This window comes from Acipenser ruthenus, chromosome 5 (genome assembly GCF_902713425.1).
Source record: "Acipenser ruthenus chromosome 5, fAciRut3.2 maternal haplotype, whole genome shotgun sequence".
Taxonomy (NCBI): domain Eukaryota; kingdom Metazoa; phylum Chordata; class Actinopteri; order Acipenseriformes; family Acipenseridae; genus Acipenser; species Acipenser ruthenus.
In genome coordinates, this window is record NC_081193.1 from 86756177 (window position 1) to 87044534 (window position 288358).

General features: G+C 40.0%; 2 protein-coding genes and 1 pseudogene across 3 annotated transcripts; 2 read left to right on the plus strand and 1 right to left on the minus strand.

The window, feature by feature from the left end:
• Positions 1-14421: 14421 nt before the first annotated feature.
• LOC117403245 (protein kinase C epsilon type) lies at positions 14422-176064 on the minus strand. 2 transcript variants are annotated; one of them, XM_034921407.2, is made up of 16 exons: positions 174631-176064; positions 123044-123107; positions 117039-117074; positions 84068-84233; positions 82227-82261; positions 81736-81824; positions 79276-79405; positions 77410-77552; positions 74499-74595; positions 73426-73637; positions 71993-72166; positions 46293-46447; positions 30628-30766; positions 28535-28723; positions 23875-24021; positions 14422-19705 (listed from the first exon to the last, which is right to left on the minus strand). In XM_034921407.2, exons 1-16 carry the CDS (start codon positions 174976-174978, stop codon positions 19559-19561), a joined length of 2271 nt encoding a protein of 756 aa, XP_034777298.1. In that variant the 5' UTR covers positions 174979-176064; the 3' UTR covers positions 14422-19558. The 2 variants fall into 2 exon arrangements, with proteins under 2 accessions (XP_034777298.1, XP_033861139.1); XM_034005248.3 differs by lacking the exon at positions 117039-117074 and having other exon boundaries at positions 174631-176063.
• An 8983-nt stretch (positions 176065-185047) lies between these two features.
• LOC131696706 (S1 RNA-binding domain-containing protein 1-like) lies at positions 185048-200906 on the plus strand. Its single transcript, XM_059024796.1, has 6 exons — positions 185048-185317; positions 185945-186413; positions 186784-186950; positions 189575-189692; positions 198643-198741; positions 200802-200906. Exons 2-6 carry the CDS (start codon positions 186390-186392, stop codon positions 200904-200906), a joined length of 513 nt encoding a protein of 170 aa, XP_058880779.1. The 5' UTR covers positions 185048-185317; positions 185945-186389.
• Positions 200907-225506: 24600 nt separating this feature from the next.
• On the plus strand, positions 225507-277569 carry LOC117402854 (S1 RNA-binding domain-containing protein 1-like; annotated as a pseudogene).
• The last annotated feature ends 10789 nt before the right edge of the window (positions 277570-288358 follow it).

Sequence of the window (288358 nt, forward strand, 5' to 3'; positions counted from 1 at the left end):
GGGTTCATTGTTGCACCTTCTCATGCCTTTTCCCATCTAGAAGTGAATTGGAGAGTCTAGTTTAACCACTTCATGCACTTCAGCAAGTCTCAGGAAAGCAGGGGGTCAGTAAGTTTCCACACTGTCTCAGTGAGACCTGCTGTAGAAATAACTCTGCCCCAGACTGGTCATTTAATTGTCTAAACAGAATTCTGGGGTTGAGTTCTAATACAAGGCTAGAATGTTGACCTGGGTGGATATCGGAGATACATGAAGAAGGAGCCTCGATGGATATGGCCCAGTTCCCTTGCGTTCAGGTTTGTTCGTTACTCACCACCTCAACTATTTGCCAAGCAGCCAGACTCATTTTCCACAACTGGCCCTTTGTCATGCAGAGTTTGAGGAAAAGCTGTAGCATGTCTTTCCCCAGTGAACTTTAGTCGTTTTGTGTGTGTGTGTTTAGTTAATGGCAATGCTCTATATTTATCTCTTAGTCGTAACAAACCGTTAGATCATAGGATTTATTATATACATTGACTTGAGGGAACGTAATGGATTTATTTATGTAACGTAACCTACACAGTTGTGTCCATTGTTTAAAATACACTCAAGCAATGTTATTTGTTAAAGAAAGCACATTATAGTACACTGATCTGTGTGTTCCACGGCATGACAAATGTGGGAAAATGACCTTGAAAGGTCAAACTTAAAAAAGGAAAGAAAAAGCGCTTGATCATGATGAATTAAAGTGAGTATTGACATGTTGAGTAACCTTTGGCACCCCTAGTAAAAGTGCAGGTTGAGTAATGCGATCGAGAGTTTGAAGGATCTGGGTGGCGTTACATTGACTGTTGTGTTCTTTAAGATTAGGAAGTAACACTGTGTGAGGGATCATTCCCTTCATTGTGCTTCAGTGAACCCTACTGGTTAGGCAGGGGATAATTCCCCTCATTGTGCTACAGTGAACCCTACTGGTCAGGCAGGGGATAATTCCTGTCATTATATTACAGTGCACCCTACTGGTCAGGCTGGGGATAATTCTTGTCATTATATTACAGTGCACCCTACTGGCCAGGCTGGGGATAATTCCCCTCATTGTGCTACAGTGCACCCTACTGGTCAGGCAGGTGTCCGACAAGCCCTCTTAGATCAGTGGGGGGTTGCAGCAAGAATGATGGACAAACAGAAAAATGCAATGAAAGAATGTGTGCTTGATTGCTTGGGTCAATAATTGCTGCGTGTGCATATGGCAATGGTTATGTTTCTAGAGAGTACGCTTTGTATTATACAAGTCTGTCAGTTTTGGTTGTATTGCCCTGTAAATATCAGTATACTCTGCTGTCCAGACTGAAGTTTAATATCTTGTGTGCCGTTCTTTCTGTCTGTACAATCCAGGCTCAAGGTACCATTATGAGGGTTTGAATTTAGGGCTACAGGTTGGTATTTTGTTTCATTTTTGCAATGCGGAATATCATGTACCAGTACTCGCTTCTTCACCTACATATGTCCTTATATTTTCCTAGCCCTGCTTGTGTAACAGGGCAGAGGCTGGACGTGAACCGGTGTCTTAACCACAATGCAAAGAAGCCGGCTTGTCTGCATTGGTGGTTTTCGAGCTTTGAGCTCGTCTCGTCTCACCGATGGGGGACGTAACGACAGCGTATCATACAACACTCACAGGTGTTTCTTTAGAAGAATGTGACCTGTGAAAGCGGTACACAGTGTTTCCCTGGTTGTGTAATCAGTCTCTAATGAGTTGGAATAGGACACTGTCATTTCACTAGAGCACACTGATTAATGTTCACTTTGCTTCGGAAACAATTCGTTTTTCTAATAATAGACTAATTTGAGCAGTGACACAAAGACAACATTACCGGCTTTCAGAAGGGTCCATTAATTCTCTTGCTTGTGCTGCTTTCCTGCTTGCAGCTGACATTTACCGAGCCTGTTTGGACAGTGTGCTGCTCCGTTCTTGATGGAGCAGAAACATGTCATTAATGACAAGGGCTTATGTAACAGAGGCTGGGGCAAACCAGTGACCCCATGCACTGCAAGTGAACATCGTAACCACAGTGTAAAAGAGCCGGGCTCATCTGCATTCGTGGTTTGAGAGCTTTTAACCAACAGAAGACAGTACAGAATCCGTAATGACAGTGTATCACACAGCACTGCCCATTACACTTACAACATTATTTACAAAGTTAATGTATATTTTTAAACCACACTGAAATCTCCAAATCAGTGTGTTTTCAAAAAGGGTGCAAATTATTGAAATAAAAGCAACAGAATTTGCACATTTTGAAACTCAATTTGTCTGGGATCAGCTTAAAGGAAATTGAAGTCTGGTACAGGACTGGTTATACTGTACCTGTGTAATGGGCAGTGTCGTATGATCGTCTGCCTTTACGGATTCTAACCAGGAATGCAGACGAGCCCGGCTCTTTTGCATTGTAGTTTAGACTCTCACTTGCGGTGCGCAGGGTCGCCGGTTCACCTCTGTTCTGTTATACCTGTCTGTGACTTTCTTTAAATGGCTGTTAGACTTTGATGGTTACAATACAGACTTTGAAAATAAAATAATAACACTGTCTTATGCAGGAGGACATTTAGCTTCATACTCACTGAACAAGACAACGTAACACAACGATATGTATAGAGCAGCGGTGCGCTCCATAAGCAGTGTGCTCTTTCGTGGTGCACCGTAATATATTATAGCAGTTATTGAACAGTCTGTTAGGAGCGAGCAGTTTCACAATAGCAGGCAAGAAATCGCTGTGTATTAAAATTGTTGCTTTAAGCAAGTTTTGCAATTTTTGTATTTTTTTTTTTAATGTAATTACTACTACTGTATTTGAGGCGTGAGTCAGATTTGTCAAGTTATAAATAGTCCATGTTTCCTTTTTTAATACAATCGTCACTTAAAAAAAAAAAAATCATAATCATAATCAGTTTCAAAAAGCCAAAAATGACAAAAAACTCTGAGCTTTACTCGCTACAGTAAGGAAGCTCTCTCGGCATGCGCATCTTTCAATAGGAAAAACCACGTAACGCCCTGGGGCTCTGCTCACTGACACACTCCTGAGCTTGACTCGCTAGAGTAAGCAAGCGTGCACATCGTTCAATAGGAAAAGCCACGTAATGCTCTGGGTCTCTGCTCACTGAACGCACTCCAGGTGACAGCACTTAACCCTAAATATAAGATTCCGTTCTCTAGCGATGGAGGGTAACATTATTGTAACAAAACCAATGCAAATGCAAGTGTCCTGTAGGAAGCTTGATTCTTTCCCATCCACATCTACACAGCCACTTGATTTCAGGTCTTCTTGTTTATATAATTGCCCTGTTGTTTTTAAGGAATGTGGAGAATCTGAATAATGAACTGGGAAATGGAGTGTGTTAATCAGTTTGTGCCCACAGGCAAAGGGGCAGGCTGTGTTAACTGAGATCTGCAAGAGCCTATCTACACACAGTACAGTACACTGGAAATGAACTGTGCATCAATAAACACAGGCCTGTTCAGCTGAATGGCTCAGAGAACAGCTGTCCATAGCGCAGTCTACCCATGACTATGTGTAGCTTTCATACAGTGCATGAGCAAAGAGGAGACTGAATATCAGACCAGGGCTTTATCAATGCCATCGTTCATTTGTTTATTTAGTCAAATCATTACCTGAGACAAAAATAATCCCTCACCACTCATAGGGTTGTTTTTACCCCAAATCTCATGTCGAGCCCACCTCTATTGAAACCCCAGTTCAATAGTACGACTTTGAACAGTAATACTGCAATGATCAGTGCCGTCTATATAGCAACGCATGCATTGCATGCCCCAGAATTCACAATCAAATGTTTTACTCTACAACATTTTCAAGAATATCAAATATACATAGGCCTGCATGTAAGCAATCTGTTCCCATCAGAAGTCTTCTTGTTTTGCTGGTCAACGTATGCAATGCTCCAAATTGCATCAGGTTGCCTAGGCAACGTGATGCCGTGGGCCGCTGACCTCCTGACCAGCCGAGCATTGGAAAAAGTAGACAAGCCATGCACCTGTAGAACTGAATCGTCCTTGATGGAATGGCGAGTGCCGTGAAATCTTGCCGTCATGATCTGCACAGCCCAGTGCCGACATTTCGGGCCCGGGACAAGTTTTTAAGCCAGTATTCTGTACCTTTGAGCATGCTAATGTTAGTTGTACAGAAGGCCCAGTTTAGCTTCTGCGCCAGTGGCCAATTTGAAAAGCATAAGAACAGAATACTCCCATTTATCACTCCTATATTGATTCATTTGTTTTCTATTTTGTATAATTCATCTTTCTGTTGACAACACACTTCCACTGTTTAGACCTTTGTGCACTATATCCTACTTTATCGAATTTCAACTAAATATAAACTCCTAAAATAGAGAATGTTATGTATTTATAAAAAAGGACAATAGAATCAAATATTGTTTTGATAAATGTGACTGCGTGGACCACACAGTATGGTGGAAATAAAGACGCAACATAGTGCTGTATATGTATTTTGCCCTGTAGATCATGCATTGGCTCAACACCAGCTCTGTATTATCACTGTTTTGTGGAAGTACTGGCTTCAGGTCCAGTTAAAAGGAGTAATCAAACTGTAGTTATGATGTTTAATCAGCAGTCTTGATCTCAAGGGCAGTGTGGGCTTTCATGAATGCATTTCTCATGAGACAGTCCTGCACATTGGAGTACTTAGCGGTCAGCTATCACTGATCCATGGCAAAGCACTGGATTGCTTCTCATATTTAAGTTACAAACGTGAAGGAGTGTCTTTACAGTATCTGCTATAACAGATATGCAGAGTAGGTGTCACAGGCAGTGTTGTGTGATACACTGCCATTACGGATTCTGTCCGGTTAAACGCGCTATAACCATGAATGCAGACGAGCCCGGTCTTTTGCGTTGTGGTTAAGTATCTCTAGCAGGGTTGTCCATCTATTTGTTGATATAATGACAATATTTCTGATATGCTTTGTGAAAATTGTGTTCACATGACTTTTGAAATCAGAAAAGTTGCGGCATGCATCTTGATTCAAATATCATGGCATGAAAAAACACTAGACTCAGGGAAGTATTGAATTAAGTTGTAAAACTATACATGCAGTTAAACTCACTGAATACACACCAACAAAGACAGGAAAGCAGTATAATGTCCAGGTTTGTAATTACACAGCAATTGCATGTGTGGCACTTCGGTAATTACATTGCAAAAACACAGGCACATGTGTAAATAAAATATGAGGAGACTGCTATGCAAAGTGTAAGCTTTGTGTTTGTGTTTCTTACCTAAACAGAAAGCATGTAACCACAGATATCAGGGATGCATGGCCAGATTGTTATCTGCTGCAGGTTATTTTTTGCTGGAGGTGTACAGTATGCTCCAAATACTCAGACAGAAGGATTTACCAACAGATCAGTGCAAACTATAGCTCACGTTGAAATTGCTACGTCTCACTATTTCATGTTGATTTTAGGAACAGACTGTAATCTGATTGGAGAGATTCTGCCTCTTATTTTGATGCACAACCCATCGTGAAGAGACGTGTGCCGGGGGCCTGGCTAGCAACTCACATGCTGTAGGGGAGGAAACAGCGGCAGTGAGATAGAAGAGTTTGCCAATCGTGAGAGCCCGGGGCTAAATCCCAGCTCAGTAACTGGTATGACCCTAACCACTGGTTTACAGTGTGATCTTGGGGCAAGCAGTGCTTGAGCAGATAGTTGCCCTGTGCTGGAGGAATCCTCTGGGGAGCCCATACTTACCTTCATTATCTGAGAAAACTAGAAGAAGAATTTCAAAAACAAATGGACCAACAGTTCCACTGCTGTCATTAAGTTGGTAATGATTCTGAGCTGGGCCTACTTGTATAGTTTTATTAGCACTTGGAATGGAGTAGCAGGCTGTGGCCACTTTATAAGGATGGGCTGTCCCTGTTAAAGTGGCATCAATCACAGCACTTGGTGACAATCCATGCCGGTGCTCTGTTCTGGTTGATAAAGCTTGTAATAAACCTCTTTATTATAGACACCCTGAAATATGCATTCATCACATATAAAATGTTGTTTATATCATAAAAATAGAACATATAACACCTGTCCTTGCATCCTTGCACTGACTGACAGTTAGCTTTCAGATTAATTTCAAGATCTTGCTTCTCACCTACTTAGCTGTACTTGGCCTGGCCCCTGCATATCTAACAAGCTGATCACTAATCCAATCCCTCTCACTCCTGCTCTGGTTTTGTGGACGTTTTCAACTCACATTCTGTTGGCCCTCATTTTTAGCTCTTGTTTCTTATTGAATTGTCTCTCTCTCTTTTTCTTTTCAAGTTCAAGGCTGTTGTTGCTGCTGCTGTCCTGATGTAGTGCCCAGGTGGATGCGCAGGATACCACTTTTGTTTTCTCATCATGGCCTGGCACCCAGTTGAGTAAAGTCTTTAAATAGCCTTGGTTAGGGATAGAGTGCATGTCATTGTGCAGAAATGCCTCTGGGCAGAGAGAGGAAGCTCGCGGATATACCAGGTGGAAGTTTCAGCCTGTTTGGCTCTGGTGATGGGGTATGGAAAACACAAATAGATTTAGCAGGCAGGATGTGGAAGGGTGGTTTGAGAATGTTATGTTATTATCATAACCCTGGCTCCCTGAAAAACCATTACCATATGGGTATTTACCTCCTAAAGACCCCAAAACCTAAAAAAAAATCAAAGCTGCTCACAGAGCTTGTGACACAGTCATGGCCTGCCCCTGATGACATAAAAGTACTGCGCTCACAGACAGCGTCATTTCTCCTTCAAGCCTGCTGCAATCATGGACGCAGCGACTTTGAAGGTTAATGGTTACATTTCTATTTCAGGGAACCAGGGTTATGATAATAACCTAACATTCTCTTTCAAGTACGAAATGTAACCATTACCATATGAGTGAGTGTACCAAAGCCGTCGCAAGGGCAAGTTTGCAGAATGACTGGAATGCTACAAGGCTAAGCTGAGAGGCTGCCCTGTGTGTTACCATATGGAACCCCAATAACAAGTAGCTAGGGTGAAAAAACTGAGAGAGATACTCACCTCTATGCCTGTGTTGTAAGGGCCGACTGGGAAGTCTGCCTTAACAGTATTTCCAAAGCCAGGGTTGTGAGGATCCACAACATTCACTCTGTAGAACCTAGTAAAGGTATGGAGAGTAGCCCACTGCTATATTGCAAATGTCCTTGACAGATGCACCCTGGAATAACGTCATGAAGCTGCCATGCCCCTGGTGGAATGGACAGTGAGCTTTTCTGGAGGGGGCACGTTGGCTCGCTCATAGGCAGTCCTGACCATTTCTGCGATCCAATTGGACAACCGTTGCCGTTGACCATGGGATCTTAGCCCCATAGCACACAAATAATTGTTCGGACTGCCTACAACTTTTCGCCCTGTCGACAAAATACGCCAGGGCCCACACTGGACAGAGCGTATTGGAGCTGTTACTCCCTGTCAGACTGGAAAGGTGGATGGAAAGCCTCTAATTCCACAGACTGGTTGACATGAAATGCCGAGATCGCCTTCTGCAAAAAGGCAGGATTGGTACGGAGCATAACCTTTGTCCTGGCCTCTGTAAAAAATAATCAGGCTTTTGCAATTGAGAATGCCTGCATCACACTCATCCTCTTTGCAGAGGTGATAGCAAGCAAGAAAGCTGCTTTAAGCGATAAATATTTTAGCTCAGCTGAATGCAAGGACCACGTTTAAGCTCCAACGAGGAACAATGCCCTTCATAGGCGGCTGAAGCCACCGAGCCCCTTTCAAAAATTGCCCTGCCGGGAAGTGAGCTCCTGGGGAGACCGGGTCAATTTTGACATGGCAAGCTGAAATAGCTGCCAGATAGACCTTTAACGTGGAGAGGGATTTCCCCTCACCATGAAGGTCCTGCAAAACTTGCAGTATAACTGCCATGGGACAAGTAGTGAGGTCAAACCCACGAGCCAGGCACCATGTCTGAAAGACACCACACTTGTGTCAATGACCCTGTTGGAAATGCAGCTGTTCAGGGGCTAGACCCAGAGCTGCAGGCTTAATGGGTCGGGATGCCATAACGTCCCCCGTACTTGACTGAGTAGGTCGTGGCACTTGAGCAGTCTCCACGGCTGGTCGCTCAGGAGCTGCATCAGGGCTGACAACCAGTTTACTGGGCCAATAAGGGGCTTCTAGGAGCACCCGGCCCGGTCATGCCAGCGGAAGCAGGGCGAGCGGTGGGAAGGCATATAACCGTTACCTCGGCCACTGATGTGACAAGGCATCTACTGCGAGCGGGTCCCCACCTCCACTCTGAGGCACTGGGAACTCTCCTTGAGAGGAGGTCCGCCACACAGTTTGTCACCCCAGACAGATGTACTGCCCGCAGTGAGAGGTTCACGTGTGCCCTGAGCAAAAGCTTGCGAGCCACGTGATGGAGACTGAGGCCTCAGGCCTCCCTGGTGGTTGATGTAAGCCACCACCAAATTCTGCAAGGCCAGGTAAACTGCCTGCAGCTCCAAAACATTGATGTGGAGACCCTATCAAGGGGGGTTCCAAACACCTTGCACTCCCCTGCTATTCCACACAGCTCCCCAGCCCAGGCTGGACGTGTCCATGTTGACAACCTCCCTTCTGGTGACACTGCCCAGCACTACACCGAGGCGTAGATGGACAGGCTGTTTCCACCAAGAGAGTGCCTTTAAACAGTGACTAGACATGGGCTGAAAAACCCTGCTGTTGAACCAGGCCTGCAGAGGGTGCATATGCAGGAGATGGAAGGGTCTGGGAAGCTGCTGCCATCAAGCCCAAAAGTCTCTGGAATGTCACTACCATGAGCACTCTGTTGAGCTGAAATAGCTCTAAACAGACGGCTATTCTCTACACTCTGCCGTCCGACAAAGTGGACAGCATGGACCTAGAGTCCAAGCACACTCCTAGATAGGAGGCTGTCTGAAAAGCCGTGAGCTGGCTCTTCGCATGATTCACCGTAAGGCCCAATCGTTGAAGTTGGCCGGTGACAACTTACGTGTTAGCCCGTCGTCCAGATAGTTTAGTACTTGAGTCTCTTCGAGAAGGCACAGGGAAGCTAGGGAGAGGCCAAATGGCAAGACAGGGAACTCATACACGGTTCCCTAAAAGGCGAACCGCAGGTGCTTTCTGGGTGCTGGATTTATAGAGATGTGGAAATAGGCGTCTTTGAACTCCACCGTCTGGACTGATTGACAGCAACACCTGTTGCATCGTCAACATTTTGAACCTCCTTCGGCTCAGATACAGGTTGACCTGTCTGAGGTCGAGGAACGTCTGAGGTCACCATCTCGCTTGGGCACCAGGAAGTACCTGGAGTAGAACCCTTACTCCAACTGGAGGGGTACAGCTGCTACCTCCTGAGACACCACTTGGTCCGACGTGGAGATCATTTTCTACTTGAAATGGAACAGCTAGTTCATAAACAATGGACAGTACTGACCAACTAGTAGAAGACAAGATGCAAAACAGCACGTTCAATTGCTGTTGGGCTTGTATAGTATTGCCTTTATTATTCTATGTTAAAATACACTGTGAGCTATAGCTCTCCATTGTCTGCCAGTTCGGTTTGGTAGCTTATCATTAGGCATTGTTTGTTGTCATCAAGTCAGTACTAACCAATTCATTAAGGTTCTGCTTTGGTGACCATGGCAACCACAGTACAGATCCTGGGTACATAGTGTTCAGGGAGAGTTAAGATTATTTTAAGATTCAAGTGCTGAATCTTGACATCCATTTTAGGCCTTAAAAATCATAATGGGAACATGCATTTTTTAAATAGCTGTACAACAATACTGACTGATGCAGGGTGGTGATTGGAGGATATGTTTTTTGGTACATTTTACAATCATAAGAGAAGATTTTTCAAATTGTTTTAATATTTCTTAGGTGCTTATGAATTCTAGTTCTCTTCAGATTTGAAGGGAAATTCCTACCCTTTATCAAACAAAGTGGTATACAAACAACTCTTCTTTGTACATTAAACAACACAATAGTTTCACAGTAATATATAAGCTACCATCACAGGGACAGCAATGTGATCTACTGTATAAATTACTCAATCTTCTACAGTTCAGGTTCACTGTATACTGGACAACAGACAAGCCTCCAAATGGTGCCCTCATGAGTGAAAAAAAGGCAGGTATTGATTGCCTTTGATTTTTAATTGGAGCATAGCGACACCTGGTGTCTAACTCCACCATTAATGTTGCCAAAACTTTGAACTCCAAATTTTCTAATTAGAAATGAGGAGAGATCAACCAAGCGTGACGCCAGATCACTGAAAGATTTCTCTAAATCACTTTTGTATTAAATTTTATTTATAAACACCAAAAACTAGTGCTCTTAACAACAACAGTGTGGTCGCTCCTGTTCAACAGATTAGCCGTCCCACCACTGCTATTGTTCAAGCCTGAAGATTAAACACGGCTAGGCAAAGGTCGGTATACAGATACCAATACCAGCAATAAGGCATGGACTCCAGAGCCCCAAGCAATGGAGAACTTGAAGCATATATAGGAGCTGCTGTAAATCAAGGGCAGTTCATTAGGTCTTGAAAGAAAAATGCTCATCCTTATTATAAGACCCAGACTATATTTCTGTAGCTGAACATTTCATTGCTAATGTTGGTCATTGAAGCTCTCTTTACGGGCAACTAGAGAGAAATACTAAAAGAAACTGAATCAATTAAATTTGGACTAGAAGTCTTTCTCAATCTCTTTGAAACGTTTGTTATCGCATTCTTTTAGTATTTCTAAAGTTAGGACTATTGAGTGTTCAATAGTTGTGGACGGTGTTCTGGAAGTGTACATCACACGAGGATCAATGGAGGAGAGAGACTTGAATAGAACATTAAGGTAAAATGTATTAGAAATACAAGAGACCCTAAACAAAACCTAATCCACCTAAAGACAAGTTATCCTTTTATGTCCTAATATAATACAGTATTGTAATTATGAATTACACATTACACATATGGGCAGCAGTGTGGAGTAGTGGTTAGGGCTCTGGACTCTTGACCGGAGGGTTGTGGGTTCATTCCCCCGTGGGGGACACTGCTGTTGTACCCTTAAGCAAGGTACTTTACCTAGATTGCTCCAGTAAAAAAAAACCAACTGTATAAATGGGTAATTGTATGTAAAAATAATGTGATTACTGTATAATGTGAAATAATGTATAATGTGATATCTTGTAACAATTGTAAGTCGCCCTGGATAAGGGCGTCTGCTAAGAAATAAATAATAATAATAGTTGAGACCTGGGTATTTTTGACATCATAGTATTTAATAGGTTCCAAAACAAACAATACACATTCACATCCTTTTGAATACAGTACATTTGGCACACAGTAAAATGATTACAATGAAATAACACTATCGGATGGCAAGAAATCCCAAATACATCAATAAAAGGAAAACATACTTCTGTACAAATAAAGCATCGCAATACAGGAACTAAAAGTCAAATACCTTAAATATGTATATACATGTATCTATCTATCTCTCATATATATATATATATATATATATATATATATATATATATATATATATATATATATATATATATATATATATATATTCAGCTAGACATATATTTGCACTTAATTTAAAAAGAGGTAATTTTTCAGCCTGTTTCTTCTCAATAACGCCTCATGACCCAACAACAGAGAAAAATGTGTTTCCTATATATACAGTCAGCACTCGGATATCCATTACCCAGGTGCACGTCAGCCGTGTTTTACCACCCTTGAATAAAATCAATCCCCATTATATATATATATAAAACAAATTACAGACAGCACTCACATATCCGACCCTATAAAAAATTTTTTGAGGGTTAATTTTTAAACGAGTGTGATGCATATCTGATTATTTCATCTGATTTGACGTGTATGTGTTGGTGAGCACGTTGTAACCTACCCCCTACCACCCAAACAACCCCCTGCCCTGCACACACACACATTTAAGTACAGAAAGAAAAAATATGACTTGGGTTTGAGGAACTGTACAGGCAGACATGTATTGTAGCGCATATTTTTCTTTGGGACTGTACTTGTTTATCCGTCACAGCCCGTGTTTTTTTTTTTTGTTTTCTCGCATATCAAATCAGTCCGTCTTTATTGTGCAGTTCCTCCAATTTCACATGAGGATAATGCAGCAAAAACAAAGCGAACGAGACCAGCAACTGTAATGTAAAAGTTAATTGTTAAACAGTTTTAGATGCATTTTTTATTTAAAATCTATGATCTTTAGTTGCTTTTGTGAATTTTCATTTAAGTGAACTGTGACATTAGGGTCTTATCAAGCACTATATTCTACAATTTTGAATAATGACTTTGGATACTGTTTTAATTCTGGAAACTGGTGGTGTTTTTTTTAAATCTTTTTCTAAATTGCATTTCATTTTACGTTTTCCGCAGTTCTGTGCATGGGTAGCATTTTGATTTCATTTTGCTGTTCTTTCGTTAATGGGGAATTTTACATACTGCTACAATACGTACAGTATTTAAAAAGTACATACTGTATTACAGTCCACGTGTCCATAGTTGTCTTTTGGCAAGTGATATTTTCAGAATCATATTGTTCTGAATTAAAATACTCATTCTATTGAAAATATAGTACTGTACCAACAAAACCAACTACAGTACATCTGAATAGAAACCTACTTATTTTAAAACACAGTCCTTTCAGCTATGTATTTTTGACATTGTATCTTTTTTGTGTTCCCTGAAAAAATGGAAAAGAGTTGGAACGGGCCAAAATGAAATAATCAGATATGTGTCACACTCGTTTAACCATCACTGAAGTCAAGATTTTATAGGGTCGCATATGTGAGTGCTGACTGTGTTTGTGTGTGTATCTATCTATCTATCTATATCTATATATCTATATCTATATCTATATCTATATCTATATCTATATATATATATATATATATATATATATATATATATAGTAGGGGGAGGACAATACAAATTTAGTCCTGCAGATAAAGTAGGCTTCAGGACTACATCCCCCAGAATATCTTGGGGTTGAAATTAGAGCCTAATATAATGAGACACACCTGCCTGTGATTAAGCAGGCAGGTATTTAAACAGGGCTTCCAGGTCTCTCACACAGGGGCAGACAGACCCTTGTACCCTGTTTCAGTCCTGTTTAAATACCTGCCTGCTTTATCACAGGCAGATGCCTCTCATAATAGGATAGAATAGAATAGCAGTGTGGTCCAGTGATTAAAGTGCATGTCTTGTAACCAAAAGGTCACCGGTTCAAATCCCACCTCCGCCATTGACTGACTCAGTGTGTGACCCTGAGCAAGTCACTTAACCTCCTTGTGCTCCATGCTGTGGATGAGATGTTAAATCAATGTCCTATTGTAAATGACTCTGCACATAATGCACAGTTCACAGACTGCCTCTGTAAAGTGCTTTGTGATGGTGTCCACTTTGAAAGACGTGATATAAAGATATTATTATTATTATTATTATTATTATATTGGAGCCAGGTGATTCTGACTCTGGTTCTAATTCCAACCTTGGGGTATTCGGCAGGACGTAGTCCTGTATCTTACTTTATCGCCAGGACTACATTTTTATTATCCTCTCCCTACTCTATCACAATATATATATATATATATATATATATATATATATATATATATATATATATATATATATATATATATATATATATATATTACATACATATATATACATATTAGCACTGGGACGAACACAGGATTTTCATGTTCGGATATTTACTCATAATTTAAATATTAATTTGTTTTTCAAAAGGTAATAAAAGCCATTATATTGCTCGGAACGCAGGCAGAGACAGCATAGCAGCAGGGGGCGTGGCTCCTGTGTGTGTGCCTTTATTTTACAGCAAGACCTTACAATATGTAACACGTTAAAATAGAAAAATATCCCAGGAGTAAAGAATACGTTGTGTAGGACTTACTGTACATCAGTGAATTCACTACAAGACAAAGGATGCCAAATAGCAGTTCAAATTAAACGTTTTGTTTATTCCCAAAATAAATACTACATAAAGCTGACAGCGCATTTTTATTTATTTTTTTTCATTCCTTGCCATTGCCGTTTCTTCACAGTAAACAGTGGCCATCGACACGATTTCATAAAGTAATAACATGAGGTTTACTTGTGCCTTATTGTAGCTCAACAAGAAAATGAAAACTGAAATTTAACTAAATTAAACACTTCAAATAAAACAAACGTGGAAATGGTGTTGTAAAATGAAGGGGAAAAAACTCATTATTTTGGTTCTCATTTATTAAATTCCACAAAACACAAAGTCGCAACAATATATATATATATATATATATATATATATATATATATATATATATATATATATATATATAATATATACAGTCTATATAAAAATCACTACACAACATGTTCAGGAAGTTGGGCACTGTTTAAGCAAGGCATTTCAGAATGAGGTGCTTGACTTTTTTCTGTCCCATGAGATTCTGGCTCGCTCTAAAGCAGCACAACGCATTTTTGTCCCAGATGGCTTTCCATAGAGATCACTATGTGTGCGCGTACATAATCTGGATTGTTTACTTTTTGCTGTCTAAATCTTTTATATATATATTTTTATATATAATAATCTCACATATCACACTGAGCTCTTTTTCATTTGCCATTTTTTGAAACTGCTGCACAAATTCTGGTGAGACGGTAAATAAGTGCAAGGTATTTTTGTCATTTGTAGCGAATACGAACATCTGATTTTTGTATCCGAATACATGTCAAAAAATATTCGTTTGAATATTCAGATATTTATCCCAGCGCTAATACATATATATATATATATACATCCTTTCACAATTTTTTAAAATAAAACCAGAAGCTAAGAGACAACAGAGATACAATTTGGCATGATGCATTTATATCTCCTAAGGAGGACGGACATGTTATATTGGAAAAGGCTGGAGTGTAACAGTATGTTCATGTATTACAAAATACATTAAAAACCTAGTACAAAGAGAGACTGACAAACCCCAAGAACTGTAAACCAAAACAAACACAAACAGACACACAGGAAGGGTTGACACGTAAACTAAACTGGTAGTAAAGAACAAACTGACCTTCGCAAAACACCTCTCAGTTTTTATTGTATTAATAAGAACGCCTCGTACTGCATCTTGCCAAGCCTGTTCCAGTAGACTTGCTTTACCCTATAAGGGGTACATTCAATCATCAAATAATACAGCAGCAGTACATGTCCTTGTTTAATGACGCTATTCAAGCACACCTCCAAGAAAGCATAGGGCAAAAATGTGCGCTAACATTCTAAAAGCCTTTTAAATCAAACATTTTGTAAAGTTTGTCACCGTGGAACAGTGAAACAACGAAGGGATTGTGTTGTATGAAAGGCTTCTTTATTGGGATCTACTTGCCTTCGTCTAGACTATTCTACCAAAGCGTAACCTAGCTTAACTAACCATTGATGTCTCAAAAGGCCACTTAAATATCCGAGTCAAGGGCTGGTGATGCAGGAGACAGCCTGTTTGAAATTCATGCACAGCTAGAATACAATCAAGTGAAGTACAATCGAGATTTACATAGCACTATACAAGCTTTTAATTGAAACAATCGGGGAGGGTTTGTTAAAGACTGGTGTCTTGCTTAGTGCATTGCAGCTTCATACCTTTCCCATAGTGCTTCTGTGCAGCAGTCAATTCATATGAAAACAATAATCCAAGAATTACTCGCAATGACAACAGTTTCTGTGAATTGCCCTAGGATTCAAATGTAATTATGGTGCCACTATGCTTTTTGCTTTTTAAAAAGTAACAAGTAACAAAAAAACAACTGGGATAAAGATAGTTTTCAAGGGATTTTTCAAGCAGCGTTAGCATAAAATAATAGCAAGTTGCTACAATAGTTTTGTTGTTGTTGTGCTGTACTTTTTAAAAGCTGTTATAAGGATAGTGGTGCCAGAACCCTAACGTAATTGTAGGGATGGTTTCACTATAACACCAGAGTGGATGCAGACCTGCACTGAAGCAGTTTTGAGTGCGTGGGCACACAGCTTACAGAGGGAGGGAGAGAGAAAGGGCTGTAGGGTTACCTGCCTAGAGATTATGTCATCAAAGCATCACCTGTTTGCTATTCAGCTTCACTGACTGAGAAATGGATGGAAATCACAGTAGTTACACAATGCATTAAGATGTTGTCGGGTTTAGCCGAGTCTTGTCCTGGAATAAAAACATGCTGTTTCAGTGTTTCAGGGAGGGTTTTGACTGCTAACTGTGAGAGGCTCTGCAATGAAATGCCCTTGATAAGAAAGCTTGAACAGTTTCTTAACAGTGCTGAGCTCAGGGGGTGCGACTGCAGGTCGATCAAAAGATTGCAGGTTAACTGGGCTCGGTATCTGACACTGTTAACCGTGTGTGTCTGAAAAGAAAAACACTATTACAATTGAACAACAAAACATCCTGAAAATCAGGGAGCCCAATGGGTTTTGATGAGCATGTTGTTTTTTTTCTTCTCATGGTGCTGGGTAGATGCACAGTTTTCTCACATACCGGTACAATGCTTTTGTCACAAACTCATACGTGACTTCAGCATGACGTCACCATTAAAACCGTAAAATCTTCCCATTGCTCCGCACTCATCTGATAACTTTTTTTCATGCTGGAAAACCAGGTATATGGTAAACAAAATCCAGAACGGACTGGGAATTCTGGACGTGGTTAAAGAGTTTATTTTTCGATTTTTCTAACACTTTCAGTCTGAAATTATTTTTGTTGAGCTGAGCTACTTTATTTAGTATTCATGAGAACAGGATAAAAACGTTATTTTTTACATATATTTATATGCTACCTCAGACTGGGACCTAAGAGTCCAGTGAGGTTGATGCGTGACTTCTGTCGGCATGTGTTAACACACATTGCTTAGGTCCCGCTCAGGACTGAAAGGGTTTAAGTAAAAAAAAAAAAAAAAAAAAAAAAAAAAAGAGCAACTTGTATCCAATCATTATTGATTGCTTATATCGATATACTAACACTCTAGTGCTCATGGGATGGGAGATGGGTACTGAATAGTAATATCAAAATGAATAGAACACAATATGATAGGAGCAGCCCTTGTGCATCAGCTGTCCTAAACAGACTGGAAACAAGCAAACAAACAAACACACACACAGAGGCATACACGCACACACATACATACAAACACACAGACATACACACACACGCACACGCACACGCACACACATATACACATGCACACACACACAGACATACACATGCACACACACACACACACACACACACACATGCACACACAGACACACACACACACACACATAGACAGACACAAGAGGAATGGCATTGAAATCTAGTTGTGTTCAAGATGCTAAATGCACGTTTGTTTGCAGTTGCCACTAGTTCTTTAATCTCTTTATCAAAGCTATCATCACATCGTCACTACAGTCTGAAAAACTATATATATATATATACACACATACACACACACACACACACACACACACACAAGAGGTCCAGGAGAGGTTAATATATATATAGTATACAATGTTCATGACCCAACATATTCTGACATAAAATACAAATACAAAATACACATACATAGTATTGCACATGGACATAATATCTTTTTTTTTTCATAGATATATAATATACTATGCCTGAACATGCAGCGATTGATACCTTTATGTTCAAAGGAACTCCACAGGCCTTGCAGCAAACATTATATACAAAGTATCACCTGCAGAGAAGGCAAAAGGCTCCTTCTAGCTCTACGTTTGCCACTCAAACTTCTGGTTGTGCAGCAGGAAATCCATATTTAGGTTGGGTAAAACAGACTTCTGGAGCGCCACACTTAAGACAGTCCAGTAAAAAAAAAAAAAAAAAATCTAAACAAACGACGACATTACAAGACTTTGAGGAGCACTTGTACACATGCGCACGCACACACACACACACAAAATCACACAATATTTTGAAATAAACTACAATAACACTGTTAGCATATCTACAGTAGGTAACTATTGTGGACAGATGTAAAGTTACCCCAACCCACCAAACAAAGGGAAATATCTACACCGTCATAACTGTCAGTTCTGTAAAATTTGATCATCAATCCTCACATCTACTTTTTATGATAAGTCAGATTCTGATAGTCACATTTTCGTTGTTGTTGCTACACAGAGTTCCAATTTGTTTTTCTTTATTTGTACAATCAATTTGGTTAAGGTGGTGTATTCTGGACAGATGTTCTCATCCTGCTCCGTTAATGCAATACATCATGAAGGTCCGTCTTGACTGTATTATTCTTAATGCAAAAGTATCATGTAAAAAATCAATTGAAATTAAAAAGGCCAGTAGGACCAATCAAATGAGTTTACAGATGTGCCAGAGTAACACACCGCAAAGGAAAACACAATCAAAATAAAGGATTCAGTGCAATGCTGTACAACAAAATAATGTCCTGTTGTACAGTATTGTGTATTTCTGCTCTTAGTTGTTTTTGACCCATTAACACTGTACACTACAAAGGTACATTCGAATACTAGCAACTACCTGTTGCACGCTGCTCTGCAGGAGGGGTACTCCTAGATCACTGGAGAGAATAATAACGAATACTACTTTCTGTGGGCTTTAAGTCACCTTTGCCTCCAAACCTATTTCACCCAATTTTCAATTAAAATGCCTTACATACATTCACTTCCATTTATTTAAATGGAAGTCTACTAAGTAAGACATCTATTTCAAGGCAAAATAATTTCAAAGACTACAAGCTTTTTTAAAAAAAGCGTAATTGGAACTCAAGCAACAGTGCAAATACAAGGTTTTTGCTTAGCTTCAGAACCAACAGATGGTGGTACTGTCAGTCTCAGACTGTAGTTAAACTAGCCTGGACACAAACCTTCACTACAGAAGACTGGTCACTATATGTAAGATTCATGCATCACTAAGGAAAAAGAAATGACTGTTGGTGGTGCAACAGCTCCCAGCTAGAGAAGACCCAGACAGTGGCACTGCTACTGTATTGCAACCTCATTGTCAGAGTGACTCTGCTGTAACCGTGAGAACAGAAAACATGGGCAGCTACTGCATGCAGCTAACCAGACCGGCTCTGCCAAACAATACACGCTATTGGGTATACAGCTAACCAGACCAGCTCTGCCAAACAATACACGCTATTGGACTGCTTCTTCAGTCTCTTATTTCTCTATGGCAGTGTGTTACGTCTGCAAAACTTAGTTTGCAACAAAGAGCGAGAGAAAGAGAAAGAAAGAGAGACAAACAGAGAGATGGATAGTCCTTCAACCACTGTTGAAACACAGTAACAATGGAGTGCTTCACAAGCCTAAAAGTGGAACCCCTAATAACCCCATTGAGCTGGTGAGTGGAGTGTAGTTTCACGGTAGAAGCTTAATACTTGACTAGTTGATCGTTTCAGCTTGCTCTTGTTTTACTCTTCACTGCTGGACTCTCACAGGAGGAGCTGATGGCCCGCTGGCGATGGTTCTGTGTCTTAGGACATGGGCTCCTCCCCAAAGTACGAGAATCCTTTGAACTCGTCCTGGTTGATCTGCTTGATGATGGCATCCTCCACCAGCGTCAACACGGGCTCCTCGCGCGTGAAGTCCTGGTCGAAGTTGTTTACATCCCTTTTGGTTTTCTGAAGAAAAAAAAAAAGAAACATTGTGAGGGCGAGATTCGGGAATCTTTTTGTTTTTCCTAAATATATGTATTAGATATCCTGATGTCGTCTGAGCAGCAGATTTGCAAAAATAACAATTGTATAAGCACTTGTACCTAGAACTGCCAGTTGCGTATTATAATACATGTTTGTTTTTTTTTGTATAGCCTACAATATTATTATTTTATTTCAAGCCCCACCCCTAGCCCACACAGAAGTATCTATTTCAATGGAATGGGGGGGGGGGGGGGGGGTGGTCTGGCTGTAATTCAATGAAACTGCATCTGTGTTTTACATGACAGCACCTGGATGTAAACAAACCTGGGATTCATTTTTTTATATATAGACAATGTCACAGAATCGTTTTCACCAAATCTTGAGATGTTGTGTTTTGATTTGAGAGAAATGAGAAGCATTTGCTCTGGCAATGTGGGCAACAAGGATTTGCCCACAACAATGGAGGTGCTGCTGTTTCCCACAGAAGCACTATGCTGCAGAGTCATGCAATAGAAAAGGTAACATTGCTATTATTATTATTATTATTATTATTATTATGCCCCTCCAATGCGTTTATGCTGCCACCAGTCATCGCAATCAGTAAATATAGGCTTTTACTATAAATTATAGATCGGTTCATATGTTTGCTCGTTATTAGTCAACCCACCCAACTTCAGGATTGTGTTTTGGGTTTAAATTTCTTGACTTATACTTGAGCAAATATGGTACCGATCAAAACTAAAGTTCTGAAAAGCTTTACCATGCATGTTTCCACATAAAGGAAACCATGTGAATTAACTGCAGGGTAAGCTTCTGTGTAGGGTTCTCATTCATAATGTGGACCTTTATCTAATTGCACTGAATTTTCACCAATATTCTCAAAACTTTTATTATAGACTCTTATAGACCCTTCAGATTCCATTTGGGTACAAGTCACCAAACTGTTAATTTTGTAAAATATTGATGTGATTATAAGATTCCATTGTGGAGTTCGTACAGCCCTATAGTTGAAGTGCATGTTGAAAAGAAGATACAGCCCCTAGAATTCACCATGCAAGTGAACCGCATACCATAATGGTGTCCGAATATGTCATATAAGGACAGCAAAGTCCATTGCAGGACCACGGCTTGAGCCACAATCCCGCTCACTATCCTGTAAATATCCATGCCTGGTTTTCCATATGTCTAAGATCACAGGATGTGAGTTTGATCATTAAGTGCTTTAAAAGATTGTTAAAAAAAAATGATCAACAAAGCAAGACCAATAAAGTCGCCGTTCCCTATATTCTGTTGTAAAGTAAATATCCAGCCCCTGTGTATGTACAAAGAACGTCAGAAGCAGCAGGCACAAGCACGGAAATCTTTACATCAGGGATGTAGCTGGCTGAAGCAGTGCACACTACACAGCTCAGGAAAGTGTTAAAGGGCAGAGGGTAATTGTGGTTGACCACAGACCAGGGTTCTCCGGTTCACCTTTCTCCAGCTTTACAACCAACCGCAATTAGACAGAATTGTGACATTCTCACGCCTCGAAAAACTTGAAGGAAAAGCGCAGCCACTCCAGACAGTGACTGTGTTTCTGTTCGAATGAACAGAAGAGTTTATGCTTTCGTCTGGGAAAGTTTATTTTTAAAGCCCTGTTCAGAAGGTCCCTGATTAGGTTTAATCTGTAATTTGTATACTTTATAATGCAAAAAATACAATAACGACTTGTAATAAACAACACACTTTTAGATGGCATATTCACTTAGTTACTACTTCTGTTTTGAGCCAGTCATCCTGAAAGCAGAAATGACTAGAACATGTAAATGAAAATTACAGGTATTGGTAAAATGAAAGTTCAATGGAAGTTCAAACTTGACTACATTTCCAATCCACTTGCTGTATTAGGCTACTGTTTTTTTCACTATATGTTTTCAATGAAATAATAGAGGAATGGATTAGACCAAAAGTTTTCCAAGCTAATGATATATTGTGGAGACAGATCAGTAGCTGTCAGTGCCAGTGAGGGACAGTGATAATATTTACCCAACTACACTCTGTTCAAAATCCTTTTCACATGGTCTAATATATTGAATATAGTAAAGTTGAGTATGTAATTGCTGTAATAATAAAAATACTGTGTTTAAACAGACATGTGGGTGTTGCGTTACTCTTGTTTTGCCTGCAGTGGCCTTTCTTAAACACTGTAGGGCATGATATTCAGACAAAGACTTGATTCAATATTCACCGCGCCAAATGCTTTGTGTTTCAGTGTCTGAAACAGCAAGCATCTGGAACACTGTGATGTAATGGCAAAACAAAAACCATTGAGACAATACATATGTAGCTACTGTTATCTCCTGCACTGAATTGTCAGGAAAATCCTTCAGCAATCTCTATTCCTGGCACGTGATTGTGTTTTCCCTTCCATCGCTATGCTTACAATAAGCGGATAGCGTTGCTCCAAAACTAGATTTCTTTAAAAATGACATCTATTTTGGGCAAGCACCAATTGACCATAAAACGTAACACCTAAAACAGATTTGAAATGTCTCCGTCGCCCTCCCTAATTGCCCAGTTCAGTTGTGTAAATGGGAACCTGTCCCCAGTTGGTCCTACCTGTTAAGTAAAGAATCAGAACATCCTCATTCACAGCTGTCTATAAAGTATGAGCCATGAATTTGGGTGTTTTTATGCAATTTTAGTAATTCATTCACCCCATATTAACATCACCCATCGTAGAAAACCACAGAAGACACAGGTTTGTAAAAGAGCAGGTGTATGATATATTTTTAGAGCAGCTGTTTTAATATCTACATTAATACACTAGTTTTAATTCTGAAATGGATAAGAAACCACGTCAGACTTCTTACAAGCCCCTTAAAGAGAAATGTCTCAACTTGCTTATTTCAGGTTATCGGGTGTGTTTTTACTTCCAACAAAAAAATGAGCTGATGAAGACCTGGAGTAATCTACACCACTGCATGATCTTTCATTCCTATGAAACGAATGTAACCTTCCAGCACAAAGACCAACACCAACACCACACAGAAAGCAAATGAAAACTATCGTGGAGTCCAACTTTAAGTGGACAGTGTCCTTAAACTCAGTGTCTTCATAAAGGATCAGGGGTATGATAATCTTCAAGTATAATTGCTGCCACATGAAGAAAATCATCGCAAAAAATATTTCCTATTCAAAATGTGATATTTTTGTTTTGTTTTGTTTAGCCACCATTTTGCTTATTTAAATAATTCTGATTTAATCGTTTCTGTTTCATTTCCTTCATTAGCAGAAGGACCTCCTGCCAATAATTCCTTTGCCTTGCCTTCGCTGGCAGTTTACTCCAAAGGAGACTCTCAATAACTGCGTTTGTTCAGAAAACATTAACATGATTTCATTAATAAAAAGCTTGGCTTTTAATAATTCTGCAGTTTCTGCAGCATGCTGACCTCTGAACCTGTGCCAGTCACGGTTTGAGGTCTTTGTTGTCCTGCATCAACTCACCACAGTACAATTTGACATTTACATTTTCAAACACGTATTTAAGCACTGCTTTACATATTAATAATTCCAAATAACATGACCTTTTTGGATTAATGATTTGTATTACCTGTTTAAAGAAGAGGCCTATCTCAGAACCAACACTGGGCCCTATTCACAAAGCCTGAACACAGAATTATTTAACCCTTCTTTGCTGTTTGGTACACGTTTTTTCCTTTCAACAGGAATTAGACTGGAGTTAAAGCAATATACCAGAATGTATTTTAGGTGACATTTATATAATTGTACTTGCTACTTAATGACATGTGCAGTTACACTAGTGGCTGCTATTATATCATTTTGGAGGTTTTACATCGCTTTGTGTTAGAGGTAAATACTAAACATCTTCGAAGACTATTAACATTTAAAATGTATTGTTTTTATTTTACAGTAGTTTATAATATGTGACACATTGTACACCACTTTAATTGTACCATTGTATGTGAAAATGATTTTTAAATAAATATGTTGAATACAATATAAATACTACGCACAGTGCAGTACTGATATTTTAAGCCCATTGCTCAAACAGCAAACCCCCCCCTCCCCCCACCTTTAGTAAGCATTTATAAATGAATTGCCACCCTCCCATTGCAGGGCTGCTTTCAGGCTGCTGCAGTACTTACGATTCGAGGTTTGAAAGGAGGCTTGGTTTTCCTTTGTTCCAGCATGACCCAGTCGATTTCCTTGAAAAACGGATGCTGCTTGATGGATTCTTCCCCGCCCTGCGACACCACGCAGCCCAGGCGCTTATTGGGGCTCTTAGTCATGAACTGAAAAAGAGGGTACAAAAAAACAGAACCAGGGATGAGCTACTGTGTTACTAAAAAACACTGCAATTATCCTGGGCTTCTCGAGTATGTGCTAAAAGGGCTATTCCCTCAACCTGGACACCCAAACACAGCAGGAATCAATATAGTGGCACAGTTAGAAACAGGGTTAAAAGAGCCTGTGGGATGATTCTTCATTCAGTTTGCACCTGGGCAAAGCCTGGCCCTTCCACCCCTGGTCTTTGTTTCAACCCTGCTCTGAATAGTTTAATTGAACCAATTAACCCTCCATCCAGACCCTGAAGCAGTTAAGTATCTCACTCTACCTGTTAAACCAGCACAGTGTTGCCCTGAGGCACATCAGAGGGAGTATTTTACTCCAAACTGTAATCAGCACCATGTTTGCATAAAATGTCACACCTAGAAACACACACGTTAAGAATACAATACCTGGAAGCCCTTGAATTCAATTTCTAGGTTATTCATTTCATATTCAGAAAAAATGTGCCACCTTTATAGAAAGTAAAAAAAGAAAAACTTAGGCGCAGATGGGAGCAAAGCTATTTTTTGCTTGTTCCATAACGTGGAGTAAATAGAGGTTAAAAAAAGGTTTTCATTATGTTGTCTTGTACTGATCAAAAAAGATAATCATGATGCATATTTTTACCCCATTCCCCTATTGACGAGTTAGTACTTTGAACAATGACGGAAGCCAAGAAAGGTCAACAGGCACCATTACCCCACACAAACACTGCTGGGAGGCAGCAGACAACTTGAGGTCAAATAATCAGACGGCAGCTCGATGTCAAGAAGCACAATGAGAGGAAACCGAGAGATCCAGTCTGTAGTCCCCTGCTAATAGAGCAAAATGAATGGCCTGCTTCCACTGCCTTTCCTGTTCTCAAGACTGAGCTGTGCGCTGTGACACTCGGAGAAAAGGCACGACTAACCGCCCAAAACAGACTCACACTGCCATAACATGACTAACCGCCCAACACAGCCTCACACTGCCATGACATGACTAACCGCCCAACACAGCCTCACACTGCCATGACATGACTAACCGCCCAACACAGCATCACACTGCCAAGACATGACTAACCGCCCAACACAGCATCACACTGCCATGACATGACTAACCGCCCAACACAGCATCACACTGCCAAGACATGACTAACCGCCCAACACAGCATCACACTGCCAAGACATGACTAACCGCCCAACACAGCCTCACACTGCCATGACATGACTAACCACCCAACACAGCCTCACACTGCCAAGACATGACTAACCGCCCAACACAGCCTCACACTGCCATGACATGACTAACCACCCAACACAGCATCACACTGCCATGACATGACTAACCGCCCAACACAGCATCACACTGCCATGACATGACTAACCGCCCAACACAGCATCACACTGCCATGACATGACTAACCGCCCAACACAGCATCACACTGCCATGACATGACTAACCGCCCAACACAGCATCACACTGCCATGACATGACTAACCGCCCAACACAGCATCACACTGCCAAGACATGACTAACCGCCCAACACAGCATCACACTGCCATGACATGACTAACCGCCCAACACAGCATCACACTGCCATGACATGACTAACCGCCCAACACAGCCTCACACTGCCATGACATGACTAACCACCCAACACAGCATCACACTGCCAAGACATGACTAACCGCCCAACACAGCATCACACTGCCATGACATGACTAACCGCCCAACACAGCATCACACTGCCATGACATGACTAACCGCCCAACACAGCCTCACACTGCCATGACATGACTAACCGCCCAACACAGCCTCACACTGCCATGACATGACTAACCACCCAGCACAGCCTCACACTGCCAAGACATGACTAACCGCCCAACACAGCATCACACTGCCAAGACATGACTAACCGCCCAACACAGCCTCACACTGCCATGACATGACTAACCACCCAGCACAGCCTCACACTGCCAAGACATGACTAACCGCCCAACACAGCATCACACTGCCAAGACATGACTAACCACCCAGCACAGCGTCACACTGCCAAGACATGACTAACTGCTCAGCACACAGCCTCACACTGACATGACATGACTAACCAGCACACAGCCTCACACTGCTAAAGCAATGCTACCTGACTGAAAACTGACTGGCCTGCTCATTGTGCTACAGCGATGCCACTCTTGGTCAACAACTGGCTTAAAAAAACAACTCTAAATGCCGGGTATGAGCACTAATCTCATACCTAAGGTAACGTTAGGTAGTCCCAAGATCAGATCCGCCCGCGGCATGTGAAACCAGCTGGGAATGTTTATTCCATTTGATAGCTGACAATATGCCCTTTTATAGTAAATAAACATTCAATGCTTGTCTCCAGCTCTTTTCTAACAGACTTCAATACATAAACATCTATGTTATTCATGGAGGACAGAACCAATATTAACGCCAGGTATTCTAACCAAATGCCCGCCCCCCTTTGTCTACTAGCTCAGACTTGTGCTGTAGTGAATTGTTAAACATAAATATAAAATGTACAAAATAATAAACCATTACCTAACAACTGGGGATTAAACAATAGACCTACTTCACAGTTAGCAGTAAGCAGTACATAATACAAAAAGCAGCTGTTTGAATATGTGATTTTGTGTTGGGGTACAGAGCATCTGGAGAAAGCACAAAGACAATTTGCATACAACACACTTGTAAACTCAAACCAAGGGCTGCTTTTACTTCAATACACACAGCAGAATTATTCTGATCACCTGGTACAGGTAAACTTACACAAGCAAATTCACATCAGCAAACATGATTTCATCAATAAAACTCCTTTAGATTTGCAAAATGTATTATGCCATTGTATCATGGAGCTAGTCTAACTATCTATCTGTCTTTAAGACTGTGAACCAAAACTCGGAATACATTAAGGAAGACTTACAGCCTCATTTTTTGTCATTGAAGTTCATAAAGTTTATTTTAGTCTTTATATTTCTTTTACTTTATAGTTATGGGTGATATCATGTAATTAACACCTGCACACAGTGCCTGTTAGCGATGCATCAGGTTTCACCTGTGTCGCGACAAAAGACTTCCTGCAAATACATGATGAAATCACACTCTGCATGTCAACAAAAAAAATCCAAGTCAGAAAAAAGTGTAAAGAGCTAAGTTTTACACCTTAAATGAGAGAAGAAAAAAGCAAGTGCACTCCATCTATCAAAGAGAAAGCCCTTGGTTTTTCCACAAGACTTCATTATGGCAACACAGATGTTGTTTTATGAGGGCTCTCTGAATACACGGAGCCTGGAGATGCCCCAGAAATCAAGTACTGGAGCTCCATGATGTCCCAATGAACGGCACAGCATACAGCTGATGCAATCCTAACCGACAGGGAACACAAACAATTTGTTCTTTTCCCACAAGAAATGCATTTTATCCCAGGCCCCTCTCGATGTAACCAGTGGCACTCTGAACTCCTTCTGAACTCTCATAGGGGACTGCTCAGCTAATCACATATAATTTAATAAAAAAAAGAGAGGAAGGGAGAGAGAGAGAGGAGGTGGGTAAGGGAGAAGGAGAGGGAGTGAAAGGGGGAGTTAAAGAGGAAGCAAAGGAGAAAGAGAGACGGTAAGGGAAGGGAAAGACAAAAAGGTAAAAATGAGACCGGAAAGGAGAGATACAGAAAGAAAGAGGCTGGACGAAGGAAAGGTAGAGGGGTGAGGATGAGAGAGAGAGAGAGGAGAGAGAGAGAGAGAGAGATTAGGTGAATTTCTGAAGTGAAAAATGACCACCAAGGATGTACAACTGTAATATCTGTGCCCTTGGTAACAGTTACTTTGTATGGATATTTTCCATTCAAGGGGCTGAGAGGCAGCCGGGGGGAGGGTATGGATGGATACTGCGGAGAAGCAGCCGGGGGGGGGGGGGGGGGGGGGTATGGATGGATACTGCGGAGAAGCAGCCGGGGGGGAGTGTCTGGATGGATACTGCGGAGAGGCAGCCGGGGGGAGGGTATGGATGGATACTGTGGAGAGGCAGGCGGAGGGAGGGTATGGATGGATACTGCGGAGAAGCATCCGGGGGGGAGTGTCTGGATGGATACTGCGGAGAAGCAGCCGGGGGGAGTGTCTGGATGGATACTGCGGAGAGGCAGCCGGGGGGAGGGTATGGATGGATACTGTGGAGAGGCAGGCGGAGGGAGGGTATGGATGGATACTGTGGAGATGCAGCCGGGGGGGAGTGTCTGGATGGATACTGCGGAGAGGCAGCCGGGGGGAGGGTATGGATGGATACTGCAGAGAGGCAGCCGGGGGGAGTGCCTGGATGGATACTGCGGAGAGGCAGCCGGGGGGAGGGTATGGATGGATACTGCGGAGAGGCAGCCGGGGGGAGGGTATGGATGGATACTGTGGAGAGGCAGGCAGAATGAGGGTATGGATGGATACTGCAGAGAGGCAGCCAGGGGGAGGGTATGGAAGACAGACCCACCGCTTTGAGGATGCTCACAGCCTCCTTGCTCAGCCACACGGGGTAGAGCACGTCATCATGCAGGATGGACTCAAACAGGTCGTCCTCGTTGTCTGCCTCGAAGGGGGGCTGCCCCGCCATCATCTCGTACATCAGCACCCCCAGAGCCCACCAGTCCACCGAGGGGCCGTACTCCAGCTCCTGCAGGATCTAAGAGTGCAGGGACAGAGAGAGGGGGGCAGTCAATAAGGCAGCAGCGAATCACCCCTGAATGGCAAAAAACGTTGTTAAATTCTAAGTCAACTAAGTCAACCCCGGTCACTTTTTCAAACTAAGCACACAGGCCATGACCATTAAGTTGAATGGAGATATATTGGGGAAAGAGAATAGGAGTTATGAATTATTATTATTATTATTATTTGTTTATTTAGCAGACGCCTTTATCCAAGGGGACTTACAGAGGCTATGGTGTGTGAACTATGCATCAGCTGCAGTCACTTACAACAACATCTCACCCGAAAGACAAAGCACAAGGAGTAACTTGCTCAGGGTCACACAGTGAGTCAGTGAATGAGTCGGGATTTGAACCAGGGACCTCCTGGTTAAAGCCCTTTTCTTTAACCACTGGACCACATATCCTCCACACAGAATTCACACAGTGGAGGGTGTATGAAACGGATTGCCAAGTCATTCAATAAGATCCTTCAAAAGCCGTCACTGGGCTTTCTAACAGTGTGTGCGAATCTCTTAAGTGTATTTTTGTCTTTAATAGTAAGTAAAATTTCAGATTTGGTGCTGTTTTAATATTTAAATGATGGCAGTATTTGGATCCATGAAACGGAACAGACAGTGAGATGCTTTATTTCTTTACTGTCAGTAAGCCACTATGTCCTCAATTGAGGATGTTGAGGAGGGCTGTAGCTGGTCCATGCTAGCGATGCATGGGGACAGCACACCCTGCACTGTACCGTGAGCACAGCCTCCCCTCCCCGTCTGTAGCTAGTCCATGAAAGCGGTGCATGTGGACAGTACACGCTGCACTGTACAGTGAGCACAGCCTCCCCCTCCCCCCTCTGTAGCTGGTCCATGCTAGCGGTGCATGGGGACAGTACACGCTGCACTGTACAGTGAGCACAGCCTCCCCCTCCCCCCTCTGTAGCTGGTCAACGCTAGTGGTGCATGGGGACACCCTGTACTGTACAGTGAGCACAGCCTCCCCCTCCCCCCTCTGTAGCTGGTCCATGCTAGCGGTGCATGGGGACACCCTGTACTGTACAGTGAGCACAGCCTCCCCTTCCCCCCCTCTAATTAAAGTCCCAGTGTTTATCCTGAGCTGCTGCGTTTACACTGCTTGGCTCCAGCGACTCCCAGATGGATTCTCAGTGGCAGATAAATGCAGACCACGGGACACATCCCTCTGTAGAGCAGGGATGTGTTTATGTTATGGAATAAGAGGCTTTCGTAACAGAATCGGGTACATTTTAAAACTGCTGGACTATAATGAGCTAGAGAATAGGGCCCAGGGAGCTACAACGGCATGAAGTGTTTGGAAGAGATGGACTTTTGCACTGCGCTAGACTTTGCACCATCTTCATACTGCTCCCAATCAGTGTGTAGCTGATTGTGTTGTATGAATAATATAAATTCCCCCTGAGAAAAAAACACCAGCAGCATTAGCATAAAGTTGAAGAGCGTATTGAGATCTGGTGCAGTTTAGAGCAGTAAAAACTGCACACACATGGCACTATTCACAAAAACTGTAAGAGCTGTTTTAAAGTCTGGTTTGAAACATGCTCTTAGCTGTAAAAAAAAAAAAAGAATACATTTTAAACCCTCTTAATCTAAAACAGTTAAAAAAACTTGATTTTATTGGTTAACAGTCTTTAATAAAACATTCATTAAAACATAAAGGGCTACATTTCTAAAGCTCTTTGCTCCAACTTGTCATTAGCAACAAAAAGAAATTCAGAAAGGAGAACCACATCCAATAAAAAATTGCCAAACTAGAAATAAAAAATAAAAAACTACAGTACAGCAATATCCTCCACATCGGGAACTGCACTAAGCCAGCCTATACTTTGGTAAGAAAGTTGACAGGAAGGCTGTGAGGGTACCTCTGGGGCGATGTAGTCGGGTGTCCCGCAGAACGTCGTAGTCGTCACTCCATTCAGAATCCCCTCCTTGCACATGCCGAAGTCGGCCAGCTTGCAGTGTCCTTCAGCGTCCAGAAGAATGTTGTCCAGTTTTAAATCTCTGTAAAAAAATAAAAATAAACTGTAAAGCGAAATTTATTTTTAAAAACATTTTCCATCACTCCAGCTAAAATTCAACTAGAGAACGTTTCAAAGGTCTTCCTCAGTTTTATGTATGCACAAGCTGATGCTGACATGGCTTTCAGTGGCTTATTTGTGCTCACCATTCGCTTCTTTTTACAGAGATGAAAGTGAGGAAAAGTAAAAAAAAACAAGCTGAAAAGTGGTAGGAGTCTGGGATCCGCTGCCGTGTTAGATTTTTTGCTCAGGAACACAAACTGAATGAAGTTAAGATTCAGATTACACCTGAAATTAGAATGTATACCAAATAATAAGTTAACTTTAACTGCTGGCTTCACAAACCCAGAGACGCCAATACTTGAGAGTCAACAAAACAGCACCTGCCAAGCAAAATTAGGGAAAAGTTTTTTTTGTTTATTTGTTTTTTTGACAAGTCAGAATGGTAAAATAGGGTCTGTGAAACTTTATGCAGTATCCAGTCAAATAAAGTTGAGGTAAATATAAATTTAGGTTTCAAGTGAAATTATTTTTTCTTACCTGTGCACAATGGCTGAAATAAACGCTGTACAGCATGTCTTTTCTTTTAATGTTCTTGTTCCTTTGGATCTCAAATGCAACTTGTTTACATCAGAAAGTCACTCCCTTTTAATTGTTAAAGGTCAAAAAAGAACCACGTACACTTTCAATTGTTCTTGTTAATTCCTATTTTTGTGGCACCTTGCTTTCCCTCCTGTTTTTAGCTTTAATAATAGTTATTATTATTATTATTATTATTATTATTATTATTATTATTATTATTATTATTATTATTAATAATTATTATAAAGCTTAAACATTGAACCTACAAAAGAAGCCACACAAAATGCTTTCAGTGCACACACCGCAGAGCTCTTGAGCTTGAGCTAATCATCCACTCGTTTGGGCTTATTTGCAATACTAAGCATTTAATATTGTAAACGTTTATTTTAAGCACAAAGTCAACATTTTCTACTTCATTTTATGTTACCATGGAAACAAATGTAAGAAAATAAAGTGCTAATAAAAACAAACACAAATTTGTTATGCCATGTAAGTTTAATTTAAAAAAAAAAACGTTTAAACTTAAAAATGGTCTGTGTACAGCGTGATTGGCTGAACAAGATCACATGACTGTGCAGTAATAATTGTCTTACCGCACGGTTATGACATCACAGACCAACCTACTTACCGGATCTATTAATTACTACGCCTTAATAGTAACAATTATCTAAACAGTGTTTCTGTAGGTAAAAATGTCAACATACAATTGAAACAGCATTTAAATCACTCAACAATCTTTTAATTTTTTTTTTTTTCATCTCTGTCACTAAGAATTACAGAAAAATTGGCAAATATACTGTGGTATTTATTTCGTCAGAGAACAGGACAAAGAAAACTCAGAGGCAAGCAGTAGCAGTAACACTATTCAAAAGCCATCTGAGAAATCACCAAGCAAGCCTCACTCAGCATGTAATTATATATACAGACGTGCTCAAATTTGTTGGTACCCCTCCACAAAAAACGAAGAATGCACAATTTTCTCTGAAATAACTTGAAACTGACAAAAGTAATTGGCATCCACCATTGTTTATTCCATATTTAATAGAAACCAGACTTTGCTTTTGATTTTTTATTCAACATAATATTGTAAATAATAAAACAAATGAAAATGGCATGGACAAAAATGATGGGACCGCTAACCTAATATTTTTTTGTTGCACAACCTTTAGATGCAATCACTGCAATCAAACGTTTTCTGTAGCTCTCAATGAGACTTCTGCACCTGTTAACAGGTAGTTTGGCCCACTCATCCTGAGCAAACTGCTCCAGCTGTCTCAGGTTTGATGGGTGCCTTCTCCAGACTGCAAGTTTCAGCTCTTTCCATAGATGTTCGATAGGATTCAGATCAGGACTCATAGAAGGCCACTTCAGAATAGTCCAATGTTTTGTTCTTATCAATTCTTGGGTGCTTTTAGCTGTGTGTTTTGGGTCATTATCCTGTTGGAGGACCCATGACCTGCGACTGAGACAGAGCTTTCTGACACTGGGCAGTACGTTTCGCTCCAGAATGCCTTGATAGTCTTGAGATTTCATTGTGTCCTGCACAGATTCAAGGCACCCTGTGTCAGGCGCAGCAAAGCAGCCCCAAAACATAACCGAGCCTCCCCCATGTTTCACTGTAGGTATGGTGTTCTTTTCTTTGAAAGCTTCATTTTTTCATCTGTGAACATAGAGCTGATGTGACTTGCCAAAAAGCTCCAGTTTTGACTCATCTGTCCAAAGGACATTCTCCCAGAAGGATTGTGGCTTGTCAATATGCATTTTAGCAAATTCCAGTCTGGCTTTTTTATGTTTTTCTTGTCAAAAGTGGAGTCCTCCTTGAGCCCACTTTCGCTCAAAAAGCGACGGATGGTGCGATCAGAAACTGAGGTACCTTCACCTTGGAGTTCAGCTTGTATCTCTTTGGCCGTTATCCTTGGTTCTTTTTCTACCATTCGCACTCTCCTTCTGTTCAATCTGGGGTCGATTTTCCTCTTGCGGCCGCGCCCAGGGAGGTTGGCTACAGTTCCATGGACCTTAAACTTCTTAATAATATTTGCAACTGTTGTCACAGGAACATCAAGCTGCTTGGAGATGGTCTTGTAGCCTTTACCTTTACCATGCTTGTCTATTATTTTCTTTCTGATCTCCTCAGACAACTCTCTCCTTTGCTTTCTCTGGTCCATGTTCAGTGTGGTGCACACAATGATACCAAACAGCACAGTGACTACTTTTCTCCATTTAAATAGGCTGAATGACTGATTACAAGATTGGAGACATGTGTGATACTAATTAAAGAAAATAATTAGTTTGAAATATCACTATAATCCAATTATTTATTATCTTTTCTAAGGGGTACCAACAAATGTGTCCAGGCCATTTTAGAATATCTTTGTAGAATAAGCAATAATTCATCTCTTTTCACAGCTTCTTTGCTTTATTCTATGACATACCAAAGGCATGCAAGTATACATGATAAAATAGCTTTTAATTTCATCACTTTTCAGGAGGAATGAAGCATTATTTCAATGAGCTGTAAGGGTACCAACAAATTTGAGCACGTCTATATATATATATATATATATATATATATATATATATATATATATATATATATATATATATGCTGCAGCGGCATCTACTTATTAAACTAAATTTCACTTTATAAAACTGAATAGCGAGTATGCAATGTTTAAACTCGACACAACAGATATATCTCACCACTACCCTCAGATTTCAGAAACATATTTAAAACAAAATTGAAATCTCTCCTGCTCTCTGCTGACACAACTGTTGGGCTTTTAAACAAGGTTGGGTTTGGCATAGAATTCTATTGTGCTCGCCGCGGACGGGAAGGACTGTGCAAACTGACATGGAAGTCATGTAGTCCACATATCATCTAATGCTGGTTTACAATCTAGGGAAATTATGCAGGTTACCAGCCATCGTTGTGAAAATAGCCTCAGAAATTATTGGTCAGCTTCTCTTGAAGCCCGCAAAGCCTGAGTAGGATCATTTCCTACAAAAAAAAACAAAAAAACACTCGGAAGCCCCTCCCTCGAGTGCCAGTGCAGTGCGGTGTTTGGCTGTTACATGAATCCTCCCTCAGATGTGGGAAATCAGTCTGCTTTCAATTCTCAAATGCCATTTTACTATAAATGGCAATGTTCAATGTAATGTTTATGGCAAATAAAAAAAGTACAAAGTATATGTTACAAACAAATGGAATACAGTGGAAGGATAAATAATATATTTCTTATTTTTTTCCTTAAAAAAGGTAGTTTGTGTAATTATTTTCAAAAAAGAATGTAGCCATTTTATAAGTGAAATAGCCCACTCCAGTGTGCGGTAAGACAATTCTTACAGGACTTCCTGGGTGCTTGAAGGGACTCAGCCTGCGGCCTTGTGCCTCACAACGCACCCAGGACGTGCGGTATGAACCTGTTGTGGGTTATTTCTTACTTATAAAATGACCTCTTGATATGGCAACTTCTTGTTTTTCAAAAGATGCTTATTTAAACATGTGTATTTTATAATTCGCTGGATCACCATGTTTGTCTCCATGAACACCCAGTCACAAAGAAAATGCAGACGACAGGCTGTAGTTACCGCGACAAGTATTTATTATGTCTACATGTTTTATGCAGAGAATATGGCTTTCCAACACCTTGTACCCTCTTGATCCATAATCAGGGGTTCACATAACTGGTACACAGGTAAGCATGAGGACAAATAAAAAAAATGCAGACTTAGCTGTTGTATAAGACGCAAGCGTACCTTCAGTACATTTTTGTGCTCATGGTTTGAAGGTGGGCTATACATGCCTTATTTATGGATTATTCCAGAAGAGTGGGGTCTACAAGCTTATTTAATGTGTTTTCTTTTAACACAAGAGCTGCAAATCGGGGTTCATGCTTCTGCAGAACTGTAAACCGCCCTCCCTTTAGGCTTTGCATTATCAAGTGTTTGCAGAGGTATATTTTCTGCACAAAAGGTTAATTTGAAGTTTGTTTCTCATTAAAGCTGCTCCGTCCACTTTCATGAAAATGTTTGGGATATTTCTCTGCTAGCGGCTTAATTTTGCTGCTTTTGTATAGTTCTGTGTAAGTATTCACCTTTATTTGATGTTTGCTAATCGTTTTAACTTTGCACTGAAACCAACTCAAAATGGCAGTGAATACTTACGAAATAGAAAAGTAATCTATATACAAAATTAAGTTACATAAACGTCGGGAGAGGGGGTTGGGGAGCGAAAAATTTAGAATCAGGAGTTTTCCTTAAGTTAGGCATATATAGCTCACCTTTGAGCTGTGATATACTGATGGTACACATTTGCATCTTATACAATAATAGCATTTTTTTTATTGATCCGCATGCGTACCTGTGAACCCTTGTCTAAAAGGCTTTGTCTGACCTGCCTTGCACTTGCAGCATCTGCAACCTCCAACACTGGTGCTTCAATTTCAGCATCTGCTTCCCTCAAACCCTGTAATCTTTCCTCTGTAAGTTCAACATCCATTACGGAGAACTATGTGTAAAACACAACAAGCCAGGATGATATTGCTAACCTTCTGAGGAGTGTACTGTAGTGTTCCCCCAGAGACATCCAAACATCGGAATCACATTTTGAAGATTCCAAATTTGCGCTCAATTACAGTAGGAGTACATTTAAAGGTACGGTTATACCTCTGTTCGGCAGGGGTCGTGGGGTTGAGCAGCAGTGTCAGTAGCTACTGCTTCACTGGATACCCGTTGTCCCCTATCAACCAGCCTCTCAGACTGTCATACCACTGAAACGCAGCTGCCACCTGCGAATTAGCGAGGATAAACAAGTCCTGAGCAGATCAACGATAGTTTGCATACACATCTGTGATGTAGTTGTTTGCATCACAGATCACACACTACTTGCACGTTGACAGAATAGGTCCCCTTACGATTCACATAGAGGTGCCTATTCTGTGTTGGTGCGTGTACTTTAGTGCTAGAGGCAAACAGTGTGCTCTCCGCATTGTCTCCTTCCAGGTCAGCCTGAAGCAGTTGGCAGATGTCAGTGATTGTTTGTCTGTAGAGGCAAAATTACACTGTGTGTCAGACAAGCTCAGAAAAGACAGATGACTTAAATATTTAGGGACGTCTCCTCCTCCTCCACTCTTTGTCTGGCCACGTAGATTATTATTATTATTATTATTATTATTATTATTATTATTATTATTATTACCAGACTCCCTTATCCAGGATGACTTACAACCCATGTGGTCTGGCCGGGCACCTGCGGGCTTGCCTGTAAGCTGCCCAGAGCTGCATTGTCCTCCGACGCTGTAGCTCTGGGTGGCCCTGCAGTGTGTAAAGAAGCGGGCAGCTAACGGTACACGCTTCGGAGGACAGCATGTGTTCATCTTGGCCCCTCCCGAGTCAGTGCAGGGGTGGGCGAAGATAATAAAAAAGAAAATAATAAAAAAAAAAAAAGTATCACATTACAAAGTATCACACTAATCCAGTGCGCACTCCATATTTATTTTATTTCTCTTTTTTCTCTCTCTCTTTTCTTTACCTGCTTCCCTGGTAGTTTCACCGGTATTTATAGCCGACCATGTAATTTGCGCACAGTTTAGAGCTGGTTTTCACATGTCTACTGAAACGCAAACGCTAACACTCTTGATGGTTTTCTAAATCGCTACATTTGTATTTAAATGAGGACACTCCCCTAGTTCAGCCCATGTTAAGCGCTGAAGCTAACTTGCCGAGTGGACACAAAAATACGTGTTGCTAAATCACATAGGTGGGCAAAGTCTGTTTGCCCACACGTGCGCCTGATTCTGGTGCGCTGTCCGCAAAAGTGTTTTGCGATTGCCTTTGGGGTTTGAGAACATTGCTAAATAGGGCCCACATAATGAAATGGATGGGAAAGCACTGCACCTCGCAGTGGATCCCTACTCCAGCTGTAAGACTGGGTACAAACAAAGTATCATCCCATTCCTGTGTCCATTTGGTTTTACTGTACTACAGACCCCGTTGTTAAGATTTTAAATCAGCCTGATTAAGAAAGATCCTTGACAACACCCAACAATTTCCCAGGCTCATTTCCAGCCCTGGTCACTTTGACCTGTTTACTAGGAATTGCAAAGGGCAGCCAATATACACACACAGCAATGCGCTGACATTCACAGAGAACAAGCCCCTGTGGATCCAACATGTCTAACCTCTTACACAAGTTTACCAGAGTCCAATCAGAGCCACCTGCACAGTCTGACACTGTGTTGCTGGGCTTTTGATCAAATCTAGATATAAGAACATAAGAAAGTTTACAAACGAGAGGAGGCCATTCAGCCCATCTTGCTCGTTTGGTTGTTAGTAGCTTATTGATCTAGTAGATATCAATCCTTTAAGTACATTTAATTCTAAGAAACAGGGAAATTGTAAATCTGTATTTGTAAAATATATTGAGATTCACGTACTTATAAGTACTATGCATTCACGTACTCATTCTTTTCATGTGCTTATACATACTATGTGCTTTTCAAACAGGTGAAAAAAAGAAGAATAAATAACTACAGGTAAAATAAGAGTGGTTTTAATAGATTAGGTTCTTGCAAGCCGGAATACTAAGCGAGCGCACCTGGTTGACTGTCCTCCTAGTAATACCAACACCACTGATAATACCAACACCTTTTTCCATTATAGAGGACCATATGCAACAAATATACACTGAAATGAGGTTACCGGAAAATCAAGTTGATAAATCTTAAGAAGTCAGTATTAAGATCTGCCACTGCTGATCAAAAATCAATATATTGGTAAACATTAAGGCTTTTGCACTCTAATTACTTCGTATTGAGCTGTTTTACACAATAGCGACTACACGATTGTATTTGTCAGTTTTTATTTCCATTTATCCGCATGCTAAAGTGACTCATAAAAGGCAACCTTAAAATGATAAGAGCAAGGTGCTGACAGAAAAACAGTTCCAGAAACCAATTATCACACCAGTTATCACAATTAAAAGAAAATGTCAAGTCACAGATCAAACAAACAGAATATCTGGCAGTACTTTGAGAAAAGAAACCAGACACAGGGCTCAGTATTAAAAAAATATAACAGTGATAAATATTCCACAACCATGGACTGGGGCTGACACTTAGAAACCACAGCTGACTCACTGTCGTCAGCAGAATATCTTTCCAGTGTTTAGATAAGGATAATATTCAAACTGTAATTAGTCTGAGTATAAGTATAACACCCCCAATAATAGGGGTGTAACAACTAATTGTGTCTCGATGAATCATGATACTTTCCTTGCATGATATATTGTATTGTAAGAGAAGTATGTAAGTCTGTATTGGGATACAAGACCAAAAACACAACAGAGCTCCCTTTCATTCACCGAATGGTTCTTGAATGAAGAAGTGTGTTTTATCATTGGCATGAATACATATTCTCCCTATCCCATTGAATTGTTGTCTTTTGAACAATATGGTCCATCATTAAATGGCCATACATATGCACCACACAAGTAGCCCATCAGGACAATCCCATGTTTTGTGATACATGCTGTATTGCATTGAGATCTGCATATCACGATATGTACTGTACCAGGAGATTAGTGTATTGTTACACTCCTACCCACTATGCTCTTTTTAAAAGAGAGAGCCACCTTACTGCTCTGTAATAATACCTCTGAATGCACATACAGTACACCTCTTTTACTCAAACTGCCTCATATTACAGTGTCACAGTGTGGCCCCCATTTTATTTCTCTGCTGGCCATAACATTCCTTTATCTATTCATACACATTTCTTCTTTGATTTCTACAAAGCATTTTGGATCCACAAGGTTCTCCATTGTATAGCAGACTAATCTGGAGCATTTGGGATCGATTATACTGATGGTAATCTGTACCAGACTAAAAACGCCTTGCCTATGTTTTATGTTTTTGATTATATTTCACAGCATTATGATATTTTTTAGTTTATAAAGCTGTTATGGATTGGATTTTAGGCCAGGTTTTGCATTTACAAATATTATGTTTGACTTAAGTTTCACGCCAATAGGCCAACGTATGGCTGGTAGAATCAAAGGGGGATGCCAAAGGTTTCAACTTCCAGTTGAATTAATTTTGAAACTGTTTATCAAATAAACTGTTAATTCGAGAATGCACCACATTTGATTGTTACTGAGCTAGCTGAACAAATGAGGGATTAGCTATGAAGACCCTTACATTGAATCTGCTGATCTGACCACAACTGCTGGTGTACAGCATCAAGGTGTTCATTGTGTTTCTGCACTGCTTTGCACACCAGTCTCTAATCTGGGTCATTTTGGGTAACGATGAATCAAAGTATTAAACAGATTCTAGTTTTCTCAAATTATAATCCTGACATTCCAAACTGAGAACATTAAACACAAATATAGGCTTCCTGATCCTCACAAGCATTCAAACAAGCTCCAAGACTGCCTGCACTCCGAGCACTTAATCCTTCTATCAAATCCTTTAAAGAAGAAGAAGAAGATTTCGAGATAAGGCAGGCTTGATGAAAGGTTTCCGAAGGTGTATCATGAAACCATTCAGGTCAGGGTTTGATGGTTGAATGCTTAAAAAATGTCAACATCACCTTAAAAGATATCATTCATCCAAAGGTGTACTAAACTTGTTTGACCCCCGCCCCCTGCCGTTTGAGAGCGTGATGTAATTAGTACCCACCTCCACACTAGCACACAAGACTGAAGGTGCTATGAATGTGTGTGCCTGCTCTTACTTCACAGGGGGGTACAGTGCCTTTATCTGTCAGTGACATGTGTCAATTGTGCCATTTGTACAACCTCCAGTCCAACGCAGCAGCAGCAGAAAACACTGCACAAAACTGTTTTCTTTCACAGGTGAGACTTCAATTATATTCCTCCGCGTCATGTTTCTTTGGTGTGCGTACAGTCAGGTGTTTTGCTAAAATCAATAGAACGCTTGCCCTATTTCAGGGGTGTCTAAAGTCCAACCTGAAGTAGTTAATTAAATTGTTTTGCTACCCTAGATAAATTAATGAATCCTTCCCCTAACAGTCTTATCCTTGACACTGGCTCCTCTCACAGCTGCACTGGCTTCTTACATTTCTTTAAAAATAAAATACTAGACATCAGAAATGAGATTCCACAGACACCTTCTATTAAGGCTACCATGGGGGCTTTTTCTTTGATTACCTTGCAGGAACTGACAGAGCTAGTTCAACATATGAGAGCTACTACATGATCTCTTGATCTTATTCCTATAAAACTATTAAAAGATATTCTTGGTGTTATTAAAAACCCACATTTTAAAAGTTATAAATGGTTCGCTTTCCTCCGGTATAGATTTCAGCACTTAAGCTAGCTGTGGTAAAGCCTATGCTTAAGAAACACAATTTGGACCCCAAAGTCCTCAATGACTATAGGCCAATCTCCAACCTACTATTCTTAGATAAGGTTCTAGAGAGAGCTGTTGCAATTGAATTACAAAAATGTCTGACTCTTAATGGTATATTCGAGAAGTTTCAGTCTGGTTTTCGTGCTGCCCATAGCACCGAGATGGCCCTTGTCAGAGTTCTGAATGATCTGCTGATAAGCTCTGACTCGGGCTTTCCATCAGTTTTAATTCTTCTTGATCTAAGTGCTGGCTTTGATACTGTAGACCATTCCATCCTACTGAATCGTCTTGAAAGCACAGTAGGACTGTCTGGCCTCGTCCTATCCTGGTTCAAATCTTATGTTTCTGATAGGATTCAGTTCGTCTCTATTGGGAAGGTAAAATCGGCACTATCGGAAGTTGTCTGTGGTGTTCCACAGGGCTCCATTCTAGGTACCTTGCTGTTTTCATTACATATGCTACCGTCAGGGCCGACATAACCATATAGGCAGAACAGGCGGCCGCCTAGGGCGGCAAAAACGGTATGCTATACACATGTATTGTGATTTTATTATTTTTTTCTGCTATGTACTGTACAGTGCTTTGCGATACTTATTGTATAAAAAGCGCTAATTAATTAATTAATTCATTCATTAATTCATTAATATAATTCTACCTGTAAAACCTGGAGTGGAATGGCCCTTGCCCTATTGTGATGAAACTCAGGAATCTTCTGTTGCCCAATTTATTTATTGGTATATGGAGGTTCTCTGTATCATTTATGTCATTTTACACAGTGGTTTTCCATATATCTAGAGAATTCCTTGTCCCATTGCGATGACCTTCTTTGGCACAATTCAATGTATCATAATCTTGGAATATGTGTCAGTCTGCCTTTGTGTCACAAATCTATATTAACATGCATCTAGAGAAACGGCACTCACATAGGTAGAAGCAAAAGGTTTATCAGAGTTTAAAAGAGTAAATCATCCGTAACTTCAAAACACTAAATAAGAAACCAAGTAAAGTAGACAAACATACACTGATAAAGGCGTGTTTGATCACATGACTTCGTTTCTTATAGTTTTACAGAGGTTGATACTGTATACAGAAGAACCTGTGTTAAGCGGCTGGTGACTGTTAGGGCAAGACCACGACTGCATACGATTGGGACACAAGGCACAATAACCCAAACAGTGAATGCAGGTAATGTGCACCATCGACCAGGACAGAGCACAGGGATTCTCACCCAGTAACATGCCCTGTATAATCAATAAAGTCCTGTCAGTCCAATGTGTGCAAGCATACTTTAATATAGTGTGTGCCCCTCTGTCTAAACTAGAACTGCAGTCAAGACTGCCGCAAGGTTTTTGGCAGTGTTATAAAGCAGTGTGCTTTTAGGAAGAAAAAACAAAACAAAACAAAACAAAACAGTACACAGAAAGGAAAAGGCCACACTAATCAGGCATGATTGAAATCATTTCCTGAGCTTCATATCAAGCTGGAGTTATTTTTCCATTACGCACTGAGTGAACTCTGCTCCCGGCCTGCACATTTGAGAACAGAGCAAGCAAAGCGAGGGCCATCTTTTCTGTTTATTAGGCTCATTTCTGTTCTGTTGAATACAGTTGTGTGTTTATGTCTTGTGAAATGCAACGCACACCTCAATGATTTTTATTAGTTTTATAGAAAATAATGTTTGTCTAAACTACTACTGTATATCCAAGGAGAATCTGTACCCAACACAATATTCATTAATCACTATACATACTTCATGTTCTGTTTCAGGTGTGTCTGCTTGTGTACTCATCATGTTTCAAGTGCAGGTCTTTGTGTGGGCTTGTGAATCACTGGTGCCGAGATTCTCTAGATAAAACACTGTCTTGATAAACTGTTTCCATAGGAAGAGTCTATTCTGAGAGCAGCTTTGCTGGTGTGTGTGGGTTTGAGTTATTACATGTTCTTCAGGTGAGGCTGTGTATTCTCTGCCATGATGGAACTGGACTGGGAGAAACAGGAAGGACTGCATTGCCCTGCTTTCCCTCTTTCTGAGTTCTCCCCCACTCTGCAGCGGGTTGAGCCTAATTTGTTTATTGGCCAAAAAAGTTATTTTTAATTTATTTATTATTTATTTATTTAACCAGGAGATTTACCCATTGAGACCAAGGCCTCGTTAACAAGGGGTCCTGGAAAACAATAAGAGACCATTATAATGTATTAAAAGACAATTACAATGTACAAACAACACAATAAAAACACGTTGGGTTCAAATTTAACCAGCAGCACAGATATCAAAGAACAGAGTAAAAAAGACATGTATCTATTTGTTAATGTGGCCTGAAGCAGAAGCATTGACAGGTGGTTCTAAGCATTTCCCTAATATGATATTTTAAACCAGAGAAGAATAGATTATCAAATTCCATCTTTAGACTATGATGGAAATAGTTCCACGTTTATCAGAATTAAAAAAAAAACAAAAAAAAAGCAGATCTAGTAACTCTAGTAAAACACTTCACATACTAGTCAATGGCCCACATATTGCATTACAGGCAGCGGCCCCTTCAAGTGCTACTCATTTGGGAACTGTTGGTCTCAAATTTAAGCAGCCTAACTCATAACAGACATGAATACACAATGTGTTTTAATAGAGTGTTTAAAATCCCATTCTGCTGCTATGAGTCAATTACCTTCTAAACGCACCTTTAAACAGTTTGTCCTGGCACACTAATCTACGGGACAGCAGCAAGCTGAAACACGCTCCCAGAAGAGAATGTGATAGCTGGGTGAGTGCGAGGCGGCAGTCTGAACACACTGTATTAGAGCTTGTTGTTGAAGCTTTTATTTGTCTCCCCAGGAAAACTGACTGAAGGTCACCCTGGGACCAGCAGCAGTAAACATGCCAAGGTGTGGGCTCACGATCCACGCTCCTGTCTATGAAGCAACAAGCTGCCGTTTCTTGCCTCCAATGGCAGCCACGGTCTCAGTGGCGCTTGGCTGGAACAGTCAGCACATCATAGATGAGATGAACGCAGCAAGTTAAAGCCAACTTCTCTCTCGCACTCCCTCTCTCTTTATGCAGATATATAATATTTGTTAGCTGGGTGCCGCGGGGCTATATGAAGACAAAGCCAGGTACATACAAAATAGGCCCTTTACTGCAATGGCTTATAAACAGTTATAAACTATGCATCATTTGCTTGAATGCAGATTTGAATGGTGGACATATGGATGCTATATTTGAGAAAGCCAGTTTAGGACAGCTGACATTTATACTGCAGTACCAAGGACGTCAGCACCCCGGATGAGAGGAAAATTCGCTTCCAAGCAGCTTTTGAAACAATGCAGAAGCTAATTGACTTTGATCGGTACTCAATTGTAAAGGCGAAGAAAGGACAGCTTTTCTTGTTTTGAAATCAACACGTTAATCACTGGGTTTATTTAATACCTTCCGATAAATGCTTCTTAAAGGCAATTCCGAGTACGAGTATCAGCACACCTCTACTACATGGCTTGACAATTTTGAGTTTGAAAAAAAAAAAAAAAGTTTATTAAAGCTGGGTGAAAACAATAGACGAGGAAAACAATTACTTTAAGAATCGAACAATCGAACAAACACCGTTTGAAATGTTCATATTTGTTCCTGTAACAGAATTCGTACACGGCTGTTTCAAAAAGATAGCACGCAAAGGAAACAAATGCATCAGTGCCATCCGAAGTAAAGCACGCACATTCTACTGTGCAGCGGTGTCTCCCATGTTTGCAACTTTGCATTGTAATTTCTTTAGTGTTGAACTAGGCTCACTGATCTTGCATTGAATGTACTTGTTTATAAAATGTAATGCAGGAAAGCTTGATTTGTCCTGATTCTCAGTCTTGAGAGAACCCCTTTAGTCATGTTCGTCCCTTGGGTGTTAGCCTCTACTTCAAAGACTTGAATCATTGATTGTCCAAGTCTTGTGATTAACAACATCCGTACAGTTTCCATACACTCCCAGCCACCATTCTCGGTGGCATTCCTAGGGATTCCAGTATAGTAAATTGCTCAGCACATCCCCACGCCCGCTCCTTTGGGGCTGTGATAACTTGAGTAGACAGGACCCACTATATATTTGTATGACAATTCTCATAAAAAAGATTATAGTTACCGAAGCGATATCTACACACAGCCAGTGTAATAATTCCAAAGGTTACCAGATGATGCTGTTGAAACCAAATACATGAATGGCTCCCTGTGCTCAAATTAGCTGGAACATCCCTAAGCATTGTATAATACAGTAGGAATAGTTTCAGTATGGTATTAGTATAGTACTCTGTTGAGTTATGGGTTGGAATACTTCTTAAAGGCTATTAAGATACTCAGGTGAGTACAAATCTGCATTTCATTTTAATGATGAAGTGTTACGAATGTTATTACTTTTTTTTTTTTAAACAAATAAAATAAAATAAATGGGTCCGATTACATTATTGGGATGCTGGATATTTTATTGGATTTTGTATTGAAACATGAAGTGTGTACACTGTTAATGTCTGTGATTCAAAATCTTGTGAATAATGATTGAGGAAAATTGAAGAGAGTCACAATGTTTCTATAATGTTTCTAAAAACACAAATTCATAAAGGGGTAGGTTTTTATTAAACAAATTAACCAGTATGTTCCTTGGTTACTTTTTCTTTTCTTCTACAGTGAGCAAATCTTGAAACCCTTGTTTTAGTGTGTGTGTGCTGGGTGGGTTACAGTTTGAACGTTTTGCACACAAGCAGTAGCGTATTATTTAGATCCTAGAGATTCAACTGACAGCCTTTTCTAGACTAGACACTGGAAAGCCGTTCACAATGCATAATAATGACCTGGCTAGATGCGAGCCCTAAAGGAACGCACGCGCCCCTGCCTGCAGTAGAGCATCGTGGATAAAACCCCAATTAGAGGAGACTCTGCTGGCTGTTAATGATACTTGCTCTCATAGATTCAAACTGTCTCCTAATCCCTGTGAATCTCTGTTGCTGCTAATTGACTGGAGGAATAAAGCTTTGTTTTGATCTCTGGTTAGTCCAGACAATGGCAGAGTCTTAAATCCAGACTGCAATGAGCAAATGAGCTGCTTCCTGTTTGGTGACTGGAGAGTTGGACCCCTCGCGGCGCTCAGAAAACGAAGAGGGCAGACGAGAGCGGGATCAGTGGTGCTGTGATCCTATTGTGCAGCGCTGGGGAGACAAACTAATCTCCGGAAGTCGTGGGCACAGGATGGGGGGGGTGGGGGGGTGGTAGTGAAGGGATAGCATTGATCTGTTTATGCCAGGTTGAAGTTTGCCAAACATTTTGAAAAACAAAAAGCTTTATCCGCTCAATAATGTGAAGCTGGCACACACTCTTGGCTGCCTCCCTGGGGACCATTCATATGTAAACATAAATGACAAATGACCAAAAGAGAAAAGAAAAAAAAAAATAGAAGGAAAGTCCCATGTAAGCAAATTGACAAACAAGCAGCCTCCTAAACCCCAGTTGCTAAGAGATGGAGAGGCCCTAGGCCAGCACTGGGGAGCACCCCTATTTCATTTCTTCTTGAGCTAAACAAGTACCTGTAGATGACGCCATGTTGGTGGAGAAACATAAGCGCTGATGTGACCTCGGCTGCATAGAAGCGAGAGCGGGCTTCGTCGAACTTGCGTGAGCGCTGGATCTGAAACATGAGGTCTCCTCCGTTCACGTACTCCATGACGAAGAAAAGCCGGTCCTGCCATAGAAGAGACACAAAAGGAGACAAGCAGTCATTGAGGACGCCTCTCTTCTCCCTCTCTGGGGTCTGGAGTGGGCTGAAAAGCCATAGCATGGTTTAGCGAAGGGATCTGCGTCAAAGGGACGCCGTGGAAACTAATTAAAAGAAATAAGCCAACAAAATAAAGACAAGATACACAAAGAAACAAAGATTCAGGAAAGGGCTCAGAGTTTCTTACCACACTTCTATTTATTTATTCTTTCTTTTTAAATGTTGCTGATAGTCTTTTTCTTCTTATTTTTTTCAAATCTTTATTAAGGACTGTTTGCTACTGCGTCTTTGCTTTGCCACGTCTTTGAGAAGGAAGCGACAAAGGCAATGACGGGATACTGAACCATAATTCTAATTTATTGCTGCAGGATGTATACAATAAATTAGGGGTTCGCTTTGCCGATCAAAGAGTTCCATTGAAGTTTTTTTTTTTAAATCCCAGAACTGGTGTATTTAACTTCATATTGGTGTATTTAAATTCAAGGATACTGTGAAAGAATGGACTTTTCTACCTTTTCTTAGCACTCGTAATGTCATGACAAGTCATCCCCCCACCCCCTTTTTTATATTTCAATAAATATGTCAGCTCACACCAATAACCGGTCCTGGAATTTCATGGGCATTACAGCCTCTTTCAGGAAAACTGGAACAGCTCAAACCACAATAGAAGTATTTTTTGTTTGTTTTTTATGTGAAATGAAAACTGTACTTAAATTGCAAAATCTTTAAAAAAAAATACAAAAAAAAAGTATTGGGTAATCTTCACAAAATAAACCGTAATGGTTGTAATAGCACCAATAAAACTGCTTTGCAATATTCCCCAGTATGTTCATACACAGCTCCCCTGTATGTTCATACACAGCTCCCCTGTATGTTCATTCACAGCTCCCCTGTATGTTCATACACAGCTCCCCTGTATGTTCATTCACAGCTCCCCTGTATGTTCATACACAGCTCCCCTGTATGTTCATTCACAGCTCCCCTGTATGTTCAGTCACAGCTCTCCTGTATGTTCATACACAGCTCCCCTGTATGTTCATTCACAGCTCCCCAGTATGTTCATACACAGCTCCCCTGTATGTTCATACACAGCTCCCCTGTATGTTCATTCACAGCTCCCCTGTATGTTCATACACAGCTCCCCTGTATGTTCATTCACAGCTCCCCTGTATGTTCAGTCACAGCTCTCCTGTATGTTCATTCACAGCTCCCCAGTATGTTCATTGCTGCTATTAAGATCAACTGAAAAGACCCTACTGTCTGAAAGTGAGTGGCCTGTATTATTAATATAGCCAGAGGTTAAAACAATGTGACACTGGAACTGAAACGGTTAGTGTTCAGTGAACACCACTGTAACAGCTGAGAGAATCAGCCAGGTGCCAATTATACCAAATTATGCTCCTCAAGCTACCCTGATGTCAAATGTATAAAGTTAGGAATGAGTTACATAGAACTGGACAGGAAATGTTCCTTGTCCTAAATGGGACACAATATTAAACAGTTTATAAAGACGGTGTAACACAGGTTATATAAGTGTCCTACATGCAGGCTACAGTACACACAAACAAAACAAAACACTATAGAGAAGAAATGAAGGTGTAAAAACTGCAAAGGATGGAAATCTGAAATCTGAAGTGTAAAGAACCCCTTTTCTTTCGACATTGCTATAATGCAATCTGTTTTGGCAATCAATCTTTTTTCTAATTTCACTATTATACAAACGTCTAAGTACTGACAGACACATGCTTGGAACACCCTGCATTATAAAATACACAAGAAGTTTAAACCTGATGATATCAATCCGGCCCATTAGCGGGAGCATTTTTAGTTTTCTTTTGTTGGTTGTTGTTTTGTTTTTTTAATTCAAGTTTCCACCTCTTTTGTTAGGTACAACAACAACAAATTGATATGCTTACATTCAATATCAAAACCATAAAACTTCAAATAGCATGCTTACATTCAATATTAAAACCATAAAACTTCAAATAGCATGCTTACATTCAATATCAAAACCATAACATTTCAAATTGATATGGTTACATTCGATATCAAAACCATAAAACTTCAAATAGCATGCTTACATTCAATATCAAAACCATAACATTTCAAAGTTCTCTTTTTTTTTCTTGTCGATCTTTTTAAGATGAAATACAGAAATACAGACAACAGGCATCAGTCATCTAATGTAACTATATGTTCTTTCAGATTAATATCATACTTACTTCAAAATGACATATTGCTGTGGTCAGACACATTCATATTTAAATATTTTCCTTTTTAATTTGTACATTTTTTCAAATTTCTAACCTTGTATTTTATTGCATATTCAATGTAATCATTATATATAGTTTATACAATAAATAAATAATAATAATAATTTTAAAAAGCCATGATAACAAAAGCAGTTACCCTCAAACTATTTATGAAGCAGATTCTTATCACTTTCATCTTAAAAACCTGGGTTCATTTATTATTGTGCAAATGCTGCAGATTACATAAGTGTCCAACAATCCACCTCAACTTGTACAATTATAATGTACGAAATTGAATTTAAACAGGATGTTTAAATAGTTTGTTTAAAAGTGCCTAGAATTACAGGCAGTCCCACCCCAATCCAATGTTAATAAACATTTCCTGCTTCTAATTAGAATTGTACAGATATTCCCCTGCCTGGCTGGCTGCAAGACGTGGCTGTGGACTACGGGACTGGACTAGAACTGGGGGCATGCAGCTCAATCGCAGGGCATGGTCCTTCGGTACACAAACACAGCACAGCTGTGGCCAAACATTTTGCATCACCCTATAAAATTAACTCAAGTTGCTTCATAAAGTCCAATGAAAACTGCTGAGTAATGTTACGTTAACATATTGAATTATATTCCGCTCTGTAGAAAAACTGACAAAAATTAAAAATTGTGACATTTCGAAATCTAACATGAAATACTGTACTAGCATTATGGCTTCTAGAAGACGTTTATAGTTTCTTTGATTACATGATGTTAAATAAAAGATCTAAATTATGTTCCTATATTATCTCAATCTTAAAATTCTAGGTGATGCAAAACTTTTGGCCATAGCTGTAAAGGGACAGTTGAAACTTTTCTTTTACATAGGCTTGACAAAATAAATGTGGCCCATATTAGCAGCTTGTATAGAAGTTGCATTCAGTTTGGTTGATCTTGTTATAACTCTAACGTTCCTGTTTTTGTGCAGCAAAATAGGGCAATAATTTTCTTATTCCAGTATTAATAATAATAATAATAATAATAATAATAATAATAATAATAATAATAATATTATTATTATTATTATTATTATTATTATTATTATTATTATTATTATTACTATTACTATTAGAAAGTTACAAACAGGCACCATGGAAGTTTCCCCAGAACTTTCTATTGTCTGCACCCTGCTATGAAGTTGTTTTTCCTCCCTTGAATAAAGGCTGCCAGCTTTTTCTATTGATGAAAGGCCCTAAAATAAAATGTGTTGTATAATACAAACTATTGCAAATGTGAAAGACCTTTCATCATGCGTCAAATATATAACCTCTATACTGACTATCCTTCCTGCGTGTGACACTGGGGCAGGTGCTACTCTTCTTTACATGAACTTTAGTGGTACAGTACATATTGTTAGTGGTTTTTCTGTATAGCTGTATAGATTTTTCTTGTGGTTACTGACATTGCTTTCAGCTTCACCTATGTTACAGCATCAGCAGTGAGATTAGAACGTTCATCTGGCAGGATATGGTGGAAGTTTAAAAAAGAAACATTTGATTTGAAGCAGTAAATACATCAAAGTCCATATTTTTACACAAGTAAACAATTTGTCCTTTGAAATGATAAGCTACAGCACTAGAGACCTGAGAATGTGAGTCTCTCACACAATTAATGCCAATTTAAATATACAATGCTTTCCAGTTATTGGGACACTATGTCTATGAAAAAAAAAATAGTTCTCAGGAAGCAGAATAAATTATTAATTTATATGTTTTCTATATATTTTCACGTTTTCTATACTACTGGTTTTGAACACTCAGGAATGATTTGACAAGCTTTTTTTTATCAAACAATAAGAATACAATATATGCTTTACTGTATTCAGTTTAGGCAGATTGGACAAATCGATGAACAAACATTTTAATCATTTCAAACTACCTGGTAGCACTTCATATTTCAGAGGCATATGCAACACAGAATACCGTGGTTACTGCTCTTGCGTGGTAACTATTGTGTGGATTAGTATATAATTGCACAGATGTATCCTGTGCCATGCTGTTACATGGAATTACATGGTAAGAACGGGAATCATCTGTAATTACCAGTCATTACACTGTAATTACATGGCTATTCATGCCCTGGAATCTGAAGGGCTGCAAATGAATCTGTGCAATTAATTGATGCATTCCTGATCAATTAAAACCTCTTGTTTTAGTATATAGTGTGATAATAATAGATGTGGGTGAGACTAATGGCAATATAGGAAAAAAAGAAATTCTGTACACCATGCAGCTAACATAAGTAATTTAAAGCCATTCTAGTTCTTCTGTATGTGCCTGTGCTTGATAGCGTGGTTGTCAGCTGCCAGTCCTGGTCTCGTTTGAAGGCTTACTATGTGCTACACAGAGGGGTCAGCTAGTTGTTCTAGGTTAAAGATAAACATTCTTGAACGTGGTCCAGGCCCACACACACGATACATTCTGTATGTAAATTATACTGCTGTTATCAGCATCCCAAAGAAAGCTGCTTTCTTCAAGGTAAAGGGCAAAGTTTGATGTAGAAAAAAGAAGATAAGACATGATTGTAGCACTAGTGGTTATCAGCATGTGACAGTACAGTGGAGTTGGAACTGATTATTGTGAAAAAGGTGGCTGTAGCCTAATAGTTTTTTTTTTTTTGAGTTTATAAATATGATCAGTAATCCTTTCTTGAACAGATTTAATTCTAAATGTTGTTATTGTTGTTTATCGGTAGAAAGCTGATGATTTTTATATGCACACTGAAAAAAAACAAAAAAAAACAAAATAAAAACTTTTTAAAATATATAGATGATACTATTAACAGTATTATTACGCTTTATTTTCATTAATTATACATAAATTAGTTAATCAACATGATTTAAGTTAAACTAGCTTAAAGCACTTAGGGCCTTATTCATAAAAGTACTTGCCGACTGCTGTAATAAAACAAATTTTGTTTAAAACTAACGAAAGTCGTGCATATTGCTATTAATAAAATGATCAGAGAATACGGGCGACTGTCGCAAAGCACTTTATGAATGGGTATACAGTCGTTCAAGAACGAAAATCCGCCTCTTTCTGATGACATCATCAGCAATGTCATTATAGTAATAATAATAATAATAATAATCATTTTGAAAACTTTATATGTTAATCTTACAAATACTCAACTATTATTATTATTATTATTATTATTATTATTATTATTATTATTATTATTATTATTATTATTATTATTAATAATAAACCCTCCTTAATGCAGGGAATCAATCAGGGGTGAGTTTATGTTTATGAATCAGTGAAAGTTTCGCGGCGTATTGCACACTATACACAAAATTGATAGTTTTGTGGTGCGCAAAAAAAAATAATAAAAAAAGTGTTTTTTGCAATACCAAGCAAGCCCAAATTTCCCACGGACCACGTCAGCAGCACTGGTATACTGTATAGTGTAACGCTCCATGAAAATAAACAGGTTCACACAGGCAGTATTCGTCCAAACTGTTTATTGTGAACACAGGTAAAAGAAATAAAAAGAAAAGGACCGCTGTCAGCCGCGGATCACGGCAAAGAAATAATCATAAAATAACTCATCCAAATAATAAAATAACTAGTCTATTCTCAGTCTCTCATCACTTGGTCTCCGCTTCACAGCGCTGTTTCAAAATGATTATGCCAGAGAATATGTTCTTGTGTGAGTATATATTTATATTAAACATGTTCCTTCATATAAAGCTACAGATTTTCTTTTTTCAAAAGTAGGCAGTGTTAATCACGGGTATGTCAAACTGTATAACAGAACAAGTGTAGTAATAAAATATGTCTTTAAAAAAATAGTCTGCCAAGGCTATCGTTAGTTTAGACTGTAGAAAGTGTTCAATAACTCCCAGTTATCGACAGCATTTTTCAGTCGTTCATTCTTATGAATAGCAGGGTGACACTCAGGGCCGATGAAAACCGGTGACGCTCAGGACCGATGAAAACTTTATGCTAATGAGGTAATCGTTAAACTTTCTCTCAATTCGTTAAAAACATGCCTTCATAGACGAAAATCGTTGGGGCTTAACGACGCATCTGAATGATCTCTTATGAATAGCAACTGCCGTTAAATAGCTGTGGACGAAATCCGATCATGTATTCCTGTTTTCTCATTTCGAAAGACGTTAACCCTTTATGAATAGACCCCTTAGTCACGGAGAAAGAACATACATTAGAACACACAGCAAATACGTTTTATACATTATTATGAATACTGTACAGGAGTAAATGATGGGAAACTCTTCTCTTAACTAAGAAACTTTAAGGCATTTTCGCTGGCCTTTTTCACAAAGCTGTTGTTCAAAGCAGAGCCACACAGCTGTAAGAAACTCTACAGGGCTGCTTCACATCTCCAAACAGGTGACCTCTTATGACAGAAAACTGGTCTCGGCCCAATACATGCACCAACATATCCAATACATGTACCAACATATCCAATACATGCACCAACATATCCAATTGTATTAAAACTATTTCAATTCCGCAAACAAGTCTCTCATATTTCATTACGACAAACAATATCTTTCTGTGTTTTGAAATGTGTTTACACCAAGAGGTTTTCTATCGGTTCTGAATGTCTAGCCCTCATTACAGCCTGCTTTCCGGCTGTGTTAAATACTTTTGGTGAAGAGTTAAAGAGTGACGGATTGATAAAAATGAAGTGTCTGTTCTAACCTAAACACGTTGCTGCTTGGAAGACGATGATGTTTACAAGGAAAGACCAGTACAATACAATGTGGTATATGCATCACTGCTACCAGATGGCACACACACACACAGTGGCCAGAAATAGCTGTCCACAATCCATATGGTAAAACAATTAATGAATGCTTAAAGATCAACAAAAGGGGGGCTTCCAGGATGCTGGTATCTGGTGGATAAACTCAATAACCCACAAACATTTCATGTTTTAAAAATAAATTGTATTTGGTTGCTAAAATGAAGCAGCTATACTGTAGGTTACCTAAAGAAAATGTAAACGTGTGTTAAGGTTTTCCAGGACAGCCCTCAGTTACTAAACAGGGCTCTAAGCATTGAGCCTAAACCCCCTATTTCATTCATACCGTTCTCTGCAGTGGAAACTTAAAAATTGTCAAAAAACACGTCAATTGCAGTTTTTTTCCCTCCCATGTGCCATTTTCATCTTTTTGTTAGGAGAGGAGCAAAGCTTTCCGATCTCAGTGAGTAGTTCAGCTGTTGTGTAAGGCTCAGATTTACCCCAGCGGATTTGAAGCTGTTGTGTAAGGCTCAGATTTACCCCAGCGGATTTGAAGCTGTGGAGTAATGCTCAGATTTACCCCAGCGGATTTGAAGCTGTTGAGTAAGGCTCAGATTTACCCCAGCAGATTTGAAGCTGTTGTGTAAGGCTCAGATTTACCCCAGCGGATTTGAAGCTGTTATGTAAGGTTCAGATTTACCCCAGCGGATTTGAAGCTGTTGTGTAAGGCTCAGATTTACCCCAGCGGATTTGAAGCTGTTGTGTAAGTCTCAGATTTACCCCAGCGGATTTGAAGCTGTTGAGTAAGGCTCAGATTTACCCCAGCGGATTTGAAGCTGTTGTGTAAGGCTCAGATTTACCCCAGCGGATTTGAAGCTGTTATGTAAGGTTCAGATTTACCCCAGCGGATTTGAAGCTGTTGTGTAAGGCTCAGATTTACCCCAGCGGATTTGAAGCTGTTGTGTAAGGCTCAGATTTACCCCAGCGGATTTGAAGCTGTTGTGTAAGTCTCAGATTTACCCCAGTGGATCTGAAGCAGTTGTGTAAGGCTGAGATTTACCCCAACGGATTTGACCTGGGATCAATAAGCTACTAACAACCAAACGAGCAAGATGGGCTGAATGGCCTCCTCTCGTTTGTAAACTTTCTTATGTTCTTATGTTCTTATGCTTTGAAACCACATTTTCAACAGCCTGTGCTCTAATACCAGCTGCATCCTCTGAAGCAGAGTTCTCAGTAGGCTATTCCATGCATTTATAACTCTCTGTGCAAAAAAAACAGTTCAGTGTCTGAGCATGCTGACGGTGGTTGAACAGATGATTCAATAGAAGTGAGAAATTATTTACCAAGTAAGAAGAACAAATAAATACATACATGTCATTAACAGTGCTCCAAAATCTGCTGTAACGAGTCCCAGAATCTGGTGTACCTTTGCCTACTTATCAGCAGTATTAGAGACTGCCAGCTGGCAACCACACTGACGACTTTGCCAGGCTACGAATCAATGCATAATTGCAGCAACAGGCAGCCCTGCGAGTGCCAGAGCCCATTGTCAGGCAGGAAGGGATATTTCTGCACCTAATCTCAGGACAAACACAAACGCCTGAAACCTGCTGGGCTTTGAGGATGCTGCTCAGATACATGGAAGTCTGTTTAATCTATTTCAGGTTTCAAATCCCAGCAGCTGCTAGGCTCTGTCCCAGTTTTACTCTTCCACAGCTCCTGTAGTCTGATCGAGATTCTTCTCTGCCATCACATTGCTTTCTTCACATTATTTCTTTTTAAAAACATATTCCTACTTGTTTTCATGTCTTTACTCCCCAATACATTTCACTTCTCCTAGGCTTAGTTATCTGTAGCTTGCTGTACCGAAGCCCGCTGTGTTCTGAATATCAGCATATCAGCATACTTTGAGTTCATGTGCAAACCTGCTTTTATATATATATATATATATATATATATATATATATATATATATATATATATATATATATATATTTAGCTCAAAGAGCCAGCTGTACGCATTTGGTTTTTATCATCCATAAAGTCATATGACCACATTGTGCCTGAGGAATTTTGTTTACAGAGCAAATATGAAGTCTTATCTCAAATGTTTGCTGAAAAACAAATAATTTACAATTATAACGGGTTACAGTATGTTCTGTAGCACAAACCAGGGAAGTATGAGGGGGTGTGGGGTCCTTGTAACCCATTCAGAAGAGCCAAACCATTTTTGTGACATATTGATATCCGGTTTTACTTCAAAGACGATTCTGAACAATAGAAACAGACTGCATAAGGAAGTAACTACATTCATGTCTTTATTATGGAAAACGTGACGTATCGCTTGAGGATTGCAAAGGTCATTAATACCAGTGCCCGGAGGGATTCTGGATTATCATACCATTCCATAAAAAAAAAAAATAAAATAATAAAAAAAAAAAATATATATATATATATATATATACACACACAGTAGATATATATATATATATATATATATATATATATATATATATATATATATATATATATATATATATATATATATATATATATGAACATAATTTAGATCTTTTATTTAACATCATGTAATCAAAGAAACTACAAAATTATATCGCAAAAGTCTACCAGAAGCCATAATGGTAGTACAGTATTTCATGTTTGATTTCGAAATGTCACATTTTTCAATTTTTGTCAGTTTTTCATTAAGTATATGGAAAACTATAAAGCGGTGTGTAATTCAATATGTTAACATAACAATATTCAGCAGGGTTCATTCGACTTTCTGAAGCACAATTAGCTTATTCTATAGGGTGATGCAAACCTTTTGGCTGTAGCTGTGGATGACATAAAGAACCAGTTTTCTGTAGTGTTTCTAGGTGCCTTGTCAGACAGGCTGTCACAGAGCAGGGAGTGGTGAAGGGAACTAACCCATTTTGAAGGTGGTATTTTAATGGGGGAAGTACAGAAACAAAATCTGAACAGCAACATCTCAAGACATACTGTGCTTTTATTGTGGATGCATAATATTTTCCAAAATGGCTTGCATACAACTCACACAAATTGTCTGTTTGACTCTTGTATTCAGGGGGTTAATAAGACTATTGCTTTAATCTGAAAATGGAATTGATACTGGTTATTCATGGTTAGATGAAATGTACAGCCAGTGTCTTGTCCTGTGTTTCCTAAAGGAGACACGCTGAGAAATCGACTTGATTATCCTGGCTGATTAGAAAGCTTTTTATAGTAGTGTAAAAAACAAAAGTACTCAAGAGATGCGGTCCTGTATATTCACTTTATAAAGAAAAACCTAGCTTGTCTTGATTTTCTTACAGTTGCAGCAAAGAAGAGGAGGCTATAAAAGGCTTGTAATAGAAGAGCAGCATAGAAAGCTAATTGAACGGGATGCATTTCATGTAAGAGCAATATTTACACAAGAGCAATAAAACAACAAGTGACAGACTGTGTGTAGCAGATACAATCAAACCTTGATGCACTGGGAGACTAGCTGAATAAGGTGTGATGTGTTTTTTGCAACATGATGCATGCTTTGTGTAGTTAAGGGTATACAAATGAGAAGTAGTCCTATTTAATGACCAGTAGGGGGACTATATCAGCTGTCAAACAGCACCTGGTATTCCAGGTGCTCTCCCATCCAAGTACTAACCAAGTCCAACCTTGCTTAGCTTCTGAGATCAGACTAGATCAGGCTTACTCAAGGTGGTGTGACTGCTGTGACAGCTGATGAAACAAATTCACTTTAGCACCCCCTAAACAAAAGTGGGTGCTAACAAAGACTGGCCATTAACTAAATTTAAAGAAAAAAAAGGTAAAAAGTCTGTTAATTAAATGTTCAAATGTAATACTGAACCAAAAACAACCATGCAGAGCATGCCACTTAGAGCCCACTGGTCGACAAAGGCCGCCTTGTTGCCAGTGGACTCCGCGTGGGCGTGCTCTAAAGTAATCCTTGAACGGACAAAGGCCCTGAACATGGCTTCGCAGTCAAAAAGACCATGAGAAGTAGTTGTAGTGTTACTGTTACGGTTTTCTCCAATGCAATGCATTCAAATATATTTAAATGCTATGGATTTAGGGACATTCAGAACAAAAGTAATGTTCTTAAAGGTGCAGCCTTAAAGGATCCACTAGCTTTTATTTTACACTACGTCTGAAAAATGCTTAAGATGGCACTGAATGCCACTACTTACCACTCTACAGCCTGGTGCTGTAACCACTTTTTAAAAGTCTTTGCAAGATGATTATATTAATATGACTAAAGTAACATCTACATAAAAAGTGTTATTGTTTACCTTAAATTAAAAATGGATTCCCACTTAGCGCATAGCACCCCCTGGTATTAGAATACCAATGTATTTGAAATGTATTTGTTTACGACTGTAAGTCGCCCTGGATAAGGGTGTCTGCTAAGAAATAAATAATAATAATAATGTAATGACTTACGTTTTATAAATTAGCAATTCTCTTTAAAGCTAAGTACCCAGTATACTACAACTGTCAGGAAAATGAAATATCTACCCGCTTTCTAGCAATGAGAGAGAGAGCCAGAGAGAGAGAGGGATAAATCATTATATATTAATCTTTCTGCCAACAGAAGATCCTCAGCAGTGCTCTTTTGAAACATGTCAAGTGCTTTGTAAAAGATTCCCACGTTCTCAAGCGCTGGGGTCAGCCAGTGACAACAGCTCCCCTCTCCTGACTCCACAGCAAGCGCTGTACCCAGCACAGGGGTCCTCCGAGTGGGAAAGTCTGCAGGAGCTGTCCTCGCATCTGCCTGGAGAATCAGACTCTTGCTTTCTCTACTGAAATAATACTGCACACAGTCTGGAAACACATTGACAGACTCATTCACTGGTACTCTTCTAAAGTTAAATGTTTATCTAATCAGTGCCTGATCATGTGTCCAGGGGCCCTTCCTTTCTTTTTTTTAACATCTCAAGTTGGAAGTTGAATAACAAATACAAACAGGAAAGGGGAACCTTTAATGACTGCTACAGTTCAAGTTTAAAAAAGACTTCTGCATGAAACAACATTATTACACTGTACCCTATGCAGGGCAGAATCGAATTCAGGTAATCATTCTTAAAGTTAAACGTATCAGAGCTAGGAATGGTCTTAGAGTTCGAGACTTTGAATAACACTGTGAGCTGTTTGTTACTGTATTCAATCTGAGCTCTCCTGTTTGAAGATTCTGACTGTTTGTTACTGTATTCAATCTGAGCTCTCCTGTTTGAAGATTCTGACTGTTTGTTACTGTATTCAATCTGAGCTCTCCTGTTTGAAGATTCTGACTGTTTATTACTGTATTCAATCTGAGCTCTCCTGTTTGAAGATTCTGAGTGTTTATTACTGTATTCAATCTGAGCTCTCCTGTTTGAAGATTCTGACTGTTTGTTACTCATACTGTCAATCCCGGCGTAAATATTTATTATAATGAATAAATAAATATATGCATGTAATGACCAGGATAAGGGAAAGGTCTGGCATTCGTGACAAACCTCCCTGTCTATATACTTGTAAAGTAGGTGAGTTGAAAGGTCACGTTGTCACATGATTTGAATGGAATGAGGAAGACTGTTCAGTGCCTGGCACTCACAATAGGATTCTTCAGACAAGCTCAAAGCAAGTTCAAAACCCGGTAAAGGCAGTTCTAAGTAAAATGGTAATAACTCAATATTGGATCAACAGAACCCACAACCAACAAGAATGATGTCAAACACCATACAATAGTGAGGGAGATGGTACAATCTAAATGTCATCGAAGGCTTCTTACTCTTCAAGCACTGGCCATTCCCTGAGTCGGGCATTCCTGCTTAAGTGATTAGCCAGCTTCTAACCCCGAGACACACAGTGACTCACACAGCCCACGCGGTTCCCACAGTGCGGGGTCCAGCCTGGGTCTGATGGACCCTGCCACACATCGCTGCCAACAACAACAGTGCACCGCAGCCCGCTCCGGAGGTGAACTCAACAATGAGAGCATTTCTCAGCTGCTCAGTGTTCAGGAAGTGAAACAAAAACAGGTTTGAGTTGCGGGAAGAAGATGAAATGAAATCCTCCGAGTCTTTTGTTGTTGCTGTTGTTTTTTTAATCCGCCTCATTGCCCCGGTGTTAGTGAAAGGGCAAAGGGAGTGGCAGTTAAGCAACACTTCCCAATCATTCACTTACATGTCGCTGGGGCAAGGGCACCGTGGGGCTGCAGGCCCCAAAAGACTCTCAAGCTGGAGACACACAAACTGGCTTGGCATCCTTATTGAGCCCACTTTCATGCTGCTGGGTTATTTCAAGATGGGGGTGGACAAAGCTCTCCCACTGCAGGTCCACCGGCAATGAGCAGGCAGCTTTGCTTACTGGAATGGTACATGTATTCATACTAAAACAGGCCAGTGAGGGGCAATGCTCCCAGTGCTGCAGGCTGGAGGTCAGAGCTGGAGGCAACAAAGCTTCATTAGGGTGTTTCTAGCAGGTCTGCTTCCCTGGGGCATGGTGTGAGCCATAGCTATGGTTTAGATAGCTAGGTTGACCCTCCGGAGCTCTATGTAGTTAAACTCAGGTTCACTGTCTACAAAGCTGAGCTAAAGGTTCCATGTGGCCGATATTGCACCCGCCGACTCACTGCTATATATACAGCACATGAATACTGCCACAAACTAGATTTATAAAAAAAAATAAAAAGATGAATAAGTTAACACTTTACATTAAGTGTCTCTTATTACTGTGATACTTATAGCTGCCCTCTATTCCAGCATTACAAGGTGACACTACTGACCCAAAGAAAGAGGTGAAGAGACATTCACTGCACAAAGCCCGTTCAGATCAGAGCAGGGCACAGTTGCTTCGGTAACCTGGTAATACAGATGCAGCCTCTACACAGCAGTGTAAGGATAAGGAGTCAAACTGAATGCAAATTGAATGACAATGTATGTGAGTTGAATTCACTCCAGGGACATGATCAGGCATGTATTGGTGTCAGTACAGTACTATGAAGTAGCAATGCCAAAACAGAAGCTCAAGAAGATCAACTCAGAATCAGATGCAGGGTTATATTTTCATATAGAGTACGTCACAGCCATTAAATTACACCTGTTTTGTGAACAGAGAAAACAACCTGTTCCTTTTACACGCTCTCGTGCTGTTTGTTTTTCGTTTTTTTAACACAAACAAAAGGATATCTCTTCTTTCAAACCCATAGCAATACATTAATGAAAAGTACGCTTCATGCTGAGGCCTTCAATAGCTCAACCAATGAGATGCAACAAAGCATGAGTGGTTATGTCTTATATCAACAAATACCTATGGGAAGTTTCATTGGATTTGAGCAAGCTGATGACAGCAGGCTTGATAATGCTGACACAGGGGCCAGAGCGGCTGTAAAAGCAGGCTTCAAAGCGTGACACCCTCAATGACGAGCATACCACATTACCCTCCAATTCTTAAGGCATGTTGTAGGTAAAAATGCAGGTTCGACATAACCAAATATGTATTTGTGTATATATCCCTGGCCTAGTGTTAGAGCTGCGGACTGGGATCCAGGAGATGCTGGCTCGAATGCCAATCCCTGCACATGCTACTATCTGTAAACTGTGTAAGCACAGCATGCCATCACACTTAACCATAATTAGTGTAACTTTCTAAAGCATAACAACAAGATTAACTTTTGACCTCCCCATAACAAGCCTATTGTCTGTGTGCTTAAAGGTTTTGAATTCTGGGGGCTGTTTAACTGTAATCCTGCTTGCTGCTTGCAGCTGCAGTCTGTAGTAGTTCACTGAGGCCACGGTAACCACTGGTGTTCTATGCAATTGTTTGACATGTTTCAACAGGAATTTTGCCTCAAGTCACTCCACGGAGTCTGTATCTCATCGAGACACTGGAGACATCAGTACAACGGTATCTCATTTTATACAGGGGGAGAAATTAGGAGTTCTATATAGAATTATTTTTGTTTTACTTACTCAATGTGAAACGTGTTGCTGGTGCTGAGCTACAATTCTGTCAAGACGTGGAGGTATCTTCACCAAGCACACACGCATGTCATGGTCAATGTTCATCCTGGCTCGGTACTTTGTTTTCATGAATGTCATGGCTGAAAATCCGGTTTCGCATAAGTAGATTGTGCTGAATGGGACCAACACATTCAGTGCTGCAGAAGAAGCAGTGCTGTATTCATCAGAGCACTCACACCAAAATGTTTCCAGCAGCATTTCACTGAACTTGGTTCTGAGGGAGCTGTCTGATGAAATGTCAATGAGCTCTTCTAACTGCTTTAATGGGACAGAGGGTGGCAGTTTCGCATAAATATTCTCACTAATGGGATTTGTAGCCCACAGGTGTGTAGCAGCTTGTTCCATCGTGAGTTCAGGAAAGTATTACATTTGTTGAGTAGACCAGACAGATGCACTGCCATTCTTTCACGCTGGGCAATAAAATGAGTGCTTCTACCTTGCATAGTTTTATTCAGCTTATTCATTTCACTGAATATGTCTGCGAGGTAACCCAGTTTTGCCAGCCACATGTCACCTTTCAGCACTTTGGCACGTTCGAGTTTCTTATCAGCTAAGAAAGTACGTAACTCTTCCTTGAGATTAAACATACGGGTATATGCATGAGTAAGGAATGGTGCTCTGTGCCCACTTCCTCACAAAGTACAGCAAAACACCTGGAGTTGTTGCTCTGGATTTAATAAAATGAACGAGTGTTACCGCTGTGTTCAGAACACCGAAGACCTGGTTCAATATCTTTCGCAGCAAGCGCCTCTCGGTATGAAAAGAAATTTGCCAGAATGCTTTCCAGTCATTGCTGTGTCTCCATCAGTGCAGAATGCAGCCGATCAGTGAACTGGGAAACTATGTCTTCTGACATAAAAGTGATCCGTCATTTGACAGTGTCATTTGACATTGCTATTTTTGCCAGTTCCTTGGCCTTCTGCTCTCCAAACATTTATTTTACAATTTCAGTGTCACACGGCATTATCAACTCCTCAACAGTCTCATGCGATTCTTTTGCTTGAACAATTTTCTGTGCCACAATGTACAATGACTCTACAAGCTTTTTAATAGTTGTGGATTTCATTACTGCTTTAGTACCAAGCAGTTTCTTAGCCTTTCGCTCAAAAAATGAATGTTGCTTGTTTTTATACATTTCATGCTTGGTAATTACATGCCTATGCAATCTGGAGGGTATCAAACATTCATTGGACAGTACTTGTGCACAAATTACACACTGCGGTTGAGGTATATCTCCACTTCCAGTTCAAATAAAACCGGAATTCAACTAGCTGTCTTCGTATTTCCTTAATATTTCAGGGTTAATAACGGCTTTATGTTTTTTACTCACAAGACCACCTCCTCGCTTGAACTTGTTGAAGGAAGTTCTGTATCATCATTCTGTGGGTTTTATTGTTTTGATGCTGATGGTCGAATGAAAAATGTATCCACATCTGGTACTTATTGTGTGTGTTTCCAACGATTTTTCCTCTGTTTTGTAATCTGTCGCGCTCCCCCTGAAATAGCTCTATTACACCATACGTGACTCGAGAACGCATTACGTAACCTGAGAACGCGTTCATTTCTGCGCAAGCTTATGACATGCTGAAGCTAATCATAAGCATGCAGGTAAAATAACACATTCTCTGGTTTATTTTTGGAGGGCCCCTTGAAACCTCCACAAGGCCCCTATGGGTCCGCGAACCCTCGGTTGAGAACCTGTACTCTATATCACTCATATCAGAAGCTGACACGCTTCATGTGCACATTGGGGGTTGTTGTGGCAAGGTGAGGCAAACCAACCCAAGACTTTCCCTATAGGACGGGAGTGCAAAGGCCAATGCAGTGCTCCAGTATAACTGGGATTTGAACCCGTACGTTCCCAATTGCATGACCCACCTTGTAAAAAGCACTGCTGCGTGGCGTGCAAGGTGAGTCATTTAAATCATTAGATACTGTGTACAGTTTGACACAGCAAGTGTTGACAGTTCTAATGTTGAGCAACTCTTCTGTGAGGAAAAGCAGGTTCCATGTTTTCAGTGTCCAGTCTGCAGTTTTTGATTGGATGGGATATGCTACTCATTGGCTTAAGCTAATTATCCCACATGATGTTATGCAATTAATCTAAATTTTCTTGAGGGTAACTGAATCAGAATTAAGTGATCGTTAGCTAGATTATAGATTTATTAACTTTAATGACTGGTTTATAGATTTATTCTTTAATGACTGGTCTAATGGACTCGGTCTGTCTGTTGCGATCAAAAGCAACAAGAAATGGGAGTCTGTTTTGTGAACAAAAACATGGCATCCCTGGGGATTGATTTTCTCGTATGATAACGACGATCAAACATAACAAGAAAAAACAGAACTTGTAGACTGAAGTACACCATATTTTTAACCATTTAAAGTGTTGGGAATAACATTTAAATACCAGTCAGAATTTCATAAATATAGATTTAAAGTAAAGCATTCCTGGTTTTGCTATGAGTTTAATAAGACACAACTGAGCATGTTACCTATAGGCTGGGGCTAATCAAGCTCATAGTAAAACCTGGAATGGGTGAAACTGCTATTCAATAGCAGCCTTATTTCCATCCCTGAAAAATATCTGTTCTTAACACCAACAACAAAACACTGATTTAAAAAAACACTATTCACAGGAAAATCATGTTACTTAAAAGCTGGACTGCTTTAATTTCTCAAGCATGCCTTGTGTGTCTCCTAATCCCTCCCTCCTCCGCATCCTGAGATGTTTTCTGCTTTGCCACGGAAGCATGTCTATAAGAAGTCCAAACAAGTCCTGAAAGCATTGTGTAACATTATTTACATTTCTGAGCTGTAATTAGAGCGATAAGACTATGGCATTGCTCCTGAGACTGATTAAGAATAGAACATTGCGCTGAAACTCCGGGTCATTTGTAGTGCAGACCTTTTCTACCGCTCTACACCATTTAACGCCCATCACATCATTGTATACCAGCCTCTTTTGTCCTCAGGTTCACCTTAAACTTTTAAACTAATGCTCCCAAGTTAGGTGGGGCATGCAGATGTCATTTTAATGGCTGACAGCTCACCGGGTGCAGCACTGTTGGTAAAATAAGCAAGCTAGGTCACCAAATTGCTATCGAAATAGCTTGCTTTAAATTGGGCATACAGAGGACTGAAAATGGAGCAAGGGAACGGAGAGACTCAGGTTTTCTCCATGTGTACTTCCAGATGTTACTTTCCATTGACTGCATTTAGTGCTAAAAAGAATACGGATTCCCTGTTACATTCGGAATTAAATGCATGTAATAAATATAATGGAATTTATATATATATACCACACTTTATGAAAAAAAAAAAAAAACATTATTACATGTTTGAATTGAGCTCTGCCATTAGCCTGGCATAATGTCATTCTTTGATTCTGCAGAAACTACAAAATCTATAAGGACCATCAGAAGAACATGCACATTTATTATTTTTATTTTATTATTTTTAACCTGCAAAATAAGGTTCAAATGAAATCACACATACTGTATATAGCATACTAACAAAACTATACTATATATATTGCGCCACCAGGACAGAACATTGTTAGACAACTCGGCCTCAAAATAAGCACATGCCTCCAAATGGTTTGATTTGAATACACTGTAACCCCCATCACTTCATTTCGTATTTATCTCTTCGTACTCTAGATTATGAATGCCCCACTTTAATCAGGGTTTTCAAATGGATTTTTAATGGTTGGCAGACTGCAGGGTGCAGCGCTATTGGTAAAGTAAGTAATGCGATGAAATAACTAGTTTTAATTTGAGCAGAAGCAGGAATTGAACTGGAGCAAGCGAATGCATTAGAGCACTACAGGGTCAGGCTAGTGTTCTAGAACGCTGGATCTGAAGGGAAGGTTTATAAGTTAAAAAATATATATATATATATATATATATATATATATATATATATATATATATATATATATATATATATATATCAGCATGATCCCCATATTTTTTTACGAGGACCCCCAATAAAGTCAGTGTTTTAATGTGAGGTCCCTCAAAACTCCAGGCTTTTGTTTATTAACCTATTTACCTATTTATTCTCCAGGATAGGTGTTCACCTTGTTTTCAAAGAGTATCCCCAGGGATCTCAATCCATAGAAACAAGAAACACAAACAGCATATGGTACATACATTTAAAGCAGATACAATCAAGCACGTGATCACAGTGTGAGCAACAGCTATTGTCACATTCGCCTGTTTTTCACAAGTGACTGATTGTTGGCAGACAGGGACTTCAGAGTACAGCTTGTGCCTTGTGAGCAAAGCAAAGGTGAGAAAACAAAAAGAAAATGTCTACAAGATAACTGCAGCTCTAATAGGAGACACCGGAATGACATGCTTTATTTAGAATTCCAGAAAGCTTTTGACAAAGTCCCACATAAAAGATTAATTCTCAAACTGAACGCAGTAGAGATTCAAGGAAATGTATGCACATGGATTAGGGAGTGGTTAACATGTAGAAAACAGAAAGTACTGATTACAGGAGAAACCTCAAAATGGAGCGAGGTAACCAGTGGTGTACCACAGGGATCAGTATTAGGTCCTCTGCTATTCCTAATCTACATTAATGATTTAGATTCTGGTATAGTAAGCAAACTTGTTAAATTTGCAGATGACACAAAAGTAGGAGGAATGGCAAACACTGTTGCAGCAGCAAAGGTCATTCAAAATGATCTAGACAGCATTCAGAACTGGGCAGACACATGGCAAATTACACTTAATAGAGAAAAGTGTAAGGTACTGCAAACAGGCAATAAAAATGTGCATTATAAATATCACATGGGAGATACTGAAATTGAAGAAGGAATCTATGAAAAAGACTTAGGAGTTTATGTTGACTCAGAAATGTCTTCATCTAGACAATGTGGGGAAGCTATAAAAAAGGCCAACAAGATGCTCGGATATATTGTGAGAAGTGTTGAATTTAAATCAAGGGAAGTAATGTTAAAACTTTACAATGCATTAGTAAGACCTCACCTAGAATATTGTGTTCAGTTCTGGTCACCTCGTTACAAAAAGGATATTGCTGCTCTAGAAAGAGTGCAAAGAAGAGCAACCAGAATTATCCCGGGTTTAAAAGGCATGTCGTATGCAGACAGGCTAAAAGAATTGAATCTATTCAGTCTTGAACAAAGAAGACTATGCGGTGATCTGATTCAAACATTCAAAATCCTAAAAGGTATAGACAATGTCGACCCAGGGGACTTTTTTGACCTGAAAAAAGAAACAAAGACCAGGGGTGACAAATGGAGATTAGATAAAGGTGCATTCAGAACAGAAAATAGGAGGCACTTTTTTACACAGAGAATTGTGAGGGTCTGGAACCAACTCCCCAGTAATGTTGTTGAAGCTGACACCCTGGGATCCTTCAAGAAGCTGCTTGATGAGATTCTGGGATCAATAAGCTACAAACAACCAAACAAGCAAGATGGGCTGAATGGCCTCCTGTCGTTTGTAAACTTTCTTATGTTCGTCTTATGAATGTGTTCCCAGGGATGTCCTGTCCCATTTGCAGAGCGGAGGACTCTGAATTAGAAGAACCAGAACAGCTTTTGGAATAAAGCCAGACGACAACAGGGGTCAACAGCTCTGCCCTTCTGTGAACCTTATCTTTAGGTCTCTTCTTAACCTGATCACTGGCTAGCTAGATAAAACAGATAGGTGTGCTGTACCTCTACTGCTGCACCTGTGCATTCCGTTCAGTTCGGAAGATGCAGCTATTTCATATGGGACGTACACATTTTTAAACACTCAGATCGAAACAAAACAAATTTGGTATTTAATCTTCTTTGTTGCAACAAAAGCAGCAGAAACATATTGCGCTCTGTGAAAATATCTGCATTATCCAAATTAAATTATAAAATGCAAGCAGAAGAACCAAAAATATTCAACAGCCGAATAGGGGCATTGAAAATACTGATAGTGCTAATAGGAGTTCAGAAAAACCTAGTTAGCCATTCTTTTCATTTCTTCGATGTCCAATTACTGCGGGCGGATGTCCCCAATGCTACGCAGAGCCCCTGGATGAGTTCTTGTCCCGAGGGAGTACACAACAGGTCCTCTATTCATTCCTGTGCTGACCAGCCCCAATCTGGCTCAGCTGGGACAGCTAAAGGCAGGTTCACAGGTACTGTTGCTGCGACATCCAGCAAGCATCACGTTCGCCCCAGGGCGAATCTGGCTCAGCTGGGACAGCTAAAGGCAGGTTCACAGGTACTGTTGCTGCGACATCCAGCAAGTATCACGTTCGCCCCAGGGCAGTAGAGCCCCCACCGCCCCCCACACCCCCCGTAATCAATTCCCTTTTTTAGAAGTTTTTAGAAGCAGAACCTGAAACATGTTTAAATTTGAGTACCATATCCACTGGCAACTGAATTTAAATGAGGAGATTGGAACCTGACACCCCTGTTTACCTCACACATTTGGACAGTATTTCTGCTTTTCCCATGGTTATATATTACAAATTTCCCATAGTTACCATGGTATGCCATATTTTGCAATATGTTTTACCATAACTATCTGTGCTTTACAAAGCTTACCTATGCTTTACCATGCTTTCACTGTGCTGTATTACACTTTGCTGTGCTTTTACTACATAACCTTTTAAAAGTGTTTTTAATTTTTTATTTAACATGTACATGCTGAGGGCTCTCGACAAGACCATGTTGAAAACACAAGCTTCATGGGTAATTCATTATTTTAAAATGTTATCTGTAACAACTAAGACCAGCCAAGTTAACTGAGGAGGATGGCTGTGACAGAGTGGACATAAAAGCTTCAAGGAGTGAGAACTACCTGAGGTAATCTAGACAAACTGGTGAGCCAACAAAGTCCGCTCTCTGATGCACAGAAGACTGAACTATCCTGGGTAAATGTTGACAGCATTCTTTAACAGTTTGAATTGAACACAGGGTGTTGAGGTTTTCAAAGGCTTGGAGTGAAATCAGGCAAAATAGTTTTTAGTTCCTGCTAACAAGATTCTTCTAAGATCCAGTGACAATGTTTTTTTTGTTAGTGCAAAAACACAAAGTTTGCTAATATATAGATATTGAACTCTACCCTCCCAGTCGTCTAACCAGAGATTCTTGATGTTTTTTTTCAAAGTTCATCTCAAGGTTTCTACCACTGCTGTACTTTTAACCCCAGCCAGTATAACCTGTCAGGTTCATTAACAGTCAAACTCGTTATCAGGACGAGATTCTTTTTATCTCTACAGAAAACCCTTCTGTGTATGCAACGATAAAATCTTTTTTTTTTTTTTTCTTCTTCATAATTCAGATATCTTCACTGGAATTTCTCAAAAAAGCAATCACTCAAAGACCCGCCCTGTTAGCCAGTAGAGCACAGAATGTTCTCGACATTGTTTGGGAAAGAGCAAGGCATATAAAAAAAAAAAAAAAAACACACAAACAAAAAACAAATCATCATTGCCCTCCGCTTCGGAGAGGTTAGAATAAACACCGGCCTTGTCTGCGAGGAGCTCTCAGTCTCACCCATCTGTCCGATTGGACCCGGGTATTATTATTCTGCTCATGACCTTGAGGAAGGTGGGCATGTCTCCAGATGTTTTATTTGAACTATCTAAAGCCAACACTCTTGCTATATCTCATATACACCGACTCTACCTACAACAGCAGCACAGATAACCCCTGGAATCTGTTCTAATAATGCTTTACTGGAATACACTGCTGTTCCGTGTTAACAATCACCAAAACCAGTAACAAAACATTTTTAGATTTTTTTTTTGGTGTAAATATTTAGCTATTGAGTGCAGCAGAATCTATACCCAAGTCTGACATATTCAGTAGCTTGTAATAAAAATGTCCTTAGGTTCAAATTTGGAAGAAGGAAGGTGTACCTGATACCTAGTAGATTATCTAGTAGATTGTGTATCAACTGACTAGCAGTCATAATTATACTGAATAAACTAAATGAACCCCCTTATGTTTGTACCTATGTACAGTAGATGTGAATCACAAGTCTATGCTGCTGTAAATGACCCTCTACATTCTAAAATGACCCTATAAATTCTAAATGAATGCTAGGATTTTCATGTATTAGCTACACACAGTATTCCCTATAGTGCCTCCACTGCCCATTGTTTACCATGAGTCACAATAACATGGTGGTAGCGTAGACTCGGAGCAGTAGCTGATATACAGTCGCCCTCCATCCTCCATCAGACCTGTGTGCTGGTTGAGTGCTGCTGCCGACTGATCTCCATTGAAGAGAGCGCTTGCTGATGAATCTCCTGCATCGTGCCCCGAGCACATTTCTGCACTTCTTCACAGCATTATCAATGGCACCTCACTCAGCTCCCTGCTTTCCACTGACCTTTAAACATGTTAATTGATGCCGTACTGCCTTTGTTAAAGGCACCACAGGTGATCATACGGTATGATCTGAGAGACAGATCCCCTCACAGAACTGGCTTCTACTGCTCTTGGGTAAGCCACCACCACTGGTACAGTACAAACCCCTCGTCCTACCAGCTGCGAAAGACAGATCCCCTCATAGAACTGGCTTCTACTGTTCTTGGGTAAGCCACCACCACTGGTACAGTACAATCCCCTTGTCCTACCAGCTGCGAAAGACAGATCCCCTCACAGAACTGGCTTCTACTGCCCTTGGGTAGGGGGAAATAGAGGGAGACTATTGTCACTGTAGTGAAGAGATCCCATAGTCTCTAATAGTAGCTCATTCAAATATAGAGAATTGATGCGCTCCTACTGGTCGCTGGTCTTAGTTCATTCCAATATATACTGATAAATGCATCATTCGTTATATATTTATAAAAAAAAATCAATATATATTTGTAAGCATGAAATATATTGTGACATATATGGGACAAATACAGGTATATAATAAATTGTGTGTGGAGCTCCACTCATAATCATGAAATACACCCCTTATTTACAGTACATGGGAAATTGGGAAACCAGTTACTGTAGAAGCAGTTACTTGCAGGCTAGAAACAATGTAAGAAACAACCTCTTTTGAACTTGCTTGCACAATCCTGACGTTCCACTCTAATGCAAATTTCTTGGGTATTTTAATACACAACTGAGTGGCAAAGTATGTTCAGTTTCATTTTTTAGTATGATCATACTGTAAACACTCATTTCTTACGCTGTTTCTGACAGTCCAGTCCTCTTGCGTTTGATCGCCATCTACAGGTTCAGACTAAACTCTTTTTCTCCCCAATCTGGAATGTCCAATAATTTTTTCACCTCTCTGCACCAATTCCCCGCACAGCTCAGGAGAACTGAAGCTTCAGTGGGCGTCCTCCGATCCCAGGACCAAGCCAGCTTCCTCTTTACACCCAGGAACTCGAGACTGGAGCTCACTGGGTGCCTGGCCAGCAGGGTTCGCTGTTGCACAATGGGGAGGACAGTTCATGCTTTTCAACTCATATCGCAATGCATTCTGGTATGTTTTACTGTCTCTCAGAGCAGGACTACATTTACCAGAATGCATTGCAATGTGAGTTGAAAAGCCTGAACTGTCCCAAACTGTCCTAGTTTACACAGAGTCATATGGTAACACTATATAGAGTAGAAACGTCATGCAAGAAATGTCCACCAAGAACGTATGCATACAGAAAGTAAAGTAGGACATCATGATCCTGACTGAACCCCTCAAGGTGTTTAGATAAGAAATATCTACAACATGTCATCTCAATCAGATGTGTAGAAGTTAAAGCTAAAATCTTATACATGTTCAGGAGGCTCCCGAGTGCGCATCTGGTAAAGGCGCTCCACGTGGAGTGCAGGATGCGCCCTATAGCCTGGAGGTCGCCGGTTCGAGTCCAGGCTATTCCACTGCCGACTGTGGATGGGAGTTCCCAGGGGGCGGTGCACAATTGGCCGAGCGCCACCCAGGGGGAGGGAGGGTTAGGTCGGCCAGGGTGTCCTCAACTCACAGCGCATCAACCACCCATATAGTCTGGCCGGGCGCCTGCGGGCTTGCCTGTAAGCTGCCCAGAGCTGCACTGATCTCCAACACTGTAGCTCTGGGGTGGCTGCATGGTGAGCCTGCAGTGTGTAAAGATGCGGGCGACTAAAGGCACATGCTTCGGGGGACAGCGTGTGTTCGTCTTCGCCATCCCGAGTCAGCGCAGGGGTATGTAGCAGGGAGCTGAGCCTAAAAATAATTGGCTATTCCAAACTGGCGAGAAAATAATAAAAACAATTGGGGTGACTACTAAATTAAAAAAAAAAAGTTCTACATGGTCCTCTACTATATCCAGGGCTGGAAATAAGGCCCCTATTGCATAGCAGTTTCACCCATTCAAGGTTTTACTATCAGCTCAGGTGTGCTCTATTAAACCCATAGTTAAACCAGGAATTGATCAAACTGCTGTGCAATGGGAGTCTGATATCCATGCGTGATGCCTGCTGACGGAGAAGATGCATGCTAATCCTAAACCCCAGCACCCTACTCGAAGTGCTGCTGTACCTTGGTCTGGAAGCAGCAGAAGAGCTGGGTCAGGTAAGGGTGTCTCCGTGCGAGTGCCAGGATCCTCTTCTCCGTCATCGTGCAGTCCACATCATCGTCCTGAAGGATGACGTCTTTTTTAAGGACCTTCACGGCGTACACTTCGTCTGTTCCTTTCAACTCTGCCAGCATGACCTAGGAGCACCAAGGAGAGGCTCAGTTTGAGCAGGTGGGGAGAAACGGACACACAGAGCTGCACAGTTCATACAGTTTCATTTCAACCCTTTCGATATGCCATCATTTCATTGAGGTTTGCTCACTGTTTTGGGGAAATCAATGGAAGATTTTGATTTGCATTACAAAACTGCAAACTGAAGCTACAACTGCAAATTATGCAATGTATTCAAGTAATTTAATGTCATGTGTCAAGCAGTACTGTACAGTAAGTCTGTTAAAACATTTGGTTTTTATTCCAGAAATGTTGGCGTCTTGCTTTAGTGGTGTTTTCACCTTGTTTCATTATTTGCCCAGCATTGTGAGTACTGTACTTTAGTCTGGTGCAAAACAGTGTGATGTAACTGCGGGAGTCTAATGTCAGTCTAGGGCACTTTTCCCAGCCCCTTTGTCTCAGCACTGTCCTGAAGAGCCTGCACTGATACCGTGCAATTAATCTGCCTCTTTAATGAACGTCACCGTCAGGGAACGTGCATGTTTACAGTGTGCTGATTAGCATAATTACCGCTCACAGGTTTTGACTGTCTGGCGAGAGGAGCGCTTACAGTAGCTTACAGTAATTAGGTAGAAGCATGTGTTTTCCTTCTGCTTATATCTAACAATACCAATCATCTGTTAAGAAGAGTTCTACACCCTTATGGATGGCTTTCAGAATGTGGGCCAGGAGATACTTTTCATTTATTATTTTGTATTTGATTACTGAATGAATCCAGAGTTAGTTGTACTACTGATCGCTGGATGTCTTTAGTGAATTAACCGCTACTGTGTGCAATAGCTGAATAAATAAGGGGCTGATTGTTTTACTTTACTGTCACATTTATTTGCACTGATTACAAATAAATATGTGAAGACCTCACCCAACACAAATATTATTCACCACCGGGGTCAATTCCTCTATTCCAATCCCAATTCCATTTTCAATTCCTTTTAAAAATCAATTTCCACTCCTCATTCCAATTCCAATTCCTTTGACGGAATCAGATTTAGAATTGATATTTTAGACATAATATTGGTTGTGATTGTTCAGCTGCTTCCATTTGAAGCCAATTTAATTGACTAACAGTGACTTCAATTTAAGTAATTTGGTGCTCATTTTAACAGAATACTGCTCATTGCAGTTTTAATCAATGATGCGTTGGAATTAATAAAAAAAGGGAAATGGAATTGGTTTAAAAGGAAATTATTGGCAGCAGCCTGCAAGCCTGTGACCCGTCACGCACCTTTCCGAAGCTGCCTTTGCCTAACACTTTGATGAAGATGAAGTCCTCCAGGTTCATGCGCTTGGTCTGCAGGGTCCTGAGCTCCCCGTTCTCCCGGCTCTCCCCCCCCCTCCCCTGGCTGTCTGTTGACCCCGAGGCTGCTGTCTTGTTCTCTTCACCTCGGTTATCGAACGAAAGCGCTTTCCTAATGTTGTTTTCAAGTTCTTTAATTTCTAGGGTCAAAGAAAAGAAAGAAAATCCATTATTGTGGTATGTGAGACCCAAAATGCTAAGGACAAGTAAAGCGAGGTACACTGTTGTGACATGCAGCATGCTAGTCAACACTGTACAGTCAACAACAGTGATAATAAATGAAAGCTGTGTCTCCTTGTACAGCAGGCTGCAGCCCTGCATCATTAGCATTCATTTCCATGATTTCAGTGTGCCTGTGGGCTTCGTTATCAATTATAAGGGAGATCATTATACTTTTACATGGGGCATGTTTGACTGCATGGGCTCTGCTGATCTAAATAAACAATGTCAGATCTCCATACCACCACCATCATTACAGTATGTGTGATAGAATGTATTTTTATTATTTTTACAGGTAAGTTAACAGAAAGCATTGCCGTTAAGCAGGTTTAACTATTAGGGCATTAAGCAAAAGTTCTGCAGGTATACAAAACTCCTTTTAGCTTGACACGGTGAAGTACAGTATGAAGCAGTTTAGCTACTTCATGTTAGTGGAAATACAAGTATACAGGCAGTCCACTGAGAGCGGGAGATCAGTACGAGTTTAACAAACCCGACTGCATTCTGGTTAGCTGCGTCTACACAGGCTAATGAGGTGTATGTAAAGATAAATATGCTTTATGAATATAGGCTCGCTCTAATGTAATTACCACAATCTAATGTAACTTTCTGAATGAATACGTTTATTTTTAAGGTTGTCATCAAAATCCACTTTGCTACCTGTCAATTATTTTAAAATTCCCCTGTTAATTTCCTGTTTAAAAAAATCAATCAGCTGTCTGCTGCTGAAAGAACTCGCTCCCCCTGTCTGCTGATTTCATGAATGCAACCTCCTCCCTCACCCTGATCGCAGGGGGACACGGGGGCCGATTTGGAGCGGTCCTCCTCGGACTGGGAGGAGCCTGGGACAGCCTGCTGGGGGTCCACTGCGGGATTCAACTGCAAAGAGAGACCAGCAAACCAGCATTAGGACACAGACTTACAACCTGCATTCCTGGCACTGCTTAACAAATGAAAACATCACAGGTTAACATGGCGTGCAATACAAACTCTCAATTGCTTCTGTAGCTTCTGTAGTTCAGCAGTGTGCTCATGTATTAGAACACCTCATTGCTTCTGTAGTTCAGCAGTGTGCACATGTATTAGAACACCCCATTGCTTCTGTAGTTCAGCAGTGTGCTCATGTATTAGAACACCCCATTGCTTCTGTAGTTCAGCAGTGTGCTCATGTATTAGAACACCCCATTGCTTCTGTAGTTCAGCAGTGTGCTCATGTATTAGAACACCCCATTGCTTCTGTAGTTCAGCAGTGTGCTCATGTATTAGAACACCCCATTGCTTCTGTAGTTCAGCAGTGTGCTCATGTATTAGAACACCCCATTGCTTCTGTAGTTCAGCAGTGTGCTCATGTATTAGAACACCCCATTGCTTCTGTAGTTCAGCAGTGTGCTCATGTATTAGAACACCCCATTGCTTCTGTAGTTTTGATTTGTTGTGCAAATCAAACCACTGGAACTGAAAATCTGGGAAAATTGACAAACTAGGCAAACTAATTTAATTGATGACTTTAATAGGCCATACATGCCATTTATTTAAAGTAGTAAGAGAAAGGGAACACAGAGCCACACATGGTAAAATGCAGGAGATGTTCTAGAAGTTGTTTAAGATGCCTAACTTAAGCACAAAGTGGTCTAACATTTTCACACACAAGTGCCTATTGCTTCTAGATCACTGATTACGGATTGGAAATTGAAATTCAGAGGTTTTCATGCAGGTAGGTATGTAAAGGATACAGAAGTCAAATCTTGAGGTGTTCTCATACATTTTCACACTACTGTATATACACAGTGCTACCCCATTATAAAGCAACCCAGTATAGAAGCTCCCATTTCCCCCATAATGCAATTTGACTCACAAATGTTGGGTTTTATTGTTGTTTTACGTTACTGTATTTAAACCCATTTAAGTTGAAACTGGGACATACAGTACTTATAAAGCGCCTGCGCTTGCACTGTATTTTATTTCCTAAAAGTGAAAACAAACTGTCCGTTAATGTTACAAAACAAGTACGACACAATACAAGTGTGTATTAACATCCTTGGATTCTGTGTTATTTATTTACAGTTTACAACATTTATTATAAAAATTATACAATTTAAATAAGAGCGGTGTAAGCTTTAAACTGGAGGAATAGCAGTTTTTATTATACTGTATATATTGTAACGACCCAGGATTTACAATGTTACACGACTGCTCTACGGACCCTGTGTGTGTGTGTGTGTGTGTGTGTGTGCAAGCAGGGCAGCCAGGATTGATTGACGTCCGGGTAGGCGGGAACATGAAAGCCCACATCAGCGCAGACAGAGCTGACAGCTGAGTCAAGCAAGCTGCTGTGTGAATGTGCAAGACTGTTTGTTGTTTTTGGTATGGCCCAGGGAATAATCATCCCAATAAACTGTGGATTCAAGCGCCTGCAAATTGTGTGTGTGTCTCCTTCCTTCATTTTCCATGGTACGCTGCAAAATTAATTTGGCTATTGTAAATTATTTCGTTATAAGGTGAAATATAAATAACGCGATCTCCAATTATGGATCCCGACAACCACATTATTATTATTTATTTCTTAGCAGACGCCCTTATCCACGGCGACTTACAATTGTTAAAAGATATCACATTATTTTTACATACAATTACCCATTTATACAGTTGGGTTTTTACTGGAGAAGTCTAGGTAAAGTACCTTGCTCAAGAGTACAGCAGCAGTGTCCCCCACCTGTGAGTTAAACCAATGACCTTCCGGTCAAGAGTCCAGAGCCCTAACCACTACTCCACACTGCTGCCCACATCTTACTAACGGCATGCTGCCACAGCTGTCTCTCTGAGCAACCCCTTTCCATTCTCTCTGCCACTGCTAACACAGACACACACGCACGCACGCACGCACGCACACACACAGCTAGAGGGCTGAAGCACACACTCTGTGGCCCTCCAGCTCACGCTATCTCACGAGGGTGGCTGATGAAATGAGCCAGATGGCTACACATGTCTGAGCAACTAATCCACAACGTGAATCTGACCACGTTCCTGTTATCCAATTTGCTGACCACAAACGTGGCTTTTATTACAATATTTGCCCATATTTTAACAATACAATAATGCAATCTGGGTATTATATTTTTTCTATTCAATCCGTGTGCTTTGACTCCCATTAGATGCTTAACTGTAAAATTCAGCTATTAAACATTAACCTCTTTTCATTGCTTACCTATAAAATCCAGCTATTAGACGTTAACCTCTTTTCATTGCTTACCTGTAAAATCCAGCTATTAAACGTTAACCTCTTTTCATTGATTACCTGTAAAATTCTGCTACTAAACGTTAACCTATTTTCATTGCTTAACTGTAAAATCCTCCTATTAAACGTTAACCTCTTTTCATTGCTTAACTGTAAAATCCAGCTATTAAACATTAACCTCTTTTCATTGCTTAACTGTAACATCCTGCTATCATGTTCCAAACATGGGGTGGGGGTAGCCAAACGTGTTAAAGGGATACTGTTGTGCTGGTTTGTGGAAAAATAAAGGGCAGAGGGATAGAGTGAGACCTACAGCAAATGCTTGTTAGACCAAAGAGCATTATGGTCTTATGGTGAGCGGCTAACCTAAACCCCACATGTTAAAAAGGGCATGTCTGAGAACAGGCTCCTCTTCCCGGTTCATGTAATAAACGAGAGCGGGGTTCGAGGCTGGTTACCTTTTTCCTCCTCTGGCCGCTGTTGGTGATCTTATCGGGAGTGACTCCCAGGTCTGCTAACACTTTGGCGATTCCTCTCGCATCCACCCCGCAGTTGGGAGCCACGTTGGATTCGCAGCGTCTGTGTACATTCATCTTGCACACTGCCGGGAAGCACAATGACAAGCGTGTTAACACCAGGAGAGGCCATCATCTCGCTTGGGACTGCTGTTTAGAAACCATGGGGTTATGCAGCATGGAGCAGTGCCAATCTCTTACATACAAGCCCTTTAAAACTCTATTTCTGTAAAGGCCAACCACAAATCTTAAGAGGATTACACACACACACACACACACGCACATATATATATATATCTTAAAACGTTTTTCTTTGCTCCAGAAAGGCCCTGGAAATATGATTTTAAGATTTCAGTCTAAAATACTGACTCTCCAATTCTCGCACTTATAATTCTGTGGCAGGGCAGAAGCCCTCCTGGTGTAAGTAATGTGTGTGGGAATGTAAGGTTGGCAGAGATGGGGTTAAATCTGTCCCTGCCAACAATCACAGGTGTGGCCATTCCCCAGTAAGGTAACTGAGTGCTAACTGGGAGTGGCCACCTGTATAAAGGTGAGGGGAAATCCTTCCTTTGGGAGAAGGAGTTAGGTGACTGTATATACCAGGAGGAGGGGCAAACTTCCAGACCCTACGAGCCGCTTATCAACATGTTCATATGGGGTCGAGAGCCGCAAGACACACACTGTGAAACATGACATGTTTGTGAGCAAGACATTTTAAATACTAGCATTGTTTTTGAACATTATAACGGAATGTAGCCCTTACAGCAAAATACACAAGAACAAGAGAGAACATTGCTGAGCCTTACAGTCTCTGTGTCATTTTTTATTGTACAGTAGATCTACAGTGTATTAAACTTTAACACTATGGTGTTTTCCCATTACTTCTGTTTATACCGCATGTATTATGCACTTTAAATAAAATGTATTCAGTTATTATGAAGCAACATATGATAACTGCCCCGATTTCACCAAAAACACCACATAAAAACACACGTTTGTAAGGATTCTTTTTGACAAGCTCTTCCCTTGCAGCGAACACGCAGGCTCAAAGAAACAGGAGAGAGAAGGGGAGAGAAGAAAGAATAATAAACACGAATGAATACAGAGAACACAAATAATAAACTCATGTTTATTTGTACCATGTTAATTCGAGCTGCATTTCAATCGCCACCCAGCATTTCACCAGAGCCGCACCTGCACTGCCAGGGAGTCGCATGCAGCTTGTGAGCCATGGTTTGGGCCCGTCCTCTCTGGTATACACTGTGTTTTTGAGAATAGCCCAGCCTGTATTGTTTTTGTGTAAACATTTTGTTTTGGCCCTTGTGCCTTTTTGTTTGTTTTGTGTTGCATCCTTAGTGGTTTTGAACTAAAAGCCTGATTGCCATCTTGAGGCCAACAGATAAAATGACACCTTATACAACCATGCAATAAAGAACAGCTGCCTTACTGTGATGCTTTTTATACACAATCATGAGAAAATGTTATACAAGCATATCAGCAACACCTCTCTGACACAACAAGATCAGGACGATAAACAAGTAATTGACCATGACCTACATGCATTGTACGCACCTCTAAAAATATAAGTACAGTAAGCAATAATACTATCCCTCCTCAAGCTTGAATTAATCAAAAATACAGGTGGAAAGTCATTGAGGTTTGAGTTTTAAAATAAATATTCCAGGACGATGATCAATTTTGATCCTACAAATCTAACAAAATGTTAAAAAACACATGCAATACTACTACAATACTGGTGTTCAGTGGGAACCCGAAGTAATGTTCGGCTGCTGCTGTGAGGGTCCTTACCTTTACATTGCAAGCCTTGCCTCATCAGCCCCCACAGCAGGGAGCCGCAGTGGTCACAGAACGTGGGGACTTTGTAGTTGTGATTGCTGAACTTGTGAGGCATGTTAACACTGAACCGTTGAGAGCCCACCTGAAAAAGAGAAGGAGATTCAGCATCAGTGAGACCACCGCTCAGGGATCTTCTCCCTTTCAGAGCTGAGTGGGGCGGTCTGGGCGAGGTGTAGCCGGAGGGTTTCCACTGAGGCTAACTTATACCTCAGCTACACCTCAGACAGTACTGTTTCGTATCTCATAACCAACGGGGCTGTACGGAAGTACATCATCAAAAGGCGCGTGCTACGTTTGTTCAACTTTGTTCATCTTTGCTTGTTTGCATATATTCAAATCAATCCCACAATCCAACGTGACCTTTTACTGCCGCACTACTACTTCCTGGGGTATCAAGTGAGTTCTGGCTCACAGGTTAAGAGTGGCCCCATCAGAGCCGCCAACCTCCTTCCTCTGTGACCCCTGCTGTCCCCTGCAGCCCTACAGTGCATGCACATTCTCTCACAGAAATACCCTCCAGCCCTACAGTGCAAGCACATTCTCTCACAGAAACACCCTCCAGCCCTACAGTGCATGCACATTCTCTCACAGAAACACCCTCCAGCCCTACAGTGCATGCACATTCTCTCACAGAAACACCCTCCAGTCCTACAGTGCATGCACATTCTCTCACAGAAACACCCTCCAGCCCTACAGTGCATGCACATTCTCTCACAGAAACACCCTCCAGCCCTACAGTGCATGCACATTCTCTCACAGAAACACCCTCCAGCCCTACAGTGCATGCACATTCTCTCACAGAAACACCCTCCAGCCCTACAGTGCATGCACATTCTCTCACAGAAACACCCTCCAGCCCTACAGTGCAAGCACATTCTCTCACAGAAACACCCTCCAGCCCTACAGTGCATGCACATTCTCTCACAGAAACACCCTCCAGCCCTACAGTGCAAGCACATTCTCTCACAGAAACACCCTCCAGCCCTACAGTGCATGCACATTCTCTCACAGAAACACCCTCCAGCCCTACAGTGCATGCACATTCTCTCACAGAAACACCCTCCAGCCCTACAGTGCATGCACATTCTCTCACAGAAACACCCTCCAGCCCTACAGTGCATGCACATTCTCTCACAGAAACACCCTCCAGCCCTACAGTGCATGCACATTCTCTCACAGAAACACCCTCCAGCCCTACAGTGCAAGCACATTCTCTCACAGAAACACCCTCCAGCCCTACAGTGCATGCACATTCTCTCACAGAAACACCCTCCAGCCCTACAGTGCATGCACATTCTCTCACAGAAACACCCTCCAGCCCTACAGTGCATGCACATTCTCTCACAGAAACACCCTCCAGCCCTACAGTGCATGCACATTCTCTCACAGAAACACCCTCCAGCCCTACAGTGCATGCACATTCTCTCACAGAAACACCCTCCAGCCCTACAGTGCATGCACATTCTCTCACAGAAACACCCTCCAGCCCTACAGTGAATGCACATTCTCTCACAGAAACACCCTCCAGCCCTACAGTGCATGCACATTCTCTCACAGAAACACCCTCCAGCCCTACAGTGCAAGCACATTCTCTCACAGAAACACCCTCCAGCCCTACAGTGCATGCACATTCTCTCACAGAAACACCCTCCAGCCCTACAGTGCATGCACATTCTCTCACAGAAACACCCTCCAGCCCTACAGTGCATGCACATTCTCTCACAGAAACACCCTCCAGCCCTACAGTGCAAGCACATTCTCTCACAGAAACACCCTCCAGCCCTACAGTGCATGCACATTCTCTCACAGAAACACCCTCCAGCCCTACAGTGCAAGCACATTCTCTCACAGAAACACCCTCCAGCCCTACAGTGCAAGCACATTCTCTCACAGAAACACCCTCCAGCCCTACAGTGCATGCACATTCTCTCACAGAAACACCCTCCAGCCCTACAGTGCATGCACATTCTCTCACAGAAACACCCTCCAGCCCTACAGTGCATGCACATTCTCTCACAGAAACACCCTCCAGCCCTACAGTGCATGCACATTCTCTCACAGAAACACCCTCCAGCCCTACAGTGCATGCACATTCTCTCACAGAAACACCCTCCAGCCCTACAGTGCATGCATATTCTCTCACAGAAACACCCTCCAGCCCTACAGTGCAAGCACATTCTCTCACAGAAACACCCTCCAGCCCTACAGTGCAAGCACATTCTCTCACAGAAACACCCTCCAGCCCTACAGTGCATGCACATTCTCTCACAGAAACACCCTCCAGCCCTACAGTGCATGCACATTCTCTCACAGAAACACCCTCCAGCCCTACAGTGCATGCACATTCTCTCACAGAAACACCCTCCAGCCCTACAGTGCATGCACATTCTCTCACAGGTGCTGGTACTGTACCTCATCCGGTGTTGCTTCTTGTTTCTTTAGACCAGCACACTTTGTTATAATAAGCTCGTGACATCTTTTGTGCACTACGCAGGTACAAACTGGAAAGAGAAAAGCACAAGCCTGTTGAGATAGAGCAAAAGAGCTTTCTGCAAAGCAAAACATTAGACAGCAACTTTCAAATGCTGTTTTTTAATCAGCAGCAATGCAATAAGCATGAGCTAGGGACATAAAATAAAATGACGTCTGATTTAAGTTTATAGTATTGAGACATCGCCAGACACATGTTCATGTTACTATGTTTTATGTCATGATTATAACTGCCAGTTTCTTCTGCAACATACTGTACTCTGCTTAATTTTTTTAAATAAAAATGCAAAAAAGAACGAGAAGCTTGTCATTAAACTGAAGCAGAAACGTTCCTGCTTTGTCTTTCAGAAGGACACTTAAGGAATGTCAGGTGTGCTCTGCCATGCACGAGAGGATCAGAAACAGGAACTCACCTTGACACTGATAACCTTGCTTTCCTATTACTCCCCTGCGGAACACAAAACACGGCTTATTAACAGAGACAACAGTATGCACAGACAGATGAACAAAAGCACTGTGAATACCTGTAAGTCGAGTAGGGAAACATATTGAGAAGTACTGGAAAACAGAAAACTAACATGTCAAGTGTTGTTGCCACAGGAATATACTTTAAAAATCCTTTAATATGGTGTCAGCTGTGGGATCCATAACCCACTGTGAGACAGTTCTGTGATAAAGGGTAAAAAGCATAAATGAGCAGGATGATAAACGGAACGCCTCCGTAACCTTAAAACACTTCAATCAGAAATCCTGATATTAACAAATAATCAAGCCTGTGGGTTACTGAATAGGGAGGATGATTGGCGGTCGCTAGGTGCACTTGCCAATTGCTTTTATTCTCATTTTAACGAGATGCATTTTAATCTTTTGATTTATTTTACCACTCCTCCAGAGTTCAGAGTAAGCAAAATGTGGTATTAGGCTAATATCCCTCACATGCTACAACACTATAAGTTTGATTGCAGTGTCTCCCTCATTTCCTGTGTAAACATAATAGGACCCCACCTAAGGCTCTTGTGACTTCCTTTACAATTTTTAACACAGGAAGAGAAACAGGAGAGTAATCAAAAAAGAGGGCTGCGGCAGAATAACTACCATTGCTACCTGAATCTAAATTCAAATAAAGTGCAATAGAACTTCTGTATTTCATTGGTTCCAGGATTCCAAACGTCTTTTTTAAAAAATCTGCAACTGGGTCCATTCTGTCCTGCTAAGAGCTGAATTTACTGTTTTAGACCCACAATAAAATTTGCATTGATCAGTTTTCATCAGTCCTGTTCACTTGGTCACCGCATGTGTAAATGACACATGCCAGCGGTCCATCGGTTAATAGAGTGTGTCGTATCTTGCAGGATCGGATATGACAGGTTCTACTGTAGTTGCTTATTACAGATTTCAAAGGGAAGTCAGATATATAGATTTTCTGCACAGCTCCAGATAAAATATTGACAGCGTGAACAACGTATTAGCATATTAGTAAGTGGCAGATGTGCATTAGTAGCCTTCATTGTGGTAGCAAATTCACATTGCGAATGATTATTACAGTAACAAAGGATGGTCAGGGCTGAGTATTATGCTATCATGTGGTATACAGTGCCACTATGAGTACTGACAATGTCACCTACTGACCGAGCCATTATTCATCAGCACACCACTGCCCCTGATACAAGGCATTCGGACTTAGAGAACAGTGCAGCACATTATTTTAAGATTTATTAATACATAAGCATGTCATTTTTAGCTATAGGTTATTCCCAAAATAGCTATACAAACATAAAGGAAATCCCCCCCCCCCCAGGCTCTTTCCTCCTATTATTCAGGACCTCAAGTTCACCCACAGCAGTGTGAATAGTTTAACTGAGGCCAGTGGATGCATTTCCTCAACTGACCGTTTCATTCAATAACATCTTTACGTTTCTGTTTTTGGCTGTCTCTCTCTCTCCTGCTCAGTGAGAGCCAGGCTGCCACATTTCTGTGCTTCTGTGCGGAGTGGCAGTGTGATTCCAATGGTGCTCTTCATTACTTTTTTATTTCTTTTTCCCTCATTGTATTTTAGTGATGCTGTGCAGAAAATCTGACTTCACCATTAAGATACTTTGTTACAATTGCAACTAGGTGACGCTGTTTGCCTTTCCTTATGAAAAAGCAAGAAAATATCTTATGAATATGACTTCGACAAGCATGTAAGTTTCTTGGTGTATCTTGCATGTCTTCGGGCTGCTGTTGAAAAGCCGGTGGCACGGCTCAGACTCACCAGATGAAGTCTCGGCAGTGTGAGCAGTAGGTGGGCTGCCGCAGGTAGGTGGCCATGAACTTGTGGCCGTTGACCTGGTGCACACGACGCCGCACTGCCCCCTGCCGTTTCCGGGGCCGCATGCGCTCCCGGAACACCCGCTCCTCATTCTCCTTGGAGGCGGCGGCTGTGAAGAGAGAGGGGGAGGGGAGGGATTAGATCAGAGTGCACCTAACACACACACCTGCTAGACACGTAACATGAATAGTGTGTTGAGGGTGGGTGCTACAGTGTGTGGAGGGTGGGTGCTACAGTGTGTGGAGGGTGGGTGCTACAGTGTGAGGAGGGTGGGTGTTACAGTGTGTGGAGGGTGGGTGTTACAGTGTGTGGAGGGTGGTGTTACAGTGTGAGGAGGGTGGGTGTTACAGTTTGTGGAGGGTGGGTGTTACAGTGTGAGGAGGGTGGGTGTTACAGTGTGTGGAGGGGGGTGTTACAGTGTGAGGAGGGTGGGTGTTACAGTGTGTATTAAACTGAGCATTTGTTCCAGTTGATCATTAGAACATATTAGCTCCAAATGTTGTATCATATCCATGGGCAATATTGTCAAAATGTAAAAAGAAAATAATAAAAAAAAGAACCTCCTTTAATGTATGTATTTTTGTGGCAGGGTAATGGGGACTTAAGGTCTTTTTTGAACAAAATTGTCAGACTACAATATTTAAACATCAGAATCAGTTCTGAATACAAGAAAAAAAAGTTGTAATTCATTTAACCAGCCACCAGATGGCTGTATGGGACTAGCTCTATGGACATGACACGCCTTTCATTGTCACAGTCTTGCTCTTATTCCATGTTAAGGGTTAAGGGTATTTCTTGATGGTATTTATAGTGGCTTGGCTGTAAGCGCTGTCTCTGGCTCACTGTCAGGTAAGCCACATCCCAAAACAACGGATCTGAAGCAAATTGTCTTAAAAGGAATTAGGTCAGGAGACCTGGATCAAAACACCAGTGATCTTTCCTATTAATAAGAAGGAAAGAAGGAACATGCTGAAATAAAAAAAAAAAAAATTAAAAAACCATGTCAAAGGGGCCAAACTTAATTAATTCTGGTGTACCAAAAGATATACCAAGTTTAATCCAAATTAAATGAATACAGGAACTGTCCCTTTTAAATAGTGATTCTAATCCTGTAAAAGGGTGTTCCTATGATTCACCACTAGATGGCAGTGGGTCTGTGCTTGCTTGACTGCTGGACCAGAGTATCAGAATTCAAACGTTCGTCTGACCTAGGTGGGAGTTGTGTGTGCTTCCATTAGCCACCACCTGTCTACGTAGCATTTCTCATTCCAGCTTCTTGTACTGCAGATCTTTCATGCTAGGTAAAGTAGGCGTTACTATGATTTTGCAATTGCAATTGCTACCCTGACAGACAGACAGACAGACAGACAAAATGTTCCACCTGGAAACTGGAAACTGGAAAGGCCTCTGCATACTCTACCGATTCTCTTTGGCCCTGTCTGTCTGACTGCCACATCTTTTTGTTCTGTATATAAGATAAACTTTAAATGATGACAACAAACCCTTGTGTGTATTAAAAATATACGTTTATTATTATTATTATTATTATTATTATTATTATTATTATTATTATTATTATTATGTATTGACTGGTATATGTTAATGCCAGTTGAACTCAGTAGCTTGTAAGATGATACTGCATTAACCAGCTATTGCAGTGAACAAATCTGTCCCCCAAGATGTTCATAAAACAGAAGTGTTTAGTTTTTGGAAGTCTTATCCATATTCCTGGCACAGACAGGATTTCAAAACTGGATACGGTCTGCAGGTGGTCAAATGCAAATTTCTTGAAGGCTCTGCGAGTGACTAATCCGGTGTCTTTGCAATCTGATGGGCAGACGTGTACCAACCTACCACAGAGCACCCTGCACTGCCAGTCAGAGACACATTCCCTCGAGCTGTCAAAATACCAGACCTCCCAGAGCCTGATTCCCAGGGTGATTACTGTACCTGCCTCCCCACAGCCTGACCCAGGGTGATTACTGTACCTGCCTCCCCAGAGCCTGACCCAGTATGATTACTGTACCTGCCTCCCCAGGGCCTGATTCTCAGGGTGATTACTGTACCTGCCTCCCCAGAGCCTGATTCCCAGTGTGATTACTGTACCTGCCTCCCCAGAGCCTGATTCCCAGGGTGATTACTGTACCTGCCTCCCCAGAGCCTGATTCCCAGGGTGATTACTGTACCTGCCTCCCCAGAGCCTGATTCCCAGGGTGATTACTGTACCTGCCTCCCCAGAGCCTGATTCCCAGTGTGATTACTGTACCTGCCTCCCCAGAGCCTGATTCCCAGTGTGATTACTGTACCTGCCTCCCCAGAGCCTGATTCCCAGGGTGATTACTGTACCTGCCTCCCCAGAGCCTGATTCCCAGTGTGATTACTGTACCTGCCTCCCCAGAGCCTGATTCCCAGTGTGATTACTGTACCTGCCTCCCCAGAGCCTGACCCAGGGTGATTACTGTACCTGCCTCCCCAGAGCCTGATTCCCAGGGTGATTACTGTACCTGCCTCCCCAGAGCCTGACTCAGGGTGATTACTGTACCTGCCTCCCCAGAGCCTGATTCCCAGTGTGATTACTGTACCTGCCTCCCCAGAGCCTGATTTCCAGTGTGATTACTGTACCTGCCTCCCCAGAGCCTGATTCCCAGTGTGATTACTGTACCTGCCTCCCCCAGAGGCGAGCATCTGTCTCCCTGTACAGTGCCTCTGTCCTTCTGGATTGCAAACACCACAAACACACTCATTCCTGTAGAAGGGGCTCAGCACAGCTCTAACAGAGTTGGTTTATTGGAAAACTGTCAGGGTCACTCCACATGTCAAATGTGGAGGTCAATGAGGTGGAAAACCGCTGCAAAAAAACTAGACACCAAGACCATTCCATCTGATCACAGTTGAGGGGGGTTCTTAAGTCAACTATACTCTGCAAAAACACCCTTCACCTTGGTATCTCCGGAAACTATTTTTTGCTGTTGTTTTGGTGGTAATGGGCCATCTTTTCAGAAGTCAGCAGTGTGGAGTAGTGGTTAGGGCTCTGGACTCTTGACCAGAGGGTCGTGGGTTCAATCCCCGGTGGGTACACTGCTGCTGTACCCTTGAGCAAGGTACTTTACCTAGATTGCTCCAGTGAAAAAAACCCAACTGTATAAATGGGTAATTGTATGTAAAAATAATGTAATATCTTGTAACAATTGTAAGTCGCCCTGGATAAGGGCGTCAGCTAAGCAATAAATAATAATAATAATAATAATAATAATAATAATAATAATAATAATAATAATAATAATAAGTCAGGAATACTAATGAAAGGCAACAAAGATCTTGTGCTTTAAGAGTTAATGAATGTATACTCTGTATCTCTAGCATTCCTCCTCAGCCTTCAGTCTGAGAACACAGTCACATTCCTAAAGCATTAGAGGGAAGGTGCCTTACATGTTTGGCTTGGTCTCTTCAATTTACAATCTGTGACAATTCAACACCATGCCAGGGCTCAAACCCAGTCCTCTGCACAGTTTAACGAGCTACGCTTCTAATGCAGGCAACAGCAATCATCTAGTGTAAGGACCAACAGAAAAGGAGTTCACAGGCTTTTAGTGTGACATAACCGAACCATACAATGACATACTGACAGCACCCAGAGGTCAAGCGGGATTGGTCTGACGTAGTAAATGTGTCTTTATTATCACCCTGAGCTCAGTGGAGAGCAGCCTCCAATGTGTACGTGTGCGAGTGTCAGTGTGTGCACAGTGGAACCGATCCCAATCAGCTTATCTCATCCCGGCGGTCCCCAGGAAACAACACAAATTGCTCCTGTCTGCTGCCTGCTGAGCGGCTGTGCTGTTGGACAGTCTGAACCAGCAGCAGGTCCCACTGAGAGTCCAGGCTGGAGACTGGGAGCGCCGTCGCTATGGTTTCTAATGGGAGGCTCAGGAGATGGTAATCTATCATTGAGCAGACAGGCCGTGCTTTCTGAAGAGGAGGGGAAGGAGGAGCCCGCCCCATTTGTTTCAGCAGCTTGTTCTGTTTGACCTTCATTGAACCACTTCGATCTGAGGTGAAGCCAGGAATAGAGCGATACAACATCAACACAGTCGGAAATATAGAGCCCCGAGGAGAATTCAGCTCTTAGGAAAGGAACATTAACAGCAGCAGGCTGGGCGATAATGCCATTGTCAGACATTTTTGTCGGAAAACCATAACAGTTATTGTTGTGTTTTAGCTCCTATTAATTGCCACTTTCTCCCTGGTCAGCCATCCTTCCTCTGTCACACACCTTATTTCTGTATATCTTTCTCCTATTGCATGCATGCCTTTTTTTTAAATAAAGCCACTGTTCTCTCTCCCCTACAATGGACGGGAGAAAGAAGCATATACGAGAAATAATCAAGGCACAACAAAATGGCTGACGACATCACGATAATTTATTACTGTTCAAATGCTAAACTGAAACAGAAACATATCAATCAGTTTTATATTTGCTGATTAAACATAAATCTCTGTTTAACATTTGAGCTTTGAAGGTCATTTGTATTCAGTTAACAGTGCCCCTCCATCCATAAAACTTGAAATACTGTGAAGTACATTTCAGCAGTTTGGTCAGTTTTCTGTCCATCTGGTAAAATGCAAAAGGGCTGTAAGTAATACATGTGTTGAATGAGTGACACCACAAATAATTCCTTAACATCTTCCTATAAGCAGTGTCTGCACCAGTCTTTTTAAAGTGCTGCATGCAATTCAATATCTGCAGGGCTGTTAACTTGGAGGCCCTGTCGGGATTAACCTTTTGCCTTCCCACTTAAGGTGGAACATGCATGCTCCATTTCTTTACCTTAAATCCACAGCTTTTTTTCTGTCGAACCTTTACCATTTCTGCAAACTTGTAGTACTCACAGAATACTAAAATCCTCTAAGAATATCAATGGTTGTTTTTTAATGCATTTTTGGAAGTAAGCTGCCAAAGGTCAAAGTTTAAAATCATTTGTGAGCATTTCTAGCCAAGACTAAGGTGGACAAAAAAAGAATACAAACCAAATTATAAAGATTAAAGATGTGACGATTTTGAAAATAAAAAACTGTAGTTCAGTCCTTCGCTTCATGTTTTAAAACTTCAGCAATAAATATTAGCTAAAGCAGGAACAGTTGTAAATTATACAGTCCCTTTGTCAGGTACCATACTACAGTACTGTAAAAGTAACTAAACAAAACTCTGTATTCAGGTTTGCTAAAATCATAATTTTGTGCATACAGTAAGTTTAGGTACCAACCGGCAATTTATCTTAAAAGCCTTTATAGACAGAAATATACTCACTGCTTGACTCGCCAACAGTGACACAGTGCCTATCTGTACACAGCTTTGGGTTGTCTATTCCAGCTGGGGCTGCATTTCAAAAATCTAATTCAGTCCACTGTCGCACTCAATCTCCCTGAGTCCCTTGTGCTGTAACCTAACAGCCAGAAAGTGTTACAGCACTGTTTATTTATTTACAGTTTTAATCATGAAAAGCTCCCCTTTGAGGTCCTCTAGACGTGTGAATTAAAAAGTTCCACTGCAAACAGAATCCTAAACGACACACCCAATCAGATATGCTCACACAAACACCACTAACAAATACACTATACAAACAAAGCATCAGGTGATTACTTGCATTGACAAAACCCCTGAAATTCTGTAAAATGACAAAGACGTGGTGTGCAAATGTGTTGAGAGCTGAGCAAGTTAACAGCTTGTTACTGTTTTGTGAATTAACAGCAGCAGTCATCATTTTTATATTACTCTTGTGAAATGCATCTTGGAACAGATTATAAAGGGTCTGTACTGCACCAGCAGACAGCTTGGGAAGCTGGCTTTGCAACTCAACCTGACAAGCACCTGACAGTACAGCACTTGCTGATTTAGGGTCTGGTTTTTCAAAGTAGCTGTCCTTTAATATTGGTACATTCAGTTAAACTTACATTATGAATGGGATTGTAAGAAGAACATGTTTTTTTATTTTAATTTCCTTAAGCAGTGGATATAATGCCACATTTCCACCTGCCACTGGGACCGACTTGAAAGCAACCTCTAATCAGTCCTGTTTGTTTCCATTGGAATCAGACTGAGATCAAATTCATTTGAAGTGACACAAATGGAGGAAGTTACCTAATGAGCATCTATTAAGAAAGAGGTGGGCTTTAAACCTTGGACTGCAAAACTATTAATGTTATTCAGGGATATACTGGAGGTGGCTAAATTAATTTACTACAGGCAATTAAACAAAAACGTGATACTGTACAGTACAGGCAATCTTTTACCTTCTGTAACCTTCAGTTGCATTTTGATATTGGAAGAGCTGAGTTGAGTTTTACAGAACGGTTTCATGGTGCAGATGGAATTCTGTAATAAGACTGCACGGGGACTAAGCAAGTGTTTGTGAAGGTCCCAGTCTGCTGCAAATGAGTAGCAAGAGGCATCACATTGTAGGTTCTTCTAATATGAGAGTCAGAGGCAAATGGCACTGAGAGGTTAATAAAAACACATGCCAAGGAAATAATGTATTTATATTATCCCCATTGTGTACCCAGCGCTAAAACTGAGCACCACAGAGTTAAACCCCAAACAGATTGTACCCAGGCTTACAGAAGAGCAATAGTATCCCTCGCTTGTCTGTGTTTAAATAAAACCATTCGATTCTGTTCGGTGTGTTTAGATAAAACCATTCGATTCTGTTCAGTATGTTTAGATAAAACCATTCGATTCTGTTCGGTGTGTTTAGATAAAACCATTCGATTCTGTTCGGTGTGTTTAGATAAAACCATTCGATTCTGTTCGGTGTGTTTAGATAAAACCATTCGATTCTGTTCAGTGTGTTCAAATAAAACCATTCGATTCTGTTCGGTGTGTTTAGATAAAACCATTCGATTCTGTTCGGTGTGTTTAGATAAAACCATTCGATTCTGTTCGGTGTGTTTAGATAAAACCATTCGATTCTGTTCGGTGTGTTTAGATAAAACCATTCGATTCTGTTCGGTGTGTTTAGATAAAACCATTCGATTCTGTTCAGTGTGTTTAAATAAAACCATTCGATTCTGTTCGGTGTGTTTAGATAAAACCATTCGATTCTGTTCGGTGTGTTTAGATAAAACCATTCGATTCTGTTCAGTGTGTTCAAATAAAACCATTCGATTCTGTTCAGTGTGTTTAAATAAAACCATTCGATTCTGTTCGGTGTGTTTAAATAAAACCATTCGATTCTGTTCAGTGTGTTTAAATAAAACCATTCGATTCTGTTCGGTGTGTTTAGATAAAACCATTCGATTCTGTTCAGTGTGTTTAAATAAAACCATTCGATTCTGTTCAGTGTGTTTAAATAAAACCATTCGATTCTGTTCAGTATGTTTAGATAAAACCATTCGATTCTGTTCGGTGTGTTTAGATAAAACCATTCGATTCTGTTCGGTGTGTTTAGATAAAACCATTCGATTCTGTTCGGTGTGTTTAAATAAAACCATTCGATTCTGTTCAGTGTGTTTAAATAAAACCATTCGATTCTGTTCGGTGTGTTTAAATAAAACCATTCGATTCTGTTCAGTGTGTTTAAATAAAACCATTCGATTCTGTTCGGTGTGTTTAGATAAAACCATTCGATTCTGTTCAGTGTGTTTAAATAAAACCATTCGATTCTGTTCAGTGTGTTTAAATAAAACCATTCCCTTCTGTTCAGTGTGTTTAGATAAAACCATTCGATTCTGTTCGGTGTGTTTAAATAAAACCATTCGATTCTGTTCGGTGTGTTTAAATAAAACCATTCGATTCTGTTCAGTGTGTTTAGATAAAACCATTCGATTCTGTTCGGTGTGTTTAGATAAAACCATTCGATTCTGTTCGGTGTGTTTAAATAAAACCATTCGATTCTGTTCGGTGTGTTTAAATAAAACCATTCGATTCTGTTCGGTGTGTTTAAATAAAACCATTCGATTCTGTTCAGTGTGTTTAAATAAAACCATTCGATTCTGTTCAGTGTGTTTAAATAAAACCATTCCCTTCTGTTCAGTGTGTTTAAATAAAACCATTCGATTCTGTTCGGTGTGTTTAGATAAAACCATTCGATTCTGTTCGGTGTGTTTAGATAAAACCATTCGATTCTGTTCGGTGTGTTTAGATAAAACCATTCGATTCTGTTCAGTGTGTTTAGATAAAACCATTCGATTCTGTTCGGTGTGTTTAAATAAAACCATTCGATTCTGTTCGGTGTGTTTAAATAAAACCATTCGATTCTGTTCAGTGTGTTTAGATAAAACCATTCGATTCTGTTCGGTGTGTTTAGATAAAACCATTCGATTCTGTTCGGTGTGTTTAGATAAAACCATTCGATTCTGTTCAGTGTGTTTAAATAAAACCATTCGATTCTGTTCAGTGTGTTTAGATAAAACCATTCGATTCTGTTCGGTGTGTTTAAATAAAACCATTCGATTCTGTTCGGTGTGTTTAGATAAAACCATTCGATTCTGTTCGGTGTGTTTAGATAAAACCATTCGATTCTGTTCGGTGTGTTTAGATAAAACCATTCGATTCTGTTCGGTGTGTTTAGATAAAACCATTCGATTCTGTTCAGTGTGTTTAGATAAAACCATTCGATTCTGTTCGGTGTGTTTAAATAAAACCATTCGATTCTGTTCGGTGTGTTTAGATAAAACCATTCGATTCTGTTCGGTGTGTTTAAATAAAACCATTCGATTCTGTTCAGTGTGTTTAAATAAAACCATTCCCTTCTGTTCAGTGTGTTTAAATAAAACCATTCGATTCTGTTCGGTGTGTTCAAATAAAACCATTCGATTCTGTTCGGTGTGTTTAGATAAAACCATTCGATTCTGTTCGGTGTGTTTAAATAAAACCATTCGATTCTGTTCGGTGTGTTTAAATAAAACCATTCGATTCTGTTCGGTGTGTTTAAATAAAACCATTCGATTCTGTTCAGTATGTTTAGATAAAACCATTCGATTCTGTTCAGTGTGTTTAGATAAAACCATTCGATTCTGTTCGGTGTGTTTAAATAAAACCATTCGATTCTGTTCAGTGTGTTTAGATAAAACCATTCGATTCTGTTCAGTGTGTTTAGATAAAACCATTCGATTCTGTTCGGTGTGTTTAGATAAAACCATTCGATTCTGTTCAGTGTGTTTAGATAAAACCATTCGATTCTGTTCGGTGTGTTTAAATAAAACCATTCGATTCTGTTCAGTGTGTTCAAATAAAACCATTCGATTCTGTTCAGTGTGTTTAAATAAAACCATTCGATTCTGTTCGGTGTGTTTAGATAAAACCATTCGATTCTGTTCGGTGTGTTTAGATAAAACCATTCGATTCTGTTCGGTGTGTTTAGATAAAACCATTCGATTCTGTTCGGTGTGTTTAGATAAAACCATTCGATTCTGTTCGGTGTGTTTAGATAAAACCATTCGATTCTGTTCGGTGTGTTTAGATAAAACCATTCGATTCTGTTCAGTGTGTTTAAATAAAACCATTCGATTCTGTTCGGTGTGTTTAAATAAAACCATTCGATTCTGTTCAGTGTGTTTAGATAAAACCATTCGATTCTGTTCGGTGTGTTTAGATAAAACCATTCGATTCTGTTCAGTGTGTTTAAATAAAACCATTCGATTCTGTTCGGTGTGTTTAAATAAAACCATTCGATTCTGTTCAGTGTGTTTAAATAAAACCATTCGATTCTGTTCGGTGTGTTTAGATAAAACCATTCGATTCTGTTCGGTGTGTTTAGATAAAACCATTCGATTCTGTTCAGTGTGTTTAGATAAAACCATTCGATTCTGTTCAGTGTGTTTAAATAAAACCATTCGATTCTGTTCAGTGTGTTTAGATAAAACCATTCGATTCTGTTCGGTGTGTTTAAATAAAACCATTCCCTTCTGTTCAGTGTGTTTAAATAAAACCATTCGATTCTGTTCGGTGTGTTTAGATAAAACCATTCGATTCTGTTCAGTGTGTTCAAATAAAACCATTCGATTCTGTTCGGTGTGTTTAGATAAAACCATTCGATTCTGTTCGGTGTGTTTAGATAAAACCATTCGATTCTGTTCGGTGTGTTTAAATAAAACCATTCGATTCTGTTCAGTGTGTTTAGATAAAACCATTCGATTCTGTTCGGTGTGTTTAAATAAAACCATTCGATTCTGTTCGGTGTGTTTAAATAAAACCATTCGATTCTGTTCGGTGTGTTCAAATAAAACCATTCGATTCTGTTCGGTGTGTTTAGATAAAACCATTCGATTCTGTTCGGTGTGTTTAGATAAAACCATTCGATTCTGTTCAGTGTGTTTAGATAAAACCATTCGATTCTGTTCGGTGTGTTTAGATAAAACCATTCGATTCTGTTCGGTGTGTTCAAATAAAACCATTCGATTCTGTTCGGTGTGTTTAGATAAAACCATTCGATTCTGTTCGGTGTGTTTAAATAAAACCATTCGATTCTGTTCGGTGTGTTTAAATAAAACCATTCGATTCTGTTCGGTGTGTTCAAATAAAACCATTCGATTCTGTTCAGTGTGTTTAGATAAAACCATTCGATTCTGTTCGGTGTGTTCAAATAAAACCATTCGATTCTGTTCGGTGTGTTTAGATAAAACCATTGCATTTTGTTGTTGTTGTTGTTGTTGTGGTTAAGACACTGTGTCGGAGGCCTGCATGTCGAAAGTTGTCTTTTCATGTATGGTATTTGGCAGAAACTGTGTGGGTGTTTTTTAAATGTTTTTTTATTCCACTGACATTTGCTTTAATGTTTTCAGTGAAATGACCGTTGAAACACACAGAGCTTCTGCGGTTGTGTACATAAGGAATGTACCGACCTGCAGTGCGTGACTGGGAGTCAACAACAGTTTACCTGCACCTATGCTTTGGTAGTTCTATGATGAAGATGATAATAGATGAAAACACAATATATATTATTCCATGAAAGTGAGCTGAAGTGATATTTCTGGAACGTGACAAATTACACTTTAAACTATTTGTGCAAAGTTCAGACAAAGACGTATTTATTAACCGGATTCATTTATTCAGCTGGTTGATATAACTGTGGGGTCTCCCTCTCCTACAGCAGGCAGCTTCTGTCAAGCTCAATTTAGTTGCAAAAGATAAAGCAATAAGGTAAAAAGATTGTATTTCATCATGAGACTGGAGTATCTCCGAACCACTACTCCATTTCAATATGCAGTACATTTCACATTACTAATGCACTTAAAATACTAGGCCTACGTTCTATGCACAAGATAACATCTATACACAAGGCAATATGTACTGAAATGTTGACAATCAGACCATTCAGGAGTAAGTAGCATCATGGAGCAATATTCATATTGAAACATGTGTACATCCTGAATTAACATTAGAAAAACAAACATGACCGAAATATTCCAAAAGGATGATCAGTGATAATGTTAACTAAGCAAATATGAGGTAAGGACATTGATTTTAAAGCATATTTCTTATTTAAATCAGGTCAACTTTTTTAAAATTCACACAGGGTAAAAGCAAACATCCTGGCGTGAGCTGGCCTGCTCCCACACTATTCGACAAGAGCTGTTCCTACTCCTGCCTCTGTCCCTCCTGCCTCCCTCCCTCCCTCCTTTGGTGTGCTCTCACAGTTAATTAGACCACAGGCAATAATTGAGTTATTTTCAAGGGGCATTCTTTTTCTATATTACCAATGGAAAACCTTTCTCTGGCTGTTAACATTTGCCAGGCACTCAGGGGGAGAGCCGGCTCCATAATTAATCATGAATATCCCCCCAGCGAATCTGATCTCAATATGGATTGCACAGTACCGCTGGATTTAATTAGAATCTGTAGAAGTCTGCATCCTTGTATGCTGTAGAGCTGGGCAGCTTTCAAACGTGTTCTTCTCTATTACAGTATACAGTAATCAGTTATACTACAGTATCAGGTAGGGATTCAAATCTCAGATTCCTTAATCCCCCCCCCCCCCCCCCCCCCGCTTTTGGCCAGCTAAATACTGTACAAACCAAACATACCCACCCCAGAATATTCCACATGGATTAATAACCTGAGCTTTCATGTTTCTCTATTGCTTGTATTGTTTTACTACAGCTGCATTGTTTTAAGTCAACTTCAATCAGTTGTTGAACCATGTTGCATTTGTCTGACTACAACTGCTGCTGTCCCTTGTAACAGGACTCTGGTTTCAACATACTGTATACTGCCTGCCGCTTTATTAGGGTTAAGTAGTCGCTTGTCCTGATCACAGCCTTGACCCTACAAGATGCTGCAAGAGGTCTCGAGGGATGTCATTCATATTGCATGCAGTTCATGCAGAGCTGAATAGAGGATCACGATGACGAATGCGTCGTTCAAGTTCATCCCAAGCGTGCTCAATGTGACTGCGTTCCGGGGATTCCGGGGATTCCGGCGACCCCTTGCGATGCAAATTCATACCCATCGGGGTACAAGAGCAGCGCTGCTTGTAGAACAGAGTGGTGGGACAGGCCACAGTCTGATCTGATATGCTGAAGTTATTGTCTGTTTACAAGCTAGGATGCCTGGAGTCTCACGGTTCAAGGGCAACACAAAGAGATTCCACCTCACCCATGTCCTCACTGTCTGACACTCCATAAACACTGGCAGGACGGTGTTTATAAACGACCAGGGCAGAGCCTGCCAAGGAGAATGCAGCTCTGAATCACCAGCTGCTTGAAGAATCTATTCCACACCAGCTTGCTGTTGTGCAGCCCAGTCATGCAAAATCTGTAAAGTCAAACTTAAGATCTTAAACAGTAAACCCATTGACTACACCCCAGACAGTATGCCTTTGTGTAGCACTGGATCTATCTTTCCAGAGTTTATGCTGAGAAACTGTAATATGTGAAGTGTCATATAATATGTATGCTAACAACATAACGTTAGTATTTAGTACAGTCATACAGAGTAAAAACCAAACACAACCATTTACATGACACTCATGGCTATGTCCTTTCATAAGCAAGCACTCTCCCTTTTCCCCAGTCAATGCAATACCACATCGTGCCACCAGGGGTCAGTGTATTCACCTGGCTACAAGCCCTATTTACAGCACATGACTCCTAGATTTGCCCATCAAAGTGCTGATGAAATTATAGTGACTGTGCTTAATTTGATTTTATTAAACATGTCCTCGGGGGGATATTCGAGCACATGGGTTTTCTTTTGGCTTCGGCTATTGATACCTCCAAACATGGGGCTATGCAGCTTCAAATACTGCCAATATGCATTTCAACGTGTGGCTCTAATCTGCAATTGATCTTGCAGTAACTGACCTCCTTGTCTTTGACCTCAGAGGCAATGCTAAGTCAGGGGAACTGAAACCATGACTTCTGGGGTCACTTGGCTAAAAGATGTTTTTATGTATTTCAGAAATAGTGAAAAAAGCTCTGGATTGTTCACTTCTGGATTCTAAAATGACAAAGAACTCAACAGTGCACACAGAAAGCATTACGCATGCAAGAACAGATATATATTTGGTGCTGGCAGGTAGGAGTCTCACTATTGCCTCATGGTTTCTACAATTAACTCTATAACCTGGAAGCCCATGCAGGTTTTGCCAAGCTCCCACGCCTACAGCAGTATAGAAGACTCTCCAAACCTAGTCAAAGCTGGACGTTTCAGAGTACACCTGCAGAAGTGCAAAGAGAAACGTGAGCTGAGCCTGCCGCAGCGAGAGACATGAGCAGATAGAGTATACCTGCAGAAATGCAAAGAGAAACATGTGCTGAGCCTGCCGCAGTGAGAGACATGAGCAGTTAGAGTACACCTGCAGAAATGCAAAGAGAAACGTGAGCTGAGCCTGCCGCAGCGAGAGACATGAGCAGTTAGAGTACACCTGCAGAAATGCAAAGAGAAACGTGAACTGAGCCTGCCGCAGCGAGAGACATGAGCAGTTAGAGTACACCTGCAGAAATACAAAGAGAAACGTGAGCTGAGCCTGCCGCAGCGAGAGACATGAGCAGTTAGAGTACACCTGCAGAAATGCAAAGAGAAACGTGAACTGAGCCTGCCGCAGCGAGAGACATGAGCAGTTAGAGTACACCTGCAGAAATGCAAAGAGAAACGTGAGCTGAGCCTGCCGCAGCGAGAGACATGAGCAGTTAGAGTACACCTGCAGAAATACAAAGAGAAACGTGTGCTGAGCCTGCCGCAGTGAGAGACATGAGCAGATAGAGTACACCTGCAGAAATACAAAGAGAAGCGTGAGCTGAGCCTGCCGCAGCGAGAGACATGAGCAGTTAGAGTACACCTGCAGAAATACAAAGAGAAACGTGTGCTGAGCCTGCCGCAGTGAGAGACATGAGCAGATAGAGTACACCTGCAGAAATACAAAGAGAAGCGTGAGCTGAGCCTGTCGCAGCGAGAGACATGAGCAGTTAGAGTACACCTGCAGAAATACAAAGAGAAGCGTGAGCTGAGCCTGCTGCAGCGAGAGACATGAGCAGTTAGAGTACACCTGCAGAAATACAAAGAGAAACGTGAGCTGAGCCTGCCGCAGCGAGAGACATGAGCAGTTAGAGTACACCTGCAGAAATACAAAGAGAAACGTGAGCTGAGCCTGCCGCAGCGAGAGACATGAGCAGTTTAACATTCAGGTGCTTCACCGTGGAGCAGAGTGTCCTCATTCTTACCTCTGACTGCTGCGTCATGATGATCTCCAAGCGACAGAATGAGGCTGCCTAGCAACAGCCGTAACTGTACCTTTGGAGCAGGCTTATTTACAGCAGCCAGTGGATAAAGCAATTGCCGGTTACTGTATATCATTACTGAGCCTGCATTCTGCATGTCCTTTCCTTTCATGTACCGAATTAGCAAGGTATGTCAGTGCATTAACATGCATACATGCTGTATGCTGGGCAGGCAGGTATGATGTTAATCCAGGCCTGACTGGATTGTGGGTACAAGCACAGAGCACAGCTATTTTAGAAGTCAGATGCTTCAGACCATACATAGTCTCGCTCCAGAGCTCCATTCTATACCATACATGTCACAGTCAGATGCTTCTATTATTTAGCCCACTTGTTAACCCACGCTACTCCAGATACATCCGACAGCTAGGCGCTAAAGAACCATCAACTTATTATTATTATTATTTATTTATTTTATTTTTCTTTAACTAAACTAAAAGCGTGAGATCAGAAATGGTGCAGCTGCAAATTCAACTTTTGCTGCTGCCAGCACTGCAATACCTGCTCCAGGTTTATACTCCAATATTTCTACAGTTGCATTTCTATTCCACAAGGGGGAGACCTCTTTCACCATCTAGGCTGAAGTGCCACTCATGCTTTAAAAGTACCTAGGTTAAAAAAAAATAATAAATAAAAAATAAAAAATAAAACAAAAACAAAAATCTGAAAAGCCAAAGCTAAAATTTTACTGTTAACCCATTGACGACACCCCAGACAGTATGTCTTTGTATGCGTACTGTGGATCTATCTTTCCAGAGCTTATGCTGAGAAACTGCAATAGGCCTATGTGAAGTGTCATATAATATGTATGCTACCAACATAACGTTAGTATTATTTTAGTATAGTCATATTGAGGAAAACGCTCCCAACAAACAAAACTCTGTACATGCCGTTCGTAGCTTTGTCCCCTTTCTTAAGCAACCAGTCTCCTTTTTTGCCCCACGTATTGCAAAAATCATCTAGGCGTTTCTATAAAATAGTTTCTATGTAACAAAAAATCTGTGTAAATAATAATAATAATATTTTCTGTTTTGCTTTCTTAGCTAGAACAGAAGTTGAAAATATAATTTTAAGATCTCCTCCAAGTCTTATCAGCTCCATAGCTACTCAGTTCTTAGTAAAACCTCTAATTTCTTTCCTCCGTTCTGAACCCGCCCTAAGCTACAGTAGCATGGTCCAGGTCAGGTAATCTGCCTCATTCTTATCACACTGCTGACCCCTAACCTTGTTTCCAGGAAGGCAGGAAGTTAGAGAGCATCGGGACAAGCTACTTCCTGTCACTCAGCTGAAGAAGAGCAGAGCCAATCAGGAAGTGCAGAAAAACAGGAAGAGAAAATACAATGTGCAATGTGTCTTTGCCTTAGGGATGCTTGACACATGCAGTTCTGACCAGACTGCTCCACTGCAGACAGCACTGCGATGTTCAAACAAAGAGTCATTACAACATCTGCACACCCAGGGGCATGCTGTGCTGTGCAAACAACACCAGAGAGGCCAAGCAATTACCCCCAGGGGTCTTAACAGTTAGAGAGTTTAATCGTTTAACCGTTGTCAGAAATATGCAGGACAAACACAGAATGCATTGGGGTGTGATTTGAAAAGCCAGAACTGGCCCACTGTTCTAGTGTACACAGAGTCACATGGTAATCCTAACTAGAGATACTAAGGGTGTATTCACACTGGGTCCTTTTCAAATGGACTCAGTCTGGTTCGTTTCATTTGAAACAATGTATCAACGTGCTTGCTGTTCACACTCACCTGCGAGCAAAGGGAATGAGTTCGTTTGGATGTGAATTGAAGTTTATTTTTTTTGGTCCTTTTGCATTTTTTTCTGTACCGAGTTCGCTTGTGTTCACAATGCAGTTTGCAAGTGCACTCGGCTCCTTTATATGGTGTGTGAACCGGATGTTTACAATATCCTGCAAGGCATACTGAAAGATGGCAGCTATTGATGTATTGCTCCAGTTTCTAATAGCATGTTTTAGATTCAGCAGGGGAACAGGGAAGCACTTTGCTAATTTAATTAATACATGTGTTGAATGATATGCAGTATATAGAATAGTGCAGTATTCAGTTACACAACACTGCACTGCTCTCCTACTGTAGGTATTCATTTGAGAAAAGGCAAACATATATTTTACTATTTTTGTGAGTTTTGTCCAGTTGTTCGTCTTGGATTTTGGTGTCTGACCAAATCTATATTAGAGCTTTAGTTTCTCGCACTGTCAATGTAATTAGAGTTACCAGATTTGCAGAGTGAAAAACGGAGACATTTAATCACTGTCAAAAATATGCAGGTCAAATATAGGTGCTAGCCTTAGTGTTTACATACAGTTGCAGTACAGTAAGGGTACAGTGTAGGCCACTTCATATGTAACATTTTTTCCTTTTTCCATACCGTTAAATGCTGTACCCACACACTGTCTTACATAGAAATACATGTTGAAGTAATTCATAAAAAATAGATTAATCTTCTGATGGTTTTCCTCATTGGTTAAACATGTTCCCAATATATTAATGTTTAAATGTGTTTAATTCCCCACCCCATTACCACCAAGCCTGGTTCTACAGTAGAAGATGAAAGTGTAATATTTCTATCTGCTATAATGGACCCTGGTGCAGAGACACCTTGTCACAGCCTCTCATTCCAATGGACTGCGATGCAGTGCCAACACCGCAAGGAGCAGTATCTTGTTAGAGCTGACACTCGCTGATTCAATCGCCTGATGATTACTCGGGATGGGGTGGCAATTTGTTTTTCCACCTTGATGCAGCCAAACGGATCAAATGAACTGACAAACCCAGCAAAGCCGTCAGGGCTGACTAGCGATGGCAATGGCTGCGTTTGCTTCTTTAATCCCAGCTGATCTCAGTCCAAGTTAATACCATTGTCCAGCACAGACGAGGACACTGCTGACCAGCTCCAGTAACAGTGGGTCTTCAGGGTCAAAGCATGTCACTGGCTGGAAAGCATCCCGTTTTCAAAATGAATATCAAGTTTGCTGTAATGCATTTCCTACAAAACTGAACACAGACATACTGTGTAGTGGAATTATTTCATCAGCTATAGTATAACCCCATTAAAGACAACACCCCCACCCCACCCCGCCCGCCCCACACACACACACAGAAAGCCATGTGTTTTAGTTGGTACATATGTGTGTAATTAATTCCACTGGTAAAACTGTTGGGGCAAATTAATTTCAAATTACGTTTTTAAATTGGTCCTTCAAATTGCTGGTACATAGTAATGCTGTTCATGATCAGACTCGCACAGTTTAAAGTTCAACAGCAAAGTGAACTACACCACTATCTATCAATACAAACCCATAGTGGCGAGTGGGGGTGAATGATGCTACTGCACGCAGTGCTATGGATAGCCTGAATGGTACTTCACAAGCATATCAGCAGCAATTATCAGGCCCGCTCCTCGCATTTTAATTAGATGCATTTGCAGTCTAGTGGACGTGATAAGCTTAATGTAAAAAGATACTGGTTTCAGCCCTGCATTTATCAGCAATATTATCAGTAGCCTTCGCCGCTGGGTTTGGCCACACAGATTATTGGCATACCTATAATTCAACCAAACTTCTCCATTGCTCTGCTAAGTCAAGAAAACTGCATTCACTCTCATACAGACTTTTAGTCAAGTCCTGGTGGAGTGTTTTGCTTGGTTCGGAGGAACACTGTTGAAATCAGTAAGTGTATTGTTTGCAGACTTGACTATTTTCTAGTTGTAGCTGTTCTCAGTGGATCCTCCACACAATCCGGCACTAGTGGCAGTCTCTGTGCAGCTCAGAATTGACACCTTTCAGTTTAATAATACTGGGCTCTATTCACGAAACTGAATAGTGTTTATAAACATTGTCCTAGATTTAACAGTGCTTTGGAAAATGAGAATAAACCTTCTCTAAAACAGTTAAGAAGTGTTTTAGGAACGGCAGGCTTGAGTGAATTAATCAAAATGGGCTTTACCGAACAGCCCATAACAAAATGAAACAAGGGCTGTGAACTGGGCCAAGTACTGCTATAAGATTAGCCATTGACTTAACATTTAACACTAACTCAAGAGAAATCGTTCAGTGTGCAATTCATCTGCTTTGTTGTTCCCAGGACACTTTAATTTCATGCATTTTTTAATAGTTTACTAAACGGGAAGCAGGCAGTGTTATAGCAATGGAACATTTAATTACACACTTATTTCTGTATCATTGTCTTACAGTAGATTGTTCTTTGGAAATCATTTGACACAATGGATACAGTAAGTGTGCAAGTGCAGGCTGTGGAAGGCCTTGCACTGGACAAACTTTGTTGGTTAGTTCAAAACTCACAAAATGGGGCAGGTGACGGGGATGTAGGCCAACACAAAAGAAGTTAGTCCTTGTTGTTAAAATTTTTTTTTTTCTTGAACAAACCAAACATGGGTTATCTAACTAGCCATCTAGCAGCTACAGTACCGGCTCTGCCAGGGATCACCATTACAGTACGAAGCGGGCTCTTGAGGGTAGCTTGACAGCTGTCATCATCCTGCTTGTCAAGCTTGATTCACACTCACCAGCCTTTACAAACTGACAAGAGCGAGTGAGTCCAAACCTAGACACAGACTCCCTTCTAAGGGTGTCGGGAGACACACCCCCTTTAAGAAACGAAACAAACAGAACCCAACAGCCTGGCTCCAAAGGAGGAGGAATCCAGCACTGGTTTATCATCGGTCACCTTTGGTTTAACCGTTGTAGCTGTTCTGGACCCTGTGTTTTAATATTTAGTTCTGAGTTGCTAGTATTGTATTAGTAAATCGGGCAGCAGTGTGGAGTAGTGGTTAGGGCTCTGGACTCTTGACCGGAGGGTCATGGGTTCAATTCCCGGTCGGGAACACTGCTGTTGTACCCTTGAGCAAGGTACTTTACCTAGATTGCTCCAGTAAAAAACCCAACTGTATAAATGGGTAATTGTATGTAAAAATAATGTGATATCTTGTAACAATTGTAAGTCGCCCTGGATAAGGGCGTCTGCTAAGAAATAAATAATAATAATAATAATAAATCTCCTGTGTGAGTTGGGGCAGGAGCAGAGCTTAAAAATAAGAACGATGCACTGTGCTGTTCTCAGAGCAGTCAGCTGGCTTTAGGGTGTGAGTCCTGTCCAGCAGAAAGCATCCCATAGTTTTTTGAAGTTGACAACTGTGACAGCAGTTGACAGATGACTTTTATTTTTGTTTTAACCGATTGTGACATTCTAGAGTCAAGCACATTGTCAGGTGGCTTATGAGAACTACTGAGTGCAAGTGCAAATTTCATCAGAATCACAACATTACTGGGGCATCCAGCTTGGTGTGTGCTGAATAGCTTCATGCTTTCATTAAATAAAGGCCTATAGTATCAACACCATAATGTATTTCTTCTCAATACAATTGTTCCACTTTGTGCTGTACTGAGGTGATGTAAAGCAGGGTTATTAATCATCATTGTGGGTCTGGTGCTCAAGTCACACAAAGAAGCCACTGACTCAACAAAACATATAGGTGTACCTGCCAGCAATAATGCAGTATATAAATAGCTTCAAATGCTTTTAAAAAGCAGGATTGCAAGTTTTTCTTTTTTTTTGGTGAGATTCCACTTCTCCGCGAGCTACTGTACCGTACACACAAAGTCACATCGTTCTGAACAAAATGTTATTTTTCAGTATCAAGCACTCTCAGTTTGTATTGCTCGCCGCATCAAATCAATGCCTGCAGCTGCACACTGTAAAGGGCTTCTGATTTTCAATATGAAAGTAAAGCTACAGTCTACAGTAGCATTATGCATATTAAAGCCAATGCGTTTCCAAAATTAACGGCACACTTAATTTGGAATGGCGTTCTAACTCCTATAGCCCGTTATCAGGCTGGAAACAGAGACATGAGATCTGCACTCCTACTCATGGAACACTGTGATCTCATGAGACAGTTTCCATGGCGACCAGCAGCAGCATGTAAAATAATACTGCAATGAGACTGAGAGAAAACTAAGTTATGGACAGTTAATATGCCTGTTGTGAATACATCCAGTCCAGAGGCAGCGGGTGAGGCCGCTGAGCAGATGGTGAGGTACTTGATGACATGCACTGTACGTTGCAGACACGTATGAATAGGTCTGCATTTTCAACTCGCAAAGCAATCCTGATTCACTTCCCTTTGATGCACTGCGGTGCCTGGTGAGCATGGAACACAGCTGGGTTACAGCTGCAATTAATGGATGACTCTGATTGCATGCAGTTTAACTTCAGTATAAACAACCAACTTCCATAGCAGACGTGAGATTGGAAAGACGCCTTTCTTTGTCTCTGTGTTTCACGTGGAATGCATTTTGGAATTTCAGTTTGAATTTAACCAATTCTGTCTGAAATCAGTAATCGATTAATGCAAAAATTGTGATTACTCAATTAACGTGATAGTGCGGTGGTAAGCACGATAGTAAATGTTTTGTGGCCCTTGATGTGGTAACAGTATCTGTATTTAAGTTTTTCATATACTTTAATTAATAGATGTATTACATTTTTTTATGGTATTCCAAATATGAAATCTTTGCAAACAAAGTGAATTGCAGCAAGCTGTAGCTATGACTGTCTTAACCAAGCAATACCACAGGCCAGTGACTCCTCATCTTTAAATCTGACTACAGCTCCCAGATCAAAGCAGGCTGCTTCATGGGAAATGTAGTTCTATCATTCTCAACAGCATTCTTGTCACATTCAAGCAGTACCATATGTTCTTGAGAACACAGAGTACAGATCGAATTTGTAACAGTTAACCTTTGGCGTGTTCCAGCACATTTTATTTTTTTTCTTTGCAACATACTTATGTGATTACGCACAGTATCATACAGTGCATGCTTTCTCTTCAGTTGCATCGGAAAACTGAAGAGACAAAGCGCACCTTGGCCCCCCATCAGTAGAAAAGCCAATAACCTAGTTTTATGATCTGGACTTACGCTGGCCTCAGGCACTCACGTGTTGGTTAGTTGAAAAGTTTTCTTTTCTTTTTTGGGGGAGGAAAGGACTGTTTTTACCCCCAATTAAAAAAAAAAAACAGAGGGTCATCCATTCCGATGAAACCGAGGGCCCTGTAGTTTCACCACAAAGCAGAGGGTCAGCCATTCTGATGAAACCGAGGGCCCTGTAGTTTCACCACAAAGCAGAGGGTCAGCCATTCTGATGAAACCGAGGGCCCTGTAGTTTCACCACAAAGCAGAGGGTCAGCCATTCTGATGAAACCGAGGGCCCTGTAGTTTCACCACGAAGCAGAGGGTCACCCATTCCGATGAAACCGAGGGCCCTGTAGTTTCACCACAAAGCAGAGGGTCAGCCATTCCGATGAAACCGAGGGCCCTGTAGTTTCACCACGAAGCAGAGGGTCATCCATTCTGATGAAACCGAGGGCCCTGTAGTTTCACCACGAAGCAGAGGGTCATCCATTCTGATGAAACCGAGGGCCCTGTAGTTTCACCACAAAGCAGAGGGTCAGCCATTCTGATGAAACCGAGGGCCCTGTAGTTTCACCACGAAGCAGAGGGTCATCCATTCTGATGAAACCGAGGGCCCTGTAGTTTCACCACAAAGCAGAGGGTCAGCCATTCTGATGAAACCGAGGGCCCTGTAGTTTCACCACAAAGCAGAGGGTCAGCCATTCTGATGAAACCGAGGGCCCTGTAGTTTCACCACAAAGCAGAGGGTCAGCCATTTTTTTTCTTCCCCTACCGACCTGGCAAATCTTTTCTTTTTCTTGTTAATAGCCCAGCTGAAGAGAGAATATGAATATTTGAAAAATAGCCCAGACACACTGTACTGCTGTTCAAGAAAGGAGGCCCTTGATCCTGTAGGAATGTAAGGGAGATGAGTATCTTCTTATTAATAACGAACAAGGGGTGGGGTTCAGTATGGCTCAGATATTTCAGTTTTTTATTTTTCTTAAAAATATTTCCCGACATGAAACCAATGTCACCTTACAATAATTGATTTTGAGTTTCAGTGTTTTAAAATAAAATATCAAACAGAACGAAATTTCAATGTACCATTTGTAATTCAGTAATATGAGAGAATTGGTCAGGGGTCTGAATACTTTTGCAAGGCACTGTATATATATATATATATATATATATATATATATATATATATATATATATATATATTTATATATGTGGGGTTGCTTTACCACGCTTGGGGACCTTTTCACTGTCTTTCGGTATAAAATAAGTACCTAAACAACAGCAGATATGGTGTAAACAGGGCGGTGCCTGTATATGTATTCATTAACCACAAAACAAAACCCCAACTCCTCCAAGGAGTACAAACTAAACTCAGTAAATAAATTCTAAACTATAACTGGACGGCTAAGCGTTTACTGTCCCCAAACAATACCTTTTCAATATATTTTTCAGGCCTGTCCCCACAGGTCTTCTGGGGGATGTAGTCCTGCATCAACGCCTGAACTACATAGTTCCTCTCTCCTACCCTTACTCTGCCACATTATATATATACACAAATATATATCTGACTCTACCCTGGTCAGGGGGTACATATTCCCTACAAACAAACAGAACAGCCCTTGTGTGTGTGTGAATTTCCATATCATAGCTCCTCAGCTGAACAGCAAAACAAACCATTTTCCTTTCACAACAGAAAAATGCAGCACTGTGTTCAAAATAGATGTTCTTTTCAATATATAGTTGAAACTAGCCCCCGCGCCACATGATATATACTTCTGTGATTTTTCTTTTTGATTTTTTGATTTTTTAATATACTGCACATGTATTGAATCAGTCACAAGGTTGATGCCACCAATGAAACTCTTTCCTTACACACATGCCACGGTCAGAACTGCTGGTTTCAGGTTCAACGCTGTCTTGTACAGAGCCGTAACAATCCTGTGTCGTCATCCTTATCAAAGTTTACTGCAGTATATCATGGTAAAAGCACTGCAAAGTGTGGTAAAGCAGAGTAAAAGCATGGTAAAACCATGGTAAAAGCACAGGTACAGTAAGTATGATAAATTACATACAAGTACGACAAAAGCATTTTGAATAGAATGAACAACTCAATACATGGTATAAGAATGGTGAAAAAATATAGTAACATAAAAGAAAATACTGCTGTACAAATTCATCACAACAAACTGTTATGAGAGTTTAAGGTACAAAGCAAGCCAAACCCTAAATCACACAGGCCCCAATCAACTTTCCTTTTAAATATCACCTGGTCTAAGAAAAGATTCCCATACTGTACACTACAGCTGTTATTGTTGGTGAAATTTCAACCAGTTTAAGGTTGCTCTATTTGTTTTAAGAACATTTGTTGCTGGAGTTCTTTTGAGAGTCAAAAACACAAACTATTCCAGTCACTCACAGCTACTGTAGCTAATTGGTTTGGCAATATTAATTCTATAAGCTAGGAGAGCTCTGGGAGGCCTGAAGGCAACACCAGATAGTCTAATGATGACACACATGACCCACAGCTATAGCAACATGTTCTGGAAGTGTGCCCTGGTCCCATGTAAAAACCTTGAATTTCACACACTTTTAGATTCACCTGATTTTGAATAATATTACCGGTAACTATCAAGAAATATTTTTGGGAAAAATAGAAAAAACGTAGTTGAAAAACTGAAGTAACCTTTAGAAAATGTACTGGTTAGTCATGTGAAGCAAGGGTAATTCATGTAAGTTCAATTATTATTTTATTTTTATATTTTTTTACCATGTTTTAACCACCAGTTGTAAAAATAAAGAAAATTCCATTGCAACCCAATGAGTCGGCTACACCAAGGTACCTTGAAGTTTTATCACAGCTGTCTGCAGAGTGATCGATCGGATGCATTGATCTTTAAACACCCAGCAGTCGTGCAGCAGAGGCCAGCTTCAGTACAGCCCCCAGCATTCAGTAATATCCCAAAAAAAACAAAAACACAAACAACACTATGTAACACAATTTTTGTTCCTGGGTAGTAAGTGTTATTTCCTAATTGCTTATGCCTCAAAAGTATAGAAAATGGCTATTATCCCCCACAAACTTTGCTTTTGTGACCAGGACAGTGATATTTTGAAATGTACCTATTTCCAATGAGAAAACGGGCGAATTTGTGTCTTTTCGTTCACATAAAGTCAGAAAAAAACAACATATGAATCCAAATTAACATGTATTTATATGAAAGTAATACAAAAATGACTACAAAAGATTTAGAAGTGAGTAGTTTTTCGAGATTTACGATTATACTGTAAATCACTTTCACGAATCAGCCCCCAAATGTAGTCTCCCATCATGTTCTCATTATACTGTCCTTGGTAGCGGCGTTCAAAGTCCAGTATATCCTGGTGGAAGCGCTCGCCTTGCTCCTCCGAGTACGCTCCCATGTTCTCCTTGAATTTATCAAGATGAGCATCAAGGATATGGACTTTGAGGGACATCCTACAGCCCATTGTGCCGTAGTTCTTCACCAGAGTCTCAACCAGCTCCACATAGTTTTCGGCCTTGTGATTGTCCAGGAAGCCCCGAACCAGTGCGACAAAGCTGTTCCAAGCCGCTTTCTCCTTACTAGTGAGCTTCTTGGGGAATTCATTGCACTCCAGGATCTTCTTTATCTGTGGTCCGACGAAGACACCGGCTTTGACCTTTGCCTCAGACAGCTTAGGGAAGAAGTCTTGAAGGTACTTGAAGGGTGCCGACTCCTTATCTAGAGCTCTGACAAATTGTTTCATAAGGCCCAATTTGATGTGCAGTGGTGGCATCAGCACCTCCCAGGGGTCCACCAGTGGCTCCCACTTGACGTTGTTCCTCCCCACAGAGAACTCGGTCCGCTGTGGCCAGTCCCGCCTGTGGGAGTGCGCCTTGGTGTCCCTGCTGTCCCAAAGGCAAAGATAGCAGGGAAACTTGGTAAAACCGCCTTGGAGACCCATCAGGAATGCCACCATTCTGAAGTCTCAAAATCCGTCTGCTGGATGCTTGCAGCCTCTTGATGCCATCTCAGAAAAATGCAGATATGTATCCGCTTAGGCAGCTGGAACTAAACTGAACTGGTGGGCTTAAGGCCCCTGTATTTATACTACTATTTATATTACTGGAAAGTTCTAGAAAGTTCTAGAAGTTGCTCCAAGTTTACTCAGCACTGAATCTATCTGGAATGTTCTGGAAAATAGGTAAATTTCAAAATATCACTGTCCTGGTCACAAAAGCAAAGTTTGTGGGGAATAATAGCCATTTTCTATACTTTTGAGGCATAAGCAATTAGGAAATAACACTTACTACCCAGGAACCAAAAAAAAATTGTTACACGGTGTAATTCCGCTGCTGTGCCACCCAGACAGGATCTGGCCAGTGATCACCCAGTGAGAGAACAGTACAACGACACAGAGGAAGCAGTCTGAGTGCATGCATTACAAAGTCTGCTGACATCACGCTACCAGCTCTTGGCTTTCCATGCCCCAGGCTCTTGAGCTCGGCCGCTGTTGACCGCCGTTATGAGTCACCAGCACGTTGACAGCCGTCCCGGACTAAACAAACATCCATTACATTGCATGGCTGCCTTAAATGCCATCTAATAACAGCAGGGGCCTGGAAAATAACCGGGAGTGGTGTTGTGCACTGCCGGCACCCGGTGCATTTCTCAAGCGGTGCGGGATCAGGGAGACAGATAATCAATCACAAGAAATCAGTAGCCATCAGTCAGGGCCGCAGAACACTCAGATATAACAAGAGGATGCAACAGGGTGGCAGTGTAGAAGCTTACTAAATTAACTAGAAAAAGCATCGTACAGCAGCTTGGTATGGATGGGAAATAAGCAATGTGTTTTTGTTTAGATTCACTTTGTATTGATCTCAGTTTCAGTGATCACATCCCATTCAATTGCTTTCACATACCCAGTTTAGCACTAATGTTGTTTAAGGTAATGAAGTACCACTATGGGTCTGTGAGTGGTATTCCTTACTATACATCCACCAGCAGGGATGTAAATAAGACCCCCATTGCATAGCAGTTTGATCCATTCCTGGTTTTACACCTGAGCTTGTTACCTATACACTGTGGCAAATCAGGCTTGTAATAAAACCTGAAATGGATGAAACTGCTATGCATTATTGCCGTCCCTGCAGAATAGAAATACTGTATTTCCTACTTTGTATACATTTTTTAAATGGGAGCGCCATCTTTAAACAACTTCAATCTTTGGTATACTGATTAGCATTATGAGGCATGGTATATATTAAAATAAGACGTTGTTATTAGAGATGGTGCTCCCATTAAGAAATGGGTAGAAAGTAGGCCTACATAGGATCTGACACACTTCTGCAATATATTCCATTAAAGGTGAAACAACTTACATAGTAAACATTTCATTTTTGTCTGTCACATGTAGGCACAATTATAATAAAAAATTCCATAGACCCTCTCCTTTGATAGCGGGCATTCCAGGTTTTCCAGGTTGCTTAGAACACATCAATGTGATCTGGCAACAAATTCAATCAGCTAAAAAGGAGAGGAAGGAGCTCCATGTGACATTCCTGGATTTGGCTAATGCATATGGTTCAGTGCCACATGAACTACTTTGGGCAGCATTTGATTTTTTCAGTGTACCAATGACAATAACAAATTTAGTGAAAGCCTATTTTGGAGATTTGCAATTCAGTTTTTCAACTTCAGAATTCAGCACTACATGGCAATGCCTAGAGGTTGGAATAATGGCAGGATGCACCATTTCTCCACTGGCTTTTACCATGGCAATGGAAGTAATCATTAGGGCATCAAAATGGGTAGTAGGAGGAGAGCGCTTGGCTTCTGGAATGCGACTACCACCAATTCGAGCATACATGGATGACATGACAACCATGACTACAACAGTAGCCTGCACTAATCGATTATTGGGCAAATTAACCAATAACATTGAATGGGCACGAATGCAATTCAAGCCCACTAAATCAAGGAGCATCTCTATAATTAAAGGCAAAGTAGTAGATAAAACATTCTTCATTAATGGTGAGGCAATACCAACAGTGTCTGAGAAGCCAGTGAAGAGTCTTGGGAGATGGTACGACGGGGATCTAAAGGACACAGTTCGTGTGGGAGAAGTTAGACAACAAGCAGTGGAAGGGTTGAAGAGCATAGACAGCTGCGCTCTACCAGGTAAACTAAAACTCTGGTGCTTTCAGTTTGGTCTACTGCCGAGGTTGCTGTGGCCACTGACTGTGTACGAGGTTTCTTTGACAACAGTAGAGAAGCTGGAAGCTTTAATCAGTTCATACATCAGGAAATGGTTGGGAGTTCCACGCTGCCTCAGCAGAGTGGGACTTTATGGTAAAGGAATACTGCAGCTACCAGTCTCTGCTCTAACCGAGGAGTTTAAGTGCGCCAAGGTCAGACTGGAAATGACATTAGTAGAGTCACGCGATAAATGCGTAAGGGAGGCAGCACCTGTGTTGAAAACTGGAAGAAAGTGGGCGGCAAAGAAAGCTGTGGAAGATGCAAAGGCTGCCCTTCGAATTGGTGATATCATGGGGCAAGTTCAGCATGGAAGAGGGGGTCTTGGTTTCAGTTCAACTCCTCCTACATGGCACAAGGCGGCCCCAGCTCAAAGAAGGAAGCTGGTAGTCAACGAGGTGCAAAAGCAGGAGGAGAGGATGAGGTGTATAAAGGCCATTTCCCAGGCCAAACAGGGAGAATGGATGAGATGGGAGAGTGTGGAACAACGCAAGATTGGCTGGCAAGACCTATGGTCAATGGAACAGAGCAGGATCAGTTTCCTCATCAGGTCAACATATGATGTTCTCCCATCACCACAGAACCTAAACCTCTGGGTAGGAGAGGATCCCTCATGTCCTTTGTGTTCATCACCTGCAACATTAAGGCACATTTTGACAGGATGTAAGGTGGCTCTTAGCCAAGGACGGTTTACTTGGCGCCATGACCAGATGCTGCGATGTTTGGCCTTAGCATTGGAAGACAAGCGTAACATGACCAATAAGTTGCCACCTGTTCCATCAAAACATTACACACAAAAGACAACATTCCTCCGCCCAGGAGAGCAACCACCAAGAAAAGGTGTTAAAACCAATCCTCGCCCAGGACAACTGGAAGCTGCTAGAGACTGGAATATGCTGGCAGATGTTGGTCAACGGCTTATTTTTCCACCTGAGATTGCCACCACTAACCTTCGACCAGATATTGTCTTGTGGTCTGGATCAGCACGCCTTGTTCACCTGGTAGAGTTAACAGTGCCATGGGAGGACGCTGTAGATGAGGCGGAACAGCGAGGATGGAGAGTTCGGGTTTACCCAGTGGAAGTGGGTTGTCGAGGATTTGTGGCACACTCTACAACCCGGTTTCTCAGAGACGTCGGATTCAGTGGCCAAGAGTTGCGTCGCACAGTGAAGAACTTATCTGAAGCAGCAGAAAGGAGCAGCAACTGGCTGTGGTTGAGACGGAAAGATTCTGGCTGGGGACAGGTAAGTAAGCTGGGCTGAGTTGAGTGGGGGACGGAGGGGGGTGATGCTGGGACGCCAGAATCACCGTCGAGCCCTCTTGAGGTGTCGTGGGCTAGTCGACGAAACACTGAGGATGGAAGGTGCCCACTTGAAAACCCCAGAGATGTACCCTACTTAGCTCAATCCAGACGGTTGTCATGCTGATGCGCTGGGGAGGCCGCACTTTGGTTGATCCCCAGAGCCAGCATCGCAGCCGTTGTGTGTGCTGATGCGCCAGGGAGGCAAAATAAGCTGATCCCTGGAGCCAGCATTACACTTCAGCCATTAACACCAGACAGAAGGATATCTACATCATCATATGGAAGGAAACGTAAATGGAGGGAGACGCATATGGATCACATTAGTTTACTGTAAAGCTACGTCTTAGTTGGTGCTTATCTTGGCGAGAGCCGAGTTCAAATCAGCATGAAGTTTTAACATCTACTCTCGTGTAATGGAAATCTTAATGACTGATTTGTCAGAAATATATAAACATTTTCTAGAACTAACACCACCCATCTTTAACCAGAAAATCCATGTAATGCAGGCTGACAGTCCTCTTTTGCAGGCCACCAAAATAAACTACAGCCAAACTAAACTCCTCTATTCCAGGCTGTGCTAGAAAACAAGGCTTTCTATCTGCTAAAAACGGTTTACCAATCTGTTATTGTCAGCACTGTGCAGTCGACAGGCCATTTGTTTGTGTTGTATCTAGGGGGCATGAGGGACTGAACACTGCAGTGTGTGGATAGAACAGCCTCCTCCTGGACGACTGTAACCCATATAGACTGTTTTCAGAAGGAATTTAACACCAGGATAGAGGACACACTCGCAGACAAAGCTCAGAGGCAGCCAAACTAGGTCACAAACTTTTTATAAATGTATCCAAAGCAGTGTTTTAGTTGGAAGAAACGACAAAACGCACACAAAGAAACTGGCAGCTAAGAACAACAAAAAAAACCTGACCTCCTCCTTCTTCAGTTCTTCCAGTGTTTGTCTTCTTGTGTTTGTCTAATCTACTCTGCATGTGTCTGCTTGTGACTGCTTCTGTCTGCTTTCTGTTTCTCTTGCATCATCAGGACCCCCCATGTAAACAAGGCCTCAGTCACAATGGCTACATCTAACTAAAGAAATAAATAAAAGGACTAATAAAAAGCTGTCCGGGACGAGTGCCAGCCCAGCATTACTGGAAATGGGGCCGGGGCGTCAAGAAAGCTGTCTCAGTCCCACCTGACTAAACAGAACTCCTCAGGTTGACGCTGTGCAGAACCTGAAGGATTTTTGCTTGGCTGCCTTCTCTCCATCTCCAGGGGCTCCAGATCATGCTGAGCCTTATAATCATAGTTTCTTTCTGCTGGAACAGCACAGGGGCCAGAGAAATGCAACCACTGTAAATACATTACTGTAGCTCATACAGTATTTCTTTTTTTAATTCCAAGGTTAAAGTTTAAGTATTTCTTAAAAAAAAAAAAAAAAAAAGGAAAAAAAAAGTTGATATATCACTCCTAATAAATAAAAGCATTTGAATGGGATGACATCATACTGTAACTGAAGAATTACAATTGGATCAGACAAGTGGTTCCCCCGGCTTGATTCTCTGCTCATAATAATCTGATGCACTCAGCCAGCATTCCACCAAAGGAAGAAAGTGGTTGAATTACAATCATGCAGCATAAAAAATTGATGTCATCCGATTGACTCTTGCATGGTAAAGACGGTAGAGTTTCACTCAAAAAGGATTTGATTGTACACCCTGGCACACAGAAAGGAAGTGGTCATGCAGTTGCATTAACCCCAGATCATCCTGACAGAGCCCAGAATGGTTCCCCTTCTCAGGAAACGAGATGCCAGCTGTGTGGAGAAAGTGATCTTCTTGGAGGGTGTGCTTGAGGACGAAGGTCTTTGAAATCCTAGAAGTGGCACAGATGCATGTATTCTGGAAGTGTCCTCTTGTGTTCACTCTGTTGAGTCTGAGGGCAGCACTGTGTGTTACTGCTGTAGCCTATTTCAGGACACAGACTGATTACTTGTCAATGAGTTATTCTTTTCTCTCCTGAGATGAGCACTGTTCCGCGCAATTACTGTGTGGACACGGGGCACTGCAGTTCAGAACAAGGCCAACAGGTGGGGGGAATAAAGGAAATGTTCTGCTCTCTCCCTCTCCCTCTACCTCTCCCTCTCCCTCATGCATTTTGTCAATACCCAGGAGATGCATGGTAATGAGAAATTGATAGTGCCCCAGTCTGTGAATTGAAAATATCTATACATAAATAAACCAGCAGGCCTTTTATTTTGTTTGTTTTTAGGTTGTGTTTTTTTTTGTTTGTTTACTGTATTATGAAGACGTTAAATTATTTGTCACAGATTATTACTTGGTTTTCTTTGTTGCACTGATAACATTTGTTTCAGATCAGCATCAATATTAAATTATGTAATGCACTCTGCAGCACTATTAGACAGATACAGACAGACCAGACACAGTGATGTGACCCTAGATGCAAGGCATTCATTTTGGTTGCTCTGTATAAAAAACATAAACAAAATCATACTGAAATGTAAAAAAATGTCTAGCTGACAAATACATCTTGCAGACTATTTTTGTACCTTGCAACCTGTCAGAGAAGTTTCCGATGGAAAAGCACAGTCTCACCCTGCACAGACAGGCTATGGAAATAAGAATTCACATGCTGCTAAATCTCAGTGCTTCGGTTAGGCTATATTAAAACATGCTGCAGCCACCCACACTGAATGACAAGTTCACAGGTTTACAAGCACTTGCACTGACCTGAGGCGAAAGCCTTTTGTAATACTAATCCTGTGATAAATGATGTATTATCTATAATGCACTGCCACAGTTTCTTCGCTCTGCGTTTAGAGAGTATAAATCAGGTTTAAGTTATATTTCAGCAAAAATCATAAATCAATCAATACATACATACATACATACATAATGTGCACCCAGCTGTACACGATAAGGATGTCATTCCATCAAGGAGATTGTCAACCTCATAAACTACAAGAGCAAGTATCAACGTCACCAGAATGTCATGGATGTCTAAAGCAATTTACACCAATGATTCTCAATATATATATATATATATATTATCTACTGAATTAGCATCAGACCAACAGCAGTATACCAAAATTATAACAGATACAGTATCTTCAACCAAAACGAAAGTTTAACCTTTGTGTAATGGTCTCCTTGACACCAAGTCTTATCAGTAATGTATTTACAGATTTCTAATAAAGACAAACAACATTCTGCTGTTCTTTGTTATGCAAGGCGATTTGCTGGGGTACAGGATTACTCCCAAGACATCTACTGTAAGACAGCACTGTGTAATGACCACAGCCAATAAAAAAATAAAAAAATTCAAATATTCATCTGCGTTTTGAAATAATATCCAAACACAAAACAAAGCCATGTCCACCTCAGTTTTAAAGGGTTATACAGAAAGTTCTTCCTTTGAACAGAACCGGCTCTCTTTTAAGACAGTCAACCAATGAAGGGATTCAACTTCAGAGAATGAAACAAAAACAGGAAGAAAAAAAACAACCAACAAAAGAAACCACCTTAACCTTAAACGACAGCCCCAAACGAAGTCCTGAATTTGCAACTCATTTGTATAACGGTGCATACAAAAAGAAAAAAACAGCGTGGTGCTGAGCCAGCACAGTGGAGAGTTTGAGTAAATAAGAGAGAAATCATGGTATCTACCAGTCAGATATCCCAGACTACCAGCGGAGGGGAGACCTGCAATGACATTCAAGTTATACATTTACAATACATAGGAAAGAGTTACAAGTGTTACTAGATTAGCGTAATCATTCATTTACAAACAGTCCAAGTAGCACAAAAATCATTTTTTAGGTGATTCAGTTTATGACAGTCAAGGATTTGTATTTTTTGTGATGATTGCTCAATCTGTAAAAATTAAGGAACAGCAGGGTGCCAAAATTCATGCATCTAAAAGAAAATGAACATACCAATCCCACAAGACAATCGAATGAAAACACATGTTAAGATTTACAGCATATCATTTTATGTATGTAGAATGGTGAGTGGGACATATGTGCAGGAAAAACCGTAGTATTCCACCTTAAAAGACAACATGAGAAATTGGGGCCATGCTTAAAGAATGCTTATTGCAGGGATGGAGATAATACTCCCATTGCATAGCAGTTTAATCCATTCCAGGTTTTACTATGAGTTTAATAAGGTACAGTAGATAAGGGCCACACCCACCCGCCACCCATCTACTTAACAAGAATTGAAATGTTAGTATCATGCGAAGAATGTTTTCTGTTGTGGCAGGATGGGTTACAGAAAACCAACCTATTTTTAATTACAGCCTGGATTCAGTTCTTTATCCCAGACCTGTACAGCAGTTTCAAGAAATACTAAAGTAATAATTATGTTACATAACTAATAATGCATATATTTGTGAGGCACAGGAGACGTAAACCTAAAACTGCAATTACTAATAGGCTTAAAATGATCAAAATCTCATTAATAAGCATTGTTCTTAATGTACAGTAACTACTGTACTGTAAGTTCAGAAATAAAACAAACACACATCTCTTTATTTCACATGCGATTGAACATGAGATGCATTATTGTTCAGCTGACTTGGCAGCTGGTAGTACAAATCAATAAACAACGATATGTGCAGCACATCACGTCACCTGCACTGGCTTGGCCCACTACTTTCTGATGCACTGATTAATTCTGATGCACTCATTAATACACTAATCCACCTTGCTAGAATTGTGCTTGAATAGTTTCAGCAGCATGACAGAGACTTCAAGCCTGGGCACCACATCCCCTGGGTCTCAATGCAATTGAGCATGTCTGGGATGAACTTGAACAACGCATCCGTCATCCTCTGCCTATTCTCTGCGCTAACTAAGTGAAATATTACTGCATGGTTTAAAACCCCATTCACAATTTATGGTACCTTCCAGCACCAGGCTGTGATCAGGGCAAATGGAGGCCCAGCACAATACTAGGTACAGGCCCTAATAAAGTGGCCAGACAGTGTCACTAAATACATTGAGCAAAAGCAGAAAGAGACTTTCCTAGTCTAGATCTCCCCCAATTAATTACAGAGACGCAGAAAATTAAATTGGGTTTACATTGATCAGGATACGGCAGCTGTGTGCTGGAGGGGATGCATTATTACAAACAGCAGGGACCTTGTTTGATAAAAAAACAAACACATCACTCCTCATTAAACGTGTACAGTTATGAAGATTAAAGGGTCAAGCTGCTTTCAAAAGCCAGGCAACAAACAAGCCAGATAAGAAAAGTGACACGGATATGTTTTGAGCTTAAAGACGCATTCAATCATGATTGAAACAGCACACTTCCTCCCCAACATCACTAGCACGCTTGATATCCAGATTCCCTCTTTGTATTAGCCATTCAATCATGATTGAAACAGCACACTTCCTCCCCAACATCACTAGCATTCTTGATATCCAGATTCCCTCTTTGTATTAGCCATTCAATCATGATTGTAACAGCATGCTTCATACCCCAACATCACTAGCATGCTTGATATCCAGATTCCCTCTTTGTATTAGCCATTCAATCATGATTGTAACAGCATACTTCATACCCCAACATCACTAGCATGCTTGATATCCAGATTCCCTCTTTGTATTAGTCATTCAATCATGATTGAAACAGCATGCTTCATACCCCAACATCACTAGCATGCTTGATATCCAGATTCCCTCTTTGTATTAGCCATTCAATCATGATTGAAACAGCACACTTCCTCCCCAACATCACTAGCATGCTTGATATCCAGATTCCCTCTTTGTATTAGCCATTCAATCATGATTGTAACAGCATGCTTCATACCCCAACATCACTAGCATGCTTGATATCCAGATTCCCTCTTTGTATTAGCCATTCAATCATGATTGTAACAGCATACTTCATACCCCAACATCACTAGCATGCTTGATATCCAGATTCCCTCTTTGTATTAGTCATTCAATCATGATTGAAACAGCATGCTTCATACCCCAACATCACTAGCATGCTTGATATCCAGATTCCCTCTTTGTATTAGTCATTCAATCATGATTGAAACAGCATGCTTCATACCCCAACATCACTAGCATGCTTGATATCCAGATTCCCTCTTTGTATTAGCCATTCAATCATGATTGTAACAGCATGCTTCATACCCCAACATCACTAGCATGCTTGATATCCAGATTCCCTCTTTGTATTAGTCATTCAATCATGATTGAAACAGCACACTTCCTCCCCAACATCACTAGCATGCTTGATATCCAGATTCCCTCTTTGTATTAGTCATTCAATCATGATTGAAACAGCATGCTTCACACCCCAACATCACTAGCATGCTTGATATCCAGATTCCCTCTTTTATTAGCCATTGTCTTTGTCCAACAGTACCAAGGTACTGTAGATTACTAATTCAGTTATTAAAACTCTACATCTGTTTACATCTCTATGATCCGGCAGACAGCGCATGCATTATTTACATGATAAAGTACAGCATGAATAACACTGATATTCATCATACCAATCTTTCACAATTCTTTTCTTCTACAACACATCATTATCTCGATTCCTTTCACAAATCCGCAGGGCATTATACAGAACCAGGACATCAAAGCTGCACCACTTAACATTCAAATTGGAAGGACTGCAATGAGCACGACTATTGGCTAACACTGCACAACTGGTCAATGCCTCTCACATCTCCATTCAGAAGCAGACTTCTCAGCCAGTTCATCCAGCTATTCAAATTCAGGAATTACAGCTTTTATTCTGCATGGGGCATTTAGAAAAAGTGCAAAGAAAAATGTGTTCAGCTATCCCCCTACCTATTATTTTCTCTAAGAAAAAAGCATTGTTAAAAAGCTTGTTCATTTAAAGACACAGAAGTTCATTATGGCCAGTACAGAACATTCACTGTGTCACAGTTAGTAGACACGGTTGTACAGAATATTATTATTATTATTATTATTATTATTATTATTATTATTATTATTATTACCATGACTACCACAACCAATAATAATAATAATAATAATAATAATAATAATAATAATAATAATAATAATAATAATAATAATCCGACTACTGCAACTAATAATAATAATGTTGTTACATATCACCGGAGAGTGTCCCCAAGGGCATAATAACACAGTATTTTAAAGCGCTTGGCCAAAGATTATGTGGCTGTGAAATGGTGAATTTTTACTGGACAACACCTATAATAGAAATTATCTTAGAAAATAATAGAATACAGCTGTGCACCAAATAAAATGACAATAAACAAGCTTACTGTCTCTATACCCATGACCTAACTATGGCATTCGTATTACTGTAGGTCAGAGGTAAATGCCAAGGTCAAGCTTTGTAAAAACCCAACACTACAACAGCACGGTACTCATGAACGAACCTGCGATTGCACTTGACCCAGAGAATCGTAGAGCGCTGTTTTGTACCGAGTAGGAAACCAAACTGTCAAAAGCGGTACATATTTATCACATGACTTCAATTTGGATGCCATCTGAGATCAAGTCACAGTGAAGAGTACTGTTAGATTGTGCTCAAGGAGGTTCCATGGCACTGAGTGCAGTTATAACAGTATGAGAGGAGTATGAGAGCAGAGGAGATGCAGTCCGACCAGCTTCTACAGGCCATTCTATAAAGGTATAATATAACATAATTACATTATATTAATACAATCACTGCCATAAATTGTCATTTTTTTGCATTATTTATAGTATTTGTACTTTCTTTTTTTTCAGATTACTCTTACTCTTATTACAAAACATTTAAATCAAAACAGTATTACATTAAAACGACAGATCATTATGTGCCTCGTAAGCAGCTGAGCAATACTGAAATGTATGTGCCTCGTAAGCAGCTGAGCAATATTGAAATGTATGTGCCTCGTAAGCAGCTGAGCAATATTGAAATGTATGTGCCTCGTAAGCAGCTGAGCAATATTGAAATGTATGTGCCTCGTAAGCAGCTGAGCAATATTGAAATGTATGTGCCTCGTAAGCAGCTGAGCAATATTGAAATGTATGCTGATGTGTAAATGGTAAGTTATTGTTATTATTATTATTTTTTTTTTTAACAATGGCCTGTTTTGGCTATCATGAAGACAAAGGCCTTTAACCCCCTCCCTTCTTGTTTCACATTTAATAGGGCTCAATTTATTAGCTCTACTGCTAGGCCCAGCTAGCTGCTGGAAAGTAAACACAGTGTCTGGCTGATAAAAACACTGTACATCACTGTGACACAGCACTAACACATAATATCAATAGAGGTTTAAATTTAAAATATATTTCAGCACTGACTCAATGTTTGGGTACAAAGTCTTAACAAATGTAATAATATATGTCACTGTTGCACAAGAAGTTTGAAAACCACCACGTTGGTGCACATTTTTTATAATTTTTCAGAACTAAATTCTATTGAGCTGTGCCTACTGTATTTGAAGGCTAGGGAGTGCCACCCAACACACACACACACACACACACACACACACACTGACAAACACACAGGCATGCACACGTACCCAACACACACACACACAGACTGACATAAACACACACACACACACAAACACTGACATAAACAAACACACACGCACACACACACTGACATAAACACACATACACGCACACGTACCCAACACACACACGCACATGCACACACTGACATAAACACACACACACGCACACACACCCAACATACGCACGCACCCAACACACACACACACACTACCATAAACACACACACATACGCACACACACACTGACAAACACACACACACACGCATGCACACATACCCAACACACACTGACACACACACGCACGTACATGCACCCAACACACACACACTGACACACACATGTGCACCCAACACACACAATGACACACACATGCACCCAACACGCACCACATATGCTGACACATGCACACGCATACACACTGCCACACGCACCCAACGCATACACACTGACATACACACACATGTACGCACACACACACACACACACACACACACTGACACACACATACTGAGACACACATAAAACATTAAGGGAGCTGCAAATACAAGAATAGTATTGAAAGCTACAGTTGGCTAATAAAAAAAGGTTCAAATTAATATCTCAGTGACTGATCACTGAAGGTACAGTAAAATATAATTTTCTATTTAGTAAGGCTGTTGCCTCATGTCTCACTGAGGATATAAATTGTAGGTATTTCTTATAAAATGTTATCAGCATTAACAATCATAATCAGATTGTGTAGATTACATCCACGTACCCTATCTACTGTTGGGCCATTAAACAAAATTCTCTCTCTCTATATATATATATTCATTTGTGTATTACCGTTCAGATCTCTTTAGTATTAAAACAATACAGAATAGTCTTTAGAAGTCAGAATGCAAGCATTACACATCTGCCAGCTATTCCAAACAATTGTGTCACAACCTGGAGCTGTATCTTCCAAGTCAGTGCCCGTTGTCTCAGTAATGATGTTGGATCTGTTATTGGGACAGCTTGTCTCCACCACCTAGAACTGCTTTAACACAGTCCCCTGGCTCCTTCTCTCATCTCCGATCAAGCAGGCCAGCCAGACCGAGAGCTACCTCCCCCAAAACTGGCTCCCTTTCTGCTGTAGTACAGTGATCTGCTCATCAGCCTTACCTTCACTGGAGGATCCGGAGAGGTCAATAATAACATAGACTCTTCCTTCGGGCTCCAGGTCTATCTGCAATATAAAAAAAACAAAAAAACAGAGGAGATTGTTAGAAAAGCATGTGATAAATATATCACTGCACTATCCTTTCCACTAAATGTAGTGTAGTAATGAACAGCAGGGGGGTTATTAAGAGTTATAGGATGGATTTAGAAAACTAAAATATACCCATAGAGTAATTTGAAGACATTCAGCAACACTATTCATTAAAATGGATGGAGATATTTAACCCTAACCTTCCAATTCACTCTGTCTTCAGTTTCTTTGTATTGGAGCACTCAGCACTTGCTCCTATACTTTTCACAGGAGAAAAGTCTCATGTGGAAGTCATTTAAAAAACCACTCAATGCCACTGTAATATAAAGCATTACCATATACAATGTTAAAAGAGCCTGAACGCTTTCAGTGTGGTGCTGTACTGTATATCCAAGTCAAATCTGAAATGGTGAAAAACTGCTGAGTGCAACGCTGCTGCCCAAGATCAAATCATTTACTTGTCAGAAAAAAAAGTTTTAGGAATCCTGTTCAAATTTAGTGTATTTACTTCTGTTAAAATATAGATGTTCCATCATGATGCCCGAAGGCTCAATGAATAAAGCAGAATATGTAAACCAAGACATTTAAATGTATTAGCTTCTTCTAATGCCTTGCCTTCAGAAGAATAATTCATGGAAACTGATCTGGTATTGGTGGCTGGAGGTCAAAAGGTCCTCGTCTTTTCGATTTCTAAGAGCGGCCTGTGATGTGTATGCTAATTAGAGATGCTGCTGATCATTCTGGAGCCCTTGAGACCCCCCTCTCAGGAGCACAGCACCATCTGCACGCTTTAAACCCTGAGAAGCGGAACAAGCGCAGGGAAGATCATTAAAAACACAGGGCTCGCCGTGCACCCCGAGGTGCTCCACGGAGGCTGTGATGACTGTAGGACAGTACATTGCAATCACTTGCTCACACACAAATGGAACCACTCAAGAGCTGAGTTATACATCCCAGCGCCTTCCAGAGATAGCAAGATGGTTGTGATTTACAGCAGCAGAGGGGTTTCGCACAGCTGAGCAACTTGCAAAAGAGCAAAGCCACAGAGGCTGCGTGGTCCAATAGAGGTTAACACTTTAAAAGCTGTATCAATGCTTAAGACATGTACTACAAGAAATACTCTCAAAATCAATATCTTACAACTAATAGTTAGATAAGTTAGCAGAGATGCGTCAATTAACCCATTAAATCGGTTATTGATCGCCATGGTTTTAACTTTGCAAGCCTCCATTAAAAACATTCTATTTGGAGCCTCTTGTATATATTGTGTATATTAATATTATTGAATAATGTTTCACATATTTGAAGGCTTTTGTGCAGTCTCTTGTCTTGGAATACTAACGTGTTCTCAATGCACTGATAATTGTTGATTATTACCAGTCCGATATTCCATTAGGAAATTGGTTGCTGTCTGCGCCTCTTATAGTTCACTATGACACAGGATAAGTGTGGATTTGCAGCAAGTAGTTCAAAGTATTCTCCAAGCTCAAGAGCGATGAATCCCATCTCCCAGCCACCACCTTTTCCTACTCCTCTTGCTAATCACTATCTGAGATTTCATAGAGTTCAGCAGCCTAGCAGCAGTGTTAATAAACCCTGTGCTAGACTGTATCACAGGTACAAGGACTCTGCTAGCACTGTGCAAACCAAACACTTTCAACACCTCTGCTTTTACTAATGTGCTCAGATATGCCAGCAATATTAAAAGCTGTAAAAGTGATACTTGGTATACTGTTTTATTTTAATACTTATTTATTTTACCAGGTTAAAATGCTTTGATGAGGATACTTCTTTTACAAGAATGACCTGGCAGCCGTGGGGCATGCAAACAGTACATCATACACTCACATAAAGACATTCAAACATAATTACAAGATCACAGAGGTAGCATAAGGGTTTTCAGATCAGCAATAGATTACATTAATTAGGCTCTGGGTTATTACCTCTTATGAAATGTCTGTTTTGATATTTTGTAGCGATATACAGCGAAGCTGGCAGGTTTGTTTATCATTCTACCTAATGTGTTTAATGTCCCGGAAGCCTGACCTTTAACAAAGTGCTTTATTTCAACTAAGCTGAATGTAAATGATCTGGTGCACATAAAAAAAAACAAAAAAAAACACACATGTTGTGTTTCTGCATGACAGGCAGATTGTTGGGAACTCAAAACATTAAAATACAGAACAAAATAAATGAATCTGTGAAGCCCTGTAGCATATACAACTCATGGCAGGCTGCAAGAAGCACAGCCCTGTTTGCAATAGCAGAGTTCTACAGTATAAACAGTATCCTTCACTCGCATGACCCATTAGAAAAAGCAAACCATGCTTCAGTATTCCACAAAGACAATGTTGCTGTGGTTAATCTGGCCCTGCCCTGCCCAGTTCCCTTGAGATACAGTACAGCACTGACATCAGAGTTCAGTTTGACTTCTGTATCGGCCAGGTTACTTAACAAGACGAGGGCCGGGCTTATTCTCGAATAGATTCCAGGAATTGCCGTAGATACCAAAGAAAGCTTCAATCAGGGATGTACTGTATGCAATGGGTTTATTAATCCACTGACTGCATAATGACGTTATCAGCTGTGTTAACAAGCAAGATACTGATACATTATTTATTGGGCAGCAGTGTGGAGTAGTGGTTAGGGCTCTGGACTCTTGACCGGAGGGTTGTGGGTTCAATCCCCAGTGGGGGACACTGCTGTTGTACCCTTGAGCAAGGTACTTTACCTAGATTGCTCCAGTAAAAACCCAACTGTATAAATGGGTAATTGTATGTAAAAAAATAATGTGATATCTGTATAATGTGAAATAATGTATAATGTGATATCTTGTAATAATTGTAAGTCGCCCTGGATAAGAGTGTCTGCTAAGAAATAAATAATAATAATAATAATAAGAGCATGTTAACATGTATTATGTTATCGGTCACAATTTGCTTTTTTTTTTTTGGAGAGTTCAGGGAGTCCAGCATGTCAATCAATCCTCCTGACTGCTCCTCTGACTAACTTACTTTGTTTATTTGCTGTGCTTGACACCTCATATATAATTGTATTTGAAACTCCCACCCCTAGCATATTCCTGTCCCAGTATTCAGTCTCCAATACAAAAAACCCAGCTCCTTATTAAAAGTGAATCCCATAATTTATTTAAAATTTTATATATATATATTATATATATATATATATATATATATATATATATATATATATATGCCTGGTCAAAGCTAGACAGAGAAGTAAGGTTTTGCATGAGGAGAGTAAGCAGAGCTCCACACACACACACACTGGCATCGACATGCTGCTTGGTAGGAACAGACAGGCAGCAGGTTAAAGATCATCACTTTCTGGACAGGCAAGCACAGACAGCACAGCAGTGAGCTTAGTGCGAGGTGCAGGCAGGGCATGGCAGGCGAAGCAGTAGCACCCCCCCACAGCTCATGTGTGGATTAGTCTCTCCAGGTGCCGACAGGGCAGGGAAATCCTCTGAGGAGCGCCTCCTGTCACTGAACTCACTGATCAGCGACACTGCCTCTCCCCATGTGCTGCATCACTGATCAGTGACACTGCCTCTCCACGTGTGCTGCATCACTGATCAGTGACCCTGCCTCTCCCCGTGTGCTGCATCACTGATCAGTGACCCTGCCTCTCCCTGTGTGCTGCATCACTGATCAATGACACTGCCTCTCCCTGTGTGCTGCATCACTGATCAGTGACCCTGCCTCTCCCCGTGTGCTGCATCACTGATCAGTGACCCTGCCTCTCCCCGTGTGCTGCATCACTGATCAGTGACCCTGCCTCTCCCTGTGTGCTGCATCACTGATCAGTGACCCTGCCTCTCCCCGTGTGCTGCATCACTGACCAGTGACCCTGCCTCTCCACGTGTGCTGCATCACTGACCAGTGACACTGCCTCTCCACGTGTGCTGCATCACTGATCAGTGACCCTGCCTCTCCCCGTGTGCTGCATCACTGATCAGAGACCCTGCCTCTCCCCGTGTGCTGCATCACTGACCAGTGACCCTGCCTCTCCCCGTATGCTGCATCACTGACCAGTGACCCTGCCTCTCCCCGTGTGCTGCATCACTGATCAGTGACCCTGCCTCTCCCCGTGTGCTGCATCACTGATCAGTGACCTTGCCTCTACCCGTGTGCTGCATCACTGATCAGTGACCCTGCCTCTCCCCGTGTGCTGCATCACTGATCAGTGACCCTGCCTCTCCCCGTGTGCTGCATCACTGATCAGTGACCCTGCCTCTCCCCGTGTGCTGCATCACTGATCAGTGACCCTGCCTCTCCCCGTGTGCTGCATCACTGATCAGTGACACTGCCTCTCCACGTGTGCTGCATCACTGACCAGTGACCCTGCCTATCCCCGTCTGCTGCATCACTGATCAATGACACTGCCTCTCCACGTGTGCTGCATCACTGATCAGTGACCCTGCCTCTCCCTGTGTGCTGCATCACTGATCAATGACACTGCCTCTCCACGTGTGCTGCATCACTGATCAGTGACACTGCCTCTCCCTTTGTGCTACATCAGAGGCAGGAAACTAACAATTCAAATGTAGCAACAATAATGAACATGGTCTGCAAACTGAAGCAATAATGTGCTATCTTCTTCTTTTTCTATACACTGTATTATCATTGCATAGTTCAGTTAGCTCTTCTTGCATCTATCTTCATCACTCAAAGTTGCACAAAAAAAAAAGCATTTATATTTGCTAGCCTTTATAGCAATCCCCCAAATACACTCTGAACAGTGCTACACAAACCGATTATTTGGATTGAGCTCTTCACAGAAATTAGCTGCTGACAATCAGGTGAGGGTTACTGGTGTCAATCGCACTAGTTTACTATTCAAAGTGAAACAAGTGAAGAAACAGGCACTTGTGTTTGTGATACTTGTTGCTTTTCGTAGACTCTGTGGAGAACAGTGATCCACACAAATCCAAGCAGCTGTTTCTTCACTTGTTTCATTCAGAATAGTAAACTAGCCCAGTCAACACCAATAACCTTCACCTGATTGTCAGCAGCTGATTTCTGTGGAGAGCTCGATCAGAATACTCAAATAAATTGGTTTGTGCAGCTCTAACAGAATGTCAGTAAAACAGATCCCCTGCCACTGATGCAAATACAAAATCAGAGCGATCCGTACAGTGAAAAAGTAGATAACCATGACTTTCTGGACTTCCACTGTATGCAGAGTCCGGTGCTTGAGGGCTCTGCAGAGTGGATGCTATCTAAAGCTATTTATTGCTAGCTAAAGTTAGTTATTTTCCCTGTTCTAGAAATCCGTGTATCGTAGTCTGTCAATGAGCTGTTCTAGAAGACTGGGCATCATACTCTGGATACGCACACCCACATTACTAAATTAAGTCTGCATGGTTTACACTGAGGCAGGAAACTTGTGAAGAGTTGCATGTACAGTAGCCTCTTACAGGTTATGATGTCATGCAGACATCGGAATGGTGACAGCCCCCCCCCCCCCCCCCTTTCCTGTGACAAAACGAACTTCCATTCATGTGGGGCCGTCACGTGACACTATGCACATCTCAGAGGTGCTAGTCACAGACCGCTAAATTAAGAATGGGAAGGAAGAGGAAGTGTGTGAGTGTGAGTGAGAGTGAGAGAGAGACAGAGAGAAGCATTGCCAAATGATTTACGCAATCTGAAAGTCTGTTAGCAAAGATGAGGTGAATGGTGGTGACAATGTATTATTACTGAGTGCAATTACTGTAAATGCTCCAACAGAAAAAGGAAGCCTCGTACAGACAGTCTGAAGCGGGATTGACCTATAGATTACCTATATGCTGTAGACATATTCAGTATAAAATGTATCTTTACATAAATATCAGAGAGAGAGAGAGAGAGAGAGACGTAGAATTGTCCTTTTAAGTGAACAGTGTTTATGAATAGCAAGCTCAATCCATGCTTAATGCTAGATGACATGCTGGGTGTGAAGGGAGACTGACTGTATCTCCTCTGCCTGTATGGAGTAAATCACAATGAAACAGTGCATGTGATATTCAAATGCACCACTTTGTAACCACAAGAAAGGACTACATGGATATTTGCCTAATAAATCGTTTGTGGCTTTACTGTAGCTATCAGCTATGCACACCAAATGACTGATGACAGCAACATTACAGACAACCTTTTCTTGCAACGCACCTAGGGTCACTGGATATCCTGTGCTAGGGTCACTGGATATCCCGTGCTAGGGTCACTGGATATCCCGTGCTAGGGTCACTGGTAAATGCAATTCATGGGTAAATTGAAAACAAAGCAGTATGCTTGGCTTCATTCTTTCTGGATATGCACATTTGTAAACCACCATTATTGATTGCTTTTCACTCATTTAGAAACACAAAATGTGTTCTGAAAATAATTTTAGAACATAAGAAAGTTTACAAATGAGAGGTGGCTATTCGGTCCATCTTGCTCATTTGGTTGTTAGTAGCTTATTGATCCCAGAATCTCATCAAGCAGCTTTTTGAAGGATCCCAGGGTGTCAGCTTCAACAACATTGCTGGGGAGTTGGTTCCAGATTTCCACAATTCTCTATGTAAAAAATTCCTCCTATTTTCTGTTCTGAATGCCCCTTTATCTAATCTCCATTGGTGGTCTTACTAATGTATTGTAAAGTTTTAACATTACTTCCCTTGATTTAAAATCAACACTTTTCACTATACATCCAAGCATTTTGTTGGCCTTTTTATAGCTTCCCAACATTGTCTAGATGAAGACATTTCAACATGAACTCCTAGATCTTTTTCATAGATTCCTTCTTCAATTTCAGTGTCTCCCATATGGTATTCATAGTGGACATTTTTATGGCCTGCATGCAGTACCTTACACTGTTCTACATTAAATGTCATTTGCCATGTGTCTGCCCATTTCTGAATGCTGTCTAGATCATTTTGAATGACCTTTGCTGCCGCAACAGTGTTTGCCACGCCTCCTATTTTTGTGTCGTCTGCAAATTTAACAAGTTTGCTTACTATACCAGTCAACAATGTAGATTTGAAAGAGCAGAGGACCTAAAACTGATCCCTGTGGTATTCCACTGGTTATCTCGCTGCATTTTGAGGTTTCTCCTCTAATCAGTACTTTCTGTTTTCTACATGTTAACCACACCCTAATCCATGTGCATGCATTTCCTTGAATCCTTACTGTGTTCAGTTTGAGAAGTAATCTTTGTATTCAGTCAAGTCCAAATTCACAGGGACAGTGTAGGAATTGCAAACACAGAGTGTGTGGTTCTCTCTGCTGCATGTGACCTCGTTCCCCACCACACGCGGCTGTGCACAATGGAATTGAAGAACATGCTGAGTAAGAGAAGAATCAGTTCCAGCCTGCTCCCGGCTTGCAGTCAGACAGAGGCTCTGTGCTGTCTGTACTCTATGAGGATGCCCTCTCGCTCACCTCTGGACTGTGACCCAGAGATAGGTATTAGTGGAAACCTACAGATTAAAGGACATTCTAGTATGAAACCAGATGCCCACTGCTGACTTAACTTCATTAACCCAAGACAAGAGTGATAGGGCCCTTTGTCCTCCCAGGTACACAATGAAATCCCCACCGCAATTAAATAAAGATAGCTCCAGCAAGCAGTCCTTCATACAATAGTGTGCCTTGCCTGAATCTAGATTAAAACTATTGATTTACTATCCATTCAAACAGACAGGACATTAAAAGCTAGATTCTCAAACCTATTTACTTCAAATCGTCATTTATCTAAAAAAAAAAAAAAAAAGAATCACACCATTACGATTCTAAAACACATAAACAACTTAAGACTACATAGAAGTTCCTAAGTTAAAAGTTTTAGTTGTTTATATCTGGTTTGGTAACTTTATTGGGTGCGTTTCTCCTTTCTGAAAAACGAAATGTGCTAATGACACCCATGTGTCATTCATGTTTTTTTTTTTTTATTTCCAATTCTTGTCTTGTCTCTGTGTTTCATCCCATTATTGAGACTTGTTTTAAACGGTTGAAGCTCAGCGAGGTTCAAAGCCACAAGCCTCGCTGCTGAAGACCATTTCATATATCCTTGGTTTCCATATCCCACAACAGGCTGTTTGTGTGTTCATTGGGAGACTAATTTGATTATTATTCTCACCTTCAACGCCTGTGTGAGCTTCCCTGCTGACAAGATGCATTGAGCCTGCTGTTTATACTTTAAACATTAAGACGAATCAATGTCTCACTCTCTTACCAGTAATCTCACTTTGATGTCACAAAAAACCCGTTGTGGGGTCCTGAATTTCTGCTACTTGAAATGTGGTGGCTGTCACACTTCCTGGGCTAAGCTTTTCAAAAGTATGTTTCAGTGACGCATTGAAAACCATTTCACAGTTTCTTCATTGCTGTCTCTAGGCTACAAGACCGTGACAGCATACAGACAGTGAGGAGCTCACAGCTCTGTGTGTGCAGTGAACCACCAGGGAAGTGACACCGGGCTGAAAACCTCTCCCGTTTACTCCAGGCTCCTGGGAATGCTTTGTGTGGAATGTGATTCCCCAGATGATTAAAGGCCGCTCCCCTGGCAATGAAGAAATCTATGCTAGGACAGACAGGAATTGTCAGGAATTCTTGTATTTTCAATTAGTTGAAAAATATGTTGCGTCCTACAGTAGGATTCTACTTCCTCCTGATTCCTTGCAGAATGCATGTGTTGTTCCCCTCGGAAATGCATGGTAAGTTAGTGCTCATTGCAGGCCTATTATTAACTACATAAATGAACAGCACCCTACCTTGATTGCTAATGTGGATTCAGTCCAGCACTTTGGTGTGCCTGCTCTATCACCGCTTGCCTTTTAAGTCTTCCCAAGTTTCTTCCAGACAAAGCTCTGCTGTTAAATAATAAATCATTTCCCCTCTTTAATGAAATGTGCATTTGCAAAGTAAACACTTTCCTAACTGCTTCCACTGAACCATGTTTGCAAGCATTTGAGCAATCTGCTCCGTAACAGTACACCATAAAAACACAAACCTTTCTGAGCAGTAACCACCAGCCTCCTTTGCTGACACTAGGAACATGTTCCAGCATAAACAGGGTTTGATTTTTTTTCTTCGGCTGAGATTTTAAATGCCTTTAAAAAAAAAACTACACAGTAGTCTGGGAGTGCCAGGTGACAATGGGACACACTACCATGCTGGTAAATGCACAGAACATCTCGCTCCACATCTTCTGAAAGAAAGAGAATTACGTTTGCAGGCAAGGAGGTTCGGGGTTGTTCTGTTGTATACCCTGGGATAAACCAGCTGGATTTTTGTATGCCGCATTTTAAACTTATTGTTAGGGGTATTCCCGGGATAGCCATGGATAGATACTGTAGTTGGTTGATGCAATCCATGGTGATTTCCTATTTCAATCACTGCCTGTCATGTTTGGCCAAACTCACCTTTGACAGGGACCTTGGTCAAATCTCAAAGCTGCATCTTCTCTCATGTATTCTGGTACAAGAAGGGTACAAATGCTTTTAGAAAACTAGTCGAGGCAACTGCAAACAGTGACACTTTCTGAGTTCTGTTTTAATCGGGAAACAAAATCCAGCTGCAAGGTTCCCAAAGCCAATCCTTGTTTTTGGACACTGCAAATTAAATGATGCAAAAATTACACAGAAAATGTACTTCTTATTCTGTGTACTATTTTGATCAATACTTATGACATGACTCAAAATTGGTGCTGGGATGACAATAGGAATGCATCCGGTAACTGGATTACTGTGAATCATTACCCAGTGCTTAATTTGAGCCGGATCCTACCGGAACAGGATCCGGCACCTCTCAGATTTTACTTTTTTTGTTCCGGCACCTACTTTGTCCGGATCCGGTACCTCTCGCGGCATGATTTATTATTTTTTCCACTGTTTGCACTGTAAACATTCTAATAAAAGCAATCAGAGTTAAAGTTGCTTCTGCCTCCTCGTTATTTCTCCCGCCCCCCATAAAAGCGCATCCTATCCTGCCACACCGATTCCAGACCTGCTCTCTTATTTGTACATAGAGGTTATGGGGCGGGCCGGCAAGGTAAGTAACTGATCTTGAAACAGTGGTGGTCAGCTAGTGAGAGATCCCTACGTGATCACGTCACGTAGCCTAGGCTAGTCGTCGCTACTGAATTTGAAACGTGTCGTGGGAAAGGAAAGCCAAATCAAAAATGAGGGGGAAACTGCTCCTGATGGCGATGCCCTAGTGAGCAGCGCCGTCTGCGCTTAATCCCGCCAGTTCAGCATCACCACCAGCACGTCCTCCACTAGCTAGTAGACCTACTAGTAAGTCAGACTCGGCGGGAGAGGGGGACGGGGTCGGGGAGGACTAGTGATGGGCAGTTCGATTATTTTTAGGTGACTCGATTCATTTGATTCAGTTCAGTTTGGTCAATCGATTCATTTCGTTCATTTGATTCACTGATTCAATGACACAAAACCAATCAATGTAGACCGCATTAAGATTGTTTACGTAGGTTTATTTGAACCGGAAAGAACGAGTCGTTCACAAACTGCACATCACAAAAGCTACAGGGAATCTATATTTGGTTGACTTGGTTCATAAACATTAAATTAAATATAGTTTGACAAAAAAATAATAATATATATTTAAAATACTGGAGATAACATAACAGTTTGAATCATTAGCATTGTTTAACCATCAGTATCAATCTAATCTAATTTAAATTTAATCTTTAAAAAAAAATAGTCAATTGCATTTCTTACGTGTTTTTTTTCTATACATTTGGAGTCACCCATTGTTTTTTACAACAACAAAAAAGAGAGGCTCGAACGAGTGGTATTTATGGCACTAATCCGTGGTATTTATTCAGCACATAGCAAAACACTGTTTGCCCAATTCCTCTTCTATCCAGTAAATCTTTGGGATTAGTCATGTAATCAATCACACGTTGAAGCACACCCATAACCGCAACATGTACATTTTATATAAAGTTTAAACGTGTATATATTTAGTATTTTTCAGTGTTTAACACAGTAAAACAACATTTTAAAAAATGTATATTTAATGTACGTGTAAAATATAATAGACTTAAGAACGTCATCCGTTAGAATGTGCAATATCCTCCTAAAAGGTTGTTGTATTGTAGCTGATACTACGTTTCACCTTGTGGACTAAGGGGAATCGCCGTCATTATTAAATTATAAAATATTTAACCGTAGTTGTAAATTGTCATGTATAAAATACATTCATTCCTCAAGGTCAAATATGTAATGACAAGTTATATAATTAAGGCTTGGGTACAATAACGTTACAATACCAGTAGATGTTTGTATTTATTTATTTTGGAAATGAGGTGTATATCTCAATTATTATTATTATTATTATTATTATTATTATTATTATTATTATTATTATTATTATTAATAATATTATTTAGTAATTTGGCTGACTTTACTCAAGATGACTTAGAAGTATTAATCATAGGGAGGGATGAAACTAGCAAAGAGTGGGTGGAATGTACAGTAACGTCCTCTGCCTCCGACGTAAAAAAAACAACAAAGAAAAAAGGTTTTTGAACATGCCTGAACCAAGGCCCATTTAGCGGCAGCAAGCATTGTAGCCAAGGCTAAAGATGACACCTTAACACAGGTTATAGTTACATTGTGTTTGTCACTTTTTTCTCATGCGTTCTGGTACCTCAGAGCCCCCCGGTACACCCCCTCTCTCGCGGTCACTATGTGTTCCGGGACCTCCCGATTTACAAATTAAGCACTGGCATTTCCTAATGGCTTGACAAGGGTATTGAGGATCAGACTGCCGATTAATAAACCCTTAATGACTCAGTGATGCAATTTGAATAGTAAACTTTGATAAAACCTGTATAACAATGATGTAGCTTCCAGTAAAGACAAAGCTATTTGTACAATGACAATGGGTAACTCTTTAAATGACAACAGACGTTTAAAAGACCAAGAAAAATGATGAATAGTAATTTGAGAGAGATTTCCGCTCTTTTTCAAGCTTCAACCAAACTGCTTATCTGCTTCAGTTTGGTCATTACTATCACTCAATAAACAGTACAATCATATAAGCTTAAAATGTTTGATTACATGCAAGTCCACACTTATGAAGATGACATTTTGCAAACCAGTGGTACGCACAGCCTTTAATGGCTGGACAGAGATTTCTGAAACACACACACACATACACATAGACATACACATACACACATAACCACTAATGCACTGTCCCCTTTAATTGCTGGACAGAGATTTTTGAAACACACACACACAAATACACACATAACCACTAATGCACAGTCCCTTTAATTGCTGGACAGAGATTTCTAAAAGTCTGTATTTTCCTCCTTCCATTTCATGTTACACTATCTTACATTATATAATTTTTTAACAAATGACTCTAAAGCACAGCTATCTGGGCCAAAGCCGTGGAATTAAACCACAGGATAATCCGTGAAACAGCAGTCAGCTGGTTACGTAAGAGTGACTCACTCACAGCTCTATCATTAGTGATTAGCACTGCCGCTGTGGGAAGAGGATCCTTTTCCAGCTGGAAGATTTGCCGTTATTTAATTCTGCTCCGGGGCCGAGTCATCCATCACAACCTGATAATTGTTTAAGTGGCAAGAAAACAAAACAAGAAAACATGTTTGTTCACTGCCAAGACACTGGGAGAGGCCTGCACTCCCCTCCCCTCTGATAAATCTGTAATTTAAACCTGAATGTACTGACATCAGCGAAAGAAACTCCTCCGACATGCATTCGAACAATCAGTAAATCACCCTGTGGCAGGGCAAAGGAAAAGCCCTGCACATATGAGAGGGGGCAGGGCACAGCCCTGCAGATAAATACAAATGTATTGTTTTATGTTTATTTCAGAATGGGGTACTCCATGCCCCTGTGCATAGTTTGTATTTGTGTTAAATCATAACAAATGTTATGATTTATGTATTTTTATATAGGATGAGCGAAGTGCCATCCTTAATTATGTGTTAATTAATTAATAATAATAATAATAATAACAATATATCAGTTTGAATAAAGTTATTAATGTTAAATGTGCTTCATGCTGTGGGATTCTTTGTGACATTGTACATGTTCCGCTGTTGTTTTGTTGTTAATGTAATGTTTTACTTGTGTTCATTCAGGGCGATGCAAGGGTTCCAATAATGGAGGTTGTATTTCTTTTCTCAATCGGAACACAGAGTACACAAAACAAAAGTATAGGCAAGGAGTATATCTTACTGCTCTTTCTCTTTCTCTCGCTTTTCCTATGTATCCCTTTTTGTCACATCCAGTTTGTTCTAACTTTATTGTTCACTGGTCTCTCTATGGCAAACACAATAGAAACTTAAAGGTGCAGTCCTCCAAATACGAACTGATAAATAAACGTAAATATTTCAGTCTTCCATTAACATGGCATCCAAGCAAAGCATTGTGTGGAATTTCTTTACCAAGCAGGAGAAAATTTGCAAACTCTGCCAAGGAAATATTTCATTCAAAGGAGGAAGAACTAGCACACTCCACAAATGTTTTTTATTTAACCCAAAACAAAACAGTTAAATGTTGCGTAAGTGTGTGAGTAATGTTTTTCTCACACAAACAGAACTAAACATGAGTTATGTCCTTCTCCTGCACTGCCGTGAACAATAACATTTACAACCAATAGGTGGCAATATGAACACCAGTGCACAGTTCTGTGTTTTTTGTTTCCTCCAGGCTTTGCTCCCTGGAGGAGCTTACTGTACTGTAGAATATTAGAGTCAATTAGAGACCAACCATCATGACTCTACTCCACCAGCCAAAGAAACAACAAAAACCAGTAACCAGGTTAGACGTCTTCATCACAGTCACTCTTTACACAAAATGAAATGAAAACTCAATCCATAATACATTCAAGCCTACAGTTTGACCAGATGGCAAGTCAACACTCTTAAACAGTCTGTGCCAGCCAATGTATTGAAATGAAAAGGACTTCAACAAAACTGCAGTGCTTTGGATTGAAAAAGCCATCAGTCGCATTCAACATCAGTATTGTGATGCCAAAAGAAGAACAAGAGCTCTGCTTCGGATGAAGAACTGCTAATTTAGCAATATTTTGCAGAACCACGTGTTACAGAAAATGTGTATTTTCATTTTTAAAAAGTCTATCTGGTCCCACAGAGAGCTCATGCTGCATGCCCCTCCCCCTCCCCACCTTCCTGGCACTGACCAGTCAGCTTCTTCCCTTTCATGACTGACATGTTTTGCAACCGGGTGACCTCAAAGACACTGCCGGCCCGCAATGACCTTGGAAGTGCATCTGCAGCAGACTGCCTGAAAGTAAGGGATGCAAACTGAGAGCTTTCTTTAACCATAGCAGCTTCTTTCAAAACTGTGCATGTGGAACTGACTGGGTTTTGATTCATGAAATTATTTGATTCAAGCCTTGTTAACCTGGGCAAACAACCTGTACCAATCTTCAGATCCGATCTCAGCTAGCACATTTCACACTCGTTTCTGTTGTGAGAGAGCGGCACACCTCATGTTAGTAGAGCCGTCACACCCACAGCACTTCTCATGGAAACCTGCCAGGAATCATCAGCAGACCTCCCACGTCCAAAGTTTCTGCCAACAGCAGATTGTGTGTGAAGACGCCTTCACTTTATCTGTGGAAAGTACAGTATACACGCACACACTCTTGCTGGTTTCTACAGCTTGCGTTTATAATTTCTAGCTCAATAAGAACGTTCCCACACTGACAGCTGGAGATACCTACAGCAGTACACTGTACTGTACTGTACAGAGCCAGACTAGCAGTGCTAAAACAGTGAGAGGATGAGGAGCCTGTCCTGACCTCACTCCACTTAGCCACACTTGCCTGGGCGTGCTGCATTGCCAAGAGTGGAGAGAGGGATCCGAATTTCACTTTTAAATCTGCAAGCGATCATGCTGGGCTGGGGCTGGATACACAAAGGCATGGGAGTTGATTCCTCCGATCCTCTGGAAAGCACAGGTCTAAGGAGACACTGGAACTGCTGTACAATGCCATATAGGGCAGCAGTGTGGAGTAGTGGTTAGGGCTCTGGACTCTTGACCGGAGGGTCGTGAGTTCAATCCCTGGTAGGGGACACTGCTGCTGTACCCTAGACAAGGTACTTTACCTAGATTGCTCCAGTAAAAACCAAACTGTATAAATGGGTAATTGTATGTAAAAATAATGTGATATCTTGTAACAATTGTAAGTCGCCCTGGATAAGGGTGTCTGCTAAGAAATACATAATAATAATAATAATAATAATAATAATAATATACAGTAAACCAATATGATACACTGTATACGATATTGAAATATTGTGTTTTGTTTGTGTTTTGGTGGTGGTTGGCATGGATAGAGTTAATTCCTGTCCCTGCCAAAAACATGCGAGAATGTAGCTGCTCCTTAATAGAATAATTGGTGCTAATTGGGAGCAGCCACATCCTATAAAAGGAGAGCCCAGAGCTCCATTAAGGAGGGAGTTTGGTGACTTTTGTTCTGTGTGTTGCTGGTTGTTTTAAAAGATCTGTTCAGTGAAGGTGAATGCCCAGCCTGACAGCAGTTTTTATTGTGTATACTTTGTTTAAACCTTTTGTTTTGGCCCTTGTGCCTTTTGATTTCTGCTATTTTTGTTTATTAAAGTGCGCGTTAGCGCCTAAACCGCAGCTTCCCTCCTTCCGAGTCTCCTTCCGTGCTGGTAATATCTGAGCCCACAGCGCTGTCTTGTCACAGACATGCACAATGTTCTCTCTCCAATTCAATGGTGCTAAATGGTAACACAGGTCATGTGTTGCTGCAGGGTGTCTACACACTGTCTCTTAGGCTGTGGCAGGCGGATACATATTTAGCTGTTAGATTTGCAGTCCGGTCCTCCTCTCCCAGTAGGATGGGTACTTTAATGCTGACTGAGAGGAGTTTAAATTTTGGTATTTGGCTCTCAAATTTAGGAATATAAATTTTTTATATCTGCACTTTTCAATGGCCAGGCTGTGGTCACTGAGCCTGTACTTTGTTAGAATTTGTCTGCCTTTCGTATTTTAGCATTCCAGTTTATTTGTTAATTCTATTTCAATTTTCGGTGTATTTGTTCTTCAAGTTAAGGTCATTTTTTTAATTATTGCTATTGGAATTTGTTTTGTTAGTGGCTTGTATCTGAGGCTCACTGGTTTGAGTGTGGCTCGGTTCTCTCTCTGTATAAATATATACACACACACACACACACAGTCTTCTCGTTTCCAGCCGGCGGCTGGCTAAAGTGCCGTCTACTTTGCAAAATGAGCTGCCTAAAATAGTTATTTAAAAAACAAACAAAAAAAAGGTTTTACAGTGCTCGTATGTTCCAGTGAATAGTGTTCTAAATGTTTATTTTCTTCCAGTAAAATAGCACAATTTCCACAATTCATTACGTATGTAGTCGAGTAAAACATTCCTTCTTTGATAGCATTTTGTTTCCAGACTTATGGTTTCCATGGACACTGTGAATTGCGATAGACCAATCAGTTTCGAGTTTACAAGCGATGTTGGTGATGAAGGCCGAACTGTACAATCAAACAAGGAAAAAAGAAAACACACACACACACAAACACACGCACATACAAATATGCATAAACACACACTGTGCTTATCTATCTATGTTTAAATAGGCATGGTACTAAAGATGATTAAAGACAGGTCTTTCTTTTAGAAGACTATCTAAACTCCTTTAAGACGTCTGTTGATGTCACACTTTCCATGTCTTTCCAAAACACAGCGCTATTTACGTTAATAACTTCTACCCTTTTCTAGGCTCCTACATAAACATAATGTGATTTCTACAGTAAGTAGTCCTACTTTCATTTAATACAAATTAAAGCTAGTAACCTGTGTATTGCAGTGTTTTGGGGCAGACTGCAAGCACCAGCCAGAAAGGGAAGCTGCTCCAGATTTCCTATAGCAGCTCATGCTAATCTCCTAAAGAAGTGGTATGTGGGTTTGTGCTAATCTGTATCAATAAAATGAATAAGAAATATCCAAAACCATTTGTGTATATAAATGTAATTTGTAGACCAGAAGTGATTTTCCGTTTCAACATTATTCTTTTCCGTTTCATAAGTAATTTACATGTTTTTCCATTTGATATACATATTACTTGATATTTATGTACTGGATTTAAGCTATGTTGTTCAAGTAAATGCCAATACATTATTTATTGTTATTTGTATTTATTTTAAACAAGCAACAGTTAACAGAACTGAAAAAATATCAAAAATAAAAATAATACTACTTACTGTAGAAATTGCATTAATGTTTACAGAAAATGCAACAGAAATTAACTTCTGAAAACTAAAATCAACATTGTTTGAAATTGTGCATTCTCGGACCCGGTAGTTAATGAGAAACAGCGCCATGGGAAAGTATGTATACTCAGAATTTTGGAAGACTCAAAATAAATGTAAGGACCGGTGGTTCCATGAACATTTTTAGAAACTTAAAATTGGTCTTGTTTTTGTTTAGTTTTTTTTTTTGTATGTTTTTTTGTATAAATGAAAAAAAAACAAAATTGAATACATTAAAACATAGAAAACAGAACACAGCTGATGGCTTACCTTTTCTGTATTCAAATTTATCAAGGGGCATTCAGAACAGAAAATAGGAGGCACTTTTTTTACACAGAGAATTGTGAGGGTCTGGAACCAACTCCCCAGTAATGTTGAAGCTGACACCCTTGATGAGATTCTGGGATCAATAAGCTACTAACAACCAAACGAGCAAGATGGGCCGAATGGCCTCCTCTCGTTTGTAAACTTTCTTATGTTCTTAGGTTCTTAAAACAAAACGCAGTGGGAAAACAGCTACAAAACAAAAACTGATCAGCCCTGCCACAATGTTAAAGGCCTCAGCCTCACCACAATGTTACATAGCTATACCCTTGTGCTGTGTGATCTACAAAGATACCATGTTCAATATCTCAATTTTAGGTTGCCAAGATATAGCTTTTATTAAGATCCCCATGCTCTACATTCTGATACCTTCAATAACTTGTACTGAAGTATGTCAATTACAAGGTTCAGCCCCAAACACTTAAATAAAAAGCCATTTTACAAATACCTGTATTTGAAGAAAAGAAAAATAAAACAAATATATTATTGTAACCCTTCCCATGAAACATTTCCAAAATTATGGAATACCTACCGACTGAACAGCACAGGGATTGCTGCTAATTCTGTTTTGCTTAATTAATACAGCACAGGGCTACTTTAATAGCTTTAACACAACTCAGCTATTCCCAACACACTCATTCCTGTGAGGTTTACTAGGTTAAACACTTACACAATTCAAATTGAAACCCTACAGGAAGGTGCAGTCTCTCAATTCAAATCTGTCTACCCACAGCTGTAACCATTACTGGCAACCAAATGTTCTATTCGTCTATGCACTTAAACAGTAAGCCTTGTGGCTATTTTGCACAGTGTTGACAGAACTAAATTCAAATTGTTATGTCAATTATACATAATTTATCCAAAAACAAAATACAAAATTTTAAAAAATGGTTTGAAATGTATCAACAAAATAAACAAGCCCTGGTGGGCATTGCAACCTTCCAGGTATCTGTGTGTGTGTTCGCTCATTCCTATGGAACTGAAATGTGTGACAAAACAACAGCAAGACCTCAGAGAAGCAGCAGCAGCTACTGTACCCAGACACTGTAAAGATGTCAGCAGCGTGGCCCTCACTGTCATTGCACTGGAAAGCCAGCTGGGGTTCCAGGCACTTTACTCAACATCCATCTGCTACCATGCCAGCAGGGAAGGCTGATCACAGACGTCTGCTTTACTCAACATCCATCTGCTACCATGCCGACAGGGAAGGCTGATCACAGACGTCTGTCTTTACTCAACATCCATCTGCTACCATGCCGGCAGGGAAGGCTGATCACAGACGTCTGTCTTTACTCAACATCCATCTGCTACCATGCCGACAGGGAAGGCTGATCACAGACGTCTGTATTAGTTTTAAATGGACATATTAACTCTTTGAAGATAAATGGAAACCCAAGAACCAGTGTGTGAGTGATTAGTCCTGGTGCAGGTTAGTGAAGAGGGAAATTGCACTATGATTGTTTAAGTAGTGATCTGAATTGTACATCTTTATTTTTTTTTTGTTTTTTTTAAGTTCTCTCACACTTTCTGCAGTTAGCTATAATGCTTCTTCACCCTAGCAGGCTTCTTGATTAGCTTTTCATGTGCAGTATTTCACCTCTGGTGACCTAGCTTCGAATCTGAAATTAGTTTGTTGGTACTATACCCCCCAGTGCATATCAGCCGACATTACAAAACCAGCACACAACTCATCTGGAAGTCTCTGCTTTCCAGAGGTCCGGGATTGAATGGCAGGCAGGGTGTGTTCAGGTCAGGACTGAGGTGCGCTCCCTCACACTCTCCAGCCGAGCCCAAAATGAATATTTATTTACCCAATGGATAAGATGAGATAAGCAAGACTGATGATGAATGGCAAGACCCTGCATTGCAATCCACACATTCCAGTCAAATTCTTTTAAGGCAAGGCTGTTCTGTTGAACTGCTTTTTCTTAGGTGCAAATGAGGCCAAGAGTGAGTGTAACAAACAGGCAAACTAACTCCAGTGTGCGCTAGTTTAACACAATGAGCATCAGGTTGTAGTTTTACCACAAAACAGCTCATTTTGTTCATGAAGGTGACTGTATTTCAATCAGGCACAGCGTGTTGAATTGAATGTGGGGCATTCGTGCTCGCAGAACAGCATTGCTGATTAATACTAATCAGTGGCATTGCAAGCTGCTTCTCTGGCTGCAGGTCACATAGGGCAGGCAGAACCGAGTCCTCTGCTCCCAATGACAAGCGCAGTTCATTAGTGTGAGTAACTCTGCCCGGGCACCCAGGTCACCGCCGCTTTCACTTTCATCTCCTCCACTCCCACTGTTACACAAGCACGCCACACAGCAATCTGGGATAGACCTGCTCGGACTGGCAAAGGCCTCGTCGAGTGATAAAACATTTTGTGATTCCATACTGCTGACTTATATATATATATATATATATATATATATACATACATACAGTATATATGTATATGTGTGTGTGTATATATATATATATATATATATATATATATATATATATATATATATATATATACATATATATATATATATATATACATATATACATATATATATATATATATATATACACACACACACACACACACACACACACACACACACACACACACAGTATATGTATATAAGTTTCTCCCCAAGCGGCATACAAATATAAATTCAATTAATAACACAGGTACACACACGCATACGCACACACAAAGTATCTACACAATTTCTACTTTGTATAAAAATCTATAGTTTTATCAGACTATAGACTTTAATCCTCTATTGGAGACTAGGTCTCTATTTTAAAAGTTAGGAGACAACATGCATAGTTAGACAGACTGACAGACAGATGGTCCACAAAATGGTTATCCTCCCATATCATTGAAACAGGGTTTAAACATGTTATAAGCAAAAAATGCTTTCTAAATTCTATTGTAGCAAGTATATCTTAAAAATGTTACAAAGAATAACCAATCAATTAAAATCAGCATGCAACAGTGAAGTTTTCTTTGTTTTCATTTGTCAGTAACAGGCTAATGTGTGGTCAGTTACAATACAAGTGTGAGTGCGAGTGTGAGTGTGTGCATCACCGGGATGCAGCCCCCTTTTTCACCATCAGGAGGAATGTTCTATTAGGATGACCTCTGTCCCACTGTCAAGCCAATCGCCTCTTTTCACCGGCCGAACCTGAAGCTGGTATTTTCAACAAGGCGTTTTAGGGACGTGTTACTGGAAATATGCTAAATATTATATTTCCAGTCAAAGCAGGGCCTGCAGGTCCCCTCTCGCCTTCTCTGCTCCACTGCTCTTGAAAAACCAGGTCAGAGCGTGATGCACTTTCCTCTCTGAAGGAGGTCACTCTGTGTGGGCACAGACTGCATGTGTGGAAATCATCTTATTAATGTAGCAGCACAGTTGAGACGAGCCATAGAAAAGTACTCCCTTGCTATCGACCGGCAATTGTCTTGTTATCTCTTTCATGACTTTGGGTTTCTTTTCAGAATTTCCTATGAGGTAGGCCTATTTTGTACTTATGAATATTTATATATTTATTTTGAACAATTTGAAAAAACAGACACGTAAAAAGGCAGTGACTATCTTTATAAACGCACACACATGTAATTGCCATATTATTATCAGCATAATTTTTTTTTTTTAGCTGGAGGCTTGACTGAAATAAACATTTAATTCCTTTCTTCACCTCTTCAAAACACATAGGGCCTCATTTACGAAAGGGCGCTAAACTTTATGGTGCACGATAATTGCAATTAGTGTTCACATTAACGATTTCCATATATACTATTGCAATTGCATTCATTATCGTGTGCGATATTTGGCACATTATAGTGTGCACTAGATTTATGTGATTTTTTAATGTGATATGTGATTTTTATGGTAATGCATGCTGAATGAGCACCCAGCTCAGAATAATGAGATAAGCTGTATTCACATGGTATTTACTAAATGACGGTAATTTGAGTGTGCACATTAAAGTGATCATTTATTAGTGCAAATGGAAAACTATCGGCACACTATTTAAACTTATTTTTCTGGGCTGAAAACTAGTGATGTGCAGAGTGATTCTTTTTACTGACTCGATTAATTTGATTCACTGATTCACTAACTCCAAATAAATACATCTTGCTGAATTACTTGGTTACGAAAATGTGTTTGAATGAAAAAAACGGATTGTCTAGGTCAGGGGTGTCAAACTCATCTGGCAGGAAGGGCCATTTGAGTTAAAACATAAAAGGTAAGCAGGCTTGCAACTGGGTCAATGTGAACGAATGACAGGCCGTCTCTGCTATTGATAGCCATAGCTTAATATGTAACGGCTGGGCTGAGCTGAGAAAGAACTAACTGTGCTCCCAGCACAAATGTATGATTAGCTGCTAATGTGGGACACAAACGGCCAGAAGTACAGCAAACGGATTCTCAATGTCCTGCTCATTGTTCACTTGCTCTACGAACAAGGCCTTCTGGATTAGTGCAACTGTCATGTGCACGATCTCTGAACCCACGTGAGATTGCGATAAGGTTTTTAAAAAACCTTTTTATTTAGTGGAGAGAAGCAGAAACTTTAGATATTTTATACTACTGTATATAAGATAACTCCACTGAATCAATGGCAATCCCCCTTAAATACCACCACTGCCCCTATCATCACACTGGCATTGGTTGAGTTGAATCTCTTCCTTGCTCATGTACTAAAATTCCTAACTAACCAAAGGGATCCTAATTTGGTATTCTTGGTCACAAGATATGTTGAGAGAACAAATGGGCCTCTTTCCATTAGCTACAATGCTTTTGCCGTCTTTGGCTGAAGATGAGAAGTTAAAGAGCAGCATAAAGCACGTTATTAAGAAACTGCTGTGCTGCTGTTCCAGGAATTACTATGTACTGTAGTGCAGTGTTGTGGTCATTACCGCAATCATTTGCACAGTAGTTTTGCAGTCTGCTATGCATTTGCTGTGCTTTATCATCCTTGCTGTGAGATACCATGCGTGCCTCTGCTTAACCTTGCATGCGCTTTTACTGCACTTTTAAATGTATTCTCAGATAATGCAGGTCCAGTGCAGAAGTGCTATGTATGATGCACCGTTACAACAAACAACCATGCAAAACATATAACTCAGAGTACAGAAAACACCCGTTTAAGGCACTCCCAAACCCTGACTCTACTGTGCACAGTCATGGTTGAATGACTCACTGCTGACTGACAAGTGTGCTTGTTCACAGGAACAGTACAGTAATGACATCCAGAGAGCGTGTGTGTGTGCGCTCCACTCTTCACAAACACTTCAGCGGGGACTCCCTGTTACATTAGTCATGTCGGACTTTACAGACCGGAAGAGACTCCCGCAACACTGCACACCCTTTATGCTCCTTCATTTACTGCCATCAGATGGGCTCATTCAAAGCAGGAGATTTTCCCAGTCCCAAAATCAAAGAAGAGATCCTCCTTTGCAACCAGCAGTAGCTGGATTCTGTGCAAGTGCTAACAGGTTAATCACAGAGCCTAAGGGTTTCCAAAATGACTTCACTGATCAGATCCAGATGCCATAGTAAAAGCATGCAATAGTTACAGCACGGTAAAGCTTAGATAAGCATTGTAAATCCCAGAGAGGGGTATGGTAAACCATGAAAAATAATATGGCAAACCATTATTATTATTTATTTCTTAGCAGACGCTCTTATCCAGGGCGACTTACAATTGTTACAAGATATCACATTATACAGATATCACATTATTTTTACATACAATTACCCATTTATACAGTTGGGTTTTTACTGGAGCAATCTAGGTAAAGTACCTTACTCAAGGGTACAACAGCAGTGTCCCCCACTGGGGATTGAACCCACAACCCTCCGGTCAAGAGTCCAGAGCCCTAACCACTACTCCACACTGCTGTCGTGGTCAATTATAGTAAAGGCATAGCATAACTATGGAAAAAATGGGAAAACCCCAAAATGACTGTGGTTAACACTTATAAGAGGAAACACCTATAGTTCAGGATTAAACTTCCAACATGGTTTGTAACATGCTTGCACACAGCATGCTGCAGTATAGTATGTGCGCTAAGTAAGGGCCAATGTTTGGTAACTACAGCAGGGAAAAAGAAGTAAAATGATTTGAGGCTACTGCTTCTTGTCTGGTGAGAAGTCTGTGTGCAAGTCCAGCCTGGCAGACACCCGCTCCTTTGTGTGGGCTCTGGAATGTGACATCTCTGATCCCGCACAGTCTGCAGGTTTCGTTCTCTCAGGAACGTCCACGCTGCTCAGCTGCTGTGTACACGGAGAGTGCTTCCCCACACAGACACAGGATGAGAGGCCAGGGCACAGCTGTGCAGGCCGCAGCCACAGCCAAGCTCGCTGCTTTTCATGGAGCTTGGTAAAGGTGGACAGGTCTAGATCTGAGCAGCCACACACTTGGTGATTTCAACACACCCTCTGAACAGTGCATTGCACTTGGCTTCTACTCTGAGAGAGCAGTGACCACAGCAGTGGGGCACAAACACCTCCACCATGTTAGCCACATATACCACTCTCCACCACGGATTTAACACAAAATTAGAGCCAACTCTAGCCATCTGTATCATAAAGAGCAGGAACATCTTAAAAAAAAAAAAAAAAAAAAAAAGAATGCTGTAACCAAGCAATACCACAACGGGACAAAAGGTACAGGTACAAACTGCGACACCTGTAAGTGCGTGAAGACAGATGTACAAGTACCTCTTTATAGCCCCAGATTCTTATACTCACCTTTTCAGGCCTGGGTTTCATGTTTAAACTCACATATTTCTCCTCTCCGATTCCTGTAATTAAGAAAGTTACTAACTCTCACTCTGTTCCCTTACTGGGTTGTAGCAATAATGTGCCAAATAAAACTGAGCGATGTTCCCCCCATTAAAACAATTAACCCAAGCAGTGCTGCAGCTTACACTAACAAACCCACTTCCTGCCTTGGAACAACCACTGCCTAGTTGTAGGGACTCCAATATATTCTTATCAATGAAAATGGTACGTTACAGAGCTTGAAACACACACTAGTCCAGCACCCAAACTGGCTTTTAAAACTCCCCTTGTCCAGGTATATTATTGAAATGAACAGGTGCCAGGAGTTTGAGCACCTCTGAATTAACTGATCATGCTGCTACAATGGAGGAACAATTTATTTAACATCACACTTCTGAATCCTGATCATTGTAAGTAATATATTTGTTTGAAGGCAGTTCAGAAGCCCAGGACTTGTGCAGGGCTGGTGTTAGTTTCAAGTCCTTACATTCTGTTTGTAGACATACTGGGGGGACGGAGCAGCAAAGCCCTTATATACTTTAGGGAACATAAGAAAGTTTACAAACGAGAGGAGGCCATTTGGACCATCTTGCTCGTTTGGCTGTTAGTAGCTTATTGATAACAGAATCTTATCAAGCAGCTTCTTGAAGAATCCCAGGGTGTCAGCTTCAACAACATTACTGGGGAGTTGGTTCCAGACTCCCACAATTCTCTGTGTAAAAAAGTGCCTCCTATTTTCCAAGTCCCCTGGGTCGACATTGTCAATACCTTTTAAAATTTTGAAAGCTAGAATCAGATCGGCGGGTAGTCTTTCAAGACTGAATAGATTCAATTCTTTGAGCCTGTCTGCATACGACATGCCTTTTAAACCGGGGATAATTCTGGTCGCCCTTCTTTGCACTCTTTCTAGAGCAGCAATATCCTTTTTGTAGCGAGGTGACCAGAAGTGAAAACAATATTATAGATGAGGTCTTACTAATGTATTTTACATTTTTAACATTACTTCCCTTGATTTAAATTCAATACTTTTCATTACATTTCCAAGCATTTTGAGCAAGCTCTGTATGGGCTGCCTTGGCTGATGAAAGCAAGGCACAGCAGTGCTAATTGATAGGCACAGCGCTGCACAGCAGCAGCCAGCCTCTACCTGACCGACAGCACTGGAAACCCCTCTGCAAGCTCATCTGGATCCAGCGCTCCCACAGAGTGAACTCAGTTACTTCCTGTTCACAAACTCGTCAGTGCTCTCCCTCTCTGAGGAACGGCCCTGGTTCACAAGCTCTGCCGCTGTGGATATGCAGCCCAGCTGTCGTTCGCATGGACATGACTTGCCTGCAGTCACTGCTTTTATTCTAGCAGCCAATGCAAACCTACAGCAGTGCAGGCAGATTCAAATCACACAGCCTAGTTCCAATACACCAGCTAGCCTATATGTCCAATGAGCTTCTATTGCACCACAAACAGCAGAGCTACTGGAATCACTGGCCACTGTAAACTCAGTGTAAAACTTGCTTAATTCCCATTCAGAAGGTGGAATAAAAAAATAATATTAAATATTGCGTTAACCATTTTATCTAGGAAACGGTCATAATATGACTAGGAAACTTTGCAGTTCATTTTTCAGTTTCTCTAGAAGTGTTTGGTCGCTTCAAATGCAATGGCCCATTTAACATTTATAACTTCCAGCTAAATATGAAGCAGACAGCCTGACCTCACACCACCACCCTACTTCTGTACTGCACCTCAGTCCATCTGTTATCGAAATGTTCTGCGGGCTTATCTAGCTCTTCTCATGCAAACGTTTTAACACCAAGAAAACTGGTAAACTGTCTACACGTACAAAACCACATCAACCGTAAAATCTGACTTCTTAATAAGTCATTGCCATCCCATACACACTGCATGGATCAAGTAAGACTTTTATGAAGCAGGACATACAGAAGTCCACTTAAATTACCCATTGCAATCACAATGACAAATTGAATTATTATTTTCACTTAACATATTTTAAGGTGGGGGTGAGGACTATATTTTAATCGCCATATGCCTTTTTTTAACATTTGTGGAGAAAATATGGTATTTTTAGAATTTATAATGCCCACCAAACACTGCAATATAAAAGTATAGTAAGACAGTAAAACAGAATAGTGTCCTGTAGTGGTTAAAACGGAGATGCTGCTGTGGTTACGTCAATGTCCGATGAGTCAGAAGCTCAGTTTTCAAACCTCAGCTCGGCCACAAACTGATAGTGAAACTGAATGAGACCAGTTGTCGCACAAATCTGCTGGCCACAGAAGAATAGAATGAGCATAAGACAATTCACTTATATTTAGCACGAAGGTACATGCCAGCGTGTCAACTTGATGGTACTGTGGCCATAAACCAGACAGTGTACTTTAATAATGCAGCTATATTTATCAAAGGGTATCGCTCGTGTTACATGTCAAGTAAGGAACGCTCTGCAGTCCACGGAGTTGCTTTGTATATTGTGCAACTACAGTATGGGTGTATTTCTATAAATTACTAATTTGTATAAAAAATCCATATTGATGTATCAAAACTGCAAACCAAACAAAGGCTGTGAATTATATTACATGTTTGGTTCAATTTTTTGTTTTTTTCTCTTTTCTAAAAAAATAAGTGTTAATTAAAGACTCGAATAAACAGCTGGGACAAACACAGGATTTTCATGTTTGGATATTCATTCAATTTTAATATTTGTTCAGATATTCGTTCGTTTTCAAAAAGCAATGAAAACCATTCTATTGACACCGCACGGGGGGTGGGGGGGTGGGGGTGGTGTAGCGGGGGCATGTGTGTGCCTGTGTTTTACAGCAAGACGTTACTGTAACACGTCAAAGTAGAAAAATATCCCAGGAGTAAAGAATACGTTGATTAACTACAAAACAATGGATGGTAAATAGCAATTATAAAGTACATAAAGTTAACACCGCCTTTCAGAAGTCGTGTTTACGCAGAATTCTGTTATATACGCAGGACATTTTAATAAAACGCAAAAAAAATAACAGCAGTGTGTTTCTAAGACAGATGTAGAAGACAACAGATCCCCTTTTCATCCCTATCCAATAATTTTGTTTATATTATCAACTAGTTTTATGCAATGCAACGTGTAAAATGGTTCCACTGCTCCCTGCAGCTGCAGGTCTCAGTATCCCATGTAGCACCGCGCACATCCCTGGTATAAGAGTGACTCAGTAATCATCTTCCCTGCTGACTCTCAGTCAAGAATTTGGACAAGTAAAACACATGCTCAAAAATCATGGTTATATATATATATATATATATATATATATATATATATATATATATATATATATATTTGTTCGAATATTCAGATTATTTGTCCCAGCACTAAAATATATACTTCATTGCGTCCGCCAGTTATTGGGATGGTAATTTGTTTCCATTCATTGCGGTAACCCAGTAACCTTTGCTTTGTCAATGACGGTTGCTAGGGCTCGTGTATTGTGCTGGATCACCTTGGCACTTGGCAAAATGAAGTGTGACACTTCAGAGATGCTCCCTGGTAATCATATATAAATACATTGTTAATAAATTCATTTTTCAAGTTTGAAAGCAGCATTCTGAGAGAGCAAAAGGCCAACCAGCTGCAAGGCCTGCTCTGTGTTTAGACAATCCAGGTTGAAGACTCCCTGTTGGTTGTCTAATGGTTATTAACTGTACCTTCTCTGATGGTGTATTACTGACGCCTTAGTCAAGGGGGTTGGGTCTCAGGCAAAGTACCACAGAGCTGCTTTGGATTGGCTCAGCTGCATTTCCCAGTCCAGTAACAAACTAAAAAAAACAGACAGTGTAGCTCCTACACAAATCCTTTCCAACCTCCTTTTCATAAAAGCCCTGATTTTATGAAATTCTATTCATTTTTAATCATGTTTGCTCTGCTAAAATGTGTTGAGCGCTTTGAGATGACTTGACAGGCACTATAGAAGCGCAATGTTGTCTTTGTTGCTGTTGTTGATTTACTTAAAGATCCCTAAACTGGATAGCTCCATTGAGATGCAACACATACAGCCTATTAAATTAAATAAATTACATTCCTTTGTAGAGGTCAGCTGATGCTCATAGACTGTAAAACTACTGTACCCCTGAATCCCAGCAGAATAAATGCTACCAAGTGACCAGTGGCTTCTTGACTGATATTCAGCTCTGCTATGTTATGAACTACTGGCAGGTCCACTGAAAAACAAATACACTAAATATTTTAGGGATTAACAGTGATCAAAAAAGCAAGAATGAAGGAAGCAGGTACTGGTACTGAGATGCTGCCAAATTCAACAAAAATTCAATGCTGGACGCATTACCCTGGACCCTTAGAGGGAGTCTGTCTTTTATTCAGTGTCCTAATCTAGCTGTTGCTTGTATGAAGGCTAAAAAAAACCCGGAATATCAAATTATTGCTATGGTACTTGTACTGTATATAGAGTGCAAAGCCACAATAAGTATAACTGTAGTTGAAATACTTTTAGCAGCAGACTTCCTCCTAGCCTATGTGATTCAGTGTTCATGCACAACGAGACAGAACCTGGCGAAAAAAACAGACGTCTCGGAATGTCTGTGAATGAGGTGTTTTGATTGGCAGATTGATTCAGAATTGAGAAGGTGCAGGATGTTCTGGGGTTCTATCTCAGGCTCACATGCTTTTCCTTTTTAAATCAGCTGGATTTCACTTGGTTGAACGGACGAGACCCAGCTCGAAGCCGTGCTCTCAAGCAGCAGCTGAATTTGGTTGTAGGATTAGCAATCAAAGTGAAACCAGTACACTAACTTGATATTAAATGAACTGTGCAGTGGATAGTGGTCAGTTGGCCGCTCTAGTGCTCCCCCATTGCAAAAGAAGAATACGCAACATGTAGCCAGGGATTCCAGCAGTAGCTGTGCACTGGCCCGTGCTGAAGGAACAGAAACACCCCAAAGCCCTGCTGATTTCCACTACATTTGTATTTAGCATCCTGATTGACTATCAGAGTTTGTGTTAACACCAGAAGCAGATCACACCACTGCAGCCCATTTAACAAAGCTTCTTAAATGCACATGGTTAATCCGCTATATTTAAGTAAATAACATAGGATTTTTTTCAGTAATGTGATCAAGAGGCACACTGTCACAGAGAGGAATGCTCTCTCTCTTTTTTTTACTTTAAATCAATCTATGGCACTGATACATTTATTGGATTACAAATTAACTGTATATCACATGCAACTGTCTTGTCAATCTACAGCTCAAGTGGACCAAGGTGGTGGGTTACTTGATCACTCATGTCAATGGCTGAAGTGAAATTATATGTTTTTTCCAACTCCAACTCCAAATTAAACTCCAACTCCAACTTCTTCAACTCCAACCTCATCTCCAACCTCATCTTCAAATTCAACTCCAACCTCATCTTCAAATTCAACTCCAACCTCATCTTCAAATTCAACTCCAACCTCATCTTCAACTCCAACCTCCAACCTCATCTTCAACTCCAACCTCCAACCTCATCTTCAACTCCAACCTCCAATGCCAACCTCCAACCTCATCTTCAACTTCAACTCCAACTCCAACTTCACCTTCAACTTCAATCTCATCTTCATCTCCAACTCCAACCTCATCTTCAACTCCAACTCCAACCTCATCTTCAACTCCAACCTCCAACCTCATCTTCATCTCCAACTCCAACCTCATCTTCAACTCCAACCTCCAACCTCATCTTCAACTCCAACTCCAACCTCATCTTCAACTCCAACCTCATCTTCAACTCCAACCTCATCTTCAACTCCAACCTCATCTTCAACTCCAACCTCATCTTCAACCTCATCTTCAACTCCAACTCCAACCTCATCTTCAACTCCAACTCCAACCTCATCTTCAACTCCAACCTCATCTTCAACTCCAACCTCAACCTCATCTTCAACTCCAACCTCAACCTCATCTTCAACTCCAACTCCAACCTCATCTTCAACTCCAACTCCAACCTCATCTTTAACTCCAACTCCAACCTCATCTTCAACTCCAACTCCAACCTCATCTTCAACTCCAACTCCAACCTCATCTTCAACTCCAACTCCAACCTCATCTTCAACTCCAACCTCATCTTCAACTCCAACCTCATCTTCAACTCCAACCTCATCTTCAACTCCAACCTCATCTTCAACCTCATCTTCAACTCCAACTCCAACCTCATCTTCTACTCCAACTCCAACCTCATCTTCAACTCCAACTCCAACCTCATCTTCAACTCCAACTCCAACCTCATCTTCAACTCCAACTCCAACCTCATCTTCAACTCCAACTCCAACCTCATCTTCAACTCCAACTCCAACCTCATCTTCAACTCCAACTCCTTCTTCTTATAAGTCTACAAATGGATTTTGCAGAAGCAAAAATATAAAACCAGGGCCACTCACTACACAGGGGATTCACTTTCCAGAGTTAGGGAATCTATCTAGCGCTCCAATGAACATATAGTCCCTGTCCTAGAGACAGACACAAAGGGAGTCCACTGTTCTGCTGCTAAACTGTAATCAACACTGCAACACCAACACAGCTTCAGTATTGAATTAAAAGAATCCTGGAGATCTTCAGGATATAACCTTCAGATCCCACTTTCAACCCAGATACTGTTTGTCTGGATTGTTTTGAATATTTAAAAATGACTTGTAGAAATGTCTTGCCACTATGTCACTCAAACAGCCCTATGCTCCTGCTACAGTACTACAGTGATTTTAGCAGTATGGGTGGCTATAAATGACATTTGCAGGTTTTGATGCAGTCTATACCGAGCACCTATACCTATCAGAACTTAAATCAGGTAACGATTCCCTCATGGGACACACAAGCCATAGCAATCGAAATCCCTCTGCCTCTACTGAAAATTGCTGTGCCGGGATGCCAAACTTGTAAAAGACAACAAGAACACCTTTGTGAGCTTGTTTTGGTCTTTTGTTTAAACTTTCTGCAGCCACCCCATGAGGACTGCAGAACTGACACTTTGCTGTCTTCCTATAAAGACCGCTGTACTGCATTTCTGGTCTCAGATGCACCCGGACCTCAGGACACTGGCTGCTGGAGCCCGAGGCAGCAATCTTCAGAGACTGTGCCCCCACACTGGGCTATCTTCTGCCTAGGCATATTGGGGGACACACTTTTAAAGCAAGGCTGAAGAAGTCTTTGTTTTATTACAGTTGACCAACTGCCTAGAACTTACACCTGTCTGTCTTTAGAGGCCATCGTCATTGTAACAATATTAGATTTTCTTCTCTACAAAAGCTCTGATAAACCAGTGTCAAGTATTTCAATCTTTTTGCTGACTCTACTCAGCATCTATTTTAATGATGTTTACAGTGGCGGACTGTAATACCTGGTATAAGTTACATTAGTTTTGGGGTTAAAAAAAAAAAAAAAAGCTTTCCAAAATAAATGCAAGCACTTATCTTATAGCGACAGAAAGAATAACTATTTACAGTCCACTCCCACAAACTGACCAGTGCTGCAGGAACAATTCTTTCGGCTTGTGGTTAAACTGTAAGGCGTGTTTGTATGATCTGAACTGCTCTCATGGTTTGAAATTGTTTCAGACTCACACCAACACTTTCCTGACAGCTGCGAGTGGCACACAATAAATGACTGTGTGTGTTTGTATGGTATGGTGTGAGAGACGTGCCAATCCTAGCATTCAAGCCACCCACACTTATTAATCAAAGCATGTCTTAATTCAGGATTTCACTGTACTGTGCACGCAATGAACAAACAGTCACAGCAACCAGGGCTTGAATTTCAGCACGGAATCACGGGAATCGCACATTTTCCAAGTTATCTGCAACTTTCAGTGCGGGAAAATCCTGCAGAGATATTTGAAGACACCAAGCTACTGTATTTTCCACCCAATTTAGAATGCCTGAAACGCTACAACAATCTCTGAGGAAGTGGGTGTCAGTGACGAAAGCACTATGAGCCGCATTCTGAGTAGTTCTGGTTAAAATAAATAAATAAATAAATAAATAAATAAATAAATAAAAGTAGTGCTGGATATTTTAAGTGCCACAAGACTTTATTCTCTCGTACGTGATTCTAGGCCGCTATTATTATTATTATTTGTTTATTTAGCAGACGCCTTTATCCAAGGCGACTTACAGAGGCTAGGGTGTGTGAACTATGCATCAGCTGCAGAGTCACTTACAATTACGTCTCACCCGAAAGACGGAGCACAAGGAGGTTAAGTGACTTGCTCAGGGTCACACAATGAGTCAGTGGCTGAGGTGGGATTTGAACCAGGGACCTTCTGGTTACAAGCCCGTTTCTTTAACCACTGGACCACACAGCCTCCTATCTTTAAGCATTATAGAAACTCAGTACACTGCAGTAAGTAAACAGTTTTGGAGAAAAAAAGACAATATTAAGTCTATCTAGGTGTTGTTTTGCAAGTAGTGACTTTTGCTTTAACTCTAAAACTCAGCCCCATTCATTTTGGGGCGCCAGTGCACTGAAGGTTACGCACATATCACTCAGGCACCATAAAAGCCACCTACCTGGTTCATGGAATGTTTAAAAGTACAGATTTGGGGCTTTCCAAAGACGTAATCAGTGCATGTATGTGTGTACCACATATAGTATGCCTGATCCTGTTGTAACATGAAAGGAAATTGTGTGGCCTTTCATTTGATATGTTACATGCATGCAGTACAAACTATCCAGTAGTTAAACATACATAAATGAAAACAGTGAAAAACAGGATTGAGTGTAAAGAATTCAAAAAAAGAAATGGAGCTCTGGTTAAAAAGAAAAGCACCTTTTTCTTCTGCTGCAGCAAAAACTTCACGGCAGGCAATGGCAAAAGCAATGGAGAGTGCTCTGTCTCACAGTGATGAACAGCTGTTAGGTCTCCTGAAAGCACCTCATTTTAAATCAACACCATTGTGAATGATGATGCAGTACAATATATATAGTTTTTTATATGCAAAAGTACCTTTTCTTTGCTATTCCCACCTAAAGTTTTTGAACCCCCCCCCCCCCTCCACCATTGACTGCAGCACAGGGGGGAAATCCCCCCAGCACACAAAAATGAAATTCAAGCCCTGGCAACCACTGTGCAGGGACTGCAACGTTACAGTGAAATAGAAGGTTTCTATATTACTGCTCTGAGGTGATGCTCAGGAAATATTAACATGCCATAAAAACTGGGCATTAATTCAACACCACCTCCAGGGAGGATCTTGTATTGTCAGATGCCACCAAGGTAAGGTTTCAAAACGGTGAACCACACACTTGTCTCTTCACTTGATAGATCATTCAGTTGTTACAACAATTTCCAATTTGGTTTCCACTTGATTTTCCTTTATCATCTCTCAAAACGGGATGCCTTATGTAATTAATATGGCAAACTGAAACCTTGCAACGTGTTATGGCAATATTCCCAAATATTGCCATTATCCGTCCCATGAAATATTTCATTCAGTCATGGGTTCGGATGATTGATCTCTGTTAACTGATAAATTCATTGCACAGGTTTCTACTGCACTACATGTAGAGAATCATTCAACAGCAACAAAGCATTGGTACTGTACAACTAAGCAAAACAAGCTGTCGTTATTTTATTTAATAAGACGGTATCAAATATACTGTACCTTGGATTGTCTGTGAAAAATGTGCCTGTGCTTGACTCGTATAGTAGTATGTATAATCAGCAATAAAACGAAAAAAGAATGCTGTCATAGTGGGATTAATTCCCTTTTCTGTATAGACGAAAGGCAATGAATGTCTACCCCCGCACACCTCCTCTTCACTGCCTGTTCTATTTGCTCTTCATTTCATTGGGGAACGTGCAATCAGAGGGCGGCGAGCCAGCAAGCTCCTGCAATCAACACTTAAGAGATAACAGACTGCCCACAGAGATGGTTGCAGGGATGCCTGCAGCAACTGTGTTCATTTCCATCGCTCTCGTCTGTGTGCCTTTCTAGAACAATTAAACATGCAACAAGTAATCTGGAAAAAAGAACACACACACTTCTTTATCCCTTTAGATGCACAGTTAATAGTTTAGGAATCAGTCAGTTACTGGAGTTTGATTACAAAAAAAAATACTCCCCCAGGCCAGGTGTTTTTTGGCTGTATTTGACTGTCTTCCTATAAAAATTAACAAATCTATTTTTTACAGTAGCATCTTGGAAATGGTGTCCTTTTTTCCAGAACACTCTGTACTTCAGAAACCATACAAACTTTTCTTTTTTTTTCAATACAATATTAATACATAAGTTAAGTATTTATTATGTATTCTGCTTAGAGATACATGTATAACAACGCATTGTTCTATGACCCAAGGGACCTTACAATACTTCCTGAAAGTCATTGTTTCACCTGAGTGATTGCAATGACATAATGTACTGTACGTTTATTCTCAGGGTCTTTACAAGCAATAATGGACACTACTCTTGATTTATTTTCTCAAAATAAATATTTATAAATAAATTAATAGTTATTAATTCCATTATTATCAGTTATAAGGAAAAAAAAAATGTACCTGATACATTTAGTTCATGAAATAGTATCTGCTTATATACACTTGTTTCTTGATATTTATACATGTTGTAAAAACTTATATATTGAGACAGAATAAATGTTGTAATATAATTATATGTCAAATACATCAGATTGACAGTGTTTCCCCTTTTTTTATTCGCTCTAAACAAGTTCCTGTGATGTTTTGTTTCTGCTTTTGTCTCTGCTGGGCTGCTGTAAACTGTCTCCACCCTTTAGACACTAAATACCCCTCTCAGTGACGTCACAAGAAAAAAAAAAACTATCAGGAAGTGAACATCAGTCCCTTCCCTATACACTGATATGTGTTTCAAGCCTGCACTGCAAAGTACGGTGGCCCTGTAAGTCATCAAAATAAAGTGCTTTTTTTTATTATGTTTACACATTCATGATCCTAGAAGCCAACTTCAGTATGATCGTATTAACACGATCCCGGTCGTTAAAGGGTTAAACTTGTAAAAGGGAACTCCTCTTCCAATCCGCTGCACAGGGCGGGTAATGCTCAGAGTCCACCCTCCGTAAGGACTAGTGGCAGAAAACAATAAATAAATAAATGAATAAAAACACATGGTGTGAACCCAAAGCAGCCAATACAGCATGCTGTGAGTCCACCAGTGGCAAGCTTTTAATTCACCTGGCTTCACACTGCACTGACTGGGCTGCGATCATTAGCCCCTGTTAATGTGCTCTTGAAGTAGCTCTGGTTTTTAGATTCTGAAGCGGCGCTCTCTCTTGAGGTCTGCGTGGTCGTTTGTTAATGTGCTCTTGAAGTCGCTCTGGTTTTTAGATTCTGAAGCGGCGCTCTCTCTTGAGGTCTGCGTGGTTGTTTGTTAATGTGCTCTTGAAGTAGCTCTGGTTTTTAGCTTCTGAAGCGGCGCTCTTTCGAAGTCTGCGTGGTCGTTTGTTAATGTGCTCTTGAAGTCGCTCTGGTTTTTAGATTCTGAAGCGGACCTCCCTCTTGAGGTCTGCGTGGTTGTTTGTTAATGTGCTCTTGAAGTAGCTCTGGTTTTTAGCTTCTGAAGCGGCGCTCTTTCGAAGTCTGCGTGGTCGTTTGTTAATGTGTTCTTGAATTCGCTCTGGTTTTTAGATTCTGAAGCGGCGCTCCCTCTTGAGGTCTGCGTGGTCGTTTGTTAATATGCTCTTGAAGTCGCTCTGGTTTTTAGATTCTGAAGCGGCGCTCCCTCTTGAGGTCTGCGTGGTCGTTTGTTAATGTGTTCTTGAACTTGCTCTGGTTTTTAGCTTCTGAAGCGGCGCTCCCTCTTGAGGTCTGTGTGGTCTTTGTTAATGTGCTCTTGAAGTCACTGTGGTTTTTAGATTCTGAAGCGGTGCTCTCTCTTGAGGTCTGCGTGGTCGTTTGTTAATGTGCTCTTGAAGTAGCTCTGGTTTTTAGATTCTGAAGCGGCGCTCCCTCTTGAGGTCTGCGTGGTCGTTTGTTTATGTGCTCTTGAAGTCACTGTGGTTTTTAGATTCTGAAGCGGCGCTCCCTCTTGAGGTCTGCGTGGTCGTTTGTTAATGTGCTCTTGAAGTCGCTCTGGTTTTTAGATTCTGAAGCGGCGCTCTCTCTTGAGGTCTGCGTGGTCGTTTGTTAATGTGTTCTTGAACTCGCTCTGGTTTTTAGATTCTGAAGCGGCGCTCTCTCTTGAGGTCTGCGTGGTCGTTTGTTAATGTGCTCTTGAAGTCGCTCTGGTTTTTAGATTCTGAAGCGGCGCTCCCTCTTGAGGTCTGCGTGGTCGTTTGTTAATGTGTTCTTGAACTCGCTCTGGTTTTTAGATTCTGAAGCGGTGCTCTCTCTTGAGGTCTGCGTGGTCGTTTGTTAATGTGTTCTTGAACTCGCTCTGGTTTTTAGCTTCAGAAGCTGCGCTCTCTCTTGAGGTCTGCGTGGTCGTTTGTTAATGTGTTCTTGAACTCGCTCTGGTTTTTAGATTCTGAAGCGGCGCTCCCTCTTGAGGTCTGCGTGGTCGTTTGTTAATGTGTTCTTGAACTCGCTCTGGTTTTTAGATTCTGAAGCGGTGCTCTCTCTTGAGGTTTGCGTGGTCGTTTGTTAATGTGTTCTTGAACTCGCTCTGGTTTTTAGATTCTGAAGCGGCGCTCTCTCTTGAGGTCTGCGTGGTCGTTTGTTAATGTGCTCTTGAACTCGCTCTGGTTTTTAGATTCTGAAGCGGCGCTCCCTCTTGAGGTCTGCGTGGTCGTTTGTTAATGTGTTCTTGAACTCGCTCTGGTTTTTAGCTTCTGAAGCGGCGCTCTCTCTTGAGGTCTGCGTGGTCGTTTGTTAATGTGTTCTTGAACTCGCTCTGGTTTTTAGATTCTGAAGCGGCGCTCTCTCTTGAGGTCTGCGTGGTCGTTTGTTAATGTGTTCTTGAACTCGCTCTGGTTTTTAGATTCTGAAGCGGCGCTCTCTCTTGAGGTCTGCGTGGTCGTTTGTTAATGTGTTCTTGAACTCGCTCTGGTTTTTAGATTCTGAAGCGGCGCTATCTCGAAGTCTGTGTGGTCGTTTGTTAATGTGCTCTTGAAGTCACTGTGGTTTTTAGATTCTGAAGCGGTGCTCTCTCTTGAGGTCTGCGTGGTCGTTTGTTAATGTGCTCTTGAACTCGCTCTGGTTTTTAGATTCTGAAGCGGCGCTCTCTCTTGAGGTCTGCGTGGTCGTTTGTTAATGTGCTCTTGAAGTCGCTCTGGTTTTTAGATTCTGAAGCGGTGCTCTCTCTTGAGGTCTGCGTGGTCGTTTGTTAATGTGCTCTTGAAGTAGCTCTGGTTTTTAGATTCTGAAGCGGCGCTCCCTCTTGAGGTCTGCGTGGTCGTTTGTTTATGTGCTCTTGAAGTCACTGTGGTTTTTAGATTCTGAAGCGGCGCTCCCTCTTGAGGTCTGCGTGGTCGTTTGTTAATGTGCTCTTGAAGTCGCTCTGGTTTTTAGATTCTGAAGCGGCGCTCTCTCTTGAGGTCTGCGTGGTCGTTTGTTAATGTGTTCTTGAACTCGCTCTGGTTTTTAGATTCTGAAGCGGCGCTCTCTCTTGAGGTCTGCGTGGTCGTTTGTTAATGTGCTCTTGAACTCGCTCTGGTTTTTAGATTCTGAAGCGGCGCTCCCTCTTGAGGTCTGCGTGGTCGTTTGTTAATGTGTTCTTGAACTCGCTCTGGTTTTTAGATTCTGAAGCGGTGCTCTCTCTTGAGGTCTGCGTGGTCGTTTGTTAATGTGTTCTTGAACTCGCTCTGGTTTTTAGCTTCAGAAGCTGCGCTCTCTCTTGAGGTCTGCGTGGTCGTTTGTTAATGTGTTCTTGAACTCGCTCTGGTTTTTAGATTCTGAAGTGGCGCTCCCTCTTGAGGTCTGCGTGGTCGTTTGTTAATGTGTTCTTGAACTCGCTCTGGTATTTAGATTCTGAAGCGGCGCTCTCTCTTGAGGTCTGCGTGGTCGTTTGTTAATGTGTTCTTGAACTCGCTCTGGTTTTTAGATTCTGAAGCGGCGCTCTCTCTTGAGGTCTGCGTGGTCGTTTGTTAATGTGCTTTTGAAGTGACTGTGGTTTTTAGATTCTGAAGCGGCGCTCCCTCGTGAGGTCTGCGTGGTCGTTTGTTAATGTGTTCTTGAACTCGCTCTGGTTTTTAGATTCTGAAGCGGCGCTCTCTCTTGAGGTCTGCGTGGTCGTTTGTTAATGTGCTCTTGAAGTCGCTCTGGTTTTTAGATTCTGAAGCGGTGCTCTCTCTTGAGGTCTGCGTGGTCGTTTGTTAATGTGCTCTTGAAGTAGCTCTGGTTTTTAGATTCTGAAGCGGCGCTCTCTCTTGAGGTCTGCGTGGTCGTTTGTTAATGTGTTCTTGAACTCGCTCTGGTTTTTAGATTCTGAAGCGGTGCTCTCTCTTGAGGTCTGCGTGGTCGTTTGTTAATGTGCTCTTGAAGTCACTGTGGTTTTTAGATTCTGAAGCAGTGCTCTCTCTTGAGGTCTGCGTGGTCGTTTGTTAATGTGTTCTTGAACTCGCTCTGGTTTTTAGATTCTGAAGCGGTGCTCTCTCTTGAGGTCTGCGTGGTCGTTTGTTAATGTGTTCTTGAACTCGCTCTGGTTTTTAGCTTCTGAAGCGGCGCTCCCTCCTGAAGTCTGCATGGTCGTTTGTTTCCATGTTTCTGTTTTCTATTTTTAATTTAAAAGGAATGCAGCCGTTAACCACAGAAGAGGAATCGCTTGGGCAATGAAGCACAGTGCCAGCCAGATGGCCTCATTCTTCACACAGAACATGCCACTAACAGCCTTGTTTTTTCCGCTTATACAGTACTGCGCTTTTTTTTCATGCAAGGAGGTTTCTCAAACTTGTATTCAGAACAATACATTTTCATTTCTAATGCATGGGCTGTGCTGTGGGCCAGCATCTCTGCAGAAGTCAGTTCACTTGCTAGTCCCCAGGCTGGATTTAAAGCCTGCATCCTAGACAAGGTCGTTTGCACAGTGCCTCCCAGCACACCTCTACCTGAGTGAAGAAGTCTTGAGTTAAGGTGTGATGAGTGTTCCGTGTGACATCACACCTTAACTCAACAAACTTAGAAATGCGTTTGGTTTACCTCACATTATACACTCCATGCAGTATAATTTATCAGATTTTTAAAACGTTGCTTCAGTACCAGTAACTTAAAGCACTCAAGCAACAAACAACAAACGTTTTGTCTTCTGCTGAAGATGTGGAAACGTTTGCATATTTTATTAAGTTTTTATTAGTTTGTAAACCAAACGCATTTCTAAGTTTTGCATATATATTTTTAACAGAAAGCTGGTAATGTGTGTACAGTAAACAAACAACATGCTTAATTTTTGCATAAAACTGTAAATAACTGCCAAAATAGACAACACAGCAATTCCTGCTGTCATCAGGGACACACGCCCCTGTTCTTGCATATATATATATATATATATATATATATACATATACATATACATATATATATATATATATATATATAAAGACTAGAAGAGGTTGTTTTTTTTTTTGTTTGTTTTTTTAAAATCGGCCCCCATATGAGGTCTCCATACATGAAAGGGCTAGTGTTATACATTACACTGTAAGTCTTTTCTGTTTTCCTATCAAGCTAATTTTCCTTTTCACTTTAGCTCAAGCTCCCAGCTTCATTTTCTTATTTGCTTCTTGGTGGGCAGCTCAGGCTAACAGAGACGGCAGGGCGCCAGGTAAGAAGATCATGTTGCAACGCTGGGTGTCCTACTTCTAAAGCAGATTAATAACTAGGTAAGTGATAATGCTGCAGAGAGACAGGGATATACAGTAATCAATACAAGATCCAAGATACAATACAATCGAACAGGGTTGGGGTCAATTCCTGTTTTTCAATTCCAATTCCATGTCCAATTCCCCTTTAAAATCAATTCCCAATTCCAATTCCAATTCCAGTTCCTTTGAAGGAACTGAAATTTGAATTTATATTTTAGAGACATAACAACTGTTGTGATTGTTCAACTGCTTTCATTTAACAGTGACTGTTAAAATTGGGGAGGCGTGTGGTGCTGAATTAACAATAAAAACAAAACTTAATTTCAGACAGTGAACTACAAAACTAAGGATGTCCTACAATACCTAGTGCAGAACAGCACTCCTTTTCCACAGGAAGCCGACATGAAGCCCAAAAGTGTTGAGAATGCTCCTACATTATTGTAAAGCAGTGTGGTGACGGTTGCAAGTGGAAATCAAATACAGCACGCAACTAAACTTCATTGTTGCAGCTCAGAGTAGGAAGTCCAGATAATTTTTATTTTGATGTAGTTGTTGTTTTACCTTAAATGACCTGAATACTGGACACTGTTAAAACTGAGCACCAATCAGGGTGAATAAAGAAGGGAAGTTCTAACACAGTCAGTCTCCATCTGCAAACTAATACAGAAAGCAAGCCTTTACATTCAGCAGTCAGGGGAGATGTGGTAAGCACAGGTGCTCTACCTGAAGGGGAGGCACAGCTGTCTGTCCCTCCCTTGAGTGCAGCAATTAGGAGAGGGATGGTTAATTAGGGGTTAGTCTTCACAATGCTTTCAGATGTAAATGAAAGAAACTCTAGCTAAAGAACAAGTCTGACCTTGCACTCTGAAATGTAGGATGGCAGGACATGCATAACTTATTGAAACTCTCACATTTCACCCTGCTGTTCACTGTTGTGCCACCATCATATTAGATTACATATACAAAAGTTTACATACCCCAATGGAAATTTATAATTTCTAGAAATTTCTCGAAAACAAATAATTATAGGAAAAATCTTCTGTAGCAAAAGTTTTACTTTTGTGGATGAGGAAAAAAAGTTACAAGAAAAAGATATCGACAATTATTTATTTCAGCAATTTATTTGCAGAAAAAATCCAATTCAAAAGTATTTATACCCTGACAAGATGAAATTGAAAATGAAATTAATAGCTAGTTGCGGCACCTTCAGCAATAATAACCTCGATAATAACGATTAGGATATTTGTCAGTGAGCTTTTGGCATGATTCTTTAGTGTTTTTTGCTAACTTCAAGCGATTGTCCTTGTGACGTTTTCCTAAAAGTGGCTTTTTCCTTGGCCTGCGACCATCGATACCTTCACCATGCAATACTCGACCTATGGTTGAAATGGAAACCCCAGTCCCACTTGCAGCCAATTCACTTTGAATATCTTTGGCAGTCAATCTCAGATTGTTATTAACCTTCCTCACAATTCTTCTACTTGTTCTTGGTGAAAGAACCTTCTTTCTTCCAGACCGAGGGAGCGTTGTGACAGTACCATGAGTCTTGTACTTCTTGATAATAGAAACAACAGTTGAAATTGGGATACTCAAATGCTTGGAAATCTTCTTGTATCCTTCGCCAGCTGTATGACGATAAATCATTTTCTGCCTAAGGTCTTCAGATAGCTCTTTACTTTTTCCTATATTGACTTATTGGTAATGACAGCAATCATCCTATGCTTAACCCTTTTATACTCTCTAAGAATGTTCACCTACAATCCAGCATTTTTTTTTTTACTTTTCTATAATTAGGTTCTGCATTATCATATTGAAATTTCTAGCACATTGTAGACAGTACTATCATAACATCAATCCTTTTGAACTAGCATTTTTGCAAACTCCCTGTCCTGTAAGACTCTGATAACTGAAATACCTTATTACTGCTCCCTCCTGTCTCCGCACCTCATTAGCCCTGATCTTTCGATGCAGCATCAGGCATGGAACACTACCTGCCTTGCACTGTCTGGTATGGAGGGGGAGGGAGGCAGTGTTACAGGCCAAGGACTATCAGTGATAAAAAAAGGCAGCCGCCCCACAGTGATCTGATTTAACACCAAGTACAGCAAGCCTGCAGGAAGTGGCCGCCGTGCAGTTAATCCACATGCATCCTCACTGCCTGCACTCGCTGCAGGTGAACCACCCAAAAGAAAAGCAGACTGGAGAGAGCGTCAATACCACAGCTGTCTCCTTTCTCACAGCAATCATCTCATTGTGAATCTTAAAGTGCAATGCCTGGCCCTCAGTCCAATTGTTCTCGGTAGCGTACTGTACCAACATCAAACCAGTCAGCATTGAGGCTCCCCTCCCAGTAATGTGAAAGTGAAGGATGCTAAAGGCAGGTTGAGTTTAAGGAAGCAGACAAACACAGAGCCAGACCCCAGGGCTGGCCTTTGTAGCATAACCGGCACCTAATAATTATTACATACTGTAAGCATAACTCACTGTCTTTCACATGTACTACAGCAAGCAATGCAGCATCATCCTGCTTCATGGAGTGCTGATAATGAAGGGGGATTTGAACCCCCCATCACTGTGCAAGTGCTGCCTGACAGGAACGGTTTCAAAAGACTGAATGGCAGCTTGCTTATGTGTCTCCAGGGCCTGGTGATGAATTATGTCACAAAGGCTAACTATTACAGTCAACTAAACACATCAGGAGGGCTCTTTACAATTGGTACACTCAAAAACAGATATTGTTTTGCCCATTTCATTACATCATTAAGAGCATCATGTCAGACACTAGCTATTAAACAACACAACAGCAATATCGGGTGAACTCGAGACCCCTGCTTCGTGCAACTGTCTGAGGGCATTGAGGCTGTAAAGCTATGAGCAACGTTTAACCCCTTTTGTCTAACCCAGTTAAACTAACACACAGTGCATGTTCACAAAACAAAGAAACCTATTGGAGAATTTATATTAAACTAAAGCACAGTGCGTGTTAACAAAACAAAGAAACCTATTGGATAATTTATAAACTAACGCACAGTGCGTGTTCACTAACAAAGAAACCTATTGGATAATTTATAAACTAACGCACAGTGCGTGTTCACTAACAAAGAAACCTATTGGATAATTTATATAAACCAGTGGTTTTCAAACTTTTTAGGCCCTGTACCCCTTTCCAAAAAATCTAGTCTACTGCGTACCCCCATCTGAGATAGGGTCATAATATACTTATAAAAACAGAAAAAAATTGTATTTTCTAATTACTAGACTTAAGTGCTTAAATGCTTACCTACCAATGTGGTGGACGTGCCTGCTTTTTATCACAGATTTCAGTAAAACTACACCCTGGTTAGTAAACAATGCAGCCCACACACAAGGGTAAGTTACTCTGTATTTTAAAATGAACGAATAGGAATTCAAGTTACAAAAGAATATAAGCGGGTCATTAAAAAAAATAAACAAGCCTTGATTTGCTGGCTCAGAAGGCACACAGGGAAGGAGGAGGGGCTCGTGTTCAGCCAATCACTGATCATGAAAAACTGCTGTTAAACTAATAAGATAAAATAAAATAAAACTAAAAATGCTTTACAAAATTATTTCAAAATCCAGACCAATAAGTATAGCAAAACAAGTCCAAAAACAGGTAATGCAGGTTATGGTCTAATTTAAAACAAAATCAGAAAGCAATTCTCAACAAAAGTCGTGCATTTCTTCCAAAAAAATGCAGAAGTGTAGAGAGAAAACAGACTGAACATTTTGCATAAAAACAATTTAAAATTTACAAATATAGGCATTAAAAAAAAAAAAAACAGGTAGCATGCGGAACTGTGTGAATATTGAATAACACACTGAATATGTGTGTGTTTTTTTACTATTTATTTATTTAACTCGAATGGTATCGTTTAACACGTGAGCTGAACATTTAAAATGCTCTGTGTGTGTCTTGTGGGTATCGAATCCAGCCAGAATAAGCACATTGTTTTGAAGTGAATATTTACAAAAGCTAAATTTGATGGCAGGAGAAAGGTGACATTTATATTATGCAGTCAAAAATGACTTTTAGCAAAATGCTTCCATGTTAGTGTTTAGTGCAGTCGTCTGTTCATGTGAATCCGCTGCCAGACAGCTTGCTGATGGGCACTCGCTGTATGATATGAACACACTCAATAGGTCTCTTCCAGACACTTCCCAATCCCAGGAGTTAGGGATTTATTTATTTATTTATTTATGTATTTATTTTTAATCCTGCGATTCGATTTCTGTAGTAATAATAATAATAATAATAATAATAATAATAGAGCTTTTGCTTTTATTGCCCTAAAGCACTGCAAGTAAAGATAATTTCACTGCCTTAGTGCGGCACGCACAGAGCGTGTTTACTAAACAAAAAAAACCTATTGGATAATTGATATTTTACATACTTTATGTTTATTTTTTTCAAATTTCAAGTAAAATTGTAATTGCATAGTAAACATACAATTTGCCTTCTTTTGTTTCCTGAGGTATATAGTTTTTAGTTGGACATGTGTGATTTATAACATCCTATTTGACTCCAGAGGCGCTGGTTTCACAGGGGAGAAAGCTTGCGTCTCTCAAGCTGAAACTACTTTGGGGAACACAAACCAACTGGACTGTCAACAAACCAAAGTCTCCTTTCTAAAGTAGAGCATGCAGAAGGTTGAACTATACAGGAATGTTGTACACAGGATCATTTCAGAACCCTGGCATCTTGTTGCATAGCAACCATATCATACTAATACTCCAATTAGCAATAATAGTGGACTACCTAACGCTACCTCTCACGGTCGTCTAAGATTAGCGCTCATCAGGGTTTGTGAAACCAGCCTCTAAAAGAAGTGACACAGAAATATTTGCACTGGCACAGATGGGATGTTCTTATCAGAAGAGCAGCACAGAGAAGCTCAATGCATCCTCCCACAAAGATATCGCGTGCCTTATCTGCACAGATCGATATCTGTATGCCTACAGACATGTTGCAGCGAAACTGTTTTACACTCCAGCTTCAGGGAATGAAAGGTTTACAGCCAGCTCTCACTCCCATCTCTGTATACCAGGGGTGACCAACCTGCTCCTGGAGAGCCGCATGGTCTTCTGCTTTTCGTTCTATCTGAGTTATTATTATTATTATTATTATTTATTTCTTAGCAGACGCCCTTATCCAGGGCGACTTACAATTGTTACAAGATATCACATTATACATTATTTCACATTATACAGATATCACATTATTTTACATACAATTACCCATTTATACAGTTGGGTTTTTACTGGAGCAATCTAGGTAAAGTACCTTGCTCAAGGGTACAGCAGCAGTGTCCCCACCGGGGATTGAACCCACAACCCTCCGGTCAAGAGTTCAGAGCCCTAACCACTACTCCACACTGTATACCATACGGTCCATACCGTACCATGTCAATCTCATTTATATACTGTAGCTCCCTTCATGTACAAACAACCAAGTGCCCTTTACAAAAACATAACAAACCAAACAGGCTCTAAACTGCTCGCTCGTTAAAAATATGCTCTGCCTCATCATTCCGAATAGAGGGAGTTCCAAAATGAAGGAGCTTGAGAACTAAATGGCCTTGCACAATAAGGTTTTTAACTGAGTTACTCTGTCTGATTTGCTCAATTTTTGCAGGCGTTTTTCTTTTAACAGCCCCCATAGTAGTACATGAACACGCCTTTAATAATTCCCATCAGCCACACCTGGTATAATGTCATCTGAAAACAGCAAGTGGAGCACTCTGCTTTGTTGACATGGGTTCTACAGAGGAGCCTGTTTTAATATGCATGCCATGAAATAGACAGCAGTACAGAAGCCTCATCCACTGTGCTAACAAGCCTAAGCATGCCATACTACATTGTATTACATCAGCAATCAGCACTAAGAATACCAGGACCTAATAATGATCTACTTGTCAAGTCTGAAATCAGACAGGTGGGCAGAAAGTAGTCAGCCACTGGGCAACCAATACAAAAGGGGGTGTGGCATGAGAACGGGAGAGTGAGATTAACCCTGTAATGCCCATTGTGAAATAAGCCTGATATCTATTATACTTTTTTACACATCCACAATGTTTTAGAGTTTTCTTGTCACATCCTAGCCTTGTATTTAATGTATTATGCATTGTTTTGTTTTTTTACTGTATCTTATAAAGAACTTTGTGATGGTGGTCCACTATGAAAGGCGCTATATAAAATAAAGATTGATTGACTGTGATTGATTATTTGCTGGGAGTCTCCCGTTTTTTTGTACACTTCTCCCGGAAAACTCACAGTACAGATTTTCTCCCGTGTTTTGCTCATAAACTCTATTGTTAAACCCCTTTATGTCAGCAAACCATGAATTTCTGCAAAAGTCATGTACAGTCAGTCTGTGGTTACTGCAGACATGCATTCAGTGCGTGAGGCAAGCTCACACATACTTGACCATCTACGATGGCTTCGCGTGCGATAAGTCCTCCCGTAAAAATAAATAAATAAATAAATAAATAAATAAATAATGTAGCGATCTCAGTTAACGCAGGCAGACGCATCACACAGGGCGAGGCAATCCACACACAGACGGACGGCGGGCGCGATCCCGGGACGTTAACCAAGATAGCTACATTGGTGTCAGAAGTGGACGCAGGTACCCCGGCACGCACTTGTCGGACTGTAGCTTGGTGAGCAAGTCCGGGACCGACTTGAGGCTGGCAGGGGAGAGTGTAGCGTGCACGGGGGAAGGCAGCAGCAGGGCTGGTAGGTGACATAAATCACACACAAAGACATAAGCCTGATATACGCTCCTTGCAAGGGAGATAGCTCTTTTGTACAGCGGTATCGGCACTATGCTTTAGAGTGAGAGGTCCCGGGTTCGCACCCGCCCTCCGCCTGTGTGTGGATTGCCTCGCCCTGTGTGATGCGCCTGCCTGCGTTAACCGAGATCGCTACAATATATGCAAATGTCAAGCTTCTTGGGCAACAATATATGCTCACATAATCCTAAGCAATGTTGGAAAAAGGCATACTTTCTGTAAACTATGCAGGACTGATTTTAACAGTGGGGCATGGGAGTAAGTATAATGTTTGTGGTAAGCGCGAGAGCCAGTGGTTAAAGTATGGCAGTACACACAAAGTGGGGCGGTATACCGGCAAAAGAAAAAACATGTCTAGAGTGGAAAAAATAATATAAATGTTATACTGCTGCAAAACACTCTGCCCAGACCCTTAGTTTGACGTCTCTACATAGCGTGAGTATGTCTCATCTCAGGCCATGCCCTTATTCTCAGGAAGCACTTCCCCTGTAGGTCACTGGACCCGCAGACTGTATGCATTGGCCTACTTACGTGTGTTGGAAATCGTACCAGTCAAATCCTACTAATAGGTTTTGTGTTGAATTTCATGTTTTATTTTTGTGTAATTTATGACGTAAAAATGAAAAGAGCAATCTAGGCCAGCCAAAGTAACTGAGCAAATCACCGAGTGATGATTCCAACAGTTTGGACACAAAAATATCAAATCAAAAAGAAGTCGGCACCAAGCCCAAACGAAATCAGCAAACTTCTCATCAGCCAGGATCAACAACAATATCTGGAACACAAAGAAATAGAAATAGCTGTTGCTTTCGAAAGGTTCTGTCGTGATGCAAATAAATGCAATACTGTCTATTCAAGGTGCTGCATGAGCCCCTCAGTGGGTAGCATGTATTAGTATAAATGCAATACTGTCTATTCAAGGTGTTGCATGAGCCCCTCAGTGGGTAGCATGTATTAGTATAAATGCAATACTGTCTATTCAAGGTGCTGCATGAGCCCCTCAGTGGGTAGCATGTATTAGTATAAATGCAATACTGTCTATTCAAGGTGCTGCATGAGCCCCTCAGTGGGTAGCATGTATTAGTATAAATGCAATACTGTCTATTCAAGGTGTTGCATGAGCCCCTCAGTGGGTAGCATGTATTAGTATAAATGCAATACTGTCTATTCAAGGTGCTGCATGAGCCCCTCAGTGGGTAGCATGTATTAGTATAAATGCAATACTGTCTATTCAAGGTGCTGCATGAGCCCCTCAGTGGGTAGCATGTATTAGTATAAATGCAATACTGTCTATTCAAGGTGTTGCATGAGCCCCTCAGTGGGTAGCATGTATTAGTACAAATGCAATACTGTCTATTCAAGGTGTTGCATGAGCCCCTCAGTGGGTAGCATGTATTAGTATAAATGCAATACTGTCTATTCAAGGTGTTGCATGAGCCCCTCAGTGGGTAGCATGTATTAGTATAAATGCAATACTGTCTATTCAAGGTGTTGCATGAGCCCCTCAGTGGGTAGCATGTATTAGTATAAATGCAATACTGTCTATTCAAGGTGTTGCATGAGCCCCTCAGTGGGTAGCATGTATTAGTATAAATGCAATACTGTCTATTCAAGGTGTTGCATGAGCCCCTCAGTGGGTAGCATGTATTAGTATAAATGCAATACTGTCTATTCAAGGTGCTGCATGAGCCCCTCAGTGGGTAGCATGTATTAGTACAAATGCAATACTGTCTATTCAAGGTGTTGCATGAGCCCCTCAGTGGGTAGCATGTATTAGTATAAATGCAATACTGTCTATTCAAGGTGTTGCATGAGCCCCTCAGTGGGTAGCATGTATTAGTATAAATGCAATACTGTCTATTCAAGGTGTTGCATGAGCCCCTCAGTGGGTAGCATGTATTAGTATAAATGCAATACTGTCTATTCAAGGTGTTGCATGAGCCCCTCAGTGGGTAGCATGTATTAGTATAAATGCAATACTGTCTATTCAAGGTGTTGCATGAGCCCCTCAGTGGGTAGCATGTATTAGTATAAATGCAATACTGTCTATTCAAGGTGTTGCATGAGCCCCTCAGTGGGTAGCATGTATTAGTATAAATGCAATACTGTCTATTCAAGGTGTTGCATGAGCCCCTCAGTGGGTAGCATGTATTAGTACAAATGCAATACTGTCTATTCAAGGTGTTGCATGAGCCCCTCAGTGGGTAGCATGTATTAGTATAAATGCAATACTGTCTATTCAAGGTGTTGCATGAGCCCCTCAGTGGGTAGCATGTATTAGTATAAATGCAATACTGTCTATTCAAGGTGTTGCATGAGCCCCTCAGTGGGTAGCATGTATTAGTATAAATGCAATACTGTCTATTCAAGGTGTTGCACGAGCCCCTCAGTGGGTAGCATGTATTAGTATAAATGCAATACTGTCTATTCAAGGTGCTGCATGAGCCCCTCAGTGGGTAGCATGTATTAGTATAAATGCAATACTGTCTATTCAAGGTGTTGCATGAGCCCCTCAGTGGGTAGCATGTATTAGTATAAATGCAATACTGTCTATTCAAGGTGTTGCATGAGCCCCTCAGTGGGTAGCATGTATTAGTATAAATGCAATACTGTCTATTCAAGGTGTTGCACGAGCCCCTCAGTGGGTAGCATGTATTAGTATAAATGCAATACTGTCTATTCAAGGTGCTGCATGAGCCCCTCAGTGGGTAGCATGTATTAGTATAAATGCAATACTGTCTATTCAAGGTGTTGCATGAGCCCCTCAGTGGGTAGCATGTATTAGTATAAATGCAATACTGTCTATTCAAGGTGTTGCATGAGCCCCTCAGTGGGTAGCATGTATTAGTATAAATGCAATACTGTCTATTCAAGGTGTTGCATGAGCCCCTCAGTGGGTAGCATGTATTAGTATAAATGCAATACTGTCTATTCAAGGTGCTGCATGAGCCCCTCAGTGGGTAGCATGTATTAGTATAAATGCAATACTGTCTATTCAAGGTGTTGCATGAGCCCCTCAGTGGGTAGCATGTAACACATTCCCATTTGGAAGCACCCCAAAACTTCAACAGCAGTCACCCCTTGAATTCTGCATCCCATGACTGATTGCCGCACATTACCCTTTATAAAATACAACGAAAGTTCTTCACTTTAAAATGTATTTCAGTTAAATTCACTGCATAGCTTTACTTTCAAATGACAAAACACACAATTTATATTTAAACTATTTGTAAAAAAAATTGCAAATACTTTTTTTTTTTTTTTTTAATGTAAAAAAGATTTCCATGAGTAAATTACTCTTACTCACACAAGCATGGACTGTTGGGTGATGACTCATGAACGTGCAATCCTCCTGCTTAAAGCAACAAGGCGCGCAGGAGTCAGATCACAACTAAAAACGAAACTGCGCATGCGGCAATCAATCAGAATTCAAGGGCATGCAGAATATTACTCAACACCGGCAGAAAACAACATCTTCGATTAATAACTTCTATCGTTGCCAAAGTAAAAACGGAGATGAAGAAAGTTACGTGTGCAGAGACCTTTACATGCTGGGACTAGTTCAGCAAATCTGTAGCAGACATGTTCCCAGACTCACACATTGCAAAGTATTCTGCAGGAGTCACGCAAACAGTGAAAGGCGTTTCTGTTTTGCATCAACCGTGCTTTAGAAATTCAGATTGACTGACCGCATGTGTTCATATACAGCAGCAGTGTATTCATTTAAAATAAAGATAGTGAAAATGAAATGTTACTAACAGTGGTATTGATCTGCCACATTATGTGCAGTGTAATGAATAACGTTGCAATACCACGTTGTTGTATATTTTGGATTTTGTAATTTATATATATATATATATATATATATATATATATATATATATATATTATGACGGATTTACTGAATTTAAAGTTGTTTTTTTTCTTGTTATAAAATAGGTGCCATAGCTCGTCCTTTGATGACGAGGTCAATGCCCAGCACCAAACTCAGCCTTTAGGCTTGTTGTGTGATGAAAGTAACAACGTGTATGCATTGCTGTTGTGCAAAATCAATTACAGTGGACCTGTTTACAAAGTACTAAATCAGCCACCTACAACTACAGAACAACAAGAACCACAGGGGCTGAGAGTCTGATTGTGAAGCATGTCGTGGTTGTTTTCCTGTTTTGCTAGTTTTCCTTTTTAATAGCAATTTGAAGGAGACCGTATCACAATCTATCACTACCGTAATACAGTGGTGTCTTTGTCTTATGTAGGTTTTCACTTCAATTGAGGTCACTAAGATTTCACTTTACAGAAGCCTTATTTTGAAAACTCAATGTTAACAGGTACGCTTACCTATTCTAGGGATGACCTCCAGAAACACATAGCACATGTGCGTTTGCAGCTAATTTCCACATATAAGAATATCAATATCAGCTTATATCAGATGGTCGCTCAAAAATAAGACCTATATTGCTAACCACCAATGCTATCTGCATCCAATGCCAAATCAGAGAAAAAAGAAAAGGAAGATGCAAGCATACCCAGTCCTCGAAGTGCCGGCTCCCGTTCTGCAGCAGGTCCTCAAACTGGATGATGCAGTTGGCCACGAAGTCGTCGTATCCGATAGGAGCATCGTGAAACACCGACAGTTCGATCTTTCTCCCAGCCCGGACCTCGGTGACAAACTCATCGTTCCAGGCGGGGCTGTTGGTCTTCTGTTTGGTCGATGTCTGCCCGACCCGCGACTCGTCCACATTCAGGGCGATATAAGTGTCCAAAAGAAACGTCTGGGTCCTCTGTCCCACAGCGTGCCTCAGTGACCAAGCAGTGGGCTTAAGGGCCAGAGCCTCACATATCTTGATCTTTAATAAACCATTAAAAACCACCATGATGATGGCTGATTTATATTATTATTATTGTTATTATTATTATTATTATTATGGGAAAATACAGTTGTATGGCTGGCTTTTCTGTTGTTTTTTTCATCCACTTCAGTTTTGTTGTATTTTACTTATGCAATATTAAATGTATCCTGAAATGTCAATTTAAAAAAATAGCTTCTCGTACTTTGAATACTATTGTTATATTTCTGTTTTGCTCTTGCGACACCCTGTGAATATGTGATGATTCTTGCAGTGTTTATAGCAGAAAACAGCAGTCCCGTATCACTCCATATCACACACACGCACAAATAAAATGCAAAACACTGTTCACAAACGCTCCCGGTCGATGATAATTGTGACGTAATTCAGTCTTAGTTTTCCTCTGTCAGTATCATAAATAAAGCACATCTGATCGTGTGGAACACAGAATTAACGGGACACACAGGCTTGTCTCACATACAGACACACAAATGCTACAATGCCGCAAATAAAATAAAATGCAATACAAACAAAACAAAACAAAACAAAAACACTAAGTCTTTTTTCTTTCACAGTCTGTATAACAGAAAACAATAGAAAAATAAGCAAGATCTCTTCACAGGATTGCTGGTTCTAAAATCCACGTCTTACTCGTTTTAGCGATGGAATAAATCCAGGGTCCAGCTCTTTTGAGGTGCATTATACTCTTCTATATCCGGCTGGATTAAAAATATATTTATATATAACATGAAGAACCACAACCATTGGTCTGTGTCCCTGCAGCTCCCAAGCTGCTTGCTTGCTTGCGCTTGATGTTGCTACTGCTGTTGGTTTCCGGCACCCTGCCTCCTTTTCTGTAATGTTAATGGAGGAAATGCGCAAAACACGTCAGGTCGGTTTTTTTCTTCTTCGTGCGCTTTCCTGCCTGGTGGGGGACTTCGCCTGAGAACAGCGCAAGGAGAAAACAGGGGGACCTGTCGATAACTATACCACAGTACGGTGACGGCTTCGGAATGTGATCTGAAAATACAACTCATGCCAGTGGGGAGGGGTGTGTGTCAAAGGGCAGTGGAAGGAGGCGAGATTACACCCCTATTCCGACGATTTATTATCTTGTGGGAATGCAATTATTAAATAAAACTGTATCTGTAGTATTATTATTAGTAGTAGTATTTTCTTTTTAGAGCCTGACTCGTTAGTTAACATCCTAGCAAACCACGGCGTTTTCAGTAAATGCAAGGAATATTATTAATCAGACCCGGTTTTGCATCCAGCTTTGACACACAGCAGCAAATCGTTTAATCTGGACATACGGAACACACGATTCTGTAGAAATCGTTTATGTGGGTTCTGCGCTTGTAATTTCATTTTTTTTTTCATGTAGAATTCGCAGTTAACAAAATGTAGGCATACTGCTGACAGCATACAAAAACTCGAATGGAATTCAATACTGCAGAGGATTTGTGTGTAAATAAAGACACTTAAGAGAATGGTGTATGTATGTATGTATGTATGTATGTATGTATGTATGTATGTATGTATGTATGTATGTATTTATTTATTTATGTATGTATGTATGTATGTATTGAGATATATAAAACTAGAACCAAGCAAGTACTATAATTCAATGTCTCCCCTCACTCCAGTTGTTAAAATCTAATTTTGTGACATTATATCTATTTAATAGAGAAATATAACCCATAAAATGATTTATCACGGGGAACAAACACATGATGCAATCAATGTAAAGTATCCGATTAATGAGAACACGCAGTTCTTAAAAACACAGTTTAGATGTGTGGATCATCACGTATCCGTTATTACAAACAGCACAATACCATTATACGTTGTGATTGTAACACCTTTTAAACAATGGAAACAATTACCAATTAAGTGGAATCAGCGCCCATAGACGTTCTATTTAAAACAATCGGTTTCAAAATGAACCCATTGTATAAAACTCTCGTTGGTCCAGCACACTGGTTCTTTATGGTTCCTAGACATTAAGATGTAGTGTATAACAGTGACATACATTCCGCGCTACTGCTGTCATAACAAAAACAGAGCTAGCAGGGTCATGAAAAACAGGATCGCCTTGACCTACCTATATGCAAAACTGTAGCGGGCAAAAAACAAGGATAGAAGGAAGAGATCGTGATAGTCTGGACAAGAAGCAACACATCGCAATTATTGTGTTTGTTTAATTAAATGTTACTGTTTCATTAAAAATACACTACAGATGAGCATTCTATATATTCTAAATGACCATTCAAATGACCACCTATCTATCAATCTATCTATCTATCTATCTATCTATCTATCTATCTATCTATCTATCTATCTATCCATGTTAAGCTCAGTTGACATGTCTTACTTTCAGGCAGTCTTTCACTTCCTTATGCACTTCACCTGTTGAGTGGAACTTTTCAATAGCTTTCTTCCTGTCAGTAGGGAACCAGTTGATTCCCCTAATGACAGACATGCTTTGCAGCCAATGGCATGCTTAGATCCTAAAGACACTGATGAGGTGAAAGTGTAACAAACTACTTGAAAGTAAGGCATCCTAACCAAACTAAAAAGCTTTCTTTAAACCAAGTATAAGTGGTATTTTTTAAAATGAAAACTATTTTTTACCTATAACGTGTTTCATCTTTCTCTCATAGTGAATGGACATGCACAATAATGTATGGAATTGTGCTGCTGGCTATAACCACATTAAATACTTTGAGTTGTTGATTGCTGAGCTAATGTTTCCTTTGTTTAGCTAATGTTTACATTTTAATGGGTGGCTAGATCTTTGTGAGAGGAGTATGGGAATTTCTGTGTGTTTTATTTATAACCCGTTTTCATGAATATTCTCTCAGAATCTTGTTCTTAGCAGGAATCAACAGTGACAGAAAGTGTCACGTTGTCCCTTCCATTTCAGAATGATGGAACTGCTGGTTGTTCTATAAATAGAAGGCTTATAAACCATGTCACACTTTGCCAGGACGGATTCTTAGAGTGAGAGTAGAACACTAATAGAAAATTAATATTTAAACCCAGCAGTGGGACTCCAGGACAATTTAACAACACCAACCAGCATCTAATAAGTACTGGAGCTGCAGCAGCCTTTAGGGTACAAGAAAGCAAAACATGGCTTCTACCACTTTAATACATGCAAGAGTGGACAGTTCTGTTTCATAGTCAGCAAGCTAAGAGCTATGGGTTATTTAGCTCAAGTGTAGAACTTAAATTGTGAAATAGTGTCTTCTCAGAATATGTAAATGTGTATACAGTGTACTGTGTGTGCTGTGCTGTTAAAAGGGTAACAACCCCATCTACTTTGTGCAGATCTTACTACACCAGTAATTGATGTTAACTAAAGTAACCATCATAAATACTACATAACTCTGCAAACAGAAGTACTAACAGCAGTTTACTGCAGTAAATTGACATATTTGCAGAAAATTCTGTGAAGCATTATGACAACCTTGCAGCACAGAAGTGCAGTACAGAATTTACAGCAATTGACTAGCCTGTATGTGTACATATATATATATATATATATATATATATATATATATATATATATATATATATATATATATTAAACTGGTGCCCCGCCAGTGTTGGGAAAGGAATCCAGGCGTAATGGAGATGTTTCTGGGGTGTAACCCCCCAGAACAGGGTGGTAGACTACAGGCCCACCTCAATCAAGTCCCCTTTTTTTTTTACAGCCCTGCTTTTCTCCAATTGATGGCAATTCCTTTTCAGACTTTCTCAGAACCAGCTCTTTAATCCGAATGTAGTCTCTTAATCCAGCATGACCATTTAAAAACCAGTAAACACCAGCTCTAGCCAGGATAAACCTGGGCTGGGCACTGCTGGAATTCCCAACATCATTCCCAAAGACAATCAAAAGGCTGAAAGCGGCACGGTTCATGTCATGAATAGGGTTTCCCTGTGATGAGTCCTGGAGACGTGCGCTCTGATTGGCTGAAAGGTCCTGAGCAGTTTATAATGCTCAATAAGATTCTGTTGCAGGGTTACTGTTACATGCTCCATTTCATATTGGACATTATTATTCATGAGATTGCAACTACAGTAGCTACAATGTTGATAAGTCAGTACAGTGTAATGGTAAAAGCTCTTGTGTGCAGTGCTTTGCATAATCCATTAGTTCAGAACATTATGTCAAACAGACTAGCATCCTGTCCTTTACAATGTGTGAATATGGCACCATCTAGTGGTGGAAAGTGACTCAACAATGAGGTGACTCATTCAAGTGATGTACTGTAAATGCACCAAAACAGTATTTGTATTTGTTAAGTGTTTACAGCTTTACATATATAGAGAGATAAAACATGTGTGATGAAACTTGCTAAGGATATTCTTTATCACAAGTTATTGAATATTGTAGAACCTGGGGTTATATGTCTGGATATGGGTTATCTGGGGTCTGTCTGTCAGTATACAGTACAGTATATCACTATAGAATATTGCACCTACAGTTTAACGTGTATCTATAATGAAACTTGCTACAGATACTCTGTAAAACGAGTTTCAGACATTGGGGCTATACGGACAATGACAAAATAAATGAGATACAATGACAAAATAAATGAGATGCAATGACACCTTTTATTAGCTAGCCTTGTCCTGGCACCAGATAGCGAAGAATATAAAATGACATTCACAACAGGGATTTGGATGTGTCGTACACTTGGCAATGATTGGAGTATTGATAATGTGGCAGATTTCTTTATAACGATACTAGAACATGGGTGAGGGGGCGTCCCATAATGAACCTTTGGCAGACAGAGCTGCATAGTTAGTGTACAGTACATGCTGTAAAGGGTTATATGAGAAAATATTAGTATATGAGGTAAAATAGTGTATTGCACCTTATTTTAATGTTTCTCTGTGTTTATCGCCCTCTGGTGGCTGGTGATGAGATGACGCTTGCAGGTAATTTATACTGAAAAGCGTGGTGGTTGCTGCCCCCTATGGTTGATAAATGTTATAAACATTTAGAGATTGAGAGATAGAACATTCATCATAACATAACATACATACCTTTCTTGAAAATACTCTCTGATTGTTAGTAGTTGATATCGTATTTGACAAGTACAGTACAGCAGACCATGGTTGTCCTAACTGATAATGAAATCCACGTTATCATAATGAAATGCACAGCAGCTGGTGAGTTGAAATATTAGTGGTGCACTGCAGATCATTATTTTGTAACTCGGCTAGAGCATATTTAAGTTATAGAGAACACTGTCTGTTGTCTTGATGACATATCGTTTGGAAAAGTATAAAAAATGTACAGCTAAAACTTGCGTACGTACTATACAGACGGCTTTGTGAATAGGAACCGCTTTTTAAATTGCAGAAGATTGGTTCTTTAGAATGAGCGACTTCAAGTTTAAAAACTTTGACATTCAGTTTGGATGTACCATTTCAAAAGAGGGATTTTTTTCGGTGTACATTGTAATTTTTAATCAATGTCTGTCGTACTTCTTGATGGTTTTATAAATACATTCAAAACCGACTTACAGCTAATGTCCGATTGCAAGGCGTAGTGTTTAGTTACTAGAAAGTATGGGTTTGGAACCGCCCTTTTCCATTTCGTTAGCGGAAGAAGAAATCTCGTGGAACGCTCGCGAAAGCTGCGTCCTGCACTGGCTTGTTTGCATGACTGATAAGCGGCATCATAAATCAAAAGAAAAGCCAGTGCTATAATACTGTAAACGCGGTGAATTTGAACAGGCAGAGAAATGACGTGCAGTCCCCAATCTCAATAGATGCGTATTATATATATATATATATATATATATATATATATATATATATATATATATATATATATATAATACGCATATCTATAGCTATCTATCTATCTATCTATCTATCTATCCAATGTCGTGAAAAAGTATTTGCCCCCTGTCTGATTTTCTAAATTTTTGCACATATTTCACATTGTATTTGGTCAGATTTTTTTGTGGGTTGTAGTAGTATATAGGGGAGAATGAGAGAAAACACGACACCAAAGTTTGGTGCTTCTTTCATTTGTTTGGTGTGCAAGGTAATCAAACATGCAATCTTCAGGTGTAAAAAAGTTATTCCCCCCCCCCCCCCCAAGTTAACTCAACCCAATTAAAGGGATAATTGGGGTCAGCTGTTTGAGTACTTTGGTTAACAACCAGGCCTGATTTGGGCCAGCCCTGCCCAATATAAATCTGACTAACTTTGGTCCTTACAATCAGAGTGAAGTTGTCAGCACACAGGTTCTAGAGGCACATCATGCCACGAACAAAAGAAATTCCTGAAGACCTACGGAAAAAAGTTGTTGATGTCTATCAGTCTGGAAAGGGTTACAAAGCCATTCCTAAGGCTCTGGGGCTCCACCGAACCACAGTCAGAGCCATATTGTCCAAATGGAGAAAGTTTGGGACAGTAGTGAATCTTCCCAGGAGTGGCTGTCCTGCCAAAATCTCTCCAAGAGCAAGGCGTAAAATCATCCAGGAAGTCACAAAGAACCCTAGAACAACATTCCAGGGATCTCCACCATCAGAAAGACACTGGGTAAAAATGGGATTCATGGCACAGTAGCAAGGCAGAAACCATTGCTCACTTAGAAGAACATGAATGCTTGTCTCAAGTTTGCCAAAAAGCACCTGGATGATCCTCAAGAGTTCTGGAACAATGTCCTATGGACAGATGAGTCAAAAGTGGAACTTTTTGGCCGACATGGGCCCTGTTATGTCTAGCGAAAACCAAACACTGCATTCCACAGTAAGAACCTCATACCAATGGTCAAGCATGGTGGTGGTAGTGTCATGGTTTGGGGATGCTTTGCTGCATCAGGACCTGGACGCTTTGCCATCATTGAAGGAACCATGAATTCTGCTCTGTATCAGAATTCTACAGGAGAATGTCAGGCCACCCGTCCGTGAGCTGAAGCTGAAGCGCAGCTGGGTCAGGCAGCAAGACAGTGATCTGAAACACACAAGCAAGTCTACATCAGAATTGTTGAAGAACAAGAAATTTTACGTTTTGGAATGGCCTAGTCAAAGTCCAGACCTAAACCCCATTGAGATGTTGTGGCAGGACCTGAAACGAGCAGTTCATGCTCGAAAACCCACAAATGTCACTGAGTTGAAGCAGTTCTGCATGGAGGAGTGGGCCAAAATTCCTCCACGGCGCTGTGAGAGACTAATCAATAACTACAGGAAGCATTTGGTTGCACTTATTGCTGCTAAAGGTGGCGTAACCAGTTATTGAGTCTAAGGGGGCGATTACTTTTTCACACAGGGGCATTGGGTGTTGCATATCTTTCTTTAATAAATAAATGAAATATGTATCAAATTGTTGTGTTATTTGTTCACTCAGGGTCCCTTTTTTCTAATATTAGGTTTTGGTTGAAGATCTGATAACATTCAGTGTCAAAAATATGCAAAAATACAGAAAATCAGACGGTGCAAATACTTTTTTCACGGCCCTGTATATATATGCATATTTATAAGCATTCTGAATTCTGCAAGACCCATGTGTGGAATTCAATTTGATTGCATTGCCTTGATGAAGTAACGGTATAACTGTCTGTATTTTGTGTTGTGGATACGAGAAGAAATCAGGGACAATTGCGTTTTTGTAGATTTCTCGCTCCGGAGGGACCCGGCCGCAGCTTTGCCGCTTCATGAACCAAAGATAAATAAACAGAACCCGAAAACTGAAGTGTCTTGACTTTATCCCGTATGTTCTGCCGATAATGTATTACATGTACCTTGGTCTACCCTCGTGTCTGCTTGTCTCTGCCCTCAAATGTTTTTTTTTTTTTTCTGTAGATGATGCGAAGACCACGCATGACGGTCTGCAAAAAGCAAGACTCGGACGACGTGGATGAATCATTCTTGAACACGTAAGGTTTAGGTCTGATTCTAGAATACCGTATATCACCAATGTGCACGAACCTTAATTATTGCGTTATGTTTTATTTTAGTGAGGGTACTGTCCACATTGTTAAAGCTGCACAGAGTTTGACAAGTGGTATAAAAGCTTAACCCTAAAGTGCATGTTTTTGAATAACCATACTTATTAAATGGTTGGGTGTAAGAAAACGGAGACATCAACAATGTTACACACACACATATATATATAATGTAAGGTGCAGTCTATTGAAGTGACAAATGTCTACACTGCTTAAATAGTTGGGCTCTAGGGCTCTTATTACCAAAGTTATTAAAAGCAAACCACTAACATTACATGTGAGTCTCTTTCCTGCATGTATATCTGTACATATATTTATCTATACTGTAGATCAATTGACCCAGTGTGTACAGCAGAGTCAATTATCCGATCTTTCATCAACCTTACTGTCTAATCAACCGAACGCCCCTGTAATCACGTGATGAATTATGTGTGGTGTGTTCGATTTAACTGCCAAAAAAAGGGCCAGCAGACTGAGGCAAATAAGTTACAGAATTTTGCAAATGTGTGCTTTTAAATTGTTGCAGTTTACGTTTTTAATTTTTTTCTATTTCGTCAGTAAGGGCTGGAGATCCTGTCTGTTATTGAGCAGCTAAGAACTTCTTCATTTCAATTGACTGTCTGTGTCCGTTCTCTTCCGGGTCTGACGTCACCACGAAGCTATCCTGTGGCAGGGTGTCCAGCCTTTTCACTCTGCACTGAATATTCCTAACACTGTTAGTACTTTTCATTTTCAACAATATAAAATATGTGCTACAGTGTTGCCAGGGATATAGGAATAGACCTCTTATTTCCATATGTTTTTGGAGAGGTTAGCTGCATATAGTAACAGAAGTTATTGTGAAACAAAAAGAGGCTGTATTTGTAGTTTGACTTGTGAACTGTACTGTAGTGGGAATGGTCGATTTCAGCTCCATGTTATTATATGGGTTTATTCATCCAGGTTTAATATCTCACAAGACTATATACAAAAAGAAAAATTCTCTTAACACGACTTCTGGAAATAATGTACAGTCTGTTCTTGACGCCGTCATATTTAACCAACATGCTATAAATCCTGTACACTCTCCAATCATTTTTTTTATTTTTCAAATTGCTTCCCACCCACCTCGTCTTTTGTATTCCAGGGTTTTTTAGATGTACATCGAGCGAAGCTGGCGAATAAGAAGTTGCGTTAGTAATGTTTTGGATAGATTAATTTGATACGAGATAACGGTTGCATGGACCAGCGCTGGCATTTACATTTACTGGATCTGAGTGCATTACTTGTTTTAAACCTGCAAAATTGAGACGCCATTTATCTACAAAGCAAGGTGAATAAATAAATAAATAAATAAACAAAAGAAACAGGAACTTTGCCATCAGCATTCCTTGCTGAGCTGGTAGAGAAGATTCAAGCCCAGGAATCTCATTGTTAGGTATGTTATATAAAACTTTACTTTCTGCATGTACTTATACATATACACATAAAAATGAGTTTCAAAATGCTGATGTGAAAAAAGTGTGGCAAGTGGTCTGTGTGGGAAAAATCCAAACACAAGGTGGCCCCTACATTGAAAAAGGCTGGGAACTACTGTTCTACCATATAATCAACTAATGCCCATAAATTAACCTATTACAAATTTGAATTGAGTAGCAGCCCTAATTTCAATATATATTTTGGTGTGTACTTTTTTTTTTTTTTTTTTTTTTACTTTTGAAGTTAAGTCTTTGCGATGTTAAAACATTATTTGCTCATTTAGGGTTTCTTTGCTTAGAAAATACTAACCAGGGCTGTCAGTATCAGAATGTAATATAAAGAGAGTGTGTGTGTGTGTAGATATGGTTTAAACACTGACACCTTCACAGCATTTACACGTTCATAAAAATGTACCAAAAGCACATCCCTAGTATGTAGTACTCTCTTATGGTCCCTAGATGGCACGCCTGTTCCAGTTCTGATCTGTATTTTGTTGAGCAGGCATTTGTTATGGTTTTAGCCATAGATGAGGGGTTGGCTTTGTTTTTATTTTGTAAAAAGTTATTTTGAGAAATGGCTCCTAGACAAAGAAAACTATGTGGAGCTGCGGAATGAACTGTAATTCTGAGTTTCATCATGTTGTATTCATCTGATTTCAGAAGTACAGAATGTGAAAACGAGGAGGAGGAGGAGGAGTGGGTACCAGAGAGCAAAGTGATGAAACCCAGAAAGAAACCTGCCAAACTGAAAGAGCCCAAAGCCCCAACACTACCTAAACCACCTAAAGCCCCAAAACAACCAAAAGTACCAAAAACACCAAAACCAAAAGCACCCAAGAAAACAGCTGCTGAAAAACCCAAAGTAGGAAGAAAGACAAAAGTGTCAGCTCTGGAAAAAGATGCAGGTGTGGTCGGGGTGCCTGTGAAAGAAGAGGTACAGTAGACATTAAAACGATTGCTTACTGGACATGAAGTCCTCCAGAAATGGTGTACTTGTTTGACCGCTTGATGGAAAGCGTATAATGATAATTAAATACAGCAGAGGATCTCTCAATCAGAGCCCCAGTTGACTGCTGTGTGCCTCGACACGTAAGTGTGTGGGGGGTGGGGGGCTGCTGTCTGTACCTGCAGGAGGAAAAAAAATGGAGAATAGTAAAAAGTTAAACTAAGATGGGTTATATTGACACTTGACCCATAAAGGGGGAAATTCTCTTGTATGCAGATGCTTGCTCTCCGATAACCCTATCATGAACTTTTAAAGAACCCGTTCTCAGCATTGTTATGTTTAATGTCTGCTTCACTCCCACATTCTGGGCGAATTTAAATAATAATAAAAAAGCCTATTTTAATGACATTCTGTTTGGTAGTTTTTGGAAGCTCCTTTGTTACAAAGGAGAACTAACCTGGAATGTTGCAGGTTTGTACAGTAGCTGGCAGTATTGAATGATGCGGTTAAGAGGATGAAAGGATAGTGAAAAAACCTCCATGTTATCATGCTGACGTAACTTTTTAATGTCCCTTCATGTAGGCTAATAACACTTACCCTCATCAACTTTTACAGAGACTGTCATTTATTGTCAGTGCTGGAAACCATAATGAAACTGAGCAGTACAAGGGTGCTCAGGTGAAAGAAGCAGCAAGCACAAAAGGGGCGCAAAGTGAAAAGCAGGGAACAAGTGCAGAACTGAAAGAACTGAAGCGTGATTCGGCACATCTCCCTGAAGGACCTTCCAGAACTGAAGCGTGATTCGGCACATCTCCCTAAAGGACCTTCCAGAACTGAAGCATGCTTTGGCACATCTCCCTGAAGGACCTTCCAGAACTAAAACATGATTCGGCACATCTCCCTGAAGGACCTTCATCTAGTTGTCAGCTGCCTGGTGTTAAGAAGGAAGAACCTGAAGATGATTTTACCTTTGACGAACCTGCTTTAAAGAAGACGAAAACTGCTGGGTGCCCTGATGGCAAACCAGTAAAACATAAAAAGGACAACGGCAGTCTTGGGGATGTGCAGATGGGATTTAATTCAGGTAGGTTGATACATTTTGGCTATGGTAAGGCTTTGTGAGTAATATTTCAATTTACATTAACATTAACATGAAATGTTCACCTACACACACATATATACACACACACACACACATATTATATATATATATATATATATATATATATATATATATATATATATATATATATATATATATATATATATATATATATATATCAGAGTGAATTAAAGACTTGAGTAAAACCCTTTAGAAATGTGGAGCACACATTTAAAGAAAGACATTCAACAGTCCTGCAGTCCAGGGATTAAGAATAACATCCTATTAATCTTCAAATACAACATCAGACTTGATATCTGAACGTGTTGACAAACGAATCATCTGATTGCAGGTTTTGTCTGAAAGAACGGTTGTAGATCCGTGGGTGTGTGCAAACTTAGTGAACCTGTTCAAAGAGGAGAACATAATCCCGTTTATCGTGCGCTACAGGAAGGAGCTCAGCAACCACATGGACGTGGATGCAGTGCGAGACGTGCAGCTCGCTGTGGAGGAGCTACGGTAAAAAACGAGAATCAGAGATAGACAGTATGGAGGAACCTGTCGCATGGTCTGTACATATATCATACTTCTATTTTTGACACCTGCTTAAGGTGGATACAGGGATGGAAATAAAACTTCTAATGCATAGCAGTTTCACCAGTTCCAGGTGTTTACCTTTAGCTTGAATTTCAAGGAGAGAACGTGAGACGTATCTCCTTCTTTTCTCTAGCTGTAACTCGATCTCTACCAACACATCAATCAATTTTGTGATGTGTTGTCTCCTGATTTGTTAACCAATCTATCCTGCTTCTATAAAACACTCCCATTTCTAGCAATCTCTCTTGAGCTTTGTTTGTTTGTTTGTTTGTTGCCGATTCCTTGTGATTACTCTTGTTTCGTACCTGGTTTGACCGTTTTGCTTATAGTTTATTCTCCTTGGATTATCCCTACTCATTTCTACCTGACGACTACTTCTCCTTAGATCTACCTTTGCTTACAGACTTTCCACTCCTCTCTCGGATTATCCCTCTGTATTGTTTGCCTCGGAAATTGATTCACCAGCTGGTGCTTCCTCTCCTTCCGACGTGGAGGACTGCCCTTCTCCTTCCCTGATACCGGTGCATCAAACCCGCCTTTATTACATTGGCCAACTAACAAGCTCCTGAAGGCACTGTCTGATAAAGATATGGCTATCCCAGCTGGGTCAGATCACAGCGCCATGTTTCTGCAGCTGAGCGAAGCAATGTTGGCAGAACCGATCTACCCTCCTCCTTCCGCTGCCAGGACCCGCGCCCAGCATCCCAAAGCAGCAGCATTGACTTCGACATCACAGGCTCCCCAGAGGTCACCAATCTCAGTTGCTGCTTCTACACCAGCCATCCATGAGATATTTAAGAACATAAAGGGGTACCTTCAGCCACTGGTAGAAGCGGTATCAAATATAAAAGCAAGGCTTGACGTGATCGAGAGATGACCAGTTGCAGCCGCCATCCCAGCAACTTCAGGACCGCGGTCCACAGTTCAGGCACTATAGTATCAACTCCAGTTAACATCCCAGAGCTGACGGAAGCCCTATACAATCACAATGACTGCAGCTTTGTCAAATATCTAATCAACGGCCTCCAATTTGGCTTTTCTACTGGTCTCACCCAACTACCATCAGAGTCCTTCAAGTGCAAGAACCTGCAAACTGCAATATCTGAACCACAGGTTGTCAAATTCAAGCTGAAGTGGATAAATGATTTATGGTTGGCCCATTCACTACACCGCCTTTCTCAAACTACAGGATGGTAGCCCTATCAGTAGTATAAATTCAATGATTCCACATGATCAATTTTCCCTGCACTACATTACCCTAACTGACACCATCAAGGCTATCAATATGGCAGGACGCGGGGCATGGCTAGCAAAGACGGACATTTCAGATGCTTTTAAAATCATGCCCATTCACCCATCCCTCCGTCACCTGTACGGTGTGCAATGGAAAGGACTGTACTATTTTGGCTACATGACAGCAGCTCTGGCTCCAGCAACCAACTCATCATACAGAACAGCATGGAATTCATACTCGCGATTCTGTGCACAGCACCGAATCGTCCCGGCACAGTTCAACCACAACGTGATCCTGGCATTCGTCGTGCACCTCCGGGACATCCTCCAGCTGCCACCCACTACCGTTAGATCATATCTGTCTGGGATTCTGTTTTTTCCTCTCTGCTGTACAGATGGCTTTCTTCTAGGTTGTCTTACTAATCTTGCTATGTCCTGTTTGGCCGGTGGTCCATTCTCTGGGGGGGGGGGGTATTGATCACTTCCCCTAGCTTCTCAGGCATCCACCATTCAAGCTTTCTAGCCAGCGGGACCCCCAGCCACAATCATCTTACCTTTCGCATTATGTGCGCTATTCTGCTACATTTCCATCTATACTGGACCTTTAGTTCCTCTACTCTCTCAAACTTTGTAATTATACTAACATCTGTTTCCTTAGAGCCTCCTCTAAGGGCCGTTGCTGCGTAATCATATGGGCCTCTCTTTATCTTATTTTCTTCCTTCAAGGACTTGATCAAAAGTATGTTCGGCCCTGCCGAGTTGGGGCCATTCTCCTTCCCCCTGTGGGTTTGCATCCGCATCCAAGCCGCTGCGGCGGCTCTCCTGTGAGTAGGGGACTAACACTTTGTTTTCCAGGTCTCGGGGGTCATCCGACCAGCCTTCAGTCACCAAGGTTCCCAATCACGAGACCGAGACTGGCTTTCCTATCCACTTTTTTCCTTTCAAGTAAATAGCACTCATCAAGCCTGCTATAAATTACTCTCTATAGAAAATCACCATCTATACACGTTTCACCGATACTTCGTGAACTACTAAGTTAATTAGCAACAGTGTATAGGTAACAAGCTCAGGTGAGTCATTAAACAGTTATAAAAACAGGAATGGATCAAACTGCTATGTCGTGGGAGTCTTAATTCCTAGGTCCTGGTGGTCTACTTTTTCATAATACTGCGATGGCTCTAATTGGTGCATTTCCAGCTCTGTTGGTTGGTGTACTGTATATTACTGGCATATGTGCGTGTTTCCATTCCTGGTTGTACCATTTGGTTTCAGAATATTTAATCTGCATGTTTTCCGTTTGTGTCTTGTTTTAGAAATGTAGCCAAGAAGGTCCATGCAGTGATACAGACTCTGAAGAAGGAGGGGACTTTAACAATCAGCCTGGAGAAGGCTCTGCTGAACTGTAGATCAGCGGATGAGTTGGATCATGTGGTGAGTAATCAGTGTGTGGATTTTCACATTGTTTTCAGTTCGCAGCAGTAAACCATGTAGACTGGCGCTGCACTTGGATTCAGATGTTGCATTTTGCTACTGTAGTGGACCAATTTCAGTACTTCAACAACACAAACTCTCAAAGCTACCAAAAGCTGTTCTCTGAAGTTAATAAAACCTTATTAATTTATTCTACTGAACAGTTTTTTTTTATTCAAACTGACATTTTAATGAACTAAACATATTAAAGCTGAGAGAACACAAAGCCTCTTTGTGGCTTGGAATTTGGTTTCAGGAGACTAGGTTTCAGGCCACTGCACGGCACACCAGAGGAGGTTTGATACAGCAAAGTTACCTCAAAGCAGGTCTCCCAGTCTCCTGGAATCAGGTTTCAAGCCACCGTTCCTGAAAAGGGTTTAATGTGATAAATATAAATATTGTATTTTGGTTTACATCTTTTATAGAATTGGTGTTCTGTAGCTTGTCATGGGCTATTCAGAAAGTATTGAACCATACAACTTATCAGATATTCCATACTTTACACTGGGTCTTAACACTTACAGTATGGCCCAGATATTCAAAAGGTTTGCGCACCGCGCAGAGGGTTATGCGCGCCGCAAATGGCCGTTATGTGCAAAATGCGCCATATTTGAAACTTCTTTTTGCGTGCCACAATCCATTTTGCTCTGTGACAAATAGAATGTATGCATAGCGCAATTTGGCGGGAGTGGCCGACAATTTGAGAAATCCTGCCATGTTCGAAAGTATGCGCCAAGCAGAAAACCAGTTTTGTGATGCACAAAATAAGGTCTGTAAAAGGAAGGCGTTAACTCCGCGCACATCATCATCATTCCAGCACTCAAAACCAAAACAAAATGGGCAACGTGGGCAGCATGCACCGTGGATGATCCACGGTACACCCGGCAACAGCAACGCAGACACAGACGAAGATCTGCTGAAAGGGTGTACCGGACCTGGCACACATACAAGGAGCTAAGCAATGAACTAATTGTGTCCATGTAACGTCTCGACCGAGATATGCTGAATTATCTATGTCATATGCTGCATGATGACCTGGCAGGACAAGCTTCGTCTGAGGAGTTGGTAGTGTCAGCATGTGTGTCCTGGGTACCTGGACCTTCCAGACGACAGCAGGTGATACAGTGGGGATCACCCAGTCAGCTGTGTCCCGCCACCTTCACCGGTTCATAACCACGTTGCTGCGACATGCTGGGGAATACATTCAATTCCCCAGTAGCCGAGCAGACAGGGGTTTTTGTCAAGTCGCGCACCTGCCTCGCGTGGTAGGTGCCATTGATTGCACCCATGTCGCTATCCGGGCACCTGCAGGGGTGGACCAAATGGCTTTGTGAGGCACAAACACATTTGCGAATTGAACAAAACACTGCTATATTCCAATTTCACGCAACTGTTTTCTGCCATGTTGGAAAATTATACATTTCTTAGGCACAAATTTTGCGAGGGGATTGCGCATCGCTTTGAATATCTGGGCCTATGTCTTTACAGCAATTGCAACAATGTATCCACTCATCCACCCATCCACTCTGCCTTTTACACGTCTAATTGTTTTCAAATACGTTTGATTTGAGCAGTGGAAACCGTGGCACCCAATCTGTCCCTTTACAGCTCATACATGACATGATCGCCAACGACAAAGAGACATCGGTCTTCGTAAAGATTGTATGTATGCTTTCTTTATTATCGTCATCTGTTTTATAGTGGCCTTTTCTATTTGATTTTCCATACAAATGTTATTCTTCCTGTCTTATAGTGCGTAAAAAGCAAGGTGCACAGTAGCTGATTTCATTCAAGCCATGCCATATAAAATTTTAAAACGCCACACAGAAATAATTTTTGCCCAGATACTGTGTTTGAGCACCAGATGGCACCAAACCCTAATTAAAAGCATAGCCACATTATTACTTCCCAGCACACTTTTCTGGTCATACCTGCATTTGGCGCTGAAGCTGTTGTGCATAGTGACATAACAGCTTTCAGCTGTCGTCTTCCCCAATCAGTCTCAAACTGCAAGTAGTCTTGAAGTGCAACACAGTGATGCTTGGTGACCTCTTTTCAACTCTTTGATAAACATTTGCTTGTGTTAATTTTCACAAGCCAACTAACTGATTGCTCTAATGTATTGTGGAATTGATCATGTCACATCACATGGTCCTGGTCCTTGGCATCATAATGCAAAAAAGCCATTAAAGAGACTCATTTTTATTGTCATTTATAAAGTACCAAGATGGGTACACTGTAGAAAGTGGATCACATAAAATGATTATTACTTGGGTTTAGTTTTATATTAATAAATTATACGGTAAGGTGTTACAATAAAAATAAAAATAAATTGTTCAATAGACATGACTTAATTTTAGTAATGTCTAACAATTGTTAAGTTGCTCTTTGCATCAAGCAGATAGGTATTACTGTTTTTTGTTTGTTTTGTTTTCCTTCACAGATGTGAACAGGACTATATAACCATACATTCCACAATGTCAAAGACTGCCTTGAAGGAACAGAAGGATGAGAAAGGGGCCAAGCCGAAAGATATTGATAAATTTCAACTACGCTGATTTTACTGCCAACGTCAAAAACATCCATCATCACCAGGTGAACAGATGCTTATTAAAGGATTCAGCCATGCAGGGGCAATATATGTATATATACAGCTCTGGCCAAAAGTTTTGCATCAGCTAGAATTTTAGGACTGAGGCATATACATATATATATATATATATATATATATATATATATATATATATATATATATATATATATATATATAATGTGTGTGTGTGTATGTGGACAATGTAGAATCACATGGCATGGCTTGAGTGAATACTGTGCACCTTGCTTTTTACGCAATGTAAGACAGGAAGAATAACATTTGTATGGAAAATCAATGTATGTATATATATACACATATATATATATATACAGTTGTAGTCAAAAGTTTACATACCCCAATTGGAAGTTGTTAATTAAGTATTTTGACTACAACTGTGTGTGTGTGTGTGTGTATACAGTATTTCATATTACATTTAATTTTCCTATTGTATATTGAAAACTACTACAAAGCGGTATGTACTAACGTACATTAACGTAACATTATTCAGCAGGTTTCATTCGACTTAAGGAAGCTAAATTATTTCATTTTTAGTTTGGTCTACAAGCACTCCAGTGGCAAGGGCCCACATCAGCATTGTCCGTTTCTGTGTGTGTTTTTGTTTTTTAGCCATAGAGTTACCCCCTGTAAAATGTCACTTGGTGTTTTGCTATTTCCCTATAGTGACAGCTCAGAGATCCTCAGTTTGATACCAAACATTGAACCTCGGGCAGACCCCAGGGCACCTGGGTTTAAAACTGGCTACGAGTGTCTGGAAGTCTTCCTTTCTTTCTTTCTTTCTTTCTATATATATATATATATATATATATATATATATATATATATATATATATATATATATATATATATATAAAATGTATATATGTATATATATAATGTATATATGTATTTGGAGTCCAGTCACAGTCTGTGTCTTGTGGTCATTGTATTTGATTTCCTGGTTGATAGGGGTCTGCAGCACAGATGTTTTGTCACAGTAGAGAGTTATCAGCACCTTCGTCGACAGCTGCTGTATGTTGAAACGAGTGCATGTGTGCAGAGGGCAACGGTAAGGGCAAGACATGGTGTATTGAGAATAATCTAACGCACACACAAGAGCTTCTTAGATGGTGTACTTACTGACATTTTCAGCTCCTTTGGACAGTTTTGCTTCAATTATGTTGTATTGGAAATCCTTCTATTATAATCTCATTCAGTTGCGTGCTCTGGCCAAAAGAAGAAAGACACATTTATCATTGCTTCCTCATTCAAGCTCCTTTCAAAATGCTAAGCAAAGCGATTAGTCAGTAGAGCTCCCCTTTCATGTTTGGAAATGACCTATGGCAGGATACAGTTTCACTTTCAGCGTTGCGTCTTATCAGGTGGATTAAAAGATCAATATCCATATTTTTGAAGCAAGTGCAAAGCAACATTTTCCAAATGTATGAAAAAAACTATTTTAACAATGCATTTAAAAAAAAAAAAACACACCTACTCGGATCAATGCATTAACTGCTCCTCCTTAAAACCAGTTATTTTCTTGCTGTTCTTATCCTGTATAGTCTACAGTAGTTTTCACTCAATAAATGTGCTTTTGCATGATGACTTACCTCCACATAGGGCATTAAACACTTGAGTTGGAACAAAATAATTGGTTTTAAAAAATAAATAAATAAAAAAAACAAGGCAAAATGCTCTCAAAATGATTAGTCTTTCTAAAACACATTTTTTAAATGTCAGCTGGTTGTTCAAGGGTTTTTAAATGTCAGCTGGTTGTTGTCAGGTTGTTCAAGGGTGTCCATGTGGCCCGTAACTATTTAACAGGAATTGCTGTGGCTTGAGACGTGTGCTGTTAATTTAATGTTTAATCTGGTTCTTGGCGTAAATGTTGTCAGGTCCATTATTTCTGCCCAATCCACAGGAACGCGGGCTCTGACAATCTGCTTATCTGCTTACCTGCTTCCCCCCCCCCCCCCCCCCCCGATGTGCTGTTTATAACAGTTCTATTACTCACATTGTTGGTAGGCAGCATGTCAGGGCTGGTATGTCACTACCCGTGCAGCGCTGGAGACTGCACATCAGAAGCATGTCCCCCAGTCATTTTAAAGCACTGTGTTTAACATATGTGACATGTCCGAATTAGCTAGTGATTGAATTAGGTTTGTGATTGACACAGAGTGCTCTGCAGTGACAGTGCTCATGGCTTGTAACGTGCAGCAGCTTGAAACAACAATGAATGTAACCTCTTTCTGCATAGTGCTGTCTTGTCTCTGCATTTCAGGGAAAATGCTAATTTATTGTTTTATGAGATTGTAACTGTTAAAGATAATCTGCTTTGATTGATAGCAATCTAAATCATAAATAATTCATTTTATTTATGATTCTTAGAAATTCTTGCATGCAATGTATACATTCTTCTTCTTTTGTTTTAAAATACATTTTTTTGAATGTAAAAAAAAAACAAAAAAACAGTTTGAACAAACCTGTCTGCAATTCTAGTGTTTTCTGTTCTTCTTCAGATTTTAATCCCAGTATTCTATTTAGTTTGCATCTAGGTTATTTTAAAGCACTTGATTTATTTTTTACAGTGTGAATAATGATATTGCAAGAAGTAAAACTGATACTATTCAGGGTGAAATTCCGGGGTCAGAGGTAGCAAGTAACAAATTCTCGCAAACGCAACATTTTATAATTTATGTACGTACCTTGGGGCGCCCGAGTGGCTCATCCAGTAAAGGCGCTCCGCGTGGAGTGCAGGATGCGCCTTATAGCCTGGAGATCGCAGGTTCGAATCCAGGCTATGTCACTGCCGACCGTGGCTGGGGGGTCCTAGGGGGCGCCACACAGTTGATCTGTTTTGTCCTCCGGTACTGTAGGTCTGGTGGCCTCGCTGTGGATCCGCAGTGCGAAAAATGACGGATTGGCAGGGGCACGTTTCAGCACGTTCTGAGCAATATAATGGCTTTTATTACTATTTGAAAAAGAACAAATATCGGAATGAATATTTAAATTAGGAGCGAATATCCGAACATGAAAATCCTGTGTTCGTCCCAGCACTAATATATATCCAAAAGCGCCTGTAGTGGCTTTTAGAAGAGATGCAAATGTAGCTGACATTGTGGTCCACAGACACATTGAAGGACATTAAAACCCATGAGAGCACAAACAAAGTATGCAAATATATTTGTAAAGATAAAAGTGAAATCGTACATAGAGAAAATAGATATTCAGTCATTAGAAACCCGTCCTGCAAAACTAGCAACCGTGTTTATGGTATAATTTGCCAAAAATGTTTATATTAAATATTAAATATGTAGGAGAGACAGGTACAACATTATATAAAATATAGATCACCTATCAAACATAAGAAATATGGCAGTTTCTAAAGATTTAACTGACAAAAATGGAAATGCTTAAGCCATCATTGTCTGATGAGTGTTCACTTGATTTACATTTTTATATGCCATTATTAAGATGCTCGGCGGGTTGGGTTTTTTTTTATTTTATTTTTTTTTATTTTACAGATTTGGATTTCAGCTATTTCTAAGTCCCTCCACTGTTAGTTGTCAAACACACTTTCCCTTGACACAGGTATGTTAAACATACCGAAATGTTGTGATGTGTATTTTTTTTTTAAAGCAAAAACTATATAGTGGTGGCCAAATGTCCTAAATTCAAAGATAGATTCCTGAATATTTATACTCTTAATGAATCTGGACAATATAATACAAATAAAGGAAATGTTTCTAATTACAGTAGGTCCTCTCGTTGAAGAGAGTTGTGTTCTGTCAGAGTGGAATATTTCAAGTTTCTAGCTGTTGTGAAGAATTGTTTACCATGGTTTGTTTTGTCTTTCTTTGTGTAAAACATTCTGTTCTTCTCCAGATTTTATTTGGTCCAGATGCTGTTGTCAGTATATCTACCTACGTGAAATATTTAAATTGTTTGTGTCAGACACTGAATTGCATAAATAGCAAAAGCAATGGCTTGTGTCTTCAAAACAGTTTAACAAACCTTCAGTCATAAATTAGATTTATTGGTTTGACTTTCTGAATATATTGTTGCCACAAGTTGAAACAGATCATGTTTTAACCATGTAAAGTAAATAGAACCCCTAACCCCTACTTTTTCAAATACAAAAACATCATTTTCTTTATATATATATATAATACACACACACACACACATATATATATATATATATATATATATATATATATATATACACAATCCAGTTTTTTTGTTTTTTTTAATTAGTTTGATATGTGAAATGGTGTTTTTTTTTTTTTTTTAAGATTCATGTAAATGTGTTGATTATTTATTTGGGTAGAATGCCAGCATATACCCTAGTAATGGCCAAGAGTAAAGAGCGGTTCTTTTATTTTCTGCCACGATGGAGTGAAACATGAAGATATTTTCATCAGAAATGCCCGGGTTTGATGCTGGGGTTCGGTTAATGAATTGTGGCACAGTGTGAAGTGTGTTTAAAGGCTGTTTTTGTTGAAGATGTTTAACCTCTGTGTGACTTATCTCCTGATTGCTGGCATGGCAGCAGGGATACATGTTTTTGTTTTATTCAGAGTTTGACATGCTTGTTTTTAAATAATCCTCCGGTTGTAATTAGAAGGTAACTAATACCATCCACAGCTATGAAATACCATGGTGGTATGAATACAAAAGAAAAACATTCTCACTAGAAGCCTGTTTTCAATGTCTTGGGTTCTTTTGTCAGTGGTCATATTTGATTTGATACTAAGACTAAATGTAAAAATCAGCATAGATATTGCTGGTGGTTTAGTCACATTGAACTACTACCAGGTATTCTGCCTTTTGCATATTGCAGTTCAAAAGTATTGTCAAAGCATCACGTCCCAGATACCATTTCACTTACTGATGTTATCTATGTAAGTGACCTTTGACCTAGTACGTCAAACAAGTCTTTTGACTTTTTGTTAGGTATTTGCTGTAGTAGATATCTTAATATTTACAGTTCAACTTTCTCTGCTGAGTTTGATTACTAGTATTATGCAGTTAAAAAACGAAAGTATTATTTTAATGCCTGGCCACGTCAATGAAGTAGATCACATGCTTTTTTTCATACATGTGCAGACCATTCAACTAGAGGTGCCATTCCCCTTACTTTATTTTATACACACACCTCAAATGCTTTCCATCATTCCTGAACATTTTTATTTTGTTTGTGTGTGTGATAAACCCATGGGGAAAGGTTTGTGCAGATGAACGAAGCACCGATACCCCTGTTTTAAAATAAATTTAATTGATAAACATATTTAAGGTTTTTGTGACGGTACAAGGTCCCTCATAAATAGTAAACTTTACATGGACATTATGTTGGACTCTGTCTTAGCCTATATTGTTATTTTAATAGCTGTGCTATAAATATACATTGGTTTTAAATGTTTACTTTGTATATTTGTTTAGTTTTTACATTTTTGTGCTCACCTTGTTTGGCATGGTCATAATGACCTCCATTTTGAAACAGGAAATGATGAAACTGCCATTTTAGTTGAGGAAGCCTTTAGTACCCTCCTTCAGGGCTGACTTCCTGCAATTAGGGCAGCACCAAGTATGGGACGCAGGAGGGGGTTACTTTGAAATGTTTATTTTATATTGCTTGCTTTTAGGCACTATATGCTTACATATATATGATGAGTGTTTATATATATATATATTTATGGGATTATTCTACAGGCCTGTGTCTATTATGTTTAATATGGTTCTTTATGTATTTATCAGGTTAGTTAATAAGAGACAGACCCCCCCTGTCAGGATGCGAGTGGTGCAGGAATGATAGTGTCCAAACAGAGGGTATATTTACAATGGTCCTGGCTTTATTAAATAAATGATCCCCTCTACCATCAATGGTATCGTGGATTTTAAACTGTGGGGTTGAGGTCCCAAAGCAATAAATAAAACAGTTATCCTCTGAAAAAGGCTTGAATCTTGAAATGTAGGAAGGAATTCAAGGTGTAAGTGCCAAAATTAGGCATTAGTTTGTGTGTACAAGTATCTAAAACAAAAAAAACAAAACAAAGGAAAGCAGGTCGTTTTGTAAAGATTTTGTTCATAGGAGTAACATTATTTTTATTATTGTGTTTCAAAATGTCTCTCTTAGGAAATAAAAAAGAAGGTCAGACACTTAAGCTTTGCAGCTTATCACTTTCCTTACCTCCTATCCCTTATAACCGCATCATTTTGTACAGGACACCAAGCAAGCAGTTGCATGAGAACAGACTTGAGAAGTTCATCTTTTGTGTATTTTGCGTGTCATCTGTCTGTGCCATTTATGTTTGCACTCAGATTCTGGCCATTAACCGAGGGGAGAATCTGAAGATCCTGACAGTGGAGGTCAACATTCCTGACAGGGTGAAGAATGAATTTATTAGGTGGTGTCTCAACGTAAGGTCTGTATGCATCTTCTGCATGTCACTTCTCCTAAACTACTGTGTGTGTGCGTGTTTGTGTATCAGGGCAGTTGCTGTACAAAAGTGTTCAGCTAATAGGATAGGAAGCAGAAGGTGCAGTTGAATGATCCCTGGGTGCACACAGTATATGTTTCAGTTGCTGATAGAAACGATTTTAGAAATCCCAGCTTAACAATCATGCCCCTGCAAAGTCTTTGGCTTATAGAAATAAAAGGAACTGCACTAACAGTTCTCTATTACATTTCTGCATGAGGGTCTCTAATACAGTATCACTATAGGCTGTCCTGGGGAGGCAACAGGCAGTGTAGTTTTACAGTTCACTCTAGATTAGATTGTTAAACATCAAATGCAAACCAAGTTCTTTTAAAACATGTAATGGAAAATAGCCATTGGATACAAACGAATGTTCTTAAACCTGAACAGCAAGGTTAAAATCAGGGGCACGGCTGTCTTGGAGGCAGTCAAGCAAGCAGTCCTTCAAAGCCAGAAGGCTGGCTTGCACCTCGAGGGGATCAGCCAAGCCATTCGGGTCTTCAAATCCGGGAAAGAGAAATTTCTTTTTCATTAGAGCAGTAACTTTTTTATTGAGCCAGCTGAGCAAAACAAAATACCACAACTTTGACGATATTCTAAAATAACTTCTGAGACCCGTTGTTTATTATTCTATGCCAGGCAAAAGCATTATTAACCGATTGTCAGAAGTTCTGTGGAATAGAAAAATACAGTATGATTTAAAAAAAGAGAAATCTGAAAAGTCCCAGACATGCGTCTTCCCAATTTTTCCAAACTTTACTGACTCAAAGATTTTTGTTTTCTATGCTTAGTCGAAAAAAAAAGTCACCACAAATGCCTATATAGTAATTTATTTATTTATTTTTTTTTAGAAATGAAGCTTCTAAAAACTGCAGTAAACCCTAAATTGTTGGATTAATGAAGGCTTTTTTTTCATTTAATTGAGCAGCTCCTGTTACATCAAAGCAGTAGTAACTGATACAGAGAGAATAACCTGAGATTGCTGACCCATTTTTTGCCAGTGTAATACCTACAGATATCAGAATCATTTATTCTATTTTTTTATAGAAATATTTTTTTTATTAAATTCTTTAAATAACATACATTCAATCTTATAATACAAACATATTCCCAAATCTATAACTTTTTACATTCATACATGTATAAATCTAAACCCGCAAGCCATACCCATACATTCAGTGATAATAGAGCAGCAGTGTGGAATAGTGGTTAGGGGTCTGGACTCTTGACCGGAGGGTCATGATAAAAAATGCAATGAACCACACTGACACATGCGCATATCTCACAATAATCCCAGCCATGCTTAATGCAGCATGCAAATAGCATTTGGTACCTTGCGAGCACATTCTGATTGGAAGAAAATAAAAATCTATATATCTATTATCAAATAAAGTATGTGATTTATTCATATTTAAAGACTAATCAACCTGTTTGACTGTTCTACTGTCAAATTAGTAGTCGTTCTACCCCTTCTCCATTGCATCAGAGAGGGTTTTAATTCAGTTATTTAAAGTACGGTGGTATTTAGATCAGTTGAATAGACCCCAGGATCGACTACATAAAACCATCAGATTGAGTAAAAACAAGCTGATCTCTGTAAACTAGGTGATGTAATGTATTCCAATACATTAGGTTAAAACTGATTTTTAGTGTAGTTACTGAATACTGTATATCGAGGTGTGAATATCTTGTCGGGTTTTTTTTTTTTTTTTCATTGATTTATGCCGTTTCAGGCCAGATTCTACATACAGATGTGGTCTGTTTACACGGAGGGAATGGATTCCGTGAAGCTGAAAAGATTAGACATCTGCTGAGAAAATACAAGTAATGTATGGCTTCTAGTACACACATACACACTTAACTCATAATAATCACTTCAGTGCAGTTGTGTGCTTAGGTTAAGGAAATATGAAAAATGTGATTTCACTTAAAAAACATTTGGTCCATATACCAGTGGCATCTCTGTCAGTTTAGTTAGAATCTGGCAAACTCTTTTTCCAGAGTATGAACCACAACACAGACCCAGGAGAGTTTGACTTCCACATGCGCAGTGATTCCTTTTGTGGGAACAGCTACAAGTCCCCGAGCTTGAGGTGGGTGCAGTGAGGAACACCTCAGTGTTCATCAGGAACACAGAGACTGTTAATAATGGAAATAATACTGTCCGATTTAAACGGGGCATCTCTACAAGAATACAAAACCTATCAATCCGCAATCTCCAAACAACATGCATGAACTTTCTGATTCACACCTTGTACGCAGTGCACAGCAGAAATGTGAAGATTCGCACCTCGTACACAGTGCACGGCAGAAATGTGAAGATTCGCATCTCGTACGCAGTGCACAGCAGAAATGTGAAGATTCGCACCTCGTACGCAGTGCACAGCAGAAATGTGAAGATTCGCACCTCGTACGCAGTGCACAGCAGAAATGTGAAGATTCGCACCTCGAACGCAGTGCACAGCAGAAATGTGAAGATTCGCACCTCGTACGCAGTGCACGGCAGAAATGTGAAGATTCGCATCTCGTACGCAGTGCACAGCAGAAATGTGAAGATTCGCACCTCGTACGCAGTGCACAGCAGAAATGTGAAGATTCGCACCTCGAACGCAGTGCACAGCAGAAATGTGAAGATTCGCACCTCGTACGCAGTGCACAGCAGAAATGAGAAGATTCGCACCTCGTACACAGTGCACAGCAGAAATGTGAAGATTCGCACCTCGTACGCAGTGCACAGCAGAAATGTGAAGATTCGCACCTCGTACACAGTGCACAGCAGAAATGTGAAGATTCGCACCTCGTACGCAGTGCACAGCAGAAATGTGAAGATTCGCACCTCGTACGCAGTGCACGGCAGAAATGTGAAGATTCGCACCTCGTACACAGTGCACGGCAGAAATGTGAAGATTCGCACCTCGTACACAGTGCACAGCAGAAATGTGAAGATTCACACCTCGTACACAGTGCACAGCAGAAATGTGAAGATTCACACCTTGTACGCAGTGCACAGCAGAAATGTGAAGATTCGCACCTCGAACGCAGTGCACAGCAGAAATGTGAAGATTCGCACCTCGTACGCAGTGCACAGCAGAAATGTGAAGATTCGCACCTCGTACACAGTGCACAGCAGAAATGTGAAGATTCGCACCTCGTACACAGTGCACAGCAGAAATGTGAAGATTCGCACCTCGTACACAGTGCACGGCAGAAATGTGAAGATTCACACCTCGTACACAGTGCACAGCAGAAATGTGAAGATTCACACCTCGTACACAGTGCACAGCAGAAATGTGAAGATTCGTTCCTCGTACACAGTGCACAGCAGAAATGTGAAGATTCGCACCTCGTACACAGTGCACAGCAGAAATGTGAAGATTCGCACCTCGTACACAGTGCACGGCAGAAATGAGAAGATTCGCACCTCGTACGCAGTGCACAGCAGAAATGTGAAGATTCGCACCTCGTACACAGTGCACGGCAGAAATGTGAAGATTCGCACCTCGTACACAGTGCACAGCAGAAATGTGAAGATTCGCACCTCGTACACAGTGCACGGCAGAAATGTGAAGATTCGCACCTCGTACACAGTGCACAGCAGAAATGTGAAGATTCGCACCTCGTACACAGTGCACAGCAGAAATGTGAAGATTCGCACCTCGTACACAGTGCACAGCAGAAATGTGAAGATTCGCACCTCGTACACAGTGCACGGCAGAAATGTGAAGATTCGCACCTCGTACGCAGTGCACGGCAGAAATGTGAAGATTCGCACCTCGTACACAGTGCACGGCAGAAATGTGAAGATTCGCACCTCGTACACAGTGCACGGCAGAAATGTGAAGATTCGCACCTCGTACGCAGTGCACAGCAGAAATGTGAAGATTCGCACCTCGTACACAGTGCACGGCAGAAATGTGAAGATTCGCACCTCGTACGCAGTGCACGGCAGAAATGTGAAGATTCGTTCCTCGTACGCAGTGCACGGCAGAAATGTGAAGATTCGCACCTCGTACACAGTGCACAGCAGAAATGTGAAGATTCGCACCTCGTACACAGTGCACAGCAGAAATGTGAAGATTCGCACCTCGTACGCAGTGCACGGCAGAAATGTGAAGATTCGTTCCTCGTACGCAGTGCACAGCAGAAATGTGAAGATTCGCACCTCGTACGCAGTGCACAGCAGAAATGTGAAGATTCGTTCCTCGTACACAGTGCACGGCAGAAATGTGAAGATTCGCACCTCGTACGCAGTGCACGGCAGAAATGTGAAGATTCGCACCTCGTACACAGTGCACAGCAGAAATGTGAAGATTCGTTCCTCGTACACAGTGCACAACGCTTTGTGTTGTTTTTTTTTTGTTTCCCCCTCAAGTTGTTACACTCTTGTCATCGGGAATGGAACTGCCTGCCGGGAAACGGAAGCTTATTTTTGCCGACCTCATCACAAAGAAGTATTTTGAGCCGCTGGATGTGGAGTACTGGTAGGCTCTCTTTGAAAAAAAAAAAAAAAAAAGTCTGTCGTAGATTATTGAAATACATTTAAATACATTAATGTCTTGTGGGGGGTGAGAAAATGCACCCCAAGAAGTCTTATACCAAACAAACCCAAGGGGATGCTGCCAGAGAGATATACAAAAACAGGGTCGCATGGAACAAAGAAGGGTTAGAGGACCCTTAATCTAGGTTATTACAATCCTAAAAGGAGTCAACAAAGTCAGTCCTGGTCACTTTTTCAGGTGTAGCACAGTTGGTAGTTGAGAGGAGACAGACTAGCCAGGGGTAGGAAGCACTTATTTACACAGTGTGTAGAGGGTATGGAATGGGTTACCTAGTCATGCTTCGGATCATTGGGATCCTTTTAACAGACAACTAGTCTTAAAGAGTAAGTAGCGGGGTTCCGAAGGATATAGTGTTATATGTCCTCACATGTTGCTACAACTGTTTATTATTATTATTTGTTTATTTAGCAGACGCCTTTATCCAAGGCGACTTACAGAGAGTAGAGTGCGTGAACTATGCATCAGCTGCAGAGTCACTTATGACAACATCTCACCCAAAAGACGGAGCACAAGGAGGTTAAGTGACTTGCTCAGGGTCACACAGTGAGTCAGTGATTTAACGCAGGATTTGAACAAGGGACCTCCTGGTTACAAGCCCTTTTCTTTAACCACTGGACCACACAGCCTCCTATGTTTAAATAACGTATCTGTAATTTTTCCTTTTATTGTTAACATCCTGACAACTTTTTACACTTATAACTTTAAAGTCTGTATCAAAGCTCTTTTAAAAATGTCCGAATGATTAAAAGTGATTAAAAAACATAACAACAAGTGCTCTGGCTTTTCTTTTCCGTACCATATCATGAATCGTTATTGCCTGTTTGACAATGTGGGCAATAATCCTTACACTATCAGTGCACTTGAGCAGACATTTTGAAAAGAGCTTTGAAACAGACTTTTTAAAGTTATAAATGTAAAACGTTATCAGGATGTTAACAATGAAAAGAAAAACGACAGGTATGTTATTTAAACAGTTGTAGCAACACGTGGGGACGGGGAACGCTACATTTTTCGGAACCCCGCTATTTACTCTAAGTTCTGTGATGCAAAAAATAATAATAGTAATTGCTGAAAAGATGCAACAGCAAATGTGTGAATTATGTGGAAGGAAATGTTGTCAACAAAACTTACAACAGTTACAATGAGGAGTCAGCATTTGAGTTTCAATCTAAGGGATAATCTATAATGATGTATTGCTCTGAAATTTCCTGTACATTACTTAATCTCATGAAAGGGATTTAGTGGAGGCAAACCTGGGCGTTTTCATTAAACAGATTTCCTTTCTTGTTTCGTCATGTAGCCATTTAAATTAAATTAATTAAAGTAGTTCATCTGACCAAGTTAATTTATTTTGTGAAGGTATTTGTCACATATGTATGTTTTCTGTTAGGCTGTGTTCACACAGAGTTGGTTAGGGGTGTTGATTCTACACTTAGTTAGGTTCAATTCACTTGGTATTTAGTGTGGACATCAAAGCTCACATGACAAACAAACCAAACTGATTGGTCTTGTTTAGCAAATTAACAGTTTGCTTTGCTTGCTTAACTTCAGTGTGAACACAGGAAACAAACTATATACTTGATCTTTGTAGCTGGATGAGGAGAGAGTGAAATTTCCTGGTTATTTTTGTGTCGTTGATGGCGTTGCATGTCTTGTGTCTGGTATTCTTTCTGCAAGTATAAAGTTCACTCAAAAAATGTCAGTGGAAGAAACAGAGACACTTAGAAATTTAGTCGGACACCAAAATCCAGGCATAACTTGACAAAGTGAATGCTGTCCCTGCAGCTCCTGTACTTTCCTGCAGTGCTGGCTTCAATAGCGAGATAAAGCGATACAAAAATTGAAACACAGAACAAAAACCAGAACGAATCCCTAATCACTGTCATCTTAAAAAGATACCAAGATGCATTGCAGACAGTGTAAACACCCAGTCCACTAACCTAAAAAAAAAACCTAACAAACCAAACTTGCAAACTGCAATGTGAACACAAATGAACTCAAAACACAGAAATTAACCAAAAAAACAACTGAATTTCACACCCAAACAAACTCGGTACATTTGCTTCCAGGTAAGTGTGAACAGCAAGCAGATTGATTCATTGTTTTAAACCAAGCAAACTGAACTGAGACTGTTTGTAATGAACCGTCTGTGAACACGACCTTATACGAGCATTCCGATGCAAATTAGAGAGCTTGTATTGCACAGGCCTTCATTAATACATGTTGTATCTTTCAGAGAGCTTGTATTGCACAGGCCTTCATTAATACATGTTGTATCTTTCAGAGAGCTTGTATTGCACAGGCCTTCATTAATACATGTTGTATCTTTCAGAGAGCTTGTATTGCACATGCCTTCATTAATACATGTTGTATCTTTTAGAGAGCTTGTATTGCACAGGCCTTCATTAATACATGTTGTATCTTTCAGAGAGCTTGTATTGCACAGGCCTTCATTAATACATGTTGTATCTTTCAGAGAGCTTGTATTGCACAGGCCTTCATTAATACATGTTGTATCTTTCAGAGAGCTTGTATTGCACAGGCCTTCATTAATACATGTTGTATCTTTCAGAGAGCTTGTATTGCACAGGCCTTCATTAATACATGTTGTATCTTTCAGAGAGCTTGTATTGCACAGGCCTTCATTAATACATGTTGTATCTTTCAGAGAGCTTGTATTGCACATGCCTTCATTAATACATGTTGTATCTTTTAGAGAGCTTGTATTGCACAGGCCTTCATTAATACATGTTGTATCTTTCAGAGAGCTTGTATTGCACAGGCCTTCATTAATACATGTTGTATCTTTCAGAGAGCTTGTATTGCACAGGCCTTCATTAATACATGTTGTATCTTTTAGAGAGCTTGTATTGCGCAGGCCTTCATTAATACATGTTGTGGCTTTTAGAGAGCTTGTATTGCACAGGCCTTCATTAATACATGTTGTATCTTTCAGAGAGCTTGTATTGCACAGGCCTTCATTAATACATGTTGTATCTTTCAGAGAGCTTGTATTGCACAGGCCTTCATTAATACATGTTGTATCTTTCAGAGAGCTTGTATTGCACAGGCCTTCATTAATACATGTTGTATCTTTTAGAGAGCTTGTATTGCACAGGCCTTCATTAATACATGTTGTGTCTTTCAGAGAGCTTGTATTGCACAGGCCTTCATTAATACATGTTGTATCTTTTAGAGAGCTTGTATTGCACAGGCCTTCATTAATACATGTTGTATCTTTTAGAGAGCTTGTATTGCACAGGCCTTCATTAATACATGTTGTATCTTTCAGAGAGCTTGTATTGCACAGGCCTTCATTAATACATGTTGTATCTTTCAGAGAGCTTGTATTGCACAGGCCTTCATTAATACATGTTGTATCTTTCAGAGAGCTTGTATTGCACAGGCCTTCATTAATACATGTTGTATCTTTCAGAGAGCTTGTATTGCACAGGCCTTCATTAATACATGTTGTGGCTTTTTGGAAGGTATTGAGAAAATAGAAAGCGAGTTGGGGGGGGGTGGCAAAAGGAAATGGCAGCCATAAGGAATGTGTAAGTCTTGTGGGTTTTAAATGCCATCTGGACCTTGTTTGACAGCCTCTAATTAAAAACAAATATTTCTTACTGTTCCTATAACCAATGCAGCTTTATAAGCTTAAATCCAACTTAAATAACTGCAGGACCTTTTATAGTTGCTCTCGTGGATCCATGTTTATTGACTTAGGGTTAAGACTGGAGCATAGCCCAGAAAAAGTCAAAAGTGGCCATGAGGTTTTCTGTTACAAATCCCTGTCCCATGCCAGGACCAATAAAGACTCGGATTGTTTTTGTTAGTTGTAATGTATGCCATGCCAGAGATGCAGTACTTTTTAACTGGAGCAGATGTTTCATCTGAACAAGTGTACTGTTTTAATTGAACTCCAAAATTTAATCACAGATTTGAAGAATAGAATTGCTTAGTCTTAACCTTTTTTTATTAGGTTTTTAATCAACAGCCAGACATGACGGTCGGCAGGCAGACTACCTGTAACATTAAAAAGGGGGGTGGGGGGTGTACTGGTCTTTGTTGTTTTGTGATGGGATCCAGTAATATCAGAGCAGCAGTGCATTTTTAATGCAAAGCCTGCATAATAGTTAAGGGTCATCTGTCAGGCACTGTAGTTTTCAGGTTTGTAAGATGTTTTATTTTGAGGGTGTACTTTATCGATCTGTCTGTTCTTTTACATCTTTCACTTCCTTTGTGAATTTGTTTCTGTATCTAAAGAAACAAAGACTCCACTCTATTGTATAATTAAGTAGCCACACCCCCTGTACAGTACTTGTTGGAGATCCGTTCTGTATAGATGAGTTCCTGTTCAGTGTTCGTTTTCTTCCCTAGCCATCACCAGTAAATCAAAGACGGTTATGTTGTACAAAATATTTGTAATCAAATCTGATTTCTGCTCTGTATAACGTGCACGTTTTACATGTATTACAGGTCTCATTCTGCACTGCAAAACATCATGTATAAGTTAACATTTCAAGTGTTTCGTGTTACGTTTACAATACTGACTTCAAAGCAGGGTTCTTCAACTGCTGTGTTTATTGGACGCTCCATCATAGGGCAAATGTGATGCATCCCATTTACCTCCCAGATTTAAAATAAAAAAAGTTAATCTGCTTAGCAGTTTGTACTGACATTTACTTCCACTTCATTGCCTGTTACAAATAGTTATCTGGTGATATCCGCAAATGCCTTTTTTTACAACACCATCTTAATATACAGATAAGCTAGAGAAAAAGCAAGCACTTTTCCTACTGTATATGCAGATATGATCAGTCATTTGATCATTTAAATGAGTATAGTGCATAACTGATGGGTAGGTACTGGTTGAAAAAAAGATTAAAAAAAAAAACACAACAAAACAAAAGAAACCTGACTTGTAGGCAAATGTTTTTATCTATACTGGAAATGAAACCATCACAGTGATTTGTTTTCGACCTTAAGTCTCACTAGTTTAATTAACTACACAACTTATTTCTGTCTCCTGGCTGATAAATGGCTTTCTCGTTGCCGTCCTGCCCCTGTGTTTCGAACGTTCCCCCCGGCTCACTGTGGACTTCCCTGGCTGCACACTCGGCATGACGAAGGGGCACAGGCAAGCTTGCCTGCTCTATTACAATCAGCCTTCAGGAACACAAGCCTCGGATGTGGCTGGTCCACTTGCAGAAGGAAAGTTCAGAGGCGCTCGTAGATCTTTTGGCTGGCCGGGATGGGGGTAGCCTGTGGAGTGAGGTGGTGTTTTTTTTTTTTGTTTGTTTGTTTTGTTTTTGTTATTTCTCTCCTACTTGGGCAGCATTAATCCAAGTTTTCATTCCGTGTATATGGAAACCGAAAAGGAAGAGGTTGATTCCACACTGAATCTGAAAATCTAGAAAGAGAAAGAAGTTTTGTCAATGTTTCAGCTCTACAGCCTTTGACTTTTTTTTTTGGTACTGTTTTCATGTATTTTCATTGGTGGTTGTTATTGTGTGCTGGGTTTTTTTTTTTATTAATGTAATGAGTGTTGGGACTGACAGCTGACAGGTTCCCTTAAGTGAACGTTCTGCACAGGATTACACTGTTTGAACGCTGCTTAAACACACACATGTACCACTACTGTCCTGGAGATGGTAGTTAAGTGTAGCCTTCCTAGCCACCCAGTCCCAATATTTTAAAGGTTGCACTGTCCCCTGATCATCTACAATTAAGATACTTATTTAACAAACATTGAAGTTTAGTAATACCATAGTTAGAAATTCCAGGATTTGTTGGCATGGCGTACTGTAGATGTCACTGGTCCTTTGTTGTGTTTCTATAGTAAATCGTCTATAACTAATGCCTTTTTCGGTGTCATTAACCATTGTGTTACTGTATAACACTGTTAAAGGTATGAGCAAAACGTTTATGAACTTGATCGTCTCAGAGTGGTTTTGCAGTAAAGATTATGACTTGCTGTGTGTTGAAGCTGCCAGTATTAGGGGTGTGATCAGCTTCACAGCTCAGTTACCAGCTCCGTTAGAAGGACGGAAGAGCCAAAGATTGGACATACAACCAAAAATAATTATAAAACTCTTAGATCGTTTTTTCAGATGTTCCTGCATGTTAAAAACAGAAACAAAACAAATATACCTGCAGTTGGTTTTATTCAGTCAAAGGGGGTTTATCTCTGAGACAAATCATATATGTCTGAATGACCTTCTTATTGGAAAACGCTTTCTAATAATGCAATTCAAGTGTTGTGTCTTGAATTGCGTTGTCTTTGGCAAAGATGTAGCCCTTTGTTCTGTTAGTGGCTCTCTATCTTTATGAAGACAGCCGAGTGCCCATGCATTTACTCATTGTCTTTTTGAACAGCTTTTATTGGGGTAACTGTAATGTAATTGATTGTAATTATCATGTTATCTGTTTGGATAAAAATAGGTTAAAATTGCAAGGAAAGCTAAGAAGTGAAGGGAACCATGGTGAATGAAAAATAAGGCCTTCAACTATTTTGTACACGGTTGCTGTATTTAAAAATGCCGCACCACAGACAAAGGATTATCTCGTTAACCAAACACAATATTGAATATACTGTACACTACACTTAATTCTTTGTTTTGTACATCAAACCTCGCAATGGGGTTCTTAACAGACAAGAGGTAATAGTAGTAATTTTCTTTGTGTTTCTTTGAACGTGGGAATGAAGATTTTTTTTCTGATGTGCTAATTATAATTGGCATAACCCCTCTCCGATTTTAGCGGTTATCAGGATGTAACTGTGAGGCACTTACAGAAAGGTACTGCGCAGAGATAAGCCAAGATGTGGTTTTCTTTTATGCTGGAGCGGTACATTTGCTGTCAGTCTGCAGAAGCTACAAGTTGATTATGAATGCAGAAAGCCTTCATTGTAACGATTATCATGATATGGTAGGCTTTTGGTGGAAAGATTAATGAATTAAGCCTGTAGGCATGCGAGTCACACACAGCTCAGCCAAGCCTTCGCTCCCTGAGCGGCATGAGATCACGGCTCTTGTTCTGTAAGTGTAGGTTTACATTACTGGCTATACTGCTCTCTGTAAAAACACACCTTTCCATACTCGATATTATTATTATTATTATTATTATTATTTGTTTATTTAGCAGATGCCTTTTATCCAAGGTGACTTACAGACACTAGGGTGTGTGAACTATGCATCGGCTGCACTTACAACTACGTCTCACCCGAAAGACGGAGCACAAGGAGGTTAAGTGACTTGCACAGGGTCACACAATGAGTCAGTAGCTGAGGTGGGATTTGAACCGGGGACCTCCTGATTACAAGCCCTTTTCTTTAACCACTGGACCACACAACCTTTTGTTTAACTACAGCCACACAGATATAAGGTAATAAGCATCCCTGTGAGGTGGTGTGAGACTTAGGTTGCTGAATGATAAAGACTTTGTGCTTCGAGCTATTGGATTCATATTTGGAACACATATTTCTTTTACTGTACTATTCTTTAGATCAATTGTGGGTATTGTACAAAAAAAAACCTTTTTCACAAAGATGCTTCTATCGTATTTTCAAAACTTTATATCTCCGAGACCATTGGAGTTAAATAGTAAGTAGCGGGGTTCCGAAAAATATAGCGTTATGAGTCCCCATGTGTTGCTACAACTAAGTAATGTACCTGTAATTTTTTGTTTTCATTGTTAAAATCCAGACAACATTTTACACTTACTACTTTAAAATCTGTTTCAAAGGGGGGGGGGGGGGGGGATGTTTGTTACTTAATATCTCTGCTTATTTTAGTATTTTATTTTTTAACCAAACACTAGCCCTGGTATTGCACTGTTTTTTTGGTGTCTCTTAAAATGCTGCCTATGGTCATAAACCAGAGCAAGCAAGAGCTTGCTTGTAATTCTACAGCTGCAAAATTGTATTCCGATTTGATCATTTCATGAGCAGAATGTACTATTCTTGCAGTGCACAAGACTCTAAGGACAGCCGTTGCATTTTCACATTGGCCAGGCTGCAATTACGTACTGACTGTCCGTGGGCAATGTCTTCTTCAGTTGAAGATTTATATTTCAGTGGCTGGCATTATACGACTAGCTAGAAACAATAGATTCACTGCTCCTACCTGTAACAAAGTTATATTATTTATTGCTAGTTTATTTTTTAAGAACATGATTAAAGATTGTTAAATATATGTTAATGTCTCTTATATTTACTGTATTTTCTTTAGATATTAATCTACCAGTGCAGAAAATGATGGAAGAGCTGAGAAGCCTGATGTATGTTTTAAATACAGTGGTGACTATCATAATTGGTTGGTTACACATGTTAGCAATAATCTAAAGCTGAGGGAACACGAACATGGCTCGAAATCTGGTTCCGGGAGACCTAGTTTGAGGCAACTTTGCTTTATCAAACCTCAGGTCTCCCCTGGTGTGCCATGCAGTTACCTGAAACCAAGTTCCAAGCTACAAAGTTGGTTTGTTCCCTCAGCTATAGACTAGCTTTACTGATGACTTACTTGTTGGTTTGTAGTTTGTTTGTTGTTTAAACAACATAGGTTAAGAAAAAAAAAAAAAAACTGTAGCTCTGGTCCCATTTTTCATGTCAATCCAGGATGTGCTCTGTAGTCTAAACCCTAGTGCTAATCCTAAAAAGGGGTCTTTCTATCAAGAGAAGAAGAAGAAGAAGTCGCTAAGCTAAATTTTGTATTCAAACAAATTATCTCACAGATGTCATTTTAAGACGGGCAATTAACTTGACAGGGGGTTGAGCCTACAGACAACACCAATTTATGAAGGTCATGTTTTCTGTGCATATTTTCCCAAACTGAAATATCATCTTTTTGGTTTGGTGTGTTTTTTTTATATATATTTGGAAACGGTTTCACATTCCATGTAAACAGTGAATCAGAATGCAGTTCAGCTTGTATAATTGTATTGACTTTAGGGTTGTATGTTGATACACTATATTCCATAAACACTTGGAACATATAAACATACTTTACATTTATTTTTATATAAATAACATAATACATTCTAAATGTTCTGGAACGCAATTATGTTTGCTAAGATTACTAAGATTATCTGCAAACACGCAGTTTTGAAAGAACTATGTTATTTGGTGACACTGTTAATTAAATTTCACATTTAGGCCTAATTGTATTTGTGTTATATATAAGTAATGCCAGTGAACTAGTTATCTGTTTTGTTTCTTGAGAAATAGAAAGGTGTATTTTAAAAGTGGGTTCAGTAAGCTGGCACTATCAGAGTTGCTTCACAAGTATGCACTGATATTTTAGTTGGCATGTTCTGTCTGATACCAATATTCAGTTTTTCTGTGGGCGGTTGTCATAAGATAATGCCCAGTAAACTGACCGGTCATGTTTTATAATATTAAACAAATCAGGCTACCTTGACCGAAAAGAATAACATTGCTTCAATGCCGACCTAAGATCCTTTTTTGATGACCAGTCACTCCGTACTCCCGTCGGTGTCTTAAACAGCAAAGATGTTGTGTTATGGGAGATTTAGATTAGCAGAGATCTGTGGTTATGTTTTTGCTGTGTGTGCAGTATGATCAGAATATGTTGACTGGTGTCTTGACAATGTGATATTAATAGCCAGAGGCATTGGGTTCTCTACTCCAGGATGTTAGTTGTCTGAAATCTTTCTTTATAAGATTTGTATCTAAGTTCTGTCCAGCTAATGCGACGCCTCCAGTGCCTTGCTTGTTCAGAAGCCTGCACCATCGTCAAGGCTGAGGATTTGATAAAATGCATCCGACATCTGAACTTGATAGAAAATATTTCAGGGAGTTAAGCATGTGCTCGCTTTTGCACTTGAATATCTGTCACCTAGAGTATTCTCATGTCATCCTGTGGAAAATCAGTCCAAAACCAACACATTCTGTAATTCTGTATGAAGAAATATTATTATTTATTATTATTATTATTATTATTATTATTATTATTATTATTATTATTATTATTATTATTATTTAGTAGTAGACAATTGATCACATAGTTATTTTGGCCCATTACACATTATGTGTGTTAAAGCAAGACAAAGGCCTCTGGAAATCACTCCTTATGTGGAGTGATTTGTTTGTTTTTTAATCAAGAAAATGTTCCTTTTAGAAGCTTTTGGTTATATAACTTTACAAATATGTGTTACACCAAGTTTTCAGCCTACATTAACATGCAGGTGTGGACCAAACTGTAACACATGTGGAATGGGCCTATTGTTCTAGAAGCACTGTACATAGTACCTAGAAAACAGCACTGGGCATTGGTGAAGGAAAGTTGCAGAATACAGGACACAGACAATTAAGGGCAAGGGTAGAGTGAAAGGGAGAAGGGTAATTAGCAGCCTACCCAGGGACAAGCCCTCAGCCAACGTCTTGGTGAAGGTTAGCTGGCTGATTCATGAAAGCCTCAAGTCCTTGACAAAGGTACAGTACTCTATTATGCCTTAGCCCTGTCCCCTGTAGAAACTGGTGAAGCAGAAGAGACTTCTGAAAATTAAATTTATCATGTCTGTGAAACAGCAGAGATAGACACACACACAAATATGTATACTGTAGTCTGTTACCTGCCACTGTCATCATGTGAATTATCTTGGCAGTGATTAAATAGCCTATAATAGTAAGGGTACATCAAATACATTGTATATACATCTACTGTGTGAGTTAGTACTGTCTAGCCTATTGCATTTTATATCTAAATAAAAAATATGATTAACAACATGCCGATGCACTAAACCTGGACGATCCCAGTTTGGCTGCAATGCCAGGTGTCCTGTTAAAGATAAAGAGAGGTTTCTGAATCTCGATTGATTAACTACCTCCAATATCGTCCATTATCCACACAAATTGCTGTGCCTGTTGCCTTATAATTAAAGTACAGTGTTAGGATTTCTCATGCAACCTCTGCTATACAGTGCCTGAACTAAATGCGTGCTGCCGGGAGAATACAGATAATTGAGAGCATTCTGTAAATAAAATACTTAAAATATAAAATATTCTGATCAGAAGCATTCAGTTGCATAGTTGTTAATCAGTTGCCAAACAAAGTGAAACATGTTATTTGATAAATTTGCACCACCCAGCTGTTATGCTGAAAACAAATATTTTGTAGTTACAGTTACTAAGGCCTCGTACACACACACTGCGTAACAAACTGCACTCGCTGTGGTTGTTTGTTGCACACACATGCCTTTCATTACTGAAGTGAGGCACTCCCTGTTTAAACTAACAGCTGAACTCGGACCATCATTTCACGACATTCGTGAGGTTTGTGTGGCGGCAGCGTGGAGGCTGTGATTTTCTTTATGCATCATACATAGGCTTTACGCAGTGTGTTATCTGAATACAATCTTGATTCAGATTGTACTTTTTGCAGCTCTCATCCAGAAACAATCCCTTGCTTGATTTTCAGTTGCACATTTTCTAAGAGTTATTACTGGTTTCTTGATTCTTGCACTAGCCTCATTTATTTCTTGATACAAATATATAATCTGTTATTTTGAGGACTTATCGTTCTCATCTCTTCAGAATAAATTTCATTATTTTGTTTGGAAAATATTACATACGTAAATCCAAATGGATGAAAACCAAACCAAACTTCTCTAATTTTCACTCTGATTGTAAAATATTTCTCACGTCTTTTGAAGATGTGTAAAGACATGAGCGATCAGAGCTTTGGATGCCCTCAATGGTACTGACTTTTGAATGTATTCTTTTCTTTGAATTATCGGTTTAAATGACCTTCAGATAATGAAATGCCCCATTTTTATTTATTTTTACTTTTTGTTTAATTCATTGATACTGAAATACATATATGCCTCATTGTTGTTCATTGTGCAATTAGATTTTTTGAATATTATTTTATCTTACTGTGTTAAAATAATAATAATACTGTCAGCAAAAAATAAATAAAAGCTATACTTTTCTGCAAAGCCAGCAGATATGCCGTTTTGCTTTTTCTGCACTGCTAAATACCTTGGTGAATTCCGTTTCCTGCCATCCAGTTTAGCCTGGACCCCTAATTCAGACCAAACATTTATTAATTTTTTGGTCTCTTCCTCAGACCAAGTGAATCTGCGGTCGATAGCCATGTTTATCACTTGGAAATGTCTGAAACGATAACATCATTACTTGCGCAGAAATCCACCGAGTACCTACTGTGCTGGTTGTTTTAGTGCAGTTTTAACACACACACACACACACAGTTAACAAACCGAACTGAATTAATAATCAAACTCACTACTTGTTCCAAACAGGATTAACTAATGCAGTTGTCGCTGCCTTTTGCAAGTGAACTATGTGTGTATGAGGCCTAAAACAGACTTGTATTTTCACAAGTTTTTATTTTCATCATACAGCTTAGTAGGATTTAGATTAATTCGAAGTTCTAGATTTACATACTAGTTGGGATACAACATTTCTGGCATGCAAAAACTAAATATGCGTGACGCTAAGTAGAACGATTAAAAAAAAAAAAATATATATATATATATATATATATATATATATATATATATATATATATTACAGTACCTTCCAGTAAAAAGCAAAAATCTCCATGTTGCTTTTATTAAAGTTAAGGTCCGTGATTTTTAATTTTTTTTTATAAACGTATTTATTTTGTAGAATGGTTTCCTTCCCTGCCCTTTCCCGCGTGGTGTAACCTCATGGGTATTGACAGCGGTGGCACAGCGCCGTGACGCACAGGTAGCTGCCTCCTTGCAGCAGCGGAGGTGCCACACTTGTGCCCTTGCTGGTGACTTGGAATGTCCATTGCACCTGGGGCTGTCTGCGCAGCACCAGCTTTTTTTCCGATAAGAACGTCTGGCACCAGATTGATGTAACAGGCTGTGAGGTTTGCTCTTTTCAGATATGCACTCTTATGGCAGCTAGAGTGTGGTCTTGACATGGCCACACACTGATTTTGGCTCCACTGCCTTCTAGCTGCACGTGTGAAGCTAAAGCTCTTTGACACCTGCCATTTGGGCCCTTTTCTTACTGAAAATGCCATCATTTTCAGACAAGATGAAGACAGATATCTGATCGTTCTCTTCTGATGAGGGTCCTAAGGTCATGGTTTACAGCTGAATGTGTAACGGGTGGCGGTGGCGGAGGAGCTGTACAATCTGTTACATTAGTGTGGGAAGGAGAAAAGGACAAGTTAACAAGGTTCAACAGGTCTTTATTCTGTGCCATGCTTCTGAAAAGCAATTAGTTCACAGCTGACCTGTTCAAGCAGATCAGCTGTGCTGGGGATGCACAGAAAAACGTACAGAACTGACGGTTAACATTAATAATTCGATAGGGTACCAGCAAGTCAAGAAGATTGAAATCAAATTTTAATAAAGAGGAGAAGAGAAGCTGCTCCACTTCTGTTATAAGCAGGCAGTGAAAAAATGTCGGCTTTTTCACAAAGGTTTTAAGGGAATTTGGATCTGCTTTAGTGATTTGCAGACATGCAGGTTGTTATGTATCTAGGTTTTTATTCTGGATAAGGCAGATCATTTTTAATTATGTTAAGCTTAACGTGCTCAAATTAAAAATCCATCTAAACGCATTATTTTATAGATTTTCTATTTGCTACCGTAATTGAGTGAAGGTTCAAACGCAGTCTTTTTCCCATCTAAAATAGATGTAAATAGATGAGCAATGTAAAGAACTGTAGCAGATGTGGGGATAGCTTGAAAACAGTCATTAATCTGAATGGTAATTACCAAGTTATAATGCTGACTAATATATATATATTTTTTTAATTTAGTCGTTGCCAATTAGTTTTTATTATTTTCTCCCCAATTTGAAATGCCCAGTTATTTTTTAGGCTCAGCTCACCGCTACCACTCCTGCGCTGACTTGGGAGGGGCGAAGATGAACACACGCTGTCCTCCGAAGCGTGTGCCGTCAGCTGCCCGCTTCTTTACACACTGCGAACTCACCGTGCAGCTGCCTCAGAGCTACGCGTCGGAGGACAACGCCGCTCTGGGCAGCTTACAGGCAAGCCCGCAGGCGCCCGGCCAGACTACAGGGGTCGCTGGTGCGCGGTGAGCCGAGGACACCCTGGCCGACCTAACCCTCCCTCCCCCCGGGCGACGCTCGGCCAATTGAGCGCCGCCCTCTGGAAGCTCCCGTCCACGGTCGGCTGTGGAACAGCCTGGACTCGACAGATTTTTTTATTTTTTATTCCAAGCTAGAAAAAGTGTGTAATATTGGTCTCTCTTTGTAATTTTAGATGTATGAATACAGTTTAAAGTAGTTCTCCATTTAGTCAAATGGAAATAACACATGCTGTTTCACACATATACTGTAGTTCATTCCTTTTATAAACTGTGTTAATCCACTGAACAAACATTTGACATTCTTTTACAATTCTTGTTTATTTTGAAAGGCGTGATAATGAGTTTGCGTTTGTTTTCCTGCGATTTTAACTTGTCCCTATATCTTTACAAAACACTCACAGTTTGTAGAGTAAGATGCAGAATTTGCACATAATAAAAATACTCTGCTAACTCTAGAAGTTAGTATTGTCTGACAATAAAAATTCTGTGTCCTCATTCAGTTGTTCTTGTAAAAAATATATTACATTCAAGTTTTGGTGTGATCTATCTATCTATCTATCTATCTATCTATCTATCTATCTATCTATCTATCTATCTATATATAATGTGGTGAGGTCAAGCAGAACCGTAATAAAAAGCCTGTTTGTTTGAACTGAGAACAAAGTCTTCAGACAAAAAGTAAAAATAAACACAAGTTTATTATTTGTGTTCTCTGTATTCGTTTGTGTTTATTATTCTTTCTTCTCTCCCCTTCTCTCTCCTGTTTCTGTGAGCCTGCGTGTTCACTGCAAGGACATTTCATCTGCAACAAACTGCTTCCACACTGTAGTCTGTACAAGGCGAGCAACCTCAAACATCATTATGAAACAAATCATAACACATTACATGTCTATTACAAATCTGATATCCGAGTGTGGCTCTTCTTCATGGGCAGCGCTGATTCAAACTAATACTGTGTGTGTTTGTGTGTGTGTGTATATATGTGTATATATATATATATATATATATATATATATATATATATATTGCTGAAATTAATACACCTAGTAAATGTGTCCTTGGGCATAATTTTATTTTTATCGCAGCTTGATGTTCACAACAATAGTTATCACCACTCCGTCTATAGGGCTCTGTGTTCTGTCCCATGTATGTAATGGAAAGCAATGTTTTTTTTTTTTTTTTTTTTTGCTATCAATATTTCGTTTACTGCACATAACCACAATCTGTGGCATATGTAACTCTGAGCCCTAAATTAACTACTACATAAAAAAAGAAAAGCGACATCTGTTTTCTATTGAAAATAGCCATAAAAAGTGTCCTTTTGAGAAAGCTGTGAAGTCTTCGATTTGAAAATGTACCTAGACTTCTCTTCATGCCTGTAAAGCATTATGTGTTCTATAAAGGGTATATCATTATACTAAATGTTTAACAGGAAATGTTCAGTTCTTGTGAGGAGCTTGCCATGATTGAATGTATCTTTTTCCGTTACATTCGTAATGTCTTGATACATTGCAAACCACTTACAGTACTGCTCTCACTGTATGTGAAAAGAAATACTGCCATAAATACCAAGTCGTGTACCAGTAGATTTTATTCAGTGTGTCTGATGGTTTAGGCTTGCATAGAACTAACATATTGTGATAGCAATAATAATTTGTGGCTCAATTATTTCTTGTACTGACATGAGTACCAGCACACTTCTTTACAGAGAAATTTTCAATTATTGGAAGTTTTAACATAATTTAAGATGATCGTGATGGTTGTAATTTTCATTATCGCCCAACATATTTAAACATTTTATTTCACTTCAAATTACTACTTTATAAAAAAAGAGAAATTGTCAGATTTGAACCAGCCAAGCAGTGATTTAAAAAAATGTAAACAAAATTTGTGTAGCTTTTTTTTTTTTCTTTTAACATCTCAAGATCTGCTCGCTCAATGTGACACTGGCCTTCATGCATCATAGTCAGAATCTAAAGTTGTTTTCAGTAAGCCGTCACTGTACAGTGTACCCCCCACCCACCCCCTGTCCTGCTGTGATAGCTTACTGTCATATGTTTCTGTCTCAGCCATGTAAAGAAGCTGTTGGCTTTGGGATGAAGGATTTTAGATTCTGAGAACGCAAGGACCTCGTCCTGTTTTGAAATGAGGATGTCAGTTGTGGTGGTCTGTTTCGCTCACAGATGGAACAAGGTCTCACAAACAGCTTAGGGGTAGAGCTACAGGGGAGAACACACAGCCTAGAGGTGCTTTGTCATTAAGTTTCAGTATTTCACATGGGATTTTTGGCAGCTCAGTGCTATTGCCAGGGTCAGTCTCCTACCACATGAGGCATGATCTTATTTTCTCTGAACAAATGTGAATCGCCTCGTGTCCGTATTCTTGTGGCCACCCGTTAATTTGTTAGAATATCATATTAATTATCGAGCTTGATGTTTGCTGTCTCGTTTGACTCGCTGAAGGTCATGTGTCAGATTTGATTCATTAATTTTCTGTATCAAGAAGTCTTTAGCTGTCTGCTGAAAGCTTGTTAACTCTTTCAGGACGAGGGGCCAGCTGGACAGGGAATCCATGTCTGGCAGCTGATTTGAATGGGATTCCTGTCTGCAAGTGCTTGCTGTACAGTCCAGCATTGCGTGGCTGTCAGTCTGCAAAAGGTGCAAGGTCAGCCTGCAATTTAAAACCTGATTTCCTTTCCAGGTATCACAGATATTCACAGATAAAGAGAACTCAGCAGACCGATTTCAGTACAGAGCTCTACAGCTTAGTAGAGTACAGTCTAATACAGTAAAGTGAAAGGGAATGGATGACACAGAGTACAGTCTAATACAGTAAAGTGAAAGGGAATGGACAACACAGTAGAGTGCAGTCTAATACAGTAAAGTGAAAGGGAATGGACGACACAGTAGAGTGCAGACTAATACAGTAAAGTGAAAGGGAATGGATGACACAGTACAGTCTAATACAGTAAAGTGAAAGGGATTGGATGACGCAGTAGAGTGCAGACTAATACAGTAAAGTGAAAGGGAATGGATGACACAGTACAGTCTAATACAGTAAAGTGAAAGGGAATGGACGACACAGTAGAGTACAGTCTAATACAGTAAAGTGAAAGGGATTGGATGACAGAGTGCAGTCTAATACAGTAAAGTGAAAGGGAATGGACGACACAGTAGAGTGCAGACTAATACAGTAAAGTGAAAGGGATTGGATGACGCAGTAGAGTGCAGACTAATACAGTAAAGTGAAAGGGAATGGACGACACTGCTGGGCCTGGGAGGGCACTGGAGTAACTCTTGGACCATTTCCTTCTTTGGGCTCTGCTAATTTATTTTGTAATTTGAATACAGATTTACAAATAAGTGCCAATGGGAGCAAGATGAGAACTGTAGTGAAAAAAAACACATAATGAAAAGATAGTTGGTATATATTTTTATTATTATTCTTATTGAGGTTTAATTCCACATTGTAGAGAAACACAGTGCATTGTATGTATTCAATCCATTTTAACTGAGCCATTCGATCCTGAGATGGAGCAGCGGAACAGAGCGCGCCGTGAAGTTGGTTCTTTCACCAATGCATGCTTCATGCATTTATAACAGTAGTGCGTTAGTAGTCGCAAGTATTGTGCTGAAAATCTTTCAACCTGTTTGTATTACTTATTGCATAGCAAATCCACTAGATGGCACTGTTGTAAAGTTAATATTTGTCCAGAGCAGATTTGCTGCTTTGGGTATGCTAAATGTACTGTGTTATATATGTACTATGTTAGACTGTACTAATGCAGAAATTAAGAACTACATTTAGAAATAAATGTGTACCTTTTTTACAGAAGAATGTACCAGGGTTCCAGTCACAGCTCAGGCTAGTAGGATATCTGAGGAGAAAAGCAACATTTAAACCTACAGGTCACAATTTGAATATGCAGACAATTACAATATATATATATATATATATATATATATATATATATATATATATATATATATATATACAGCTCTGGAAAAAATTAAGAGACCACTGCAAAATTATCAGTTTCTCTGGTTTTACTATTTATAGGTATGTGTTAAACATAAATGAACATTTTTGTTTTATTCTATAAACTACTGACAACATTTCTCCCAAATTCCAAATAAAAATATTGTCATTTAGAGCATTTATGTGCAGAAAATGACAACTGGTCAAAATAACAAAAAAGATGCAGTGTTGTCAGACCTCGAATAATGCAAAGAAACTAAGTTCATATTCATTTTTAAACAACACAATACTAATGTTTTAACTTAGGAAGAGTTCAGAAATCAATATTTGGTGGAATAAACCTGATTTTCAATCACAGCTTTCATGCGTCTTGGCATGCTCTCCACCAGTCTTTCACATTGATGTTGGGTGACTTTATGACACTCCTGGCGCAAAAATTCAAGCAGCTCGGCTTTGTTTGTTGGCTTGTGACCATCCATCTTCCTCTTGATCACATTCCAGAGGTTTTCAATGGGGTTCAGGTCTGAACATTGGGCTGGCCATGACAGGGTCTTGATCTGGTGGTCCTCCATCCACACCTTGATTGACCTGGCTGTGTGGCATGGAGAATTGTCCTGCTGGAAAAAACAATCCTCAGAGTTGGGGAACATTGTCAGAGCAGAAGGAAGCAAGTTTTCTTCCAGGACAACCTTGTACTTGGCTTGATTCATGCGTCCTTCACAAAGACAAATCTGCCAGATTCCAGCCTTGCTGAAGCACCCCCAGATCATCACCGATCCTCGACCACATTTCACAGTGGGTACGAGACACTGTGGCTTGTAGGCCTCTCCAGGTCTCCGTCTAACCATTAGACGACCAGGTGTTGGGCAAAGCTGAAAATTGGACTCATCAGAGAAGATGACCTTACTCCAGTCCTCTACGGTCCAATTCTTATGGTCTTTTGCAAACCTCAGCCTGGCTCTTCTTTGCTTCTCATTGATGAAGGGCTTTTTTCTAGCTTTGCATGACTTCAGCCTTGCCCCTAGGAGCCTGTTTCAAACTGTCCTCGCCGTGCACTTCACCCCAGCTGCCGTTTGCCATTCTTTTTGTAGGTCACTTGATGTCATCCTACGGTTGCTGAGTGACATTCGAATGAGTTGGCGGTCATCCCGGTCAGTGGAGAGTCATTTTCGCCCTCTGCCGGTCTGTAGCTTTGTTGTCCCCAATGTGTGCTGCTTGACCTTGTTCTTATGAACCGCCGTCTTTGAAATTTTAAGGATGGAAGCAACGCGACGCTCACTGTATCCCTCTGCCAGTAAAGCCAGAATTGAACCCTTCTTTTCCTCACTCAAAACTTTTCTTTTCAACTCTTTGGGCATGGTCAATAGTTATTTTTTGATTCCAATTACTTTTGAGGTACTACTAGCACTGTTTTGCCATCCAGCTGGTCCTATTGCAAGAGGATAGTGATGACCACAGGAGTGGTTTTTATACTTTTCCTCGTTAAATAAGATTTGGTTCAGGTGATCCCCTAATCAGTACCTCATTCAGTAGAATGAGGTGTGCCTGTGTTGGAATTCAACAGACACTGGAATGGAATGGCTGCCATACATGTAGAGATGCTGATTTAAGAAAAATTTGCAGTGGTCTCTTAATTTTTTCCAGAGCTGTATATGTATGTGTGTGTGTGTATATGTATGTGTATATATATATATATATATATATATATATATATATATATATATATATATATATATATATATGTGTATATGTATATATATGTATATGTATATATGTATATTACATTTTTACTTTCTGATGATGTTGTTTTTCTGGAACCATCCTCTGTGTGTATTGATAGGCATTTCCATAGAATTTTGGATTTTGAATGCTTTAGTCTGGTTAAATTAGCATAAAAAAAATTGAAAAGTCATACAATCTTCTTTTTTTTTTTTTTAAATGGCACTTGGAGACTGTAGACATTTCTTAACCAGTTTCGAAACTGTCCGCTACGCTTTAAATTTTTAAAATAAACCACAATTAAATGTCCTTGTTTGTAAATGAAAGGCCCATTCATTGCTAATAAACACCAATTTATTTTTAGGAAGTATTTAACAGCTGACTTGGATTTCATGTTTACCTAATGCACTGGACCTCCTCGCCTGGTAATGTTTGAATTGGCACGACAGAATAACACATACAGTGTTATTATTAGAGTTGAAGTGATGTTGGTAGTAGACCTACCAATTATACAATTTTGGTACGTACTTATTAAACATTTACTGCTGTCCATTATTAATTATACCTGTAATTTGATATTTACTGTTGATAGAAGTGTGAATAAAACCACTTTAAGACACCTTATTTAAAGTCCAAACTCTGCAGCTCTGCACAGAATATCAGCAGTTTGTATTTACAGCGTGAGTTGGTTCTTTCCATGGTTCATTTATTCCACTTTCAGTAACTGAGTTATGTTACAGCAGCCAGCTTCCCGGTTTATTCTGGAGGTGGCAGTAAACACATCTAACCTTTATGACTATTTATTTTATTTTTATAGAGTTTATAAAAAATTGCTTTGTCAAGCTACAGTTTAGTGACAAAAAGGACATTTGCTGCTCTGTTTACTTTTTAATCTTTTTAAAAGTGTAAATTATAAAAAATATATAAATTGATCATTAATTCCCCAAATTTATTAAAAAGCGATGCAGTAACATATATAATGAAAGAATATTCAAAGATTTTAAATGTTATGTTGTTTCCGTGAATTATCTCTGTGGTGCTGCCCACATACGCAGTGTTATCAGACGGCAGTTTGTACTGTAGTTGTGTTTTATCTTCTAGCAGGGGATCTCTAGAACAACAATAGCGACACATTTTAAATATTAAGCTAATTATGTAATGTGTTTACTGCATGCCAACACTGTAGTACTGTAAAGAATCTAGCAGTACAATTTGGCAAGCTTCTTCGTGAAGTCTTGGTGCCTGTAAAGGGTTTTTTTTTAAAATAGTACTACTGAATGTATACAAGAGTTTATCCATGCTTTATTAAAAATAATTATAAAAAAATGGTACAATAGGTGCAAATTATTATGCCCAGCTTTCCAGGAAAATGAGTGGGATAATGTGGTTTTATGTTTTCAACACATTTTAACCTCAATTGACTTGCTCCTGTTCGCTGTGTATGCTAAAAACTGTCTGAATGAACCTGTAACTCTAGTGAAGTTCACCTGTAGTATTGCAATGAATTGGATGTAGATGTAGTATTAAATGGATGTAGGATTGAGTATTAAATGGATGTAGTATTAAATGGATGTAGGATGTAGTATTAAATGGATGTAGGATGTAGTATTAAATGGATGTAGGATGTAGTATTAAATGGATGTAGGATTGAGTATTAAATGGATGTAGTATTAAATGGATGTAGGATGTAGTATTAAATGCCTCCACCTGCCTGATCAGTCAGTATTTTATTTACCATTCCTTGTCAAAGTTTTTACACAGGCTGGGAGGGGCCTTGTTTCCGTTTGCTAGAGCCAGAATTCAAATGAACAAGAGCCCCCCTGTTTCTCTAAAATAATTTTCGCCTTTTACTCCACGGGTGCAGTCTTATTACAGAAGCGTTGAGAAAAAAATAAATACATAGAAAGATAGTTCAAGCTGTCATGAATAGTCTTTTTGAAGAGGGAGTGTAATAAAACAGGAAAGAGGAAACACAGTGTTAACCAGTTCCACTGGTCACATATTATCCACGTGTGAAATGTGCAGTGTATGATCACGTGTATATTGACGTGTATAATCACTTGAATCACAGTGCTGCAACTGGATTCTGTAAAAGAACGAGAGGAAGTACTGATTCCTCAAGTACAAATTGTGCCAGACAAAATTTAAGAACCCCCAAAAAAAAAGATTTCCTTAAAAGTTGCTTTTTGTATTTTCTGAATTTAGCAGGCAGGGGGTGGGGTCTATTGAGGGATTTGCTAAATCAATATGTTTTCCTTGATAACAGATGTTCTCAAGTGCCCTGTCATACTGTAGTTCAGCGCTTCGGGATTCAGGAAAAAAAGGCTGTGCAGAAAATTAGCTAGCCTCTCTAAGAAAAAATAAAAAATCCTCTTTTGCATTGGCAATATTAGCTTTTTAAAGATCCCATTGAATTCAAATGTACACAAAGGAGTAATTATAAAAGGGTTTCTTCGTGTTAAAATATGGTATTCACATGTCTGTTTTTGTTTCTGTTTTTTTCATCGTGGCTGCTCTTTCTTCAGAGTATCACCAGTGAAGCTGGGGCCTCTATATACAGCGTCAGTCCTGAAGCTGTGAAGGAAATGCCAGACCTTGACCCTAATTTGAGAAGCGCAGGTAAGCTTGTGTGAGTGTGTTCTGGTGTAATAGAAGTGTACTGCCCATTAGGAATGTCCTGACTAGACTGAGTCTAACGCTACATTGGCAAACGATGAACAGCCACAACAAAAGGAAGTATTGTTTCACCCTCTCGAGCTTTATTCAGAGAAGTGGAACTGTGTATTATTGATTTATTCATTGATTACTTTATTTATCAATCATGTTTTGTTGCTAGCTATCAATGCTACTGCAGCATTCCCTGAGTTTATCTTTAGACATGTATGTATGTAAAACTTTTTTTTTAAAAGCACTATTAAAATGTATTTTCAGATTTTAGAGCAGAGGTTTTCAACCTTTTTTTAAACTGTACCCTTTCTGTCGGGAGGGTTCAGCTAAAATACCCTTTACAATTTTTGCTCACTGAATGGTACCACAGTTGCAATAAAAGGCAGAATAATCTGATTATCACATTTTTTCCCCACTGTTTTTATTTAATATATAATTTTTCACAACAGTCTGGGACTGACAAACTGCTGATTTTAAGACAGAATACCAAACAGTAGGCTTCATTCTTAAAACTTAATTACATGTCTTTGGGTGCACAGAATTAAACGACAGTAATTAGGAATCTCTTTGAAGAAATTCGCTTTCTATTCGGCAAAGTCATTATAAATAATACAAAACAGTCTGCATTGTAAATGTTTATCACGTTACCATTTACTTCCTACCTCAGCATAATTGTGTGCCATTTAAAATGTTTACAATATCAAAAACATTAACCTCAAGATAAAACTATAACTAACAATGATAAACTTTTTTTTTTAAAGCCAGCATAAAAATGATCAAAATATCTGTATTACTTTCTGTCATTTTGCACTTTCTGTAGACGTGTTTTCTTCCTTTTTTTTTTTGCAAGTAAGAAATGTATCCATTTGAAACACCGAAAACATATTCAAACAGCCGCTATTGCTGTTACTAAGATGCAGTCGTGGTAATAAATAAAACAAAAGACTATTGTGATTGCTATTCATGTTTACCGGAGCACTTATATTTCTAAATGCAGAAACACTGCTTCACTGATACGACAAGTTCAAAACAGCAAAGATCACGAGCAGCACAGCGCTCTCCATAGGTACAATCACCAGGCGCCTGCTCCGCCCATATATCAGAGTGGAAATCCATGCAATGGAAGTCGTGCATACGTACAGGTGGAAAATGTGGACGTGATAGATTCTGTGTTTTTTTGTTTTTTTTTCCATCTTTTTTTTGCTAAACAAAGATAAAATAATTATACACAGTGATTTAAAGAATATATAATACCATTAAAAAATCAATTCAAGATCATTATTTTCTTTTACTTTTAATTTTTATTGTGCATTTCTGAGTCCTGTATACCTCCTATGATCCTTAGAAGCACCCCTGTTTTAGAGAATTATAATTGTATTATTAACCAACACAAAACACAGTAACAAACAAAACAGGCACAGGGACCAAAATAAAAGGTTAAACAAAACAAGCACACGTAGGCTGGACAATCGCCTTCGCTACCAGTGATCAAAATACACTTCACAGCACAGGTTAAAAACACCAAACTCCCTCGCAAAGGATGCTCTTCCCCTTTAATACAGGGGGCCATTCTCCAATTGGCACTCTGTTACCTAATCGGAGAACGGCCACACCTGTCAGGGACAGAATTAACCCCATCCCTGCCAACCTCACATTCCCACACACACTATTTATACAAGCAGGGCTTTTGCCCTGCCACAATTATAAATAGGTTACTACGTACTAATGGATAATAAGTATTATTTATATTTGAAAAGGCAAATACATCTTATGGATTGGAAAGATTTACCCATTATCAGTAGTTTTAGTTTAGTGAGGCTCTGGCCAGAAACTGAATCACTTCCATTAAATGTGATGCTTTGCTTTCTATATGTTGAATATACACCAGTACTACACTGCCATCCATTATTTGAAGTGTATTTTAAAATGTGTTAACATATGTAATCATTGATTGGTTTGGCATACCAACTCATGCCCTTATCTATGCTGACTCTCAAATTTCAGATGAAAATTGCCAGGGAGGCCCTATAAGTTTCCTTTAGTAAAATCACAGCAAAGTATAATAAAGCACAGTGAAAGCATGGTAAAGCATAGGCAAGCATTATAAAGCACAGACAGGTATGGTAAACTATATTTAATAAAACAAACAAAATCAAGGTGAACTATGGTAAATGCAAAGTATAACCATGGGGAAAGCATTGTAAAACGGAAAAACAAACTTTTTACAAGGGGGTCCCCAGTGGTACTCCAGTTTGGAGTGCAGGGTGACCCATGAGAGTGTGCTTCAAATCACGCTCACACGAAGTTGCTATACAAATTGGGCATTTCAAACTGAGTAGAAAAACGAGGGATACAATTTGAGAACTTGTAGTTGCCATACTGTCAATATCATAATTTTGTTTTTTCAATATGATCTCTAAAGCAAAGCCGTAGTCTATTGCATAGTGTTGCCTTGCATGATGCTGTGTGTTTTGTTACAGAGTGTCAGTCAATTGCTCTGATCCCTTCCCCACCCTCCCCCACCCCTTCTCCAGCTAATGAAAAGCAGCCATGGGCCACACAAACCTCCCAGCCAGTCTGCGCAGCCGTGCATATGCACAGAGCACCATCTCTCTCACAGGATTTAGTAACATGAGAGCCGGCTTGTATTTTATTAGCTGAATCGAAAGAACAAAACACCTTCATAATGGCACATTTTGAAATGAAATGCATGGTGCGTTAGCAGGATTTGGTATGGCTTGTTCTCCTGAGCACTGTATTTTGTCAGGGTGAGCCCTAGTTCTGCTAATAACTCTCGTAATGTGTGTTGTTTCACGGTGTTCTGCTTATTAAATACATTTATTTCTCAGGCTCGCTCTTGGCAATGTGTTTTCTTGCCATCGCAGAATCGGTGGGTGTTATTGTTAACAATGGTGGAATGTGGGGCTCACGAGTGGCGCATCCAGTAAAGGCGCTCCGCGTGGAGTGCAGGATGCGCCCTATAGCATGGAGATCGCAGGTTCGAATCCAGGCTATGCCATTGCCGACCGTGACCAGGGGTTCCTAGGCGGCGGCGCACAATTGGCCGAGAGCGACCCGAGTAGGGTGGGCTTAGGTCGGCAGGGCAATCCATGGTTCACAGCGCACCAGTGACCCCTGTGGCTGATAGGGTGCCTGTGGGTCTTCAGTGGAGCCAGTCAGATCTGTGTTGCCCTCCAGCACTATAGGTCTGATGGCTTTGCTGTGGATCCGCAGTGTGAATAATGATGGATTGGCAGGAACACGTTTCAGAGGGTTGCAGTGGTAAACCGGGATCAATAATAACACAATTGGCGATTCCAAATCGGTGAGAAAACTGGGGTAAAAATCATTGGAAATGCATAATTTTTTTGGAAAAAAAACCAGTGGTGGAATGTTTAAAAATGATATGAAGCCCCTGACATTGTATTGAATTGCTCAGGTGTTTTTGCTTCAGTGCGGAGGTGCTATTGCTGTGTTGTTGAATTTCGTTGACTACACATGTATATTATACAGTCCCTCGTATTGCCACACACCCTGGTCTACTTTCACATGCATGTCAGGCTCTTTGGATTTCTGAAATTACTGTTGGAATTGAAATCTCTTCAATTAATCCATTGTTATAGTGAATGCCAACCATGCACGCGTTCAGAAATATCAGTATCCTGTTGTCATTGTTATAATGAATGCATGCCATGCACGCATTCAGAAATATCAGTATCCTGTTGTCATTGTTATAATGAATGCCAACCATGCATGCGTTCAGAAATATCAGTATCCTGTTGTCATTGTTATAATGAATGCCAGCCATGCATGCGTTCAGAAATATCAGTATCCTGTTGTCATTGTTATAATGAATGCCAGCCATGCACGCATTCAGAAATATCAGTATCCTGTTGTCATTATTATAATGAATGCCAGCCATGCACGCATTCAGAAATATCAGTTTCGTGTTGTCATTGTTATAATGAATGCCAGCCATGCATGCGTTCAGAAATATCAGTATCCTGTTGTCATTGTTATAATGAATGCCAGCCATGCACGCATTCAGAAATATCAGTATCCTGTTGTCATTGTTATAATGAATGCCAGCCATGCACGCATTCAGAAATATCAGTATCCTGTTGTCATTGTTATAATGAATGCCAGCCATGCACGCATTCAGAAATATCAGTATCCTGTTGTCATTGTTATAATGAATGCCAGCCATGCACGCATTCAGAAATATCAGTATCCTGTTGTCATTGTTATAATGAATGCCAGCCATGCATGCGTTCAGAAATATCAGTATCCTGTTGATAGTAACATTCATACCTGTTTTATTTATATATCTACAGTAAGTAATACATGTGAATGAGCTGCTGTAACATGTTGTTGCTACTGTAAGCACTTCCTATCAGAATTGATGTTACTATTATAATAAACCTACATTAGCGAGAGGTATGTAAAAGAAAACCTCACACAGTGGGGTGACTTTCACGTAAGGTTTGAATGTCATCCCGAATGTGCTAATTCAACTACAGCACTTGTGTATGGGTCTATAGTTAAGAACATTTGTGCCAATATTCTTTTTTTCTCTCGCTGGAAAACCTGATTTTTCTTTCTTTAAGAGAAAGGAAACAAAGTTAGAAATTTAATACGATAGAATAAAATAAGTCCTCCACGGTAGAGCATAGATTTGACATGACTGAGGCTTCTTGACGGATGTGTAGATTGTCAGCATTGAATGACCAGGAGATGAGTGAATGATGGCTAGTCAGGAAAGGGCTGCTGAATAGAGGAGTCCCGTGGAACTAAAGGTCACGCAGCACAGCTTTGCCATGCATTGTCAAGTCCCATCTGCCTGTTCCTGCACAGTTTACTGGAGTAAGGTAATTCACTTCTGCAAAGTAACTTCTGCAAAGTGCCGGTGCTCCGCGTTGTTTCCCAGACGACCCTCCCCCCCAGTGTTTTGATCTATTTTCAGAAATTTGAATCCGCCCAAGGGGTGTGCGTCTGCTATAAATACAGATGAGCAATTCATCATTTCTAATACCTGGAAAGATTAACGGAAGGAGACAGGTTTTTTTTGTTTCTTGTTTTGTTTTATATATATATATATATATATATATATATATATATATATATATATATATATATATATATATATATATATATATATAAAGCAGGACATAGGTGTTTTGGAAATTGGGTCTCTGTGTAACCTTAAGCTATTGGGATTGTTTTTAAAGGGTAGTTCTTCCCATTGGCCTTTGAAAAGGTCATTTTGTAGAAAACTTTCTTAATGTGATGAACTTGTTGGATGCCTATTTTAGTTCTGTCTGTACCCCACTCAAAAGCGGATGGGAATAATACTGCAGAAAGTTCCTGTGTGTTTTGTTCAGGCTTATCGTAGCAGTTTAGAAGACCAAAAAAAACAACTGGGTAGTTCCGTGGCATTCCAATTGCTAGAATCCCATTCTTTCTTTCTGTAAAAAACATTTTCAGTTCTTTGGAGAGAGAAAAGCTGCCAAAACCATCATCAAAAAGTTGGCTCCTAATTTGGCATGTTTTTTTCTGAGCTCTGTTTATCCAAATAAAATCATTTACCATGGCAAATGAAACATAAACAAAAACATAAAATGAACTAATACTGGGCACAGGATATTCAGTGTCTCCAAGAACACCACATTCCTGGTTCTTGCTGATGAAATGAGTTTAAGAATGCTCCTCAATCTGTGTACACAACAGAGCGTTACACACACATGCACACACATACATGCGCACACGCACACACGTAAATAACACAACTCTGGGAATAGTGGGGGGTTCAAAAATGAATCACAGAATCTGATAATAAAGGCGCTCTTAATTCCCAAGTAAATCCCCACCTTTCCTCAAGATTGGAAGTGGGAATTTGGTTGCAGAGGTGGCATTCTCGGACAGGGTGGCACGGACATTGTCGCAAAATTGCTGGTGGTGCTGGTGTGTGGATTTACTTTGGGTGATGCACCTCACTCACAAACATCTGTTGCAACTTCTCTACTTTACTTGACTATCATCCTGCTCTCCATTTTTTATATGTGTGCTCGGTTGCGGAAATTCCTGCTCAAATCGGTTGAAAAAGTATGATTTAAAGCTATAGGTGATATGTTTTAAGGGGTTCTGCGTGAACTAAAGAAAAAGCATCGTTCTCATGCACAATAAGGACTTATTTTACCGTCGGGATATATGAGGATTCAAAACAGTGTTGCAAATCCAAGTATCTGGAGATTACCCTGAAGAAAAATGGGCTACTGTACTTCAATCGGTATCTCTGCCAAGAAGGTGAAATGGAGGTCAACAGGATAGAGCACTTCCAGGGCACAGGAAACCAGAGCAATCGATCACAGAGAGCAGCTTATTAAAGATCTCCTGTTCCCATGGCGATTTCTTTTTTGACAGCCTATAGTGACCAACACAGTGATGGTGCAGTATTCGTAAAAACAGAGATGTATCTGATTTGGAAATGCGATTTCTGTTTCTAGAATAATAGTTAAGTTGTATTGTTCCTAATACACCACCCTCTTGATATATCGCGGGTGTCGGTTGTACAGTATTTGTTAGCCTGTTTGTTTTTCTATGCGTCTCCCTTGTTTTATCGGGGGCGTCAGGGTCCAATATAAATCCTCTGCGCAACCTGTTTTTTCCTCATTTTTCGTATAAAAAGCAGTACTCCATTTGAATTCGTACTACGGAGGCTATTTGCTTCTCATCAACTTAAGTCTCCAATTAATTTCATGAATTTTCCTCTCCTTTCTCAAATGCCCAAACCCGTTGCTGGAAAGAATCCATTCCCAACATAGGAGGCTTGTTGCTAGGGAGCTGACGTCACTGCCCTGTGACTTTTACTAGTGCATTGCTTAAAAAAACGCTACAGCAAGTAGATATTTAATTAGCTTTGTCTTCTTGTGCAATGCATGTGTATATGATAACAGTACGATATTAATGGTTTGTTTTTAATTATTCTCTATATTTTAGTTTGTGATGTGCAGTACAAAATAAAACGAACAGTAATTCTAAGTGAATAGTTATCTATGTATAGTGCAGCTAAGGCATGCACAGTGGGGGGCCAACTCCAGGACCGCGATATAGCCGAATCCGCAGCTTAGCGAGGGGCGATATAACGAAGGGTAGGTGTAGTTAGAAATATATTTTTTTTTCTGACCCTATGGTTTTAGTGTCTGGACCCTCTTGTTTCCCCAGTTTTGTAAGAATATTCATTCATTCAGACAGAGTTTTACATTTACTGCATCATGAGAACCACTTATCCATTTCTGATGAAACTTGGTGCAACTCTCTGTCTGTCTGTATGTAATCTCAATATATATGTCACGCTGACTACTGTAGATGTACCCCTTTGAATATTTGTGTGTAATACTGATGGTTCAAGTTTTGTATTTAGCACCTTGGCAGGGAATTTACTGGATGTCACTGATTCATTATTTTCTGCAATCATTCAGACAAGAGCATGTCTTTTTAGATGTGGTATTTGAGAGCCAGGCCTTTCTCTATACACACCTCTGGTGGTAAGATGGGACTGGTGCACTTTTCCTTTCCACCAGTTATTTTTCCAGTTCAGGAGCAGAAACTATATAAATGCACCAGTGCTGGCAATGCAGGTTAAGGGAACTCAGTAGATGCCCTTGTAAGGCTAGTGTTAACTTGTCATTAACAGTCCACTAAGCTATCAGACTGTTGAATTACTACAATAAGATGTCCAGTATTATTGCTTGTGATTATATAAAATATCAAAAGAGTGGTGGTGTTTCTATGTCCACTGAGGTGTACAAGATTTAAGCAGTATAATTATTGGCTTTAGCGACGAGATTTCAATCCCAGTCTGCAGCACCCAGTGATTTAGTTAACTCTCTCAACTATGTGATTAATTAACTCTCTTAATAAATCCAGTGTGTTGTGGTTTGTATGTGGAAGTGCTAGTAACAGTGTTGCACCACTTGTTCTTCCAGTGTATGAAAAGCGTAAAATGTCATGCACTGGCGTCCAGTCTGTGGGCCTAAGGGTTGTGATTTGATACAAGAGGGGGTAATTTAATTTGCTACTGCTACAAGAAAAGTCTGTCCCTTGGGGAGAATAGTGCCTGTTTACAGATGAATAACTTCAAAAGGGCTATCAGAACTTAGATCAACAGTCGGGTTTGTTGAGCCAATGGATGAATGATTAGCTCCGGGCTGACAAATACTTTGGTGCTGTGTTATCATTTGCACATTGGAGGTGGCTGCTTAGGAAGTACTTTGTGTAGAATGCCTTTTTTTGTGAGCAATTTCTTGTCTTCCTTAACATTGTGCTAGTTTGTGTGTTTGATTATAATGATATATTTATGTCTGAAGTCCAGCAAATCTATCTCTTCTAAGTATTCAGTTACATGTGCTTGTGGTTTATCATCAGTAGATGAGCAGAAGTGAAATACTTTAATGCAGCATTTCCCAAACTATTTTGGCTCCCGTCCCAGAGTAGTGAAGGTGAGCAGTGTCACAGAGTAAGGGCGCATATGTAAAAAGTCAGATGAATGAATCCTGTTTTAAATACCTTTATACACAGCTGTAATAATTACTATATTCACACAAGTATTGTTTTGAGATTCAGCTTTTATTAAGGAGCTCGCCTAAATCCTTTCTTTAGAAAGACCCAGGGTATTAATGCTTGTGACAGAGTAGCCGTCTGCAGGAGATCGAGTGACAGGCAGGAGATCGAGACGGAGGTTGAAGTTGATACGCCCCCCGCAGGCGAACAGGATTTATTTACATATCAACACACTGAACAGCTCACGTGACACTACCAGCAATTGCAGTGCATGGAGCACATACAACACAGTGTACGAAAACTTTGGTAGGATCTGCAATCTCTGAACTAATGTTCTCTGTTCAATAATAAACTAACGTTGCTGAAGAGGTTGATCATGGTGGCTAAATGGTTAGGGTGGATATGTGATGAGCGGATATGCGACGGATTACTGTATCATAGTTTTTGTTACCTTCTTATAGTCTTAATTTCATCCTTGTGTAAACATACCCTTTATCTATGTTATGGAAATAAAGCCCATAACACAAGGACATTTGTAATCAAACTGATAAATAAAAATAATCAGGAAAAAATAATGTGCGTCCCATATCTTCATGTGACAAGTAAGAAACGACAGCATTTTTTTTTTTCAAGCTCAGAATGGGTAAGCAAGATTTATCTTTGATAGCTCACTGCTGCTGTTCATCCATAAACAGCTGCTTTTAAAAGGGTAGCTTCACTTGTGTTTTCTGACAGGGCTGGGATTAAAAACTCCTTTTGACGAATTGAGCCCTGTCCTTTTCCAGGCTTCAGAGATGTTTGCTACACTGGATGATACTCGGATGAAGTCTTTCAACACCCAGTGTGTTTCAGTGGCCTGCAGCAGATGTCTGTAATCGTTGTACTTCAGCAGGTCTAAAACGCAACACTGGGGCCATGCCATTATTTTCCTCTACAGACAAATCACAGAGCAATTGCCCCCTCCTTAGTAAATGTATTACTTGGGCAATTTGCCCACAGTGGAAAATTGGGCCTTGGGCAAATTGCCCATGTTTTCTACAGAGTGTGCAATTTGCCTGCTAGTTGCCCACAGTGGAAAATACAGGCCACTGTATTTTAAAAATAGAAACAGAATACAGAGATGGAAATAAGACTCCCACTACATAGCAGTGTGATCCATTCCTGGGTTTACTGTGAGTTTAATAAGACACCCCCGAGCTTGTTACCTATGAACTGGGGCTAATCAGGCTTGTAGTTAAACTGTGAATGGGCGAAGCGTCTGTACAATAGGAGTCTTATTGCCATCCTTGGAATACATGAGTGTTGGACAAATTAAAATATTATGGACTCTTCATTAAAACAAATATGTTAAGAAACCCAATATCATTGTAGAACAGTTTAATTAATATAAAAAAATATATTTAATCAAAATGGTTAAATAAATAAATAAATAAATAAGTAAATAAAGTTAAATAAATACACAAAGTTCAAAGCTTTGAGAACTGAGCTCTGTGTCTCTATGTGAAGATGTTTGTACCATGAGTTAAGTAGAGTATTAAAAATCCAATCCGATGGTGCTTAATACATACTGTATATAAAATCACTCAATTAACATATGTTTTTCTCACTGTGTAATGAGGTGTAGCGTTACCATGGAGTGGCGGGGAGCGCATCTAAATCACATCACTCTTTGGATCCACCCTCACACAGCTGTCTGGGGAAAGCAAGCAAATGTGTTTATAAGAACTGCTTAAGTTCTGTAACTGTGTATGAGCACACCACAGGCATGATTTATTATTATTATTCTTTAACGTCGGAACATAGATTCAGTGATGTTAAAGCCGTCTGTAAAGGTGAATTTAACTGAGATGAATTTACAAAGCATACCTGTTATAATAAGAAGCAATATGGCAAGGTCATCTTGTAATTGGGGGGTGGGTGGGGGGAGTGGGTGCTATTGCATAAATAAGAATCACTATACAGTAATTTACAAATTACAAAAGCGTAATAGAAAAATAACTTTGTTCATTAACGTATTTAGGTGGCATAATTGCATTTGCTCCTGAGTGGGGTAGGTTGCTAATAACAAACTGTGTTACACATATCCCTCAAAGTTATGCAAAGCAGTGGGTTGATAGGACTGCAAATTCAGCATCTGATTAACAATTGCTTTTCTTCATCAAACAAACTCACAGCAGACATAGCAATATTGAATGATCAAGACTATATTAAATAATCTGACAAATGAAAAAGCAATTTGCATTTCTAACTGCTTGCAAGTTACTCTATTAGAAGAGTTATTAAACCGATCTTGCTGTACTGGGGCTTTAACAGGCAATATTTTACGTTCCATGTGTTGTATGAATTAAAGCAAATTAATCCGCAGCAGTTTACCAGCATTAAAGTAATAGGCTTTGCTTTGCATTGTACTTCTTGTTACCAATAAGCAATGTCTGACTGCATCTGTCATTTTAGACTTAACTCACAGTGCCATCCTATGGGCAGATGCTGCAGTTGTGGTTTCTTTGAAAGTAGAACACATGCCTGCAGGTGATTACATGGGGGTGGCCAGTTGTTTATTTAGTTTACCACTGTGCATGTACTGTATATATAAATGGGATTATAGGGCCCTTTACGGTAGGTTTGCTGGCTATTTTCTAGATGCCTTCCTCAGTCTGTTCATAACAAAAAAAAAGTGTTTTATATCACAGATGTCATAATCTGTATATGAATGAATAAATAACTACATATATCCATATTTCGATATATCCATATATCCATACATCCAGTTTGTTTTCAGTTTCCATTGGACATCGAGTACAAGACCCATTAGCTGAGCTGGTGAAAATGGACCCTAAACACATTGGAATAGGAACGTACTAGGTATGAGAGTGTGCATGTCCATTGAATCTAGGTGATCTACCTCTTAACAGTAACCGTGTCCATGAGCACATCGCCAGCTGATTTAACGTTGCTTCTCAATGAAACTGGCATGGAGACGAGGGAGAGGCCAAACAGTATTTCCAGTGGTTGTGTTTTTACACTGAATGATTCTGAGTTTTTCAAATGGCAGCAGCCTGGTTCACGGTCTATTAATAACCTTCACATCTCTCCTGAAATCTGATCTTCACACCTGTGTTCTTTTCACATCCTTTCAGCACTAGGCTACAGTGCTTTGTGCACGGCCCAGTCTTTCATTGTAGATGGCATCATCCTTTTGTTTGAATGACATTGATGCGTTTTATACTGACCTTTATTTGCATGAGGTTAATGCAAACTGACTGGATCCACTGCAGCTTGTTGGTTTGCAATTGCCGTACAAGTCATAGATCAGACATAAGTATTTCTGTCTGTGTGTAGACAAATGCTAATGACTGCTGATCAAAACGTTGCTGTCAGTCTGTCTCTAAAATCTGCATGATATCCATATGTTCCCCAAGAGGGAAGCAAGTAGCACTGTGTGAGTTCTGTAAATTTACTTATAAGCTCTGCATCTCTGGAGACTTATTTTTTTAGTTTCTGAACATCAGCAGTTCAGATGAAGCACTGAGGAAACATGTCTCTCCCATAGCAGTAAGCTGAGATTTTTTTCTGTCTTGCATGCTACATACAGTAACCCTTTACAGAACAGCAAGGGAATAGGGGGAAGCAATGAGCTGACCTTTCCCAGGCTGCTGCTGTTTCTGCTTAGTCTGAGTCAGAGTCTCGGTCAGCCCTGAGCTGGGGGAACATCTCTATTACAGGAGGGACAGAGAGGTACAGGGCTCCAGTGCTGTTCAGAAATTTCAGTTGTGTCAGATAGTAAAGAACGATGGGGGTGTCATGGATGTGGCCTCCCACTGCAGCTTTCACTTCCAGCTTGTTTAAAAAAAGGTCTATCATCACTTTATTAAATTACAGGCTTTAAACATGTGTGCAGATAACGTGTGCTGATTCCTCCCACTCCGATTACTGGCTCGCCACCCCACCCACCCGACACATGCTACATATACACTGTAGGGATGGAAATAAGACTCCTATTGCATAGCACCCATTCCAGGTTTTAATACAAGCTAGATTAGCCACAGTGTATTTGTTAATGGAGAAACAAAGGATTTACAGATACTGTTTCTAGACAGTGTGTGTGTTTTATTCACTAACATTAGTCTACTTGACTTAGTTTCTGATTTTTTTTTTTTTTGTTGTTGTTTTAATTTTATGATTGAGTGTTTATTGAAGTCACAACAGCTGTTGATTCTGTTTGGGCTGAAAGAAGACACCTCGGACCGATTTGAAGTATATTTAATTCAGTCAGTTTCCTATCGCAATGTACACTCCTTGCTCATGTCAAATCCCTACAACCTAATGGTAGTTATAGCAGGTGTTTAATTAAAAAAAAGGTGGTGAATCCACCTTGTGTCCCTAAGGAGCAGGTAAGAAAAGATTTAAATTTCTTTACAAATACATACATGTGGCACACTGCTTCTGAGGCTGCAATAGCAAACTTATGAGCATTATTACAATTACTTATTATTAAAAGTCACTGAAAAGAAAATACAGCCCTTTTCAGACTTGGGTCAGCAGGTTACCAAAACTCCAGTGTGTAATATTGATTCTTTCCATTACATACCAGGAATTATATGAAATTAAATAAATTGCTACTCCAAACAGAAACGAAATAGGACCTAATGCAGTGTTACGTTGTTTGCTTTTTCAACTGCAAGTCATAAGTAATTAATTTTCCTTGCAATATTAATTCAATTACCATTCTCAGTAGCATCATATGTTGACACAGGGTTAGGCGTAGTTTAATATTTTTCTACAGAATGCTGGCTTCAACTTTAGAAGACCTCAAGTCAAAATAAATTTACATTTACTTGACGAGTTTTAGTTTGTTTCTTTTATGAGAGAGAGAAATGATTATTCTTTTTTTCTGTGTTGCGTAATACCAATAAAGAGAATCCTGCACAGCTGAGAATTCTCCGCTGTGGTGTAGATGCAGATGCCAGCACATTTAATACAGTTAGCACAGTACCGAGGGCATCATTGTTTTAATTAAAAACAAAATACTGAAAACCACAGTGTGGGTTTGAAGCAGGACTGGGCAGTATCTTTGTCAACTGCTGCCCACGTATAGTAAAGCTGTCTGAAGGGACATTGGTGCCAAGGGCCTAGCAAGCAGAGACAATACTTGAAGGTAAGCATTCAGCTCTAAGAGGCCACCAAGGAGTGTGAGTGGTGATTGACATGCGTTCTGGAGAAGCAGTTCAGTGTGCGGCCGAGCTGAAGTATAGACAAAGTGAATACCAGTCCCCCCAGTACAGGGGCGATTTCTTCAGGAAGTCTAACTCAAACCAGATGTTTTGCCTAGACCTAGAAGTCTAGCTTCTGCCAAGCTTCTCGTGAGAGGTCAAAGTTCTGGGCTCTGGGCCCTGCTAGAATTCTTTCATAAATTGCTGTTGGGTGAGGTTTTAATCCTAATGGAAAGAATAATGTGCTAGTAAAGTACACAGTTATTAAAAACACAGTATTCTTATTGTGGACTTCAAATGGCTACAGATGTCTTCCCCATAAACAGGGAATGCAGATGAATGTACTAAATAATGGCTTTGGACATAGTATACAAGTATCTAGGAAGCTGTTTACTCTTTCAAATTCCAAATCCTATAATACAAAGGTAATCTAATCTGGGGGGGTATTATTTTATTTATTTATTTATTTCAGGTGATGACAGGTCTTCTTGGTTCTAAAATATCCAAGTCAAATTTGGTACCATGACATATATATGTTTTCTTTCCTTAAATCGTTTAGTTTATTGAAAAATCTGAGCTAAGATAAATAGAAAGTAGTGTTCAGTGTATATTCATCTGAGCAGTCCTCTATTTATTTTTCATTATTGATGTTTCTGTAAGTTCTGCAGGGAATTCTGCAACAAAACATCTCTGCCTTTTTTTTTTTTAGCAGAGTCAGATAAATATATAAAAACAAATGCTGAAAGTTAGTTACATACATTGTAGTTCAAACACAGCAGTGTGCAGCAATGGTGTGCTGACTGCTGCCAATCAATAACTGGCCTCAGCTGGTTGTCAGCGGCAGTAAAAATAAGGTGTCCCAGTTACTAATCGTTCAGATCATTGTTTTTTGTACAGTACACCACAGGAAAGGTCCTTCAGTGAAGTGGCTTCTTTCTATACACAGCTCTTGTTTCTCTTAGACTTTCGGTTATATCAGGCAAGTCCTACCAAGAACAGTGTTTACATCATTGGTGTTGTGATATACATGTTAAAACACACGCATACTGGCTAGGCAAAAAATAACAGAAACTAAGTACAAATCAGAAAATCTGCATTGCATGCAAATCAATGTAGGTATGTGCCGTGTCATGTGATTTACTAGACCCACAGAAGTTGTGTGTGTTCAACTATTCAGCAACAATCCTGGGAAAGCAGAAGGATCTCACTGACTTCATAAGGGGCATGATTATGGGTGTCCGTAGCTGCATTGAAGAAAGTGTTCTCCCAGGTGATTCTGGAAAGGCACCGTTTTGAACAAGACTCACCTGTTTCTATTCAAACAGTGCCGGGAGCTACGTGGTCCTAGTGACTAATACGACCATACTGTATGTAATGATTTGTGTTTATCTGTCTCCATGGGTTCTGTAGCACGTCAGCGTTATTTTTCAGAGGCTCATAAATGACATCATCCGCAGTGTATTATCAGTGCCAGCTAAGATAAATAGATTATGCTGCTAACTGTGAGTGACACACACGCAGGATTTCCAAAAGAACAAAAAATTCATAATGCCCCTTTTAGCTGTTAGACCTTGCCTTGAAAATGAAACATAAAATGTATAGTACCAGGGCACATAGAATGTGCCCTGGTACTATACAACTCAATCCTCACCCCACTCCCACTGTTCGAAGCAAGATTATCAGTACCAAGATGAGAGTGCTTAAATTACCTTAGTAACCACAGACACAACTGCAGATTCTGTACAGTAAACTGTTTTGATGATATCTTTCACTTTAATTAACCTCACAAAAATGTTTAGATTTGAAGTTTAACCTAAACTTGTTTGAACAACAAAGTAAATCAACATTGTTATCTAATCCGTTGCGCTTATTTGTAAGCCTTGAAACATGAACCACCATCTAAGAGACGACGGTTCTAAATATCATCCTACAGCTCTCTTACTAACGTCTTTCAAATCCGATAAAAACACATTGAAAGAAGCTCACGATCGTGCAGTTTAACTCCGCCAGGCTGTGAAGAGGGACAGCTACTCGAGGCTCTTTGCTCCTTGACTGGGTTCTCTGTTCTTATCTCCCTCCATCTGATTCCCATTCAGTAATATCGAAGGTAGCGAGCCTAATCCTATCATATTGCAGAGTAATACCGCCCAGCAGACTTTGTTAATAAGTAAAAGCCTCTGGAATAGATCGGGGTTGAGCGGCAAAATAATGGATACTTGAGATCTTACTTAAGCGGCGGTTAGGAAAATAAAATGGATTCCAGGTCTAATTCATCCAGCTGCAAGCAAAATAAAGGATACCAGGGACTTATTTTCCCAGTGCAGTGAAAGATATGATATACCAGGCTATTACCCAAGCTCTTTTAGCACTCCCAGTGTTTATTACTTGTAAACCTCATATATTGCCTTCGTATTTTCGAAAGGCATTGCCTAGTTAACAGATATCCCACTGTAGATCAGGAGGTCAGCCTTTTAAATGCTGCTAAAGGACAACCTAGATGTGATCCAGCCTCCCAGCATGGTGGTGTGAGTGAGTGTTGGAAGTGGGCACTTGGCCCTGGGTGTATTTTTAACATTTTTATTAATATATGCTTTTAGCTTTATTTAAAAAAAAAAAAAAAAAAAAAAAAAAGTAGTCCAGTTGACCCAGAAAAAATAGTTTTGAGTTTTAACTTTACGGATGACTGCTTTTTTTTTTTTTTTTTTGGCGAAAAAAAAAAAGACAGTACCATGTTAATGTTAATACAGTAACCTCAACAATAACATTTATACTTGGCATTGAGCTGCATTGCATTGGCTGTCATTCCTTTCTGCTGTCCTGTGGAGTGCTTTCCCCTTCATGCATCATGTATACACAATGACATCACGATGTGGCAGTTGCCAGTCTGTAAGCCAATGTAAAACATTTTAATATTCTGCAACAATGCATACTAGTTTGCCAGTGCACATATGCAACATCCTTTTAGTTTCCTTCATTAATACAAAGGCAGGCACTTTTTACACAAGTTGTGAAGAGTATCCGCAACGGGGGATATAAGGAAGAACCTGTGCCTGTCTATCTATGTACATGCCCACACACATGTCAGTATCAAGTCCATATATACTGCATCTAGATAACCTGTTATCCAGTTGGGATGAAACATGGTAAGGACATTCTTAGTTTCTTGAGAGCCTCTTTAGATACATGGAGAACCTTGTTGTTCCTTCTGTATGTTACATTTTGTGCATGTAAATATTGTGGTAATACAGTAGTGTTTCTATTTTAAGATGCAGTATGTTGTATTTACATCTGTCACAGAGATGTATGTTACTGACATGCAGTACTAGTTTTACTGGGATGTTTTACATATACCATAGCACCACCTGGTGGATAAATACACTAAATTGACATCTCCTCCCTGAGTGCATGTGTTCATACAAGTTTGTAGCAGCCGTTCTTTACTTGAGTCGACTTCATATCCCTTGACCAGCTAAACGAGCATTCCAGCAGGTGACTGATAGAATTAACAGCTTCCAGGTGTCAAAGCTTTTTTAACAAACCCTCAAGTACCATACAGAGCAAACGTGTTACAGTAAACAGGAAAGAGCAGGTATCTAACTGCGTGACCACAAACGCAGTCAACCTTGAATTCACTGCATGGATGGCAATGCATTCCCATCAATATTTATCTTCATAATGACAGCCACCTTGTTCGGATCCATGAAATAAACAAAAAAAAAGCTGTGCTTTTGACTGACAAAAGGAGTCCCTCATCAAGACTACATATTTCTAATGGTTATTTTTACATCCCTGAACCCTTAGCTCCCTGGGGCTTCCATTGTCTATTTTTTCCTGTCAAGTTTTTTATACAAAGTTTTCTACAAAGTTTTTTCTTGGCTGCAAGATTTTTTGTAGATTACTGTGAAAGTGTAGCATATTTGACAATGACAAATTACAGAGCATTTGTGTTTTTAACATTCTGTAATAATTGTTGAAAATCCATCTGTAAACATTGAGTCTAGGCAAATATTAACCATTCAATGTGCAAAGAGGACGAGGAGCTTTGTTGAAGGGCAGACAATCTTGATTTGTGTCTGCAAACAAAATTGTTTTCTCTTTAGTGTTATGATGTACGTTTGTAGCCTCTGTCAGAGCACAATTCCCTCCTGAAGAAGTAGCCATGCTGCCATCATATCTTCTTGTACCATTCAACCCCATGGCAAATGGTTCTTTCAAGACATTATTTGCAATTTTTTTCCAGTGTTTTTGGGTTTCAAAGTTGGCAAAACAGATGTCTAAAGTTACAGAGAGTAAAGAGATCCCATCCCCAACATCTTTTGTGTTTCCACTTTCACTGAAATGTGTTTTTTAAACCTGCAGCTGGTTTAATATCTGCAGGAGTTCCCTTATTATTGTTATTATTTTTTCTTAAACAACCAGGCCCTGATTGACATCTCGAAATGGCAGCTTTTCATAAAGAGCTGTTAACCTGTAGAGGTTGGTCATTGAATGGAGACAGACTGACTTTGTTCTGCTGCTGGGGCCCATCCAACTTAAACAGGGCCCTGCACCTGAATTTAATTGCGCTACTCTTTGCTGAAGGAGACTTAGTCTGGGTAAAATTTGCTGTGAGATCTTTTTTCATTTTGTTGCGATTTGCTTTGATTGGTTTTCAGTGTTTTGTCTTTCTCCTGCTATTCTGAATCAACACGTCATGCATCAGCTGTCAGTCTCTCTAATAATGTTTGCTATGTGCCTTTTTGTGGCAAAAGTAAAGTGTCAAGTGCTAGCAAATAGGTTCCTTATTTAATTATAGATAAGATTGGAAATTATATATATATATATATATATATATATATATATATATATATATATATATATATATATATATAATCTCTTTGATGGTTCCCAACTGTTTTAAAAAGGGGGATCAGGATAAATAAACTGATCAAGTAAAAGCTTCACGTTTCTGAATGGGTCATTAAGTTTGATTACAAAAGGAATTACCGCTGGCATGAAAGTATTCCCAAGAAGAGCACCGAGCCATTTCCTTTGACATTTCTTTCCTCTTCGTGGTTGGCTTAGGGTTTAGGATCCGTATGTGATTAAATAGAATCTGTAGTTTCCCTGTTAGGTTAAAATTAGGGTGGGTCTCTCTCTATGTATTTAATTTCCTTGACAGTGTTGAATGTCACGTGGCAAAACATTTAGACCGAGATTTATACAGCCGTTCATGTTTATTTGATTGTGCTTCTATGTACCTTTAGATACAGAAATATCAGTTTACTAATGATCTGTAATATGACATGTTTTATATACATTCTTATTTGTTCCCCTTGCAAGGGTCTTCTGCTCTGTCTCACCTACTGGCCACTACCCCAATTAATTTCATTAGAGTAAGAATATCTGGACTGGAATAAATAGGGTTGCTCTTATATATATATATACATATATATCTATCATGTTTTCTTTTTTCTTTCATTTTTTAATCATTACAATATTTTTTTAATCATTACCATCACACGTCTACAATAAATAGTGGCAAAAATCAATACCATGGTCCTTTAACCCCATAGTAATCCCACAGGGGTGATTTATAGACCAACTTTTATTAACATTACTACTTACACAAAAATATAGGTTAGAGGTGGTATTAACCCTTTAAATGTTTCCAATAATACAAGCGTAACAAGGTGTAATAAAGCATACTAAAGCACAGTGAAGTATTGAAAAGCCAAGAAAAGTGTGGTGAAGCATATTAAAAACATGACAAACTATGGTAAATACATCATTTAACCATGGTAAAAAATAGGGAAACTGCAAAGTTACCATGCAGAGATTTACTGTGTTAAAAATGTCTTTATAAGTGAAGATCCAACACTTTTTAGATCATTAAAATACTCTAGACCCTTGTATCTGAGAGCATTCTCACTCTTAATATTTCTCTTAATCTTGTACTGTAAAGGACTTGCATGTAGTGTTCACCAGGTCTACTGCTTTAGAGTATAATGCCTGGGTAATTAACATAGATATCTGTTAGCTAGCTGTGCATGTGGCTGCAGATTTAATGACAGTCCTGTATTCAATTCATGATTTCGCCTAAACGTTTTCAAATAATACCACGTGCAATTCATTTAACTATCCCTGGCTTATAAGTGTAGCTTTTATCCCAGTGGGAATACTGCAAAATAAAGAATTGTAATACTGGTACTAAAAAAAAACTGTCCAGTAGGGGGAACTGTGTAGCAGCAGACTCCATGTCTCTAGGGTAACAGAAGTGAAGAGTGAGTTCATAGCAGGCACATATGCTGCGGTATTGCCCATGCCGGGATTAATGGAGTTAAAAGCTTTTTTTTTATTATGTTTTTAAGTGCATTTAAAAATGATCAAAGTGATAATATGATTATTAATAAACCAGTCTTTTTTTTTTTTTTAAATACATGTCCTAAATGTTTTCTTTTGCCAAAAAAGGCACACGTAGGGGTAGGTTTTAATTAAATGGAAGAGTGCCAGTAAATTACCTTCCTGCCTCCAGTGAAGCGACAGGGCCTTGCAGGATTTTAAAAATAGTGCAGAATTGATTGATGGGTAGTTTTAATTAACAGGCATTCCTGCATTGAATTTGAACTTGCCCAAAGGGGACAGTTTCAGGTGTCGTCCTTATCTTCCTTAAAAACAGAAATATGTTTACATGATCCTCTAATGAACTTTCAACGTGATGTCAGTCTTTTAGTTATCATATCAGGTTTCCATGCTGTAATTCTATCTATTTTTTTTTTTTTCAGATACAAGGTTAGGATTTTCTTTTTGACAGTGTGAATTGAATTGATATAAGCAAGGCTCTTTTTTTATTTTCATTTTTGTTATTTTTGTTTAACTTATTTTAAGCGTGTTTTCTTTAAACGTGTGAAATTACTGATGTATACCAAGAAAATATCTGCCTTTACATTCGGTAGATACAGGTTGGCTCATATAGATAAAACAGTATCCAGCCATGTCAATATTACTCAGAAAACTAAGACTTTAAATTATGTTTTTATTTATTTATTTATTTATTTATTTATTTTATTATAAAACACATCATTTTAAGTTTTGAAATGACTCACAATCGCAGCTGTACAGTGTTTGGCATTAATAACTTCACTATTGCAGAAATGTACAGGTAGTGGACAAAAAAAATGGAAACACCTGGGTAAATGAGGGACACCAAGTATATTAAAAGCAAGGGCTTCCACACAGGTGTGGCTCATGCGTTAATTAAGCAAATGACATCCCAACATGCTTAGGGTCATGTATAAAAATGCTGGACAGGCCTGGTTGCCTATAATTATGGCTAGCATGGTGTTTACATTGGTGTTTAATTTTTTTTTTTGTCCACTACCTGTAGATAACAAGAAGGGAGTTACAGAGTCTCACGCCAAATATTTCAGAATTATGAAAAAAGTCACTTTGAGCCTGTAGGCATGACGTGCAGATACACATTTTCAGAAAGTTCTGAAAAAAGTATTTTCCAAGAGGGCCTGGTTTTGTTTCATTTTGGCAAGTGTTCAATTTAATATACTTTTTAGGTGTATCTTTTGAAGGACAGTCATGTCTTAAGTAAACTACAGTCAGAAGACCCAGTACTGTGGCTTTTCCTCCAGGTGCAATCTAACAACAGGTTTTCTCCCCCAAAAAATGTATAAGATGCACAGGATTCTACCAACAACATATTCCTGCATGTCCAAATTGACATGAAAGTGTCCAGAAATGTAAAAGTTTAAAACCAGGACCAAACACTCGTCATGCACAGTCATTTTGCAGTTTATGTTTTTTACCAAACTTTTACCATGTACCGTATTTACCACGCTTTACCATTGTTAACCAAGTGTTTTAAACCCTAATTATTAGTTTGCTTACTTGTGCTTTACCTCGACCTCACTATGCTTTTACTCTGCCTTGCTACACTTTCCAATGCTTTTACCATGGTACTTGTATAGTGAACTTTTATACAGACAATGCTGAGACCCAGAGGAAAACACCAGAGTCATATGCAAGGTCATTTCCACTGTGCAGCATTAGGAAGTGTATCTTTGGACTCAGAAAAGTTACCCTTCTATTAGGATTGTGCCCCATTAAATCTCCAATTTGTCTCTTCAAATTGTAAAATGTGTTAGATTTTTTTTTATAGACGTCATACCAGCATGTAATGTCCCATTTAATGTGCAATCGTAGGAAATGAACAAATGATTTGGGATTATTGGGAAGAGATAGGATTACCTATTGAATCTGATTATCAACGTGCGTTCTCCCGATGGGGATAGACATATCCATCCACTACTCTTTCCTGTCATCACATTGCTGAGCTTTTAATATCATTCACAAACAAACAAAAGCAAACACAAAGTGCTCTCAATCCCTGTTGTTTATAGATTTAAATAATCGTGCAGAATTGTTGTTGCTAAAAACATAACAAAAAATACAAATACTAACAGTAATAATATTAATTCTCCCTTTTCTGAAGTTTGTACTCATTCACCTCTTGGTATCGGTAACACAATGGATATTTGTGCTATGCTGTCTTCGAATTTAGACAAACAGTGGTACTGTTGCACATGGTATTCTGTTATTTCAAATGCTTCCTGTTCTTCTGTCAAGCTTCAGTCTTTCACGGGTCACTCAACACATGCTAACCCTGATGACTTCTCTGGGCTGTCACATGTCAATCAAGGCGAGATGGACGTTCTCTGGTGACCAGGGAAAATAGGCTTTCTTTATTTGAGGCCTGCTGTGCTTTGAGTAAGAACTTTATTCCATTCACTCGAGTTCCTTTTCCCCTAACCTCAGTGTGCCCTCCAGCGCGAGGGAAAGATGGAAACAGATAAAACGAAAGAGAACCCGGAGCAGGAGCTGTAATTAGCTAGGATGTAAGTAACTGTGGAATTGCTGCTTCCAGGCATTAAAGACGTCAACGCTTCTATTGTGGTAAAAAATTAGCAAAGAAATAAACAGTTTTGATTAAGTTGCTCTACGACCTGTGTATGTTGCTTGTATTCGGTATATTGAGATTGCTTGTTGATATGTTTGTGAAGAACTTTCTCTAACCATGGATATATTCCGGTGACTGCAATACTTGAAATCTTCCCATGCAACAGGATCTAAAGACACCAAAATAAACAGGATTTTCTTTTTTTTTTTACACAGAAATGGTCTTCTCTGTTTTTAGTATAGAGGAAAGCTTTAGCTGTTGCAATCAGGCCTGCTACCTGGCTCAACTACCAGCGGTCATGCTAGAGCAAAATTATGATAGCTGAGTAGAAATAGGCAACTACTATATGGTGAAGGTAAATAAAAGGCTTGGTAAAACTGTTTTTGTCTTGCAAACAAAATAATGCATTATCTGTTCATATTAATCCTTAAAAGTTTTACTGCTTGCATGAAAACTTGAATCTTGATTAATTAAATTATGTAATATTCCGTTAAACATGATGAGGAGTATGGCTGTTAAGAAAACATTTTGGCTGGCTTTTTTTTTTTTTATTAGATTATTGTTATGCTAAATTATTCTTATGCAGCTCGAGAAGAAGATGACCGTATCGGATATATATCTAACTGCTGAGATTTTACCAATGCTGTCTGTTGGAAAAATCTTTTACAAGCGCTTTTGAAACAGTTGTTATTAGTTACAGTGCTTGGGTAATTTGATGGTTATTAGTTTACAAGAGCAGTTTATTCAGGGTTGATCATGTTACTGAGTAAACCTGGGGAGGTGCTTATGATTTCAGGGATCATTTTAGTTTAAGCTTGTAATCCAAACCTCCACAGCCACACAGACAGTTCTACAGTAGCCATGTGCCTGCATTGCATGTGTTAGACTTTTCACATTTCATGCTGCAGTCAATGGATGCAAGAACCTTTTAGATGATACGCATTTGGATTGTGGAATTCCCTGCCTCCTGGATAAATTAACTAATATATTTCTGCATGAAGAATACATTGATGTGAGACACGGAATAATGCAACAGCAGTAAACCATAATGGAAACCGCTCTGTACTGTACTGTTCAGTTACTGCCTATTGGATTCAGATGAAGCATTGTCATAGCTGTGTCTAGCACACCCTACACCTTAGGACAGCACGCCAACAGAGAGGTTCACTTAAAATCACTCTCCATCACTTGTGCTTGGTGTATTCTCTGTGTCATTGGCATCACTTATATACTGTAGGCATCTCCTCACAAGATACAGTTTTCAGTAGACTCCTCCTTTACGACCTGCTCTTTACGATGACTCTGTTTGCTCATTTTAATTACCCATTACCTTCAGTAATCCTCTCGCATCCACCCTCTACCTTCATTTCTCTTTTGAGGATTTATATTTTTGTTTATTATACAGTGCCTGTTCAAGTAATTCTTGCAGATGGTGCTGCTCTGTGCTCTTCCTTGACTGTGACACAGAGAGCTTTCTGGATCTGCAGGATGCTTGACTCGCGGGGGAGGATATTGATCAGCTTTTCTATTTTCTGCTGTAAAACAGTTGTAGTATCCTTTCTATTTCTGTTTCAGACTGAGATTTGGAAACATTGGCTTGAGTGTGCAGCTCATCAAGTGTTCCTGCGCCAGCTTATCACCAAGAAGATGTTTCAGAGCTGGGTTGCCCAGCCTTGGTGCTTGAGAAGTATCAAACCCTAGCCAGAGCTTGCTTTCACAATCCAGGTCTTGTCTGTATCACTGCCAGACGCAATAGTTTAAAGGTTTTGTTGAGTTTGAGATTCTCACCCGTCACATCCAAGTCATCACACTTGCTGTACATTTTGTTGGGAGAGTATTGGCAGTTTTTGTATTGACCTGGTAGAATTGTTTTTATTCCAGGCTTTGATGGGTTTCTTCCAAGGAATTTCAGATGGCAGGATTTGAATCTGTTTTACTGTTTTATGACATTCAAGTAGTTGTAAATATTTTTGTTTTGATGTGAAGTCAAATGTGCTCTGCATTTACTTTTTTATAAACTATTTATGAGTTTCAGCATACTACTACCCTTAGCATCCAGTCCCCGAAGTTATGTATGATCAGAGTGGTAGATCTTTTAAGTACCTCCACTACGGATATTCTCATGCAGGGATTCGTTTTTCACAACTTTGGTACGGTGTGCAGGGAACTAATTTAATAATCGTAAAAGTGGTGGCTTTTAGATTTGCCACTGTTCGCAGTGGAATAAAAATGTTTCCCCACATACAGTATCACAATAGCCTGAAAACTTTCAGCAAAACTATTTCAAATGTCATAGTAGCCTATCTGGTGCCTCATTTCCAGAAGCTAAAACCAATGTCCATAAACAGCACCGAGGAAGAAACTGAACTACCTTATCCCTGTGGTTAACAGAAAAGTATAACCTCTGATTTGATGAAGATATCTAAAGGTCTCTGCAATGTGAAATAAATTGGGTATAGATTCTATACCGCAGACAGATGTCTCTTTTAAAGTCTTGGCTGCTGTTGGCCCTCAATAAATAAACAAGTAAAAAGTTACTTTTCATATTAAAGGCCAATTTCCCCTTTTTTTAATCTTTTGCCCATCAAAGCAGAGCATTAAAAGCTGTTAAAACAACAGGATCTGTCTGGAGAGGAGGGGCTAGAGCAGGTGCAGGTATCTTCATCTTCAGCCATCAATCCACAGCTATCAGCTGCCCTGATCCTGCAGTCAGGTGTTATTGTTTAATCTTATAAACAAGGGGAGGGATGCACTTGTATGCAATATAAGTGCAAGGGTGTGTAAGGGAGACTATTTTAGAAAACATTTGAATTGAAAGAATAGAGGAAAAGACTTGCAAGTAATCTGCTTAACAGGATCTACAATGGGATTTTATCAGCTTTACTAACACATTTTACCATGATGTTGTAAAGGAATGAAAATCACCCCTTGCATTTGCACTCCTCTTCAATTTCTATATAAATCTGAAAGCCTTCTATAGCCAGGTATAAGCCAACGCATCTCCTGTATCTGTGCGTTGATATGGTAAAAAAAAAGAAAAAGGACACACACAACAGTGCAAACAACACAATATAAGCATATAATACAATTATCCATGTTTCAAGAGCTCTCTATTCCCTAAAGGTCTCCACACACCGGATTGCGATTTGTCCTGCAATAAAATTGTATTTTTGCTGTGACTACCTTTCACACCAGTGGCGACAGGCACGCGCAATGTGATAGGTAACTGTCCAGTGATTGTATCATCAGCTGGAAAAAAATCACACGTATGATAGTCCTGTTATACAAAATGCGAATATAAATGTAGAATACTTAATAGCTTTCCAGAATACTTATTTCAGTAAAGGTAAACGAATCATACACACCAGCTATATCCAGTTCCCTAGAAATGGACTGACAGATGTTCACCCTCATTGCCGTGTCTTTATAATTGTTGTGTCCTTTGTTGTACAGCTCTGAGTATTTTGATACGCCAAGAATTATAAGAAATTAAGAAAGTTTACAAACGAGAGGAGGCTATTCGGCCCATCTTGCTCGTTTGGTTGTTAGTAGCTTATTGATCCTAGTATCTCATCAAGCAGCTTATTGAAGGATCCCAGGGTGTCAGCTTCAACAACATTACTGAGGAGTTGGTTCCAGACTCCCACGATTCTCTGTGTAAAAAAGTGCCTCCTATTTGTATTTCCATTTGTGACCCCTGGTCCTTGTTTCTTTTCTCAGGTCGAAAAAGTCCCTTGGGTCGACATTGTCAATACCTTTTAGAATTTTGAATGCTTGATTTAGATCGCCGCGTTTTCAAGACTGAATAGATTCAATTATTTTAGCCTGTCTGCATATGACATGCATTTTAAACCCAGAATAATTCTGGTTGCTCTTCTTTGCACTCTTTCTAGTGCAGCAATATCCTTTTTGTTTCTTAACAGACGCCCTTATCCAGTGTGACTTACAATTGTTACAAGATATCACATTATTTTTACATACAATTACATAATTTTTTACACATTATTTTTACATACAATTACCCATACAGTTGGGTTTTTACTGGAGCAGTCTAGGTAAAGTACCTTGCTCAAGGGTACAGCAGCAGTATCTCCCACCTGGGATTGAACCCACAACCCTCCGGTCAAGAGTCCAGAGCCTTAACCACTACTCCACACTGCTGCCAAGGTGTAGCAAGGTGACCAGAACTGAACACAATATTCTAGATTAGGTCTTACTAATGCATTGTAAAGTTTTAACATTACTTCCCTTGATTTAAATTCAACACTTTTCACTATATATCTGAGCATCTTGTTGGCCTTTTTTATAGCTTCCCCACATTGTCTAGATGAAGACATTTGAGTCAACATAAACTTCTAGATCTTTTTCATAGATTCCTTCTTCAATTTCAGTATCTCCGATATGGTATTTATAATGCACATTTTTATTACCTGCGTGCAGTACCTTACACTTTTATCTATTAAATGTAATTTGCCATGTGTCTGCCCAGGTCTGAATGCTGTCTAGATCATTTTGACAGTTGCTGCTGCAACAATGTTTACTACTGCTCCTGTTTTTGTGTCGTCTGCAAATTTAACAAGCTTGCTTACTATACCAGAATCTAAGTCACTGATATAGATTAGGAAGAGCAGAGGACCCAATACTGATCCCTGTGGTACACCACTGGTTACCTCGCTCCATTTTGAGGTTTCTCCTCTAATCAGTACTTTCTGTTTTCTACATGTTTTCTTCCACCATTGTTTACTGAAGGTGCGCAAGGGAAGCTGTTCCTCATTGGTCCGTACCCTAGATGCCGCATGACAAAGTCACAAAAATAGACCAATCCCATTGCATCACAGGCAGTGTGAACGGCTCGTATCAAAAGTACGTTTTTTTTTTTGTTGTGGTGCGATGTGTTGTACGACACATTTGCTTGTCACATTGCGTCCGATAAGACTTGCTTATTATTTCTTAAGGCCAGTGAGGCTTTGAAATCAAAACTTTAAGAACCATACTTGCTTTGTAGAATATTAGGACTCTCCCTACATCCCGTATCGCTATTCTGTCCAATCTGTGACATTTGAGACTGGTTTACTGGTTATCTGAACAGCTGAACTGTTTAAATTGCCTTCTTACTTTGCCTTTGAATCTAGGTATTGCATACAGCTTATTGAAATGCTGAAAAGCTGTTCTAATTTACAGAGGTCAAGTATGTAAAAATGGGCTTAAAAATAAGCAATTTAAAATATGATCTCCTCTTTTTACTGAAATGAAAGCATGACTAGCAGTTTGTACGCATATTTATAGAAATCTGGTATTAATATATTAGATTAATAGTTTACTTTGGCCAGCTGGAGCAAATTGATCCTTGGCTTCCTTTTGGAAACATGTCTATCTGCAGTTCCTGACAGCTGAGTTTAAATGGGCATGTTGGATTTTTGTGAGTTTAAAAAACAGAGATAAAAAAAAAAATCTGCAGCTTCGTTTTATTCAAGAGCGGTCTGTTTGCCTGTTACCCAAAAAATTTAAAAAATATATAAAATAACTTTTTTTAAACAAGAATGTGAGTGTCAAATTCTGAATGAATAAACAGCGCTTTTTTTTTTTTTTTTTTTTGCATTTCTTTAATTGGAGATTATTTCTAACAACGTAGTACACGGGCGTCCAATCCCAGTCCTGGAGGGCCATGAAATGAAGTATGTCAGGGTCTGGATGGATGGTTTAATTAAACCAGTTTAGAACAGGTGTGGAACAAAGACCAACTTTGACATAGTATCTAGGTGGAAAGCTACAGAACTGTAACAAAAGCAAGAAAAAGCTTCTGCATACAAAAGGAATTACAAAGGCAGTGTTGTGTAGATTCATCAGTATATACCAGATCTGCAGCATGCTTTGGGATACATACAACTGTGACCTGATGCTGCTGTAATTATGAAGGCAAGTATCTCATGTGGGTGAGATTAGTCCTGACCAGCAAAGATTTACCCGTGAACTGGGAGCCTTCTGAGAGACATATCTGCTATGGGCCAGTAGTAAACCATACATACTGTATTAACAAGTGTCCGCACTTGTGCAATATAGGTATTTAGCAGTAATTATATGCATAATTGATAAAGATATGTTTGAGCTCACTGAAATTGTGTCGTACGATTTTTTAATATTTAAGGTTCATACAGTCAAACCTCTTTAAAAACACACACAGGTAGATAGATATAGAAACATATGCATGTAGGTCTCTTTGTAGAAACCAAAGTGATTGATAAAGGTAACTCTGCTTGAGGCTGTTCTTCAATAATACTTTATTGTTGTTTTAAAAAGAAAAAAATATTTGAAGAATACAAAAATAATAAAAACGTTTCAAAGCCATGTACAGTATGTATCTCAACAAAGAAACCACAATGTAAAAACCTCAGAAATCTTCAAAAGGGGAGGTTTGAAATTATGTTCCTTTTATCAGACATCACAGGCACAAGCTTGTGCTCTAAACACATCGAATTAAAAGGGATTTTCCCAATCAGACAGTGGTTGAAAACTTGAACTTTTAAACCTTTTTTTTTGCCAGAGGCAGTGCCATCGGCATTATTGGCATTAAAATAAGTGTTTTAATATTGCAATCATTTTAATTAATAATACAAGGGTCATGGAAAGGCAGTCATTCATACAGAGTGAGTCATTTTATCCTACATGAGAAAAAGAAAACATCTTGCAATGGTTACTATTCTAAGAATTGTCTAAAATTAACCAAAAATACAATCCTTCTGTCATTCTGACTGTCATTCACTTCATACCATTTTTAGGAAGTTCAAGTCTGGAATCTAAAGGGTGTAATATAAGTGTGGCATTTGCTGTGTGCCATGTCTGTGTGCTTTTGCTTGAACTGGGGAGTGGTCTGTTTCGTAATCATGTGCTGTGAAAGTTGAAACATCTCCCTGATATTGTAGCACAACATACTTCCCTTACAGTGGACTGAAATGGTTGAAATTAACTGTTTCACTGACACATTTTCTTTTCACATAGCCATTAACTTTGGATTTACAAACCCTTAAAAAAAGAGAAAGGCTAAGTAATACTTATAATAGTTGTGCCCTTGCATTCAATGCTAAATGGACCACAATGTGTAATATCTCGGACCTGCTGTATGACTGTTTAATTATTTTTAATTATTTTCTTTTTATTTTTGCTTCTGATAGTCATTGCCTGGCACACTCCCCCATTTATATTTAGGTAGATCCTGAAGAGGCAGATATTTTTCAATGTGTTCAGTTCCACTAAAGGCAAGATGACTTGACAAATATAAGGGCATGTTGACTCTTTCAACCAAATTAGACACCTTGTCTGTGACTTGTGACTGAAGCTGCATGCTAACACAATCCAACAGAGACACATTCTAGTACTTGAGCAGTACATTGAAGGAAACCTCTGCTTATGTCACACAGTTTATTTGTTGATTATTGGAATCAACCTGGTGCCAGGCAGCTTACCGGTAGATAAACATGCAAATGTATTTAAGGTGTTAAGGGGAATTGGTGCTTCAGTAGGTGTGGGGAGATAGCTGGATACATTTTGTTTTTTTCTTTTTGCACCTCAGTCGCAATCAAAACTAACAAAGGACTTTTTGGTTAATACCGATTCCAGCCTTGGAGGATGTTGGTCAGCTCCCCCCTAAAAATGTTGCTTCAAATTCCACTTTAAAAAAATGAGAAACAACCAGCAATGAGAAACACTCTCTCGGTGTATCTACAGTATAACAGCTCTTGGCTTCAATTGCATTCCATCGTAACTTATTATATATGTTGCTTGCCCACAGTGTAAAATAGTTTCCCTGTGAAGTACAATATTTAACCATTAGCGAATGGGTATTTTCCTCCTAAAGACCTGAAACCTGAATAAGATATAACCTGCCCCTGGGACTTTAAAGAACTGACTTGACAGGAGAGCCTATTCAGGTAAGTACTTGTTACTTGTTCTGCTATAGATGTTTGCATTTATTGCATTATTACACAAATTATATGTGATATTAAAAATAATTGCTGTATTAGTTTTACTAATTACAGGCATTTGTGCACTACAGCCTGTTGTTTGTTACGTCCCACTATGGCCTTGTGCCTCGGCTGACTTTGTGCTCTCTCCCCAGGCTGCAATAGCTCTGGCTGGAGTTATTTTATTCTCGTTTTGGCTTCGGCCAAAATTACTAGACAGTTTGTATAATTTAAAGTATTGTTATTACTGTATTTTGTTGAGAAAAATATTTATTTTCTCATTCTGTTTATCTGTTTTCACAAAGACTAAGCGCAGGCCTGTCTTTGGTTGTGGTTGCTTGCAATCTCTACCACAGCATCTTGATGCTGTTTTGGTGACAGCTTTTGCATCATCGTTACTCGGTCTTGTGTGAGTACTGACCTGAGCGGCTTTGCCAGTAGCTTGCACAGATGGGCATCCCTGTACAGTGCTACCTGTGGTAACTGCGAACCAGTGGACCCGTACCGTATGGTACCGAGGTCACCGACCTGCTCCGTTCCCGACCCGCTATTGAACCTGGGACGAGGTTACTGCACTGGTTCCGTACTGTACTCACCCAGGTGCTAAAGTCACCGAACCGTCCCAGTCCACAGAAGGTGAGACAAGGCAGTCCATCTTTGATGACAAGCCTACCGCCTCTCCCGTGTCATCCTTAGTGCACCCGGATTTTCTTTTTGGGGTCACCCAGCTACAGCTCCTGCTGTTTCCTGATCTATGGACACCCTATATAGGGTGCATGATGTGGAGAAGCTGGACCTGGCCCAATTTCTGCCAGTGGAGGCTTCAATTGCCACATTGGTACAGGTGCCTAATTTAGTGCTCTTGTCCATGGATGCTATCTGCCTCAACAAACAGTGCCGGGTCTCAGATGTGATCCTCAAGCGTGCCTATTCAACAAGTACGTGCGCCGCACTGGCGTTCCCAGTACAGGTACAAGTGGGGCGTCTTTCAGACGTTGTGTCTGCCTCGGGGGTTCGATCCCACAGCCTCTCGCATGGCAGTTTTGACTTGTTTCACGACAGGACACCCCCCTCTACATTAAGGGTCTCTGGCAGCTATTTCAGCTTGCCGTGTTAAAAAGAGCTCACTTCCTGGTGGGGCAATTTTTGAAAGGAGCTCAGCAGCTTTGGCTGCCTATGAAGGATATTGTTCCTCGCTGGAGGCCTAACGTGGTGCTGGAAGCACTCATGAAGCCTCTATTTGAGCCCTTGCATTTAGCTGAGCTGAAATTTGTATCGCTGAAAGCAGCTTTCTTGCTTGCAATCACATCCGTTAAGCGGGTCCCCCCAGGCTGCAATAGCTCTGGCTAGAGTTATTTTATTCTCGATGTTGCTTTTGTTGACCCTAGGAATAACCAGCAGCCCCGCATCCTGTGATCGCAGAATGCGGTTTGGAAGATACGGGGTCAGTAACCCCTGCAAATAACTAGGTGCTAATCCATTCAGGGCCTTGTAAATTAACAGCAAAATCTTAAAATCAATTTTATACTGCACAGGGAGCCATTGTAAATAGGCCAAAACAGGGGTAATATGTTCACTTTTTCTCTTAGTCAGAAAACTTTAATAAAATTACTAATTTTTAGTAAACAAAAATTAAATAAGCTGCAAGTGGGATACCACACGTTTTGGGACACCAGGAAAAAAGTGCATTAAAATAATCAATTCCAGATGAAACAAAGGCATGCATTAGTCTCTCGGCATCAGATACGGAAATCTGTTTGACTATATTTCTCAAGTGGTAAAAAGATACTTTAGTAACTTCCCTAATATGAGTCTCCAATAACAGATCAGGATCAAAGATGACCCCCAAACCCTTAATTTCTTGTTTAAGAGACTGCAAGGGTCAAGTTCATGTAATCACACATTTCTTTTAGTTAGTTCTGTGATTCCACTAGCATAACCTCTGCTTTGTCTGAATTCAACATTAGAAAATTCTGCGACATCCAATGCTTGATGTCTGTAAGGCAAGTAGCTAGTAACACCCAGGCAAAATAAATTCCTGGCTTTAGGGATAAATATGGGTATCATCAGCATAGCAATGTAAGTTCACTCCGTGTCTGCAGATAATGTCACCTAACAGTAGCAAATATAATGAAAACAACAAGGGACCTAGAATGGACCGCTGTGGAACACCACAGACAGCTTCCAATAATGCCGATTTTACCTCCCCAATTAAAGATGGTTCTGTCTGAATGCCTTCCTTACATGTAGTTTTATTATTTGTTTATTTAGCAGATGCCTTTATCCAAGGTGACTTACAGAGACTAGAGTGTGTGAACTATGCATCAGCTGCAGAGTCACTTACAACTACGTCTCACCCGAAAGACGGAGCACAAGGAGGTTAAGTGACTTGCTCAGGGTCACACAATGAGTCAGTGGTTGAGGTGGGATATGAACCGGGGACCTCCTGGTTACAAGCCTGTTTCTTTAACCACTGGACCACACAGCCTCCTGAAGACTGGACCACACTGCCTCCTATAGTCTTCAGGAATTTCTTCTGCCTGGGTGTTACTAGCTACTTGCCTTACAGATATCAAGCATTGGATGTCGCAGAATTTTCTAATGTTGAATTCAGACAAAGCAGAGGTTATGCTAGTGGAATCACAGAACTAACTAAAAGAAATGTGTGATTACATGAACTTGACCCTTGCAGTCTCTTAAACAAGAAATTAAGGGTTTGGGGGTCATCTTTGATCCTGATCTGTTATTGGAGACTCATATTAGGGAAGTTACTAAAGTATCTTTTTACCACTTGAGAAATATAGTCAAACAGATTTCCGTATCTGATGCCGAGAGACTAATGCATGCCTTTGTTTCATCTGGAATTGATTATTTTAATGCACTTTTTTCCTGGTGTCCCAAAACGTGTGGTATCCCACTTGCAGCTTATTTAATTTTTGTTTACTAAAAATTAGTAATTTTATTAAAGTTTTCTGACTAAGAGAAAAAGTGAACATATTACCCCTATTTTGGCCTCTTTACAATGGCTCCCTGTGCAGTATAAAATTGATTTTAAGATTTTGCTGTTAACTTACAAGGCCCTGAATGGATTAGCACCTAGTTATTTGCAGGAGTTACTGATCCTGTATCTTCCAAACCGCACTTGTGATCACAGGATGCGGGGCTGCTGGTTTTCCTAGGGTCAACAAAAGCAACACAGGAGGTAGGGCTTTTTCTTGTAGAGCTCCTAAATTATGGAATGCTCTGTCTTCGTTTGTCAGGGAAGCTGGGACCGTTACAGTTTTCAAGTCAAGACCAAAAACGCACTTTTATAAAATTACTTTCTTATGCTGCTTTTGTATTAAGTTTGTACTGTTATTTAAATCTGTTGTTTTAAATGGTCTGACTGTGGCAGTTGTATGTGTGACATGCTATACAAATGTATTGTGGTTTGTTCTTTTTTTTCTGCTATGTACTGTACAGTGCTTTGCGATACTTTTGTATAAAAAGCACTATATAAATGCAATAAATTAATTAACCTAGTAGAATGTTACCAGTCAGGCACTATATATAATATAAAAAATAAGAAAAGGGTAATGTAGTTACACAGAAATGGGAATAATTAATAAAAACAAAAAATGAATTATCAACCCTTCTGAAGTCCGTTCATCTGAAGAAGGATTTGTAGTCCGGATGGTCCTGGTATAATAGATTTTTTATCAGTTATTCACATTTTTGGTGTACCTACATTACGTTTTTGCTAGAACACTTTTTTTCCCAAAACTGCACAGGTGAGACTTGCATAGCAAATGGACGTGGATGATAATAAGATTAATGGAATTGTACACTGTGCTAGCTAAAATGTAATGCATGTACAATTACACAGAAATAAATAAAAAAAGTAGTGTAAGCTTCTCAGATGTGACTGTGGCCTCTCAGTGAAATGATTTAGAATACAGTAATATATATATATATATATATATATATATATATATATATATATATATATATATATATATATATATATATAACGTGTATTTCATCTTTCAGCATGACGTGTCGCAGCCCTTGCTGAAAGCTGCCCTGGCCAGTGTGGTTGAAGAATGTGTCAGCTTTGTTGGAGTGGATATTAACATCTGCTCTGAAACCCTGATGAGGTAGGCTGAATACTTTCCACTGGCAGTAATTACATGGCACAGGATCACACAGTCTCTGTTTAGTCTGCCATCCAGCTTCTACTCAGCTAGTGCAAATGGGTCTTGTGTTACATTGCCAGCGACATGAGAATGACATGTTCAGACAGTGTTTCACCTGTACAGAAGAAGGATGTGGTGCTGCCTTTAGATTGATGACACATACTGTAGGGTTCCTTTGGAAAAAAGTCAAATTAGAAAAAATAAGTGTTGTTCAAAGTGAATTACCATTGTGTGAGTTAATAAAGTGGACTTGTTTGTTTATTTATTTCAGTGCTTGGGGCCTTCGGGTAGAGGGGGGGCGTAGCTTTCATTCTTGCTAACTGGCATAGTTTAGTACATGTTCAGCTTGTAATTAGTTAGATTGCATGACATCTGTTTGTCTTTCTCTTTAAAAGAGTTATTTCTTTGAGACCTAAGGCCCTATTTTGAATTGAGTGCAATGGCAAAGGCAGACTCTCGGTAAGGAATAAAAGGTTTTTAATGTTGTACAAAGCTACCAAGAAACAACTTACTGTAGTTGCTAATCCCTTTGGATTTAGGGTTCTTCACTGAGCTTACTCAGTGCTTGGTATGCTATAGGTTTAACTGAGCTGCCTGCAGTTTTACAGCTAATGTGGGGATCAGATACTGGGGTCTGGGTTTGAATTGCAGCCTATCCTCAGACTTTGTATTTAAATGCCTTAACATGTTACTGTAGGGTTTAAAACACAATTCATTACTTTTCCTAACTTTCTGCTGTGTTGTACGTATTCCTGCAATATCTTTTTCAACATTACATTTTTGATTACCATATCTCTCGTCATAAATCAATATTGAGTAGTTTTCATTTTATATCGGTTATGCATCGGGTTTTCCACTCAAAATGTCTTCTGAATTCACAAGGGGTGGGTATTGGGACTAAAGATCTGTATTGCAATATATTGCAATACTTAAGACAATATTGCAATATGTATTTCGATGCATATTGAAATTCAACGTCGAAGGATACTGATGTTGATTTTTTGCTACCAAAATAAATCTACATATATACACTGTGCTTTTTGTCATTAGAATGTAATATGACAAATTAAACTGTCATATGAAATGCCCAGTAACTCATTTTTGATCCTCTGAAGTACATGCATGTGCTCCCAATTTGAAAAATAGAAAAACAGTGCTAGTTTGAAAACTATTTAAAATGCTCTAAAAACATGGATTTTAGATGTAATTTTAAACTTATTATAAATAATATATTTTATTTTCATTTTATATTAAACATGTTTTTCAAAAGTGCTTCCTATGACTGTGGCCATAAACACGGGTTTAAAGCTGCTTTATATATCTGTCAGTGCAGAGAACCGGGGTTTGGAATAAACGACTGACCTTGCTTTTAAGATTTAATATATATTACAAAAGCATAAATTCAGAATAAAGTGTAAAAGGACATTGTCCAGAAGAATAACAAGATGAACAAGATGATGCACTGTAACGCTCTGTCCCAGTCTCGGGGATAACCAGTAGCCAGTTCTCCGATAAAGCAGAAGTTACCCAAGTTTTCTTGTTAGCCTTGTAAATGCCAGATAGGGATTTCACTCCTCATGCGGCGAGGGTTTGGAGATTTGCCGATGACCATTCGTTTTCGTTTTCGCTAACTTCCTGTTTGCACAAAACATCAGTAAGTCTCTCCTTACATTTTTTCCTCCACTGCAGTTTTCACCAGAAAAGGACAATGTTTTGTAAAAGGTGACATAAAAGGGTACTTCCATCGGCATATTTCGGATCCCAATCGGCTTTCATTGTCAGGAGAACACCATGGACCCACGTATCAACTATATTTTTATCAACGTCGGCGGCCTCCCCACACTGATGATTTAAAATGATGCCATTCCCTTTCTTCCATCTCTCAAGCTAGCCGGTGCTGTTGGAGTTTTCACAGCCCAAAGCGTCAGCAAGTTGAGGTTTTTCGTAAAGGATAGGACGGCTCAATGGTAAGTTTCTGGTACGGGCTGATTTAAACCACTGAAGCAGTGCTTCTCTACTTGGGCAAAAGTAGACGTTCATTTGGTACCTTTGCTCCTGCCTTGTGCAAACTGCCTCACAATCTTGTCTCTGCTCTTCATTTGAACTTTTTTTTTACCACAGGAAATGGAATTTTATCTTCGATACTAAGCGCTTTTCATTTATTGGTAGTCATTCTCAAAGGTTGATGAGCTGTAATGATTTCTCCTTTGATGTCAAATGCTGCCGTGACTGTCATTTACTGTCCCGGATGTACCTTATTTGCACAAAATATCTACCTGTGGAACAGGAAAATTGTACGCATTAAACACAAAAGACCTGCCTGTGGAACAGGAAAACTGTACATATTAAACGATAAATACGTTATAAACGAGTCTGTTTCAACCAGAGTAATTCCCTATTAAAACCCGTGTTGTTTGGCTGGGACATGCCTCCTCAACACATTGTAAACAGAACTCCGTTCTAACAGGATCCGTTATAAGTGGGGTGCGCCTGTATATATTTATGATGTCTGGAATGCTTTATATTTTCATTCCAGATTGTTACCTGTGCAGAGTAGAGTGTTGATTAGTCTTTCATTTAAGTGCACCGCTCTCAATATATTAAGCAGCTTGTTTTTCTTTCTCTGACCAGGCATGTTGCAAGGCTCAATGCTGGTAGAGCTAAGAACATCATGGAGTGGCATGAGAAGAATGGACCATTTATAAACCGCGGACAGCTGAAAGAAGTCAAAGACGTGGGTCCAACAACCTTTCAGCAGTGCGCTGGTTTCATAAGAATTAACCCAGAAAACCTAAAGAGCATTTGCAGGTATGATTAGCTTATTCATAAAACGTTTGCTGTTCCAAATGTTTCCAAACATGAAGAGGAAATATGGTTTGTATCTGAAGATGACAAGTTACTTATAAATATACATGCAGATCTTTAAAGAGTAAGCAGCCTGAAGTCGCATTTTCTTTTTTTTCAATTGCTCAAATGTTGTTTGTTCATGTCTGTGTTGTGGTGCTTTGACAAAAGATTCAGGATTCAGTTTCAGGTGTCTGCCATAGACATATGTAAGGTAGGCAGCCAGAGTGTCTTCATATTAGTAAGCGCCAGTACCGTCTAGTGTACTTGGGGTGTTGCCAGCAAAACAAAAGCAGACTTGAGCCAAAGTGGCAGATCACTAGATGGCGCTGGCTCTTACTTCTGTAAAAGACAAATTGGCTGGTCCAGCCTATGTTTCACATGTACCTTGACACTTACCAACTTATATAATAAAAAACACAGAGTTTAAGTAGTTATAATGATAAGCAGAATAGGTCCACACATCATAAAAAGGCAAGGGGCTTAAAAAAACAAAAACCTTGAATGTGAAGCTACTTGGTATACCCACAAGCAGACTCTGTTGCTGGTCTGTACCACTTTTATTCAGCATCACTGTTGTTTTTATAATGGATTGTGGATTCAGAGAAGATAACCGTCTGACTCAATATTGACATTTCATTTTAAGCAATCTAATATAGTACATCACAGTGTTATATGTGGCCAGTAAACATTATATCATATACAACTAAGACTGCTTTTTTTTTTTTTGTTCCCTTTTAATTTGAAATGCCTTCATAAAAACTTTCTTGGATTTTTTTTTTTTTTTTATCAGTATTTTTTTTTAAGCATTAAAAGGTGCTGGCAAAATGAAAGCCTATGCAGAGTAAGCAGTTTGTATTTATTTTTGTTTGTTTGTTTGTTTGTTCTGTAAGCCCTAGCTAACCGTAGCCTCCTTGGCTGGAGCTGGTTGGCTCAGGGTGCAGAGGGAATTGAAAAGGTCTTGGGCTTGCCTGGAGTTCTTACAGGGTTCAGAAGTGAAGTGGGAGTGATTAGGAATACAATAGGGATCACTTAATGAGGTGTTAGTAGAGCAGTTAAAGAAAATGAGTGGAAATCACAGCTTAACCCCACCGGAGACCAAAAGCCCCCTGACACACAACTGAATGAGAAAATAAATGTAAACAGTATCTTACCTTTACTAAACACAACCAATAAACACAAACACATCACAACATGTTATTTATAATTATTCCCCATTCCCCAAACTGCAGCGACATATACAGGCTCAAATAGCACCTGTGCACACTTCCTGTGTATTGTTTGTTTTCATAGGAAAGAGGCCCTTGATATTTTGGGGTATCATTTACAAAAGGAGGTGAGGGGGGCATTGTGTAACAGTTGCAAGACACAAAATAAATTTTTAGGCAATCTACAAACCTAGGAGGCAAATTGGAGATGAGATAAAAGGATACTAGTTATCTCAAGATTAACAGTATCCTTTATAGCTTTATTCATCTTGGCATTGTTTTACTTTGTCCTGCCACCCCCATCCTAATTTTTTTTAATGTCTTAATATTATTATTAATTAGTCGTTTAGCAGACACTTATCTAAAGCGACTTACAAAGATTTGGGGGTAAACTATGCATCACAACTGCTGCTGCAGAGTCACTTACAATAGGTTCACACACAGTGAGTCAGTGGCTGAGCTGTGATTGAACTGGGAACCTCCTGGTAACAAGCCCCTTTCTCTAACCACTGGACCACCAAGCCTACCATATCTTGGTTGTTAATAATAATAATAATAATAATAATAATAATAATAATAATAATAATAATAATAATAATAATAATAATAATAATGTGCTCACTCTTTCAGTTTCCTTCCTCATCCTGATTTAAGTTTGATCAGGGAGTCTCCAGAAGCCTAGATCGTCGTCTTTTGTCTAACAGAATAATATATTTCACTTCAGCATGCGTCTGCATCACTTCTCGTTTTCTTCTTTTGTGCCTCTATGCATGTGTTCCGTGTACTAACAATTATTGCAAAGAGGGTCTAGAGAGACGTCAGCAAAGCACATCTTTGGAGTACTTCTTTAGGATGCAAATACAAAACAAACATGAATGTGTTTCTGCGGTGGAAGTGTATGGGGTTGAGGTTTCTGTTGTGCCTTGACCCTGTGGATCCCTTTTACCAAGCCATAAGGCAACCTTAAGCTGTTCTGTTAATGCCACCTGAGAACTACTTTCTACAGAGGTATGTTTTCCTGCTGTTCTGTGACCTGAGATTGCAGAGGCAGCCAGAACGTCAGTGTCATGTACCAGAGATAGCAGGGTACGGTATTTCTTTAGTAGATTTTGCAACATTTGAGTTTGTGCCCAGATGCTTGAGTGCAATACTGTACCTACTGACCCACCAACAGCCCTAGCAGTGGATGGCGGCATAGCATTCTCCCTATGTGACGGTCTGTTTTGTTTGTTTGTGTGAATGTGTGGTAATAGGCGCCAGTTCTAAATGTTCCTCTTTGTATTTTTGTGTTTTTCCTCCCAGCAGTCAGCAGAGTGCCGTCGAGGCGGGAGGTCAGGCATCCAGAGCGGGTGTCCCGAGTGTAACAGGTGCTGGGGGGGCAGCTGGGAAACCACCCAGCAAGAAAAGCAAGAGCAAAACAACAGGCAGCGCTGCCCAGCAGCTCAACCCACTGGATCAGACCTGCATCCACCCAGAGTCATACGATAACCATGAGGTGAGTTCCCTGCTGCAGAGAGAACTCTCCCACTGCCATTCCAGGTTTAACGCTGAGGAGACAGGGAGACACGCCAAGACTGAACCATCTAAAGATGGGTGTCCGTGTGTAAACCAGCAGGAGCAAAATAAAAGTGAAGCAAAGCTGATAATCTTTGTGTTTAGCTCTTAGGTTGGTTTAAATTTGAATTAGTAGTTGAAAACAGTGCTTTTACTTCCTGTAAGTATTCAGCTAAGTAGGGTACATCTAAGGATACAAATCACATATTATAAATACAGATTTTAAAAAGCGTGCTTTCTCTGATTTATACGTGAAGGGTTTTTATAATGGTGTTTCAAATTAAAAGGGGACAAAGCATCTTGGCTACACTGTGGAATACTGATAATTAATTAAGGAACCTTGCACATTGCAGCACAATACAGTACAACAGTAACATTTACAATGAAGATGGACTTACAAGAGGGGGAAGTACACTTTGAAAGTAGGGTTAATTCAAATAGGAAGACCACTAACTGTAAAACAACACCAGGATAACGGGACAAACAAACTAACCAGTTCCCATCAAAGTGGAGTAGTGCTGTAATTGAAGATTTCTAAACCATCAGTGAGCAGCTTTGGAAATAAGCTTGAGTTTTTCTGAATCCAGTCTTCTGTTCACATGTGTAGCCCTGGAAGTATATCTTCAGCTGTTATGCATGTTGAAGTTTGCACCCAATTGAGCAAGATCTTGATTTGGCTTGAACCCCAACAGATGGGATTCCAGGTGTCACAAAGCAGCAGTGCTGACCCTACACTTGAAATCGCAATACGTTGGGCTCCTAGTTCAAGGTAAACAGTATGTGTAAGCTACTAATAGCACTGGACAGCTTGCTTTAATTTGGTTAGCGGCAGTGCATTTATTTTGGCCAAGTTATTCCTTTTTATTTTATACATTTTTTTTTTCCCCTCTAAATTTGACTCTTTCTTTTTCAATGGAATGACATAAAATGATGTGAGCATTGTTTTTTAGATTCTCTAATGCGTGTAATGTGTATATTCCCTTTCAAGTGCGAAATGTAACCATTTCCAAATGGGTATTTACCTCCTAAAGACCTGAAACTTGAATAAGATATAACAAAGCTGCTCTGCCGAGCCTGTGACACACAGCATTTTGAGTTATTGTTTTCTGGTACACTGCTGTGTTCTCTTATTCTCTCAGTTAAGTTCCTTTTACTGACGTTGTCTATTAATTACATGTTTCATTGCCATGTTGTTTTAACTCCTGACCATATCAATTAATCAGACCACACACTTTGATGTAGTGTCTGTACATCTGGTACATATCTACAAGCCATTAGATATGGCATTCTCATTACATTATGCCCCTACGCTTTGTTTTCATTCACAAAAACTCCCAGTTCCCATATTCTGCTTAGAAGAGGCCCCTGATTGAGCGATTCTCCTACGTTGCCTTTTATCCGAAAGCCAAATGTTCACAATATTAATAATTATGCAGAATCCATTTTCGGATTGCACGTGTAGATAAAACAACACTTTACTCTCTACATCTGCAACAGATAAGTGTCCAGTTTAATATTTACAGGACCTTAACCAGCTCATTGCTGTTTGTGTTTGATGCAGCGCATCTCTCTATCCTAGTGAACAAGTAGAAATGAATCCCACACAGTCTCCTGAACCAGACACTGCCAGTCTAACTGTTTGCTGATTAAATATAATGTGGTATAGTTTACATACAGTTCATGCGGTTTACAATATCCATTTTAAACCTGCTTCACACGTACAGATTTTACTTTGTAACAACTGTATTTCAATTATTAATGTAGTTTAAAAAAAACAAAATATTTAGACAGTTATATACAGATATGAAATACGCAGATAGCGAGGTTATACATACCTGGAAATATGTAAATAAAAAAACAGGCCAGATTTCTCATAGAAAAAACATATTCTAATAAAACTGTTAAAAATAAACCAAGCTCTGAAGAAAAAAAAAATAGAAAGCTTGAGACTTTATAATAATTTAGCACATTTCTAAGAGCAAGAAAGTTTTTTTTTTCTTTTACTGCAAATACCAATGCATGAATAACCTGCTTAAAAATATACAGTTCTTTCCAAATAGTTTCTTATGTGTTTATGTAGCATATCTGCGTAGACTAGCGGTCTGCCAGCTGACATGCTGTACGAGTACTCGGACGTACCAGATCTCACAGTAATGTACACAGACACTGGGTGGAATTGCAGGGCCTCTTATCCTCTTAATGAATGGCTAAAATGAATGATCTAAACTGTGGTATTTGAAAGATTGCTTTATAACGATGCTCCCAAGCTTGAGTGGTTCTCAACAATCTGTAACCCATTTCTTGATTCTACAAAAGCAGTACACACAACCACTTTCCATAGCTTTATTACAGTAATTAGCAATGCCAACTAAACCTCATATACAAATGTCTTAAAATACTTTTTTTTCTCTGTCAAAGCTGCAGTTACCCATCAACGTCATACTCTTTGAGACAAATAATCCTGCTATTGCATACAGCAGTAGGCTGAAATTACATCTTCAAGCTCTTTGACATACAGATGTAAATACCTGTTTTTAGAGGAGTATTATGTACAGTATTAAATCAATTTTAACCAGCACACATGCGGATGCTAAATTGTTTTGTTTTGAAGGCAATTGTGTTGCATCATCACTCATTTTCATGGTGCACTGCAGGGGGGGTGTAATAGAGTATTGTGTTGCATTAATGTAATTAACCAGATACTCTCTGCTAAATTGTGTTGCTGGGAATGATTATATAAACAGAGAGGAAAGGTGCTCTTCACTGCTTTTGTGGTGTCAAGGGCAAGCACAACAGCACAGACAGGTTTGACTTTATTGATACGTTTTAATAATCAAGCCCTAAAAAAAATAACAAGAATCTTTTTTTTTTTTTTTTTTGGCTGTTTATTTTCTTTTCAACTTTGTTTAATCTGCCACCTCACTATAGATTTACTAGATCTACTTTATTGCAGGTATTTACCCAGCGCAGATAGGCTCAAGGGGCCAGGTTAGGAGTTATTGGAGATTTATTGAATTGTGTTGTGATTTAATGTTTGAAGTGCTCAAAGAGTAAATAGGGCCTTGGTTTAACATCCTACAAATTTGGGCCCCTGTACAAGATGCACGCTGTGTTCTATCTGAATGACGATGGCTATTCGCTATCAAGTGCTGTCAATACATCTTTTATTTCAGTTGGTTCAGTAGGTGTCTCTGCCCTCTGCATACTTTAGAGATGCGTTTGTAAATGTAACTGGCAGACTGAAATATGGACACAAAGTTACGAAAAGCTTGCAGCAGCAGTGTGTATTGGATTGGATCAGAACAAAGGCAGTGGAGAGGGTGAGCCGCACCAGTGAGCCTGCACACTGGTGAGTTCAGGTGCATCTGGCAAGGCTCTCTTTGGGGGCCCACCCTAAAGAAACTCCAAACAGGGTAAGCTGTATCTTCGGCCCATAACAGAGCTGTTTTTCATTACAGGGAAAAAAGGAAACAAGTCAAATATATAAAAGAATTTCAATGCATAATACCTTAAACAAAAACATACAAATGGGAACTGGGGGAATAGAACGTTATACCAGAGGCGGCTGGGGAGAAGCCTGTGCAATCTGAGCCCCGGTAAAATCACTGAAAACTGTACCACAGACTCAATACTTGCACACAAAGCAGGACATAATGTTTGCTACACATATGTGGTGTATATATTATTTACCAGTCAGATTATTTTTCTTCTTGCCTTTGTTTTAAGTTTGTTGTAAAATTACACAACTACAGTACTCTACAAATTGTCTTATACTCTTGGTTTTGTTTTACCCTTAAAGATTTTATTTTTCTTTCTTTCCAAATTTGATTCTTCCCTGAAAATGAAGCATTTAGACAGGGATTTAGTAATGGCATTTAAAATAGCTTGAATCAATACAATGCATTACCACGACTCCCACTCTACAGTGCTGTTTATTGATTTTTCATGTGAACTAAGTGCCCTCTATAGCCACATTTGTTAAAGTAAAAATTATCCTTTTTTTATTATTTACAAGATTTAAACATGTTTATGGGTGATGCATGTAACCTAAGGAATACATAAATTCATTAGAAAAGTAAAGCAAAATAAAAATATAAATTTTAGCCTTAATTTGTACCAGATCAAATCTCTAGCTACGGGGCCACAGAATGCAAGATACTGGGCAACAAGACACCAATACTGGCATTTCCTAGTACTAGTACTCTGTTCTTTGTGAGTGGGGGTTCCTATTGGGGTAGCTTAGCATTTTGAAATTTCAATAATATATTTTATTTAAAACATGCCTCTTGTTTGCAGTGCTTTGCAATCCACTCGATCTGATTTACAGTGCAGTGTGCAAGGTTACATTCTTAAAATGAAGATTTTTTTCAAAAAGCCCAACTGAACCGAAGCATACAAAGCACATTACTGATTGCATTGCCACAACAGTGCTAATATTGTGCATTGCAAAACTAGCAGAATGTATGTTTGAGCTATTATAAAGCCAAGTGCGTGTCTGCAGCAGAAACCCATTTGCCAGTTTAGTAATGCATGTATTATTCAGCAGCGCGAGCCAGGAAGTTTGCTGTTCATGGGGATTGTCAAGTTACATCTGCTGTGCCAGTCACCGCTTGGACAGCTGTTGTCTGTCACTGGCGTCATTCTGCCATGGCATTGCACATCCATCATCGCTGCGTGTCAACAACTGAGTCAGCTGTGCAATGAATTCCACACTGCAGCAGCATACTCAGGGTTTACATGTCATGCTAAACTTCCAGATGGCTCAGAGACTTTGCCTGCGCTTTCCTCCTTGGGTGAAAACATTAGTGGGATTGTTACTCCACGTGTAATCGTTGCTCCCATTGAAAACACAAGCAGTATGGTCTTGATTGGGACTAATGATATTCCCTGAAGGAATTCTCTGTATACAGTATTCTGTCCCTGCAGTGCTCTGTTTAAGTTGTGAGCTGACATCCTGTAAAGCCCTTCCTTGTCTTCAGCCCCTTTTTTTCCTAGACACGTGCTGTAACATACCAAGGAGTACCTGCAGTTGTACCTGGATGCCTGGTAAGGTAAATAGCTTGTCTTCCCATTCAGTGGCCCTGCAGAGATTGTTTCTATCTCTAATGTAACTTGTGCTCATAAAGCCAAAGCTTGCAGTGTTTTAGGCTTTATTTATGGAAACCCCTGTCACGTAACAGGAAACAACTCTGAATGAAGAAACTTTGAAATCTAAAATTGAATTATTCTTAGCATTCATAGCCCTTCACTTGCATCAGCATAACATACTCTGCATGAGTTCGAAGCCCAGTAGAATGTGCTATTAAAAACCCATTAATTGGAACCGACAGTGAAGCGGGTCCTGTTTTATTTATGTGAATATCAGAAACTCAGTACTGGTGATAATTAGACAGGCGTTCTGCTTCTTACTGATCTTGCTGGAGCAGGTCACCGTGCGACAATAGAAACCAGATCGTCAAAGTTCATACATATTAATATGTGTCTTCTCATCCATGTGAGGGAACTGTGACGTACCAGATGAATAGTTCTGCCACCCACAATCCCCAAATGGACAGCTTTAAGTGTTTGCCTTCTTCTAAATCAGGGGTGTCCAAAGTTGGCCCTTCCACTACTGATCTTTGTTCCAACCCTGTTTTTATTTAAACCTCCATCCAGACCCTGAAGTAGTTAATTATATTATTTTACCTGTTAAACCTGTAGTAAAATGGTCCACCAGGACAGTGATTAGGCACCGCTGTTCTAAATTGTTTTATTTCGCATACTGTTGTTGGTTATGGCATGCAAGTAAGTTAGTCTGTACTTATATATTAGCTATATTTTGAGATTTGCTTATCAAATAGTGACAAAATCTGGTCTAGATATCATGTAAGACAAATCCTTGAGCTTTTTGGTTATAGGTTGTTGGAGGTGCAAACGAATATCAAACAGGTAATAATCAACAATAATCCATACATGGAGAACATTTTATTTAAAGAGTAAGTAGCGGGGTTCCCACGTGCTGCTACAACTGTTTAAATAACATACCTATAATTCTTCTTTGCATTGTTAATATCCTGACAACGTTTTACACTTATAACTTTAAATTCTGTTTCAAAGCTATTTTCAAAATATCTGCTCTAGTGCATTAGAGGACAGAGCTCAAACAAAATATGTATAGACTTTGAATACAGCTGAAAGCGTGCATGCTCTTATTTTTATATATAGTAATATATGCCTATATAAAACTGTATTAGTAAAAAGGAAGAAGCAAAAAAAAATGTTGAAAGCCTTCAAATACAACTGAAAACATCCATGTTGTAGGAATGTAGTGTACACATGAAGCACAGCACCATGGCAGCTAATCGGTCAGGTGCAAAGTAGAAGCAGTGATCATTTCATTTTTGCTTGTCTGGAGAGAGTACAGTAGTTTCTGAAGGACAAGGACCCACTGTATACAAACAATATTTAACCATTGTTATTTGTTTTGTCTGGGGTTAGCTGAGCTTTATCACGGCTGTTGTAATCATGCAAACAGATTTACAGAAGGATCTGTATTCCTTTTTGTTTTGTGAATGGAATATATCTGTTAGCAAGTACACAATTAGAGCTCAGCGAGGCCATAGTGTAAACGTTTTTGAATGCCTTTCAGGATTCAGCTGTCAATGGGGAAAATAAGTGAGACTTTATTTGCCAACAGATTGAGAAGGTAATCCCTGATCGCTTATTATTACATGGGTAAACAGAGCCTTTGTGAGTCACAATAAAAACTAGTGTACTGATGCTTTCCAAATAGAAGTTAAATACGCCCTGAAAGCAGCATAAACACAGGCTACTTTACTGTATGCTCGCTGCTAACATTCGGGTGCCCACATTGCTTTATTTTTAAATGTAGTAAACAAGTCCATTCAGTGTTAGCCTAAATTGAAAAGACCAGATGCACGCAACAGATGCAGGACCTGCAGTTGAAGTGTACTTTCTTAATGAGCCCCATAGTTATTTAAACCAATAACACATTACAGCTGAACAAACAAGTAGGCATTGTTTAAAAGCAGGTTTCTAAAGAAAACATCTGTAGGATTTTGGGGGCTTAGTAGGTGGTGCACTTGGCTAATAGTGCCAGGGGACTTTAATAACACACACACACTCACACACACGCACACGCACACGCACACGGATGTGGTCCAATAAGGATGATCTCTTGGTAAACTGAAGTGCGGTCAGCTCTGTGGAATTCATAGATGGATTTCAGGGCACCCCTTCTAAAAGTGTCCCATTGTAAAAGCATAGCAAAGTATAATAAAGCACAGTAAAAGCAAGGTAAAGCATGGGTAAGCTTTATAAAGAATAGCGAGGTATGGTAATGCATATTAATAAACATGGCAAACCAGGGTAAACTGTGAAAAATCATAGTATAACCATGGGGGGGAAAGTGCAAAAACACAGTGTAAAAGTACTGTGATACCTTTATATGGGACAGGTCAACCTCTGGAAGCTTGGCATTTATTATAATTTTTATTATTTTAGAATACAAGGTAGAAATTCCTATCGCTGAAAAAAATAAGTGTTGTTTTCTCCTCCTATGAAAATTCCAGGAGTTATCTCCTTAAAAAGGAGATATTAAAAAAAAAAAAAGTCTTTTTAATAAACGTACCATGTTTTGGTTGATTTTTTTTTAGTTGGGTTTCTTCCTTTTCTCCTTTTTTTTAATTTTTTTTTTTTAGGTTTCTTTTGTTGATCGGTGGAAGTCTGCAGGACATAGGCAAGCTGGAAATGCAGTCCAAGGTGAATGCAGCCATCCAGAAAGAAGGGATGGGAGAAGTTAGTCAAAAACTAAACACAGTTCTTCCAACCCTGCAGATCATCACTGATGGCCTGACTCAGCCACAGGGCTTTGATATCCGACAAGGTAACACACACCCCTGGGGAAGAGGCCTGGCTGGCTTGTTTGTTTGTTGATTCCCCTCATTGTATATTTAAAGGAGTACCATGCAGCTCCTTGGATAGTATGTCTATCATTGATATTGAAATGTATGTATTCAAATCAATGTATTACAGATGAAAGAGTTAATAATAAAACAATAATACCAGTCAGAGAATACATTTACCAAAAAATATGTTTATTTGTTTTGATAGCAGTACTGCCTTTTAGTTCCTAAACTTGTCTTTAAAAAACAGATATAATATTAAGACATAAAATACACCACAATATGAATACATTTTTAAAATACATAAAACTAAACAAGAATGTTTGTTAAAAGGTGTTGTAATTAAAGGTATAAAAAAAAATTAAATGATTGAACGTTAAATAAACTGAACCTTGATTTTAACCCTTAATAGGCAGTGACATTTGAATAATGAATACCCAAATCCAGCAGCTTTCTAAATCTGTCTTTCTTATTCTTATTAATTAATATTGCTACAGCTACCACTAAACAATTTTGCCTGCAGTTTGTTCTACCGAGAAATATTTGTCATGTGAATCTGTTAGTATGTGCATTTCTCCTTGATTCCATCTTTGATCAGACAGATAAGCAGGATTTATACCAGCTGATTTACCACAGCAATGCAACTACAAAATAATAAATAAATGTGTTCACTGTTGGAAGGTTACACACAGCTTAAAAAGCCTCTTTCAGTTTTAGTTATATTATGGCATGGTTTTATAACATATGATACTGTATAACGTGAAACTTTGGAGTGCTGTCCAGTCTTTGTAAAAGTGAAAATCTATTTAATATCGTACAATTGCTTTAAATCAGGGGTGCCCAAAGTTAGCAGAGCAGAGGGCTGCATAGCAAGGCTACTGTGGGACCGTGGGACGCAATGTGACCAAACTGCATGGATTGCAAATTTCAAGCACATTTTTCAAGTGCATTTATTTGTGTTGCAGCCGTTTCAATATTTCAGTTTAATAAACTACAAACTGAATACAGTTAAACCATTACTTAGCATTTAGTCCCTGTCAATAACTTGTAAAAACATTAACCCAATGCATTAGCATGTATTCCTGTTGCCAGTCACGGTAATACTAAATTCAATACATTAAAAGATTCAAATCATTTACTATATTACTATTGTTGGTAAAAGTCAATTTGATACATTTAAAAAAAATAAATGCCAGTAACAGCCAATTCAATAAATTGTACAATTAAATCATTAGCATTAGTTGTCAGTGACTATAACAAGCTATTCAATGCATTGTGAAGAATATCCTTACCATCTGTGAGCACGGTATGTGGTTTGGACTATAATGTTTTTAACGCTCTGTCAATCTACAGTCGATTACTGTATTGAGGTGGGTATTCTGCATGTCCAGTCAAGTAAGTTGTCTCAGGCTAGAGTTGAGTTATCGCAAATAAACAATGCTATACCCACTGCCTCAACAATAATCAATTGTATCTTAATCTTTAAAGGAGAAAGACTCTCCGCCCACCTTTCCTCTGCTCACACACGTATAGATCATATGGTGCGTGTTTTGTTTCTTAGTAGCGTTTAACATTATAGTCTTTCATGACTCTGATGGACTGTTTGCACAGAAGACAGAGGTTTGCCCTCCTTCTCAATTACAAAATGTTTCTGTTGGTCTTGAAATGTTCGAAACGCTATGTTTTTTTTTCCCTGCTGCTGCCATTGGTTGCGTAACTGAGTTCACTGTCTCGCTGCTGCCATTGGTTGCGTAACTGAGTTCACTGTCTCACAAACTGTAAAGGCTGCTGTAAATCAAGTGCTTGGCAGCTGCTCAGTTCATTGCTGGCCAAATATAAGGTTCAAATTGAGTGACACTGCAGCCCTGCTTTGGGCACCCCTGCTTTAAATCATCAATCCGGTTATACATATGTGGAACCCCCCTGCTTGAGAAAGAATAGGGTTTTATCTTCAAGATATTAATAAAAAGCATGAGCCTTACCTAGTTGTACTCCGCATCACTGTTAGGTGCTCGTTCTTCCCTGTTTAATTAATGTTTTCTCCTTTTCATCTTTTTTTTTCTTCTACTTAATATTTTTTTTACTATTTTCATCTTTTTTTTTTCCTTGTAGGTTTTGACGCACCAGACTTCAAGTATGACATTGATTGTCTCAATAAACGATTTGAAACAAGGCACCGTGCTCACAGGAAGGGTGGTAAACGCTGCCCTTTTTGGAGCTTTTGTGGACATAGGAGTGGGCCAATCGGGCCTGATCCATAAGAAATACATCACAGAGGCCAAGCTGCCCCAGGACGAGAGGCGGAGAATCTTGGCACTCGGCCCCGGAGAGAAGGTGGAGGTCAGGGTGCTCAGCGTGGACGTGGCCAGAGGCCGAATCGGCTTGGATCTCATACGGGTTTTGAGATAGAGTTCTGACTCTGAAGGGCCTGAGCAGTGCATCTTGGAGCACTTCAAACGAAACTGCTACTGAAGAAAAGCTCTGAATATTTGCAAAATCAAGGCAGATACCGTGAACACCGTGCAGACAGATGGATGAACGGACAGACAGACGCGATCAGGGTCCCCTGAAGAAAAAAAAAACATGGCAAAGAAAAGCGTGGACTGGTTTGGTAACGTGATCTTTGTGCCAGACTGCCACATTTCATGAAAATAATGTCCTTTTTTTCAGTTGGCTCTTGAATTGAATTGTGAGTTGTTGTTTCATTGTGGATATCTTAGTTTAGCCATTTCTTATCCATTACTGATTGTTTCAGTAAACTCGTCTGTGGCCGTACACTATCTCTGTCTTTGAGTAGTTCTGATACATGTTGAATAAGTTAAGGGGTATCATTTATTTAAGTGTTTAGGCTTTTCTTTTAATATTGAATCCACCTTTTATGTTTTGCCTTGGATCATTCCTTTGTAAATTGGAATTAGATGTGTGTTGGAATGTTGTTGTAAAGAAATTCACTGATATTCGTTTTCACTGTTACACTGTTGTTATCTCTGTGTGAATGGCCTTGCAGTCTGGTCTTCCAATTTACTAGACACTGTGGAGAATGCTAAAAGGATAAAGGTTTTCAACGATTGCCTCCCACAACGGACAATTTCAGTTGTTACGAATGTGATCTTGTATTATGTGTTGATGTAAGGGGGTCTATTAACATTAATATGACAGATTTTCACCATACAAAAATACTTGGGTATTTAAAATTTGTAAACTTAGGAAATGGTATTAACATCTTTGATAGTTGTGCGTGAATCATGGATGTTCTGCAGCATGTAGTGCAGCAGTGGTATTGTGTAATAACATACATATGTTATACTGTAGCTGTGGTAGATACAGTTTGGAAATAACCATCTAAAGCATGCTGGTTTTTTGTTTTTTTTAGCATACATATTTTTAATAAAAAACTGTTGATGCATACACACTGCACAAAACATATCAAATACATTTAGAATGTATAGCTTGTATTGTATTACATTTTTACGAAATATTATCAGGAAGTAATATAGTTGTTATCACATCCTAAAATGGTTTGTTTGATTGTCTCTGCAAACAAATTGAACGAAGAAGAAGAAGGAAAGTGCAGTCTGTAAATTGGGTCCGGTGGAAGATGAGTGCAGTGATTTCCATAGCTGGTATATATTGCTTTGTTTAACAAGCTGCCCCAGCTGAATTCAAACCGCTGGCTCCCCGAAGGCTCCCCAGCTGCACTGCCTCATTGACACACTCAGTGGGTAGGTGCAGATGCCAGACTCCAATAAACTGGGGGCCAAGGGAAAACACAAAGGCAATTATTGAAGGATAGTAATGCACTAATCAGGCAATTTCAGAATGAATCCCATATTCCCCTATTGTATTATCTATTCTGTTTATTTTAGAGGCGGTTCGCTAAATAAATATAAAGATCCTAGCCTCAAGCCCATTAACCGCTCTCTAAGGGTGTTCATTTGGGGGGGGGGGGGGGGGGGGGAATGGAGTGTGTCTGATAGTTTGCTTAAAACTGATCACCAGAAAGAAACAAGCCAGTAAATAATGATACAAAACTGTACATGCAATACAGAGACTGACATTTTGAATTTAAATGAACCGTACTGTTCTTGTTTCAGCCGTAATTATAATATTTATCAGCATTTGCATTTATTGTATTTTGTATATTTTTTAACTAGTGCTTCTATTATATTACAATATACATTTGGGGACAAAGAATTTTGAGAAAATAATTGATTTTAATCTAACAGAATTGGTTAGTTTTACAAAATAAGCCATGCCACCAGTATCTACCGACAGTAAAGCTGTGTATCTTCTGTGATGGACTAGATATGGCTTTCTTGAAAGTGATAAAACTGCCTAAGAGATGGACTAAATACAACATTCTTGTGTGGTTACAATTATATAACCACAATGATTGTTAGCTGCTTCATTGTTCTACTACATCTAAAAAGCACATATCTGCTTAACAAAATTGGGCAACACCTTATGGTTTTGCAATTCCCATTGTGAAATGCACAATGAATGTGCATTGTACTACACCATGCAAGTAGTGTGATAGATTCTACAAGCAGGAACACACAGACATGCCTCCATACATTCCTATTTGGAAAGGGCACGGTCTGTTCAGCCATCAGGTGAAACATCAGTGTCTGTGGTTCAGCAGGGGGCACTCTAAACGAGTCATTTAGAATACTGTATAAATACCAAGTAAATGAGAGTATTCTGTCAAAGCACCGTCCTCTTCTGTGCAGCAGGAGTTCTTCATGATTTGCTTGTTTTTATTTTTTATATTGCATAAATTAAGGAAAGCCAAATCGTGACATTGAGCAGCGTATGCACTTTATTTAAACAATGTCTTTTGGTGATGACACACAGACTGCTGGAGGGCAGGAAAATGAATAAGATAATTGCATGCCCACGCCGCACGCATTATCATGTAATATACTGCATTGTGATTTCTTCTTGAACACATTTGTTTTAAGCTAGGTTTCAGAAGGACGTAACTGAGCCTTGATTGTGTCATGTTTTTGTTTGGTGTGCTCGTGTGAGTGGTGAGGGACACGGCCCCCTGGAGAATCAGCCTCCAGGTTTATCAGCATTGCTGGTGTGCCTCAACATACAGCAATGCTGAGTGTTTGCTGGTTCCTAATTTCAGGGTAGAGAATACACAGAAACTCATAACCGTAAGAAAGACCACCAGTCATACACCCCACCCCCTCTTTCTATTCATTGGTGATGCATTTTGGTCAATCTACCAAGTGATGGAAGATTTCAGGCCAGAATTGTAAGAATGCAATGTACTGTAACTATCCAAGTTACCCCTACCCCCAGTATTCAGCCTTTTTTTGACTTCTGCAAATCGACCGTCTTAGCCCGTTAAGAACAGTGTAATGAAAGGTGTCCTGGAGCTGTTTAGATATGTGTTGATGCCACTCTTGCCACATTAAAAAGGAGCCAAATCATACAGCAAGGCTGAGGTGCTGAGTGATAGATAGCTGCTTGTCAGAGGTGGCAGGTACTGCATTGCTCATCACAAACTGTTGAAGCAGAGAGGCGGAAACGAGGCATTGTGTGAAGGTGACTTGGCAGCCACACATCACCACTGGGCTGCAGCTCAGTAGTCTCAATGACGGCAAGAGCTTTTTAGCACGTTAGCTTTGAAATATAACATTTTTTGTTTTTATTGGCACCGATTTCAAAAAGACATCCAAATAGAAAAAAAAAGAAAGAAAATCAAACCTGCAGTAAAAATAATATTTATTTGCATTTGCATGTTCGGTGTCAAAAAAGCGATCTAACTCAACTGTTAGAGCTTGAATGCACATTTCATCTCAACTTCATTTACATGCAGCAGTCAACAGAACACCCCTTATCTGTGTTAGATCACATGAAAGATAATTGCTTTGCCTGTCTACGGTGAGTGCATTAGGCAAACGATAACAAAATAGCCCAGGCTGTGTGTGTGTGCACCACTTACCTTTTATGGGATAGAGATTAATAAAAGCATCCGTTCGATGATGTGTTATGAAAGCTGACAGCCCTTAAGGGATACAACTAAGTGGTAAATATTAAAATGAAGTTTGAACAACGTTGAAGTGTCAGGAGAGGCCTGGGGCAGTAATATGGATTAAGCAGGGATGTGTTTCCTTTTTTTGGGGGGGGGGGGTCTTGTTATTTAATAGAGAGCACGGGCTTACTTCCTTCTATAATTAAAACCGGGATTTGTTTGAGACATTGCTGTAAAGTAGTAGTAGCTCAGAGATAAACAGACGAAGAAGAAATGCAGACTGATTTACAGTCAGACTAGGTCTTTAAGACTGTCTGTGGTGGTATGGCTTCGTCCCTCGTTGAGTGAATACTTTGTGTAATGTAACCCCCTTCTGCCCTGTCTCCGCCCTGCGAGAAGCAAGCTGACAATGAGCAGATTTTATCATCTGTCTTCTGTAAACAGAGTGGTGCTGCCTCAGGGCAGGTAAGCAGGGGCTTTCCTCTGGGTACAGACTTTATTAACAGAGCTTATAAAAAATACACAGATACGCAAATTAAAAATATTGACTACTGCAAAAGCTGCTGATCAGAGAAGGCAACAGGGAATGAATTTAACTAACCAGTGCTAAGATATGAAATTCATTAACATTTATATAGAAAAAGTGTGTGTGGACTACTGGTGTAACTATATTATAATAATGGCCCTTTTCTCCCTCTCACTCTTTCATTGTGTTTGAGATAAGTGAATAACAAATGTAAACTGATTATATGGCTAATGTTATGGAGACAAAATGATATTACTTATTTCAGAGATCACAAGATTAACTACCAAATTGGAAAAGTAATATTTTCTTTGTTACAAATACCCAAATTTGTTTGAGAGTAGCACATGAGGCAATGTGTGTGTGTGTGTGTGTGTGCGCCAGGTGAGTGACTGCCGGATATATAAGGCCTAGATCAGTGTTTGAAAAATGCACAGTAGAATGATATACAGATTCTCTTAAACAGTGTTGCCCCTTTTATAATGCTTTAGTCAGGTTCCAAGCCTGTGCTAACGTAATGGCATTATAGGGCAAACAGGAGCCAGGACAAGACCACCATATAACTGATTCTGTGGTATAAAGGGCCACCTTATAATGGAGCAGCACTGTATGCAGTCAGAAGTAACTGAAGAGGATTCATTGTGTCTCAGTGTTATATCCATATGCAGTAGTGTAATTATTACAGTTAAAAAACATTGATTATTCTCTTTATAAACATCACCACAACATTATTGTACATTAACTACTGGCTGCGATCAAATGTAAATTGAGTGTCTTCATCCATTTATTCACGTAAAATAATTTAAGCAGCAAAAAAAATGAACAGAAAGTATTGCTCTGTATGTACAGTGTATATGCCTTGCGTACCGTTGAAAATGTATTCAACACATAGCAGACCAGACCCAGCCCGTCTGAATTATCAAATGAACAAAAGACGCGGGCAGGGCAGGGACACCCAGATTCCCACTATAATGGTGGTCTGAGTGGTCCTGGGCAGGAAAGCATTTCAAACCTTCAATATTTATACTCCCTTGTAGAAACTGTTTCTTGCACCTCGGGCCCCTTCTTGTCTCCAAGGTGTTTAGTAATATCTGAGACGCTGGAGTCTAATTGTGAGTGGCAGTTCCTGGGTCCCTGGGAGGATTCTGTTTGCTTTTTCTTTACTGGTGTTTTGATAGCAGGAGTTATTAAAATACAGCACATTCATGCACTTCCAACATTCTCAATATACAAAACACTATGTGAATAATCACATTGGGAGATATAAAAAATGAAAATCTGAAAGGCAACTGAAAAATATCCATTGTATGGTTTTATTAAAATGTTCTATTTGATGTACACACACACCCACTAAATAAACTATGCTTGTACAGATTTTCATGCAGTGCCACTAGGAGGTGTAACATTGGCAGATTCAAATCCGCTGTATAACCAGTGGTCATGTGTGACAGGGATGACGAGTGGTGACATCACGGCAGAAGCAGGAACAAAACTGACACCAGGGCAATTACTGCAGTTCAAGTGGAGTTTGCCGTTTTTATTAAGCAAACAAAAATAAATAAAATATTTAAACAGAAAACACTTTGCTCAAAGAGCGAAAATAAAAGATTTCAACAAAACAAAATCACGAACACAAAAATACATAAACAAAGGTCAGGCTGGGCAGATTGCCTTCACTGTTCCTATGTTTCTTTTATTAAGTTTCGTTTTCGTTTTTACTCGCCGCCTCTCTGCTCTCTCGTTCCTCCTCTGAACTCCCACCCCGAGTGCCGAGAGCTGCAGGCTTTTTATAACAGGTGACCATCTCCCGATTAGCAACAAATTAAATCACCCAATTAATTCGGGAGATGGCCACCTTCTGCACGAGTTTTAATTATGTTGTGGATGGGGCTACCCATCCACGCTAAACAAAACAAATTGGCTACGCCGTCAAAATACAAACAATAAAACATACGGCGCTCGCCAACATAAATACAATAAATCATAATAAACAAAAAACAATAATCTGCACAGGGGCGGAGGGGGAGACCCCGATCTAAAACTAAACAAACAATATCATTAAACAGCAGGGCTTTTCTTCCGCCCTGCTACATATCCCCCTCCTTGTGCGAAGCACACATGGCCCCAACGGCCACCTCCCCCCTCAGTCTCAATGTCCTGGAAGAGGGGGAAGCAAGTTGTTTCTGGGGGGTGGCCATGGTGGAATCTCTGGCACCCCCCAATTCTTCGTGGCCGGCAGCTCCCTCTTCCGGGGCTCCCGCCACACTCTATCCTGCCGCGAAAGTGCGGCTGGGGGAGCTGGTCTCCTGACCTCTCCCCCTTTCTTCATGGCCGTCAGTTCCCCTCCGTGGGGCTCTGGCCATAGTGTAGTGACCCCAGGCGAAGCAGGACCCTCGACGACCCCAGGCAAAGCAGGATCCTGAACGACCCCAGGTGACTGCAGCAGCAGCGGACCCTCGGGAGGCGACGGCAGCGGACCCTCGGGAGGCGAACTCGGGAGGGGAGCCCCTGGCCATGGAGGCGGCAGCGAGAGCTCCACTTCTCCCTCGTACCCTGTATCCTGTGGGGAACAAAAGGCAGCCCCAGGCGATGCAGGACAGCCATCCCCAGGCAATGGCGACGGTGGGAGGGGAGCCCCTGGCCATAAAGGCGACAGCAGGAGCTCCACTTCTCCCAGTGGTGGTGGAGGTAGAGGTAGCTCCTGCTCCTCTCCTCTTGATGGTAAAGGCAGCAGGGGCTCCTCCTCTTCTGGCGGCCAAGGCAGCAGGGGCTCCTCCCCTTCTGGCGGCCAAGGCGGCAGGGCTTCCTCCCCTTCAGGCTGCGAAGGCGGCAGGGGCTCCTCCCCTTCAGGCTGCGAAGGCTGAACCAGCAGGCATGCTCCCTCTGCTGGTGGTGGTGGGAGCGACAAGTCCTCCTCCCATGGTGGTGGAGGTGGAACCAGCAGGAACTCTCCCTCTGCTGGCTCACAGTCTTCCCAGGGAGGTGGAGGTGGAACCAGCAGGAACTCTCCCTCTGCTGGCGGAGGTGGGAGCGACACACAGTCCTCCCATGGAGACTGAGGTGGCACCAGCAGGTATTCTCCCTCTGCTGGCGGAGGTAGGAGCGACACCCAGTCCTCCCAGGGCGGTGGAGGTGGAACCAGCAGGTATGCTCCCTCTGCTGGCGGAGGTGGGAGCGACTCACAGTCCTCCCACGGAGGTTGAGGTGTAACCAGCAGGAACTCTCCCTCTGCTGGCAGGTACCTGGGCTGTGGACGCACCGACTCCCCCTCTTGGGCTGTGGACGCACCGGCTCCCCCCTCTTGGGCTGTGGACGCACCGGCTCCCCCCTCTTGGGCTGTGGACGCACCGGCTCCCCCCTCTTGGGCTGTGGACGCACCGGCTCCCCCCTCTTGGGCTGTGGACGTTCGGGCTCCTCCCTTTTAGGCGCAGGACGTTCGGGCTCCTCCCTTTTAGGTGCAGGACGTTCGGGCTCCTCCCTTTTAGGCGCAGGACGTTCGGGCTCCTCCCTTTTAGGCGCAGGACGTTCGGGCTCCTCCCTTCCAGGCGCAGGACGTTCGGGCTCCTCCCTTCCAGGCGCAGGACGCTCAGGCTCCTCCCACTCCAGGTCCGTGTCTTGGAAGACCTCCAGGCAGTGGTGCTCCTCATGCCCGTACCTCATGCAGTTGGTGCACTACTCCTCTTCCCCTCGTTCCACTTTTCCTCTCTGCCTCCTCCTCCTCACCTCTGTCTGTGTCCCCTCCTCCTGCCATATGGGGAAGGTACAAGGGGAAATGTGCCATGGCTCCCCACAGTTGAAACACCACTCCTCCCCCAACAGGCAAGTAAGGCAGACTTGCTGCGGCTGTTGCTGCTGCAGCGGCTGCTGTCTCCTCATCCTCCTCTTTCCTCTCATCCTTCTTCCTCACCCTCCTTTCTCCACACAATAAAAACGAAAAAAAAACGAAAAAGCTGCAGTACCCTCTTCTGCCGGCATCTAGGAGGCGCTGCGATCCCACGCAGGACACCACGTGTGACAGGGATGACGAGTGGTGACGTCACGGCAGAAGCAGGAACAAAAACTGACACCAGGGCAATTACTGCAGTTCAAGTGGAGTTTGCCGTTTTTATTAAGCAAACAAAAATAAATAAAATATTTAAACAGAAAACACTTTGCTCAAAGAGCGAAAATAAAAGATTTCAACAAAACAAAATCACGAACACAAAAATACATAAACAAAGGTCAGGCTGGGCAGATTGCCTTCACTGTTCCTATGTTTCTTTTATTAAGTTTCGTTTTCGTTTTTACTCGCCGTCTCTCTGCTCTCTCGTTCCTCCTCTGAACTCTCACCCCGAGTGCCGAGAGCTGCAGGCTTTTTATAACAGGTGACCATCTCCCGATTAGCAACAAATTAAATCACCCAATTAATTCGGGAGATGGCCACCTTCTGCACGAGTTTTAATTATGTTGTGGATGGGGCTACCCATCCACGCTAAACAAAACAAATCGGCTACGCCGTCAAAATACAAACAATAAAACATACGGCGCTCGCCGACATAAATACAATAAATCATAATACACAAAAAACAATAATCTGCACAGGGGCGGAGGGGGAGACCCCGATCTAAAACTAAACAAACAATATCATTAAACAGCAGGGCTTTTCTTCCGCCCTGCTACATCATGTCATTTAGCTGTCTGCCTGCAGTGAATACAAAAACTGTGAAGTTGACTTTAGAATGAACCTAATACTAGCGCAGGAGAAAATGTAGCAGTGTGGAGGAGAGCTCCTGTATAATTGCTCACTGATGTGTGGATGTGCACCATTCAACGCCTCTTCAAAATGTATATGAATTTGTGTCAGAAAGAGGGCAAAACTTGACACAATTTCAGAGGCAAAAAAATAAGAATTAATATGTTACGCAAGCTTTTTTTTTTTTTTACAGGCAGCAGATCTAGGGATTTACATGAGGTTTGCGGCCAACGCTTCTTGCTTGAATTGCACTTATTACGATGAGCTCTCTGGCAGGCAGAAACGTCTCACTTCACTGGCATGAGACTGAAAGTATAGAGTACCATATGCAATATAGTCCCTTGAAGAACAAAAACGGTCACATTGAATAACAGCTCATTAATGTCAGCTCAGCATATCATTTTCACGAATTAAAAATACTCCCAGCCTCCAATAAAACCATTTTCCATGCTTGCTGACTAGATCAGTGACAGTGAATACATGTTGTTATTTATTATTAACCCTTTAGAAAAATTGCATAAAAACATAAATTAGTTTCCAGATTTTAGAGTTGAGAACTGGTCCAGACAGTCCCAAGCTCTGCAGAACACTAAAACAAGTCCTATAACCTAGGCTAGATTAACATGAATGAGTCTGTGCACTGTGTGCTAGAACGGTTCCTAACCCTGCCACCCATGGTGTAGATCTGCATGCAGACTGAACACTGAATGAAGTACCAGTTGCACACTGATGTTTCAGTGAAGCGCCCCAGCTGACTCAAAACTAACACGCTATTCTAAAAGGTGAGTGATTTATTCAAGAATGTGTTTACCATGCTTTCGCTTTGCTTCACCAGGATATACTGCAGTAAACTTTTAACAGGGATTATGTTCCAGCTAGTCTCTAAATATGTAACTTGAATCCACATTGCTCCCCAGTGTGCACTAAAGGCAAACCACGCAGCCAGTGAGAACCATTCTTTTGTCTTAACAAATCCTCAAGAATCTAGAAGCTGGCTTCTCCTGTCATGCATGGGTCTGTCTGCAAATGCTATTGAAACAAACTGTTCACAGGATCTCTCATAAACTGTATTAATACTGCAACTCCTTTTGTGCTTGGGGTTTGTAAGGACAGTGTGGTGTCCATGATTTGAGTAAGTCATGTACTTTTATTCTTGTCAATGTATGTATTTATTGAGGAAGAGAGCTTGTGAAAGCAACAGCATGAAATATATCATGGCACAAACTCTAATTGAGCATCACCATACAAAAAACAGGAAAGAAGTCCAGCCAGGAGATGTTAAGTGTTTGAAGTAGTATTCCCAGCCTTATCTTAGTAATCACATCGTTCCAACTGCAGACCTTCTGGTTATAAGCACAGCTTTCTTTTCATGGTTCTGGGTGGTAGGTTTAGCTCCTCGGGACATATTTAAGTAGCTGGCACCTGCCCTGCAGGACACCCAGCGGAGCTGGATACACTTCACAGGACTCACGGCTCGAAGCAGTCCAAATCTGCGGCTAACGGAATTCCTCGGAAAACGCAAAATCTGCAGCCTCCTGTGGAATTCAGTCTTCCACAGATTCAACATATTCTGCAGCTACATTGTCATCAGAGTTATCATAAACAGACTGCTAAAGTGACCTGAAATATGTAACTTAAATATTCGGTTCTAGTATCTAAATTAACAGATTATTTTGTTTCCTTCAAAAAGTAGGAGTTAATTAAAGATTGAAAATGTGGCCCGATAAGAAGTCTCATAAGAACATGAGAAAGTTTACAAACGAGAGGAGGTCATTCGGCCCATCTTGCTCGTTTGGTTGTTAGTAGCTTATTGATCCCAGAATCTCATCAAGCAGCTTCTTGAAGGATCCCAGGGTGTCAGCTTCAACAACATTACTGGGGAGTTGGTTCCAGACCCTCACAATTCTCTGTGTAAAAAAGTGCCTCCTATTTCCTGTTCTGAATGCCCCTTTATCTAATCTCCATTTGTGACCCCTGGTCCTTGTTTCTTTTTTCATGTCAAAAAAGTCCCCTGGGTCGACATTGTCAATATCTTTTAGAATTTTGAATGCTTGAATCAGATCACCACGTAGTCTTCTTTGTTCAAGACTTGAATAGATTCAATTCTTTTAGCCTGTCTGCATACAACATGCCTTTTAAACCCGGGATAATTCTGGTCGCTCTACTTTGCACTCTTTCTAGAGCAGCAATATCCTTTTTGTAATGAGGTGACCAGAACTGAACACAATATTCTAGATTAGGTCTTACTAATGCATTGTAAAGTTTTAACATTACTTCCCTTGATTTAAATTCAACACTTCTCACAATATATCCGAGCATCTTGTTGGCCTTTTTTTATAGCTTCCCCACATTGTCTAGATGAAGACATTTCTGAGTCAACATAAACTCCTAGATCTTTTTCATAGATTCCTTCTTCAATTTCAGTATCTCCCATATGATATTTATAATGCACAATTGTATTGCCTGCATGCAGTACTTTACACTTTTCTCTATTAAATGTCATTTGCCATGTGTCTGCCCAGTTCTGAATGCTGTCTAGATCATTTTGAATGACCTTTGATGCTGCAACAGTGTTTGCCACTCCTATTTTTGTGTCATCTGCAAATTTAACAAGTTTGTTTACTATACCAAAATCTAAGTCATTAATATAGATTAGGAATAGCAGAGGACCTAGTACTGATCCCTGTGGTACTCCACTGGTTACCTTGCTCCATTTTTAGGTTTCTCCTCTAATCAGTGCTTTCTGTTTCTGTTAACTGTTTCTGTTAACCACTTCCTAATCCATGTGCATGCATTTCCTTGAATCCCTACTGCGTTTAGTTTGAGAATTAAACTTTTATGCAGGACTTTGTCAAAAGCTTTCTGGAAATCTAAATAAACCATGTCATATGCTTTGCAATTATCCATTGTCAATGTTGCATCCTCAAAAAAATCAAGCAGGTTAGTTAGACATGAT

Bases quoted from the DNA above. Each gene is read 5' to 3' on its own strand.
- LOC117403245 (XM_034921407.2), bottom strand. From the start codon at position 174,978: ATGGTGGTTTTTAATGGTTTATTAAAGATCAAGATATGTGAGGCTCTG. The intron at 30,767-46,292 runs GTACTTGTTTAG...ATTTTTTTACAG, and splicing joins CAACATGGCGTCATCTACAG to AGATTTAAAACTGGACAACA. The intron at 19,706-23,874 runs GTAAGTACTGCA...TTTTTTCTTCAG, and splicing joins CTCCTTTCAAACCTCGAATC to AAAACCAAAAGGGATGTAAA.
- LOC131696706 (XM_059024796.1), top strand. From the start codon at position 186,390: ATGTGCAGATGGGATTTAATTCAG. The intron at 186,951-189,574 runs GTAAAAAACGAG...GTCTTGTTTTAG, and splicing joins CTCGCTGTGGAGGAGCTACG to AAATGTAGCCAAGAAGGTCC. The intron at 198,742-200,801 runs GTAAGGTCTGTA...CTCTTTTTCCAG, and splicing joins TTATTAGGTGGTGTCTCAAC to AGTATGAACCACAACACAGA.